The 288,358-nt window shown below is 45.3% G+C and overlaps 1 protein-coding gene and 1 non-coding gene across 4 annotated transcripts; one reads left to right on the top strand and one right to left on the bottom strand.

The window, feature by feature from the left end:
• Positions 1-61,711: 61,711 nt before the first annotated feature.
• Positions 61,712-209,459, bottom strand: Mapk4 (mitogen-activated protein kinase 4). Of its 3 annotated transcripts, none has more exons than XM_047526916.1 (6): positions 209,288-209,459; positions 116,135-117,540; positions 73,712-73,856; positions 70,281-70,442; positions 67,363-67,564; positions 61,712-64,340 (listed from the first exon to the last, which is right to left on the bottom strand). In XM_047526916.1, exons 2-6 carry the CDS (start codon positions 116,678-116,680, stop codon positions 63,644-63,646), a joined length of 1,752 nt encoding a protein of 583 aa, XP_047382872.1. In that variant the 5' UTR covers positions 116,681-117,540; positions 209,288-209,459; the 3' UTR covers positions 61,712-63,643. The 3 variants fall into 3 exon arrangements, with proteins under 3 accessions (XP_047382872.1, XP_047382871.1, XP_047382873.1); XM_047526915.1 differs by lacking the exon at positions 209,288-209,459 and adding an exon at positions 208,855-209,002; XM_047526917.1 differs by lacking the exon at positions 209,288-209,459 and adding an exon at positions 168,948-168,965.
• LOC124965872 (U6 spliceosomal RNA) lies at positions 198,455-198,561 on the top strand. The gene has a single exon (XR_007105257.1). It is a non-coding gene; the product is annotated as a U6 spliceosomal RNA (small nuclear RNA).
• Positions 209,460-288,358: the final 78,899 nt, after the last annotated feature.

Here is a 288,358-nt window from a genome sequence, read left to right as displayed (position 1 = left end):
AATCACTAATCTGCTTTCTGCCTCTATAGATTAACCCATCCTGGATACTTTATATAATTGGAATCATATAATACACAGTCTTTCGTGTCAAACTTCTTTCACTGAGCATAGTGTTTTCCAGGTTCATCCACCTGGTAGTATGTACTTCATTCCCTTTTATGGCTGGACACCTTTCAATTGCATGGATTGAAGATATTTTGCTTAGCCATTTGTCTGTTTGGGATACTTACCACCTTTGGCTATTATGAATAATGCTACTGTGATGATTGTTGTACAAGGATCTCTTTGAGTCCCTGCTTTCAAACCTGTGGGTCTATACCTAGGTGCTGAATTGCCAGTTCACATGGTAATTCAACATTTAACTTTTTAAGCAACCACCAAAATGTTGGACATAGTGAGTATGCCAGTTTACATTTCTGCCAGCAAGGTACAAGAGTTCCAATTTCTCTGCCTCCTCACCAACATTTATTATTTTCCTTCTAAAAAATTATTATATTGGCTCTACTGGATGTGAATTGATATCTCATTGTGATTTTGATTTGCATTGACTAAAGATATTGAACATTTTTCTGTGCTTGTTGGCCATGGGTGTATCTTCTTTGGAGAAATATTTGCTCAAATTCTTTCATATTTCTAAATTTTCAAAACTGACTTGTCTTTTGTTATTAAATTATAAGTTCTTTAAATATTCTTGTATAAGATCCTTAAAAGATATAAGATTTGTATATATTTTCTTCCATTTTGTTGTCTATCTTTTCTCTTTCACAATACTGTCCTTCATTGTACAAAAGTTTCAATGTTGATGCAGTTCCATTTATCCATTTTTTCTTTTCTTTTTTGCTTGTGCTTTTTATGTCATCCATAAAAAAACCATTGCTAAATTTAAGGTAATGAAAGATAATAAAAACATCAACCTCTATGTTTTATTCTAAGACTTTTATCATTTTACCTATATTCAGGTCTTTGTTCCATGTTGAATGACTTCTTGTATATGGTGTGAGGTAAGGGTCTTCATTCTTTTGTATGTGAATATCCAGTTTGTCCCAGCACCATCTATTGAGGAGACTACTCTTTTCCCATTGAATGGTCTTGGCACCTTGTAAAAAGTCAGCTGAACATAAATGTGTGGCTGCTGAACTCTCCATTCTATTACATTCCCCTTTATTTTAAAGCTCATCTGTCTATTTGAGATTAAGGTGCTTTCTTTCTGTTTTCTAACTTATGCCACTTTTCTTTGTTACTGTTCTTCATACTCTTTTCATTTACTATGTGCTTCTCTCTGAAACTTAACCTAAGATTCTGCAATGTCAATGCCTATGTGGACAATTTTACTAATGAATTGTTAGTAGAATTGTTAAAGAAAAGATAGCAGACCCAAAATGAAGTCACTTACGCTGAAATTCCATGTCACCAAACTGACACCTAACTTGTTTATTTATAACACCTGATGTGAGAAATCAGAAGTTAGTGAAAATCTTATTAAACTAACAAAATTTCACGTTCATATTTATGAGGAAAGCAACCTAGAAATGGCCATGCTCTAATGAATTCCACGTTTCTGCTTTCTTTTGCCTTTTTCTGCCTATAAAACCCAACCACGCTTTTACCTCATAGAACGTCTATTTTACAAATTGGATGCTGCCTGGCTCATTAAAACTGATTAGGTCTTTGTAACCCAATTTGTGGAAATTCTGTTGATTGACATTTGATCTCTTAGTTCATAGCCTCTTGTCCTTAGGAACTTTTTTCCATCCCAGACTATCACCCTCTCTTATTGGTGGTTCCTTTGACCTTGTCACCACCAATGACTCCACTCTCCAGAGTCAGTTTCAGAAATCCAAGACTCCAACTACCACCTCTTGTAGCATTAGGAAACCTTGAATTAAAACAATGAGATATCACTTCACACCCATCAGGATGGCTGAACTCCAACACACTGACATCACAAAGAGCTGGGGAGGGTGTGGAGCATCATGAACGCTCGTTCCTTGCTGGTGGAAAGTGAGGCGATGTAGGCATTTGGGAGCAGCTTGGTGATTTCGGTCATAGCTAAGCATAGTCTTACCATATGACCCTGCAATTACACTCCTAGATGTTTACTCAAATGAGTTGAAAATTCACCCCCACTCAGAAACTGTCATGCAAGTATTTATAGCAGTTTTATTCATAACTGCCCCAAATTAGAAGCAACCAAAATATCCTTTGAATAAGTGAATGGATAAACAAATTGTGGTATTGTCACACAATGGAACATTATTCCATGATAGAAAAAAATGAGCTATTTGAAGAATGAACTGTAATGTAAAGCACAGACTTTATTCTATTTTGGTACTAAGATTGAAGCCACTTAACCAATGAGCCACATCCCCAGCCCTTTTTTATATTTTATTTAGAGACAGAATCTTGTTAAGTTGCTTAGGGCCTTGCTACTAGCTTCAAACCCACAATCCTGCTGCCCTCAGTCTTTGGTGCTGTGGGATTTAATTAAAAATAATGTATCAATATTGGTTCATCAACTATAACAAATAGGTCCAACCAATGGAAAGTGTTAATTACAGGGGAAAGTGAAGGGAGAGAGAGGGCATACAGGGAACTCTACTTTTTGTTTAGTTCTTCTGTGGACCCAAAACTGTTCTAGGAAATAGTCTATTAATTTAAAACATTTCAAACTTCATCAAAGGCAAGAAGTAGAGACATGAGTGAGAGCAAGGACCAGAGCCAGCGATCTTTGCTTTCAATGCTATTCACCCATGAGTAGAGTGCTGCAAAATTCTGACATTGAAAAGTTGGATTAACAATCCCTAAACTGCTCCATCTCTAGACTTCTTATGAGAAACTCTATCTCTCATTGTTTATTACTTTCAATTGGTCTTCACTGATCTGCAATTGGAAACATTCTAATTAATATATGAGTACAATCAGCTCATTTGATGCATAAATTGAGGTTAGATGACTTTAGTTACTTGCTCCAGAACACACAGCTAGAAAGTGATATAGTTGGAGTCTTCCTAATTCCTATGCCACAGTCTTTCAATCTAACTTGTACTGTACTTGAATGTGAGCAGACCATGTGACTTGCTTTTAAACAACAGGATATGGTGTTGGTGAAATGCTGCTTGATGGAGTTAGTGGCCATGACAGAGGTAAAGGACTTCAGGTCATCTCTAGGAATTCAGGGGTCCCTAGGAACTGCAGGTCATCTCTAGGAGCTGCAGGGGTCTCTAGGATCGGCTGGTGGCCTCCAACAGATGGCAAAAAATTCAAGGAAATGAATTCTACCCACAACAAGATGAATGAACTTGAAAGTGGATTCTGCTTCCTCAAACCTCTAGATGAGGATGTGGCCCAGGTGACACATTGATTGCAGCTTGTGACATTGAGCTGAGCACCCAGCTAAGCTGTGCCCAGACTCCTGACCTCTAGAAATCATGAAATAATAAATGCTAGGTTTGGGATAATTTGTTACATGGCTTTGAAGACGAACATGCTACCCCTGCATGAGCCAAGTTTTCATTTCCCTCAATTATCTAAATTGTGTTTTACAAATCCTAACAGTAACACAGATATTAGACCTTGTATTTCAAATGCATAAATAGTGGTTCTGGAATGAAGCCAGCAAGAGTTCTTATCTTTTTCATTTGAACTGCAGAAAAACAAAGGAATGTGTCTTTCAAATAAAACATAATTGTCTTTCTTGAGACCTTGTATCAATCTGATTAGCAAGCAAATAGTTTTTTTTGTTGTTGTTGTTGTTGTTTTTTCATTTGTCTCCCTGGATTGTAAATATTCTCTTATCTTCTAACTTGTTTTCCAGAAGGGACTTAAGATACTAAATAACAAAGCACTGTCAGGTCCAAATGATTCAGTTTCTTTTTTGATGAAAAGCTTATCCCATTTTAAAGAGACCCATACAGGAGGGCTCATATTTCCCTTTCTAAAACAGCAGCTGATATCCTTTAACTACCTGGGTCTCAAGTAAACAATTCCTGTTAATGACCCTCCATCAGACAAAAGACAAAGTCTCTTTCATCATGGGGATAGAGCTGAGATTCAGCCTATTGGTAAGAATCAAAATTTCCTAGTCTGCTTATCATAGTTTTCAGGTTTGACATATCAACAGATGGGATGCTATTAAACTAAGGGCCTGGGAGGTGGACAGAACACCAAAGCCAAGGTAAACTGATAGGAAACTGAAATTTCTAGGCCCAGTGCTAGACCCCAAGATTAAAACTAGTCAAGAATTCTGGGTTGGACACCATTTGACCCAGCTATCCCACACCTCGGTTTATACCCAAAGGACTTAAAATCAGCATACAACAGTGACACAGTAGCATCAATGTTCATAGCTGTTCAATTCACAATAGCTAGAAGCCCTTCAATAGATGAATGGATAAAGAAAATGTGGTATATATACACAATGGAATATTATTCAGCCATAAAGAAGAATAATATTATGGAATTTGCTGGCAAATGCAAGGAGTTGGAGAATATCATACTAAGTGAAATAAGCCAAGCCCAAAAAATCAAAGGCTGAATGTTTTCTCTGATAAGTGAATGGTGATACATAAACGGGGGGTGGTGGGAGAGGCAAGAGAAGAATGGAGGAACTTTGGATTGTGTAGAGGAAAATGGAGTGGGAGGGGGTGGGGGAAGGAAAGATAATGGACTGAGACAGACATTATTACCCTATGTACATGTATGATTACACAAATGGTGTGAAACTACCTTATGTACAACCATAGAAATGAAAATGTTGTACCCCATTTGTGTACAATGAATCAAAATGCAGTCTGTAAAAATAAAAACAAAAATAAAATAAAAAATAAAAGCAAAAAAAAAAAAAAGAATTCTGGGTTTGAGGTAGCAGCCCATGAAATCTACTAGAAATAGATTCAAATTCTATTTATTTTAAGGAAACTTTATTACCATAGAAATTATAGAGCAAACAAACAACTCCTAGGTCAATCTTTAAGTTGCTTACAGATGATGAACTGTTAAACCTGTAAGATTCCTAGAAAGCCACTCTTCTCCATGTTCACCTGGGCAGTGGTTGTGGAAGTTCAGAGGACTGTGAGCAGCCATACTGAGCTGACCACCAGGACAGGGAGTGAGTAGTCTTTGTCATTTGTACTGCTGTGACAAAGTACCTGAGGCGAGATGATTTCTAAGAACAGAAGCTATTTCTCACAGTTCTGAAGGCTGGGAAGTCAAGATCAATGTTCTAGCATCCAGTGTCCGATGAAGGCCTTCTTCTTGTCCTCACATGGTAATAGGTGGAAGGGCAAAAAGAATAGGCTCTGTGACCTCAGGTGGCAGAAGAGCAGAAGAGAAGGAGACCATCCTGCCAGCCCTTTACACAGCATCCTTCATAAGGGTGGGCCCCAAACGCTTCCTGAAAGATCCCACCTCCCAACCCTCTTGCGTTGGAGATTAAGTTTCCAACACATGAATTATGGCGGTCATTTTCAGACCATTGCAGGAGTCCTAGCTATTTCTACCCCAGTGACCACCACGTGTGATTTTCCATTCTCCTTTTTCCAAATGGGAGTTTGTATCGTTGCTCTCCTGTTTCCCCACCACTGTGTTTCAGGCGTGCTGAATACTTTACTTATTCTTCAGTCCTTGATCACTACCATCCTCCCTCAAGGCCTATCAGGGACTTGCTCATCTGTGGAGATCCTGGATTTGGTAGTGGATGAAGCAAATGACTGAATTTTTAGGTACTCTTTTGCGGAGGGACATATGAGCACACAGCATATGGCCCAAGTTTTTCTGGAAGGTGGACTTATTGAGAAGAAGGATACATGTGACCGTCAAGTGGTCAATGGTGAGCCATCTTAGACACTTCCCCGGTTGTCTCCTCAGCCTCCATTTCTTCCTTCACTATCTCCAACAATGATAATTCCCCTGAGATCCAGGTGGTACTGGGCTAAGCTCTGAACTCTCCTTCTTTCTGGTGAAAGGAGTTGGTTTTGCGTGGCCATGTGATCTAGGCCACTTTAATTAGAAGACTCCATAGGACTTTTGTGGATATTTGCTAAAGTATGGAGTTTGAATGTTCCCCAAAGCCCACATGCTTAAGGCTCAGTTCTCAGCCTGTGATGCTATTAGGAGGGGGTGGGATCTTTGGGAGGTGTGGCCTAGAGGAAGGAAGTTAGGTAAGTAGGGGCATGTCCATGAAGGGGATATTGGGACTCTGGCCTCTTCCTTTCTCTCTCTCTGTTTCCTGGCCACCTTGATTTGAGCATCTTTGTTCCATGACACACTCCCTCTTTGATGTATGCCTTACTAAAGGCCAACATACCACAGATGGAAACCTCTGAAACCATAGCCATAATAAACCTTCCTCTTATAGTTTATCATCCCAGGTGTCATATCACAATGATAGAGGACCAACACAAGAATCCTAGATCCTTTTGCTTTAGAGAATGTGATATACAGTCACGAAGTCCAAAACAGTGACTGCCATCTTATTTCCATAAAGAAGCCAGTCTTGGACAGAGACTGACATATCAAGGGGAACACAGCTGAGAGAATCACTGATAACTGGAGGCTATCTGTGAAACCATGTCTAATTCCTTATAATTTGGCATTTTCAAGTTACATGAGCTTTTACATTTCCCCAGAGGCTAAGAGAGTTGGCAAAGCATTTTCCATTATTTGTAAAAGAAAGCCTCCTAAACTAATAAAAGAGGTCTGACCAATACAACCAATCTGGAAGGAAAGATCAAGCTATAGAAGACCATAAGACTGGAGAGGCAAAGCCTGTGGTTTTGTTGTTTTAATTAAAAAATTTTTTTTGGTACTAGAGATTGAACCCAGGGGCGGTTTACCACTGAGCTACATCCCCAGTCCTTTTGATTTCATTTTTAAGACAGCATCTTACTAAGTTACTTAGGGCCTCACTAAGTTGCTGAGGCTGGCCTTGAACTTGTGATCCTTCTGCCTCAGCTTCCTGAGTGGCTGAGATTACAGCTGTGTGCCCCCGCCCCAGCTCAGCTCAGGCATTTGGTTTAATAAGCAAGTAGTTAAGTCTGTTGGAGTCAACTGAGGCAGGCAGAACCTTGCAGGGTCCAAGAGGCCAGGCAATTGGCTAGAACACCATTGGAGAGAATATGCTAAAGATGGGATTTGCTACTTAGAGTGATAAGCCAGGTTCTACCTTCTGTGGGAACAACCTGGAGGGGGTCTGAGTGAAGGCCCAAGGTTGAGAGGTAGTATCTTCCACTTGGATGGCTGGAGATTGGTGAGAAAAACATGTCACCAGTCTCTAAATGTCTCAGAGCCTTATTCTTCACAGTAGGTCCTCGAAATCCTTCAAACTTAAACCTTCATAAAAGCCGGGTCAAGGCCCTACCTTAAATCTTTCCCACTTTTCTCTCTCCCCCTCTTCTCTCTTCCTGTCTGAGGTCATATCTTTGGACTGATAGGTAACTCAACAGATGTCATAAGAAAATATTTTACACCATCACATTTATGCTTTGGGGGACTAGAATGGGATTCTTTACAGTGACAGATAATTCCTCGTGACTTTTCCAGATGCTGGGCACGTTGTTGTGTTTACAGACCCAGGCATGCCCTTGAATGCTTGCCACCCTGTGCTTCAGGGGTTCTTTTCTTGCTGTCCTCTCAGCCTGGAATAATCTTCCCTCCCTATCCACAGGGCTCACTTCTTCTCTTCCTGCAGGTGACATCTGAGCAGAGACCTGGTCACAAAGACCATCTTAAATGAAACACACTTCCCACCTCCAGGTGCTGGCGCTGTTAGCCTCGCTGCCTTCTTTATCTTTGCCTAATATTCACTGCCTTCTGCACCTTACACCCTGTACCGTCCCTCTTACCTCGCTGGAGAACAGGTTACTCTCAGTGTTCTTTTTCTTGCTGTGTCCTCAGTGTCCAAAACTGGATTGGATATTCAATAAACACTTGTATGACTTAATTTAAAGTCAGGAACTTTGAATTTTTCCAACAGTTGAGAAAAGAAAATGTGCATTCTACAGAACTGTGTGTTTTTATTTTTGATCCCCGACCCTGGTCTGTTCTTACAGTGATTATGGATTTGGGTTGAGCGTGCCTCTCATTACAATTTTTTCTTGAATGTGAATCAGCCTGAAAGATTGGGAAATGGAACAAAGGAGATGTGAGAGGTTTGGCTGCAAACCTAACTGGGAAGAGCTGGGGTGGGTGGGGTAGAATGGTTTAATGGAGCGACCTAACAAGGTCACAGGTAGGTATGCCCGTGGGAGTGAGGTTCCCAGCAGAAAAGAGTGACCAAGGAAAGGTGCGCGTGGCAAATGGAATGCAGAGCAACAGGACAGAGAATGACTTAGGAGAAAACTTGGAAATAAAAGTGAAACTATGTAAGTCATGTGAAATAATGGGATGCTAAAATTGAAAAAAATATCCTACAAGGAACCCTAAAAGAATAGTGGGAAAGTAGAGATAAGATAAATGATTACTCCAGGAGGCTGATATCTAAGAGCCACTCCAGAAAGAAGAGAGAAAACAATAAGGGGGGTTTATCAAATATACCAGAATATTGAGCAGAAAGGGAGTAAATAAGATTAAAAGTTTCCAGCACAATAAACAGGAAAAAATCCATATCAAGGTTTGTCATTGGATAATATTATTACAGCAGGGATGAAAAGATAATCCTGAGTGCCACAAGGGAGAGAAAGAGGAAACATACTGCAACAACAACAGAGGCAAAAGTCAGAAGGGAAGCATCAGGAAATAGCAAGTTTTCTCAGCAACACTGGAAGCTAAAGGACACAGGAGGCTTCCTACTCAAAATTCTGGGAAAAAGTTGTTTCCAATCTTGAATCTGTTCCCAGACATTATCGAGTTTGAGATGTGAGAAAGACATCTGGGGACATGCAGATCATTTTTTTAAAAAAATTACCTTCTGGCAGTAGTTATTAATGCTATTTAGCAAATTCTTCAACTTTCCTTTTGGGAATTCACTTTTCCCTTTGAGTTGGTGTAGACAAATCAAACAAGTGGAAGTGACAAGTGTCACTTGGAAGCTTCAAGTGGAAGCTTCACTGTGAAATTTCCTTTTATCTGTCTCAGTGACCTACAAAGCTGGTGATGGTGACTCTTCCAGTAGCTAGGATTCTGCAGTGAAGAGGTATACAATACTGGTGATCCCCAATGATCATATCATGGAGCGAGGAATACACTGATAATGCTTATGTCTCCAAGGTTTTGAGGCTGTGTGTTACTGCAGCATAGCCCAGCCCATCCTGACTGATACACTTCCCTATGTTTTTTATCAGGAAACCACTGGAGGATATGTTCATGAAAATTATGAAATTAGACAAAGCATATGTAATCCAGTCAAACTAGAATCCTACTCAAGAGAAGAAGGAAGACTGGAGGTGAGGTCAGTTGAGCAGCCAGTCTTGAGTGTCAGAAGCCTTGGCTCCAAGTGGAGCCAGAGAATGGGCAGCTCTGGGAGGAACCCCCCAGGGGAAAATGGAACTGACAGATTGTCTGACAGGTTGACAGTATACAAATTTTGATGAAGAAGTGTTTTTACAGAGCTCTTAGAGGTTGTGAGAAGACTTAGAGCTATAGGTTTAAGAAATGATTGAATTTTAAAATTCAAAATGATTGAATTTTAAAAAGAGATTTTTAAAATTCAAAATGATTGAATTTTAAAAAGAGAATAATTAACTCCAGGAAAAACAAAATAAAAGAAAGGAAATGTAATGATAATACCACCACTCAGTGCATCGATAACGTGGAGTAACAAATTCTAAATATGGACTTAATTCAAAATCATAACTTCCTTGGGATAGGAGAAGCAGAATGGGATATGGTATTAGGTCTCACACTTTTATATAGTATAATAAGTTAATAGGTGATGTCTAAAAGTCACTAAACCAAGAGAAAGTTCTGGAACTGTATTAACACCGTAGATTAAAAAAATGTAGTTGTGTGAATTTGTAGTTATTGTTACGATGTTGTAACTGTGTCATTCAAGTTGCTTATGGTGCTACTTTTGTCACCTGGGAGCTTGTCTACCCTGCAGTCACCCTAGCAGTTGACAGATGGTTAGTGGTGTTGCTGATGTATCGGTTACTCTTCTGTTCACTAAATCTGCTGCATAAGACGGGACCAGGGACTCAGAGAGTCAGGAAAAGGATGGTGTGAGGTGTCCTCTACAGTGCGGCCCCATCTGCTTGTTGTTATGACTTTGTGGTATTTCCCAAGGTGAAGGAGATGAATACTGTTCTCCCATTTCAAAAACCTGAGATGTTGTTTGAGCAGAATAAGATTCCTTGGGGATGGTGTTTTGTGGGTAAAATTGAAACCAAAGGGTGAACTGAATGTCATCTTGCCGTGCCATATTCTGACTCTTGCGGCCCACAGGAAGTTGCCTGTGTTAATCTAGACATCACAAGAGAAGCCTCAGCAGTGAAACTCCTGTAAAGACTTTGTGACAGCTCGTAACCCCTGCAGAGCCTCATAAGTACTGGGCTGAGTCCTACAAGTGGACAATGCTGTGTCCAGTCCTTTTGGTATCCAAAATCAAATGAGCTTAGACTGGATGACTTCTAAGCAACAGGAACTGATTGCTCAGTGCTAGAGGCTGGGAAGTTCCAGATCAAGTTGCAGGCATATTCAGTGTCTTCTGAGGGTTGTGCTCCTCACAGATGATGCCTCTGGCTGCGTCCTCACATGATGGAAAAGGTGAACAAGCCCCCTTAGGCCTCTTTTTTTTGTGGAACTGAACCCAAGGCCTTGTGCTGTGGGGCAAGCACTCTACCAACTGAACTAAACCCCCCGTCCCTCACTAGGACTCGTTTATAAAAAGCGCAAATTACACTCATGAACTAATGACACCCCAAAAGATCCAGCTCTTAATACATCACCTTGGGGATGTTCCTGTAAGGAAAAATGCAGCTCAGCTCGGGACCCGCGGTAGCTCCAGCCCTTCCGATGGAACTGGCGCTCTGTACGCCCGGTCTCAGTTGCGGCTCAACAATAGCTCCCAGAAATCCACGACGGACATAGGACCTCACACAAGAGACTTTGTTATGTGGACGACTAGCGTGTCAGCTCCTGGGTTGGAAAAGAAGGGAAAGAGAAAGATGGCGTGGACCTTCTCCCAGATATTGGAATCTCCCGGGCTGGAAGGAACCAATAGCAGAGGAGAATACTTGCAAGCTGACTGATGAACCAATAGCTAGCTAGCATGTTCAGACTGACAAGCTAGGATGTAAGGAGGGAAGCAGGAAATGGCTGTAGCATAGGCCGGAAATTCCTGTAAAGTAAGAGGCAGGCAGAGTAACTTTCAGACTGGCAAGTTGGGTTGTGGTGCAACGGAAGGGCGGGAGATCGGCTTTGTATTACAGTTCCAACACATGAATTTTGGGGGAAACACCTTCAGACAATAACAGCCTTGCGTTCATGTCTGGTTGTAAGCAGCAGCAGATCCAGGAGAGCAGGAGGAATTTGTATCGCCACACTAAAGCATATGGCTCTGGCTTCCAAGCCTGGAGCCACACCACAGGGAGCTCCCAATGGAGACTCTTTGCCTCTAGTAGGACCTTTCAGGGAGGTGCTGTGGGCTCCATGCACTGGCAAGGCAAGATGGAAAAAGATGAAGCAAGAGAATAAACCAGGGTGAACAGAAACCCCCCAGAAAGAGGTGGCGGCTCCCCTCAACCTCACTGCTCTTTCATCTATTTGTTTGTTTGTTCAATTATGTATTTGTTTGTTCCTTTAGTCCCTAAAGCTTTATTGACAAGTTTATCGCTCAGTGTCCACCCTCCTCCACCTGGACGTGGACATCTGCATGTGGTTTATCCACCTGTGTCTTGGAAGTATCCACTTCTCCCCCCACTTGATCTTTTGATCAGATTGGATTTACATCAGAAAATAAGAGGTATTTTGCTGTTGAATAATAAAACAGAGGCTGGGGGCTTCGTGAGTCAGCACAGATAGTTCATAGGAACTCAGCAGTCATTCACACTGTTTCATCAGACTCTGCCACACACTTCTCTGCTTCATTACTTCCCAGAGACCAGAGAGAGGAGTCTTTGGTGCCAAGTGTTCTGATGCACTTGTTAGCATTTATTTTGATATAATTTATTTTCATTTTAATATAAATAAATCTGGAATGCACAATGTTTGCCAAAGATCTTCTGATTTTCTTTAAAGGGTTTTAACTATTCATTTTAAGGATCAGTCCTCTGGTTCATTACTTATTTTTTATCTGGAAGTTTTTTTACGGCAACAGTGAATGTGGGTACTCATCAGATATTTCTTTGTGAATTCCCTTCTCGCCTGTCATTAGTATGACCTTGGATATTATTAAGCTGGACAAAGTTAGGGATTTTCTGTCTCTAGTATATGAATCAATGAAATGTCATTTTGGTGGATTCAAATGCATTCATAGATTGTAGGGAGAAAATGGAAGAAAATTCATAGTAGAATCAAGTAAATAGCTAAATCCCATCCAGTGGCTGCCAGCTGGTTTGGGGTTACGTATGTGCTCATTAGGCTTAACAAAGAGGTAAGGTTTAACTTGAATTCAAGCAACTTCATCAGCAGGATCACCCTGTCAAATTGTGCTTAAGTTAATCTGTTAGAACCACTTTACTAATCAATGACTATTGTAAGGAGAAATATTCCCTTTCTCTACATTCCTAATGTTAATAAAACTGGTTCTGTCCTTTTACAAGGGTTGAGTTAATTTGAGTGAGACAAGCGATGTCAAGGCAAGTTAGTCACCACGATTGTTGGGAAAAATCAACTTTCTGTGACAAATGTAGCATAGGACTTCAAGTGAACAACCCTATCTTCTACAATAAGCATTCTCTCCAATATAGTTACATAAAGCAAACATACTCATCCTAAGATCACAAATCAAAATCCTTGGAACCATAAGAATAAAGCTTACAATATTTCAACAGATCTCTTTTTACTTTTCAGCAAACTAGATAGGATTTCATCTCTGATGACAAAAGATAAAGAGGATGGATAGAATGTGCTTGTATTATTTGTTCACAGGTGTGTAAATATTCACCATTGTTTTCCTTTTCTACCTCATAAGATTTAATGGTTTCCTCATGATTTATTTCTTTTTCAAAGCACTCATATCAAAAAATCTCATTTTTTTCAGTTTACCTTCTGAATAATTGTTAATCAGGTCTTGGAGACTCTGCATCCCTTGACATTTTCTAGCTAAAGCTGAATTCAAGAATATGCAGTTTGTGATCTGTTTCTACAATACCATCAAAAGGCATGGACTTAGATTTCTTTTGGTATGTTGACTGTGGGAGGTGGCTGTCTCTCTTCATTCCAGAGACCCAGTTTCTGATTTTATATTCTGCCAGGATCTCTGGTCAATTTGCAAAGTGGTCTGCTGACAGGAAACCTGAAAGTTTGCTTGGAAACCCCCTGTGTTAGCTTTGTGTTGCTGTGACCAAAATACCAGATGGGAACAAAGAGAAAGAAAAGTTAATTTTGTCCTAGGGGTTTCAGAGATACAGTTCATGGTCAGCTGACTCCATTGCTCTGGGCCCATGATGAGGCAGAACATCATGGCGGAAGGGTGTGGCAGAAGGGAGTACTGCTCACCTCATGGGAGCCAGGAAGCAGAGAGAAAAGGGGAAGGAGCTGCAGGCAAGATGAACCCTTTTAGGAATTGCCCCCAGTGACCCACTACCTCTAGCCACACCCCACCTGCCTACAGTTACCATTGTTAGATGGATTGATTAGATCTTCTCTCTCTTAATCTAATCATTTCACCTCTGACTATTTCTGCCTCAACTCAAGAACTTTTGAGGGATACCTCATATCCAAAGTATAACACCCTCTAATTGGTAAGAATTTTGTAATTATTTCCTTGGTGGGTGTTACAGGTTGAATTATGTCCCACCAAAAGGATAAATTGAAGTCCTAATTCCTATTACCTTAACTGGAAATAGGGGTTTTGAAGATAATCAAGTCAGGAAGAGGTCTTTAGAGCAGGTCATAATCCAATATGAGAGGTATCCCTATAAAAAGAAAAAGGAAATGTGGACACGGACACACGCAGAAGGAAGACGATGTGCAGATACACATGGGAAGAATGCCACATGGAAATGGAGCAGACTGGAGTGACAAGCCAAGGGACGCTAAGGACCACCAGTCACCCAGAAGCCAGGAAGATGCAAGAAGCATCCCACGGGGAGCATGACCCTGCTGACACCTTGATTTCAGGCTTCTAGCCTCTCAAACTGTGAGAGAATATCTTCTAGTTGTTTTAAGTCACCCAGATTGTAGTGCTTTGTTATGGTAGCTCTGGTGGGTCTTTTAACCCTGGGGATGATTTAGAATTGAGAACAGAGATTATGAAGCAAATCTAACCTGTGCTATTACTATTGTGTAAAATCTGAGCGTGACTTTGTGCATGTTGCTATTTGTCTTAGCCAAATAATTTGGGCAAATTAGAATTTGTCTTTATTCTCTAGAAAGCAGAGCTGGAACAAAACTTAAAAGCAGGTAGTTTATTTTAATAAGGGATCGATGGGAAGAGAAGTGAAGCAATAGAACTGACAGCATAATTGAGTTGATCGATGCTGTGGGCAAGTGAGTCTCCATCGTGCTGGACTCCTCCTGGGAATCTCAGATGTGTCTGCCCCAGAAATGGGAGGTGGAGCCTTTATCCACCAGCTTCTGTCTCTCACTGGATTTCCCTTCCAGGGTATCAAATCTCCTAATCTTCTGGGTCTGCATGTGGATGAATGTGGTTTCCAGGGATCCTTTGCCACAGTGCCCAAGAAGAAAGGTGAAAAGCAAGAGACTGAGGATGAGAGGTACTGCCAGGCCCTACCTGTGCAAAGTTGGTTGCTGTGTGAGTTGACTGAAGCAAAAGGCAGGCTGAGAGGATGGGCGATGGGACACAAATACTCGGAAAATTAGGCTCATCAGAGTACTGAGCGATTAATTTAAAAAAGTAAGCTGAACTCTAAATGAGAAGATGGCGGGGAGGCGGGCCAAGATGGCGGACTAGAGGGCGGCTGCATTTCACGCTGCTCCAGGACGCAAGATTCAAAAGAGGAGATAGTGAGAGACTTGGGACCAACTCAAAACTGCCGGGTGAGTCTCTCCTGTTGGGGAGGCGTCCCGGATGGGGCGGTGTCCCCGGAACGCAGGGAATTTGTGAAGTGGAGTTGCTCGGCGAGACGCCCCTCCCCCCGCTGGAGCGGTAAACACGGACAACTGGGATCATCGTAGAGGAGGCGGCTCAGCACAGCGCTTGGACTCGAGCAGCCACTGGGGCTCCGGGCGGCTGCCTGGGGAGGAGCTGCGTGGCGAGCTGTTTGGACCCAGAACAACCGCTTCTGAACACCGAGGGGTTGCCCGGAGGAGGAGGAGAGGCCCGGCGGGACGCTTGGTCTAGGAGTGACTGCATCAGAGCCACGGGCGGTTGCCAGAGGAGGAGCTGCGTGGTGAGCTGTTTGAACTCAGAGTGGGCGCTCCTGAGCGCCGGGGGACTGCCCGGAGGAAGAGGAGGAGCGCGGCGGGATGCTTGGTCTGGGAGTGACTGCATCAGAACCACAGGTGGTTGCCAGAGGAGGAGCTGCGTGGTGAACTGTTTGAACTCAGAGGGAGCGCTCCTGAGTGCCGGGAGGTTGCCCGGAGGAGGAGGAGGAGCGCAGCGTGTTGCTTGACCTGGGAGTGACTGCATCAGAGCTGCGGGCGGTTGCCGGAGGAGGAGCTGCCTGACGAGCTGTTTGAACTCGGAGCAGCTGCTCCAGAACACTGGTGGCCTGCCTGGAGGAGGAGAGCAGTGGGACGCCTAGTCTGGGAGTGACTGCATCAGAACCACAGGCGGTTGCCAGAGGAGGAGGCGAGTGGTGAGCTGATTGGACTAAAAGCGACCGCTCCTGAACACCGGTGGCCTGCCTGGAGGAGGAGCGTGGTGAGTCACCTGGTCTCGGAGCCACCGCTCCTGAACACCCGGGGGGCTACCCCAAGGAGGAGGAGGAGGAACAGGGCAGGTCACTTGGACTTGGAGTGACTGCCTAGGGCTACGGGTGGTTGGCGGGAGGAGGAGACCCGAAGTGAGTTGTTTGGATTCCTAGTGACTGCGTCGGAAACCGGGCGGCTGTCCAGAGGAGGAGGGGTGTGGCGGGTCTCTGTGTCTCGGAGCTATTGTACAGGGCTCCAGGTGGTGGCTCAGGGGAGGGGTTGCATAGTCAGGCGATTGGTGCAGAGCAGGGTCCCAGGAGCTAGGTGGCTTCTTGCTGGAAGAGCCGCACAGAGACACGCCTAGGGGCGGAGCGAAGTTTCCAGGGCTGCGGACAGATTCTCTGGGAGAGGCAGCCTAAGGAGACTCGCCTGCGAAGGGTGAGGCTCCCAGGCCCAGGACGTAGGTCCAGGCCCCTGGGATCGTTGCAGAGGAAGACAGCCCAGCCCAGGCGGTAGTTGTAGATTGAGGGGAACCTCTAGGAGGGCAACTGACCAGCGAGACGTCCCCACCGAGTGACTCTTCCTGGCCAGGGGAGGTTTTCCCACAGGGACGGTAAAGCCAGAGACATAGGCACAAACAGGCCTTGCCTCAGCCCACAGTCTACTTCCCCATTGGATGACCATTGGTCAACAAGTGGAGGCACCTCTGCCCACTAGCAGGGAATATACCCCACCTGAGGGTCACCACACCTAGAGAGGCAGCTTCTTCGTGGAGCTCTGCATTATCAACCTCCTCCAAGACTTCAGGCTACTGAAGGATAAGAGGGGATATACTAGCAATCTTCAGGGACATTATAAGTTGATAGAGGAAATCTGCAATATCTTAATGACCCACTGATTCCTGAACAATATGAGAAAACAAGGGAAGAAAATGCCCCAAACAAATCTAGATGTTACATCAATAAAATCCAATGACAGCATGGCAGAAGAAATGACAGAAAGGGAGTTCAGAATGTACATAATTAAAATGATTAGGGAAGCAAACGATGAGATGAAAGAGCAAATGCAGGCATTGAACGATCGCACCAATCGACAGTTAACAGAGCAAATTCAGGAAGCAAAAGATCATTTCAATAAAGAGTTAGAGATATTGAAAAAAAAAAACAAACAGAAATCCTTGAAATGAAGGAAACAATAAACCAAATTAAGAACTCCATAGAAAGCATAACCAATAGGATAGAACAGCTGGAAGACAGAACTTCAGATATTGAAGACAAAATATTTAACCTCGAAAACAAAGTTGAACAAACAGAGAAGATGGTGAGAAATCATGAACAGAATCTCCAAGAACTATGGGATATCATGAAAAGGCCAAATTTGAGAATTATTGGGATTGAGGAAGGCTTAGAGAAACAAACCAAAGGAATGAACAATCTATTTGAAGAAATAATATCAGAAAATTTCCCAAATCTGAAGAATGAAATGGAAAATCAAGTCCAAGAGGCTTCTAGGACACCAAATACACAAAATTACAACAGACCCACACCAAGTCACATTATAATGAAAATACCTAACATACAAAATAAAGACAGAATTTTAAAGGCTGTGAGAGAAAAGAACCAAATTACATTCAGGGGGAAGCCAATACGGATATCAGCAGATTTTTCAATCCAGACCCTAAAAGCTAGAAGGGCCTGGAACAACATTTTTCAAGCTCTGAAAGAAAATGGATGCCAACCAAGAATCTTATACCCAGCAAAACTTACCTTCAAATTTGACGATGAAATAAGATCATTCCATGATAAACAAAAGCTAAAAGAATTTACAAAAAGAAAGCCAGCATTACAGAACATTCTCAGCAAAATATTTCATGAGGAAGAAATAAAAAACAAAGAAGCAAATCAGCAAAGGGAGGAATTATCCTAAAGGAACTGTCAAATAAAGGAGGAACCAAGATGTGTCAAAAATTTTAAATATGAACCAAATGACTGGGAATACAAATCATATCTCAATAATAACCCTGAATGTTAATGGCCTGAATTCATCAATCAAAAGACATAGACTGGCAGATTGGATTAAAAAGAAAGATCCAACAATATGTTGCCTGCAAGAGACTCACCTCATAGAAAGAGATACCCATAGACTAAAGGTGAAAGGATGGGGAAAAACATACCACGCACATGGGCTCAGCAAAAAAGCTGGAGTATCCATCCTCATTTCAGATAATGTGGACTTCAAGCCAATGTTAGTTAGAAGGGATAAAGAAGGACATTTCATACTGCTTAAGGGAAGCATAAATCAGCAAGATATAACAATCATAAACATCTATGCCCCAAACAGTGGCTCATCCATGTATGTTAAACAAATCCTTCTCAATTTTAGAAACCAAATAGACCATAACACAATAATACTAGGTGATTTTAACACGCCTCTTTCACCACTGGACAGATCTTCCAAACAAAAATTGAACAAAGAAACCATAGATCTCAATAACACAATCAATAATTTAGACTTAACAGACATTTATAGAATATACCATCCAACCAAGAGCGAATACACTTTCTTCTCAGCAGCACATGGATCCTTCTCTAAAATAGACCATATATTATGCCACAAAGCTAATGTCAGCAAATACAAGAAGATAGAGACACTACCTTGTATTCTATCAGATCATAATGGATTGAAGTTACAAATTAATGAAAGAGTAAAAAACAGAAACTACTCCAACACCTGGAGATTAAACAATATGCTACTATATGATGAATGGATAACAGAAGATATTAGGAAGGAAATTAAAAAATTCTTAGAGGTAAACGAGAACAAAGAAACATCATATCAAAATCTCTGGGACACTATGAAAGCGGTACTTAGAGGAAGATTTATTTCATGGAGCACATTTAATAAAAGAAGTAAAACTCAAAAAATAAATGACCTAACACTACAGCTCAAAGCCCTAGAAAAAGAAGAACAGACCAACACCAAAAGTAGTAGAAGACAGGAAATAGTTAAACTGAGAGCTGAAATCAACGAAATTGAAACGAAAGAAACAATACAAAAAATTGACAAAATAAATAGTTGGTTCTTCGAAAAAATAAACAAAATTGATAAACCTTTAGCCACACTAACAAAGAGAAGACGAGAGAAAACCCAAATCACTAAAATTCGGAATGAACAAGGAAATATCACAACAGACACGACCGAAATACAAAACATAATTAGAAGCTATTTTGAAAATCTATACTCCAACAAAATAGAAAATTTCGAAGACATCAACAGGTTTCTAGAGACATATGAATTGCCTAAACTGAATGAGGAGGACATACACAATTTAAATAGACCAATTTCAAGTAATGAAATAGAAGAAGTCATCAAAAGCCTTCCAACAAAGAAAAGTCCAGGACCAGATGGGTTCTCAGCCAAGTTCTACAAAACTTTTAAAGAAGAACTCATTCCAATACTTCTCAAAGTATTCCATAAAATAGAAGAGGAGGGAACTCTCCCAAACTCATTCTATGAAGCCAATATTACCCTGATTCCTAAACCAGACAGAGACACATCGAGGAAAGAAAATTTCAGACCAATATCCTTAATGAACATCGACGCAAAAATTCTAAACAAAATTTTAGCAAATTGCATACAAAAACATATTAAAAAGATAGTGCACCATGATCAAGTGGGTTTCATCCCAGGGAGGCAAGGTTGGTTCAACATCAGAAAATCAATAAATGTCATTCACCATATCAATAGACTTAAAGTCAAGAATCACATGATTATTTCGATAGATGCAGAAAAAGCATTTGATAAAATACAGCACCCCTTCATGCTCAAAACACTAGAAAAAATAGGGATAGTGGGAACATTCCTTAACATTGTAAAGGCCATCTACGCTAAACCCATTGCTAATATCATTCTAAATGGTGAAAAACTGAAAGCATTCCCTCTAAAAACTGGAACAAGGCAGGGATGCCCTCTTTCACCACTTCTATTCAATATCGTCCTTGAAACTCTAGCCAGAGCAATTAGACAGACCAAAGAAATTAAAGGGATACGAACAGGAAAAGAAGAACTCAAACTATCCCTATTTGCTGATGATATGATGGTATACTTAGAGGAACCAGGAAATTCCACCAGAAAACTTTTAGATCTCATAAATGAATTCAGTAAAGTAGCGGGATATAAGATCAATGCACATAAATCTAAGGCATTTTTATATATAAGCGATGAATCTTCAGAAAGAGAAATTAGGAAAACTACCCCATTCACAATAGCTTCGAAAAAAATAAAGTATTTGGGAATCAATCTCACAAAAGAGGTGAAAGACCTCTACAATGAGAACTATAGAACACTAAAGAAAGAAATTCAAGAAAACCTTAGAAGATGGAAAGATCTCCCATGTTCTTGGATAGGCAGAATTAATATTGTCAAAATGGCCATACTACCAAAAGTGCTATACAGATTCAATGCAATTCCAATGAAAATCCCAATGATGTACCTTACAGAAATAGAGCAAGCAATTATGAAATTCATCTGGAAGAATAAAAAACCCAGAATAGCTAAAGCAATCCTTGGCAGAAAGAGTGAAGCAGCGGGTATCGCAATACCAGATCTTCAACTCTACTACAAAGCAATAGTAACAAAAACGGCATGGTATTGGTACCAAAATAGACAGGTAGATCAATGGTACAGAATAGAGGACACGGACACAAACCCAAATAAATACAATTTTCTCATACTAGACAAAGGTTCCAAAAATATGCAATGGAGAAAAGATAGCCTCTTCAACAAATGGTGCTGGGAGAATTGGAAATCCATATGCAACCGAATGAAACTAAACCCATATCTCTCACCATGCACGAAACTAAACTCAAAATGGATTAAGGATCTCGGAATCAGACCAGAGACCTTGCATCTTATAGAAGAAAAAGTAGGTCCAGAGCTTCAACATGTCGGCTTAGGACCAGACTTCCTCAACAGGACTCCCATAGCACAAGAAATAAAAGCAAGAATTAATAACTGGGATAGATTCAAACTAAAAAGCTTTCTCTCAGCAAAGGAAACTATCAGCAATGCAAAGAAAGAGCCTACAGAGTGGGAGAAAATCTTTGCCAATCATACTTCAGATAGAGCGCTAATCTCCAGAATCTATAAAGAACTCAAAAAACTCTACACCAAGAATGTAAATATCCAATTGACAAATGGGCTAAGGAAATGAATAGACACTTCACAGAAGAAGATCTACAAGCAATCAACAAACATATGGAAAAATGTTCAACATCTCTAGTAATAAGAGAAATGCAAATCAAAACCACCCTAAGATTCCATCTCACCCCAATTAGAATGGCAATTATCAAGAATACAAGCAACAACAGGTGTTGGCGAGGATGTGGGGAGAAAGGTACACTCTTACATTGCTGGTGGGGCTGCAAATTAGTGCAGCCACTCTGGAAAGCAGTGTGGAGATTCCTTAGAAAACTTGGAATGGAAACACCATTTGACCCAGCTATCCCACTCCTTGGCCTATACCCAAAGGACTTAAAATCAGCATACTACAGAGATACAGCCACATCAATGTTCATAGCTGCTCAGTTCACAATAGTCAGATTGTGGAACCAACCTAGATGTCCTTCAATTGATGAATGGATAAAGAAAATGTGGTATATATATACAATGGAATATTACTCAGCCATAAAGAACGATAAAATTATGGCATTTGCAGGCAAATGGATGAAACTGGAGAATATCATGCTAAGTGAGATAAGCCAATCTCAAAAAACCAAAGGAAGAATGATATCGCTAATAAGTGGATGATGACACATAATGGGGGGTGGAAGGGTTAGTGTTGGGGTTGGAGTTGGGTTTAGGGAGGGGGGCAGGAATGGAGGAAGGAAGGACTGTATAGATGGAGGGGAAGGGTGGGAGGGGAGGGGGGGAAGGGAAAAAATGGCAGAATGAATCAAACAACATTACCCTATGTAAATTTATGATTACACAAATGGTATGCCTTTACGCCATGTACAGACAGAGAAACAACATGTATCCCATTTGTTTACAATAAAAAAAAAAAAAAAAAAGTAAGCTGAAGCTTACAAAAGAATCTTATTATGTAAACGGCATGGACACATTTAAAAGAACGTCACCATGTTTATAAAATGGATTTATTAGATTTGTAAAAATTATTTAAGTGCTTAGGAAAGTTGGTTAGCTGGGTCACTGAATCACTTTAAAAAGGATATTGGTTATATTGGACTTAATTACATTTAAAATAGTCAAAGAAATTTAGTTAAGTCGAAAAAAATCTTAAAAGTTAGTGTGGAAATTGTCAAGCTTTAAAAGTGGAATATTATTTATAATCTGAACTTAAAACCTTAGAGAGCAGGTGCGGCATCACACTCCTCAATCCCTGTGGCTAGGGAGGTGAAGGCATGAGGGTGGCAAGTTCAAAGCCAGCCTCAGCCATTTAGCAAGGCTGCAAGCAACTTAGCGAGGTCCTGTCTCAAAATAAAAGATAAAAAAGGAACGGGGATGTACCTCAGTGATTAAGTGCCCCTGGGTTCGATCCCTGGTACAAAAACAAAAACAAAACAAAACAAAAAAAACCCAAAACCCCAAAACAATAACAACAACAAAAACACCTTACGGAAAATGATCAATTTGTTTCTGTAATAAGTGGAACATCAGTTTGAAATACCAAAGTGGTTTCTGAATATTGTTCTTTTTTTCTTTGCGGTACTGAGGATTGGCTCTCTATCATGGACCTGCAGCCCCAGCTCAGCCCCTCCTCTTTTTATTTTTTATTTTGAGACAGGGTCTTGCTAAGTTACCCAGGCTGGCCTTGAATTTGGGATCCTCTTGTCTCCATCTCCTGAGGAGCTGGGATTACAGGCATGCACTATCATGCCTGGCTGAATATTATTTTCTGAACAAAAATCACCCCAAAAGATTAAAAAAAAAAACAGAGATATATTTTCTAATCCAATGAAATCATCCTTCTTTCCTATATTGTTTATCTGAAAAGTCGTTCTTCAAAAGGGGGATAAATACCTAAGGTCCCCATTAGCTTGCAGTGGAACTTTTTTATCTGTTGGGATTCTTTGGTTACAAATAACAGAAATCCATTTTGACAAAGCAGAAGGATTTACTGGAAGGATTCTGGGTAGCTCAGAGGAATGAGAAGGCTGAGATTTATACTCTGAAATGGACAGGAACCAAGGCAGCTCGGGAAGTCCAAGCAGGGGTGTGGACCTGGACCAGGACCGTCAGGTGCATCCAGAAGCTGCTCTGGCTCTCATCAGCAGTGAATGGGATGCTGGCAAGATTCATGAAAAGTCTTGGAGAATAGGCTCTACCCACCACCAGAGACTGCCCTGCCACTGGAGGAAGTCGAGGGTGAGAAAGCTGTTGTTCTACAAGCTGTTCTTCCCTCCCCTCCCCTTTTGTAGCACGGAGCATCTAATTTCCCCCAGGTCTCTTCTGGTGCTGAATGACAGGGCTTAAGCCTCTTTCTCCGACATGTCTTGGAGAGTCTTCCTCACCCCTGGGGCCCCCAGCATCTTCAGCTGGGCTTTGCATTTGTTCTGATTATCTTCTTGCCGCACAACAGTCGTCCCAATACTCGGTGGTGTAAAACAGAGCTACTGTTATTATGTCACAGATTCTGAGACAGGGTACTATGGAAATGGTTTTCTCTGCTCGAGGGGTGTGGGAAGACTTGAATGGCTGGATGTCACCAGAAGGCTTCCTCGCTCACGTATCCAGCACTGTCTGCAGGATGGGCTCAGTTGGGGCTATTGACAGGCGCACATGGCATGGGGTCTCTCTGGGGTAGTGGTCTCAGGGAAGTGGAACTTCTCACATGGAGACTCAGTCTCCAAGTACACAGGTTCCAATGAACAAAGGGGAAGCGACCTGGTCTCTTACCACCCATCCTCAGCAGTCACACAGCGTCACTTCTCTGTGCTCAGTTGGTCAAAGCCATCACAAGCCCACTCAGATTCAGGGGTAGGGGACCCAGGCCCCAATCTCTTCATTGGAGGAGTGTGTTAAGGATTTGCAGCCCACCACATCTTGTTCTTCTGTGGCCTCACACTGGTGGGTTACAGTGCCCTGGTTGTTCATCAACCTCAATTGCCCTAAGAGCTAGAAATCAGAAATCAACCTGTAACCCTGTAACTAGGGCTTCCTAGCCCATGTGCTGCTATAAATGGCTTATTATGCTATTGATCCTCTCACCTTTGGGACCAGTGCAGGGTTTGGGGGAAGGTGGGGAGCTTGGGTCAGTCAGAGGATCTGGGCTAGTCTTCTCTAGCCAGAACGACATCCTTCACCCTGATACTTGAGGGAAACACATCTGTATACACAATTTTTTCCTAGGTATACCACGAGTTGAAAAAAACTAGGACGCCCTGCACCAGACGTGAATTCTTTCAGGTAGGAGACTTCTTTGGTTTCTTCATCACTGTATCCCCACAGTGCCTGACTCGTAGCAGGTGCTCAACAAAAGGCAGTGACCAGATGAAAGAAGAATTTGTCTCAACTCTCATGAGTTGGAAGCAGCCCCAAACTCTATCTGTTCTTGAGTCCCTTCCCTGATTGAGATGGAAGTTCTGTTCCACAAGCCAGTTCTTCAGGAGGCACAGGAGTCAGGGTGCTGGAGGTACGAGTGAACAGTTGTGACCTAAGGGCACAGGGAAGAGCAGAGACCAAGCTGCTGGAGAAAGTGCTGGAGAAGTGACCAGCACAGGCATCTGCCTGCAGGTTGCTGATGCCAAGGCGCAGAAGGCTCACACCTGTCTTTCCTCTTCCTGAAACGTCTAGTTTTCCCATCTGATGGATGTGTCTGTTCTTGGCCTCCTGAAGGTCAGGCCATAAATCAGGGGAGTGTGCTGTGGGAGTCACCTTGTGGGGTTAGCATGCAAAACCAAATGGAACAATATTCCAAGTCAAAGACCAAGGAGCCCCTGGGTAGCTTGTGCCAGATGAGGTCACGATGCCGCCCTTCCAGGTATGACTCCTCTCTGTGCCCCTTTCCCTCCTCTCTCCTCTACTTCTACTCTTCTGTTGCCTTGTCTCCCTTCCTCTCCTCATACCTTTAACCCCTGGGTAGGCTCCCCTCTTGCTCTCTCTCCACCTCTGTTGGGGGCATCTTCTCTCATTCCCTTGGGCTCTTGTGACCAGACTGAGCTCTTAGGGGTTCTCCCCTCCTTTAAGCTGAACTCATTAACTGACTGACAAGACCGAACTCTGCTGGTTCCCAAGGGCACTTGCCTATTGTCCTTTGACAGCATCTCCATGCCTCTCAAAGGGAAAGAGTCCCCAGCAGCAGTTTTCTCCCACTGCCCTCTGTGGGCGAGTGGGGTATTTTTATGTTTAAGCCCGTTTTGAAACCCCCAGTCGTATTCTATAGACCTTACCTATAAGGCTGGCCAATTCCAGATTTGGCTGGGTAGAAGTACTGGGGAGGTGGGAAAGGAAAGGATGAGGTTAACTCATCCCAGAGGCAGGTCTGGCCTATGTAGTGAGCCTGTCATACAGATTGCTGCCCTCTTAGCAGGAACCAGGTGTCGGCCACACGAGCAGGATGCTGGCTTCTTCGCCTTTGCTCAGCCAGTTGGGTCTCATCTCTGCTCCTGGCCTTTGTAGAGGCTGCTTTGCACTCAACTCTTGCTCCCTCCCATCTGCCCCCTCCCCACCTACTACTCCCTGCACTTCCTGATGATTCCATCATCAGGCATTTGATACACTTTGCAGTTCATGGCTACCCAGAAGAGGCAGGTAGAAGGCTTCAAAGTCCCTGTGGGAAGACCTGGTTTGGACATTCGCCCACATCAGGCTGGAGATGTTGGGAGGATGGGAGTCCCCATATTGGTAGGTTTCCACTCCTCTCAAGGGGATGCAAGTTCCTGTGGGGCAGGAATGGGGCAGCTTTTCCCACTGGGGTCCTCAGTGGTGTAATGTATAAAGCTGCTCCCCCGCCCTTTCCGTTGCAGCCATTTTCCCCGCCTCCCAACCACTTGTCAATCTGTGAACATCCTAGCTAGCTATTGGTTCATCAGTCAACTTGCAAGTATCCTTCTCCATTATTGGTCCCCTGTTGGCCCAGTGGAATTCAACTGTTTACTGTAGCTACCCCGCCATCTTTTCTCATTCTTCTGTCTCTCCTCCTCACTTTCTCTATCCTCCTGGCTTTCACACTCTCTCTAGCGTGCGCCCTTTCTCATTCTCTTTCTTTTCCTTTCATTTTCTCTCTTACCCTGCGGGGAAACACTCTGTTTGCTTAATAAACTCCCTTATGTGATTTTTGTCCGGTGTGGTTTCCGTGGGATCCCTTACAAGTGGCATCCTCAGCTCCAAGTGCTAACCCACAGTGGGCGCTTCCTTCTTCTACAGAGTTTGGCCTGCCTGGGGCTCTTCTTGCCATGAAGATTTGCTCAAAGGAAACCTCCTGTGACTGGCTCATAAGTTTATGAACTTATGGTTCTTATGGAACTTAAGGTTCATCAGTTTATGAACTTAACTCCTCCTTCAGAAGGAATCCTTCCCGTACCTAGTGTGCTGTACTTCTAGGCCGATCACCCGTCCAGGACATTTCTTTTTTTGGTAGTGCTGGGGATGGACCCCATGGCCTTGTGCGTGCTTTGCATGTGTGATCACTGAGCCACACACTCCATCCCCCAACCCATCAGACCATATCAATCACAAGGTGTAGACAAGGCAGGTTTCACGTCCTGTGATGCACGTGGGCAAGCAAAGGCTCTGAGACATCAAGAACCCAGACTCCTGCTGTTACCAGGGTTCAACCAAAGTTCGGGAGAAGAGGTGGGTGGAGAAAAACAGGCTTATCAAGGCCAGCCCTGAGGAAGATAGAGGAGACTTTTCAGTCTCAAATCTCTCCATCTTGGAGGGCTCAGGGGAGCAAATATATTTTATGAGAGGGAAGAGGGTACGAGGGGGCAAAGGACAGGAGAGATACACATACAGGGTTAGCTGCTGGGCTAGCCAGAGAATATGTTGCAATTCCAGCTTTCCAACCCTCTCTGGTGCTGCCCAGACTTTGGGGCCAGTTTCTTCGTTTCTGTTTTCAGGATAAGGAACTTATCCTGCAGTTGCAGAAAAATAACTTATTAGGAAATGGGACAATTGGGACTATAATTCCCCGTGTTAGCTGTCCCTCATTCTTGGGGAGTTGGGGTGTTGTAGTGGGCTGGATCAGTGTGTAGATTGTGTAGTCATTGAGGAGCTCTTGCTTATTTGTTGAAGGAAGCAAGGTCCCAAATATTTAATAACTGTGCCTAGGGCAGGGCTTTAGTGTTAGCCCGATATTGAGCCCTTGGAACCCGTACCTAGTGCTCTGAGTTTGAGCATTGGCCAGAGCCCCCTTAGTGTGTTTCAGAGTCTCCACATGGGGCCCCCTCCTGAGAATGAGCTGTCTCCTTTATTCTCTCCCACCTCCCCTTCGACACTGGTTCAGTGGGTATTTTCGAGCATCCTCTTAGCTTCTTGAGGTATCCAATAATAAGACACCTCCTCCCACTATTTTGAACCTTTGTCCCCTGAGCTCAGTGTGTTGACATTTGCATTTCAAATCTCTAATTAAAGTTGCTTAGCTTTCTTCCTAGTTGACATTCCTTCCTCCCCTCCTCAAGGCTGGTTAGGAACAAAACAGCTGCCAAGGTAGAGGCATTGTTTCTTCCACTTTCCTCCCTGTTCCTGTCCCTGGGGTATAGGTAAGTGCACAGAAAAGTCAGGGATGCTCTGGGCAGGTGACAGGTGGGAATCTAGAGCAACCGCTCTCTGGGGCTGCTTCTCCTTGGAGTGGCTTGCTGAAAACTTTCCTCTCTCAGTTGCATGTCACCATATGGAGGGTGACGGCAGCAGCCTGGACTCTGGTCACAGCTGTCAGACCTTCTGTTGGCAGCCAGAGTCCTCTCTCAGCCCCTCACCTTCCTGCCCTGCCATCACTCAGCTCTGGCTTTCTACAGGTTAACTTGGAGGAACACAATATTCCTCTGCGCACTCTCTAAACTCCCGAAGTGACCGAAGTGACCGTGTTTACCCTGCCTCCCAGGTGGCTTGCAGAGGCAGATTTATAGGCAGCAATGCTATTCAGAAAGCAAAGGACCTTTCTGTTTTGTAAGCTTCACACACAAAAAGCCACACTCAGTAACACTGTTATCAGAGGCCCCCCTGCACCCTGAACCAGAAGGACAGCTATTAAAACTGGTCAAGTGAAGGTTTGTCGCCAAAGCCCACACCGACTGTTTTTGGTTCTCGTTACACTGCCAGCGCTGCAAGTCAGGAAAACAGGCAGTTAAAGGCAGCGTCAGTCTTTCCAGTAAGGTCAGAGGCTGGCTGCACATGTGTGGAGCAGTGGCGGCCTTGGGGAGGGGAGATGGGGGCAGAAGACTGTCTCTAGCATCCACCTCTGTCCTCTGTCACCACCCCTTTTGCCTTTGGTACCAGGGCTGGTGTCTAGATTTGACCATTTGCAGTGTGACTCAGGGGCATGGGAGATGGAGCAGCCTGGCCCTTGGCAGTATGGTGGCCTCTTCACAGGACATTTCAGGGCACTTGAGGCACGGTTACCTCACAAATTCCCGCATATGGAAATTTCTGCACAGTTCTGGATTCTGACCTTGATTTCAGTGGTACCACTGGTTATCGTTGACGAGTTCTGCTTCCTCAAATGTTGCAGTTTGAACATTAGAGAAGCACTCTGAGGAAAGCATATAAAGCAGGTTCATTTAAAGGCAGTAAAAATGAGAAGGGGAGAAGGGGACCATGGCTGGTGTTCTGGTATCCCAAGAAGTGAGCGCACCCTGCCCCTTTTATAGACTAAAGTTTCCTTTTGTAAGGGATCCCACGGGAACCACGCTGGACACGGGAAATCACATAAGGGAGTTTATTAAGCAAACAGAGTGTCTCCCTGCAGGGTAAGAGAGAAAATGAGAGGGAAAGAAAGAGAATGAGAAAGGGCGCACGGTAGAGAGAGTGTGAAAGTCAGGAGGATAGAGAAAAGTGAGGAGGAGACAGAAGGATGAGAAAAGATGGCGGGGTAGCTACAGTAAAGCCGTTGAATTCCGCTGGGCTAACAGGGGACAATATCGGAGAAGGATACTTGCAAGCTGACTGATGAACCAATAGCTAGCTAGGATGTTCACAGACTGACAAGTGGTTGGGAGGTGGGGAAATGGCTGCGACAGAAAGGGCGGGGGAGCAGCTTTATACATTACATTCCCCCGTTTCTGTTTTTATAAGAAAATCTTTTGTTCTCCAGTTCTTTCTGAAACCTTCTCTCTCCTTCCTGCCTAAGTGACTGGGTCTGGTTTTGCTGGTGAGATGTAAAAAGTCCATTTTCCTAGGGGTAGTCTTCAACTTGCAGACTTCCAGAAGCAGATGGTTTTCATGGACTTCATTTCCTCAATTTGACTGATCCCCCATCTCTACACTAACTGCCTGTCCCCAATTCTGGCTTCATTCACTTCTCTAATTTTAGGAACTCCTTTGCTGTAGGGACGAGCTGGAAGGGGGCAGCGTGAGACAAGCAGTTTGGAGTTCCCTTTTTAGAAATCGGGTCAATTGAGGGGTCCAAGGTAGAAGTCCGGTTGGGGAAGAGCAGGTTGTAAAGGCATCTGGGGATGGGTGCTTCTATGAGAGAAGAACAAAAAGACATGAGTACTGAAATGAGGTTGATACAATATAAATGGTGCAGAATCTGGAACATGCCAATGAATATCATAAAGATGACAGAAGTCAATAATTTCTCACCAGGGGGTGGAAGAACTGAGAAGTTGTTCCCATAACAAGGCCTAGCAAAGGCTGGAGAGGACAAGGCCTTTATTTGGGAACTTTAACATTGTCCAGGTTATGAGGAATGTAAACACAACATTTAGTAGAGATCTCTATACTTCTGTTACTAGCAAACATTGATTAAGCCTACCTGTTGTCTGTAGGCCTTAAACTGACTAAAACTTCTGACTCTGGCAGTTTCTCTTGATAGTTATCAGGCACATTTGCCTAAGAATCTCTCTTTTATAGCTTTTAGTCTTTATTCTAGTGGGCTAACACACAACTGTACGTCTTAAGTTACATTTAAGTATTATTTCTTTTAAATGCCCAAGAATGGCTATATTTTGGTTTTAACTGTTTTGCTAGGTGTTTAAGATCAAGCTGGTCAAAGTGACTTGTTCCTGTCTGTTAAAGAGTCAGCTGAATTCCCACAGGAGTCACTCATAGAGAACTTAAGAGCAGCTTCTTAGCTCCATTAGTGCCATTGGTTAGGCAGGGTCTCCTTGATGAGGTGGCTTCCCTTGAAAGCACTAGGGATGTCTCCCTTTTTCCTTGACCCTCCTCTGCAGCAGGTGCACTGAGTGATTTTTCCTGTAGTGGCCTCATCAATCTCCTTGATCAGGAGGTTGTGTGACCAAGAGTTGCAAAGCTCCTTAGGGAAGTCCTCTTGTTCCCTGGGTTCAGGCTGACTTTGAGGGCAAGACTCAAATATGGACTTTTCTTGACCTCTGTTTAATCTTAATCTCTAAGTTTGATCTTAACCATCAAGCAAGTCAGTGTCCTCAGTCATAAAGTAAGAGTACTGGGCTTTAGCTTCAATGTCTATAACTTTACAGTTATTTACCCCCTTTTACCTAATTGGGGTTTACATTATCTGTCCTATAGGTGATGGCTTACTATTCCAAGTTAATTTATGGTGTACTTCTGCAAAATATTAATCAGGCAACAGTTAGAGTTTACAAGGAAAATACAAGATGGAATCACCAACAGTAAAACATTCAGTTTGTGTAATAGCTATCTTGAATTTTGGCTGAGTCATTCATTATATCCCCTGTTTGAGATCACAGTAATCTTTACAACAAACTTCAAACTTTTGAACACAACGAGTTAAGGTCTGGCTTACTTTGGAGCCATTCTAACGTGCAGCGGGGTTGTGAGGCAGAGCCTTATCTCAGGTAAGGTGGGGCTTTTCATAAATCAGTGAGGGGCAAAGGAGTATTAGAAAAATAAAGGTTTATAAACAAAGATTTTGAAGATTAAACTGAGATCAGATGGAGTTCTGTTCTCTGATGGAAATGCAGATCTAAAGAGTTATGTTAGCAATCTTTATAGGACATTAACATAACTTTTTTCAGAGCTGCAAAGTGCAATGTTAGGAGCTCTGTGTAGCTCTCAAGGAAGTCCACTATCCAAAGTTACTGTAAGGTGGGCAGGAACCAGAGAAGGGAGCTGATGAAACACTGGTTATCTAGCAAAAGAATTCCTTCCTGCCCAAGAGCTGTGTGCCTGAGATCAATGTCAGAGCTGATAGGACTCCTGTATAGAGCCTCCCCAGGGAGGATACTGCCATAGCAGTTAGGCATCTTGTGCCCCTGCACAGGAACACTCCCAGGCACCAGGCATGCCACAGTCATGAGGTCAGAGACCCCAATCTCAGTCACTGTTGTCCCATTTTTGCTACTACGCATTACACTCTTTCTTAAATGTCATTTTAAGAAGTTTACATATATTGACTCCTGAGTCTATATGAAAATTAGTTAACACAATTTACATTATATCCAAAACATGAATTAAAGAAAGGTTGAGAGAGCTTTTAAGTTTCCTTTTGTGTGGCAAAGTGGTAAAATGCTTTCATGCTTAACCTTTAAACAAATCAGGCTTTCAATAACTTTTAGAAATACATTTAACAAATTTTATATATACCCTATTGATGATAGGTCCTATATACATTAAATGATGAGTTTAAAATTACCATTACAGACAAGTTTAATTTGGAGAATAGCAGTTTGATAAATTTTCTGCTTTAAAGGCTTGTATACCTGGAAAATATGAACACATTTAATATACAAAGAATAATGTTTTTAAGTATGTTACTCCATGGAATAAATTTGTAAATTAATTAGATGTTTCTAACAAACACATTTGAGTAATCCCATACATGTTGACTCTAATTCACTCATCTTAACAAGATATCAGACAAGTGTACCAACAGTATTTGCTGTCTCTTTCCTGTTGAAGAAAAGTCCTAGAAAAATTGATGTTAGACATTTTATAAACATCAACATTTTATTAGTTTGACCACCTAGAGACTTGTGAATTAATTTTAAAGACATTTTACTCCTATTAGTTTACCCAATTTAAATTGAACCTTTTGAAATCACATGAATTAAAAGTATTTGGATCCATTTTTTTAATTTTAATTTTTATGCACGCTTATATTTAACACAAAAGTAAAGGCCTTGTAATGCTTATCTCCATTGCAACGTAACAGATGTTCAAAAATAACTAGAGTTGGTTAAAAAGAACTGATCAAAAATCATTAACCTAGGTATGTAGGATCAAAATTGTGAGCTCAAAAATATAGCATTTAAGAAAAACAAGAGTCCTAGAAGAAAAATGATAATGGCCATTAATTATAGCATGAGAAAATGGGAAAGAGAAGGGCAGAGAGAAGAGGAAAAGGGAGAGATAAAGTGTTGTGTTGCAGCCCAGGAGAAATTTAAAATGGACACTTTTTCCTTGGGTTTGAGACTGGTCTCCCACTGAGCATTCTGGCTTCCTCCATTTACATTTCAATGTAAGCCTTGACTGAGATCTGGATCTGAAAGGAGCTAACAGGTTCTAGCAGAAACTTGATGCCTAGGGCTTTTAACCCTTTTCCCTGGTTAGTAATCAATTAAGGTTTGGATGTAGAAAATTGTGAAAAATTACTTCTTACTGGGACATGCCACTGGTGGTTGGACTGGTTACTCCCTCCACACCAGCGTATGTGGGACCTTGTGGCAGGAGGACTAGGTGGGCTGGGCCAGGGAATGGAAGCAGAAATAGCTGAGTTGAAGTTGGAGGAGAAGGAGGAATTAAGAGTGGGAGAAAAGGAGGCGTTCGAGTTTGCAGGAAGAGCATAGAAGCACAAGAAAGAAGAGACTTGAAGATAAGGAATCCCTTTCCATCTGCCCGCTCGCTCACGGAAGCTGTGTGCCATTATGTGGCCATTTTGGATTGATTATCTAAAGGGTAATCAAGTTTGATGGCTTTAAGCTGGGGGTCAGGCGAAGGGTTCCCAGGGGTGAATCTGCTGGAATGGAGGACCCAGATCCCATGGTGGGGACTGATACAACCGAGTCTGTGGCCAGGGCGTCCGTGGTCATTTTGGATTGATTATCTAAAGGGCCCTGTGGCCAAATATAAACTGGGAGTCAGGCGAGGGGTTGAATCTGCTGGAATGGAGGACCTAGATCCCATGGTGGAGGCTGATACAGCCGAGTCTGTGCCCCGGTGTCCTGAGGCCACAGAGTAGTTGACTGGAGAAGAGAAGGCGGCACATAGGTGGTGTCGTCACACAAACATCAATGTGGGGCCAGACAAAAGCCAAGAAGAGTTGAGGACCTGATATCAGCGTTTTCGAGTGCGAGTGCAAGATGAGCCTCAACCCTGAGAGAATCTCCACCATAAAATCAGGAATCCACCCAGCAGATAAGACTATAGGGACCAGCCGTAACAATAAAAGTTGTGACTGGGGTACCCCCATCCCTCAGCCGCCTTGAGGGTCCTGGATAAACCGGCCTATGGGAACCCGCCTAGAGGACTCACCAATCTGAAGTTCGGTGATGAATGCAGAGCAGAGCGTCCGGGCAGAATGGAAGGCTGTGTCCGGGGGCACTGGGGCTTAGATGGGTTCCACTTGCCTAAGAGGCAGTGGAAGGACCCATCCCGAGTCACGGCACCAATGTAAGGAATCCCACCATGCTGGACACAGGAAATCACATAAGGGAGCTTATTAAGCAGAGTGTCTCCCTGCAGGGTAAGAGAGAAAATGAGAGGAAAAGAAAGGGAACGAGAAAGGGCGCGCGCTAGAGAGAGTGTGAAAATGAGGAGGATAGAGAAAGTGAGGAGGAAAGAGAGGAAGATGAGAAAAGATGGCAGGGTAGCTACAGTAAAGCTGTTGAATCCCGCTGGGCTAACAGGGGACGATATTGGAGAAGGATACTTGCAAGCTGACTGATGAACCAATAGCTAGCTAGGATGTTCACAGATTGACAAGTGGTTGGGAGGCGGGGGAAATGGTTGCACCGGAAAGGTCAGGCGGAGCAGCTTTATACATTACACCTTTGTTCTCCTACCTTCTTCTTCCTTATCCTGCTCATTTCCTCCCATTCTGCATAGTGACTGGAGATGGTGGATGGGGGGTGGGGTGAGCAGGTGGGCTGCAAGGCCCGGTGGAGTGCTCGGCAGGAAGGGAGCTGCAGCCCAGGGGGCCTTGATTAGCAGCTCTGGAGTTGCTTCATTAACAACCTTTTCGGAGAGGTGGTATCAAAGGGCTCTGGAGAACATTCCAATCTCCCAGGGGTGGTTTCCAACTTCCTGGACTCAAATTTTCCATTTTTCTCAATTCGGCAGGATCCCTAACTGCCTGTCTTTAATTCTGGTTTCATTAGCACGCACAAACATCCCGTTGGTAATCTTCCTTGGTCCTTTATCTTGTTAGTAACCTGTTGCTAAATCAGGGGGAAGAAGCCTGGCTCCTTGGGCAGGTTGGCTGCATCCAGGCATTGTCAGGATTGTGGTGGGTGAGAGCCACACAGAAGGTGAGACAGCCCTGGCACTGATACCGCCGCTGTTTATCGGTGACGAGTTCTGCTCCCTCTAATGTTGAAGTTTGAACACTAGAGAAGCACGCCAAGGCAAGCATATTAAGCAGGTTTTATTTAAAGGGAATAATACAGACTTCTCCCAGATAGGAGAAGGGGCCCATGGCTGATGTTCTAAAGTCCCCAGAAGTGAGCGCACCCTACATCTTTTATACCTTAAGGTCTCTTTTGTTCTCCAGTTCTCTCTCCCCTTATCTCTCCTTCCTGCCTTTTCGACTAGGCCTGGTTTTGCAGGTGAGATGTAAAAAGTGAGAAGTGGATGGGGCAGGGGGAGGGCCAAGGTGATTCAGCCAGGCAGGGCCCAGGGGGCATTAATTAGCACCTCCTTGCCTGCAGTCCTTGATAAGGGCAGGTAAATTTGATAATCAATGGGCTCTAGAGATCCTTGACATTCCATTCTCCCAGGGGCAGTCTCCAACTTCCAGAGGCAGATGGTTTTCATGGCCTCCATTTCCTCAATTCGACCTGATCCCCTATTTCTACACGAACTGCCTGTACCCAATTCTGACTTCAGCACCAAGAATAGAGAATTCAGAGTTTGCTTCTGATGTCAGCCCAGCCTATATCCCCTCACCCAAGATCCAATTCCTGGAACCCAGGCCACACATATTAATGATTGATCTGTTATCTTGCTGGTTTGTGCAAATGAAATGTCTTCCCGCAGGCTGGGCTGAAGCAGGTGAGAGAAGAAGCCCCGGGGAATGTGTGTGCCTGTGTATGAGGAGGTGATTGATTTCGGCCAGTGGCCTCCACAGAGAGGTGTGAAAAGAGAAGGGAAAACAAAAATTACACAAAGCAACCGGAAGGTCTTCCCTACAAGCATTCAGAGGTGTTAACAGCAGCATTCTCTGCTGGAACTGCTGTGGCCATGGAGCCTCCTACGCTGCCTCTCCAAAGCAGAGCAGCTCCCAGGCTCCAGGGGAACAGCTGGTGGGCTGCGGGATAATCACCCTCACAGGTTCCGGTTCATAAAGCTTTAACATCAGCTTCGGGGAGCCTAATCCCATAACCCCAGAAAGCTTCCTTCTTCCTCTTAAGTCAACTGAATTTCTTTCTAGAAAAGCCAAGTGACCTGTTTCTCAGGGAGGCAAGTCTGAGCTTGCTTGGAGGCCTGATAGGGAAGGCTCAGCAAGGAGTCCATTTGCCAAAGAAGCTGGAGCACTCCTACCCCTGCCCCATCTAGGGGAAGAGAATCTTGAAGCAGTGAGACAGAGAATGTGAGATGGCTATATTTGTACAGGTCATGAGAGACCCTGTCAGTCACAGGAAGGTTCTTTGAGTATGGCCTGCAACCAGCATGGCCATAGCAGCTGCCCCTTGGACACCAGGCCCCAGAGGCCTCTGCAGCAAACATGGCCTTTCAGAGCTGAAGAGGGAAAACCTGAAGCCAGCAAGATAGATTCTTTGGCACAGTCAGGTGCCCTTCCCACTCCTAGTGACCTCAGGAATTATTGGGAAAAATTGGCTAGGGCTGGAATTCAGGTAGTGTGATAGACAGTTTCCAGCACTGCAACAAATACTTGGGATAATTAACTTATCAAAAGTAAAGGTTTAAGGGCTGGGGCTGTAGCTCAGTGGCAGAGCACTTGCCTAGTATGTGTGAAGCACTGGGTTTGAATCTTAGTACCACGTTAAAAAAAAAAAAAAAAACAAGTAAAATAAATAAAGGCATTCTGTCTATCTACAGTCACACACACACAAAAAAGGTTTGTTTTGACTCAGGTTTGAAGGTTTCAGTCCATGATTGGTTGGTCTCCTTGCCTTTGGGTCTGTGGTGAGGCAGTAAGTTATGGCAGGAGCTAAACTGCTCACTTCATGGCAGGGCAGGGGGAAGGTGGCAGTGGGAAGGGGGCAGGGGTGGGGGGTTGGAAGAGGAAGGGCTGGAGTCCCCAACCCCTGGAGGGAAGCTCCCCAGGGGTTGCCTCCTAAAGGCTCTGCCACCTCCCAGTAGCACCACTCCGAGGAGTAGGCCTTTATCACACGAACCTTTGGGGGACACTTAAGATTCAAACTATAGCAGGTAATATCAGGTAGTAAAAGAAATATTGTCGATAAATTAACTTTAAGAAGTTTATTTAGGCAAAGGACAATTTGTGAGCCAGACAGTACTCAGAACCAGAAGAGATTCAGAGAACTTGGCTTCAGCAGCATGAGTCCAGTGCTTTTGCGGACTGAATGTGGAAGCAAAGCCAAGGAATTGCTTGATTGGCTACGGTTGGGCGTTTGCCTTATGTGGTGTGATCCGGTGGGAGTTTCTAGTCAGGGGTTGTTGGCAGATTCTGATGGTGGTGGCGTGGTTTCATTTCACCATGCACGCTGGGCTTCGCTTCGCTTATACAGGCACCTGTGGTGTGCTGGCTCTCGTAGCCTAATGGCCACAAGTGAAAAATGGTTTAACCCAGGCTAAGAAGAACCAAAGACAGCTATCCTCATTGCTCCTCACACCTAAGGCTGGCCTCGCTCTCAGGCTAGTAGGCCTGTAAATGTCACAAAATAGCTCTTAAAAAGCGCAAAGATCAACTCAGCCTTGCCCACCAGGGAAACCCAGGGAGGTAAGATCTGAAAAACTGAACTTCTGGAAGCAGCCATGGTCAACCAGAGGCCCCTCCTCCCACATCTGCAGTCATCCTTAGGCTCCGCCTCCTGCCAGCTTCCACCTCAGAGCTTGCTCTCCTGCCAGCTTCCACCTCAGAGCTTGCTCTGATCTGACCTGGGGGCGGGCTCTCCATTCTCCGTCCAGGAAAAACTTTTTCCAGAAGATCTTTTCCTGAAGAAATTTGCCCCTTCATTCTCAGGTTCGACCTCCAGCACCTTCCCCACGTGTCCTTCACCTGGTCTTTATCTTTCTTCCTGTGAGGAGAGACTGTCACAGGCTCACATACATCCTATTCATCTCATCCAAGCTGGCTGATGGCTGTCACTTCTTCTCTGACGTGCTCTAAATCTGGCTGAGCTGTTGAGAGATCTTGTGCCAGTGAGCATTTTGTCCCTTCATCAATGCAATTCAAGGAAAGGCTGTGGTGGGGAGAGGTTGGTACCCAGGGACAGACGGGGGGTGTCAGGGAGGGGTGGAGGTCTTTACAGAACTTTGATCACACCATCTGGGGACACATCTGTGCTCTGCTCTGAGTTATGGTTTCTCTATGATGTATGGAATAGTAGTTCTCAGACTGTGCCTGAACCCGTGTTGCTCCATTTTATAAAGCAGTGATCTGCCGTGGGTTACTCTACTTGGAGTTTAAATGCTGATGTGGAATATCTCTACACTTTGTTTGTCCAAGCAAACAACCACCATCTGTCTAGCAAAACCGTAAGGCACACACTGATAAATAAAATTACATGCTAATAAAATGATCAACAGTGGACTTATAAAATTCATTGGAAGCATATGGATACCTGGGCATCTCAAACTCACAGTGGAAAAACCAGGCCCATGAGCTGTTGGAACATACCAGACCATGCAATGAATCAATCCCCTCATTCAAGGCCCAGAGAAGGAGGTGCATTCTGCGACTGAACACAGCAGCACACTGACCCTATCACCTGGTCACTTGGCAAAAGCCTTGCTCAGGAAAATTGCCACAGTGATGAACCACTGAATCACTCTCCTTGGGCTTCAGTAGAGTGAGATTTCTCTTGCCTGTAGTGACCACTCAATGGCCCACTCCAAAGTGACATCTCAAACTGACTGTCCAAGCCAACACTGTGAACCTGCTGTCCATCTGGGTCCCGGCCTAGATAAGTTCCTGTGCTTTGACAGTGCTGGGACCTGAACAAGTTCTGGGCTGGTCTTATCTGGCCACCTACAGTGTCTCTTCGTGTTCCATATCTGCCCCAGGCTTAACCCTTTCTTAGCCTTTCTGTGTGACTATTTGTGTTAGGAGTGATATGTGACTTAAGTGTTACAGATATTAGAAATTAAGATTGGAATAAAAGAACTTATGTTTGTCTGGCTTGTTGCTATCAACTGACCCACAAATATTTGGTTTACGGCCATCATTGATAGCAGTTTAGCCCGTGAACTTATTATTATTTAATGAATTCTGATATTGTGTGTTTGGTCGATGTTAATGACAGCTCACTCACGGCAATCTGCCACTCTCACAAAAAATCTAGCCCTGTGTTCAACCCCAGGTTTGCAATTGTTTTCCAATTCCAAAGGAAGAACTTGGAGGACTCAGTGCAGAGGTTTTGGACATTTTATTGCTCACTCCTCACTGGTGGCCACGGGGATACAACGGAGGGCTGTACCACGCCTTCAAGCTGGGGGAATACATAGGATAGGTTGCATGGCCGCTGCACAGGTGGATCTCCTCGGGCGTTTCATGAGTACATTCCTTTAGTTTACAACCCAGGTCGCTCTGTCTTGACCCTCTGCTGAGGACTGGAGATCAGTGGCCAGCTTCCCCTCTGCATTTCCCTCCTTACTTCGTTTTCTTGAAGTCTGCCTTATCTCACCGCAAGCTGTTCTAGGCACTGACTAGCGTTCTCCCCAACACCCCCCTTCAAAGCCTCAGAAACCCTTAACATCCCTCACAATCTCAAACCATCCCATGTTTGCAAAGGCCCTCAGGACAGGGTTCTAGAGACACTGCATCCATATCTTGTCAAGAACCTATCAGCCAGCACGCTAAGGTAATACAGATAGCATTCATTTGTTTGGACACTTGGGTTAAAGTATGAGAGATACTGTGTTTTAGTCCAGTTCTGTTTTATCCAAGTCCATTCACTCTCTACTTGCGGGTTGGTATACCCAGAGAAATTCTTGTACTGCAGTCCAGTGAGTTCTGGGTAGATCCAATGGTTGGTCTGATTGGCAGGAATAGGTTACTTATTAAATTGTGGAGAATATGACAAATGTTTAGTAGGCACCAATAAGGGCAAATCAGCTCCACGAGGCTGTATACAGGCTGCCATACAGTCCTGTGTTAGTAAAGCAGCCTGCATGCTAGACTTGCCTAGGTAAGTGCACCAGACCATTTATCAGTTTGTATTTCAAGCATAAAGAAAAAATAAGACACCTCTGGAATATATAACTGCCTTCAATTGGTACAAAGCATTCATCACCTGAGGGTACATCACCTAGACTTGTGAGACCAGGTTCCCAACACAGTAGGTTTTACTTGTAATTATAGACATTATCCCTCCCCGGTCCGGTCAGTAAGGCAAACCACCAGGCGCTCACTTCTACAGCCCACAGCGGACTAATGCTGCTTGTCTCCCATGTGATGTCGTGAGGGGTCAGCGCAGGAAGTCATTACTCGTGCCCAGGCTGGTTTAAGACCATGTTCAGTGGAAGCGTCCTTTATCTGTAACCTTAATGCTGGTGACCATGGGCAAGGGAACAAAGAAATGGCTGCAGGTCACTGATGTCTGGGTCTCTCATTTCGTATCCTCAGTGCTCAGGTGGACGAGCAGCCCATCTCTGCAGAGTTACACTCAGTCCGTAAGGTCTGTCTCCACAGGTCATTTATTTTTTTTTAATTAAAGGAGATCATGCTGGATGGTATGGCTTGTAGAAAATCCAGAGTGTCCTGGTCTTGAGCCACGGCCTGTGAAATGGGTTCCTTGGTCACTCTCAGTCGCCCGCTGGGAAAGGCTCGCGTCAAGCCCATAACTGTGTCCACACAAGTCAATGCATATTTGACCCCTCCTGGTAATGGCAGAGGGCCAACGGGGTCTCTCTGCCGTCACTCAAGAGGGATGTCACCTCATCTGATATGCCCCTCGGTGGCATCTGGTCATCATGGGTTGTGCTGAGAGTGGGCAAGGCAGTTCTGTCACGCAGCAGCACCAGACCAGGCGGCATGGCTGCCCGCGTAGCCCTTTGACCTGCTGCTTCGATCTGTGGGGGAGCCTGAGGCGATTCTCCCGCTGGGCTTTCTCCATCCGTCTTCTCTTTGTCAGTTGTACGACTCGACTGGTGCCTCTCTGGTGGTGGGCGCTGTGGCAGGAGCAGCAGCGTACAGTTGTTTTTCTAGTAAACTTTAAGGTTCCTCTGCCCCCTCCATGACTATGTCCAAAATCCAGTGGGGAGTCTTACGCATCCTAATCCACCGCCCTGAGCTCTGTCCAAAGCTGCCTGGAGTGACACGGACAGTAGGCTCAGCAGCATTGGATGTGTCTGGTGTCCCTGGGGTCTGTGCCTGGTTAAGAGCCTCACTGTGTCCCCAGTCCAGCCCCATACTGTGCCCCCCCCAACACAAGTAGTACCGGGGTCGTCACCTCTGAGCCGACGAGGCATGAAAGCCCTCCCACAACCTGGTGGCCCTGCAAGTAGCTGTACGTGTTTTTCTGCATTGGAAGAGGAAACAGTGGGACTTTTTTCCACAGCCTGAGGTACAACCTTTGTCTTACCGACAGACGATACCCAAGAATTTCACAGATGAGCCAGGGCCTGCACTTTGTCTTCGTTTATAGCCTGTCCTCCCCCTTGCAAAGGAGTCGAGCAGTGCGCAGCCTCGGGGAGCACTGAAAGAGAGTCAGGAGTGATCACTGTTTAAACCTTGGTATTAGCCGAGGTCAGCACCAGCTTACTCACCATAGCTGACCCAAGGTGGGGCGACGGAGATATCCTTGAGCTAACACCACGAACATCCGCTCTTGGCCTTCCCACATGCAGGCCAATGGGGCTTGACTCTCAGGGACTTTATGATAAAGAAGGCATTGGCAATAGAGCAAGCAATTATGAAATTCATCTGGAAGAATAAAAAACCTAGAATAGCTAAAGCAATCCTCAGTAGCAAGAGCGAAGCAGGGGGTATTGCAATACCAGATCTTCAACTCTACTACAAAGCAATAGTAACAAAAACGGCATGGTATTGGTACCAAAATAGACAGGTAGATCAATGGTACAGAATAGAGGACATGGACACAAACCCAAATAAATACAATTTTCTCATACTAGACAAAGGTTCCAACAATATGCAATGGAGAAAAGATAGCCTCTTCAACAAATGGTGCTGGGAAAACTGGAAAACCATATGCAATAGAATGAAATTAAACCCCTATCTCTCACCCTACACAAAACTCAACTCAAAATGGATCAAGGACCTTGGAATCAGACCAGAGACCCTGCATCTTATAGAAGAAAAAGTAGGTACAAATCTTCAACTTGTTGGCTTAGGATTAGACTTCCTTAACAGGACTCCCATAGCACAAGAAATAAAAGCAAGAATCAACAACTGGGATAGATTCAAACTAAAAAGCTTTCTCTCAGCAAAGGAAACTATCAGAAATGTGAAGAGAGAGCCTACAGAGTGGGAGAATATTTTTGCCAACCATACCTCAGATAGAGCGCTAATTTCCAGAATCTATAAAGAACTCAAAAAACTCTACACGAAGAATACAAATAATCCAATCAACAAATGGGCTAAGGAAATGAACAGACACTTCACAGAAGAAGATGTACAAGTAATCAACAGATATATGAAAAAATGTTCAACATCCCTAGTAATTAGGGAAATGCAAATCAAAACTACCCTAAGATTTCATCTCACCCCAATTAGAATGGCGATTATCAAGAATACAAGCACAATAGGTGTTGGCGAGGATGTGGTGAAAAAGGAACACTCATACATTGCTGGTGGGGTTGCAAATTAGTGCAGCCACTCTGGAAAGCAGTGTGGAGATTCCTCAGAAAGCTTGGAATGGAAACACCATTTGACCCAGCTATCCCACTCCTTGGTCTATATCCAAAGGACTTAAAATCAGCATACTACAGAGATACAGCCACATCAATGTTCATTGCTGCTCAATTCACCATAGCCAGATTGTGGAACCAACCTAGATGCCCTTCAGTTGATGAATGGATAAAGAAACTGTGGCATATTTATACAATGGAATATTACTCCGCAATGAAGAATGATAAAATTATGGCATTTGTAGGCAAATGGTCGAAATTGGAGAATATCATGCTAAGTGAGATAAGCCAATCTCAAAAAACTAAAGGACGAATGATCTCGCTGATAAGCGGATGAGGACATATAATGGGGGTGGGAGGGGTTAGCATTAGGTTTAGGGTTAGGTTTAGAGTTAGGCTAAGGAGAGCGGTAAGAATGAAGGAAAGAAGGACTGTATAAAGGGAAAAGGGTGGGAGGGGTGGGGGGGAAGGGAAAAAAATAAACATCATTACCCTATGTAAACGTAAAAAAATAATAAAAAAAAAAAAACAAAAAAAACTAATCTTCAAAGTTTAAAAGACCTGGTTTCTATCCTGGTCACAGAATAACCTTCCATGCAACCACAGGAAGTTGGCACCGTCTTTCTGGTTGTAAAAATGCCTAAGTAAGTTGAAATGTCTCCAAAAACAAAAATGTGCAATTATTGCTCATCACCTGGTTATGTAATAATGAGCACATAAAAAAGGAGGTCGTTACAAACGTATGTGCAGTCATAAAACCTTACTGTCAACCAAGCCAGCAGGGCTTTAATTTGTAAACGGATCCCCAGTCCTGATGTAAAAGACAATAAAAAAATTTACAACCTTTAAAAAAAAAAAAAAAAAAAAAAAAAAAAAGAAGGCATTGGCAAGATGTAGTACACGATGATTTTTTTTTTTTATTGTAAACAAATGGGATACATGTTGTTTCTCTGTTTGTACATGGAGTAAAGGCATACCATTTGTGTAATCATAAATTTACATAGGGTGATGTTGGTTGATTCATTCTGTTATTTTTCCCCTTCCCCCCACCCCTCCCATCCGTCTTTTCCCTCTATACAGTCCTTCCTTCCTCCATTCTTGCCCCCCTCCCTAATCCTCACTCTAACCCTAAAACTAACCCCTCCCACGCCCCATTATGTATCATCATCCACTTATCAGCGAGATCATTCTTCCTTTGGTTTTTTGAGATTGGCTTATCTCACTTAGCATGATATTCTCCAATTTCGTCCATTTGCCTGCAAATGCCATAATTTTATCATTCTTTATGGCTGAGTAATATTCCATTGTATATATATGCCACAGTTTCTTTATCCATTCATCAACTGAAGGGCATCTAGGTTGGTTCCACAATCTGGCTATGGTGAATTGAGCAGCAATGAACATTGATGTGGCTGTATCTCTGTAGTATGCTGATTGTAAGTCCTTTGGGTATAGGCTGAGGAGTGGGATAGCTGGGTCAAATGGTGGTTCCATTCCAAGTTTTCTAAGGAATCTCCATACTGCTTTCCAGAGTGGCTGCACTAATTTGCAACCCCACCAGCAAGTACACGATGATTTGTTCTCCGGTCAGAGCTAAGTTCTCCCAGGATGGTGGCTATGTTAGGAATGGCTGCATAAATGGAGGGTTCACCTTACTTATTTCTCTATGGTCAGTGTCACGCATCAAGTTAAGTCTGGCTTTCTTGTTGGCCACACAGGGGCTTAAAAGGAATGTGAGTTGGGTGTCCTGTTCACTTTAGCCAGTTGACAAATGATCTCTGTTATCCAGTGGGGACTTGAAATTGTTTGGTGGCAACAATTTGGCAGGGGGTGTTTTTCATGACCCCTTAATTTTGACCTTACCACTGGCACATGCTTAATCTCCCCACAGTGAAAATGTTAGTCCCCTATGGTCATTTGTAGACATTTACCTCACAAGATATCAACACTTATTATGTATTCAGGCATAAACTCTAGTAGGGGGTGGGTGGCAGGCGTCTAAGCTGCAGTCAGTGTTGTGGCTTGAACGCTCACTGTCCCACCCCCATATCTATCTCAGCAGTTAACCTGCCTGAGGGTTTGCCAGGATTACCACAGGTCAGTGTGCGCTCACTCCCATGTCCACTAAGGAATACTTAAAGACCAATGTAGTGTCCATTCTGTAGATGACCTGTGGTCCAGAGACATGGCTCAGACCCCTGCACCTTAACTTCTCACGCCCAAGGGCTCAGAGACTCCTGAGGGGAAGCCACGGTCTCTGCTTTCACTCCATCTAATAAGAGACTTGTCTGTCTTTCTGGAGTAGGGGTGCATTCTACCTTCCTGTCTCCCCTTTTGCTTCTTTCCTGAGAGGTAATGACTGAAACCTCTTTGGCAGTTGCTTCTATACCTGTACCAGGGTGATATTGGGTTGTTTATTTCCTGTCATCCAATCCTGCTGTACATTTATGTATAAGACTCGGAGAGGTTCTTCCAGTTTGGGCTGGAAAACTTTAACAGACTCCTGTTTTCTGTCGCAATCTGTCTCCCCTGGATCTGCTATCAGCTGCCTTGCTTGCAGGGGGTGCTGATGTACTAAGGAGAACAGTATTGATATAAGGGTACCATACATGAAAGGAGGGGTCACTTGTTACACTGCACCCCTCATCCCAGAGGTAAAAATCGTACTATCTTGTCTCCTGGGAAAGGCTGTACATTCATTCCCAGTTCCCACAATGAGCTCTGTGGTTCTTCCACGGAGTCCCAGGGGCCTCCAAGCACAGGAATGTCTCCTGATTTGGCCACATACTGTGAGTAGCAGGAGGCAACCAAGCTGGTAATGACCCCACACTTCCATCAGTGGCTCTGGCGTGAAGCTGCTGACGTAAAGTAGGGTGGGCAGTTAGTGAAGTCACTTTAGAAAATTCCATACCATTCCATCTTATCCATCTGTTCCAATGTCTCACAAGCCAAACAGCCATGCCGATACCCTTTCTTTTATTCTCGGCCTGAACTTGGACCTCAGTTCCACCAGCTTTGCAGGGTAAGTGGTCTCAGGGTGGTGTGAAAATTTCTGTCTGGAGTGGGGGGCAGATCTGGATCTGTCCCCTCAGGCCCCACCTTTAACTTTTAGTCTATTACAGGCGTAGGGCCTAATGTCCAGTATGTCTTCCTCACTGGAACTGGTGGACGCCCTGAGAGGATCTCCTGTCTGAGGGCCCCAGTCTGCACATCTTAGAACAGGCTCTGGGGATGCCGCCTCAGTCTAGCCTGATGGTGTGCCAGGACCTGCAGGTACTCCGCTGCAAGTTCAACAGCACACTCTTGCTGTTAGCCCGCGCTCGGCCGGCCTCTCTAGTTTTAACTCTTGCTGAGCTCTGCGGAGCTGGTAGCAGGGGCTCCTCCACCACTGCGGTGACATCGTGTGTTTCCTGTGGCTTCCCCAAGACTACTTTGGATTCCTTTTGCTTCCGACACTGGCAGCGCCCCTTTTTGCATTTTCAGGGTGGCCCCAGGCTCATGTGGTGGTCCCCGCCCCTCCCATAGGGAAGCCATTTCCTACCATGTGGCATGTGGCCAGTCAGGGATGTCCCCTGCAGACTCCGTGTCCTTTCCCAACTCCAGAGTCCACCTGACGAGTTTCTCTCTGGGATCCACTGACTACACCAATTGTTCAACCCCAAGGCTGCAAAGATCCCAAGCATACTATCTTCTAATTCCAAAGAAAGAACTTAGAGGACTTGGTGGAGAGACTTTGGACATTTTATTACTTACTCCTTATACTGAAGGGTCACACCGTGCCTACAAGCAGGGGGAACCCATAGGATAGGTTGTGTGCCCACTGAGCAGGTGGCTTTCTTCAGATGTTTTACGAGTCCATTCCTTCACTTTGCAATCAGGGCCACTGTTCAGACCTCTCCTAAAGACTGGAGATAAGGGAAGTGGCCAGCTCCTGCCTCCATCTCTCTCCTCGCTGCATTCTTTAGAGACCATCTTACGCACTGCAAGATTTCCTAGGCACTGATTAGTGTTAACTCAACACCCTGGCTGTCTAACCAAGTCCCATAAGGTACCAGGGGTTGAACTCAGGGGCACTCAACCACTGAGCCACATCCCCAACCCTATTTTGTATTTTCTTTAGAGACAGGGTCTCATTGAGTTACTTAGCGCCTCGCTTTTGCTGAGGCTGGCTGTGAATTCAAGATCTTCCTACATCAGCTTCCTGAGCTCCTGGGATTACAGGTGTGTGCCACCAAGATCGGCCACCCATAAGGTTTTTAAAGGATTGGAATTTTGTTTCCACAGTCCTCTGTCTCTGCTGATCTTCATAATTATGAGTCACCACAAGCTTGTTCCACATCATTTGGCCTTTTTTGCAAGTCAGGAGAAGAGTTCTGTGAGCATGAACCACGTCCCCCACCTCCACACACCCACATATTCAATCAGGGGACATCCTTGGCAGCTGCTCCTGCCATTTGCAGAATCAGGCTGAAATTTCCTCTGCATGCACAAGGCAGACTGATCTCATTGTCAAGTCTAATAAATAAATCACAGCCTCGAGCCAGGAGACACAAATGTGAAATGCAACGTCTGGCACGCTGGAGATCAATTACCTGTAATCTGGTAAGCGGGTCATCTTGATTCTCCACTCTGTTCTGGTGACTTCAGAGATTGATTTTGCTAAACTCGGATGAATCAGAAGGACATTCAGGTTCAGAAAGCAGTTGGACCCAGAGATGAGATGACAGGCCCCCCTGCACAGCAACATGGAGAGAGAAGCCTTGGTTCTTAGGACGATGGCTTCTTGGGAGCCCCTGCTTCTTGCCCTTCAACTTTGAGAGGCACTACTGTATTTTTCTTTCTTTCTTTTTTTTTTTTTGCGTTGCTGGGGATCGAATCCAGGACCTTGTGCTTGCGAGGCTTGCACTCTACCAACTGAGCTATCTCCCCAGCCCACTACTGTATTTTTCTAACAAATACCACTTTCTTTGTGTGTGGCATTGGGGATTGAACCCAGGGGGGGGGCTTTACCACATCTCCAGCCATTTTTATTTTCTATTTTGAGACAGGGTCTCACTAAGTTGCCCAGGCTGGCCTTGAACTTGCAATCCTCCTGCTTCATCCTCCCGAGTTGCAGGGTTACAGGTGTGCACCATTGAGCCCGTCCTATCAGTTTTTTTTTTTAAAGGCCATTTAAGTGAGTTTGCAAATAATTTTTAAGACAAGGGGCCATACTCTTGTGATTTATTTGAAAAGGATTTTCCCCATGAGGCTACCGGGGACCTGGCTCAACTTTGAGAACCACTGTTAGTTCCAGAAGAGGAAGGCCCCTTGAAGTGAACTCTCACTGTAAAAGGATCCAGGCTGCTGTTAGCCCAAGGTGTCCCAGAGCTGTGCTGTCCAATAGCAGGACAGTGCCAGCCACAGGTGCAATTACAAATTTTTGTTTTAGCCCACCACATTAAAAAGAAACAGGTGAAGTTAGTGTTAATGTAGTTCACTTAATACCAGATATCAAAAATATTATCATTTCAACATGTAAACCATATAAAAATGCTATGAATGAGATAGTTTACATTTTTGGGGGGTGCTGAGTCTTGGAATTCTGATGTATATTTTACGTTTATAGCAGAAGGGGATCAGAATATGCCACCCCCAGATATGCTGCTTTGGCATAAAGATAATTTTGAGCTGGAAGCAATTGAGACATGGTAGATGTTAGAGAAGAACCACTCTCTGCTCTCTCCCTGTTAGCATAAAAGCAGGCAGAGACTCCCCTGGACTCTGATGGGCAGCAAGAGGACTCTACACATGAACCTCACCAAAGTAACACATACCTGCCACCCCCATCAGTCTTCCCCCCCATTCACCTTCCCCAGTTCTACTCCTAAGTCCTAAAGTCTTTTTCCCTCTGTTGTCACTTCTCCACAATTTTATGGTTCTTCGTTCCACCCACCACAGCGAGGGACCCAGCAAGCGTACACGCTGCACATGTTAATAATATACTCTGTCTTTCTCTTCTTAATGGCTGTTTTGTCAGTCAAACTCTAGGGCTCTAGCCAGAAAATCTAGGAGAGTAGAGAAGAAGGTGTTTTCTTCTCTAACTAACATGTCTCCATCCAGGCCAGCCATATTTCAAGTGCTCAGCAGACACAAGTGGCTACTAGATGATGGTGCAGATCGGGCACTTTTACCAAGCAACATTTCAAAAAGGTAGGGCTGTTTTCAGGGGGAATGCTTTTAATTTTTCTCCATTTAGAATGATGTTGGCCTTGGGTTTAGCATAGATAGCTTTTACAGTGATGCGGTATGTTCCTACTATCCCTCGTTTTTCTAGTGTTTTGAACATGAAGAGGTGCTGTATTTTGTCAAATGCTTTTTCTCCATCTATTGAGATAATCGTGTGATTTTTGTTTTTAAGTCTACTGATGTAATGAATTGCGTTTATTGATTTCTGTATGTTGAACCAACCTTGTATCCCTGGGATGAACCCCACTTGATCTTGGTGCATTATCTTTTTAATATGTGTTTGTATGTGATTTGCCAGGATTTTACTGAGAATTTTTGCATCTATGTTCATCAGGGATATTGGTTTGAAGTTTCTTTCCTTGATGTGTCTGTCTGGATTTGGTGTCCAGGTGATATTAGCCTCATAGACTGAGTTTGGAAGGGTTCCCTCCTTCTCTATCTCATGGAATAATTTGAGGATTACTGGTGTTAATTCTTCATTGAAGTTCTTGTAGAACTCTGCTGAGACTACATCTGGTCCTGGGCTTTTCTTGGTTGGTAGGCTTTTGATGGCATCTTCTATTTCATTGCTTGAAATTGGTCTGTTTAAATCGTGTACATCCTCCTCATTCAGTTTGAAATTGTCCTTGGAACTCTAGCCAGAGCAATTAGATAGGAGAAAGAAATTAAAGGGATGTGAATAGGAAAAGAAGAACTCAAATTATCACTATTTGCTGATGACATGATTCTATATTTAGAAGAGTCAAAAAGTTCCACCAAAAAATTCTAGAATAAGTGAATTCAGCAAAGTAGCAGAATATAAAACCTACACACATAAATCAAACATGTTCCTATACAGCAGTAATGAATCTACTGAAAGAGAAATTAGGAAAACTACTCCATTCACAATAGCCTCAAAAAATTAAAATACTTGGGAATCAATCTAACAAAAGAGATGAAAGACCTCTATAATGAAAATACAGAACATTAAAGAAATTGGAGAAGACCTTAGAAGATAGAAAGATTTCCCATGCTCCTGGATAGGCAGAATAAATATTGTCAAAATGGCCAAAAAGCATTACACAGATTTAATGCAATTCAATGATATTCTTCATAGAAATAGAAAAAGCAATCATGAAATTCATTTGGAAAAATAAGAGACACAGAATAGCCAAAGCAAGAAGAGTAAAGCAAGGAGAGTAAAGCAGGAGACATCACAATACCAGATCTTAAACTATACTAGAGTAACAGTAACAAAAATGGCATGGTATTGGCACCAAAACAGACATGTAGACCAATGGTACAGAATAGAAGACACAGAGACAAACCCAAATAAAGAGTTATCTCATACTAGACGAAGGCGCCAAAAATATACACTGGAGAAAAGATAGTCTATTCAACAAATGGTGCTGGGAAAACTGGAAATTCACATGTAACAAAATGATATTAAACCCCTACCTCTCATCCTACATGAGACTCAACTCAAAGTGGATCAAAGACTTAGGCACTAGAACAGAGACCCTGTGCCTAATAAAAGAAAAAGTAGGCCCAAATCTTCATCATGTCAGCTTAGGACCTGACTTCCTTAACAAGACTCCTAAAGCACAAAAAGTAAAATCAAGAATCAATAAATGGAATGGATTCAAACTAAAAAGCTTCTTCTCAGCAAAGGAAACAATAATGTGAATAGAGAGCCTAAAGATTGGGAGAAAATCTTTACCACATGCACCTCGGATACAGCATTAACCTCCAGGATATAAAAAGAACTCAAAAAACTTAACACCAAAAGAAAAAAAAAAACCCAAATAACCCAATTAATAAATGGGCTAAGGAACTGAACAGACACTTCACAGAAGAAAAAATATGATTGATCAACAGGTATATAAAAAAATGTTCAACATCCCTAGCAATTAGAGAAATGGAAATCAAAACTATTCTTACTCCAGTCAGAATGATAATGATCAAGAATACAAGCAACAATAAATGTTGGCGAGGATGTGGGGAAAAAGATATACTCATACTTTGCTGGTGGGGCTGCAAATTGGTGCAAACTTTATGGAAGGCAGTATGGAGATTCATCAGAAAACTTGACCCAGTTATCCTACTCCTCAGTTTATACCCAAAGGATTTAAATCAGCATACCACAGTGACGCAGCCACATCAATGTTTATACAGCTCAATTCCCAATAGCTAAACTATGGAACCAAACTAGGTGCCCTTCAACAGATGAATGGATAAAGAAAATGTGATATATATATATATACACACACACACAATGGAATATTACTCAGCTTTAAAGAAGAATGAAATTATGGCATTTGCTGGTAAATGGATGGAGTTGGAGAATATCATGCTAAGTGAAATAAGCTTAAAAAAACCAAAGACCAAATGTTTTCTCAGATATGCTGATATGAGGATGCTAATTCACAATAAGCGGAAAGGGGGGTGCTAGGGAAGAATAGAGGAACTTTGGATTAGGCAGAGGGGAGTGAAGGGAGGGGAGGGGTGTGGAGGTAGGAAGGATAGTAGAGTGAATGGGACATTATCACCCTGTGTACATATATGACTACATGAGTGGTGTGATTCTACATTACGTACAACCAGAAGAATGAGAAGTTGTACTCCATTTAGGTATGATGTGTCAAAGTGCGCTCTACTGTCGTGTCTAACTAATTAGAACAACAACAAAGGCAACCTGAGAGCTGTGGCTGTGGCTCAGTGGTAGAGCCCTTGCCTAGCATGTGTGAGGCCCTGGGTTCCATCCTCAGCATTGCATTAAAAAAAAAAAAAAAAAAAAAAGGTAGGGCAGGTGGGTTCTGAGCAGGTACGGACGGCCTCCAAGTCTTCATCTTGTGCTTCTAGCTCTGAGCCATGGCTGCCCTGAAGGGAGGCGGCCGGCTCAGGGCAGGAGGAGCAGACGCAGTGGCCACTCAGGTTTTCTTGTGTCCAAGCTGCTCTGAGGCCTCATGGAAGGTGATGGGAAGCCATGAGGGCACGGGGCTCGCAGGTGAGTGTTTTTCTGGATGTCTCCCTGCAAATGCAAAGATGGGGGACGCAGTGCATAGTAGAGCCATCAAGGAGGACTTGAACACGGAGAAATTAGGTTTCTTCCCAGAGGCGAAACGTGTCCAGTAAACATTTCACAAAATGGGTTGGAGAGTGGGATGGCTAGAAAATTGTAGGTTACAGACATAAGATGCAGCGCAAGGAGGTTACGCTGAGTGGCAGGAGGGGCTGAAGGCACCATGTGGCTGCAGATAGGGTCCAACAGAGCACAGACTCTGCCGTTTGAAACTTTTGCTCATGTGTTTTGAAAAGCTAGGATCTTTGCACTAAAGGGAACAATGCTGGGCAGGAATATGTCTGTGTGGTCACAAGCAGGTGTTAGAAAACTGCATCAAGAGCCCACCAAGCTGCACGGAGCCCAGACAGCAACAAGGGCATGAATAAAGCCCACTGAGATAGCAGGAGGCTTGGGACCTAAGCTAAGCCCTGTATTCACTGGGCTACCTTCCGCTGCATGAAAACTGAAGACTGGCTTTATTGTAAGGGTTAGTTACTGCTTTCTTAACTAAAGTGTGAATGTAGGCAGTTCTAGGACTGGTTTAGCTGCTTAATGATATCATTTTGGACTTGGGCAGTTTCTATCTCTTTCACTCCTTAAACCTGTTTGTTTTTCTTTCTTTGGCTTCTTGCCTCATGATCTCAAGATGGTTGCTGCAGTTCCAGCATTGCATCTGTTTAAAAGTTGGAGGCAGAAGGTAAAAAGTTTTCTTCTGATGAGGCACTTTTAACTTGAGTGTTAAGTTTCTCAGAAAACATGGCTTTATATTTTACTGAACTAGGCCACATGCTGTGAATTGCTGTCAGAAAAGCTGCAAAAGTAACTTTTTCAGTTTCTAGGGAAGGAGAATAGAAGAGAGAAGGGTACAGAAATGGTCTTTTGGATAGCCATCTACAGTGAATATTCCTATCCTCAAGATAAAGTATCATGCTATAGAAGGAAGAGCACAAGATTATGAGCTAAGAACCACCAGCTTGCTGTGTGACCTTGCGCCTGTCACTTAACCTCTCTGAGCCTATGACCTTATCTTTAGAGTGAAGGGTTGAATTCATTAGATGACCTTTTTCTGCTTTCATATCCCTGGTTTTATTAAAATTCCTGAAGGCATTGAATGAGCTATCCAGTGGTGATATAGTTACTTTAATGAGATCCAGTTGGTAAGAACAGCTGCGGCTCTTCTCATCTCCATGGTCAGGGGCCTTTGCTGGCTGGAGAAACCCTCCTATTCATGGATTCTGATGGAGGTTTCTTTATATCAGCAGCCTCGTGTCTTCGGTCCCTGTGTTTTTTCCTAGGGAGAGCATCAGTCTCCGGAAGGTGTTCACGTGATCCTCTTTGTGCACTAAGCCAAAGGGACTGTCTCCCCTGCCCAGGGAGGGTCAGTTGCAGGCAGCACTGCAGAGCAGATGACCTTGGCGCCCTGAGGCCCTGCCACAGGCAGCTGGCACTCGCTGCTGTCCTGGGGGGGTTCGCGGCATAGGTCTTGCCTAAACTCTTCCTACGCCCCTGTCCTCAGTTAAGCCACAGCAAAGCCCACCAGGCTGCATCTCCGCGTCTCCAATCTGCATTCGCAGGAGAGAGAATGAGATTCCCCCGCACAGGCGCCCTGTCCAGTTACTCTGGTGGGGGTGGGGCGGGGAGGATGATCACCATAGCACAAACCTGGGTGCAGGGTGGGGTAGTGACCTCTCAGGGAACAGGGCTGGGGCTGGGCAAATAATCCATAAATTGGTGTGTCGGTTGTTGATTTTTGTTTTTCACAATATTTGATATAATGTAAAAATATCAGAAAGCAGATAATAGTAAAGCACATTATTAGGGTCAAATTCTGGACTCGTCATTTACGATTGGTATATTCTTGTATATTTTAATTATTTTTAAACCCTCGGGTAGTGTTTTCTCCAAACCAAAAGTTGTGCTGGTCTAAGTGCTTTTTAACTTATTTAATGACACTATAATGGGCAAAACTATTACCCTGGTTTACAGATGAGGAAACCGAGGCAGAGAAATGTTGAGCAGCTTGCCCCAGGTCACACAGCTAGTAGAAAGTGGTGGAGTTGAATTCCAGGCCAGGCTGTCTGTTCCCACTGTCCTTGCCCTGAATCCCTGTGTCTGCTGACCATGGCTAAGTTAATTAACTCCTCTGTGCCTCAGTTTCATCACTTGTAAAATGAGCATAACACCAACGTCCCCAGTAGGTGCCAGGTTAAAATGGGATCGTGTAAAGCCCTGGCCATCTGCACTAGACGGGGTTCTGCAGAAAACACAATCAACAATTAATAAGGGGTGGGGGGAGAGAAAGAAATGTATTTTGAGGAATTAGGAAGGGGGACAAGTCTGAAGTCTGCAGGGTGGGCCAGGGAAGAGCTGAGGCTGTGGTCGAAGTGGGAGGCCATCTGTAGCCAGAATTCCTGACATACTTGTGGGAACTTCAACTGGTTTGAAGCGACCCACCTACAAGACGGAGGGCAATCTGCTCAATGAAACATTAATTACATCCTAAGACTCACAAAGGCTTATCCAGAATAAGATCTGACCAAATATCTGGGCAGCATGGCCCAGCCAAGTTACACACCGACTTAACCCTGGTCCCCTCTAGTCACACGCAGAAGGGGGTGCTGTGGTGAGACCGAATTCGTCTTTCTTCCCATTCCAGAGCCCCCGGGACTCTGGCTGGGCACGTCTCTGACACTTTCTGAGGGCTGGGCTTGGGATGTGGCTCAGCCTGACTGGCGACATCTTCATCCCTGACCTTGCCTCTTCTTCCTGTGGCCATCGCTCAGGCAGCTGTGCAGCCAGGGAGCCTCCTCAGCCTCAGGACTCCGAAGCCCTCAGCGCTGTGCTCCAGCAGCTCAGGGTGACTGGAATGCTCATGTTCCCAAGCAATTCGTCATGCACGAGACGACGGCCTCGGTGGAAATAACCACGCTGACAGCATCAGCAGCGGCTGGCTTGCAAATTTGTTGACAGGCGTATTTTTCAGAGCAGACCAGTTTAATAAGAAAAGGAATCTCAGGTGCTGGAACTTCTCTGCCTCAGCCTGCACCATTTTTTTTTTTTTTACCATATTTTAATAATGCAACATATGCTTAAAAGTCTATAGGCACATCAAACCACTTAAGATCTCCACTATAATCCAAGCTTTGCTGTAATGTTCACGTAAGACAAACTCTCACGTGACTTTGCAATCACAGGAGGCACGGATGCATTTGATGGCACTGTGCAGCCAAGGGTTAACTCAGCAGGCCCTGGTTGCTCACACCCTGCACGTTCCTAACGGAGGCCTGGACTTGGGATGATGGGTCCTTCCTGACCCCAGGGGGGATAACCTCTGCTCATGGGAATATCCAGCCTGCTCAGAGGGTCTGGGCGCCCCTGAGGCACTGGGCCACGAGGCATCAGTTTGAACTCCAGGGAGGGGGCATTGGGAGACCCAGCAGTTCAGGTCCGTCAAGTTGCCACCATATGGCTATGTAACTGGTCACCGTCAATAAAAATGCTGAGGTCCAGGCTCAGGTGAGGTCCCCTGATAAATACTTCCCGTGCGGTCCTACAGTTATTTCCTGGAGAGTTAAGCGCATCCACGTGGGACTGGCCTGGGAAGAGTCACCGGGAAGCTCATAGCTGGTTGCTCCTGGACACACCCATGTGCCCTTTCTCTTTGCAGATCCTGCATCTGCTCACTCTATAAACCACAACCAGGATTATTTCAGCTCCTCTGAGTCCTGCAAGTCTTTACAGCAAATCATTAAGCCTAAGGGTGGTCTCAGGGACCCCCACACGGTCAGTTGGCTGAAGTTCTGTGCTGAGGAGCAGTGGTAGAGAGGTAACTTAGGGACAGTCAGTGGCTGGAGATCAAGAATGATGGGCCTGGAAATACACCGTGGACTAGGGCCACTGGAACCCCACATCCACATTTCAGTGCAACTGCAATGGAGGGAAGGATCCCACAGCACAGACCTCAGCATCCTTATTTCTGAATTTCTCAGTCATTCAGAACTCGACTTAGTATTGAGCTGTGAATTAAAGTAGAGAGGACATAAGCCTTTCGTCTACCTGTTAGCAGTCCTGGGGGGCAGAGGGTAGAATAATTGTTGAATTGATGTTTTGCTCTTAGCCGCAAACTCATATGGTTCTTGTGCTCCCTCTTTCCCTCCACAGAGCCTGCCTGCTTCAGATCTGTCGACTAAGCCTGAGCCGACTGAAGGGTCAATGTGATCCTTCTGCAGGGACTTTGAGACTGGTGTCCCTCCATGGTTGACATGGCGCTTCTTGGTTGCAGAGTGGAACAGCCAGTCTCTGCTAATGAACTGGACTGGGGCCCAGAGTTCAGCATTTTTATTGGTGTTATATTTTAGTAATAGGCTGAACTTCCTGGTTAAGCACTGCACCAAGGAGACTGAGGTCACAGGTTGAGACTACGTCACAACCCTGGTGGGTCGTGTTGGGTTTCCTGACCAGGATGGTGCCATGGGTGCTAAAAGACGTGGAGGCTTGGAAGAGTCCCCACATCAGGTAACTGAGAATGTGCAGAGCAAGAGACAGACCACAGTGGAGACCGAGTAACTTGCACTGCGAGATCGCGAGTGTCAAAACCCGGAAGGGTTCTCAGGGGTCTTAGTGAAGTTCTCCATGTAACTTAATGAGGCAAAACTCGTATCTCAAGAATCAAAATGGCCCTGGACTCCAGCAAGAACCCACAGCTCTTTCACTTCAGCCGAGGTCTGCCAGCAGGCTGATACAAAGACCCCCTGGCGGGACACCAGCTCACTTGAATGGTGGCGGGAGTGCTGATTCTAGAGGTGGGTGTTTGGCCGGACATGGATGCTTAGGAGATTTGAAGTGAGAAGTCACGGGTGCAGAGAGGAGCACTTCCAGCTGCTTCCTCCCTGCTTAAGCAGCGTCACCTTAAGAGCAGTGTTTGTTCTTGCAGGCAGGCAGGAAGGCAGGGTGGGGATGTTTGAGAAAACCCACGCCAGGCGGGGTGTTCATTCCTACTCTGAGCAGGTGTTCTCTGCTGCGCCCACTTCACGTTGCGTCCCACCGTTGACACCGGGAAGCGTGTCAGGATGTTTGCCCTCGCCTTTCTGTGCCTGTCAGCCTAACATCCACCTTCCAGCACCTGTGTCCTCTCGACCCTGGCCTTTTTCTATCCCGGAAGCCTGTTCTGCCACAGTTCACGCCAGGGGTGCTGGGAAGGTAATACCCCAGGGGAGCAGTCGTCAACCAAGGGCTGGCTGCACGAGGGAAGCCCTGAGGCGTATGCCCACTTTTCTCCTGGAGCCCCTGGCCAGGAAGCAGGGGCGGGTGCCCACGACTTCTCTTCCTTCGTTGGCTTCTTTCTCTCTCATTGCTTCTCCACCTCGCTTCCAGTGTTTTCCCCAAACCCCGCCTCCAGCCCTCAGATCCTTACCTTAGGGTTTGCTCCTGCAGGAAATCAAACTAACGCTGTGCCCTGTTCTCCTTTCTGACTACATAGCCAGGCCCCAAGTTAGGCAGAAGCTATCTGGAGGGGCAGAATACCATTTCTAAGGTCAGCCCTGGGGCTCAGGCAGCAGGAGATGCAAATAAAGCATGGGGTCTCTGGTGACTTGGCTGTGACCTTTGTATTCTGCCTGTTCCCATGTTCTGGGCTGATCTGAATTCCGGCATCTGTACCCCTCTGAGGATGAATAAGCTTGGTTCTGGAAAGATTATGTGGGTTCCAGTTCTGGTTCTGCCACTATGTGGCTTTGGGCAAGTTAGTATTCTGCCCTGGGTCTTAATTTACCCATCTATAAAGCAAAGGTTAGAGAACCTGTCATTTCCCGTCTACATTCCACATTTATATTTGTTGAATGAGTGAAGGCAGGATGATTTCCCAGATAGGCATTACCTGGGTCAAGTTCTTCTCAGTGGTTCCCTCTCCATTGAGAAAGTACTGTTGGGTGCATGCTTGCTGGACTCAACCACACGGGTGGGGACATCTGACAGTCCCCGCTCCGCATGGAGCTTACGAGTCCACCTGAGAACCTCAGCTTTCGAGTTGGCCTGCCCTCTTGTTGTAACCAGTTCAAAGCCTGGCTTCGGACCATGGCAGTGAGCTCTGACATAATGTCTCAGCCCAAAGAGGAGGGTTCCCATGCTGCCAGGGTAACTCCTCACTAGCAAATGAAGACGTTTCCCCTAAGAATGGCAAGAAAATAGGATGTGGAATAAGAAAATCACACATGAAAATATGACATTTCTGACAAGGGATGCCCGCGGCTGGAGGAGACCAGTCAAGCCGTGTGCCCACTCGCAACGATGTGGGGACCCTGTGGCCTCTTACCCTGGGGATCAGCAGACTTTTTCTGTAAAGGATCAGATGTGAAGTATCTCAGCCTGGGGGCCACAAGGTCTCCGTCGCTCTGCTCCCGGGGAATGGAGGCAGCCACAGACCAGGGACAACAAGGGTGGAGGTGGGCAAGGCACTCACTTTAGATGCAGAATTTAAGGGTCCCCCAAATCTCAGTAAGCAAGATAAATATTTTAATGCAGTATTTTTAAATTAAAAAATGATTGCCCCAAATCCATGCACAACAAAATATCAAAATTTTACATAAAGACGGACTCATAGACCATGTGAATGAATGAATGTCACTATGTTCCAATAAAGCTCTTGGTCTTGGAGGCTAGTTTGCAGACTCCTCTGCTACACACACTGACTCTCCTGGGGTCCTCTCAAGAGAAGTTTTAATCCTAACATCAGAGGTGGACGGATGAAATTGTGACATATTTCCCTGGGGGGTGGGGTTTCCACCTTCTTCTTTTAGTTCTCCTTCCTCTTTGGTGCTATTTGCTGTGGGGGTCTCTCAGCTCCCTCTGCTCCACACCCCACTTCCTCCACTCAGGTAGCTGAGGCCTGAACTTGGGCCTCAAGGTTTCTCCCATAGAAAACTTCGACCAGTTCTCTGCCCTGCCTCTGGGCCATTTTTTTCGTTTTTTCTTTTTTTTAAGTAGCTATTTTAAAAATGCTTAATGTATTAATAACAATAATTATCAGTTTCTGAGTGTCTCTTATATGCCAGGCATATACTTTATCCCTTATAAATAATTTTCTCAAAAGTCTTATAATCATATAGAGAAGACATCATCATTTTTCCACATTTTAGAAAGACATACTGATGTTTATGCAGGTAAAGTAATTTGCCCAGATTCACTAGCTAATAAGTGGGCAGCCATGATTTGGACCCCAAACTATGTTCTTTCCATTATGTTGAATGAATGACTTTAAACCTGGAATTTAAAATATCAGAAATACTCAGCTGGGCGCAGTGGTACACACCTGTAATCCTAGTGGCTGGGGAGGCTGAGGCTGGAGGATTGGGAGTCCAAAGCCAGCCTCAGCAAAAGTGAGGCGCTAAGCATCTCAGGGAGACCCTGTCTCTAAATAAAATACAAAATAAGGTTGGGGATGTGGTTCAGTGGTTGTGTGCCCCTGTGCTCAATTCTTGGTACTCCCACCACCCCCCAAAATAAATAAATAATTAAATTAAATATCAAAAACAATTTATCATTTACCCTTTGTTTTTTTTGGTACTGGGGATTGAACTCAGGGGCACTCAACCACTGAGCCACATCCCCAGCCCTATTTTTGTATTAGATTAGGGACAGGGTCCCTCACTGAGTTGCTTAGTGCCTCGCCATTACTGAGGCTGGCTTTGAACTCACAATCCTCCTACCTCAGCCTCCCGAGCTGCTGGGATTACAGGAGTACGTATCTTTCATTTAAATATTTCCTCACTGTAATCATATGTTGAAGAAATGTTGCACTGTTATAATTCAACTGATTTCCACTAGATAGCATAGGTCCTCTTTGCACCATCCTATGGGTACAAGGTAAGATTTTCTTTTTAGGTATTACCTTCTGCTAGAACAGATAACATTGCCTACACACCATTTCTAAAGAATGAAATCCAGCCAAATCAGTGCCATTGTTCCCACAACCCCATCCATTCACATTGCACCCATTTAAATTCAGCTCAGGCATCACCTATTCCGGCAAAACATTTTTACACCTTCCCCTCCACTGCACACCTCATAATGGAACAGGTGTCTGACAGAGGAGATTGTGTTTTCCAGCATTTGGCGACTAGTCAGCATCATGCTCGAAAATGTAGTTAGGTGGCCAGCGTTCATTCTGTTTCTCTCTTCCCCATTAAAATAAGAATTCTTTAGAAGGAAGGACTGTGTGTTATTCATCTTTATATCCCAGGCATCTGAAGTTAGATGCAAAGTGATTTCTTGGTTGAATAAATGAATGATGAAACAAAGGAAGCAGGACCCAGGGCAGATATTACCATTCTACAGTTTGGCTTTCCTGTGTATGGTGGGACATTTCACAACCTTACAATGTATGACAGTCTTCCAATTGTTACATATTTTAAAAACTAGGATGAAGCAGTGGCTAAATGCTCAGGTTCTATAGTGATACTGGGTTCAGTTTTTTTTTTTTTTTTTCCTTTCACACTTCTCTGGCTAAAAACTGATTTCCTCTTTCAAGTCCTTATTTTCTTCTCCTTGGCATATGGTCTCCTTTGATTCTCATCACAAATTTAGAGTTCTCTAAATTTTCTTACTTTGTTGAGGTGTACAAAAAGGAAATAGATTTTCAGAACTGTTCATTTTAAAGTGGTGTTACCATTTGTTTTGTTTTATCTGAAATGTCTGTGCATTACTTCCTCTTATTTGGAGTTTAAGACTGAGGTCCTTCTTGTACCTTTGGAGACTTTTTCCTGGAAGTTTCCATGTTTGAAAAAGGAACATTCTGGAAGTGGATCCTGGGCCTCTGTCTTTGCTCTCATTCACTAGCAGAGAGATTGTTACAGTGCGATGCCTTTCAAGATGCCCCAGTGGATACCTGATACCCAGCCCTGTACATAAGTACTGAGATACCTTGACAGTTGATCTGATAACCGAGATGACAACTAAGTGATTAACGGGTGGGTAGTATATACAGAGTGGATACGTGAGATGAAGGAATGATTTCTGTCCCAGGTAGGACAGAGCTAGACTTCAAGAAATGTCATCATGGTGTGAAATGTAAAACTAATGAATTATTTTTGGAAATTTCCATTTAATATTTTCAGACTGCAATTGACTGTGGGTCACTAAAACCTCAGAAACTGAAACTGTGGACAAAGTGGGAATACTCTCAGTTAATGCTTTGAAGAGGATTTGAACAAACTGTACTTGGCTCAAGTGCATTTCAATAGTAGTTTAAAAGACCTTTCAGGGAAGTTGAAAGGAAGAAAACCAAAATTCTTAAACTCTATTGTCAATTCTTATTAATAATGTATGAGGTTAGGGCAAATGTTTTGACAAGTATTACAGAGGGGTCAAATTCAGATGGGCGGAATCTTAGGCATCTGTGAGGTGTGGCTCAGGCAGGTGATTCTGGGCAGCTGATTCCCTCAAATATCATGGTGTTTGCATCTTTTATGACTAGAGGAAAGGACCAGCCCTCATCAGGTTTGGAGTTGACTCCAAGATGTGCCTAGAAACTCACAGTGTGGATACCAGTATCACCATAGGGTTCTGGAATTGTCGCGTCCCCTCTGCCCGCAGAGAGAGACACGGCAAACGTCTGAAGCTTTGGAAGTTTATTGTGCACAGTTTCTTTCCTACGCTTCTCTTACCCCTAGCTTCTTCGCACTTTCAGCTTTCCTTTTCCCAGCTCCTTCCACTCCCGCGTACTTCCTCCTTCCAGCTCCGCTCCCGCTGCTGCCGCGGCCGCCGTCGTCGCCGCCGGTTCTTCCGCTTCTTCCGTCCCTTCCTCAGCTTCTCCCTTTACTCTCCCACCCACCAGGCTTATATACACTTCAGTCAATCAGGGGAGAGTACACAAGATAAACGCGGACAGCTGCAGGCACAGGACGGGTGCACGAGGGGGGGGCATGCTCTAGTCACATCATTAACTAGCCAATTATTGGAATTCACTGGTTGTTTACTGTATAGCTGGCCGCCTCTGGCTCAGCGTCAGGCGCCATCTTGACCATGCCCGAGGCTGGGGTTCCCGGAAAACCCCACATGGAATCACTTCCTGGTTACCAATTTGTGTAGATTCTCCTCTCCCAGATCCGCCATCTTCAACCCTTTAAAACACCGGCCTTCACCATGGAGGGAGAAGTTAGTTAGGCCCCAAGTGAATCAATCACTGTCAAAGACAGGCCCAGATAAGACATACATGAATGTGACCACACATGATGAATCTGTGTTTCAATAAAACTTTATTTGGCCCATCCTGATCAAGTTCAATTATGTTTAACAGATTTTCTTAAAACATGAGTAGTTATAACAATTCCTCTGTAATAATAATTATATATGAACTCCTGGTCAAGGTCAGCAGCTTGTTCCTTTACCCAAAAAGTAAAGCCGCCTTCTGAGAACAAAATGGCACATGAGGAGAGGTGTACATTTCCTTCTTAAAAAGAAAAAAAAAGCAAAACCTAAATACTTCATATTTACATATTTTTCATTTAAAAACTCATCAGTGTGATTAATTTTATTTTTAAATATAAGTTTCTAACGTGTTGCGAGTTTCAGTTTATAAATCATAGTTTGCGGATTAGCTTTAAGGTGCTGTGAGGGGAGGGTGAACACAGCCCAGGCCCAGCACTGGGGGATCCTCTCCTACAGACTGACGAGGCTTCCTGTAGGTATCTTTGGGGTGTTGTGGGGAAGGGGAGAGATGGACACCAGTGGCAGAGGAGGCAGGGTATTCCAGGGACTGGACTGGGGTTGTTGGTGTCCCCACCACATGCTTCTGTAGAGGGCCTGTGTGGTCCAATCTTAGGCTAAGAGGAGTCATGAGGGACATAGCAGCGTTGAGTTCCTTTCTTTATTGTAGGGTCTCCATCCATGCTGATACATACCCTTAGAGCCCTTGAAGTTGGCACCCTTCCTTCCATATCCTCCTACCTTTCTGGGCTCCTTGCTCCAAGGTTGCTAGCTTTCCAACACATTTCTTCATGGCCTGCTCTTAGCCAAGGCTAAATGGATGATCAAAATCAGGGCGGTGTTAATGAAAGATGATGGGTCCCAGGTGAACCTTTCGTCCTAGAACCTCTGCTCCGTGGCAGGTACCTCTTGCTTTCCTTCAAAGGAAGAATTTGGTCCTGAGGTAGGCTGGAGAGGGGCTGTGTGTATGTGGGCAGGGGTGGTGGGGGACTGTGGGGTGGATTGGAGGGATTCTTGGAATTGCTTTCTTCAAACTCACCCGTGTACGACATCCACTGGGGAATGAGGGCTGTGTCTTTGTGCATGTCAGGAAAGTGCATAGGGCTGCTGGAGGAGGCAGACGCACAGGCCTGGAAAGTGACTAAGACAGGTCTCAAACTGCTCGAATCTGAAACAAAGATTTCAGACCATGCAGGGAAGAGGCAAATGCAGGGGGTGGCAGATGAGAACATTTCAGTGCTTGGGGAGCCAGAAAAAATGTGCTTGGTGACTAGGAGATAGAACTGGTTCAGTTTCAAATTTTAGCAAACAAAAAACAATGTTCTGAACGAAAGAACATTGGATGGGTCAGATGGTGACGGACTGGGAAGAAACAACTTGGACTAAGTTTTCTCACCAAAAAGTCAGAGTGACTCCAGCAGAGGAAGACATGATATTGTGGACAGACACTGGCCTAGGGGCCAGGAGGCTGGGATTCAAGGCTCACCCGGATACTGACTAGGCCTGTGGTCCTAAGCAAGTTACTTTGATTCTCTGGGCCTCAGTATTGTCCTCAGCTGTTGGTTGAGGGTATGTGGACCAGATGGCTTCAAAACTAAGACTGCAAGCCACAGCTGCACCCCACCACCCATGTAGGGACTGCAGACTACTGTCTAAGAGGTGTTTCTTCCTGGCCTCTACCACTTATAAAACGCAGGCCTCCCCTTTTCTGGGAAAGTGACAACTCTCAGCCAGGCTCCTGATCAATCCTCTCCCAGAGGTTAAAGGCTAGTTATTAAGGCAGTTTAAGAAATAGACATTCCTCTCGCTCCTCGGATCCTTCATGTGTTCTGCTGACCCCAAGGCAGCAGAGAGGGGCGGAAGTGGTAGTGGAGGTGCCAAGGAGGTGGCCACCTCCTGCCATGCCAGCTTTTCTGGGGTGGCCTCCCTCTCCAGTGGCTGAGACCTAGGGCCTCCCCGCTGGCCTCACCACCTTTCTTTGGAAAAGGCCTCTGTCTGCACAAGGTCTCCTGGGTGCTCAGAGATGCATGCGCCATTGAGGTCTCCCAATTTATTGTCCGGCAGATCCTCGGGCTTGGTGCAGAGCTTCAGGGCGCGGGAGATAAACACGTCCAGGTCAAACTGGGGGCTGGCACCCCGGTCGACTGGGGTCTGGCTCTCTGGGGGAGAGGCAGACAGACGACGCTCCGGGCCATCTGGAGGCGGGCTGGCGCGATCCAGGCCGCCCTGCGTGCTCTTGACCCACTGCGCAATCTCCAGGAAGAGGCTGGCGGGTTCTTCCTCGTGCACCACAGCGTCCGCTGCCACCCCGGCCACAGGGGGCGCGCCGGCTGCTTGCTTCCAGTGTGACAGGTCCAGGATGAGCTTGGGCTCCGAATAGTGGTGCGGCTTGTTGTCGCGCCACAGCAGCTTGTCCAGGTAGGACGGCGACCCCACCTTGTAGTCGCAGGAGCGCCCGTAGTCCGCCTCGAAGGCGCGCTCCATGGACGAGTGCGACTGCTCCAGGAAGCGCTCGGAGCTGCTCTGCGAGTCCTTGCGCGGGTCCACCTGCACGTCCTCCGCCAGTGGCGCCGACCCCGCGCGCGGGTCGCGCTGCACCTCGCTGGAGTCCTGGCATCGATCGGGCCGCCACTCCAGATCTGAGGACAGACTCACAGGGTACCTGCGAAGGGCAAACAAAGCAGTGATGGGACACCCAGGCAGGATGGCTTCCGGGAGGGAACCCAGCCTCCAAGCCCTGCCTGCCATTCGCAAGCTTGCTTTCCAATCCCTCCTCCCAGACCCTCTGCTTGGTCCTCCCATTCCCCCGGGTGGGAAGGTGGTGGCACAGGAACAGATGAGCCTCGAAGGGCTCAGCAGGCGGCCTGGTTGTTCGGCGTAACCTTGAACTCGTGCACAACCCTACCAGTATTTCTTGAGCGCCCGTCGCACTCTGCTCTGGGCATTACCAGATACTGCTGTAAACAGAACACATCCCTGTCCTCATGGAACTTTCTAACCTATCCTCCTAAGTAATGACCCTCACACTATTTTTCTTTTTTATTAGAGTTTTATAGTTAATACATAGTGGTTGGGTTCATCCTGACAAACTCATACATGCATGGAAATAGATTTCAGTTCACGATCTCTCCTTTTCCCTCCCAGTCTTCCATTCTCCTTCCTCTACTTGACTTCTTTTGGCTTGTCTATTAATTTCTACTTGATTGGTTCTTTATATTATCCTATCATTCCCTCCCCTTTTCTTTATTTTACTCCAGCTTCTGCCTATGAGAGAAAACATTTGACCTTTGAGTTTCTGAGTTTGGCTTATTTCACTTAGAATGATATTTCTATCCATCCATTTCCATCCATTTCCTGGCAGATGTCATAATTTTATTCTTTTTTATGGCAATCCTCAAACTTTAATATACACACAAATCACCTGGGATCTTATTTAAATGCAGACTTTGATTCAACAGCTCTGAGGTGGGGCCTGGGATTCTGCATTTCTAACAGGCTCCCAGTTGTAGCTGCTTCTTGGACGAAATTTGAATAGCAAGGACTTAATGAGAATCAAACACATCAGAATCAAACAGGGGAATTGATAAAGTACCAGGCCTGCCTCGATGATTCAGTAGGTCTAGGGTGGGGTCCTGCTTCAGCAAGTTTGTAAAACTTCCTCAGGGGGTGTCTAAGTCCTAGGGCCGAGAACCCCTGCCATTGTGGATCCGGATGGGTGCCCTGCAGCGTGTGCATTGATTGGAGCAGATGCAGCCTACAGAAAGATCACGGCATTATCAGGAGAGGCCAAGCTGATCCTTGGAATTCTGCCCTCTGCCAACTGCCCTGCACCCATGGAGAGTGAAGTCAGGTGGCCAAGAGCAAATGAAGGGCAGATGTGCAAGCAGACAGGTATCAGCCCTGGCTGAGCCTCCCTCCTTCTGTCAGGTGCTCTATGAGGGGAGTCAGGAAGCACCAAGGAGGCAGCAGCCCCTGGCCAGCTGCTTGCTGAGCACTTCGCCTGGTGCTCACACAGGGGAGTTAGATAAGCCAAGGACAAGAAGGGTGGCTGTATGGAGTGGCAGGCAGGGCAGCCGCTGGTCACAGAGTGTGGTCACTGCTGCCCACCTCCCCGTGACACACTAGGGCAGGAATCACTCCTTGAACTCGGAACTGCCTCCTCCCTTGGTCTTGGAATTCTGGAGACGTCTAGAAGGAAGAGTAGGTGAAGACCCACCCTTTGATTGCTACACACCAAACATCCATTATCACAGCGACCCTGCAGACCTAGTGTCACCACTGCTTTATAGGAGAGGGCACCAGCAAGCCCAGAGGTGAAGCGGTGTTCCTGGGAGCAGGCCTGGAGCAAGGCACTTGGCACAGCCTTTGCTGTCCCTTCCCTTCATGCAAGGGTGACGGGGAAGGTTGGGAGCATAGGTGTACCCAGGTTGGTGTTGGTCAGACAATGGACAGTGACCTAGGAGCCCTGCTACAGCTTTCCCTGACTCTGTCCCTGGCCACAGAGACCTTACAAGTAGCATGAGCCTTGATAAGCCACCGCTTTATGCCCCCAAATTCTGTGGCGTGGAGTGGAGGAGGGGGCTGCAGGGAACTAGTCCAGGGCAGGCCCAGCATGGGGGTGGCAGATGAGAGAACCTTCATTAATCTCTATTTTCTGGCAACACTTGAAAACAACAATTGACAACAACAACAAACCAGCAAACCTGTCCCAAAATAGCAGCATTGCCCTGGCCCTCCCTCTGTGCCTCCTTATTCTGAAACCCATCATCTGTCAAATGACTAAAAAGGAGGAATTGCTCATCTGTCACTTACATAACTAGCTGTCACATTCCCATGGCAGCGGGACTCCCAGTTAGGTCCCCTCGGAGCTGGAGCTGAGCGGAGCTGTTGAGCCTCCACTGCTGTTTCTAAACTGAGCAGCTACCGGCCCTGCCTCCCGGAGTTAGCAGATGGTGAAGCCCAAGCGTGTGGCTGTCTGATCTAAGAACGTCAGAGCGGGGAAGGATCTATGAGATCATTATGTGCCCACAGAAACTGTTTAGAAACGTTCTTCTACCCAACTCTGATTCATTGGTAGTGGCTTCATGGGATACTTTTCAAGGATCCTGAGGCCAAGCACAGCTTAGTGGGACAGAGTGCCGTGATTGATGTGGATGCAGACAGGAAGGCCTCATACATATTTACTGTGTGGCGGAACACCAAGCTCAACCTCTCTGAGCCTAGGTTTCCTTATGGGCTATGCAACCTCCCCTAATGGCACTCTCAGGAGGCGCAGATGACATAAGACGTGAGAAAGCAAATGCAGTGGTAAACTGAGTTTCTTCTGGCCTTGCACTGACCTTATTGGCTTTTCAAGGGCAAACTCCCAGCCCGCCGGGAGTGAGGTCCTACTGCGAGCACTCGCTCAGGGCCACTGTGCGTACTGAACCCAGTAGGCTCAGAGTTCTGAGGGGCTCCGTCCAGGAGCTGTGCTGCACAAAAGCAGGTCCCTGACCTATACAAGCAGCACACGTCTGACCATTTACTGGGAGGGTCTGGGGACAAGAGAAAGGCAGGAAGCACCCAATGGGCCAGGCAACTTAGGAGACAGAGGGAAAGGTCACCGAGGATCAGAGACAAAACAGAAATGAGAGGCCAGGGGAATGTGGCTCTAGACGACAGGGCAAGAAGCCCTGGAACTGCACCTGTCCCAGTTGGAGAGCTGGCTCTGGTTGGCAGCCATCAGCACGATGTCATCAATCTCATCCTCGATGCGGAAGGGGTGTTGCGAGGTGGGCTCGTCCTCAGGGCAGGAGTAGGGGCTCATGTAGGGGTGCTGCAGTCCCATCTCAGCGGTTAGGCGATCCATGGGGTTAAAAGTCAGGATCTTCTCCAGAAAGTCGATGGCTGTGGGGAGCAGAGGGGACATGAAGGTCACTGTTGCCCTTGCCAAGCTGAGAAGGGGACCCCTCAGCATGGTGACTTTGTAAATGAATGAAGAGAACCAGAGGGATGAGGTGACCAGCCTGTCCTGTGCTGGCTTCTCAGAGCCAGGGATGGAGGCCTGGTGGTTTCTCTGGGGGATTCCAGGAAGCACAGGGCAGGGCGGTGGTAGAGCATCCAGGACAAGGTGTGCTACTGAGCAGTCACTCCTGGGACACCAGGGGCTCAGTGCCACTGGGATTCTTCTGGAGAGAGTGTGCAACACACGGGTGACCCTTGAGGGGCAGGGAAACTGGGGTGGTCACCCCACTCCCTCTGTCCTGGGCCAAGGGCTGCTCGTGGGGAGGGCAGAGGCGCTGCAGGGGCTGGGGAGCCTGGGCAAGAAAGGAGAACGTGGGGGGAGGGTGCAGGGCCTCCTCCAAGGCCAAGGCTCTTTGCACCATATGTGACCCTGGAAGTTTGAGGCACAAAGGCAGGTGGCTTGATGGATGCTCAAAATATTGAACAACCAGGCTGCAGTTCCCCTCTGGACCAGGTAGTGACCCTTCAGTGGCTCATCAAGGGGAGTTCTGGGCTGTGGGAATCTGGCAATGGGATGCTTGTTCAGTGACTGTTTGCCACCTGGTATGGAAGTATAGCAAGAGTGCAGCCCACAGGTGTTGGGTTGGTGGGCGCTTGGCTATCTTTCTGCTGAGTGCAGTGGCCACTCTGCCCTGGACCGCCTCAGGGCAAGGCCTGGCTTAGAGGTTTGTGGTCCTCCTCAGCACTGGAGTCTCTGTAGGATCTACTTAAACCATGACTTGGCCACTCCTGTTCCGAGGGGAAAACTGAGCTGACCTCAAAACCTAAGCTGCCAGTCCTTCCAAGGGATCCAGGGTGGACCTCAGCCTGCACCATTAACCTGCCCTCATTCCCACCCTGGGTCTCTGCAGAAAAAGCCACTGATGATTCAGGAAATCCATGTATTCAGAAGGCGACTGACCTCCCAGGAGGACATATTGTCACTGTGCGCCCTAGGCAGAAAGATGAGGTGAGCAGCGGGAACTCTGGTCACTCCCTGACACTCAGAGGGGGCTTCTGGATCTGGGGCTGCGACCTGGGAGAGGATCCACCTCATAGGTTCTTAGGACTGGAAGGATTAGTCACTCCAGGGCAGGGCCCAGCTCCAGACCTGGGCAAGTCTTTCCCTCCTGGGGCCTCTGGCCTCTTTCTTGGGGCCATGGACCCTTTGACAAGGTAACAGAGAACTGAAGCTCTAAACACTGGTAGCAGCATCACCATGATCATCCTCACTGAGAAAGACTGGAGAACCCTGGTGCTGGAGAGCGATGGCCCCCAAGGCTGCCCTCCTCTCTGGGATGAAGTTCTTCTCTTCCCTCTCCCTGAGAGCTCATCCTCCAGTTGCTGCCCAGACGCTTCTGGAAAGCGCAAGGTAGTAGAAAACCCTTCCTCCCATAGGACCTGGATCTGCCCGCTTAACTTTCAGCCCTGGGCCCAGCTCTGCCTTCTCTGGTGACCCTGCCTGCCTTTCCGGCCCCTCCTGCAGTGAGGTGTGGCGCCATCACTGGGGCCAGTGGGGTGGGGTGGGGCAGTGATGTACCCCACTTTTTCTTGGCTTTGGCTGCAAGTGGCTGCCCAGGGTGACCTTGTATGCCATGTATTGATGGCTTGGTCCTGGGCAAAGCCACTTAACCTCCCCCAATGTTTTTAAGGCATTTCTTATATAATGAGGCTTATGTATAATCTGTCACCTTCCTCTGGCCCAGTGGATTCCAAACTGGGTTCCTCAGACTGGGTATTCTGGAAGGATTCCTAGGAGATTGAGAGGCAGGATGCTGAGCCCCTCACTCTGCCTCATCCGGAGCACCCCTTTTGCCTGTTCTGTATGCCAGCTGTCTTTATTGGTTTTGTTCCTTTTGGTATATTTACTTAAATAGAGTTCCAAACTTGGCATCTTGATTTGGCCTTGGGCCGGTCTCTCTTGTCCTGCATCTGTCATTGATGGCCATTTGGGTAGCTGAAGGATCCTGTCACCTAGAATGAGTCCCTGAGTCTCTGAGAGTACAGCCAGGCGGATCCCTTGGCCTCTTCCCAGGCCTGCGGGGCCTTGAACGCACAGCACAGGGAGCAATTTGCCCAGAGCCACACAGCCACTTCCTGGGAACCGAGAACTGAACCTGGGTCTGGCCCCGGAGCTCAGAATGCTCCTGTTCTCTGCAACACACTCTGACTTCCATGGGAAAAAGGTAAGAGGGGACCCAGAAAGAGAGGTAAGAAGGCAACCAAGAATGATGAGAAGGAGAAGGAAGCAAAACCAGGGTGGAACACAGAGCCTGCTAGGCAGCTAGGGTTGAGCTCCAGAGCCCGGTAGCCCTTGACCCGGAAGAACAGGATGCGCAGCCCTCGTCTGAAATGCTTGGAGCAGTAGTGCTTCGGATTTCAGATTTTTTTTTTTCTTTCAGATTTTGGAATATCTGCATGGAATTTACCAGTTGAAAATCCCTAATTTGAAAATCAGTATTCAGAAGTGCTCCCAGATCTGAAACTTTCTGGGTACCAACACTATGGATTTTGGATCTTTAGACTCGGGATTCTCAACCTGGAGCTAGGGCCGTGCTCTGCCCCCTGGAAGACCCGCCTGCCTCCCCTCGGGTGCCGGCCTGGGGTCAGGTGCAGGTACCTTCACTGTTCACTTCAGGGAGTAGCTTGCGTAGTGGCCGCTTCACCTCCCAGGTGCTGCTGACAAAGGCAGGCATCACCCTGAGCAGCTCGTCCTTGTCTTCCTCCCGGATCACAGGGATGGTCTCCAGGATGAGCTGCATCTGCTCCAGCTCGTGAGCCCCTGGGGAGGCAAGCACCAGATGGTTACATGCTGCCCAAGTGGCTGCAGTGTGAAGAAGCCCCAGAGAGGCTCCAGCTGACCTGGGAGGGAGAACTCAGGGCAGTGGGATGGAGGCTGGGAGTCAGGGAACCTGGGTTCTCATTTTCACTTTGATGCTAACTTGCTGTGTGACATGCAGGTAGCTTGCATGGGCTTAGTTTTGTCAAATGCAAGCAGAAGTGATTGAATTTGGTAGTCTCCCAGGCCCCAGTCATTCCCCTATGATTCTGTGCCTGGAATGGGCCAGTCTGGTGTAGACTGAGCTGGCCAGTGCTAATAATGACAACAGCCCGGCCCTGGCTTCTCAGGTGTCCCTCCTCAGTGCCTCTTTGCGTGCTTTCTACCAGGCTGGGGAAGGAAACAATTTTAATGCTGGGAATAAGAGTTTCCTTGAAGTTTCTGATTGGGAGGGTTCCACCCAGAAAGTCCTCAAGAGGAAAAACATCAGGAGGAGCTGATTGAGTTTAGGATGCGCCATGAGCATACCCCTCTGGGCACTGGGAGGCAGATAGGCCACGCCAGTTCTGTGGGACAGTTCTGTGGCGGGACAGGGTGGAAGCAAGCGTTCATTCGTAAGTGTGCGTTGAGGGCAGGGCAGGACAGGGTGGAAGCAAGCGTCCATTCGTAGTATGTGTTGAGGGCCTTGCCCTGCCGCACCGTGCTGGATGCTGGAATGTGCGAGACACTTCTGGTCCATGAGGGGCTTCAGTCTCTGTGTCTCAGCAACTCAGTTCCTCTTCCAGGTGACCACTGACTGTGGGCAGCCTCTGTGCTCCGCCATTGCTGGTGCTGGTCAGGGCTGTCTCCCTGCTGTCCTCCTCTGACCCCCAACTGTTCTCACTTCCATTTTTCCTTTTTAGCCTAAATGGCCTTTCCTCTCAGCTCTGTGGGATTCAGTCCTCAGCCTCGCCTCTCCTTCCTCAGGAAGCCTCCCTCACCCTCACCTGCAGAGGGCCTCCCGGCCCACACGTTCCCATGGGAATCCTGGTCTTCCAGAAGCTGGTGGCCTAGGGTAGGGACTCTCCTGTGTCCCCCACGATGCCCTATGTGGTATTAAGCATGTTCAAATATTGTGGCTGCTCACTGAGCCAGTGCCTGTAGCATCAGGGTCCACACTAAGGGGCCCTTTGGCCTCTCCCTGCAAAGGGCTCCTTCTTAGAAGGCCAGTTCAGAGACTCTGGGAGGCCTTTATGGGTCCCCTCTTCACATGAGCACTCCAGACCACTAGCCAAGGGACCCTGAGGTCAAGCTGCTGACAGAGGAGCCTGGACCTTGCTCGTAGAATCCAGCCAACTCTTCTGTGACACAAGCCTGGTGCTTGGCCTCACTGCCTCAGTGACTTCTTCGAGAAGTGAGGGATAGTGAGAAGGCAGAGAACTAGCCCCCTCAGCTGTCCGTGCCTGCCAGGGCTCAATGGCATCATGTTGGAGGCAGCCAGTGGCGTCCAGTAAGCTGCACGGTGGGGCAGAAAGCAAGGGCTTTGGGGGCAGGTGCCCAGAGGCAGACCCGCCCCCCACCGTTCTGATTTCCTTCCCTCGTGGAATGAGGAAGACTACCCGCCGCCGGGCTGACCAGGCTGAAGGCCTGCGAAGCCTCTGGCTCGTCGTAGGGGTTTGCTCAATCTTGGCTCCCCTTGCCTTCTGGGAGCTGGGGGACAGGGACTGTCTCTGGGAGACGCTGATGAAATAAGTACACATGACGGGTTTATGTCCTGATCATCCCTGGGTGAAACTTAGTGACAATGTCACCTGGGGGAGCATATTAACACTCCTGAGTCTACTAAGTCACCCCCCAAGTGGGAGGAGGACCCAGCGTGAAGGTCCTCCCACTCCTTCCCCACGGGGAGAGCGTCCTTCCAGGTCAGAGACGCTCCACCAGCTGGTTGCTTTCCCTGCCTCCCTGGCAACAGGGGAGGCGGGATCTCAGGGCTCTCTGCTAGTCTGGGCCTCGGCACGCAGAGGTCAGCTGGGCATCACCAGGGACGGTCTCCAGCATTTCTGCAAAGCTATCCTGAGGTGCAGGTGGTGGGTTAGAATTCTTCCAGGGAGAGAGCTGCAGTTAGGGCTGAGCTTGGAAGCTTGGGGAGGGCAGAGGGATGCAGTGTAGAGAAGTGGAACCAGTGGGGTGAGAAGCAACTGTGGAGGCCTGGCCAGAGAGGGAGGAGAAGGCTGTCAGCCCAGGGAGCAGAGAGCCTCAAGGAGAAGGGGACAGTCGTCACTGACCCACACTACAGGATGAGGCTGCAATGAGGCTACTGCATTAGTGGTGGAGCCAGGGGTGTAGTCTGTGCAAGTGGCTTCTGTGCGGTGGAGGGGATGGGGAGAGAATGGAAGAGAGCCAGTAAAGGGAGCCAGTGCTCTTCCAAGCAAGGACAAGTATGAAGTGCAGTGGCAGCACTGAGAGGGGTGACTCACACTCTGGGGAGTTAGGAAAGCCTTCACCTAAGGACAGGACACAAACTGGGTTTTGAAGTTTCAATAGGAGTTTCCCAAGTAGAGAAGGGACTTTAGTGCCAAGGTGAACAAAAAAATCATGATGCATTAGGAAAGTAGTGTGTCTTTCATGTGGCTTCAGGACAGTGAAAGTGTCAGGGAGGGAGGAGGAAGGAGCTACAAATGGAAGGTGGGTGTTTTCAGCCATCAGTCTCAAGGTGTTAGAATATAAGTGTGTATTAGTCCATTTGGGCTGCTATAACAAAATATCATAGACTGGATGGCTTGTAAGTGACAAACATTTCTTTCTTCCAGTTCTGGAGGCTGGGAAGTCCAAGATCAAGGCACCTTAAGATTTGATGTCTGGTGCAGGGATTGCCCCTTGTAGATGGTGCCTTCTTGCTGCATCCTCATATGGTAGAAGGTAGAGGGAGCTCTCTGGGGTCCCTTAATAGGAAGGCATTCATCCCATTCATGAGGGCTCTGCCTCCCCAAATCTTACCTCTTAATGCCACCACCTCAGGCTGGTGGATTAAGATGGGATTTCCACATATGACATTAGGGGGACTCACACATTCAGACCATAGCAAAATGGTTGCTCTACTGCCAAGGTTCTGTGCTCTAAAGGCTAATTTTAGTCTTGACAGTATTACCTGAAATGATGATAGGGTGCCTCCAAGGAGTGCCATAAAAGCCAAAGAAGTCATTTCAGCAAAAGGTGAGCATGTTTTGGGATGAGCAGGTGTTTGCACTCGGTTTCCCCTTTAACAGAAAGACATTAGAAGAGGAGCAACTTACCAGCAAAGAGCATTCTCCCCGTGAGCATCTCAGCCAGGATGCAGCCGGCTGCCCACATGTCGATGGCTTTAGTGTAGTTGTTGGGGGACAGGAGCAGTCGCGGAGAGCGGTACCACTTTGTCACCAACCCCTCTGACAGATAACCCTGAAAGACAGAGTCCCCGTTCCACTGCCAGACTGTTGGCAGGTGTCCTCCCATGCCCCTTCCTGTTTGCCCTCCCATGAGGAAACAGGGCCCTTTTGGGGATCCCTTTCATTCTTGCTCTTTTCCTGTTGAACCTGAAGGAACATTAGCAAACAGAGGTCTAGTTAGAGTGGCTGGGCCTGGTTTGTGGGGCTCAAGGGCCGAGTTTGGGAATTTTATGAGGCCATAGGGTTCTCCTATTTGGAAAGGGATCCAGGTTATCAGTATTTTGGAAGGAATGATTTCCCCCCCCAAGTCCATGTAATTAAGCATAATAGGTCTTGCCCACATCTAGTAAGAAGATGGATAAATAGGAGTCATTCCTAAGTTCATTACTGCCATCAACAGTAATGATGAGAGATTCAAATTTCATTTACCCAGTGGCTGAATCTCAGCAATAGCCACACATTTGAAATTGAGCCAGTAACTTTGGTGCTGATGCTTATAATTAATGCTGCCAAAAATACAGACACCAGGCCCTGCTGAGAATGAAAAGGCCATCTTTGTAATGGATATAGGTAAATAGTATATGGAAACAGCCTGAGGGACGAAGCAGTCACAGCTCTGAGGCCCAAGGGAGTCTGGGGGTCCCTCCCACACAGTGTCTTGTTAGGGACAGATTTCCTTGCTGGTTGGTCAAAGCCTAATGATTTGTGCTGTGGGATGGAATCTCTTCCTATTGCATATGGTGGTGACATAGATGGGTTAGCATAGATAGGAAAATACACCCAGGCAATTTAGAAATTGTCTTCCTATGCCGGGTGCAGTGGTTGATGTGTCTCATCCCAGTGACTCGGGAGGCTGAGGCAGAAGGATCCCAAGTTTGAGATCAGCCTTGGCAACTTAATGAGACTCTGACTCAAAATAAAAAGTAAAAAGGATTGAGGATGTAGCTCAGTGGTAGAGTGTCCTGAGTTCAATCCCCAGTAGTGCCCCCCTGCGTCCCCCCAAAAAAAGAATGAAAAAGAAAAAAGAAATTGTTTTCTACACAATTCAGAAAGCCAACCCAACAGTGAAGTGGAGAAACATCCACGTGGATTCCCTGGTACAATCTCCCTGAAGGAAGAACAGAGAACTCAGACCCACGTGGGAGTGAAGGTGAGGTTGTTAGGATGGATGTAATCCAGCAGAAGATTCTAGAGACAGTCACGCCACTTGCTGTTACAGTTCCCAGTTTGCCACCCAAATTTTCCTTTTTACTCATGTAAAAAGTACTGGAGACCCAAGTTAAAGTCGATGAAATTAGGAAGCCCAAGTACCCAGGACCTTTGATCTTTTCATCTGGAATCTCTTCATTTGTTGAGCAAAGTTTTATTAAATTCTAAAACCTTTCAAGGGTTCCACTCTGTGGCCTGTGTTTCTGCAGAGCAGGGCCTCAAACTGGCAGAAGGAAGGAGGAAAGCAGAAGACCCTCGTGATGTTAATAAATATATTTGTTTGTTTGGTTTGGTTTGCTCCATAGTTCTAGCTCACAACTCCCTCCCTGAGGCAGACTCAGAAACTAGAATTTCTCTCCCCAAAAGTGAGTCATAAAAAACACTAATCTACCCCACCTTTCTGCCTTTAGCTGGCCATGAGGACATTCTCTGACCTGCCTTGAGTGACACTGGGTCATAAGACTGTCCTCACTCCAGAGGCATCTTGCCCTGTACCTGGAGGAAGGAACTGCCACACAGAAGCGTCTGCAGGGCCAGGCCTGCTGGGCTCCGCCCATCATCAGCACTGAAGCACAGCTCTTTGTCCAAACACCTTTCCACACAGTTGTTCATGCTTCATTCATGCTGTGCAAAGAAGTCTCCATAAAAACCCCAAAGGAGAACATGTCCTAGAGGCCACAACAGGGCACCCAGAGAGGGAATCTTATGAGGCCGTAGGGCACGGGAGCTCCGCACCCCTTCCCATCCCCTGCCCTGTGAATCTCCTCATCTGCATGCTCTGTGAAATCCTTTCTAATACACCTGTAAATAGGTTTCCCTGAGATCTATGAACCTCTTGAGCAGATTAATCAAACCCAAGGAAGCGCTCCTGGAAATCTCCACTGGTTGCTGGTTGGTCAGAATTCCAGAGACCACAACTTGCTACTGGTATCTAAAGTGGGGCCAGTCTGGTGGGACTAGCTTTCAGCCTGGGGGATCCGACACTCTCCAGGCAGAGTATCAGAATTGAATTGAACTGAATTGGAGGCTGCCCAGCACATGGTCACTGCGGAATCCATTGCTTGCTCCTTCCCTCCTCACTCCTTTTGGGGTCACAGAAGCGATGTGTGTTGGGAGCAGATAATAGGAGGAACAGATAATAGAGAGTAATTGGGTTTTACTCTCTACCCTCAGCACATCCTAACCCTGGTCTCCATCACCCTTCGTTCTTCCTCCTCCAGGATGTCCTCAGATGCATCTCCCTCCCTGGCTGGCTGGCTGGCACGCTCAGGCCAGCGTCCTCTCCCTGATTGGTTACTGTTTCTTTACTTCTCTGCAGCAAGCCTGCCCCTTCCCAGGAGCCCTAGATGCTGTGCCCCTTGTGGGTGGCAGCACCATCTTGCTCTCCAGCGGCCTCCGCCTCGCCCAGCGCGCTCTGAGGAAGAGTGAATGAGCACTGCTGAATCTGTGGAGGGAAGGCTGAGTGAGTCAGCTGTGAGTCCACGGTTGGACCCTCTGCACAATGTGGCACCTTCCGCAGGGTCCACTGGTCCTGTCTTGGACACTTTGACTTTATGCACAGGGAGTTCCAATTCCCACCTTCAAAGGTTGGTGGAGAGTTCTCGCCAGTCGATAGCTCCTCATGGTTTGTCTTATTTCAGAAAAGTTTAGCTGATGTAATTATTATAGGAGTTTAATTTTTTTTGTTAAAGTCAGGTTTAATCTGCATGGAGGTAGAATTTGACTTTGAAGGGCACAGTTATGAGTTTCAAAGAAAGCAGAGAATCATGTCACTGCCATCCTAAACATGACATTTTACACGTCCATCATTTCAAACAATTCCCTCATACCCCCTCTGGACACTCCCTGTCCCAGACCCCAGCAACCACTGTTTTTGTCCCACCCCCACCCTGGTTTTACCCTGCACAGAATGTCATATAAATGGAGGGCTAGTGTGTAGCCTGTTGAGTCTGAACTTATTCCCTTAGAACAAAGCATCTGAGACTCACCCATATTATGTGTACAGTAGCTTGTTAGGAATTTAAGTGTGATTCTAAAAATTTCCAGAGACAAGCCAAACTGTCTGTACAAATTCTTCACTTCTGGATGAGTGGGTTATAAATAAATAATGGCTTGATTTTATTTTCCAGTCAGAGGGTCAGATTGTCAGGGAAACACTAAAGCAAAGAGGATCCAGAGGGGAGGTGGCTTAAGGGGAGTTTTCTCTGCCATGTCAATGAACAGTCTTTTATGGAATGGAATGTTCTGGAATTAATCTGTCTCTCTGCAGAGTCCAGGGCTGGAGGAAAGTGGGGACACAGGGCTTCCTTCTGAAATATCCGCCCTGAAAGATGTTCACATGACAAGGCTGCCCTTGGGCCAGAATCATGGACCAGGCTGAGGCACCAGCTAAGGAAGTTCCTCACTGGCTCTTCCCGACTTTTGAACGAAAGCCAAGAACCTGCTGAATTAGTGTTAGCTGCTAGCTCTTTCCCTAAGGCTACTTGTCCCTTAAGCTTTTCACAAAACACAAAGGGATTTTTTTTTTAATGAAGAAGTTGAATATTTTATTTGCTTCTTACTTTACTGCAAAGCTTTTTCTTCACTGTATAAAAATAGCATCAGCAAATGCAGCATATTGAACAATTAAGATAGTATTGTTCTTCGTCTGACACTGTGCAACTCACACTTTCCTCCACTCCAAGGTATTGCTAATTGGAAGACCATTACGTATTTTGAACCAAATCCAGGGATGGATGCAAGCAAGTTACAATATTATATAAGGATAACTAGGTTATCCTTGAATCACATGAGTTTTTAAAAAAATTTATTTGTTCTAATTAGTTGTACACGCCAGTAGAATGCATTTATACATTTGATAGATCACACATAAGTGGAGTGGAATCTCTCATTTTTCTGATTGTACCCATTGCAGGATTACATCAGTCATGCAGTCATACAGTCATATGTGTTCATGAGGTAATAATGTCGATTTCACTCTACTATCATTCCTACCCCCAAACCCCTTCTCTACCCTTCACTTCCCTTTACCTAATATAAAGTAACTCTATTCTTCCCTATTCCTCCTACCTATTGTGAATTAGCATCCGCATATCAGAGAAAACATTCTGCCTTTGGTTTTTTGGGTTTGGCTTATTTTGTTTAGCATGATGTTCTCTAATTCCATCCATTTACCAACAAATGACATAATTTCATTTTTTTAAAGCTGAGTAATATCCCATCATATATATAATCACATTTTCTTTATCCATTCATCTGTTGAAGGGCATCTAGGTTGGTTCCATATTTTAGATATGGTGAATTAAGCTGCTATAAACATTGATGTGGCTGCATCACTATAGTATGTTGGTTTTAAGTTCTTTGGGTATAAACCGAGGAGTGGGTTAACTAGGTCAAATGGTGGTTCCATTCCAAGATTTCTGAGGAATCTCCATATTGCTTTCCATAATGGTTACACCATTTTGTATTCCCACCAGCAATGTATGCGTGTACCTTTTTCCGCACATACTCAACAACATTTGTTTTTGCCTTTATTCTTGATAATTGCCCTTCTGATTGGAGTAGTTTTGATATGCATTTCTCTAATTGCTAGAGATGCTGAACATTTTTTCATATATTTGTTGATCAACTGTTTATCTTCTGTGAAGTGTCTATTCAGTTCCTTAGCCCGTTTACTGATTGGGTTATTTGGTTTTTTTGTTTGTTTGTTTTGTTTTTGGTGTTAAGGTTTTTGAGTTCTTTATCTATCCTAGAGATGAATGCTTTATCTGAGGTGTATGTGGTAAAGATTTGAATCACATGATTTTTAAAGGTAGTTTTGATCATGGATAATTTCATGAATTCTGAATACCAGAGGTTAGAGCTTGCTCTAAAAATCATAAGGTATTGTTTAAAAAAAAAAAAAAAAAAAGAAAGGTGTACATTGTGTTTATCTGCAACAGTTAGGAAGGGAAGGACTTTCTCCCAGGAGCAGTGCTGAGAGCAGTTTCTTCCCCACTGGTATTGCTGAAAGCGCTTCCTGCCACCCTTCCGTCCACCACTAGCTTAAGCCAGCTGTGCTGGAATAGAGCTTTCACACCGGTCTATTTAGCCAGCCACTTCCAATAGGTTTATAGAGTTTATGTCTTCCTCATATTCTGCACTTACGAGGGCATCTAATTCTGCAGGGTGACTCAGTGTCATCTTTGTCAGCCAATGAACTGGTAAAAAAGCTTGTTGACAGTCCTGGACTTTCTGCAGGTGCTTCACTAGTTTATGTTCCTTCTCCCAGTAGAGGAGCACAGAGTTCCCTGGCAGATTTCTCACCTTCCAAAGCACCAGACTCAGCTTGCATTTTCAATTTTGTCTCAACTAAGGGTGACTACAGGAAATTACACCTCCCAAAGTTTCCTGAGCAAAACTGCCGGTCCCTCTGTCCTGATGCCATTTTCTGTTGTTATCCGTTCACGTTTCTGTGTGAATGTGTCCTGAGGACAGAGCAGGTCTGGGGTGCAACGCTGGGACAGTGCCTGCCCTCAGCCACCGGGGCCATGCTCCTTGAGCGCTACGCCGCTGTTCACAGGGGCATTGAGAAGGGGCTTTATTGAGGTGTTTCAGAACCCCCAGGGAGAGGAGAATTTGGGAAGTTGCAATGTCTTCTGCTAAGCTCAGACACAAGAGGAGCCTTGGGAAAGTGAGATGGGAGCAAATAAGAGGCTCCATTCCTGGGTCTGAGGGATGGTCACAGGGGGCCAGGAGTACTGCCTGCAGTGGAGAAGATCAGAGAAGATTTCAGTGAGAGAGGCTTTGGGCCCCACGACACAAGACTTGGTGATCAGAATTGAAAAGAGGAGTTCCAGTTAAAGTCAGAATTTTCTAGGGTTGAGGAGGGAAACAGTACCCAGGTGTGGAGATTGATTTTCATCATCAGGGCTCATGATCGGGAAGGAAGGGAAAGGCCTGCAGCTCCATCTGGATGTGGAGAGGAACCTGTCCGCAGGGTAAGAGCTGGTCCTCCCAGGGAGGGCATGCCCATCGCCCCTGGCCAGGGAGAGGTGGCGGGCACACGCAGGATGCACAAGAGCATGAATGTGGTGTTGCAGGTCAGCTGGGGCCGGCGGTGGAGTGAGGCTGCAGGGATCGCGGCTGCGCAGACAGACCCCACACACCTGTCATTCTTCCTCACAGCCACTTGGTGTGCAAAAGGCAGGGCTGGAGTTGCTCTTACTAATGATCTCTTTCCTTCTGCCACCTTGTCTCTTTGTGTTCCTGGTTGAGAAGAACTCTGGAGGCACTACCGGGGGACAGTTGCGTATAGTTTCTTTTCTAGATCTTTCCATGGGAGGCTTCGGGCCTTTTCCTACCAGGCATTTTGCTGTCCCTATTGAGCGGTGTAGAGCCCATGGGAGGCTTTGCCTTTGAAAGCTTCAAAGGTGTTTGGGAAATAACCTAGCAACAGCTGCTTGTGCAGAGCATAATTAGGGGCCCCCAACAGTTCTAGAGAGAAGCTATAATTAAGGTTCTGAGCACTCCCCTTGCAGAGGGAACCAGCACTCAGTCCCAGTCGCCTGAGAGGGCATTGGGAACAGCCTGGATCCAAGTCACTCCAGCAGAATGGGCCCCAACGCTGCTCCAGTGAGTCTACACTGGGCGGGTGGGCAGTGGCCCTGCCTGCCCCTCCATGTCCCCTTCAGCCCTGAGCCTGCTCCCTTATGTCGGGGAGCTGGAAGGCTGGGAGAAAGGCATGATCTGATAAACTCTCTATTTCGCCCTTTAGTGAGTGTGCCTCCTAATCCCTCACAGGCACAATGAATATAATAAATGGGACAACATTCTCTCAGAATAAAGCCTCAGCCAACTGTGGTTTGGTGTATGGGTGAATGGGGACAAGGCAAGGAGGGTTATTTCTCTTCCTTCTGAATCAATGTTTAGGATGGTTCCTGTTTCCAGGCCAGGATGTAGGTGGAGGAGGGTCTAATAGCCTGACTTTCCCAACCAGAAGTTTCTGGAATGTGTCCTTAGAGACACATGTGTCAGTCCCTGTGGAGGATACAGAGATGGCTAACATCATCCGTGTCTTCAAAGAACATGTCATGTGGTTAGAGAGAGGACACAGTGATATGAAAAGTGACCTCAGGACAGGAAGTAGTCATGCCCAGCATTTAGGTGGAACCTATTCTGTGCCCAGCCCTGCGTTAGCATTTTACAAAGAATTCATTCAGGAATTCTTTCACCCACCTTTGGATTGGGTTCTTCCCAGAGTGGCGAAACAACTTGTCCCCGGCCCCATGGCAGGGAAGTGGCTGAGGGCGCTCATGCACACTGTGGGGCCTCCCTACTGTGACATGCTGAATGAATAGCAAGAAGCAGGGAGAGGCAGGAAAGCCCTCCTCCAGGAGTTCAGAGGGCTGGAGGAGATCCCTAGAGGTCTGAAATGTTCTTGAGGGATGGGACATCTTGAGGTGGTGACAGGACCCAGTGTGCGTAAAGTTGGATGTGGGTGAGAAGACCCAGAATGTGCACAGGAGAAAAAAAGACACCTAGACTCAGGGACAGATGGGAGCTAGGGGGAGAAGGACCTTTGTTCTGAAAGTCAGTGGTCCCCAAGGTTCTCCTGCATGTAAATCAAGGGAAGTGCTTGGGAATGTGCAGATTGCACAAAGCTGCTGGCTTGCCTTCTGATCTTGAATGAGCTCCCAGGGAAGCTTCTGCCTCTTCCCAGTTTGAGAACCCCAGTTGGAACAAAGGATGCCATGAAGGAGGAGGACAAGCAGGGAAGGAGGGATGGCAGTGAAGAAGGCAGCCCTGTAATGGGGTCCCTGCTGTTCTTCCTACAGGGGGACAGTGTGGCGGGGGGTTGCAGGCTCTGTGCTGGCGAGACAGGCTGGAGAGATAGGCGAGACGGGCTGGCGGCAGGGGTCCTGCTACCTAGAGAGCAGGGGGTCAAGGGGCTCCAGCAGCCTTGGGAGGGCCCGGGCACATGCTTCCTTCAAGGGTTTGGAGTGTCTGGGCCCTCCTCCGATCTAGGAGAAACCAGGTCAAGCCTCAAAGAAACCAGGCCATGGAGAAGCAAAACCTTTGTCCTTGTAGGGCAAAGAGGCTGTCGCATGGATACTGTGATTCTTGCAGGGCCCCCACAAGACCTCCTGGTGGACATGCAGTAGAAATCAGAGGCATGACCTGAGCATGGGAGGGACCCAACGTGGGGAGCTGGCGTGACAGCTGCCTTCAGACATTTGTAAGTTTGTCCTTGGGAAGAGCTGTTAAGCTTGTCTCTGGGGTTGTGGGGAGGACAAGAGCCAAGGTGTATGACAGAAATCTGTGATGTGGTCATATTAGCTAATGGGTATCAAGCTCCTCAAATTCCTGTTGTAACTACTTTATAGGATTAATTCATTTCTTCTTCATGACAACCCCTTGAGATAGGGACTCTTGTTACAATCATTTACAACAAGGAAACAAAGGCACAGAGAGGGGAGGCAACTTATCTGTGGTCACAGAGACTGTAAGTGGCACATCTGGGATTTAACTGAATAAGAGGCTCCACTATGCCTCATGTAAGAAAGGCCTGTTGGGCCTCTAGGGCTGTCTGTTGGGGGACTGGGCTCTCGAGAAGGACAGAGGGTCCAATACAGAACTGAGAGACTCATGGAGACATATCCAATACCATGCTCCTGATGGATGTCCTAAAGTTGGCCTCTCATATTTTGGGGTGTACATGAATCACTTGGGGACCTTGATTGGTTAAATGCAAGATTGCATTTCTCAGTCTCACGGGTGATGCGGACGCTGTCTTTCGGGGGACCACTCAGCCCGTCCCTAGATGATCTTCACTATGCTGGCCTCCCTAAAACTTAGGACTTGCTTGCTTACAGGCCAGCCAGATTTCTCAAGCCCAGCGGCAGACTGACCTTCAACAGAGGTTAATTCTTTGTGTTACAGATGCTCATCAAAAGATCATTTAGAAAAACAACACCCTCCCAGGGGCTTAGTTCAAGCAGAAAAATATGGCCTCCCTCTCCACAGTCTTTTCCCTCTGAAGGTATAAATCCTTTTTGTGCCAATATATATATTAGGCACGTTACAAACCTTGTTTAAAGAGTAACAGCACAGCCAAATAGCCTTTCTTATTGCTGACTTCAGATGCCTTCTATTTAACTCATTTCCATGAAAACATGCAGCAGGAAATCTCTCCAACCGAAGAAGGGAACTCGTAATCTTTAAAGCTCAGTTCATACCACAATCATTGGTAATATCTGGTACATTCCATTTATGCAGTTAAAAAAGACATGGGGGCGGGGAGAAATAGTTTGGTAAAATCAGCTGATTGGAATTTTCATGAACTTCTAAGATGCCCTAAATGTTGATCTGCAGGTGCAGTGGTAAACCACATGCCTGGCACGTGTGAGGTCCCCGGTTTGATCCCCAGCACTGACAAATAAATAAACAAACACATAAAATCACACATGTGTCTGAATGTTGGTCAGCGGACCCCCCTTCTCAGGCTGCCTCCTCTATACACTATGCTTCGGGGACACCCTGCCCACTGGAATTCACCATCTCTCCTCAGGTTTCCACGGAAGTAAATGAAAAACCTAGTCAAATTACTCTAAGCTTGCAACCCTTGTTGGACACACTCTTCAGACCCCATGTGGTCACATTACTTAAAAAAAAAATTGCTTTTAAAAAAATTATTTTTAATTGTGGTAAAAAATGCATATCCTAAAAATCTTAAGCATTTTTAAGTGTACTGCCCAGTGGTATTGAGCACAGTCACAATGTACAACAACCACCACCATAGAGCTCCAGTCTCTTCATCTTGCAAAACTGAAGCTCTGTGCTCATTAAACAATGCCCTATTTTCCCCTCCCCCAGTCCCTGTCACACCCCCCCCCCTTCTTCTTCCCGTCTTTATGAGTTTGTCGGGACTGGTCCTTGTGTCTGGCTTGTTTCACTTGGCATAATGTACTTCCCCTTACTCTTCAACAGCAGGACAGCATGGGGAGTGGAGATGGACTTCTTTTAAAAATCACTCTGTCGCAATGCAGTTGTCTTCTAATTCAACTAGAGCTCCTTGTCACAGCTAAGAGCTGGGAACCTTATTCTCATGGGGTCCAAATCATGGACTCTGAATCCTATTTCAGCTCAAAGACATGATAAAATGTTTTGTTTGTCCACAGATGTACCAGGGACAGCATCCCTACCACCCTACCACCCTACCACCACCATCCTCACCAGAATTGGTGGCTGGGCTGGTTAGGGAGGTGGAGGGAAGGCTTGGTCCAGCTGCTTCAGCCTCAGTTTTGGCACCTGTTGAACTGCTGGGGTGTCTCCAAGTTCTCCTTGGCAGGTCGTTAGCATCCTAGATGGTTGCATCGTTCCTAACAGCAATCTTTTTTTTATTGACAGGGTCTGTGTTGGCTAGGCTGGCCTCACACACAATCCTCCGGCCTCACTCAGCCACTTGAGTAGCTCAGATCACCAGCATGCACCCCTGCACCAGGCTTCAACAGCGATCTTTAAGTGGGGAGCCCTGCTGGGCCACAGTGATTAATTTTTAATGGATCTGTCTGTGAGCAAATGGCTCCTTTTAGGAAGATGCATTAACTGCCAGGCCATAAAAAGACATTTGTCTCCCTGACTTTCAAGGGGAAATCTGGTGGCTCTCTGTGGCAGTGAGTCTTAGACCTGCTACAGGTTAAAAGCACCTGGGGAACTTAAACAAATCCTGATATTCAGGCCAATTACATCAGCAGCTCAGGGTGGTACCCAGGCATCAGTAATTGTTAAAATTCCCCGGCGATTCGAGTGTAGCCAAATTTGAGAACCAGAATCCTAGAGTTCTGTAGTTCACCTGCTTTAAGAGATAAGCAGTATTTTCGTGGTTTCCTAATTAATACATTTCTCTATTTCTAGCTCCACCTAACACAAAATGAATTCTTGAAGCGCTGCAGAGGACTTATCTGGGGGAAGTAAGAATCTATTAGAAAAGGACTAATCAAACAACAACTAATATTTATTGAGAACTTCTGATGTGCCAGGCACTGTGCCAAGGGCTACTTTCTCATTAGTGCATTTAATTATCAAAATGACCTATGAAAAGGCATAGAGAGATGAGTAACTCGACCAAGGTTAAATTAGCTAATAATTGGCAGAGCTGAGATTTGATCCCAGCAGTGAATAAAACAAAGTCCCTGTAATCATGGAGCACACAACTTAGCAGGAAAGACAGCTGAACAAACAAATGTGTATGTCCAGTGGAGATAAGTGTGAAGAATAAAAATAAAGCAGGGTAAGGAGATAGGGGGAGTGGGGTGGGTGGTCCAGGAAGGCCTCTCTCATCAGAGGACATCTGAGCAGAAGCAGAGGGCATCCAGGGAGGGAGCCAGGTGGCCTCCTGGGGACGCACAGCAGAGAAGGTGAGCTCTGAGCTGCAAATCTCCCCTTTCTGGCCTCCACCCCCGCCCCCCAAGAAGAGCAGTATTCTCACTTTCCTCCTGTCACCTAGCAAAGCTTCCTCTCCCATCCCGCATGAGAATGCAGGGATACATAATTGAGAACATCTCGGAGGAAAGAATGACGGAGTACAGGTTGAGCACCCATTACCCAGCAGTAGATCAGCTCCCCTCATGAGAACTCTGTTTGAGACTTGTGCTTATTTTTAATTTCTATTTGGGGAAATGATTGCAGATCCATCTCATCTGACTGGTACAGGTGACAAGCCTTGTGTTCCACAGCACCCTGACCTCTCTCCATCCAAGCTCACAACTCTATGAGAGATGCTCACTTAAAATATGTTGAATGAATGGGATAAAAATCTTAAGCTAAAGGATAATTGCTATGTCCACGATTGCTTGCTTGAATTTATCTTTTAATGATATGTCTGTGTTAGCAGAATGATTGATATATCCATGGAATTTCAGAAATTGAACACTAGTCAAGAGGAAACTTTTTTTTTTTTTAACACTTAATTACCATGTTAAAAACCACAGGGCAATGTAAGTCTCCCTGTTCAAGTCCAGCCCTCTGAAATCTAAGGGCTCCCCTAGGTGTGGGGTATGGGCTTGGATTTCTATGTCACAGGATGGTGATGCTACTGTAGTGTAGTAACTGAGCCCTCTACTCTGCTAATTTTGTCCAGGGCCAACCTTGAGGTCAGACTTGGGGCTTTGTGGCACCCCCCTGCCATTCCATCCCCCAAAGACAGGAAATATTAGTTCAAAAACACTTGTGAGTAATGTGTGTAATGGTGACTATCTGGCAGGTGCTGCCACGGGCTGGAGACTCAGCTCTGTCTTCTTTCAATTGATCATCAAGAGTTGCACTAGGTGGACACTATTACATCCCTGCTCTGCAGAGGAGGAAGCTGAGGCAGGGAGCTGGATGGCACAGGAGGGACATCATGAAGTCCCTCATGGGACGGGTCCCTTCATGCCTCTCCTGTGGCAGCTTCCTGCTGTCTGCTCAGTTCCTCACAGCTGCTCTTACGTCATCCCTCCCGGGGGTTGGAATCTTCCCTAGTTCACAGTTCAGAGCATGCTCCAAAGAGCTTCCCTGAACGTCCCCTTCCCTGGGTTCTGGGTTGAAACACAATCTTCCCTGAGGATAGCTCAGATGGAGTCAGTGGACTAAGAGAAGCACAAAGAGATATGTCATCATCTGGCTTTCTTTCATGGACGCAGGATCAGGTGGAACTTAGGTCTGTGGAGTAGGACAGATCTTAGAGCCCTGGGGTGGCTTATTATACAGAGGCTGTGGGAGGGGACTGCCATTATCTGAAATGTGTTAGAGGTGCTTCTCTCACAGGCTGTGGAGGAAGGGCAGGGTCTAAGGGAGGACAAGGCTCCTGTTGCAGGGTCGGCCCTGAGCAGGGGTCAGTATGTCAGCAGGAAGTAGCTGCTTCAACAACATGGTCCAAGGAGCCAGGAAAGCCCTGCTTGCCCAGGACTTGGCTTACCTGGCTGTCCCAGCTCAGGGGAACCTCACTACAAATGACTGTTTTTAGTTAAGGCAGCATTTCCTGAACGGGTTCACATCTAACAATGCTATAGTACAGGTATTAGGGGAGATGAGGGTGTGTGTCCAAACACCCTTGGGACAAGCTGGCAATAACCAACATGTTTATAAAGTCTTAGGATATCTTAGATGGGGGTTTAGCATGTGACATTCATCAAACCTCCTTGACTACATATTCAATTTTTTTGTAGGTGCATCTTCGGGGCCCATTATTTTCAGGGCAGGCTATGGGAAATACCAGGCAAGTCTGATAATATGTCAATATGGTGCCTGGGGGACTATCTTCTATTAGCAAGCCCTAATGGTGCCTGCTGAACGTGGCTCTGTGTGAATGGGGATGCACACTTGATGTGAGTGGGGTAGTCACTGTATGAAGAAAGAGAAAGGGGTTCAGGGTGGATCCCTGTTTGGGGGGGTCTCTTAAAAAATACTGAATTATAAACATAAGATTATATATGGAAGTGAATCCTTATTTTGAATCAGACAAGTAATGGAAGCAAATTAAAAATTATAAAAAGCTGGCAAATACTTATAAACATAATTCATAAAAATAACATTTTTGCTAATTAGCTGCTTGGCAAACTGCAGGTAGCAAATATGAATATTCTGCAAAATTTTTAATCCTCTCTTCTATGACAATTTTGCAATATAATTTTCTACAGAGGGAATTTAAAGACAACAGGGCTTGAGAGATAATTGAAAAGATAAGTGTTCCCTCTAATATAGCTGATAATTTAGGATGGTTGATAGTTTAGAAATTTCTCTCATGTTCAAAACTAGTAATGGTAATATCTTATGCATTTGTAGGATTATTATCACATTTGGGAAAAATTCTATTACATATTCTTTTGTATATGAGCTGTAATATTCAGGGGCCTTTGCAGTTTTCATATGTGGTGACTAATTTTTGAGTTGATGACACTCATCCAGGTTTTTGATGCTGTCCTAATTGATTCACATTCTCTGAGTTGTAGGGTGGGGCCCTGTTTCTCTGTTCTATGACCCCCTGAGTTGGCTTAGTGGGCCAGAGGATTCCTAGAAGTTAATCCTACCCAAGACTGCTGGCCAAAGAGAGGTAACTTCAAATCATGTAAACACATCCCTCTAATGTCAAACTAAATTTACCCCTGGCTCAATCTCCCCTTAGTTAGATCCTCCCAAAATGCCTGTCTATGTGAGTATCCCTGAACGTGAGGAAGCATGACAGGGAAGGTCAGACTGTCAACAGACTGTCATATCATGCTCAAAATAACTTTGTGAGTATTACAAAAATACATGACCGTGTGTTATAGTTTGGATCTGGAATGTTCCACTCATGTGTTGAAGGCTTGGTTCCCAAAGCAGTAATGTTCAGAGGTGAGACTCTTGGGAAATGTTTTGATTGGGTCATGAGGCCTCTGATTTCATCAATTGGTTAATTCATTGATGAGCTCATAGCTGGTGGCATTATTGGGACGTGGTGGAAATGTTAGGAAGTTGGTCACTGGGGGTGTGATCCAGAAGGATGTATCTTTCCCTGACCCCCTCCTCTCTCTCTGCTTCCCATTGTGAGGTAAGCAGCTTTCCTCTACCATACCATTCCACCATTACGTTTCTGCCTCACTGAAGGCCTAAAAGCAATGGAGCCAGCTGACCAGAGACTGAAATTCTGAGCCAAAACAAATATTTCCTTCTTTAATTTGTTTTCCCCAGGTATTTTGTCACAACAGCAAAAATTTGACTAACACATCATGTGAATACACTGTTAGGGCTCTTTGCAGGGCCTTGGGCAGGGTTGTGTAAGTGAGAGGCCTTGAGGTTAAGCTTCATGAGATCTGTGATAAATCTGGCCCTGAATAGGAATAAAAATGTCAAGAGAAGAGGATAATGATCAAGGAGAACAGGAAGACCTCTTGTCAGAACTTCCAAGTTAGGAAGGAAAGTAGGGACATATTCTAGGACTCTCCCTTGAAGTCAATGAGGGCAGAGCCCTTGTCCTCATAGGCTGAAGCAAATTATGGAGAGTGATCACTCTGAAGACCTTGTGGGAAGGCCCTGTGGACTCTCCAGGAGAGGGAATGTGGACAGAAATGAACTTGATTTTTGTATATTGCTGTTATATTCAGCAACATTGCTAAATAAAGTCTTCTTATTAAATCACTAGTTTGTCTGCAGGTTGAGATTTTTCAGACACTACAATCATCTGTGGATAACAATAGTTTTGCCTCATTTTCCTTACCAGGCCCACTAATGCAGTGATGAACAGCAGTCATGGGCAGATAAACTCCCATCCTATGGCATCCCTATGCTGCCCTGGTATTCCTAATCCTATTTTACAGATTGGTAAAGTAAGGTTTTAAAAAGACACAGTGAACAAGGTAAGTGTTAAAGCTATGAGTAAACCTGGGTCATGTTTTGAACAGTGATGTGTCCTCTACACCCCCAATTCTCAAACTTGAGTGCATATCAGAACCACCTGGAGGGTTTATTAAACCTCAGATGGCTGGCTCCACCCCAGAGCTTCTGACTCAACAAGGCTCAGGTGGGGCCAGAGAACTGCATGTCTAACAAGTTCCCAGGTGATGCTGCTGCTGGTGGTTTGGGATCACCCTTTGAGAGTCCCTCTGCACTACAGAACCAAATTCTGAGCCTTCTTTCCTGCTTCATTCAGCCCCACTTCCTTCTCTGTTCAGGGCTCAAGTGCCACGTCTCTCCTCCATGCATATGTAAGGAACCTCAGCCCAGGTGGACTTCCTGTGTGTCCTTGGGACCTTGACCCACAGCCTTCAGCTAGCATGGGTGTCGGCTGCTGTCACCATCTGTCTCTGTGTAACTGCCTTCATTAAACAAGCCATGCTGCTGAAAAGGGCTGTCTCTGCACCTGACTTCCCAGGCTGTGTTATGGGCATCACACCAGCTGATGCTTTGGCTCTCAGCCAGAAGACCAGAGGAGGTTCTCCGGATTATCTTCTGGGTGAAGGCTGCCCAGGCTCTTCCGCTCGGATCTGTGGGTTCTGCTACACTGTCACTTCCATGTTTCCAAGGAAGCCCACGTGATTTGTTCCAACTCCTATGATTTGGACCATAGGATTCAAGTTCACAGCAGTTTTGTTTCATACTGTGTTCTGTGCCTTGGGTGTGGGAGCCTCAGTCCACTCAGCTCAGTGGGTCCATTGGGCAGATGAAGCTCTTTAGGGGCCCTTAGGACTGATACTGGGATGGTGCCCCTTCTTGTATGCAACTTAAATACAACCAGCATAAACCATAAAATAAGTGTTCAGAAGTCCAACCTAGGTCTAATTTTCCCCCCACAATTACTACTTTGATTTTTCTTTTATAGCAAAACATCGAATTATTTACAAATCCTTTTTGGGTGTTCTTGCCCTGCTGGGCTCTGACTCTTGGGTGCTCCAGGACACAGGTTGCCTCATATATTGTATGGTAAACATTTTGGGGTTTTTTTTTTTTTTTTTTTTTTTTTTTTTTTTTTTTTTTTTAGCTGAAGAACCTGTCTCTCATCTTACCTAGTGCATCCTGTATTCCTCTGCCAGACAGAGATTCTTCTGATGCTGCACATTTGTATTGAGAGCATCAACCTTGGATCTGGGTTCAAATCCTGCACCAGTAACTTATGTAATGGTGACTTAAGGAACTTCCTTAACCTCTCTGAACCTAAGGCTGTTCATCTGCATAATGGAGATGATACCTATATGGAAGGATTGCTGTCAGGATGAAACAGAAAACACATGAAGCACCAAGCTCTGCATAGCTGCTGCTACCTTCCCTTTCTCAGTCTCCCTTCAGCTAAGTGTTGGAGATCTCATGGTTCCTGTTTGCTTCTTATATCATGCCCACACTCCTCATTTCTCAGGTTCTTTCTGATCTGCTCCTCCTATCCTATGCAGCCTCTTCTCCCTAGGTGTCCTCTCCATGCGTGGGATGTCACCACCTTTGTCCTCTGCTCCTGCAGTTGTCTTTGTCTGGAATGTCCCTCCTCTCTCCCCGTCCCTTCTTGTCTAGATCTTGAAGGCTCCCTTCAAGGCCATGTCCTCAGGGTGTCCTCCAGCTCCAAATGACCTCTTACTTAGAGGAAAAATGGGGCTGGAAAAGTAGAAAGGAAAAGGAAAGGTTGCAGGAAGACCCGTCCACATCACTCATTCCACCGTGGCTGTTGAAGCCACCTCGTCTGACTCGCTAAGATTTTAATTTAGGCTTGTTTTTCTAGTTAGCCTACCTGTGCCTGTCAGGCTTGAACAACAGAAATAATAATAAGCACTGCTGCTCAGCAAACACTACTATTTGGTGTATTTAATTCTCAGAGTAGCCAGGTGAAGAAGTCCAAGTATAATTTCCCCTTATAGTGGCTCAGCACAGATGTTCCATCTTGGGTAAGTGTCTGTGGATGATGACGGTGGTGACATATGTTCTTGCCTGGCATCAGGATGCCACTGTGCTCCTGAGAAGAGTGGTGCAGATGCAGATATAAGGAGCCAGCGGAGCAGGAGGCTGGCAAAGAGTGAGCAGGGCCAGCTCTTCCTGGGGGATTTAGTGGCCACCTAGATGGTGTCAGCACAGGCCTTCCTGTCCAAGGAGATCTGATATTCCCACATTAAAAATATATTCCAGGGCTGGGGTTGTAGCTCAGTGGTAGAGCAGTTGCCTAGATGTGTGAGGCCCCGGGTTTGATTTTCAGCAAAATACAAAATACAGGGTCACTGACAACTAAAAACAATTTTAAAAAAGAGACTATATTACAGTTTTGCCTTGGTATCTGTGGGGGATTGGTTCTGGGATCCCAAAAGACACTAAAATCTGTGGACGTCCAAGTCCCTCATATAAGATGGTGTAGCATTTACATGTAACCTAGGCACGTTACTTTAAATCATCTCTATGTTAATTATAATACTTAATACAGTGAAATTCTATGTAGATCATTATAGTCTATTGCTTAGGGAATAATAACAAGGAAAAGCATCTGTACATGTTCAGTAGAAACAATTTTTATTCTGAATGATTTTGATCTGCAGTTGCTTGAATCCACAGATGTAGAACCTGTGAATATAGAGAGCCAACTGTATTGGGGCAATATTATGGGTGTATGGGAGACCACAGTTGAAATGCAGAGTGACACCTGTCATTTACTTGATGAATATCGATTGTTTGGAAAGATTCACCCAAGAGCCACCTTAAAGAGCTGAACACAGGGCTGCGTTGGAGGGAGCAGACACAAACAGGAAATAAGTGTGCTCTCTTCGTGGAGCGTCCTTCAGGAGTGTGCTAGTTGTCTCTCAGCAGGACTTTGAGGAAACAGCACTCCAGCTGGGGGACTTCTGAAGTGAGGAGGAGGGACATATTTGTCCCATCAGACAGGGATTATAAAGGGTGCCAATGGCTCTGGGTGGCCCGAGGACCCTGTGTGCATGGGATGGTGGTGGAAAATGGAGGCCAGAGGCCTGCCTGCGGTGGTCCTCAGAGAACCTGACTCCAGCAAGACATTGTTAGGTGAGTTGTTCGAATGATGGAGTTTTCCAGACAGCAGGCTTGTCCCAGTCTGCTCACAGCCCACAACTTCCTTCAGATTTAATCCTGTTGGAAGAAATGCTCCCCAAATGGTAAGAGCAGCAGGACCTTCCTGATCCTGCACGCTGGTCTCCTGCAGATGAACACTGAGCACTTCCCAACGAATCAGAGGTGGGAAGCCACAGCCTTGCTCACAGGCACCTCTGCGTCCTGTGCAGCTCCTGGCCCCTGGGCAGACACCCAAGAAACACAGCTTGGAAACGTCTGCAGGGGAAGGAGTCCTGGAGACCAGCCCAGATCTATCACTCCTAGTTTTATAAGCCTGGGAAGGCCTTGCAAAAGGCTGCAGACCTTAGTTTCCTCATCTTCAAAATGGGAGACAATAATACACACCCTTCTTGTAACATAGGGTTGTTACGGGTCTGATGATAAACAGACATGTGGAAATCAAATGCAAGGCAAGTTTGGAAAGTTACACCACCCAAGGATCTATTGTTCCCAGCATCTGCTCAGCTATATGCTGAATGTAGCTGGCCGTCCTTCCACGGGGTCAAGATTTGACACATCAGCGCTCAGAAGCTCCTGTAGAGAGCCCAAGAGCCGTGACTGTGAATTCTTTTGTCTGCTTTTATATTTTTTCCGTCTCCTTGCCTGTCAGACTATCAGCTGTCACTTCTCTCTACTCAAAGTGTGCCTGTCTGGTCCCTGGTTTGTTGTCTACAATCCGCTATGGATTCGACAACCAGATAGTGAAGCTTATTACAAGCATGTGTAAAGCAAAGATCCGCGGGCTCGGGGCGATGTAATGCGCTCCTGTGTGCAGCATACGCCCTCTGTAGCTGCCGCGGACCTTCCCCCTCCCCTCCTGCCTGTGGTTCAGATGGATGACGCCGCAGAACAGGGGAGCTGTGCCCCCACTGATGAGTTCAAACCTCGACTCCATTGGGAGTGACCAGCTGTCCTTACCCAGTACTCTCCACTGGGGACACTGGGTCAAAAAAGAGGCTAGCAGAAACAGGTGCCTTGTCACAAGTCCTCCAAGCCCAGCCGCTAGCCTGCTTTGGTCCTTCTGTGTTCTTTCCTCCATCTGCCAGCCAAACAAGAACTCCAGAGAATGCCTGTTTGTCGAGGGTCCCCTCCCTCCAGGCTCTGTGCTGAGCACTCTCCATTCTCTGTCTCATGGAGTCTTTGAATAACCCTTAAAAAATGAAGCTGTCATGTCCCTTTTATAGGTAAGCAAACTATTCAGAGAGGGAGCACACTCTGCCCAAGGTCCCACAATTCTTAAGAAACAGAACCAGGGCTGGTACGAGAGGGCTTGTACCCTTGTAAGGGGACAGATAGATGAGGATGACGAGGACACAAGGTTAAGACAATAATTCTATAAAATGAGCCCACTGAACTGACTCCCCACATGCTTTCTTTGCCAAAAAGCAATCAGCCTGCAGCCCTGAAGGGCCAGGAAACATCACATGGCTCAAGAAACTGAGGCAGGGGCTGGAAGGCCTGGCAGCCAGTATAGGTAAGGAATGCGGGGGTGAGAAGATGAGGGCCGGGTATCAAAGAAAGAAAATGGGTTCTGATAGTTAACACCTCCAGGATCGGGATCATGCTTCCCAGACACAAGGGACACAAGTAATTACCCCTGTCTGCTGCCTCTGTCTCTCTCTTACATAAAGCTTGCTTTCTGAGCTTGCCTTGGCGTTTCTCCGGTGTTTAATCTTCAACACCAGGGGGACGAGGACAAGTTCCTGATCTCCAAGACCCGGATCATCCTCCCTGCAACTCTCCGGCATCATTTCTCCTGGACTCTCGGCAGTGAATCCTCCTCAATCCTGGTAGCCAAATTCTCTTCCGCAAAGGGTGCAGTGGCCGGCAACAGAGGTGGCAAGTGTGTCGTCTTGCTCACGGAGAAGAAGGGCAGATTTCTTCCAGAGGAGCAGAGGGGTCCCACCAGAAGCGGACGAGGCTCAGCAAGGAGGCTCAGGGTGGGAATGCCTGACAGAGGCTTCAGGCAGAGGACAGTCGGGTGGTGTGATTCCTGGAGAAATAACTAAAAGGTTGCTTGAAAAATATTGCCTTCTGGCCGATGTCTGAAGAGTCCTTTCTCTGAGATTCAACCTTAAAAACTTAAAATATTAACATCTCTGCGTGGTTCTGGTTCAAATTCATACTAAAGTGCAAATAGCTAATACTAGCTTCCTTTTAAAGGTGCATAGAGGGTTTTGAGAGAAGACAAAGATAAAGCATCTTAAGATAAAGCGTGAGGATGATTGAGACCTATTTTGCAAAGGAATTCTCTGGGCCAAGTGCATCTTTTCTATGTGCCCTGACTGGAGGGTGGCTGCTTCTTGAAAGTGGCCTCCACCTGAAGGCCACACAGGTACTTCAGTGACTGTGTAGCGAGAGCTCGGCATGTACGCAGCCCAGGTGCTTAGGCAGAATATGCCCTGAGATTGAAGTTGGCTGACCTGGGCCCACATGATCTTTTTCCCACCCCAAAATGTCAACTTTCAGCTGACCTGAGCTCTTTCCTTTCTACATCCGGTGAGGTCAGACCCTTGCTCCCTCCGTGCTACTTGGTCCCTGGAGATTCATTTCACTGCCTCACAGGGCAGGTCTCTATTTAAATTTGAGTTTTTAAATGACAAAAGTAGTTTAGGTTCATTTTTAAAGATTCCATAATTAAAGAAGGAAACTTTGGAGTGAATGTCACTCCTCAATTCTCAAGATTCCTTCAACCCCATTCCATAAGGGTATCAAAACTGAGTGATTCCTGTTCTTCCTTCCCTCTCTCCATGTACACACACACACACACACACACACACACACACACACTTTCCCCTGGAATGAAGTGATTCTACTTCACTTGACCTTACCCTACTTTTTTATTTCATCTATAAGTCTCATGCACGAAGAGCTTTTTAAATGGTTGCATGGTGTAGAATCCCTTCGTTGGTTAACATCTCTGCCCAAAGCTCTTAACATCTTTGTTCTATATGTGTCGTTCTCAATAGGAGTCTGGCTCTTCTAAAACATTTCCACCTATGTTCACTCACTGTGTTGGGCTGTTAGTCGCCAGATGCTCAGGCTCTTCAGAGACGATTGGGAGAGTTTGCATACAAACTCACGCCTGGCCCTAAAAGAGTATGTGTGGGCGGGGTTAGAAATGCCAAAGCTCAACTTGAAAGTGTCACTTCAGAAAAGGGGATACAGCTGCACTTTCCTTTTCTACTAATTGAAGAGCAAAAGCCCAGGAGAGGCAAGGTCGGAGATGTGGCCAGGAGGGTCACGTCCCTGATCTCATATAGACAAGGCAGGTAGCGCTGGCTCGGCCAGCAGGCAGAAGAGCCAGCCTAGGAGGCCAGCCCTCTGGGGTCCAGCTTAGGTGAAGGAGAAAAGGCAGGTCCCCTCCCCTCTTCCCGTTTCCTCTTTTCCCTCCTGCACACCTGTATAGATGGAAACCTGGAGCCCTGATCTGGGGCCTCCAGGATCCCATTCTGATAAGGAGGACCAGATTCCAGGGTCCAAGGCATTAATACTAAAACACCATTTACAATAAGGACTTGGAATAACTTAGTCTTCCTAGAGTGTAATTATTTGAGATGTTACTTGCTGAGTAGGTTTTATGTCAAATAAATTTGGATAACTCTAAGATAAGCAAGTTCATTCATTATAGGACTTATCAGAGCCTTTATTTGGTCTTTATTTAGACTATCAAGTATTTGAGAGTCTATAGGAAGGAGAATCTCCTTTTAAACATAGAGACCCTTGAGGGAAAACTCAGAAAATTTGCAGAGTTCTGATAACCTCTAGGTATATATCCAAAAGAAATTAAAACACAGGTCCCACAGATACCTGTCTATAAATGTGCACAGCAGCATTATTCACACTAGCCAAAATGTGGAAATAACCTGTATAACTATCAACTAGTGAATGGATTGAGCAAAACATACTCATACAATGGAATGTTACTTGGCCATGAAAAGGAATGAACTACAGGCATGTGTTACAACATGGATGATTCTTAAAACCATTATGCTAAGTCAAAGAAGCCAGTCCCCAAAGGGCTCACTAATATCATATAATTCAATTTATATGAAATGTCCTGAATGGGCACATTTGGAGAGAAAGAAGATAGGTGGTTGCTTAGGGCTGGGGCTGGAGGAGGGTAGAGGTAAATGGGAATAATTGTTAGCAGGTATGGTATTTCTTTTGGGGGTGAAGAAAATGTCCTAAGTTGATTGTGGTAATGGTGCATGACTGTTAATACACTAACAGCCACTGAGCCGTACAGTTTTAGTGGGTGAATGGTCAGGTGTGGGGCTAACACCTCACTGGAGTTGTTTTACGTGTACATATGCGCTTAGCCATCTTCATCTGGACTCTGGGGAAAGACTAGTGGCAGAGTTTAAGACAGAGCATTGGTGAAGAACCTCAGGCCCACCTGATCTTGCTCCTTGGGCTCACCACTCAGAATCAGTGACCTTTGTCCAAATAGCCCCCCTCTCCTCGATCAGTTCAAGTGAAGCTGAAGGAACCAACACACTTTTTTCATGGCCTTGGATGCAAGTGGGTAACTGACAGGCTTCAGGAAATCTCACTTCATGCAGAGGATGAGCCAGTTGGGCCACACCAGGTAGAGGAAAACCTGGATCCCTTCAAGTGCACGAGTTTAAGGGGAACTGTGGAAGTCTATTTGCAAACTGAGTGGCAGTTTAGTAACATGAACGAACATCCCCTATTGAGGGAGCCAGTGGGTGCAAAGTCGGGTAGATTTGGTTTGCTTAATTGGGAGCCACATCTGAGAAGAAAATCCACTGTTCAAAAAGGAAGCAGAGCATCACAAAGAATATAACATGGACAAAGTTTTGGGGAGTAGTGTGCGGTTCTGGCTGAGGGTTAAGCAGAAAAGACTTTTTGTTTCAACCCCTGTTCTGGAAACATCTCTAAAATGTCCCTGTTCAATGTCCTGCCTTGGTGCATAGCATCCAGGGAACAGAATTTAATTTTCAATGACTGAATGACTTCCTTAGCTTCCAGGTCTTTCTGAATTTGAGCTTATTATGGTGCAAGACTACAGGTAGAGGGTGAAAACCTAGAATTACATTTGGCAGCTTGGTCTACAGAATGTTCAGACCAGAAACTAATTTGAAGTTGAAAAACCAAGAGCAACAGAATTCCTGACGAGACTTGTTTTTGTTTTGCTATTCTTTGCTTTTCTCTGCAAAACCAATTCCAGGCTGTACCACCATGTCAGGCAAGTTGCCTTTTGAGGCCAGGAGCAGTGTGTGAGGTGACTGGGGCGGGGATGGGGGTCACCAGGCCCCTGGCTTGCTCACCAGCTGCCCCTCCACCTCCCGCTCTTGTCTTCCCTCCACACTTGTTTTTTCCTGTTTCCTCTTCTGAGCCTCCTTCTTTGGAGGCCTCTCTGGTACAGGCCTGAGTTCTTACCTGGCCGTCACAGGCATAGGTTTGAAAGCTGCGCTGCTGTAGTTAGTGTAGAGTCTCCATTAATTGCTATTTTGCTTTCTGCTGATGCCACTGTCTTATTGAGAAACCTGTCAAGTCCTGACCTGCTGGCACCCTCACGGGACTCACCATGAGGGTGGCAGACACAAGTCACTGAGACCACAGTGTGCTCCAGGAGAGCTGAGCGTCATTATCTGGAACCACTCTGAGGAAGGTGGCAGGTTTCACCCAGCATCACCCCCAAACACAATCTGAAGGTGTGAAGCGAACAGAGCCGCCTCCCTTGAGAAGGTAGAGGATGCAGGGAATGAAGGCTGCGCAGCTCTTCATCTGCAGTTTGGGGTCTTGGCCTCCAGGTGGACTGCGGGGCGGGGAGTCTGGCCATCGGGCCAGCTTCCTGCAGTCATGGCGCATGCTGTGCACGCCTGCAGCTTCGCATCTCTAGGGGGTTCTTGATTGTTGGCTGATCTTCCCAAGGCCATGTGAGGGATGAAGACCCTCATTCTCTTTCATCAAAGAGTGAGTGAGGAAGCTAAGCCTCACAGAGTTGGGTGGCTTGCTCCAGGTCACACAGGTAATACTAGGGAGCAGGCTGGAGTCCAGGTCCCTGACAACAGCCCACTGGTCCTTCTGGTCCTGTGGTTTTAAGTCCTAATACTGCTTCTGTGCCCTTAGAGGAAAGGAAAAGCAGCTATTGTTCTCCCTGCCAGAAGGGGAAACCAAGGCACAGAGCGGGGTATTTGCTCTTAGCTGTGCGGTGAGTTGGAAACAGAAAAGACTAGAAATCAGATTGTCTGAGCCTCAGGCCAGGGTTTTGTTTCCAAATGAGCAACTTCTTTCAGCACTGTGAGTTTCTGGTCCTCTATGAATGCTGCGAGCAAAGAGGCTCAGAAAAGGAAACAAAAAGATGAGAGGAGAGGCAGGTGAGAACTGCCCGCTGCCCACCGGCCTCTCACACGGGCCTCCGCCTCTGCTCCCACAGGTCTGCCTGCAACCGCCTCTTCTCACCCTGAGCATCCATCCCACCCAGGTTCCTCCCAGTGCCTTCCCACTCCCGGCTTCTAGGGGGCCCGGAGGGTGTCTCCGGGGACTGCCTTCGCTTGTCTTCAGTACTGGAGTTACCTGACCTTCCTCCTCTCCCACAGGGACCTTGTCCCTGCCCTCTGAGGGCCATGGCCTCAGCTCTGAAGATCCAAGTGTGAGACCAAAGATAACAAGGAGCCCTCTGAAGACAGAGCCCACCCAAGGGAATGAAGGGTAGTCAAAACTCTCCTTGGTTGCAGTCACAGGCCACTCAGAAATTTAAGCCCAAAAGGGACTCCACTGGGGGTATTTAAGGGAGATTAGGGCAGGGCTGGAGTCCAGCCCCAAAGCACTGAAAACTAACCAGAAAGCTCTCCAGCAGCAGGGCTCCCCATCTCTCACCTGGGCTTCCCCTCTCTCCTCAGCCCCTTCCTTCTGTACAACACAGTGTGGCCTTCTCTGCTCAGTAGGTTCTGTTCACAGACAAGAGGGAACGCCAGGCGTGGCCACTCCCTGCTGTTCAGGGGTGGGCGCATGGATGCTGATAAGATGCCTCAAGGGGACATGCAGGGAGAAGGAGCAAATCCCTCCTGTGGTGGGCTCCTGCTCCAGACGGCCCTGCACCTAGCTGCCTTGTCAGTTCTCCTGCGTCTCCAAGAGAGGAAACTCCAGAGCTGCGGGGGTGAACCCCTGGTGCTGTTGACCAGCTGCCATCTCTGTAAGCTCCCACCTAGATACCAACTCCACCAGGGCGGATATTGTCTAGGGTCGCGTGTTTCAGCCTGTATCGCCAGTAGCCACACCGTCGCTGGCACTCAAGCATTTGGTGATTGAATAAATATCTTTATTTTAAAGCAACTTTATTGCGGTATAACTAAAAAGCTGCATATGTTTGTTGTATATAATTTTGAAAGGTTTTGATATATATACTGTGAAACCATTGCCAATCAAAATAATGAACACATCCATCACCCCAAAAGTTTCTTCATGTCTTTCTGTAATCCCTCCTCATCCCTAGGCAACCACTAATTTGTTTTCTGTTACTATAAATTGGTTTGTATTTTCCAGAATTTTATATAAATGGAAACTTACTGCATTTACTCCACTTATTTATGTCTGTTTTCTTTCACTCAGCCTAATTACCTTGAGATTCAATCATATTGCTGAGTGGTTCACTCCCCTATATTATAGTAATTCTATTGTCTGGATATACCAGTTTGTTCATTTGAATGTTGATGGACATTTAGATAGCTTATAGGCTTTGACTTTGAGAAAGAAACTGCTGTGAGCATTTGTGTATAAATACTTGTATGGACATGCTTTCATACATAGAAATGAAATGTTTGGGTCATATGGCAGAGGTAAGTTTAACTTGCTAGACCATTCTCCAAAATAGTTATAACATTGATCTTCAAATATCAGACCAAACTTGCATTCCAAACTTGCATATGGGTTAATATGTATTATCCCTTTTGCATATTGTTGAATTTAATTAGCTAAAATTTTGTTCAACAGTTTTGTATCCATGTTAATGGGAGATATTGATCTGTTGCTTTCTTTTCTTACACTGTTTTGTTATCCCAGGGATGATTAGAATGAGTTAAGAAGTACTCCCTTTAATTTTTGGAAAGAACTTGTACAACTGATATTAATTCTTTTTTAAGTATGTGGTAGAATTTAATTGTAAAATGGGTCTGGATTTTTTTTCTTTTGATAAATACTCTGAACTACATATATGATTTCTTTAATAGAAGTAAGTATATTCAGATAACCTACTTCTTAAAAGTTTTTTGAGATTCAATTTGTATGACATAGAATTCACCACTTTAGAGTATTTCATTTAGTGGTTTTGGGTATATCCTCAAGATGGTGCAACCATTATTACTAATTCCAGAACATTTTCATCCACCCAAAAAGAAACCTTATTCACATTAGTGGGCTTGTCCCATTTTCTTCTGATCCCCAGCCCTGGGCACCACTACACTATTTTCTATCTCTATGATTTTTCTTATTCTGTACATTTTAGATAAACAGGACCACACAATATGTATGTAACCTTGTGTGTCTGGCTTCTTTCATTCTGTATAATAGTTTTGAGATTCATCAATGTTATACATGCATTAGTGCTTCATTGCTTTTTATATACAAACTCTCTAAAACACTTTTTTTTTTTTTTTTTTTTTGCGGTGCTGGGGATCAAACCCAGGGTCACTCTACTGACTGAGCTATCTCCACAGCCCCCACTAAAACAATCTTGAACAAGAACAAAGTTGGAAGATTCACATACCCTGGTTCTAAAACCTGCTGCAAAACTGTAGTGATGGAGATCGTATAATATTGGCATAAGAGAGATATACAGGTCAGTGGAACAATTGAGAATCCAGAAATAACCTTGATCTTTACAGTTAAATTGGTATTTTTAAAGATTCCAAGAAATTCAAAAGAGAAAAAAATAGTGTTTTCAATAAATGGGGCTGGGACAAGAGAATGAAGTTGGACCCTTATCTCACACTATATACAAAGATCAACTAAAAATGGATCAAAGACCTAAATGAAGAACTAAAACTATAAAACTAAGAAATCATAGCCTAAATATTTACTACCGTGGATTAGGCAATAGTTTCTTAGATGTGACATCAGAAACAAAAGCAGCAAAAGAAAAAAATGGCAAACTAGGTATCACCAAAATGAAAGATAAATTGTTTTTCAAAGGACATGATCAAGAAAGTGAAAAGTCAACCAACAGGTTTAGAGTTGAAATTTGTGTTTGCAAATCATTCATCTGATAAGGAGCCTGCATTCAAAATACATAAAGAACTTTTCCAATTCAATAATAAAAAATTTAAAATGGGTAAAGGATCTGACGATATACAAAGAAGATATACATATGGCCATGAAAAGATGCTCAGCATCATTTGCCATCAGAGGAACACAAACCAAAATCATAGTAAGCCAGGTGTGGTGGCGCATGCCTGTAATTCCAGCAACTTGGGAGGCCAAGGCAGGAGGAGTACAAGCTCCAGGCCAGCCTTCATGTCCACCTGAAGGCTGTACAGGAACATTCATAGCAGCATTAGCCAAGAGGTAGAAACAACACCACATCCATCAACTGATGAATGGATAAGCAGAGATGTATGCTCACGCTAAGGAATATTACTTGGCAATAAAGAAAAAATGAAGGACTTGCACCTGCTTCAACCACATGGATAAATCTTGAAAACATGCGGAGTAGAAGAAGTCAGCCACAAAGGACTACATAGTATATGATTCTGTTTATAAGAACTGTCCTGAATAGGCAAATCTATAAGAAAGATCAATGGTTGCCAAGGGTTGGGGGGCGGTGAGAGGCTTTGGGAGGGAGGCAGCAATTCAGGGTATCCAGGTTACCTTTGCGGGTGATGAAATGTTCTAAGGTTAATTCTGCTGATGGATGCACAACTCCAAATATAGTAGGAGTCACTGAATTATACTCTTTAAAGAGGTGAATTGTATGGTGTACTAATTACAGGTCAATAAAGTTGTTTTTAAAAATAGAGTTTAAAGGCAAATATGAAGCATTGTTCTATTCAAAGGGATACTCTTGCGGGTGGCCTCTGCCACCTGGCTGCATGCTGGGGCAGGGGGAGCTCCGGCCCCGCCACGAGGGAACCTATTGTTGCTAACATCTGGGCCTCCACAGGTTTCCTGTGAGGATAGACCAAAGCAGACGGCCGTGTAGGAGGCCCCAGGGAAGGGCAGGAGACTGTGCAGGGAACCACAGAGAGGAGGGCCCGGGACTCAGGATGGCAATTTCTGTCCTGGCTCCATCTCTGCTGAGTGAGGACCTAGAATGTTGGGGATCGGCTCTATGCTCCAAGTTCCTTCATGGAAAGGCAGAGGTCAAAACTTGACTCCACCCTCCTTTCCTTACAGAGCGCACTAGGAGGGCTCCCAAGTTCTGTAGCCCAGGGGGTTTACCAGCTGTTCTCCCAGGCCCCTGCAGGCCAGGTCCAGTCTCCGCTTAGCAGTGGGGCCTTGGATGACCTCCCCAGGGTCAGGCTCAGGGGCTCACTAGTCTTCATCTATGCAGGGAGGACAATGATTAACCTGGCCTGCCTCCCCACAGGGTTGGTATGAGGATTTGGAGTTATCATGGTGGGAAGGAACACCCAGGGTGCAGCACTGTGAGTCCAGAGTTCCAGGAACTAGTTCAGGGTGAAACAAGGATGCCCATTCCCAGCTGCAGAAGCATGAGCTGCCCACACCCACACCACTTCAGACCCACAGGGGTCAGGGGTGGGAGGGCAGCGGGTGACCCCAGGACACAGCTAGGACAAAAAGCCATACAGAAACAGACCGTGACTCAGTCCTTTTGGCTTTGGGCTCCTCTTAGCTCAGCTCATGGGCTGCTGAAAACCACCTTTATACCACTGGTTTCCTGGGACCGCGAAGCCAGGCGTGGCAGGTCATTCTGTACTCCTGGCTCCCTCTCCTTCAGGGGAACTTGGATGAGAATTCCACACTAGTAAGGAACATGGGGAAAATTCATCCCCAAAGAGACCTCAGTTCACACCTTCCTTACTGGCGATGTGCTGTCACGGATGGTGGCAGTGGAGAGAAGCTGCCTTTGTTCCAAGCACTGGCCCTTCACTCAGGCCCGCAGATGCCCAGTGGGTAACTGAAAGCAGGATAAAGTTTGGCGTCTCCACCTTTCTTCTGTATCTGTCTTCAGATTCCTGCTCAGCTCTGCCCGGAAGTGTGTTAATCATGTAAAAAAGGTTCATCTAAAAACTAGCAGTTTAAGGCTTACTTTCCTAACTTCCCCTAACCTATTTTGCCTGAGACATGACTTGTAAAGAGGGTCGATGATCAAGATCGGCAGCATCCTGTTTCAGAGCCCCAGAGTGGTGCCTAGAAGTATCTGGTCGCTGTCCTATGCCTTCCAGAAAGTCATCCACGATCAGACTGACCCCCTAAGCAGGGGCAATCATCCATGGGAATGGAATTGCCTCCTCCTAGGATCACAGGTCTGAGAGATAAACATCCTGAGCTACACATGGAAATTACCCCTCAAGTAATGAAGACTTCTCTGGAGCCACTCGCAGGACCAGAACAGGAACAATGATCAAACCAACCACAGTTGGATCAGGACGGCCAAGGGATGCAGACCTCTCCCCTGCACCCCCTCTTCCTCTCTTTAAACCGAAAGCTCCTGTTAGCAGCTGTAGCTGGAAGACAGGGCTGAGAGGCTGGATCTCACTTTGCCTTCCAATATGACCATTCGCTTAAAGTTCTTTTCCTGCTTTTCACCCTTATCTTTTGTTTATTTTTTTGGCATGAGTGGCCAGAAAGGCCTGGTTTGTCGGGCCCCTTGCCCACCCCCAGATTCAGGCCTCTGACTCTGAGAACATTAACTGTGTATAGAAGAAAAAAACATCTTGACATAGACCCTAGGGTGCCCCAGGTGCCAGCAAAGCTACTAGCCATGTCTTCTGAGGACCAGAGGAGGGGAAGGCAAGGGACAGGAGGGAGAGCAGGGAACGACCTGCTCATTCCTGATGCCTCCACCTCCAAAACAAGGGGATCTGTTCAGGTGTGATGGGCAGGAGAGGGCGCACCTAACATCCCGGAAGAGAAGGAGGCACGGATAAGAGTGCTGGGGTGGTGTGGGACCACAGCCTCTCTCCTCTGCAGCTGACTGCCAGGGCAGGCCTCTGGGTCGCTGTTCACCTGCCTGGGTGTGCAAGTCATTGGTGGACCTCAGGAGGCTCACCCCTAGGAAGGCGGCCCTGTTTTCTAGTCTTTGTAGGGGTGATGGGTGCTCACAGTGTTATCTATTCTGACTGGTCACTGCCAAGGTCTATTCTGATTGGTGGTCCCCAAACTTACCAACTCTTATATTCTTTTATATATATATATATGTATGTGTGTATATATATATATATATATATATATTTTTTTTTTTTTTTTTGGTATGGGGATTGAACCCAGAGGTACTTAACCACAGAGCCACATCCCAACCCTTTTTTTATATTTTATTTACAGACAGGGTCTCGCTGAGTAGCTTAGAGCCTTGCTACAGAGCCACATCCCAACCCTTTTTTTTATATTTTATTTACAGACAGGGTCTCGCTGAGTAGCTTAGAGCCTTGCTAAGTTGTTGGGGCTGTCTTTAAAATCGAGATCCTCCTGTCTCAGCCTCTGGAGCCCCCGGGATAACAGGCATGCACCAATGCACCCGGCTAACTGTTAGATATTTGAATATCACATCTCGTGTGTAACCTCAGCACTAGAACCAGCCTTTGGACAAACTGAAAAAAAATGTCAAAATTTAAAGGCGTTCCCTATTCTGGTCTCCTTTTGAGTTAGCCACCCACCCCCACCCATGCAAACCCAGAGCTTTCTCATTAACCTATTCTGACAAGTTGGTTTACAAAATGGTCTTCCCACTGGCTCCCACTCTTCACTCCTTTAGCCCGTATCTTAGAATAGAAATGGAAGCGTGGACAACCACCCCCATGCACTGTTAGTGGTGGAACTTCTGGTATCTGGGAACCTATTAAGAGTCAAGGTAAAATATGGCTGCCGTTTACTGAGTGCTGTCTGGATGCCAGATGCAGGCTGAGCGTTGCGCACATCATTCTGTTTGTGTCCACACAGCCCCATGAAGTAGAGCCCGTGATTATGAGGGGATGGAGCCAGCCTGAGGCAGGTGAGTAGCTTGCTTGGGGCCACAAGGTACCAGTCGGCATCTGTCCTCTCCACCTAGAGAATCTGATGACACACCTCCTCCCATACACCACACGGTGGGCACCACGCCACGGATGCAGACGAGGCTATGTACCTGTGCTTTGGGGCCAGATGCCAGTGTGCCTGACTCTTCTTTCTTGGTAACCAAATAACTCAGGTTCACCACTCTTTGTGCAAAGGACATATTCTTGGTAAACTTACTCTTGGGGCAGACTTCCTCACACTCTCACCTGTAAAGTTTACTGTGATGCAACCATGCAGACTTTGGGGAATTATAGAGAAATGAGAGGAGGGAAAAAACTCTGTGTTGTCCAACCACTTGTTAACATTTTGGAGTTTTTACTTCTAGTACATTTCTTATGTGTAGTTCTTTTCTTCTTTTTGGAAGTTGTTATGATCATACCATCTATACAATTCTGTACCTTGCTTTTTAAACCCATCATTATTATATAAAACTCTTCCATGTTATTGCAAACTCTTCAAAAATACCATTGAAAACCATTGTATAACATGGACATTCTATTCAGTGGGCAAACTATAGTTTATTTAACCACGGCCTAACCTTCAGCATGATTTCGTAAGTTTAGATTTTCAGGTATCAGGTTTTCTCTAAGTAAGCGGGGGGTGTTTGCCAGTCTGTGCTCCGTGTAGCTGGGAATTAAGGTGTTACAGCTGGTCATGCAATTTGAGTTTGGCTGGTTGAGGCTTTAGGCTGAGTTTTGAACTGTATTAAGGCAGAATGAGAGGGCTCTGTAGAGAGTGTCCGTGAATCTCCACAATGCATTTAGCTAAATCTCTGAGGATATCTTCGTGGACAATAAAAAAAACACAAAGACAACTACATAATTATGTAAATCAATAACTGGCTGGACAGTGAAACCCTGAGAATGCTAGCTTTGGGTCAGCATCAACCCAGTGGGAAGAGACCAGTGGCTATGAGGCTAGGCCTTTGGCCTAATCTCTTCACATATATTTTAATTACAGATAAAGGTGAAGTCCTGGAAGACAGGCTTATAAATCATGAAGCTGTAAAGGGCAAGATTATGTGAGGGAACAAAGATCCAAAAAGCTCTCCCCTGCTTGGAAAATTTGATGCCAAGAAGACGAAATCTACCAGGGATAAGGCAAAGAAAATCCTGCAGTTGGGCTAAAAAACAACTATATAAATGTAAAATAGAGAATATGGAGTTAACAGAATTCAGTTGGCCACAAGCTCGATGTGAGCCCGTAGTGAGACATGATGCCCCAAAGCTGGGCAGCATGAATGTGTGACATTCACAGAGCAGACAGGTCACACCTCCACCGACTCTGTGCAGATGAAATCACATAGGATCTGTTCTGGAAAGGACCTGACCGGCAGGAGGGGGTCAGCGAAAGGGCAGTCCAGATGGTGCAGGCTCTAGAAACACGGTTGTCCAGAGAGCCATCAAAGCTGTGGGCACAGGGGCTGAAAGCAAGGGTCTCTGAACCCACCACTGCTGGGCTTTGAAATCCAACTGCCATTTACTAGTTGGATGACTTCAGAGTCTTTACCTGTCAAATGGGGATGAAAATAGCACCTAGAGGACTAAGTAGGTGAACGCCCATCAAGCACTTAGAGCAGTGCTGGAATACTATTGTGTAGAGATGAAGGGTTCTAGTCCTCAGAGATTCAAAGGGACATGACAGATGACAGCAAATATTCAAAAGCTGCCCCAGGACAAGAATATTATGCTCTATCTTGGGGGCTCTTGGGAACTACACTTCATTCGATAGAAAGGTAGAGAGGTTCAATAGAAAGAATAGAGAGGTGCAATAGAAAGAATAGAGAGGTGCAATAGAAAGAATAGAGAGGTTGAACAGTCAATAAGCATTTAGTGAGCACATATTATGGGAGCTGATAGAATGTCAGATGCCAGGAAGGAGAAACATGCTCTGTCCCTGGGCCCCACTGGGTCTGCCTGGGAGGAGGCGTGTCATCAGATTCTCAAAAGTGTGAGGACACTGCTTTGGCCAACCAGAAGGTGTGACTAACTGTCTCCCAGGGCACTGTGTGAAACTCACAGACAGGAGACATTTGTACAGGATCCGCAGGAGTAAGCAGGATTTTAGGTGGGGACAGTGTGTGGGAACAGAGCTGAGGGACAGAGCTGTCATGGGGTGTGGAGTTATTTCCAGGGAATGGAGACAACTTAGACAATGGGTTGGGTGGCAGCAAATGAGGTGAGACAAGGGTTAGTCTCCCCCAGTTTACAGATGGGTGATTTTGCTCTAGAAGGTAGTCAAAAAGCAAAAAACAAAACAAAACAAGCAAATAAAACCAGGAAAAGCATAGCAATATTATCCTTGCCCTCTGTGCTACTGTCTTCTCAACAGATCACCATAACAAAGGCTAAATAAAGTAGCCACATTTCAGAAGAAAATGGAAAAGGCTTTGATTCAACTTCTAATCATCTTTGGTATGAACAAAGGAGTATCTACCTGCAGAACAGGACCATGTCATGCTCCTGAGGCATTTACACCTTGGAAGTAGACAAGTGGAGAGACCAGAGCAAAGGCTAGAAGGTGGAATCCTTTCTGCTAAGACTAAAGACACTGTCCAAAAGGGAGTGCTCTCGCCAGCTGCATTAGACCATTTGCTGTCACTATGACAAAGTACCTGAGGCTGGATAACTTATAAAGGAATGGGGTTTATTTAGCTCACAGTTTTGGAGACTGAAATTTCAAACAACATGGCACTAGTTCTGGTGAAGCTCTTACTGGCTGTGTCACCTCATGATAGATGGCATCATGATGGGAATGTATGTGAGAGGAAGCGATCACATTCAGGGATAGGAAGCCAGAGTGAAAGGAGGAACAAGGCTTGCTTTTTTATAACAACCTCACAAAAATTGACCAGGGTCTTATGAGAACTATGTCAATGTCTTCCAAGATCAGGGACTAATGACCTCTAACTAGGCCTCTCATCTTAAAGGCTCCACCACCTCTTAGCATCACCACACCAGAGACCAAGCCTCCAATACCTGAACCCTTGGGGGACAAACCACATCCAAGGCATAGAACTAGCAAATGTCAGGTATAAAGGAAGGAGGAGCACATTATTCAACATTAATCCCCCGGCTCTCCCATTTGATCCCACCAAATAACACTCACTGAGCATGTCGCGGGAGATGCAGAGACGAGCAAGCCATCAACACCTCCTTCAAGGTGCTTATAATCTGGCATTCAAAAATAATCAATTACGTAGAGCATTGCCACCATTAAATGTCAGGCCTGACCGCTTCTGGTTACGACTGAGTGCCTGGTCCTGGATTTGTCACCCTGTGGTAGGCAACTACAAGCCTGGACAAAACCTACAGAGCAGGTGTTTTCAGGAGCTGGACAACAGGCTCTGCAGGATCGCCGAGAGAGAGGATGGAAACATGTAAGATGAGCTTCGTGCATACGGGAGAGGAAGGAGCTTCCCAGGGGAGAGGTCCAGAAGCTTGTGTGTGACGGGTCCCCACAGATCCCTAACTCAAGAATGAGCTGCACATACCCAAAGTGAGACTCCGACTATGTCTAGCAAACAGCATCTATTTTGGAACTCGGCAGAACAGGATATTAGAGGCAGCAGCGTGCTGGGAGAGAGGAGCCCCTGCCCAGCCAGAGGGCAGTCCTTGATAACACTGCAAGCATGAGGGGGACAAGAGAAGGTCCACGCCATCAGATTGAGGACCAGCTCTTAAGTAAGGACTACTTTAGACCTGGCCTAAAAGCCTGGATGGGGCCAGGGAGAAATACCAACAGATTAACTACCTACCAGAACAAAAATTGATATTCATCAAGGGAAGACAGTAATATTTGGACTCCTTTCAGCTTATCAACTGCAGTGACTGCAAACAATCAAAAATACTAGAAATGTGGAGGAGTAGAAAGACATGAACCAAATTCAAGGAAAAGAAACAGTCAATAGAAAACAGATCTTGATGCATCTCAGATGTTGGAATCAACAGACTTTAGGCATTCAAGGACTTAAAGAAAAAAAAAGTTTTTGTGTGTGTGTGTTTTTTTTTAGTACTGGGGATTGAATCCAGGGGCACTTAAACACTGGGCCACATCCCCAGCCCTTTTTTGTGTTTTATTTAGAGACAGGGTCTCGCTGAGTTGCTAAGTGCCTTGCTAAGTTGCTGACTTTGAACTCACGATCCTCCTGCCTCAGCCTCCTGAGTGGCTGAGGTTACAGGCGTGCACCACTGTGCCCAGCAAAATATGGTCTTAATGAGTAAAAGACAGGGAATCTAAGCACACAAATGAGAACTATAAAAAAAAGAACCACATGAAGATTCTAGAACAGAAAAGTACGCTATCCAAAAAAAAAAAAAAAAAAAAAAAAAAATTCTCCAAATGAGTTTAATAGCAAATTAGAGATGTCAGAAGAAAAGGTCAGCAAAGTTGAAGACAGAATTATAGAAATTGTCCATTCTGAATAAAGAAGAGAAAAAAGACTGAGAAATCTTTGAGTCAATGCTTTGCTCACCAATGCACAAATAATCAGAGTCCAGAAGGTCCAGAGGGAAAAAGGGAGGGAAAAAATTGTTGAAAATGTTCCAAGTTTGGTGGGGATAAAATCAACTTACAGACTGAACAAATTCACTAAGCTCCATGCAGGATAAATAAAAGTACACCTGAGCACATCACAGTCAGGCTGTTGAAAGTTAAAGGTTAAGAAAAATTCCTGAAAGCAGCCAGAGGGGGGTAAAAATACTTCACAGAGGGAAATAATGATATGAACAAAAACCAACTTCTCTTTTAGAACAATAGGGATAGACAAAAAGCAATGATTTTTTAATACTGAAAGAATAAGAAGTCATACATTCATAATTTTATATAGTTTAGAAAAAAAACTTCAAAAATAAAAGCAAAATGAAGACACTTTCTAGATAGATGACAAAGAATTTGTCACCAACAAGTCTACAGGAAATTCCAGCTCTGCTCTAGTCTCCCTGGCAGGCTGAATGCTTCTTGAATTCTGGAGCTCTGGTGCTTGCTATAAGAGGTGGCACCTTTGATTGACAGGTGAGTACCAGGTGGGTAAGTAGCTGGTTTTGACAGTAAGAAGTTGTCAGGAGGGACGTTTAATCAGCTGCTCACCCCCAGGGGAGAGTCAGACCCAGAGGCATGTTTGGAAGGGTGAGTTTTGATTTGAGGGGCAGCAAAAAGGCATGGCTGGTAAGGTCGCTAGGCTGTTGTCACAACAATGAAACACCTGCAAACTAGACGGCAAAGAGCTGCTGCTCCAAGCCCCAACTACCTTGCTTTACACCTTGACCTGGCAATCCAGTGCCAGTTTCTGGGAAGCAGAGAACCTCAGGACCCTGCCTCAGGACTCTGGCTGGTGCATCATGATTGATTGGCACCTGGGTGGTGCCAGTGGTTAAAGATGTATAACACCATCCCTGGAGCTCAGGGGGTTGCTTTCCAGGAAGCAGGGCCTGCGTGCAGTGTTCTCCTGCTCCTGAGGCCTCTTCTGCAGGGGAAAGGGGGCACTGAAAGCCAAGAAAATGAACTTTCCAACTCTGCTGAGCGTTCAGGGACTCTTTTGACTCTCTAGAACAACCTCTGTTCTAATCCCTAGGCTGTATCTTTCCCCTTCGAAAAGGGATATTTCATAGCTTTCTAAATAAATCTTTTCAGCTCCACTGATTTGGAATAACATGTTTAGCGGCTTAAGAAGAAAGTGACCTTCTAGCTAGCTGGTCCCTCCGCCAGGTGTCCTTCCATGAGCCCCTTTTCTCAGGGCCTCTGTGGGTGGCTGGGTCCCTCATGGAGCCAGTACTATGGACTCTGGTCCTATTCTGGGGTCCCAGGCAAGTCCTTCCCCTCCCTGCACCTTGGGGTTTGCCATCTGCCATGCGGAAGCCATCCAGGATATGAGCACATGGACACCAAGAGGGCACTGGCCAAGACCGCGGGGACGAGCGTTCTTCCTCTGAGACTCAGTGTCAAGGGAATGTGTGCCTGAGAGGCACTTTCTGTGTGTCTTCTCAGGCGGATGGCAAGGTTATCCTGGCCTAAGAGTCTCCAAAGGCAGGTGAGTGGCCAGGAGAGGGGAAGCGAGGTCCATGAACATGAGGAACCCTGCGGGCAGAGCTCCCACGCAGGCTCGGTGAGCAGCATCTGCTCCGCCTCAGGTCTGTCTTTGCCTCCTGTGGGGCTTTGAATTGAACCACGGCCTCAATAAACTACAGGGATTTGCTGAGCCCTCAAACACTCAATCTTACTGAACTGTGAAACCAGTGTTTTTGTTTTTAAATAACATCTTAGTGAAGTAATTGACACCAGAACGAAAAGTATATGTTTCCCCAAATCACTGCTCCTACCACCTGAGTCACTGTTAAAAACCAAACCTAAACAGAACTCGGACTCCGTTTGGTGTAGGTCCCTGGTTTGTTTAGCTCTCTGCCAAATCTGTGTCTTGGTGGCACAGGCTGTTTCCAAGGCGATGTGAAAGGAGCTGTTAAGCCGTCCTGTGCTCTGAGCTGCACCCTTAGCAACCCTTCCTGGTTAAGGTGCCTGCCTCAACTTCCCCTTGCCAGCTGGGAGGAGCTGGTGCTGCCCACAGTGCCCAGCAGAGCGAGCACACTGGCTGCGTTGGCTTTCTATCCGTAGGCAGGCTGCCCATTGCTTCGGAGAGTTGGAATCACCAGGAAGCCTCTGACATGGATGGCCTGGCCACCCTCAGGGTTTCCAATTCAGCAGGTCTGAGATGGGACCTCTAAGGAGTTCCCAGGTGAGCCGAGTCTGCGCTCCGGGACCACAGTCTGAGAAGCCCTGAGCTAGCTGAGTTTTAAGGAATCCTAATGAGAAATGGAGGTGACAGTACATGAGTAAGAAGGTAGACAGCTGTGACATAGAAAGGGGTCAGGACTCAAAGGCAGGCCAGTCCGGCAGAAAGCTGGACTTACTGGAATGATTCATGCAAAAGACAAGACTTCGGCTGACCAAATTCTGATGGGCCCGCTCCTCTTCTTTTCCATCCTGGATATTTTCCACCTGCACCCTGTGGAAGCAGGTCTGCTGGCAGCCACAGCGAGGCCTCCAGGGCAGGGTAAACAGTGGTGCTTTCTCCAGGCCACGGGGACGAGTTCACACAGCCTGGGCCCTCTGAATGCTCTCGGGGGCTTCCTGACATTTCTTAGTTTGCACAGGGCTCAGAGAACTTTTCTTCATTTCTGCTGAGATCACCTACTTCCTAATAGGACAAATTTAAAGGAAAACATGCTCTGATCATTCAGCTGCCTCTTTTTGACAAGGAACTCATCAGTGGGCTTGCTGAGGTGGGCAGAAAGGGACTCAGAACAGGGCCTCGTTACTTCCCCTGGGCCATGCTGTCAAGAGTTGTGTCCATATCTCAGTGGAGAGTAAATGGACCTGGGCATCTGTCTGGCATCACCAGGCAAATAGTTTTGTTAGTGGTTCCACCCTTTGTGCATCTGAAAGCACTGTGACCTCCACACTTCCATTTAACAAGAATTCCAGGAAAGAAGCAGAATCCACATTTGGCAACTAAAACAACTGAGAAGTGAGGCTCCGTGCAGGTGGCGTGACCTTGAGCAGGGTCCTTCTCCTCTCAGCGTCTTATTTGCAAAGCTTGAGTAGGAGAGGATTCTTCCACCTGCTCAATACAGTCAACAAGATCAATGGGGGCCCGGCCGTGTCACAGGCACAGTGGTCAGACTCCATGGAGGAACCGAGATGAACAAGAGACAGCCCTCGAGAAGCAAGGGACTCTCCGTCCAGGAGAGAACAGATCCAGTCACAAACACCCATAAGACAGAGCAGAGAACCATCGGTGTACAACATGGGAAAAAGAAATAGGGCAGTTCAGAGGAGGGTGAGATTAATTCCAACCCAGAATCCAGGAAGACTTCATTAAGAAGAGAGAGCAGGGATTCCCACAACAAGACCAAGAAGACCTCAGTTCTAGGGCCCCTCTGCCACAGCCAGCCATGTAAGCCTGAGAAAGCCATTTCTCTCTGTTCTCCAGTGGGCCCTTTGCCCTAAGTGCCTCATAGCATTATGAGGATTAAATGAGAACTGATTTAAATGCACATCGGATAAATAAAACCACCAAATACAAAGCCCTTTCGGCATCACTGGGGAAGAAGAGGGCAGGAAGCTAAAAGCAGAAAGCTTATGAAGGAGAAGGGGTGGGGGTGGGTGGCACCTGCCAAACCCAGGGTGTGGGGATGATTTGAGCTCCTCCTGGGTTAGTAATGGGTTCCAATTATTTTTTTCTAACCTCCTACAGCTAATTTTCTTGAAGAGAGCCTGACAAGAGTTAAGTCAGAATATCTAAATTCCTCTGTATGGGGAAAATGAAAGTCCCCAGGGGGAAGTGACGGACAACAGTGCCAGGCATAGCCCTTATGGCCAGTCACTCGAGCCTCGGCTGCCCCTAGCCTGCAGCACTGGGCCTGGAGCTTGCTGGGTGCTCAGCAAACAGCCATGACATGAATGAATGTGCTCCTTACTGCTTCCCAAAGAAGTCTACACTCTGATCCACTCTGATTCTCAGACACAGCCAGAGGGCAGACAGGGTGTGAATTGCTATCTCTCTCAAAGACAGGGCAACTGCCTCCCTAGAGGGTGAGTGGCCACCCACGTCCAACCTCGTGAGGTCAGAAAGGAACCCAGAGCCCTGACGGTCATACAGTGGTGTTTGCTCACACTGGGCCACTCGTAAGAATGATTACTACAGCAATCTTCACCACGACAACCATCTTCCCTGACTTGACTGAAGGCCTACTATGTGTCATCCGAAGCTCTTTCCCTGTAACACTACTAAATCAGTCTGTTTCATCACACTGTGATTCCCACATGTACTGCTTATTCCTTTGCAGAAGTGATTTCTGTGTGTCCCAGATACAATTATTGTGGATTCCCTGGGTCTTTTAACAATAAAAACTGATTTGGGTTAATCAGTTGGTTTGATTGTTTGGAAAGAACAGGTTGAAATTGCTCAGATGTTAGGAAGACAAAGAGGGTATGTTTTTATTATTGTTGTGTGTTTGTTTTTACTGTGGACCTTCCTACCTACAAAGTAGGTCTCAGCTGTCGCAGTCCGGGCAGAGGACACACTCAAGGTTAAGGTTGCAAAGTATTTTGTGGCACCACTGACCCAGAGGCAGCTAGGTTGCTTTGGGGTCTGAAATTTGCTGGTGGGGCAGGGAACCTGCCCGCCTTGCCAGGGATGCCCTTCCCTGGTGGCTGCTGCAGGCAGATTGGAGCCTTTCTAGGTAGGGAAGAGCTCTCAGGAGTGAGCCTCAGAGGGGCAGCTGCACGTTCAAGGTCAGAGCCACCTTCACTACCCATGACCCACCCCCATCCCTTGGCTGTTAACAGATTATGGAGCACTGCTTTCTAGAGGGTGTTTTGCTCTCTTGTAAAACATTTCAAGGTGCAGGGCTGGGGTGCAGCTCAGTGGTAGGGTGCTCACCCAGAAAACACAAGGCCCTGGGTTCCATTTCCAGGACTCTAAAATTTTTTAAAAAATGAAAAATTTCAAGGTACAAAGATTTGAGTAGGAGGCTGAAAACCAGCCTGTCCCCCATGCTCTGTAGAGGAGTACCTGATGACATGCTACCCCAGAGGTGCCCCAGAGTGGCAGGAACCTGGGGGTGGGGGAACAGACAAAATGTCAGAGAACCAGCAGCACCTGAAGAGAGCATGTGTCAGGGAGGCTCGGGAGGTCTTGGCCGTGAGAACAAAGGTCAGAGTGACATGTGTGTCCCCACCCGTATGGCCAGGTCATCTCTGATCCCTGCAGCTGGGGGACCACTTAGTTATCCACTACTGGGCTATTAATAGAACCATCCTGAGCCTTATGGCTTTCCTTTCACACTGAGGGATGAGGGTGTCACAGAGCTCAGGAGGCCTGGAATGAGCTGGCTAATGTTTAATGAGCATTAGTTTATCACATTAGTCATTTGGGCCACCGTCCACAGACTGAGAGGAAGTGACATAGAATTGGTCGGCTTTGATGAGAGGAGCATAAGGTTCATAGCGTGGAAAGCCTCGGGGAGGGTCCTGGGCAGACATCAGAGCTAAGGGGATGCAAGACAAATTGACCAACCACAATTTCAAAGCCATAGAGTATGGAGCTTGAAGAAACTTTAGAAAGTACCTAGTCCAACCTTCTACTTGTACATCCCAGAATTATTGGCCATGGCCATGTGGTAGAGTTAAGATTAGGAACCAGCTCACCCCCAATGGCTTTTCAGGCCTTTCCAGCACCCTCCAGCCTCCCCCCAGTACTGACCACAGTCGAGAACCTAAGGACACCCTATGGAACAGTGTGCGTGTTCGATGGGCCACAGGCGACAGCCATCCAGCCAGACCTACCTTGTGCGAGTAATGCTGATCCACGATCCTCGCCAGCCCGAAATCCCCTATCTTGAGCACGAGGTCCTCTGTGCTGATGAAGATGTTGGCGGGCTTCAGGTCCCTGTGCAGCACGTTGGCGGAGTGGATGTACTTGAGCCCGCGGAGGAGCTGGTACATGAACAGCTTGGCGTGCTCCTCGGTCAGCGTGCCCTGCTCCAGCAGCCGCGCCAGGTCGGTCTCCATGTACTCCTGGACGATGTAGGCCACGCTGAACTTGAACAGCTCGCCCTGCAGGTCAGTGCCCTGGGGCCCCAGCACCTCGTACACCTTCACGATGTTGTCGTGGTCCAGGCGCCGGATGATCTTGATCTCCCGGAGCGCATGCTTCATGCTGCGGGCGTCGCTCAGGGCAATCTTTTTCACGGCCACCTTCCGGCAAGTGTGGCTGTCCGTGGCCGACAGCACGAGCCCGTTGACACCGAAACCCAGGGGTTGGAAGTCCACGAAACGCCCGCCCAGGTCGTACCCGTAGACGCTGGCGATGCAGTCGCCCCTCTCGGCCATTGTTGGCTCAGTGATCTGGGGCTGCCCGTGTGACGAAGGGGCAGTCAGGAAAGGCCAAGTCCCAGCTGGTGGCCTCCCCAGCACTCCTCATTCTGTCAAGTCCCACAGCTGAGGGATGCTTTTGCTCCTGGTGAGGTCACTGCCACCAGCCGTCTGGAGGCAAGAGCAGCGCAGGTCCTTGCTCGAAGAGGTGGACAGCGACGGCTCAGGCTGCTTTCCTCGCTGGTGCGGGGACAGCTGTCCACCAACTCTTATGCTTCCCAAACCCTCCTCGGCGCTTGGAATGGCTCATGCTTCTTTCAAATCTAGCATCTTAGAAGGAAAATCTGGTATGATTATCTGGGGGGTGGTGACGTGTTCTGTCACCATGGATCTCAGAGTAAAATGTGCAGCAACTCTCCTCTTGGAATCCTTTGTTACGAGCTCTTTCTGGCTGACATACGGGAGATGTTTGCTGAGCTGCGTTCCTTCACTGGAGGGTCCCAAGCTCAGCCATATCACAGCCTCCCTCTGTGCCTCTGTGTTCTGAGCAATAGGAAGGGATTCCGTCAGTGGGCTCTGGAGGCTTCTCGGGGCTTCCTTCTACTTCTGCCAGCTCCCCTTAGCTTCCCAATCCCAAACTAGTCTGATGAGTCCTGAGGAAAAAGCTAGAGAAAGCCAAATGCCTCTCCTGAGCTCTATACCAGTTTATACCGATGCCCCAAGTTCAAGGGGAGCTTGGCTGCCAGGGTGGATCCTCTGGAGACTTGGGTGGGCAGCATCCTCTTTCACCCACTCAGCCACGCCACCTCACCAAGACTGTTGCTCTGCATACAGAGGGGCTGCAGGAACTTGGCATCTTTCAGACCGAGTCTCCTTCCCTGCCAAAGAAACAACGTTGGGTAAATTTCCACACTCCAGCTCCCAACACCTTCCCACTTGCGCCTTTTGTTAACCAGCCCAAGTGTTATTTGATCTGTCCAGCCAGCTGAAACACTGCTTGCTCAGGGGATTCCGGCTTTGCACAGCTCAGCTGCCCCTCCTGCTGTGCACATCGCTTCCCAGCAGAGAGGGAAAACCGGCTGATTTGATAAGACCATCAGATGGTGTGCCTTTTATGTCAACGCCTGCTCCCCCAAGGCTGACACGTGCAGACCGTGGGTGGGAGTCATCCCTTCTGACCTTTGCGAAATTAATTTGTGACGCTTTCCAAACATACTCCTCAGCACTAGCTAGGAAGTGGGAGTCAAAAGGAACCAGTTGCAGACAGAAAATACAGAATTGAGCATCTTGTTTTTCCATGTGGGTCCCTTTTCTTTCTTCTTTACCCAGTTGCAAATATCTTTGAATAGTTTTAAGAGAGAATTTGGTATGGACTGAGATTTAATGACATTTGTATTGCATGCTTTCCATGTAGGTGGCACAAGCACACATACCAAATTACAAGGAAACTATATTCCCACCCACAAAGAGGAACTCAGCCCAGAAACAGATTTTCCCGTGCTGTATCAGGGCTGGCACCATGAGCTATATTCTTTTGGATGATGGGAACCTAAATCCAAGCCTGACTGCCCCCCTCTGGTGGTCGCTGACTCAAATTACAGGCATAGGAAATAAGTGGGGAGGAAAAAAAAAAAAAAACTGCATAACTAGCAATGTCAATTCAGAACTCTGAACAAAGGCAACATGGTAGGTTCCAAGAGAGTGGCAGGTTTTCTAAGTTCATAAAGTTGACGTACACAGAAAGAACACGGTGTCCAGCTCCAAGGACTGAACATGACTGGACTGTTTCTTCATTCCCACTCCCCACCACCAAAGGGCTATTTTTCCATCTGAACTCTGTAACTCTGCAATTACAAATGAAGCAAAACAATGGTGAACTCAATGGAGGGGCTAAATTTAGGGGCACAGATAATCTGAAATAGTAAATAATCAGATCCTCCCCCCACCCCAGGACTTCTAATGAAGGGAATTTGCCAAGGGTCTAGAACTTGGTGAGCACTCAACAGATGCCACCTGTGGTTGCTGTCGTCAAAGTGCCCTGACTCTTCTGATGACTCAAATATTCAGCAACTCTCCTCTGCAGTTTTTATTGGGCAAAGTAGCAAAACAATCACAGACTTATAGAACTTCAGACTGGGAAGCAATCCTGGTGAACATGTCCTTAATAGGGGATGGTACTGCCTTCCTTGGCTTCTTTGACTAGGAGTCACTACTGGCCTTTATTGGGCAGTATTTGTTGACCATCATACTGAGCAACCCATTCGTGAATAACTGACATCTACCCTGCCATCTCCAAGTGCCAAGAACACCTCTGCCCTGAGACATCAATTCTGGTCCAAGTTCTTACTTTGAAGGTGAGGATGTGGAGACCCAGTGAGCACCAGCCTGTGTTTCCACATGGAGAGGGCATAGATAGATGAATACCATTCCCTCTGTTGAGGACACCTAGCCATTGTGGGCTAGGACCACCCACGGGTCACAGTTACTGACAGTACTAGTGAAGTCCTCCTGGCTACCTAACTCAGGGGAACCAGAGAGTCCCCCAGCTCCCATTCTGTCCCTTTGACTCCTGCAGCCCAGGCCAGGAAAGTGGAACTAAATTGCAGCTTCTGATGTGCCATGTGCCTGGTCCGTTTCTCAAGGGCACAGTAAGGAGAGACAATTCCATATTTTGTTCTATGAGGAGAGATGCCTGAACCCTCTTCCCTCTTGGCTCCCACTGGGCTCTAAACAGAGGTGGGGACATGCACCCATGACATCACAAGCCAGCTGGACGGAGGATTTGTTGGAGATTCTCTGCAATGCAGATAATCTGTGAATAATGAAGAGATGCTCCGTGTATTTTTAAACCTCTCCTGTGTGGGAGGAACTGTCCTCCTGTGTGTATGTGTCTCTTCATGACCATGAGAATATGCTCTCCCAATATGTTTCCAGCTTGAGTGGGCAGAGAGCATGTCACCCTGGGCTCCAGACAGCCATGCCACCTTCCTCAGGGACCTTGAAACATCCTCCTTTAATTCCTGCCTGGCTTCACTGCCTGTGTCTTTCCAGTTCCTGAAATGCTCTCTTGTTCCCTCCCCACTTGTTGAAATCCTTTTGGTGACTCAGAATCCAGACGAAGTCTCCCTACCTCGCTGAAGTGTCCATCCCGCTTCTCAGGACATCTCCCCACTTTCTGAGCCCCTGTGACGCTCATGCGAATAACATATTTGACATTTACTGTATACTAACCTGGGCTGTTATTTAGCTTTTATACCTGTTCATCTCCCAACTCAACTTTCAGCTTCACAAATCTAGTGGCACACAGAAAACAGTTGTGGACTGGAAGGACCAGGGTACCACATATTATTTCTGCTTAATTGGGATGCCCAGGTGTTTAAGGTGGCCAGCCAGCTCTCCCTAGGCTTACTGCTCAACTGCAACTTGTCCAACAGGGCTCTTCCCATGAGCCCTAGCCACTCACAAGCTTATATCTTGAACCTCAGCCATCTTGGTATCACCCACCGCTGAGACGCTGCCTCTCAGAACTCCAGTGTTCTAACTGGGCAGCTCTGTTCCCATCTTAGTTTACTGTTATCTCTTCTCAAAACTCTTCATTTTCTCTTTCTTCTCCAATTCATCCATAATGCCTACTGTACTATAAACCCTCTGCCTTTCTTTCAGGAGAAATGATAGACAAAACATCTTGTCTCCCAAGTCCCAGATTGGTGATTCATATTTGGCATGGTATACCCAGAGTCAGGGGCCATCAAAACCCATAGGGGCAGACTGGCATCTGGATGTGCCCCCCAGGCAGGGGAGTGGGCTCAGCAGCTCTTGGGGCAAGGCAACTGCTCAGGGTAAAGCCCAGTCATTCTGCTGTCAGAGGTGGTGGCTCAGAGCAGCCTTGAGTCACAGGCGTGATTGCAAACCCTAGGAGTTGGCATTCACTGTGGAGACAGAAGGTTACCTGTTCAGCTAGTCTTGAAAGACACCAAGCAAGAGGAATGCAGGTGTCTCTTGCAAGGGCAGCTCAGACTCCCACAACTCCATGGCAAGCATCAGAATAGAACAGGAATAGAAATTTCTACCCCCAAGCCTCCTAACAATGGAGCTTCAGCCCTCAACTGATTTCTCACTGATTTAGCAACAGCTTATTTGAGGCTAATTAATTATTCTCACATTCATCCAGCCTTTTGACATGTGGAGGGGAACCAGAGACAAGGTGACGTGTGCCGACTGTCCCTTTCTGGGATTCCTGGGGTTCTGGTTTACAAATCGGCTTTGGAAAGTCTAAATTTAGACTCACCTCTGTGCCTGCTCAGATCCTCCCAAACCTCATGCTGTCAACTTTCAGCAGGAAATATGGTCCCCTGTGAGGTGCTGACATTTCACAGACACTGCTTCTTCCCTTTCCTGAACACCCAAAAACCTGCAGTGAATTCTCAGGCAGGGCTGATGTCTGCAGTTGAAGGGGTTGTGCACCCCACAATTCTAGGTGGTGCCATTCATATCACAGTTGGGTCTGACTGGCTCCAAGGCTCATGATCCTAATCGCTGTGTCGATATGAACGAAGTCCTCTGGACCATGGATCAGTAAACTTTTCAGAGAATAAATATTTTAATCTTTGTAGGACATGTAGTCTCTGTTACAACTACTCGAAATTGCCTTTGTAACATGAAAAACTCCTAAATTAATGGGCACAGTTATGTTTCAACAAAACTTTATTTACAAATACAGGCGGTGGGTCAGATTTGGCACAGGGGCCTAGTTTGTCAACTCCTGCCCTAGGTTCTACGGGAACATCATCTATTCTACAGGAACGAGGAGGAACTGTAGTATGTTCTAACCCAGGCAAGGCGCATGGGGAGAAAGATCTCCGGCAAGTTCATGAACATGATCGCACAGTGATTCTTGCCTTGGAATCAGCAGTTCTTCCTTTGTTTTGTGGGTTTGTACTGTGACTTCATTGCCAAAAGTCTAACAGGAGTGGTCCTGACCCACTAAATACCAGCAGCACTCCCTAGTCTCTGTGATGGTGTCACACACTCCAAAAGTCCTAGAGGGCACTGGCGCTCTCAAACCATCTCCACTGAAGAATCTAAACCAGTTGAAATAATCCAATTCCCCTTTTGCAGGGACTGGCTCAGGGGTGGCCATGTGATCCAGTTCTTGACAATATGCCTTAAAGGACAGTCTGTTGAGCAGGGAGGGCTAGTTTCTGTCTGTGGATGCAGCTGTAAAGGAATGATGTTGGTGCTACAGCAGCCATGTTGAGACCATGTAGGGAAAAGCCTGTGGACCAAAGCCAGGGCACCAGGGTTGGCAGATGAGCAAGGGACCTGTTGACAGCCTGGGGGAGCTGATCCGCACCTGCCACTAGCTACCTCTGGCTTTCTTGTCAAGAGAAACTGTCAAGTCTGTGCAAGCCTGCAGTGACTACAAACACTCAATGAAAATACTGATGCCACCCACCCTGTGCTGCGTTTCCCTGACACAGTTTCCTTGAGAACATGCCTATGGGGACGTCACCAAGTGGAAACAGGAGGACCCTGTTGTCTTTATCTCCCTGGGTGAAGGATAAAGGAAAGCAGCAGAGAGCTTGAAAAACAGTTGCAGGAGGAAGATCAGACCCTGGGGGTGGGGAAGGGGATCCTCCTTCGACTCTTTCAGGCTTTGCACTGCTTTTTCTTCCAACATTACGTAACCAGACAGGAAGAACAAAGCCTTCCCAGGGCTTCCAACACTAAAATAGCAGGGAGAGAAATTCTGGCTGCCTCATCAGAGCTCGGGCCCCTACGTTGGCAAAGCTGGGGAAGGGGAGCAGTCTGGTCCCCGCATGTAAAGTCTGGGAGCTGGTCATCACAGGGCAGTGCGGCTGCCCAGAGGCACCTGCAGAGCCCGCAGGCTGGGGATCAGCTTCCGGCCCACCTGTGTGGGAGGGGGTGGGAGGTGGGGTGAGTGAGAGGGCTTCAGGCCTTCGATTTGTGGTGACTTCTACATATGACCTTTGTAGATTCAAGGTGAAATTCTCATTCCCTCTCTTTAAAGGCAGGAAACTTAGGATAGCGGAAGATGGCCATTTCTTTGGGAATCTAACTCAGTGCAATTCTGACGTCAGCAGCTAATCAGGCGAGGCCCCTTGTGGGGCTGGCTTTGTTGGGCAGTTCTGGAGGGGGCACCCGCAGCCGAGGTGAGGCTACTCAGAGGCACAGCCTGCATCTTTAACCCTTAGCACTGGCTTCAGCACCTATGGAGCAGAGCCACAGGCCACTGTGAGCCATTGCGTAAAAGCAGACATTCCCCGCCCAAGAGAGGCTCAAGTGTTCAGACCTGATCTTTCCGGCCAAACTTTGGAGCCCATCTTTTGAAGCCCACTCACTTACTCCCTACCAGCAGGGTGAGCCCATGGCAGGGTCACTAAATAGCCCTGTCTTGTGGACACAGGAGTCAGTAGTGTATCTTATTTGTTTGGTTATTTTTGGTGCTGAGGATATAACCCAGTGAACTACATCCCTAGCCCTTTTTATTTTAAGACAGGGCCTTGCTAAGTTGCTGAGACTGGCCTCAAATTTGCAATCCTCCTGCCTCAGCCTCCCTAGCCGCTGAGGTTACAGGTGTTCACCACCATGCCCAGTCATTACTGTGTTACTTTTAGATCAAAAATGGCAAATATGTGTCATATGTACTACTGTCAACCTGTCTGTGCCAGTGGCAGACATTGATAATCATCACTCTCTCTTTCCTGAAGAGCCAGGAAAATCAGAATCCTTCTCAAACAGCTCCGGAGAGAAAGCCTATGCTCATGGCCCGGTTGGTGCTCGATGGCCTGGCTGCATTCCTGCCTTGACTCTGACCTCTTGCTCCGTCACTGCTCTCTCCCTTGTTTCTGGCACCATGCCAGCCTTGCTCCCCATGCACATGGTCTGACTCAGATGGCATTTACTGAGGACCTACTAGGTGCTGGGCATAGTCACATGCATTTAAGGATGACTGACCCAGCCCTTCACAGGAACCCAGTGAGGTGGTCACTGTTCCCACTCCATGAATACACAGCACAGAGCCTGGCCCAGGAGCTGCTCCAAAGACACCACCCCCTTCCTCCTCTTCCAACAGTCAGAGTGACCTCTTCAAGGTCGCACAGTGTGAAGTGGCAGAGCCTGTCCTGATCCAGGCTTGGTTCCAACACCAGGGCGCTGTCTGGGGGGGCTTCCTCGTAGGGAGAGCTGCCAGCCCGACCACCAGCAAGTGCGTGCATTTGTTTCCTATTTTTCCCACTTCCTTGGAGAGGAAGGATTTGCCCTTCTTCCTTAGGTCACTGCAGGAAGTGACTCCCTTCCCTCTGGACTCAGAGCCACGCAAGACCTTCTTCAGTCCATTGCAAATGTCCTGCTCTCCCCCCCCTCTGCGCCTTCACATATCTCTTCCTTTTGTCAAAAACTTCCCCTCCCCTTTACCTGGCTGCTTCTTTCCCACCCTGTAGGTTTTAGCTTCATGTCCCTTCCTCCTGGAAGCTTCCCAGACTAGCTTACTTGTTCGGGCTGTGTTCCCCTGGCTCCTGTCTGTTCCAGCCTCAGTCGCTAGTATTCAACGTTCCCGGAAACTCGGTGAGGGAGGTGGGATTCCTTTATCTTGTGCCTCATCTACGCCCAGTGCCTAGTCCCTGATGGACTCACTAATAAATAATAGTGCCCGAGCAGAGCACCCTGAGAAGCCCCCCGCTGCAGACCACCATTCGCCACCATCCGTTCAAATACGTAGTACTTCTTTCCTCCCCACAAGGACTTCCCAAGTCTTATCTGATTCAAATCCTGGACTCAGTCCTTTAAGGTTCATAGAGTTCTTGACTCCCCGCTGGTCTCGCTGGACCATTATCCAGCGGATGTATGCCCTGGGTGATCTGCTATTCTCAGGGAGGCGGATCACGTACAGAGGTGGTGCTCACAGACCAAAAGAATCATTCCTAGGGCAGAAATAAAGCTTTCCCTCTCCTGGTGATTGCAGCTCCCTGTTCACAAGCAGCAAAAGTGGTGCTTTGACAGCTGGAGTGACAGCAACAATCCCTGGGCCACAGGGGGCTGTCCCAGCAAAGGAGAGCTGCAGCCAGGAGGCCTGGGTTTTCCCTGCTGCTGCCATGAGTTCCCCAGCAAAGGTCTCATCTCCGTGAAGTGGGAAGAGCCCCACTGTCCCTGCCTCACCAGGAGAAGAACAACGGGCTGGCAGTGTGACTGCACCACCCAAAGTAAGACACGCAAGTTACGAGCGACAGGCAGGACCATCGCTCAACTTCATCAACATCCACAGCTTCCCTGGCCACGGCTGCTGACCAGGAGAGCAGAAGGGTTTCCTTTCTCAGGTATTGGGCACAGCGCGACGCCCCAACAGGGAGTAGCCTCACATGGTGAGTGGCATTCGGCCCACCAGCCACTGCACGTGTTTTGAGCCTCTTTTGGAGGGAAGTGACCAGCTTTCAGATGAGGAGCGACTCTGCTGCCTGGAAGGGAAGTGGAGGGAAGAGCCTGGGGGGATCTTTGGGTTAATTACCTCGACTTTCTCTTGCAGCACCTGCCTGGGACGGTGTGTCTAGGAAGAAATCTACCAAGAATCACCACCTGGCTAAGCAAGTCCATCCTGGTGATGCCGCTTACTCTGTTCCAACCCCTAAACTCTGTGGCCACGTATCTGGTGCCCTGGGACTGTCCTCCTCTGGGAGCACCTCCTGCACCGAAAGGCTATTATGCCCAGAGAGTCAGAACCACATGCCAGAGAAAGCACATCCCAGGGGCATCGTTTCGCTCCTTTGCTGGAGCAGGAGGGCTACCAGGGAACGCGCTGGTCTCTAGGAAACAATGCGTCCCCTGCAAGCCCGGAAGGCATTCTACACGCACAGGCCTCTCCCCTGGATGGTCGAGGCCCCACGGGAAGTCATCAGACCTACTGCACATGGAGCAGGAGGAGGGAAGTGACCAGCTGTCAGGCGAGGAGCTCCTGGGGGGAGGAGGCAGGCGCAGGTGCTCTGCTGCCTGGGAGGGGAGTGGAGGGAGGATGGAGGAGGAAGCAAGAGAGCGGGCAGAGCAGGCAGAGGGGAGGTGGGCAGCAGCCGGAACCCGCCGCAGGTTCTTAGGTAAGGGAGTCCAAACTGCAGCTCGATGTGACACTGGGCTTCCTGCCAGCGGGCATGTACATTCTTAGCTGGTTTGGGTTTCATTTGGAGAAATGTGACCATCCTGGCCTTCAGGTGTAGGATCAGTGCAGGTCAGTGCCCACTAATTACACAGGCACCGAGTCTCCCTCCACTCAGGTGAGGAAATGGAGGCCATCACAGGGAAAGGACTCCCTGGTCACTAGAATAGTGGGGGCAGCCCTGCAGGGGTACCTCTTTTAGAGCAGGCTCATCGAGGCATTTCCTGGGTCTCAGGATGACCTCCTGGACCCTAAGTGAGGAAGGTGACCCTGAGCCAGTGGGCCAAGAGCTATGCATGGCAAGGACTGGCCAGTACAAAGAGGCTGGTGCAGTGAATCTTCTCAAATCATTGAGGAATTTTTCAGTGTCAGGGAACAGTCACAGATAGACAATATGGCAGCAACTGCCACCGTTCCAGACTGGAGAGCAGAGCTGGACGCCAGGCGTGCCCTGGAAGGGGTTGCAAATAGGACCTGTTCCAGTGGAGGACGTGCAGGGCTGGTGTCCAGCACTGTGCCTGGCCTCTGTGGGATCAATCCAGGGTCTGCTGGGTAAGCTAAGTTCTGCTTCATTTTAGACTGGGGAGAGCCAGGTGTAAAAGATGCCTCTATCTGTTCAGGGGTAACCAAGTCAGTAAGGGGCTCACAAGCACATGGACAGTCATGCTTACCCGTATCCACAGGAAACCAGACACTCAGAATCCTGCAGATACAAGCCAGGGTGTGGACCCAGGGTGGAAGAGAGAGCAAGGTGATCAGGGAGGGAGAATGAGGGGAGAAAAAGAGAGGGGGAAGGGATGGCGGAGTAATGGGAAGAAAGCAAGCAGGGGTCTCCATCCCAGAGACAGCTACCTACCTCTGTCACCAGCACTAGGCACATTCTGACCAACCTCGCTATCTGGAAGCCTCAGATACACACACTGATAAAGTCTTCACTGCAGAAAATGCCGGAACCTCAACAGAGCAGCAGCAGAATCCACACAACACAGCACACTAGCCCAACAAATGCGATTCTTTGGGCAGCACAGGGAATCCTGGGGTAGGAACCGGATTTTCCCTGCACAGTGTGGGCATTTAGCTGGGAACACAGGATGAGGCAGACAGCTGTTTGGTCAGGAGCTGGCTGGACAGTAATGCAGTAAACCACTGCATCGTCTCTCCCTCTGTCTACACTCACCAGATAAATGAAGCTCAGGATTGAAGGAGCTGAAAAACCAGCGCAGGCCAGGCTCCATCTCCTTGTTATAATCCGGAGCTCTTGAGCGCCAGGACAATAGGGAAGTCAGCAAGTGGGCCACCCTGGGCTGGTGTGCAGACCTTGCCTCAAGCCACCCCTGTCCCAGTGCCATTGGCCAGGGCAATGTGGGGCTCGAAAGAGAAGGGAAAACATTGGGCTTCGTGTGCTTCATGGCCAGAGCTTTCCTCCAGAACATGAGCAGGGTGGCAGAGGCTGGAGAGGGGACAGGAGGCTGAGACCCGGGACAGGCAGCCAGCGGGGAGCTGCCTCTCCCAGCACCTGTCACTTCTCACCTGAGTAAGTTGAGTGAGATGACTGCTCACCAGGTAAGGGGAGAGGTAACAGAACTTCCGCCATCTAGAGCGAATCTTCTGGGTGGGAAGAAGGCTGCTTCTAGAACTAAGCTTTTCCTATTACCAAAAACAACATCATTTTCTTTCTGCAAGTACTGATGGAAATTGTTTTTAGTTCTGAATCTGTTTCTTACACTTAAATTGCAAATTAGAATCCTAAGTGGGAGCAGGCATGGAGTCTGGGGGCAACTCGAGAGCCTGGCTGGGAAAGGCGGAGAGGAAATCCAGCGCAGTCAAGTGTTCTGGAAGAGTCTAGCTAGCCAGAACCTCAGTGAAGGACGGAACCAAAGCCTACCCCTCCCTCTGTTCAGTTATGTAAGTCGAGTGCTTCTTCAGAACAAAACAAAAGGCGAAATGGAACACTGGTTTGAGAGTGAGCTCTCTTCACCCCGGGGATTGTTCTGTTCTGCCTTGGACATGAGGGACGACGGAAAGGACAGGAGTCCTAGCTTCACCCCTGCGCCTCCTGGGACCAAAGAGCCCCCTCTGCTTCTTTTTTTTTTTTTAGTTGTCAGAAAAGGTGATTGGGAATTAGGTCTGTAAAACATCTTGGTGATTTTCCACCCCTGGGACCAGTGCCCAGCACGGCCACTTAGGCTGCACTTTCTCTTCCCACCTCCTTCCAAGGTCTTGCTCTGAGGCACCTCCCAGGGCTGTGACCCAAGAGAAAAGGGTTAAGGGGAGGTAAAATGCTCCCCTGGAGGGATCACTCTGTCCCCTTGCCTTCATCCACACTGCCGCAGGTAGGTTCTGGATATCCACCTCCCAATGTCCTAATTCTACATCATGCCACTTCTTGCCTCCAGTGCCAAAAGGCACAGGAACCGTTCACTTTTGCTTCCCTGTAGCAAGAGCACTGTAGGATGGGTGGCATCCCTTACATAAGCCCCTAAAGTCTCCCTCTGCTGCCACCCCACCTGCTTCAATCCATCCTTTTTTCTGCTTTATTTCTAAACCACATGTATTCATTTTGTTCTCTATTTGCAAATTTGTAAGCAGCTCTCCAGGCCCAGAGGCTCATGCCCCGCTCCTCCCACAGCCCCCGCATTCGGACCTGCGTGGGTCTCCCCACCGCATCTCCAACCTCTCTGTGAAATGCAGCCCGAACCACAGCCACACAGGCTGGGGCCATCTCCCTGATTTGTCACATTCCTGGCTCATGCAAGTCCATCTGCTGCGTGTGATGCTGTCCTCTTTGTACTTGAGCAGCCTTACCCATGCTGTGCCCCAAAGTCACCTTCCTGGGGAAATGACATCTTCTGAGTTAACTTTTCCTTCTAGCTCACAGGATATAAGGGGCATGCCTGTGGAGGTTAGCCCAGGGAATTCTGTCTCTTGGTGTAGCTTTCTTCCCAAAGATTCAGATTCCCAAGAGCAAAAGCATGGTGGTTGGTTTACCCTTATGCCCACAGGCATGTTCCTGGCACATAATAGACACTCAGTAAAAAGCTGATGAAGAAATGAAGACTGAGGGATGGGAACGGTGGTGGGGACTTAGAGTAGAAAATGTTTGGAAGTGGGGCTTAGGGAAGCGTTTCCCTCTCGAAGTTGTGACTTCCTGGGGGAACTCTGGTCAGTTCTGTAGGACGAGAGCAGGAGGTCCAAGGGGACGGAAATGAAGGCACATTAAAGGCCAGGGTGGTCTTACAGACTGCAATGACAGTACCCAGCAACCGGGACCAAGGAATGGCTGATGGTGAGGTCAGGTGGGAGCTGAGCAGAGGAGAGGAGGAGGGGACAGCTGCAGAGGGGTGTGCGAGAAAGTTCCAGAACACAGACGGAGACTGCAATGAGGGGAGGGAATGGTCAGCAGGACCCTGGTAATGACCTGCCCTCCTGGGGGCCACACAGGGAGTGGTGTCACATGACCCAGAAGGATTCTTTCCGAAGACCCAGCTGCTGTAGACATCTCTTTTATTGTTTGGTAGCCCCATGGACGGCAATGAATTTAAGATAAAACACATTTGCAAAGCAACTTTCCACTGTTTGAGGCGCTTGCCTGTAGTATTATTTAATATTTAATACTTTGGTGTCATATTTATTAAGCACCGCTGTGTGCCAGTGGGGGATCGAGGGGCAAATAAAACAGACACAGTCCCTGGCCTGATGGATCTGATATTCCAGGGGCGGGGGAAAGGGGCCCATGGGACATGAATAATGGCACAAATGGTAGGTCTGGATGGTCCCAGTTGTGATAAGTGTCCGATGGAAAAGCACAGGATGCTAAGGGACAAGGAGACAATGGCAACAAGGAGACAATTAGGCTGGGGGAAAACGGCAGATTCCTCAAAGAATTTAAATTGAGACTTGAAGAGTGAGTTGAGCCTACTCAGGAGTGGACAGCACTTTGAACAGGGGTCAACACCACGACCTTGAGGAGCCTGACACTGGGGGAAGAGAGGCGGCCTTGGGGATGGAGCCTGCTGGGCCACGGGTGGAAAATGAGGCCAGGGAGGAAGGTGAGGCCGGTTCAGGTCTATTTCATTCCCACCGAGACGGCCTGAGCAAGTGTCACCCTCTCCTGTCCTGTGACAGAAAGAAGCTTCCTGGTTTCATGCATCACAATGCCCCGGGGAGAGAGGCTGCTGCAGGCCCCCGCACACAGTCCTCACAGAGATCCACCCTCTGTGGTTTCACCTCCATCTTACAAATGTGGAAACTGAGCCACAAACTAGTTCAACAACTGGCCCAAGTCTACACAGCTGGAAAGAGGCAGAACGGGCTTCAAACTCCAGCAGTCAAATGCCAGACTCTACACCCTCACCGGTAGGCTTTACAGTCCGTGTAAATTAAATGTCCCAAGACACGTGCTAAGAGCTGTCTTGCCAATCAAACTATGGAGCTGGGGAGCTAAGTGACAGGACCGAATCGCCACTTGCTTGCCGTGTGCCCAAGCCTTCAACCAGGGACCGCCCTTCTCCTCTGTTTCCTTTTATTAGACAGGGATTACGATCAGATTAAAAACCAGGAAGGACAATGGTGGCTCCCACTGCCACCATTGGCACAATCGCACGTGGATTCTCACAAGTCCATCTCTCTGCAAAATCGGCTCTGCCAATTTGGAGAGCATGTGGTGCTCTGCCAATCTCTGGGACCATTTTGCACAGAACATTGGCATGCGTTGCTTGTCTTTAGTTCCATAGCTTTAAATGTCCAGCAGAAAACCCCCTCAGCCTCTCAGTGTTCCAGAGGACCCTGCAGGGTCCTTCCCAACACAGCCTCTGCACGGAGGAAAGCAGGCAGCTCCTTCTCCCCCACCCCATCTCCTTCCTTAAACCTTCGGTGGCAGTCAGAGGCATACTGTTCAGGGGACAGGGGACAGTGAGGGTGGGATGAGATGAGCCAGGAGGCGCTTTTTTCAGAAACTAAATTCATAACGTAAATGCTACTTACTGGCTTTCAACTTTCAGAATCAATCTAAAATAAATATGTCACAAACAGAAAGTAAACATCATCAACTTTGACAAGGTAGAAGAAAAGATTTAGTAGATGAAATGTTGGGGAGGTGAAAGAGGAAGGAAATGAAATCTAATATTCTTGTAGTGAGTTGGGAGCTGCGGCTGAGTCTTTTGCTGTCTCCCATCTTCCCTCATTCCTCCTCCCACCCATGAGCATCATTTCCCGGACTCGATTCTCCTCTCCCACTCTGCCATCTTCCTTTTCTAGATGGCTCTCCTCTACTAATCCTCATCTAAGTCTGAATTCTACACTACAGCTCTGCACAGGGTCCCTTCAGAAGGCCACCTGAGAACTGAGATACAGAAGGGCCGTGTGAGAGGGAGAATGGGGAACAGCCAGTCCTATGCCAACGGGAAGATGCATCCATCTGCCTGGTTCCAAGTTGATTTCTGATCCTTTTCTTTCTCTGCTATGTCCTCTCTTCCTCTTTTTCAACACACCTATTGCATCCTGCCATCTCTAAGATGAAGGGGACCTCTCCAGGAGACCGGTGGCTTAAGTTTAATCTCTAGCTATTGCAACGTATCCTGGTTATGAAAAGTTAGGTGTCACCTTGGCTATTTGGGGAAGATGGTTTCTGGAACCTTACAAGTGTACCTGGGCTGCAGGAGAAAGGAAAAGGGAGGTGCAGGAGCCCTACACAGCAGTGGGATAAAGGATAATGTCGCTAAAGCAGAATCACAGCCCCCTGAAGCACTGCTGTCTGTTCTTGCTGCTGCAGGCAACTTGCGAGGTTTTTGCTTGCATGACTGAACAGGTTTGGGGCCCTCCTGATACTAACGATAAGCATGACTTTGTTCCCAGCCATTTAGTCTGATCCTTGCTGCTCAGCAGTTTCAATCTGGTAACTACCGTCCCTCCTCCCACCCTCATTCGAACCCCTGCCAGACCAGCTGACATCGGCTCTCCTGTCTCCCCCCAGTCTCCAAGGTGTTGTTTCCAGAGGGAGGCTGTTACCAAGGCAACCCAATGAGTACATTATTTTACACTATCATGTCTGTCTTTCCCTTGTCTCTCCCCACCACAGGAAAGTTATCCAAGCAAAGTCTTATCTCCAATGTGGACATCCCAAATCTTGAACTCAAGTCCCTCTGGGAAGCAGCTGCAGAGGGAACAACAGCTTAGACGTTGCACTGAGATGTGGACCAAGCAGGCACTGGTCTCCCCTTCCAGACGATAGCAGGGGTCTATCCATCAATATAAGCCCACACAACAAAGAGAAAAGGAGAACCGGAAATGATCAGAGGTCAAGGGATCGCAGGACATTTTAGTAAAGATTCCCACATCTTAGTCCAGATTGCATGGTGAGATGGGGCAGCTAAGGAGAATGCTGTCAGTCCCTTGACACATGGAGAGGCCCCCGACTGAGATCAGCAAGAGCAAAGGCCAGCAGGTGGGAGGAGCTGAGCCTGTGGGATTACTTGCAGTCAATATGGAAACACTGCAGGGTCCTTCCCACCACCAGCCTCTGCATGGAGGAAAGCAGGCAGCTCCTTCTCCCCCACCCCATCCCCTTCCTTAAACCTTCGCTGGCAGTCAGAGGCATACTGTTCAGGGTACAGGGACAGTGAGGGTGGGATGAGATGAGCCAGGAGGGGCTTTTTTCAAAGACTAAATTCATAACGTAAATGCTACTTACTGGCTTTCAACTTTCAGAATCAATCTAAAATAAATATGTCACAAACAGAATGTAAACGTTATCAACTTTGACAATGTAAAAGAAAAGATTTAGTAGATAAAATGTTGGGGAGGTGAAAGGGAAGGAGGAAGGAAGGAAGAGAAATATTCTTGTAGTGAGTTGAGAGCTACTGCTAAAAACTGATAGACGGGAAAATGGAAACTAAAGTTAATGAAAGTGAGTACTTACAGCTAAAGGACAAAAAACATCAGCTCTTAAAAAAGTGGCAATTATCAAAATCAAAGATGCTGATCACAGTGTGTATTTTCTAGCAAAGAAGGTAATAAGGATTCACCCAAAAAACCTATTATAAAATAAACCTATTATAAAATATCAACTTACTTAATAGAGGCAAACAGATTTGACCACTCCTATTTAAATTCCTTCTTTCTGTGCCTGGTCTTTTTTTCTTAAATAATATCAACAAACAAAAACTTCCACAAAAAAATAAGCAAACAAAAAAAGGCAGAGAAAGTATATTATTTGAAGATATGGAAATAATTGGCAAAACAACTGAATGAAGAAATGCTTGAAAGTTTGGAGTCTGAGATGGGACAGGGGACAGCACCTTTTTCTCTTAAGTCCCTTTTGAGTTTAAAAAACAAAATGCCCTGGCTTGCACTGATTCAAGTTAGAAAGGTCTAGAAGTCACGCACCTACTAGTATCCTCATGTTCATCAGGGGGAAAAGGGAAGGATGCTTCTGAGAGGGGAGGCTCCCTGTGCAGTGTGACAAGATGTTGGGAAGGACCCAGGCCCAAGTCCTGCCTGGGCCCAGCTTTGAGGAAACTCTTGTCAGCAACTGAGCATCTGAGCTTTGTCCCTTATGGCTTATCCCATCTTCATCCTCTCTCCTTTAGGTGCCTGTGATGTTTTAACCCAATGGCTCTTAAACTCAGCTGCATGCATAGCAGACCCGTCTGGGAAGCTTTAGGAACTCTGAAGCTTGTGTTGCACCCTAACAGTAAATCAGAATTTTTACAGGTGGCACCCCAGGTGACTCCAACATGCAGCCAAGTCTGAGAACCACAGGGAGAAGAAGAAGGCAGGTTTGCATGTGGGCAGCGCACAGAGGGGAGCTGTTTTCACTATTCTAGACAACTGTGGCGATCTGGTGTGTGTGTCTGTGCTGAGGCCCGGGGAAAAGATAAAACCGGCTACCAATCTTGCTCCCACAGCACGATCATTATAGCATGTTTTTAAACAAGAAGAGAATATCTGGAACCAGAGCCAAATAAAGTTAGGCTAAGCCCAAGCTTCCCCACAGGTCAATTGCAGTTGACATGACATGAATGGGAAGGACCCAGACACGACCCTGGAATGGCCAGTCTGCCCAAGTGAGCCATTGCCTAGCACAGTGGATCTCCAACCTGGAATCCCCTGAAGGACTTGTTAACACAAGGGCTGGGCTGCAACCAGATCTGCTGGTTCAGTGTGTCCCGGGTGAGAACTGAGAATCTGCATTCCTAGTAAGTTCCCAGGCAGTGTTGATGCTGGTGGTCCCCGGACCAGACTTCAAGATTCACCGATGAGCTGGGGTGGAGCTCAGTGGTGGAGCGCGCTTGCCTAGCATATGCGAGGCCCCGGACTCCAACCCCAGTGTGGTGAAGGTAAGATCCAGGGACTGAGGGGGCTTAGAGGAAGGAGGACGGGAGTCATGGTTTTTGCAGATAGCCCTCTCCCAAGGCATAAGAACATAAGGGCAGCATTAAGAGAATGAAGGGCACAGTAGCCCCTCTAGTCTCTCTGTGAATGTTCAAGACCAGGGCTGGTTACCAATAGCCGCAGCAGGGTGTTGGCCACAGAGAGACCTTCTGGGCTTTGGCTGAACTTGATGACCACCTTCTCTGCCCAGCCAAGCCACAGGCCCAATCCTATGGTCCAGCATCACTGGCCTCCTGAAAAACCAAGGCAATCAAATGAGAGGTGTTCATCCTATCCAGGGATGCCAGACTCAAAAGGGGGCTCTTCTAGGCTTCATGAAGACAACTTCCTGGTAGTCCTCAGAAGCTTGCATTTAAGCAATTTCTTGGAGTTTTTCCTTCACTAAATATATTGGGGTGGTCATTTCATAGAATAAGATGAAGGAAGGAAAGCAAAATGAATACACCAGCCAAGTTTTGCTAAACCAAATTTTGAGTCAGTACTTTGTAATTTAATTTAGAATGATCAATTGAACAATCACCCAAAACCCATTCCCTAAAAGCCCCTGAGGTGAAATTCTTCTGCTCTGGCGCAGGCAAGCTTTCTGAGACTTCAAGTAAATTTCCTCTTCCCAAATACACAATCATGTGTTTCAGAGGACAACCAAACAACAGTCAAACAGCAGGGGAAATAATTAGAAAATTCATTAATTAGGACACTGCTTGCCCTTCTTCTACACTGGTTACCCTTTGCTTATTTTAATTACAATCCCCTGCCTCTTACTAAAACCACTGATGATCATTAGTATATACTAATTACGTTTGCAAGACCACAAACATATTTTGTTTTACATATGAAAATATAACTCATTTAGAACGTCACATCTAAGGGACTCTCTGAAGTAACGTCCCAAGTGGAATGCTTTTTGAAAAAACAAAATCTTATAGGAAATCAATTATATATGAAGGATAACACTCAGCCACTGAACAGTTACTGATCAGACACTAGACTGGTTTTTAGTATAAGCTCACTCTATTTTTAGTTTGTTTTAACCACTTATTTATTAAGACAGTGAGAACATTGAATCTGATCATTATGTAATATTAACCCAGCTTATTTCTAAATTTTATTTACTTGCACGTTATTGAGAAAATTCCGATCCATTGAGGTTAAGTTATGACAAATATTTTAACGTCTTAACAACAGCAACAAAAACAGTTCACATTGAGAATATCAAGTTATTTCTAAGCTAAAAGGAGATGACAGAATAAATTTTAAAAATCAAATGAGCCCATTGAGAGTTTCAGGCAAAAATTAATAACACATTTTGAGTGTGTTATATATTTTGGGTATAAATTTTAAAAGAGATAAAAAATAAATTTTTACAAAACTCAAAGCTAGTATCGGTGGAACACCAAAACACCTTTTAAACACAAGTTAAAAACTATAAATTTATATGAACTCCTTTACAAATGAAAAGACAGGCCCAAGAAGGTAGAGAGAGCTGTCCAAATCCCACTGACTGGGTATTTGGTAACAGTGGGATTAGAACTAACTTCCCCTGACAATACGTCCAGCCCACTTTCTATGTTCCATGTTTGAGAAAGAGAAGGGGAGAGAGAGGCAGAGAGAGCAAAGGAGAGAGAATGCTGTATGGGGATTGTCATACGGAAAGGGGTGCCTTCAGTGAACCAGTGGAAAGACAAATTATGGAGCCTCATGTTATGTCACAAACAGAACTTCTTGCTCAAACTTTTTTTTTTTTTTCCAGGTGACACTTTATATGGCTCTCCAAAAACTGATAAATAACTATCTTTGGCATTAACAAATTTAAGATAACAACACTGACTTGTACATTTGCAAATAATCTTTGTTACAGGACAATACCTTTTTCTTATTTCTCTGGATAGATTCACAGAGGCTGCTCCATCCATCTTTAAGTCATCTCTTCCTCACCTCCCCACTCCTCTAACACATGTCCAGTGGAAGGGTTGACAGTAGTCACAATTCCTGATAAGGTCGTTTTCCTTCTTCCCTCCTTTCCTTCCTTCCTTCCTTCCTTCCTTCCTTCCTTCCTTCCTTCCTTCCTCCCTCCCTCCCTCCCTCCCTCCCTCCCTTCCTTCCTTCCTTCCTTCCTTCCTATGTCCTTGGGACCACAGCCAATGCAGATTGAGATAGAAACCCAAGCTCCAAGATCAGCCACACGACTGATAAGGACCCCAAGCAGGTAAGAGGCTCATTTTGCAGCATGCCTTTGATAGTCCATTTTCTTCCCAAAATCTCATGGCTGTAGAGACGTTTCCACTCCCAGTTTGGTTGTTTTGCCTCTTGTCCTTTTGCACCCATGTGTATGTATACGAAAATAACGTGTGTGTGTGTGTGTGTGTGTGTGTGTGTGTGTGTGTACAAATAACACCAGGCTCTGCCTGACATTCCCAAGGTGAATCATCTCTTTCTTTAATGTTCATTTCTAGAATTAAAGGGCAGTGGTCCATGTGAACTGCTTCTATTAGGGGGACAAAAGAATACGAGGTGGCTGTAAATACCAGATGCTGACACTAAAGTTCAGACCTCTGGCAGCTGATATTAAAGATAATTATTAACAGAGCGGACAGTGTATAAATAGCACAGATTTCCAAAGACAGACATTGACCTGCTGTTCTAAGGTTCCTAGTGAGGTACTCTACCAGGTGAGCTAATCAAGGGAACACACTCTCAGCTATCCCAAAATCCGACAACGAAGGAATTAAGTCATGGCACATCACTGAGGGGGAAGACGTCATGATTAAGTAGCACATCTGGAGATACTGGAAACTGAACGTTCCAGCACTAAGTGCTGAGAGGTTACTAAGTGATACAGAGTATGTTTCCTTTCATTTGTTTCTAAATGGTGTATGAAGAAGACTGGAAGGGTAGCCTTAACATCAGGATGTTCATCACAATGGAATTTTCTTCCTTTGTAATTAATTTTCTAGGTTTTTCTCCCAAATTTCTACATTGACCATTTCTAGTTCTATATCCAGGGGAAAAAACTGATCCAAGTGGCTTGACACTGATGACTGCTTCCCGCACCCACCTTCCTTGATAAACACCAGGCTCTCAGAGCCCACTCAATGGGCAGCCATGGAAGAAGAGTCCAGGTGGGATGTAAACTACAAGAGAAAAGGCAGGTGACAGATTCCTGTCTCTGAACTTGGCTAATTTGGCTCAGGTTTACAGGTTTCTGCTTTGCAGGCTCACTCTGGTTTCCAGTCACCCCACCTGGCACATCCCTCAGGGAAAGACTTCCTTTCCTTCAGGGCTCTTGCTTCAACCCACAGGCCCAGGGTCTGCTGTTTTCTCCATTTCTTGAAATTCCATTTCTTGGAAGTGTAAGGGGGTTCAGACCAGAGTTCCTGAGTCAGGAGGCAGCCAACACCCTTGGCCCCTGATCAGCTCATGAGGTTTCCAGGATGCGCCCTGGATCCTTCCTCCCCTTTGAGGTCTGAGTCCTGGCTCTGCTGATGCTAGGGTGGCAGCTGGGCAAGCTGCAGCGGTAACGTACCTCACGACAGTGCTTAGTGCCTGGCACGTACCAGGCACCCAGGGAACAGCAGCTGCTGCTAGCACCAGGTGCTACTGCTTCTTTCTCTAAAAAGCTCCTATGTTGGGGCCGGGGTTGTGGCTCAGTGGCAGAGCACTTGCCTAGCACCTCTGAGGCCCTGGGTTCGATCCTCAGCACCACATAAAAATAAAATAAAGGTAGTGTGTCCACCTACGACTAAAAAAAAAATATATATATATATATACGCATATATAAATAGTATATATAAATATATATACATATTATATATACATATATATAAGTGTATATATGTATACATATATTTTTTTTTTAAAGTTCCTATGTTTCTTTTCACATTCACTTCACCACAGCAGAGCATCTTCATGGACTCAACAGCTCTGGCTTATATTTCAACTCCCCTGGATCCTCTTGAGTGGTCCACTTCTATCCTGCTGTGACTGGGGAGGGGGTCTCCTGGGAGGGAAAGTGAGGCCCAGCAGTAAACACAGGAACCTACAGGGGACAGCAGCACTTGGCATCTCTGAGAGCCTGTTGCTGTTTTACTAAATGAGTGGATGCTTCAGCTGGTCAGCGGCAAGGGGAAGGAGAGACTGCCCTACTCAGACAGAAGGGGCAAATCTACCTTCTCTTTTTTTCATTTTTAGTTATAGAAGGACACAATGCCTCTATTTATTTATGGGGTGCTGAGCACCGAATGCAGTGCCTCACACGTGCTAGGCAAGCTCTTTACCACTGAGCCCAACCCCAGCCCTAAATCTACCTGTGAAGGGCAAGCTGATGAGCTTGGGTTAGCTGTGCAAGTCTGAAGGGCTGTGATTTATCATGGGTTCCGGGACTTCAAGGCTTCCTGTGTTAACCTGGGGAGTGCAACCATGCCACAGAGACCTAAAATGAGGGAGAGAGTGTTTCCTCTCTAGAAACAGCTGCCACACAGCCATCAGTGCTCACTCACATGTTGCCTGCAGAGCATCCATTACTACCCAGGAATAGAGGGCGGGCACGAAGTTGGAGCTGGAAGGGAGGACAAGTGCCCGGCATTGACTGCGTTGGGCACTTTACACACATGAATTCCTTGAAGGAACACAAAACCCCCTTGTCATGGACTGAATTGTCCAAGTTCATATGTTGAGGCCCTAACCTTCCACGCCTCAGGATGTGACTGCTTTGGAGACAGGGCCTTTAAAGAAAGAGGTGATTACAGCAAAAGTAATTTGGGTGGACCCTAATCCAATATGGCAGGCGTCCTTAAAAGGAGAATAGGACAGACAGGACACAGACCGAGGGCAGCTGCCCAAGCACACAGAGAAGATAGCCATCTGTAAGCCAAGGAGAGAAGCCTCAGAAGACACCAGCCCGGCTGGCACCTTGATCTTGCCCTTCTATCCTCCAGAGATGTGAGAAAATAAAGGTCTGTGGCTTAAGCCACCAGTCGTATGGCATTTTGCTGTGGTGTCCCTAGCAGCCTCATGCAACCCTGACGTAGGTCTCATTCCCACTTATATCTGGGAGACAGGTGCCCAGAAGTAGCCTGGCCAGGGCCGCACAGCTGATAAGTGGCAGAGTTGGTCCTCCAGGCAGATCTGACTCCAAAGCTTGTTCTCCGATCTTTACGGGAGCTGGTTAAGAGTGGGGGTCTTGGAGCCAGGGTTCCTAGATTCGAATCCTGGCTCTGTGGCTTTGGGCAAGTTTCTTAACTTCCCTGTGCCCGAGTTTCAACAACTATAAAGCAGGGCTGCAAAAAATATCTACTTTGTTTGCTTGTAGAGGGGACAAATAATTTAAAAATGATTTACTGCAATGTATGTAAAATTCCTAGTACCTGAACCATGGATGTGCTCAACAGATGTTAGCTAATATTATTATCATTATTTTCATTGCTATCATCATTACTATTACTAGAGGGATCCTTAGTAATCTTGTCCCAACTTCTCATTTTACATAATCAGTAAAGTGAGGCCCAGAGATAAGACATGTCTTTTAAGGTCACTAAACCAGGTAATTGAAGCCTGTCCGATTTCTCTCTGTTGTTTTGGGAAGGATCAAAGAGACAAATATTGGGAGGCAGCATTTTGTTTCTGTTTTTTTTTTCTCAAATATTTTTATTTGTTCTAATTAGTTATACATGACATAAAAATGCATTTTGACACATCATACATAAATGGAGTATAACTTCTCATTGTTTCTGGTGGTTTTAATATTAGGAGGTGACAAAGGACTTAAAATCAGCATACTACAGTGATACAGCCACATCAAAGTTTACAGCAACTCAACTCACAATAGCTAAACTAGGTGCCCTTCAACAGATGAATGGATAAAGAAAATGTGGTACATATACACAGTGGAATATTACTCAGCCTTAAAGAAGAATAAAATTATGTCATTTGCTGGTAAATGGATGGAGCTGGAGAAAATCATGCTAAGCAAAATAAGCCAATCTCAAAGAACTAAAGGCCAAATGTTTTCTCTGATATGCGGATGCCAATTCACAATAAGGGGGAGGTTAGGGAAGAATAGAGGTACTTTGGATTAGACAGAGGGGAGTAAAGGGAGAGGGGGCATGTGGTGATAGGAAGGATAGTAAAATGAATGGGACATTATTACCCCATGTACACATATGACCACACAATCAGTGTAATTCTACATCATGTACAAACAGAAGAATGAGAAGTTATACTCTATGTATGATGTGACAAAAAGCATTCTACTGTCATGTATAACTAAGTAGAACAAATTAAAAATATATATATATATATATGAAGATTAGGAGGTGGGCAGAGGTGTAGAGGCAACCAGGAAGCCATGACAGGAGTCAGGGGACGCATCCTGGCCTGGTGTTCTCATCTGTGAGCAGAGATCATCCTTCACATCCACCCTGCCCCAAGATGACAGGGAGGCCACCTGCGTGGCATGAGACACTGTGACATGAGATCCAAAATAAAAGGGAACTACTGAAAACCCTTCTGGGCCAAAGGGGCAGAAGAGAAGATGCATGTCAAGACCCCGACAACCCAGCTCAGGGAAGTTCTAGGGACATGGAGAAATAGCAGAAGATTCTCATGGAAAAGCAATGGATGGATGCGGATATGAATAGAACTTAGGAGGATGCTGAAAATAGGGCAGAGCAGACACCTCATGTGGCATGTTTTATGTAAGCAGGCTGTTGGGAAGCACATGGGTCGCAGGCAGGAGAAGCAGCCCCTGCCTGAGAGAAGATGGGGCAGGAGAGATCATCCGGCTGCACCGCAACAAAACCAGTGCAGTCCGGAGGTGTTCTGCAGGAACGCTCAGGCACCCAGGGCTGGGTGAGCACCTTCATGGGGGGCCCACCCCCTGCCCAGCCCTCCAGTTAAGATGACTCAAGTCAGCCACAGCCCCTGCCTGGGGGGAGTCAGTCAGAGGGGCAGAGAGCCAGGGATCTGACACTCACATGGAAGGGGACCTACAGGTTAGGGGACCTGCTTACAGAGAGGTGAGCCTGATGCTACAAGAGCAAGTGACAAAGGAACATTTGGCTGGGGCCTGAGAAGGTTTCTCCGAGTTAGGAGTCCTAAAGCTGAGAAATGAAGGATTTGCAGCAATTAAGTAGGCAGAGAGGAGAGGAAGATGGGAACAGTGTTCCAGGTTGGGGGAAAGGCTCCAAGGCGGAAGGGAGGTGGAACTCAGGAAGTGCGAGGCAGCTAGGGAGGATGGGAGCAAAGGAGGAGGCAGAGTAGAGGGAATCTAGATGAGACAGCAGATTAGTCCACGGGACCACGTCGACCAGGCCTTGAGACCTGTGGACAGACCAAGGGTCTTGTGGAATAAACCATAGGGCCTTGTCTACCAGGTCATGGCCCTTGTAGACTAGTCACAGGGCTATGCAGACCAGACCACAGGGGCCTGTGGACCAAACCACAGGGTGCATAGACCAGATCATAAGGCCTATTGAACCAGACCACAGGGCTTTATAGACCAGCCCCCAGGGGCCTGTGGACCAGACCATGGGGTCTTAGGGACCAGGCTACAGGGGCATTCAGACTAGACCAGAGGGCCTATGGCACAGACCAAGGAGTCTTGTGAGTCAGATTAGGAGGTGTGGGTCTCCTAACAGCAACAGCAAGTCACTGGGGCATTTTAATCAGCAGATCACATTTGCATTTTGAAGGGACGATTCTGACTACAGTGTGGAGAATGGCTTGGCTGGTCTGGGCAATACACTGGTGGCCCAGATCAGGAAGTATTTAGGGGATCGATAATAGAATCCTGGATTTGATGGTGCTGGTGGGTGTGGAAATAAATGCACAGATATATACAAGAGATATTTATTATGTAAAATCACCAAGCATAGTAAAGGACTATGTTGAGGAGGGAGACATAAGGGTAATCAAAAATAAATCCTAAATTTCTGGCTATACTACTAGATGAAAGGGGACGCAAATACTGAGAAAGGGAAACCTGGAAGAGGGACAGGCTCTAGGCCTGTTTAAGAGCTTGGCTGCCTGCAGTTATTCGACATCCATCAGGAGATGCCAATAGAAGGCACTGAAGTTACTGGGAACCCGCTCAGTGGCGAGCATTACAGGAGGTTCAGGAGATAAAGTGATTAATAAAGTAGATTCCCTGCCCTCAAATGGCTCGTGCTCAGCCCTGGCTGCAGGCTGGAGTCGCCTGGGAAGTTTGACAACTACCGATGCCTGGATTCCAGCCCCAGAGAGGCCCAGTTAATTGGCCTGGAGAACCGACGGGCACGGGGATGTCTAAGAGCTCCCCTGGCGATTCTAATAAGCAGCTGACGCTGAGAACCACTCTTCAGAGCGTGCGAGACCTAGCGTGTCACGAGGAAGCAGAGGCAGTAGAATGAGTCACGCGGTTAGGCCTTAAGAATTTAGAGCAGAAACACCAAAGCACATGGGTAAAATGGGAATATTATTTGGATATTAAGCCAATATATTTTCATCCTTAGGTGTCCCCTGGCTCCTTCATTAAGAATGGAACCTGGCTGTCTCAGATCACAGGACGTCTTCTGTGGTATGTAGACGCACCTCTTATGCCTCTGGGGGAATTAAAACAGATGACCAATGACCCCTACTCTACAAGAGCTGATGTTCTAATAAAAGACATAAGTCAAACATAACGCCAGGCAGGACGTGATCCACACCACTGAGAGAGGAACGAAAGAAACACCAGGAAGTTCAGAGAAGCCAGAGACTGCCTGTGTGTGGCCACCCTTTCCAGCTCACTGCAATGGGCCACTCCGATCTCTCACTCCAAGAACTGAGCTCACCTGGTCCTTGAATCCTGTCTGACAACACACATTCCTCAATTTTCCCAGAGAACAAAAACAAACCATGCTGAAAAAAAGTTGCACACGTCAAGCAAATGACACTTGAGTCATTCACCAGGTGTTCATGCTGTGCCCAGGGAAGCAGGGAAGTAGGGCCAAGCACCCCTCAGAAGACCCTGGCTCATCTTTGCCCTAGGCTGATGGGAAGGCAGTTGCCGGTTCTCACCAAAACTGTTTAGGAAGGAGAGAAATGTTGTACCCATGTGCCTGTTATTGGTGGAAACCTGGAGAAAACCAGTCCTGAACTCCAACTTCCAACAAAACTATTGTTCTGACCTGCCCCCACCCCAAATTCAAACCAATGGCACGATGTTCTGGAATTCTTCCTAATGCCCCCACCTAATTATACCAAAGCCACACACAGCACAGTGGAACTGGCCATGGCGGACTGTGCTTTCTACCTTAGGATCGAGAGCTGACTGCCCGAAAGAAAATTCTACAGCCTCACATTTCTCCAGAAGGGATCACAGATAAAATCCAGCTGTTGCCTCCGCCATGACACTTCATCACTGACCATCCCGACCCTTCTGAGGAGACTACAGAGGAGTATCAGATGGAGTCTACGCCCTCAAGGACGTCAGGGCAAGATATAAGGAGTTTAGACTTTATCCCTTGGTGTGAAGCCACTTAAGGCTCCTGAGCCGTGTGATCATGGTGTTTCAGTAGATTAATCTGGCAGCAGTGCACCTAGGTGGCTTAGGCTGGGAGGCCACTAAGCAAATGGAGGCCCTGAGAAGAACCAAGTCCTCAGAGCCCCCAGTCTTCTCAAATGTGCTAGAGATGCGCTTGCCACTCTCTGAGCCAGTACTTGTTATGGTATTTAAGTCAACTGGGCTAAGTGCTCACTGCTGTAGGATATAGGCCCTCAGCAGCTCAATCACTGGACTGTTCTGACAGGACCCAGGGTAACTTGATGAGAACAGCTGTCCATCTTGGCTGCACTGTTTCCAGGCAACCTTGCCAGACAGAGAGATGCCATCATTTCCTAAAGATTTCCAGGGACGGAGATTCCTCAGTGCCTTTGCAGAACTCCTAAACTCTAGAAGGATATCTTGTTTCCTTCTCATCTCTCTCAACTCTCTCTCTCTTTTCCTCATCCAAGTAGAGAAAGACTGAACTGATTCCTCCCTGCCACATGGAGACATCTAGGCAGGAGTGTGACTTGGGCACACTCATGTCCTTATTGCTTCAGGGATCCAGAGGTAAAACCATAACCTTTGTTAAGGCTTTCATTAAAGTACGCCTTCAGTCCAACAGATAATAATCATTACAGCAATCATAAAAATTATGATAGCCCAGCTATTGTACTAGACACAGTGGCACCTATAAAATAATCAAACCAGACTCAGTCTCTGCCCTCAAGGAATGATTAAACTCCAGAGGTGTTGACTCTAACTCACAAATATCCATAACAAGGGACAGAATAGAACAGAACATGAAAGGATGCAAGAGAATAGTTTGAGGGAAATCCTACAGGCAGAGGGAATATTGAAGCAGCTCATTTGGAAGGGAAAGATTGGGAACAGTTTCTAGACGGAGGGGACATTTGAGTTGGGCTCAGAATGATGGATTCTTTGCAAAGGAAAACCTTGCCACTTGAATTATTTGGCAATCAACAAGGAGAAAACTGGCTTCTCCCAACTGAAGAGAAGAAACACAGGTGAACTACTGGCTTCCAGGAATGTCCGCAGTCCCTGGACCACTGAGCCCCCATTGCTTCTGCCTTGTGAAACCGACAGGAAAATACTCAGGCTCTGCAGTAAGAAAGCAGTCACGTGAAGGCACCTGACCCAGGGCCATCTGAACAAGCTGTCTTCTCTCAGCAACATGAAATGCTTGGCGGAATTTGACCCTCTGTGTCCATCAGCACGCACATTCTATCCAGACAGTTTCTCCATGTTTGGCCTCAGCACATCGTCACTGTTCACCAACTCAGGAAGGACATGGTGAAGACCAATCGCTTTCTGCCCTAAAAGCCCTTTGTGTCCATCTGGGGTCCACACTCAGAGAGTTAAAAACCAATTCAAGGCCGGGCACAGTGGCGCACGCCTGTAATCCCAGCGGCTGGGGAGGCTGAGGCAGGAGGATCTCGAGTTCAAAGCCAGCCTCAGCAAAACCAAGGTGTTAGGCAACTCAGTAAGACTCTGTCTCTAAATAAAAAACAAAATAGGGGTGGGGATGTGGCTCAGTGGCTAAGTGCCCAAGTTCAATCCCTGGCCTGCCCCCCGCCAAAAAAACCCAACAATTCAAGGAGCATCAGAAGGCAGAACCTGAGTGAGTATCACATAAAATGTGTAAATATTGATCAAAACGAGTTCATGGGACAGGGGAAGCAAAGGCTTCCTGGACCCAGCAGGAAGCCTCAAGGTACCAGAAGAGTTTGAATGATGAGTGGCACTTAGTAGAAGCTCAGCCTGTTTTCAAAAGGAAAATCCACTCATACAGTTGATTCTTGTCTGCAGCATTTGTGGTCTACAAAGCCGTGGTGAACTCTGAGCAATGGACCATTCTCCCAGGGGAAACCCAAGTTGGGTTCCCAGGTGCCTCTGGTCACGCCAGTGCAGCACCCTCACTGGCATCTGAGTGAACCTCCTCTTCCTCCTCTTGAAGCATTACAGTGTTGATCCATTAACACTGAGCTCAGCCCACAGCACTGTGCTCATGCCTACTAGAAGCTTACGTGATACACATGTCCTCTGTAAGGCACATCGCACCTTCCTGCACTCAGACACACGAGACCCCACTCCAGCTCTGTGGTTAGGGGCCATTTTATGCTGCAAAATCAACAAAAAGCACAAAAAAAGTAGCATTAAATGAACCATGAGAAGGACCCTTGTTCCAGTGAGAGCTGAACCAAGACAGTGTTGCCTTATCTGTCCTCAGTTGGGAACATGCGAGTCAGGCCAGGAAAAATTTTCACCATCCTGTGCCTGCCCACAGACAACTGAAAATACCACAAATACTTGATATTCATGGTGGGGGGTCCAAGTCAGTTTTAGTGAATAGGCAAATTGACAAACATGGAATCCGTGAATTATGAGGATTGACTGTACTCATTCCAGAAAGGATAGAGGAGAGGCACTCAGCACCTGTCTGTGGAACTGCATGGAAGTCTCAAAGCCAGGTGAGGCTTCCAGGTGGGAAAAGCCAAGGTGGAGGCTGCTGAGGGGTGAGCGGGTAGCTGGCTCTGCATGATGGAGAGATGACAGGCACATGCTGGGGAGGGCTGCAAAGGCTGCGGCCACGAGGTTGAACACCAAGAACCCGGCTGGCGCAGGACCAGAAAGGAGAAGTTCAGGACACCCAAAATGGATCAGAAGCTGCAGTGCTGTGGACAGAGGAGCCCGCCTGCACCCACACCCTGGTGCCGCCAGATCCCCAGGATGGCCATGAGGCTGGTCTAGAGGCAGAGCGGGAGAAGGGGCTTTGTGGCATTAAGAACCTGAGTCTCAGGGTCCATGCACGAAGGACTGAGCCAGGATCCAGCAGGTTGAACGCCCTAAAGGTAGGCCTGCCCCACCCGTCCTCCAACATGGGAGGTGAGATCTGGCTCCACATCTCACACTCCAGTTTATTGTCTGCTTGCTAATGTTCAGTAAGCCCTTAACGAGTCTAGACACCTGCACAGGCCTAGCAACGTGCTGAGCCCTCACAATAGTGCTGGTATTACTATTATGAAGCCCATTTATGGATAAGAAGCATGCAAGGTGAGGCAGAGCTCTTCAAACTCTCGAGGCTGACACCAGAGTCCTCGGCCTTGCTGCAGGCGACCTTGGCTTGCTCTCTACTCTGGGAACAGATGCTGGGCATCCAAGCACCCTGTGAATGGTCTCCACCTCTGACTGTCGTGCTGAGCCACATTAGCATCACTCAGGACCACTCAGCCCTGGGCTCCTCCCATCACATCTCCCGTGGCTTCCCGCCTGGGCCAGCTTCACAGTGTATGACCCCACCCGCGCTCAGAAGGGCTGCTCACTTCATCCGCTGCACTGCTGTCACTGTCTTGAAAGTCTGAATCTTCTTCTGCACTTAGTGCCCCACACCCCTGACTCCGGGTCTCCTCTCCCACAGGCTGTTTTGCTGTTGGCCAAACTTGAGGACCGGGGACAAGTCTGTGCAAGTAGCAAAGGCTTTGCTGAAAACTTTCCATCCCAAATGAGCACGTACATTTCTATTCTGGTTATGGAGCCAACTAATGCGTGTAACTTAATCACACTGTTTGCTCAGTCGGGCTGTAAAGCATGTAAACTCCGTCCTCCCGGGAGCTTTCCACTCCCAGTTGGGGAATTAACGACACACCACGCTCGTTACACGATTCTCTCGAGGTTCTGCCCTCCGCATTTCCAACCCTGGTACGCTGCATTTCAGCCCTGAGCGATATTCTCCTGCCCTCATGAGCACTTACCCCTGAGAAAGCCGCGCAGGACCGAAGGAACAAAGCCAAACGATGAAATGCTGACCATGTACTGTTCCTAGCCTTCCCCTCCAGGTAAATGACGAGACTGAGATCCTGAAACCTCTTTTCATAACAAGTTTCCACAATATTTATTTGCCCCAGGCTAATCTGAATATCAAAATGATGCAAAAACTAACAGATAACTTAAGGTGCCTGAGATTTAGTTTATTAATCAAACAAATGTGTTGAACAATTTATTGAAACTTAATACCATGGACAAAGGAAACTGCGGTTGGCTGTCTGCAGAGAAGATTGTGATACGCGAAAGTCCCTGCCGTTGAGAGACACAGCAGGGCCAAAGGAAGAGGAGAGCTAACTAGTTGTCAGTAGCCCCTGATTCTAGATTCCAGCCCTACTTCTGCTACTGATGAGTTCTCGGAGTTGGGTTTATATTGCTTCACTTTCTGGGCCTTAGTTTCCACCTCCGAAATATACTGACAAAAATATTTGGTTATAGTGAGATTAAATAAGACCATGGATCCAAAAAGTACTTTGTGAAATCTTACAGTTTTATTCTAAAATATAAGTAGCTACTGGGACAAGGTGTTGCCTGTACTTAGCAGGTCCCCCGGAAGGCCCACATTTGATTCTAGCAGGTCCCATGGAAACTGCAAGAACCGTGAAAAGATTTCCAGGGAACCCAGGCCCCCAGGGAGGCAAGATCAGAAAGCAGTGGAAAGAATTTCTACTCCCCATGGCCTCCAGCCCTTGGCTCCCTAAAGCGATCAGATGCTGGATTTGGAAGCAGCCGACCCGATAGAATTCTTCACACTTCTAATTACTTCATGATTTGTACACATTTTGGCGGTTGCTTCAAGGCTGTTTTATTAATTCACAGATTTTCACTATTTTTGCTTTTCTTTTTCTTGCCAATTAGCTGAGCTTGCTGCAACTTGGCATCTGGGGAGAGCTCCAGTGGGAACCAAGCCTCCCTCCACCCTGCCCCCACTGCCTGGGAACCTTACCTCAGAGGGAGTGCCAGAAGCCACCAAGAGGGACAGATGGGTGGGGGTGGCCTGGTGGGAGCTGATCCCTGACTCAATCTCTGCTTCCTCTGCTTCGAGCAGACACCCTGGATCACCTCTCCCAGTCATGTACTGCTGACACCTACACACTCCAGGCCCCACGGGCTCCCACTAGAAGCAAACCCAGCAAGATGTCGCCATTAACCCCTGAGAATCTTTTATCAGGCTCCCAGAAATTAGGAGAGGACCCTATGCAGCCAGGTCTCCGGTGTGGCCTTGCGCTCTGTGAGTTCTGTTGGGCCGCCAGACCCAGGCCGGACGTCTACCTTGTGTCCGGGCACTGACCTGAACGAACGTGGGCTCCTGGGCCTCTTTCCACCTCCGTAACATGGGATGATGGCATGTGCGGCACCCTCCTTCCCAGGGTTCTGTGAGGAAGGATGCTGAGCCCTGCGAGTGCCAGATGTAGGTAAGGGACCACTGTGCCAGTCAACTTTGGTCTGAGGCCAACCTAGTGGCCAAGTGCTGGGGCTCTGCTTTCAAACCAGAAGGATCTCAGGGCTGGGTCCTGGCATGGAGCAGGCAGCATGGCCGAGGCCGCTCCTGCCCCAGAGCCCAGGCTGGCGGTGGCTGGCAGGAAGGACTGCCCTGACAGGCAGGACCTTTGCTCTCCCTGTGCCCTCCACAGGTGGTTCTGTTGGCTTCGTGCTTTTAGCGCCCAGCCTCAGAGGAAAGTCCCAGCAGAATCCAGCTGAAGAAATGGAGCAGGAGCTGAGATGGAGGCCCATGGGCTAAAATGAGGTGTGGGGGGCAAAAAGCAGAGCTGACTGGTCCCTGCTCCTCTCCCTCCCTTAGTTACAGGTATAACGAAATCACCCACTTGTCTTGCAGATGGATGGGGACTGGACAGCCGGAGGCTGGTGTCCCTGTGCTGCAGCACAGAGGGCTCACTTAATAATCACGCCTATGTGATGAATGGCACTGAGCACCACCAACATTAGCAAAGGGCCACAGGCTCAGGCTATACTTGAGCAAGCCTCCTGCTGAACATCTGGAGGCTGGGATGCAGGGTCACCGAGGGGCTGCGGGCCACCCTGAGGATGTGGAAATGAAGGTCATTTGCTGGAGTCTCCCTGTGACTTCCTCTGAGCCTTGTCTGATTTAACCAGAGGCAGAAGCTTAAAGATAGGAAGAAAGGGTAATGAGGAAAGGGACAGGATGGGTACAAGAAAAGGGAAAAGCAGGTTCCCATGAGGGACGCTGGGGTTGCAGGTGGGCCCCAATTTATAAGTCTGATGACTATTTCGGTCAGAAGCTGCTACCCTCTTTAAACATCCAGGATCCTTCCAGCCTGTGATGAGGCATTTGTCAGGGCCAGGGGACAGCCTCACCAGTCCACCCTTTTGCTCGATAAGCAAGGACAGCAGGTGCCATGAAGCCAGATCCATCCACTGAGGCTGGGTCAAGTCCACCTCTCCCAAGAAGCCGTCTCTGACCATTTGGTCCACAGCACTCCTTCTGGCTGCTGAGCTCACCTTCAGAGGTGGGTTTACCGGGTGTGAAGGTTAATTTTATGTGTCAACTTGGTTATGGTGGATGTTTCTGTAAGGGTATTTTTTAGATGAGATTTACATTGAAATTAGTGGACTTAGAATAAAACAGATCACCCCTTGTAAAGCTGGCAGGCTTCGTCTAATCAACAGAGGCCTGAACAGAAAACACAGACCTCCCTGGGCACCAGGGACTTCTCCAGTGGATGGCCATCAGACTCCAGTGCAACATCAGCTCTTCCTTGGGCCCACCTTGCAGATTTTGGACTTGCCCACCTCCATAGTCATGTGAAACTATTTCTTAAAATAAATCCCACCCCCAGTCTCTGTCTACACACATGCACACGCGCGCGCACGCACATACACACACACACACCCTCGGTTGTATTTCTCTGGAGAACTGACGAATACAGTAATAATAATCAGAAACTACTAAGGCTGAAAGTCCTCACCTGCAAGAGCACCTTCAAGTCCTTGGAGAGCCCTAACAATTCCAAATCTCTTCTTTTTAAGAGCCCTCCACCCCAATATTGTTTAAGCCTGATACCCCTCTAATCCTGGATCCAGCCCTTTTCTGCTGGTATTTATTGTCTCGGGTCCATTCTGACATTCATGTCTTACACTTGGCCTTGTCCACAAAAGTATGTCTGTCCTAATTCAACAGGAAGCTCCATGTGGATGTGGCTGTGATTCTACTCCTTGGTCTGTAAAGCCCTTGTTGCACGAGCTGAGCACCAGGTACACGTTTGTTCACAGCGTGGTGCTTCTCATCTCCTGTGGAAGAAGGAAGCTAGGAAAGGCTCTCCAAAAATGATGCTGAGGGCCCAGGAAAGCAGAAAGCCAGAAAGCCGGGGCGAAGCCAGGAAGGAGACCATCTCGCCACAAATCATACCCAGTACTTTCTCTGTCCCTTAACACCCCAGATCACCAAGGCTTGGTCTACTGGGGTGACGAAGGTCCGCCATCCTCAGTGCAGACTGTATTTTCCAGGCCAGCTCTGAGTCCTCTTGACTTGCCCACGTCTCCAGCACCTTCCCCTGTGCCCAGTCAGCTCAGGAAAGCACAGAGCTGGCTGAGTTCTCAGGCAGCCTGGGCTTCAGCCCCTCCACACTGTGTGCGGAATGAGCACCTGTGGCCAGGAAGTCGGTTTCATTTCCATGTATTTTTCATGTTCCAGGGACCCCAGAGAGCGAATGGGCATGGAATTCAGTGCCCCAGACTGAGGGAGAAAACAGGCTGCCCTGGGTTTCCACGAGGCTTACGGCTGACTCAACAGTCTTCAAGCGTGCCCCGTGCTCTCAAGTGTCCTGTTCTGGACATAAGATCGCTAAAGACCTTGGGCAGCAAAATTTCCCAGGCGGCTACACCAGGAAAGCAGAGCAGGTGGGGCCCTCCAGCAAGGGCACCTGCACAGCTTAGGATTGCCGCAAAACCCCACCCACCCCACAGATCTCCCGACTCTGAACTTCTTTTTATAAAAATTGTGCAAAACGTATACACAGTTGGATTTGGGCAAAACAAATACGATAATCAATCTTGAACCCCCAAAAGAATTTGTCACTGATGTTGTTTAAAAAGGAAAAACAACAAAAACAATCACTGTTTTTTAAAAAGTCGCAAATCCATCATAAAAACACCAGATAATAAAATAAGAAAGGCAAAACAGAAAGAATAACTATAATACCAAGGATAATCCCAACTGATAACTCCAACACTTTGGAAATACCCTTCCAATCTTTTCTGGATATATAATAACAGTTTTTTGTTTGTTTATAAAAGAAAATAGGATCCTTTAGAATATACTGTTTTGAAGGGCTGGGGATATGGCTTGGCAGTTGCGTGCTTGTCTAGCATGCTCAAGGCCATAGGTTCAAGCCTCAGCAACTAGCCTCCCCCAGAAATACTCTGTTGAAGTGATGCATGGTACAAACATTCTGAGAAGGAGAAGAGCGCTTCACCACATAACAGCTTCACAGTGTCATCACGTAGTACTGCCCCTTACTCTGCTGATCTCCTTTAAATAGTGCACTCTTCTAGAACCTTAGGTAAAATGTTTGCAAATTGTAAGTTACTGTACAAATCTCTAGGAATGGAATGGAATTGTGAAATCAAAATCCGGCAGGCGTTTTTGTATTCTGCTTCCATTTGTACCACAGGTCATACAAAGTCGTCGTTCTCTCACCAAATGCTGATTCATGCAGTTATGGTTTGGCTCGCATGGTCCAGTGTGGTGATGTCCAGGAGGTGGGGTCTCTTGGGAGGTCCTTAGGTGTAAAGGGGTTCTTCCTGCATCTGCTTAGTAGCTCTTGCCCGAGGGCAGTTATAGAACCCTGAGCCTGGCCTCGCCCAGTCTTTCTGGCTTTCTGTCTGGAGATGTGAGCTCTTTGTCTCACATGTGACCCCTTTGACTCACATGTGACCCTGCCATTGCTATTTGCCAGAAGGTGATGCTGTCAAGGAGCAGGCCCTTGCCACAGCCTATACCATGCTGTTTGGATTTTCAGCCTCCAAAACTGTGAGCTAAATAAACCTCTTGTTTTCATAAGCAGCCTGCCTCAGGTATTTAATTATAATGATGAAAAGCAGACAAATACAGAGGCCTGCTCTGTCCTCATTATTGTGTTGGCACTGGAGATACAGCAGTAAACAAGTATAAACACTGGAGATACAGCAGTATACAAGTAAACAATAATAAGCAGAGATAATCAAAATAAAATCAGATTGCACTAATAGTCATGAAGGTTAAAAAAAAAAAAACAGAGACTGGAAATGTGGTAGCATATCTCAGGGAAGTAATTCTTTTGGCTTAGAAAACTTTCTGAAAAGATATCGTTTGTCCTAAGACATGAAAGGTAATAAGAAGTCATTCGTGTAATGACTGGAAGAAGGGAAATCCAGACAGAGAAAACAGCAAGTATGTGCAAAGGCCCTGGGGAAGGAAAGAGTTTGGTATATTAGGAAAGAAACTAATGATGCTGAAGCTAGAACAGCAGTATTGGGGACAGTAAGGCTGAACAGGTGGATCAAGTAGGGCCTCAATGTCACAGTAAAGATTTTCAATTTTATCCCAAGTGTACTGGGAAGCCATTGAAGTATTCGAAGCAAGCATGTAGATCTGAGTTGTAGGTTTGAAAGTTCCCTCTGGCTTATTCCTGAAATGTGATAGATGTACTGGGGTGGGTGCGGGGAGGGACAAGAATGAATACAGTCAGAGAAAATGAATACAGGGAAAGCAGGCCGGGGACCACTAAGGTGAACCAGGTAGGTGACAAAGGCGTTTTGGACTTCAGCGTCAGGGTGGTGGAGGGGTGTGGGGAGACGTGAGATGTATCCTGGAAGCCATGTTAATGGGACTTGCTGAAGGAGTTGCTGTAAAGACTAAGGCCAGGGAGAATTAAAGACGGACTCCTCACCGTGTGCCTGGAGGGGCATTTGTGGCACCGCTGACACAGACTGGGAAGTCTCGGGACAGGCCGATCTGGGCTGAGTCTGAATGAGTCGGGGGAAGATTCTGCCTGCTGCAGGGTTCACAGTTCTGTTGAGCCCCGCCTCCCCCTGGCTCCAAGGAGCTTAGTGCTTCGATCACACCCTGGCTGGACCAGGTCCTGGCTCTGGGTTTGCCACTTCCCACTTTGACTTCAGGGGACTTCTTCCTGTCACTTCTTCCTGTCACTTCTTCCTGTCACGGGGCTTCCCTCACCTCTGACAAAACAGATGGAGTAAAAGCCTCCTTCCCAGCTCTGACAGCTCCCTGGAAGCTGACGATGGTGCTGGAGAAGAGGCTCACCACACTACTTTGTTTCTTCAGCTGGCTCTCAATTAACTCCTGTGTCTACAGGTGGACACCGGGGTGATTATCTTACTCCAAGGGCTCTGTTCCCCCCAAATAAAAATCTTTTGGGGACACTATCTGTGATGATGCCATCTGACTGTACAGGTCACTAATTCCACCCCAACAGTCAGTACTGGGCTCGTTCACACTGTGACCCACGCTCCTGCCTGTGCCCCACGGTCGGTCCCCTTCGGGAATGAGGCCTGCCTGCCCAGCTGCTGGGGGTGCTGCCCGCAAACAGCCCCCAGGATCCGTCACCAGCGACTGCCTCACCTGAGTGCAGCCACCTGCACAGGGATCACCTTCCTCCCCTGGACAGCCCATGTCCAATGGCAAGGTGACCTGAGAGTACAAAGGCCCTCCAACTTGGGTAACTCAGAAAGGCCCTTTCGGCTGTGGGAGTCCCCAGAGTGTGCAGCGGATGCGGCTCTCTGGGATCGCATCGCTCCCCAGCTTCCTCTGGATCCCGCTTCCCTCTCCCTTTCCCTCTTCTGCCGCCTTAATTCCAAGAGCACTCCCTACCAAGGCCCTCTTCCTTGTTGCAGAGGCTGTCCCATGGAGTCACACCGGCATGGGCCCCAGGTGTGGAATGCCGGCCAGCCCAGGAGAGACGGTGCCCCAGCGCACAACTCCCAGAGGCCACGGTCTGCCAGGGGAACCTGCTGGAAGCACCTAGCTCTAGCTTCTGGGTGACCCCAGTCCTTGCACAGCCTCCTTTCCAGGCTGCCTTTGCTGGGTCCCTGGTGCCCCAGGCCACACCCAGGCCTCCTGGCCTCTCCCTCCCCTGCTGGCCTACTTTCCCTCTGTCCTCTCAATTGCTGGCCTAGATCCTGCCTTACCTTAAAGTCCACTGAGATCACAGCGAACTCGAGAAGGGCTCTAGCTGGATCACAGGTGAACGCTCTCTTCCCAGGCAGTAAAGGCCCAAGGGCAGGCAGTCCCCTTCCACGAGAGCACAGTGCAGGGCAAACGCCAGTGGACGTTGTCCATTGACAACATTTGTTCATTATCCAATGGAGAAGGGGAAGATTGAGAAAAACGCCAGGGAAATCACAAGAAAAGCTTTCCTAACACTCTCAAACTCTCCGGTGACAGTGGAGACTTCATTTCTGGGAAACGTTCTGCTCTTGGTAACACCTACCCTCTTGGTTATTGAGACCGTGACTCTCCAGCTCATCACCCCTCTTTCCCACCATGTAGGGTCCTGTCTGTGCTGATTAACAGCCCTGAAGAGAAACAAGAGTTAAATCTCAGATCCTTTTTTTTTTGTGTGGTGCTGGGGATTGAACCCAGGGCCTCATGCTTGCGAGGCAAGCACTCTAACAACTGAGCTATCTCCCCAGCCCAAAATCAGATCCTTAGTGGCTCCCACAAAGGAGTCGTTTGAAGAAGCATCAGCCAAATTTGATGGCCTTGTGGAAGACTGGGGCTCTCTGCCACTTGTCATTTCACTGCTGTCCCCAAACCTATGACAGGCTTTGCCATTAGGGTAACGTCCCATTTTTCTCCCTTGCATTGAAGGCTTCCAGCTCACACAGGTTTCCCTGACTCTCTGCAGCACCGTGTCTGGAGTGGATGTTTCAGTACTAGGTATACTAGTTATTTCTGTCCCCTGGTTGTTTTCTGCTCTCTTCACGGGCACAAGGTCTGAGAATCAGCCATTGTCTGTCTTTTGTCTGCAGGTCTGGAAGGCAACGGGGGAGGAAGAGCATGAGCTTTGGAGTCAGAAGGTTTGACTCTCAGTTTATAATATGGTACAAGCTGCTTATCCTTTCCAAGTCTTGGTTTCCTCACCTGGAAGAAATGAGATAATACGATGATGTGATGAAAGAGTGCATGTATGTAAAGCACAGTGCACATGCTCAGTGACGCAGCCAAGGCCTGATGAGACGGTTTGATGGAAGACTAGTTTATGGGTTTTTTTTTTCTTTCTGTAAGGTTATTTTAATGTTGTGATGTTCTTTATGCTATCATTTTTATATTTAAAAAGAAATTTTGTGGTACCGGAGATTGAACCCAGGGCACTGAACCACATCTCCAGCAGCTTTTACTTTTTATTTGGAGATGGGATCTTATTAAGTTGCCAGGGCTGATCTTGACCTTGCTGAGACTGGCCTCAAACTTGTGATACTTCTGCCTTCACCTCCAAAGTCACTGGGATCACAGGCATGTGCCACCACATTGGGTTATGTGATATTTTTTAAAATGAGCAAGAGATTATGGCCTTCTTTATCCATTCACCTGTTGAAGGGCAACTAGGTTGGATCCATAGTTTAGCTATTGTGAATTGAGCTGCTGTAAACATTGGTGTGGCCATGTCACTATAGTATGCTGATTTTAAGTCCTTTGGGTATAGGCCAAGGAGTGGGATAGCTGGGTCAAATGGTGGGTCCATTCCAAGCTTTCTGAGGAATCTCCATACTGCTTTCCAGAGTGGCTGCACCAGCTTGCAACCCCACCAGCAATGTATGAGTGTGCCTTTTCCCCACATTCTCGCCAACACCTTCTTCATATTTATCTATGGAGCGTCACTTCCCTCCCTGGGTGAATACAACCAGAAGTGGGTGTTGAGGAGGCAGAGTGGTCTCCTGCATGCTGATGACACCTCACATCATGGCCACGTGGAGATGCAGGTTAAACAGGCTGATTTGGCATCAGAATTTCTAGTGAAGAGACCCAGGAATCTGCACTTTATTAAACAAGTTCCTCAGGTAATGATCTGCTCCCAAAAGTTTGAGATTCTCCTAGGAAGAACACTGGGTTTGGAGTTGGAAGATCCAAGTTCTAGTCCTTAGCAAGTCTTGTGTCCTCTTGGGTCCCATTTTGCTTTCCTACCATAACACTCCCATCCCAACGATCACTAAGGCCCCTTCTGAAGGGAGAAGGGGCCATTCACGTTCCCCGCTGGGAACTCATGCCCAAGGAGAACTGTTGGCAAGAACGCCTGGATTCCTGAGGATAGCAAAATAATCTTTGGAACAAATAAATATTCAGCAAGTGATGGAGCCTCAGCAAAAGTGAAGTGCATGCCGATGGCTGCCAAGCCAAACAGAGCAGCTGCACAGCCTGCAAGTCCATGGGAGGACCAGCAGGTCACTCCTGTCACCCTGGCAGCTCTGCGACACAGCCCAGCACCCACTCCCCGTGTCCTGGGGGTGTGTCTTGACTCTCCAAGAGGAAGAACTGTGGAGGAGACGGGGAAACATCACTGATGTGGCTTAGCTTCAGGGAAAGGATGAACTGGTTAAAAGGAGGCCCAGTTCACGAGTGGCTTCTGCGAGGTGGGCTCGCTGCACTGGGAAAGGAAGGGTTACTGAAAAAGACGGAGAGAGGCAGCCATCAGCGATCACAGAGATTCGCTTGCTTCGTGGGGTGAGTCAGGGATTCAAGGCTTTTAGATTGAATTCTGATGTGCTGGGTAAACATCATAATGACTCACAGAAAAACAACTCAGAGCTGATCACTTCATTTTTTTCTGATGAAGGGTCTCATAATTGCAGACTAGTTAGTATATGATACCAGGGCCTCATACACCTTAAGCTGGAAATCTCTGGCTGGGTCATGTTAATTCATTCGGGTTTATAGAAATTTGAGTCTTTGTAAGAGATCCTTTGAATCGTTCTTTTTGCAGGGAGATGGCCTATTTCAAAGGATATGTTTACCACTTCTCAGTTTATATTGACCTTCTTGCATAACACATAATGGCTTTAACCAACTCGGGTCACAGAGCAATGTGCTATAGAAGGGCAGTTCCCGAGGCCAGGTGCCTGAGTCTCAGAGGGGTAGCGTGCCTGCCACCTTGACTTTCAGGCAGTATTCTGGAGGATACAATCTTTGTGTTTTCTCTCTGGGTTTGGGATAGTCTCATTTGTCCTGAAATGTCCCTTCAAACACATCTTTTGCTCCATTATGATGATCATACTTCCACCAAGGCTGCTGATCTCTCTGATAAATTTTAGACATAATTCAGAAACACAAACATCCTCAAAACTAAGGGAAATTTAACACGGACAAATTTAAAATGCAGTATTTAGCTCCAGCTTTATCTGAAATATAGGCACGCTCACTGGAAAAGGCCCAAAGGTCTTGGGGGAATCCCCAGTTTATAAACTGTTCTGCAAAATAATGTTTTAAAGCCTCCCTTGCTACAAGAAGGTATGAAGAGAAACAGAACACAAGAGACTGTACATATTCCTCCTCTTATTTTCCACCATTGAATAAACTATTATTTGAGGTGTCACAAAGAGTCTGAGAAGTGAAGAGGGGCCCAACGCAGTGGCACACGCCTGTAATCCCAGTGGCCTGGGAGGCTGAGGTAGGAGGACTGTACGTTCAAAACCAGTCTCAGCTCCAGTGAGGCACTAAGTAACTCAATGAGAACCTGTCTTTAAATAACATATAAAAAGGGCTGGGGATGCGGCTCAGTGGTTGAGTGTCCCTGAGTTCAATCCCCAGTACCCAAAAAAAAAATAAAGTGAGGAGAAATGGAAAAATAAGAATGAGAGGAGGTGCAGGGGATGAGAACCAGTTTGGCTGTGCTCATTTTTACAAGCACATTCAACAAAACCACGGAAGCCCAGAGGTGACTAGGCAGGTGAAGGTCCTGACGAGGTATCAGAGACAATGAGAGAGCCCAGCATGCTAAGCTTGGAGATGGAGGGGGTTCCTTTCAAATATTTGCAGGATAGCCTGTGAAAGAGGGATCTGGTTTATGTAGGCTTGACCCAGAGGGTGAAAGGTTATTAAGTATACCACACATATATGATACTTGTGTATTATAAGAAAGTCTTGGAATACATTGGAGCTCTCTTTCAAAGTAGTGACTGACTCTGATCATCGTCGTGGGACAGGTTCAGGAAGGAACAGGGACACTCTGTCAAGGGTGACATGGAAGACTGCAACACAGGATAAACGCCAAGCATCAATTCAGAGGTGAGATTTTAAGATTCTATAAACAAGGATAGTCAGGAAGATAGATGGATGGGGGTGGTTTGAGGTCTTATGATTACAAGTCAGAGTAAAGAGGTGACAGGAATGTTCTAGCAGGATTTTAAATCCTAAGATGGGTGGAGGATCAAAAGTTCTGTCACCTTTCCTCCTTTTGATTCTTAGGACACGTGACTGGTCCACGAGGACAGGTGTCATCTGTAACCTGCAAGTCTTTTCAGTTCCGGGCTCCTAAGGATTGTTGCCAGAGCTCCCTGGTCTGCAAAGGAGACCAGCGTGACCCTCTCGTGAGGAACCACTGAGTCGAACAGCCTCAAGTTTGTCAAGGGTTTAACCAACTGGAATAAGCAGGGTCTAAAGTCAGAGTCAGGTTAAATCCTAGAAAGTCATGTTTGACAAAAAGCGATACATGGGTTTTGCTGTGTATCCTTCTCTTTAACTATTTAAAGCGCCTTAAACTCTATACTCTATTTTCCTGTCATGTAGCATTAAAATGGAATTATTTTCCTCCCTGATTTAAAAAGATGAAAATTGTTTTCTCTTGTTTTACAAAACAGTTATTTAAATAATGCCTTTGAAATGATGGAGTCGTCCATCTTACTTAGGTTCAAATGACTTTACCTACCCTGGACTCAATCTAGCACGCCTTGTTCTAAGAAAGATCTGCAAAATCCAGGAGCAAAGAGAAAAATTCACAAATAATTATTCACTTCATACAAGGGTCCTTCTTTTTCACAATACTTTGCAGAGACAAAAAACCTTACAACCCAGAGCTGAAACTTTAGTGCTAAAGTTGATGGTAGGGGCAATGATAAAAATAATCATTGTTACTTATTAAATATGTCCTTCACCCCAGACTCAGTGTTAAGTCCTCTTAAATACAGTATCTCATTTAAGCCTCAAGGTAATCCTGAGAGGTATGTAACAGTGACTATATTTTATGGGTGAGGAAACAATATTTTACTGCTGAGGCTCAGCCAAACCAATAGCTCGGACCAATGTGCCACAAACAGTAAGTGGCAGAGTTGGGATTTAAATCCAGACAATATGTCCCCACACCATGCAGCCTCTACCAAGTATCACAGTGTCCAGGCAGTTTTATACTTCCTGTTTAGCAGCAAAACTCCCAGCCACCTCCTCTTTTTCTTTCCAAAAGAAAACTCATGCAAAGCCTAAGACACACAACCAACCAAAATGGAGTTGCTATTGTTAATAGGGAAGAAGAGTTCACAGCCCACCCCTCATGCCTGAAGAGACCCCGAGGAATCCTACGCTTCCTCAGAGCCCTGTTTACAAACTGGGAATCTAATGCAAAGCCCTCATTTTACTGAAGAGAGAACTGAGGTCAAGGAAAAGAATGTAACCAGTTCAAAGTCACTGTACTAGTTTGTGGCTGGTTGTGGATCGAAACCCAGTTCCTTTTTTTTCTGAGGGTCAGGAAATTTGGCTTAATGCTTCAGGTAGTATCTGGCCTACAATGTGCTTAAGACCATCCAAAGCTCCTTCCTCTGTCTGTTGGTTAGATAAAGTACAACTGAACTAGGGAAACTGTATTCTTTCCTCTAAATTATCTTCCCCCTTCCAAATTTGTATTAAAATACAATTGTGGCAGAGATTGCTAGTTATTATTCAAATTATGTTCTCCCTTTGTTCCATAAAAACAACTTCAGTTGTGCACAAGGGCATCCTGTGGAAGACTCCATCCCTCAGCTGGTTGTGGCCATGAGATGGGGCACAGTTGATGCGTGCAACTTCAGGGTCAGGTCCTTGAGCAGAGGGGTATTCCATGCCTGCATTCCAGGCCTGCTAAGTTGCAGGCATGGTGGGAACCATCTCAAGCCATACAGATGAGGCCCACATCTTAGGAAAAGGGAGCAACAAGATAGAAGCAGTCTGGGTTTCTGAGACTGTGCAGTTGCATACTAGGCTGGGCGGTCTTCTTATCTTGATTTGTTATGCGAGAAGGAAATAAATGCCTATGTGGTTAAACAACTAATGCTGGGTCACTGCTTCCCTTCCAGCTTAGATGCAAGAGCAGCATGTGCAGGGGACTCGGCCCATGGGAGTCCTGGAGGTTGCAAGTGCTCTGTCTCTCTTACACGCAAATACATGCAAGTATTAAAGAATGCACAGGCACTAGTCACTCAGGACCCAGTGCTGAGCACCAACACAGCAAGAATGGAACTCTGAACATCCACTTGTGACTAGCATCATTCAGGTCCCAAGGAAATATGTCCCCACATCTCTGACTCAAAAAAAAAAAAAAAAAAAAAAAAAAAAAAAGGGTCCTGTGTTCAAGTGCTGTGAAAGATCATGCCATTGCCAACTTCTGGGACAGGTACTACTTCAGTTTGTGGAAGTTGATTGGTACCAGCCCTTGGGTATTAATCATTGGCTCCTTCATCTCAGACACCATCAGTGTAACGGGCTTCCCCAGAACAAAGAATGCTGCTCCCATGTGGGTGGAATATTCGTTTCTTGCTTCTCTCCATCCTCCAATTCTGGTTCTGTGGACGCCACTGAAGCAGTGTGGTATTCACAGAAGTTGCAGATGGAAGTGGAGGAGCAGTTTGTCCTGATAACTAATTCATGTGACTTTTAACTTTATTCACCTCAGGGCAGGTCTGGAGGTAACACATAAGACATGTGAAACCGAAACTTTACATTGGCAATTGGATGGACTTCCAAATTCCAAATAGCTTTATTTTTATAAAAATGCTTAATGGGATTCAATTTAATGCTTGAGAAATTCAGTTGTTTCAGTCTTAAATAACTGTAACTTAAAATCTGACATTTATTGAATTAAATGTCAATTTTATTACTCCATCCAAACACTGTCCATCAGCAGAATACTCAACGTACATACATAATAATAGCAACTAAACTGCTTTTCTCTAATGTTTTGTCAACTTCCAAGCTATCAGGACCATCACTTTACACATTGTCATTATGGAAGTTGATTGTCAACAAAGAACATATTAAACAGTGATTTTATAACCTTCAATTCTTTACACATGTGGAATTTCATCATTTGTATTCTTGCCCTGGGCCTGATAAATGTTAGGAGAGGGGCTGGTTTAGGGCCTTAGGACAATTAAACTCACATCCTAAGCAAGGCAATGCCCTTGTTTACTGCTTTACAAGTCGGAGCTCCCAAGAGTGCGACAGTAAAATGCTAAATGGAAATTAGGAAAAAAAAAAAAAAAAAAAAACTCTCTGGCATTTATTCTATCCCTCTGTAGGGCCTATGAACTCAGAGTACTTATAGAGCCAGGATGTCACTTGGTTGTTTTGACACAGTATTTTCAGGTAAGTGTGTACCCTTAAGAAATCTTTTTTTAAAGATTTTTTTTTTTAGTTATAGATGGACTCAATAGCTTTATTTTATTTATTTATTTTTATGTGGTGCTGAGGATGGAACCCAGTGCCTCCCATGTGCTAGGTGAGTTCTCTACCACTGAGCCACAACCTAGCCCCAGGCATCTTTTGCTGCGTAACAAACAGCAATAAACTTAGCAGCTTAAGAAAACACACATTTATGATCTCACAGTTGCTGTGGGTCAGGAGTCTAGACACAGTTTAGCTGGGTCCACTGCTTAGGGTCACAAGGCTGCAATCAAGATGTCAACTGACCTGTCTTCTCACCTGGACCCTTGACTGGGTTAGAATCAAGCTCATTCAGGCTGTTGTGGGTCATGAATCCAGCAACAACTTCCTGCCAGCTCCAGGATCACAACACGCCACAAGTTACACACAAAAGATGTTGCTAATCTTACCTGTCTCCTTAACTTGCAGCCTGGGGGCAAGAAGAATGTCTGAGAATGCAATTCTGTTCTAGTGTCATCTATTCCTCTCTGGACCCTTTGGTCATAGGCTCCTCCTCTGACAGCCACATGAACACACAGGCTCTTGGACAGAGTGCCAAGCCCTCACAAGTCCTGAGGACCTTATCTTCTGTTGCACTAGGAGTTCCTTGAGGACAGGGACAAGTTACTCATATACACGTGTCCAGCACCTAGAATCATCCCTGACACAAAGCCATCACTCAGTGCTTGTTTGGACTGATGGATGGATGAACAGAAGGATCATAACAAACGGGCAGCGTGCCACGAGTGGAAACTTACTCAAGTCACACCAATTCTCTGGACTCGTTACCAATATTCTCATTAGTAAAAAAATGGAATTGTACAACAATTTACCAAAGAACCAAACACACATGTGTGTTTTCTATAATTCCATTCCTATTAACTGCAAATCCAGACAAAACTAATCTATGGTCAGAATGGGAGGGTGAAGAGAACTTCCTAGGAGGGGACACAAAGCCACCTAGGATGAGACTTAGAGAATTAGAGTAGTCCTAGCTGGTCACGTGGTGTACACACATGTAAACAATTCATCAATCTGTACATTTAAGATTCGTGAGCTTTTCTTCATGTAACTGATAATTCAGTTTAGGATAAAGGGAGAGTACCTGAAGGACACCACCCTGTTCCTGCATAAAGAGTCGGCATTCTTGCCAGGGAAGGTGGCATTAACGTGTGATCGGCTGGAAGGAACAGGCCTTGGAGTACTCTTAGTCGCTCAACCCAGTGTTCCCAGGTCCTGCTGACGTGTTCAGGTGCCTCCAGAGGAAAGGCACAATCCCTACCATTTCCTCTGGGCCACTTTATTTTTCCCTATAGACCTTGAAGATCAGATGCTGCGTCATTAGATGACTCTCTGAAGACTCCCTTGAGGCCAGGGAACAAAGCCTTAACTGTCAGAAAAAGGGGCAGCTCTCCCTGGGGGATTTCTGCAAGGTGACACTCTGGTCCAAGACTGGATAAGGAGCTCAGTGGTGGCTTTTAGCAAAGATGCATTCTGGTCACTCATTGCTGGAGGTGTAGGAAGATGGCCCAGGCCTGTCCCAATGGGGACTTCTCTGTGGCAGATTTTCTGCTGCCATGAACAAGTAACTGTGGAATGTTTTCCTGATAGCTCACATTCATTTGAAAAAAAAAAAAAAAAAAAGGAAGTTGTATACTATTGGACTCATGATGGGAAGATTAGACTGAAGAAGAGTGCAAACTAAGAATAAGAAATAAGAAACCTCTAGAACGAAGGAATGAACACTCTAAGCACGTACATTTTTGGAGAAATTGTGTTTCTAAGTCAGTACATTGGTGGTTGCTAAAATACCTTCCTCTCAAAAATCTCCTACTGCAAGTGATGTGATCATTCTCCCTTCCCTGAACTCAAACTCCACCTGACCCTCCCCAAGTTCATCCCTAGCCACCCCATGCCTCCTGGCTGGGTATACCTTCTGTGGTCTTGGAATGCGTGGTGACTTACTTACACTGATAATTATATAGTTCAAGCATATAATGAGCAGAACCCACCAGAAATCACCCTTGGCACTGGACAAGGATGGTGGAAAGGACACAGTAGGCCATGAGTTGCTCATCACCAAGTAGGGAGAAGATGAATTTGGTAAGCTACACCCTTTGCTGTGACAAAAGCCTGGGAGACGGGGTAAACAGAGTCCCATTTGGCCCCTGTACACTATCTGTTCAGTCTCATTGCTTTACAAATGAGGAGGAGGAGGAGGAGGAGAAGGAGTGTCTGTTAGGAAGTTCTCGTCTCTCGGCTCTGAACCAGCCCTTCTATCACCTGTTCAGTGATGCTGGACTAGAAATCAGCCAATCAGCAAATCAGATGGCTCCCTGACAGCTTGCTCTGTTAGTTTCTAACAACAGGGGGCAGTAGAAGGGGGCTGTTTCTGCAGAACTGCCCCAGCAATGCTCTTCACGGGACTTGTTTCTAGTTTCCTTTCTTCCCACACTCCCAGCACCAGCCTCACTGCATCCCTCCTAAGTACCAACATCTGGGCAGCGCCCAGATCCCTAAGGACTCGTCTCTGCTCTGAGACAGCTGCCTCCTAAGGCCTACGACCGCTGCACCAGTCAAGTGGCTGTCCCTCCTCTGGAGTCTGAGTCACAGTTCCAAAAGCCACATTCTCCCAGTTTTCTTCCTTTGTTCCTTAGCCTTGGGAGAGGTAGCTGCTCCTGCAGTTATGTCTCTGTGTCACTCGCAGGTCCCCCCTTACCTTAGCAGGCCTTCTACACCTGTTCAACCAATCCCCTCTCTTAAATTCTCTCTGTTAAAATAACCATGCACATTCTGTGTTGTGCTGCATTAACACATATCAAGCACCTAGAAAAGCACCTGGCATCAATGAAGGCGTCACTGTCATCATGGCCCTAAGAAGCAATTATGGCAAAGTAGGAAAAGGGCAGTTCTCATTCAATGTCATCTGTGTTGAAATCTTGGTTCTGCCCCTTGTGTGAGTTTGCCTAGATGAGTTTTACCCACGAGTCTCAGTTTCCCTGACCCTGTCATAAAACATTGTACAGGACAGAGGACCAGACATGTTAAGAACACGAAGCTCAGTGCAGTATCTGTCAAGCAAGGGTTCAAGAAAAGGTTTCTGCTACTGTTGATTTTTATCAAATCCAAAAATTTCCTTCTAGTTCACTGGCACATCAAACAGTGAGGTTAGAACAGGATCCCTCAAGCTGCCATTGGGGGAGGAAGTGGATCTATACTTTGAGGGCATCTGAAGTTCTGAGGGACCACAACCCTGGCTGATACACAGCTGGAACTTCCAACTAGGCCAAGGCAAGCAGGAGTTCTAAATGCTAATTCTGCACTACTCCATGACTTGCCATCTCATGGCCAAGTGATGTTATAAATTCTAATTGACATCTAATTCCAGGAAGAATTTTCAATAATAAACATTACACAATTTAAAACTTGAAGTCAGAAACAAAGATCTGAACCCACAAAGGTAAATAAGGAGTGTAGGGAGAGGAAACATACCCTACCATAATCCTGAATAGCAATGCTTATTATTTCCAAATAAATCTTGTTTCCTGGGGCTGGAGATATAGCTCAGTTCATAGAGTGCTTGCCTTACAAGTTCAAGGCCCTGGGTTCAATCCCCAGCACCACAAAAAATCTTATTTCCCAACAGACAAGGTAAAAGGGGAAATACAATCACTTATGCAATTCTCATTTTGATTTGGGAAAGTATCAGTTATTGAAAGAAATTTTCCATGATACTACATAAAAATTTAATTAAACAGGACTTTAAATAAGGAATATTGGAAAACATAACATATAGTCTCTTCAACAGTAGCTCTTGAGAAGTTACAAGAACTCATTAATGTGACTTATTACACGATAGAGTTAGGCTATTGTGACTCAAGACTGGTAAATTAACTCAAGGCCATCACAGGTGACAGTCACAGCTTATTCAGTGCTCTTCCAGACCAGGAAGGGAAGTAACATGATTTCTCAAGACAGTTCCAGATAGAAATTATTCTTTTATGTTCAAAGGAAGACAAGAACATGGCTGAGAATGGAAAAATAACAACAGGTCTTGAAGATGATTGACAGAAATACACAGGTACATGACTGAGGGATTCCAAGGACCCACCAGTCTCTGACACAGCATCTTACTGTGTATATTGGAACTTCCAATCCAATTCATCCTTCTGGTATTTCCATCCTCCTCCTCCACTGCTACAGACTGGTGCTCTTCTGGAAGCACAATTATTCATTCTTGCCCTGTGGCAGGCCTCTGTGGATCATGCCAAATAGCACATACTTCCAAAAACAGTGACCAAGATAGCAAAGAGATGAAGAAATAAAAGAAAAAAATAATAATTCAAAGTTCAGGATGCAAGGCAGGACACACTGAGGTTAAGAATTTAGGAGTGAGAATCAGAACATCTGGATCTCAGGTCATCAAATGAACTGTTAGACCCTGGACAAGTTAATTCGCCTAATATTCTGTTTTCTTTTTCTGTAAAATGGGTACCATACCAATACCCATGGCCTATGACGGTGGGAAGAAGGACTTATGGACATGAGGCTGACAGAGTCCTCTAGGCAGAATGTGACTCATGTAAGAGTTCAGGAAACGTCAGCCATGACAATGAGGACTCGCTACTGACGGTGATGCTCTGTCTGCAAGGGTGGCACTGCACATGCAGTGGAGAGGAGGTGCCAGAGTAAGAAACAGTGCCAAAGTCTCCATGGGCAGACACCGCCAGGTTGGCTACTCCTGCACGTGACATGTGCATGGCAGGGACTTGGTCCAAGGGGTCACTTGGGGCCCCAGGCTGATGAGGCTTCACTTCCATATGAGCTTCCAGGATCACAACAGAGGGGACAAATCAGGCACCAGCTCTTGGAGATTCTGTCCCAAAGGGTTACTTCCATTCACAAGCTTCAGTCCAGCAACAGTGAACTACTGTCTTGCAGACCAGTGGTCCCGTTTCTCCAAATGAAGTTTCACTGGAACCTGGCCACACCTCCCCTGTGCCTATTGCCTGTGGCTGCTTCTGCACTTCAACAGTCAAGCTGAGCAGTTGCCACAGACTACGTGGCCCACAAGCTGAACATATTTACCACCTAGTTCTTTTAAAAAAAGTTTGCCAATACCTACCTTGGTCTAAGTAGGTCACAGTCACACCTAACTTTGAATCAGACAAGAAAACACAGTCTTACTGTCTTCCAGAAAGCAGAGCACTAACTAGACAGAGTGGTGGACAGCCCTGGAGACCAACACAGCTCCTCACACCAGGCTATCGAAAGGGCAATATTTTTTTAATGCTACTTTTCCAGGCCTGGGCACGGATTCAAACTGAATGTAACACTACTGGGCTAATCTCACTCAAGCACTGCTCTGATCAGGTGACCTTGCTAAGTGACCTTCAATGGATTCCTAGTGTATTAAAGATAAAATCTCAGCTCCTCTGCTTGACACTTTAGACACTCAAAAATCTGGCCCCTTTCACCCACCCTGTAATACTTCCACTCTATTCCTTGCCAAGATTCCTCTCTTCTGTCTAATCTCTCTCTGAAACTAAGGAAATGTCCTCAGTTACAGAGACAGAGGCAGGCAAGACTCTCCCCATGTCTGTCTAGCTCCGGGGCACATTCCTCTTCCCTCTGCAATGCTCTCGTTGTACCATGATACCTGTGACCTCCCACTTTTTCTACATAAACCCATTAGAAACATAAGCCACAATTTTCTGTTCAGGCTCAGAATTTCCTCTGGGTCAGAAGCTCAGGCAGAGCATGTGGACTGGGCCATGCCCTGGCCTCCCTTCTCCAGTCCTTGGAGCACATGTTCCACCTCTAATCGTTCCCTCTGGTTGCCACTTAATTAAAGGACAAGACCCAGGAGGAGCTGGGAGAGGGCAGAGGCAGTGGACAGAGGCTGCCATGTTCCCTCGGGCAGCTGAGTCAAATAGGAACGGAGGGCCAAGGCCTGCGGGGAGCAGGCCCTGCTAGGACGGAAGGAAGCTTGGGCACGGTCTTCCTCATCTCCACCTCCCGCTGCTCGTGCCCTGAGAGAAGCGGCAGCTCCAGGGTTCCCTGAGAGCCATCCCAAATGACAACTCAAGCCTGAGCTGAACACCTAAGGAGGGCAGCAGTCACACTGAGCAGTTGGAAGGGACCCTCAGAAAGCCCTTGGGCAAGAACCCACAGGCCACAGGAGCAGGGCGTACAGGTCCTCCCTGCACCCTGGGGGGAGATGCTCCCACGTAGCCTGGTTTTGTTCCAGCCCCTGGAACAGGGGCCACTTCCAGGAGAGGCGCTGCCCTCAGCACTTCACCAGGCCATCCTCCTGGGTCCACACCATTGTCGCTGGCATTTCTCCTGGGAGCCTTCTCACGGCTTTCCCTCCCTACAAAGACCAAGGTTGAGCGGGTCCGGGGCACGAGGACATTCCCCAGTGCTCGTCCAAGGGTTAGAAGCATGGCCCTTAGGGGCAGACAGATCTGGGTTTCAACTTCAGCCTCTTCTCTAACTAGCTATGTGACTTTTCACAAGTCAGTTAACCTCTCTGGGCCTCAATTTCCTTATTATATAAGTACCTACATTGTAGAGTTCCTGGCATCCAAGTAAGGTGCTGTGGTATGCACGATGCCCGGCCTGGAAGTCACTCAGGCTGCGGTTCCCATCCTCCTACACCCCCTCCTCTCCCTTAATGGGGAAACACGCCCAGTAACCAAAGGATCTGCCTCTTGCTTTACTGTTTGCAGACCTTTAAATCCCTTACCTGTTAACCAGCGAGGTATCACTATAAATGGCAGAAGCCATGGCGGGTGGGGTGAGCCCACTGCTCCAGGCCACGCTACCCTCAAGATCAGCCACTCCTGACCAGCCAAGGCAAACTTGAGCATAGAGATCCAGGGACAGTCTCTAAAGCCCAAAGCAAAATATTCCACAGGCTTTTCCCTGGTACTAAAATATATCTGCTCCCAACTTAGCAAAACATAACAGCGGATAAGGCCTTCTGGGGCAAGATAAAAAGAAGAAGTTAAAAATAGAACTTAGCAAAGGGGCTGCTTTAGTTACAAGCGCCAGCCTCTTCCTCAGGTCCATTCTCTGACATGCCCTGTCTGTCCTCATTGAATCTGTAAAAATCCCTGGAACTTACCAAGAGTCACACTTGGGAGTTGTTTTTTCTAATAAAGAACTTATACATCATGGGTTCCTGGGTATTTTCCAATTATTGACTGCTATAACCATGTAAAATGATGCCTCATTCATTCAGTACAATGTGGGAACTGGATTTTAGATAAACTGCTTCAACAAATAACAGGACCATGACTGATTACTTTTAACATCAAAACTCTAACATTCGCCATGTTATTGGAAGTTCTAAAGCATTCCACATGCTTTCCCGCCTGATTAAACAAAGCATGCTAAGAACCCTTTACTCAATCTCTCCAAAAGCATCCCTTGATAAACATCAACTATTACCCTGGGCATTAGAACAATGACATTGTTGGAGAACTACTGAGGTACGGGGCTCTTTTGTCTTTTCCTAAGTAAATGATCGCAGAATTCAGAAGTTCTTTTATCTGGTTTTATACTTTTATCACTCTTCGCTACCAGCAGTCCACTTCTGGCTGTTTTGAGTTTCCCGGCCTCTAATTCCTTCTGATTTGTTGTTTCTGATCTTCTGTGAAGCAGGAGAACAAATCAAGCTTGTTAGAACTCCATGCAAACCAGTAACAGACAATCTGAGCAAGGGCCCAACAGACCCAAGAGGTGAATGTTAGTAGGAGGTCAACTGTGACATCTGGCTTAAGAGGAGGCTTTTACGATGTCCTAAAGTCATCCATTCCACTCCAGTGTAATGGGCCTGCTGTTAAGTCAAAACTTTGATAATAATTTAAAGGATAGCAGAGAAGAGAAGGTAAAAGGAGTAATGAATACTTACTGGTGCTTACAAGATGCCAGGCAGTGTTCATTCAGGGCTTTGCAAATACTCAACAGTTTTCCCAGAACAGGCCCATGGGGGGTGATACTTTAAATTCTCATGTTGCAAGTGTGGACTGAGGCACAGAGAAGTTAAGATTGATCATATGGGGCTGGCCTGGAAAATCAGGTTCTGGAGGAGGGATAGCATAGCATTTGTGGGTATAGGCCTGGTTGCTGCAGGAACCCCAACAATGTGTGTGTATCAGGGTGGAGGAAGGAGGAGGAGGGCAGAACACAGGCAGGCACCTGCATGCAGTTACCTAGCATGAAGGTCCCCTGCCAGGGTTTCTGGTAACACTCTGCAGCTCTGGTATAGCTGAGGTTCCAGAGGCAGGACATGACATGAAATTCAGCCATTTATTATATTTATTAGCACTCTGTGTATGCATAGCAATCACAGTTTTCCCAGCTTAGGGATGTCCCCTTCATGGCCCTCTGACACCTGAGCCAGCATCCAAAATATCAGGAAGCACAATAGTAGTACAGGCCAGTCCCAGAGCGAACTCAGGCTCCAGGGGTCCTACGTGAAGTGGTGGTCTTCAGGATCCTCCAGCACTGGCCTACAGTGCTGCACCAAACACTTGGGCTTTTCAGATTCACATACCTTGGTTATACTGGGGGGTGTGGCCTGGACAATCTTTGTAATCAATCACTGATCTCATCATTCATTGCACCAATGAGAATTCATTTCTTATACCTTATGCTAATTAACAAGCCCTCTGGTGTAGATGTCAAGCATACCTGAATGCTGAGTAACTACCCTAGATTCCTGGTTAGGATATTTCAAATGCGAAACACTTTCCTCAGGGCGTGGATTGGGGTTAAGATGTGGACATGCCCCCGCTGCACTTTTTATATGGAAATACTTTAAAGCAAACTACCCCAGGGCAGTTGTCTGAGCTAGGCTCAAGGCACATTCCAATAGACACAGACAGCTACTGAGGCTGTTCAGGAGTTTCCAGGCAAGGGAGACCCTGCTTAGAGATTGCAGAGTTCAAATAGGTGGTGAGGGGGTTGTAAATTCTGCTCAGTGGTTCCACAGGTTATTGAATAGACTGTGTTGGGAAGGAGAGAAGAGGTAGAGGGACTCATGGCCAAAGAAGTTAAACAGCTGTCTTTGTACAGCATTTACCTGGACCTAGAAGGTGCACGGTAGTGAGCACATTAGAAATAGTAATTGTTGGGCCAGCCTGGTGCTTGACCAGAGCACACTTATCTATCTACTCCTATGCTGGACACCATGGACGCCATGGGTACGGCTGGAGGGGCAAGACGAGGCTAGGCACAGCTTATCTGACACACCAGAAGGGTATAGCCCACCACCAGAACTTATAAACTGCACTGAACCCCAAAGTCTTTGGAGTAGCAGAACCGGAGCAGAACTGGACAACATTAGAGAGAATGCCTGACGCTGGGCTCCCCTGAGATCGCTGCGACGGCTGAGGAGGAACCCACCACAGCTCCTGGACTAAGACACCTCGTGGTAAGCATGCTCTGGGTTCAGCACTAGGAGAAACAGGTCAGGCTTAGAATAGGTTTGAATGATGTGTGATACCTTGTGTGAAGCATAATAAAATGAGTTCAATTCACCAACCGACTCCTAGTCAGTAAGATGCTTGCGACATGCAAACAGATTCTCTGGGAAGGGACGTGGCATTTCTCAAGTTACTTTGTTTACAGTTTTTTTTTTTTTTTTAGAGCACCCTAAAGGACTATAATCTGAGAAAGATAATTTAAGAAATACAATCGTTAAAAAGTGGGAGATACAGCTAGATAATATCAGCTAGGAAATACTGGGGTATGGGCTGGTGAGAAAAAGGAAATTTACTTCCTATGCTAAGGCTTAAGATGCCAAAGTAACAGTGGCTTAGGAGGCTGAAGCAGGAGGGTCACAAGTTCAAAGACAACCTCAGCAAAAGTGAGGTGCTAAGCAACCCTGTCTCTAAATAAAATACCAAAAGGGACTGGGGATGTGACTCAGTGAGTTCAATCCTGGGTACAAAAACAAAAACAAAAAACACCAAAATAATGGATCCTTTCCTTAGGATGGAGGGAAACAGTGTCTGGCATCCCTGGCACCCCCTGGAGCTGGAGAAAGCTCTTTCCCCATAATCCCTCTGTGGTAAGCTGGGCAAGCAGCAGCACGGCCAGGGAGGAGGAAGAGTGCAGGAGATGCCTGGTGACCCATGTGGAGAAAGGGGTGGGAAATGGCCAGAAATGACATCCCCTGGCTGGAATACCTGGGCATCAGCATGCAGAGCCTCCATAAGGAAGAAACAGCCATAAGCTAACATCACAAAGTGGCAAATCAAATCTCCAAGAAATAAGAAAAATTCCATAAATGAAGTTTACGAATTTGAGAAGTGCGGTGGACCTTCCCAGCACTGAGGGCGCCCTAGGCTAAAGCCAGGAAGTGCTGGCGTGCACCTGGCAAGAAGCCACTCTGGGGACATCTGCCCAGAGAGGAGGCCCAAAAGAAAGAGGAAAAGAAGGGATGCAACAGGGGAGGATGCGGGAAGGACTGAGGCAAATAATGCTGACAGATCAATCTACCGCACCTGAACTTGTAGGTTTATATCCTCAAACCACAAATAATACCAAAGTTTAAAGTAATGCATAATGAACAAACTTATGATCATGGAACAAACAGCAATAAAAACCACAGTTTTAAAATTTTTCTAACTTGAGTGAAATTCCTTTCCCAAAACGAACTAGTGTTTTGTTTGTTTATCTCTCCTACCAAAGAGATCCTTTGGTACTGAGCTCAAATAGCTCCATCAAATTATTGTTGATAATTCTATATCATTCAAGATGCCTTTTGGCTACTATTAACAAGAACTTAAACTGGTACATTTATTGTTTTACCAAACTGGAAGCCACAGCATGGCACAGATCCCAGACTCTTCCCGACGTTCTCCTGGCTTCCTGCTCTGGCTAGCGGTGGCCAGTTCCACACTGCTGACCTTTCCAGCTACACACGACAACGCCACAGGCAGAGGCCACCTTGTCCTTCTCTACGGCTTCCCCTTAAGAGGAAGAAACTTTCCTCAGAGCAAGGAAGATGAGCGTCCTTAACCAACTGAGACAGGGGCAAAGGACAGGTAGCTGGTTATCAAAGAAAAAGAAAATGGGCAGACAGCACTTCCTGATCAGCAGGTTGCTAACACCTCAGGGAGAGGAGGGATCTCACCTTCCAACAGGAGCAATCACCTCCTGGGCTGCTCTTTTCCTGCCTTTTGGTGACATAGGCAAGATAAGAAGAGGAGGGGGCATGAAAAGAAAGGAAACCTAAAATCTATAAAGGGGCATGACATTCCCACTCCCAGGGGCCGCAGCTCTGGGTCCCCTCCTCTCTAGAAGAGTTAGTGTGTGTGTGTGTGTGTGTGTGTGTGTGTGTGTGTCTGTCTGTCTGTCTCTTTCTCTCTCCTGTCTCTTAAATAAAATGTGCTTTCTATTCTTGCCTCTGTGTTTCTTCAATACTGAGGGACCCAATCCTGATTTTCAAGATGGTATCACAATCAGACCCTCCCTGTAGCTCAGGGTGGGCAGTTTCCCCTGAGATGCCTGCTAGGAAGCGTAAAGGGAAATTGAATAAGCTGGGGATCTGTTGGACAGAAGGAAAGGCATAAATGGAAGATGGAAGGCAACCAGAAACATCTATGTAAATGCCACATGTGCACTGTGGGAGACAGAGGTGTAAGTCATTGACTATTCTCAAATCATTCAGTGTGGCTGGGGGAAATGATTAGAATACACAAATTACATCAGATTCCACACTGGGCAGAATCCAAGATAGATTCATCTTAAACTAAATTCTGCTCTACTGGAAACGAACTCACAAGGAGATGGGAGTTTTTTGAGAATACAGATTATTACTTAATTAAATATCATAATCGGCTTTGCACTCCTTAAGAGAGGTGTTCCATTTAGAGGCTGTAATATAATAAATAGATTAAAATCCAAGGCCATTTTCACAAATATGTTCTCTTTAAACGACTTAGGATAATGCTCCACAGGAAGGCTGAAAATACAAAGTAGAATGTTTGGGGGAAGTTACTCATGCTGAGGCTCTGGAGAGAAGCCCTTCAGAAATACATTCAGAGACACAGACTTTGTTGATTAAGCGTATACCGCCACTTTTAGCTACATAAATCTCAGCTTAGAAGTGAAGACTGATGGGTTTTTAGAAAATCTGTTCTATTTACAGATCAGTGAAGTGAGAATTAGTGCGATTCTGCTATAACTTCTAGTCAGGATTAATTAGTTAATGTTCTCTGAGGGCAGATCGAGAGTGCACTGTAGTGCGAGGTTGAACTATACTGTAGAAGGAAGGCTGACTATTAATTCTGTTCAAAACACATTCGTCCACATAATATATGTGGGCACCCTCTGCTCCAGGAGGTGGAGCTTGTGTTAGACTTAGGGACTCACTTAAGAACAGAATATGGACAGGGACGGAGAGCTATTTTACAGTGGAAAAACTTGGCAAAGGCTGTCCCCTAACACATCCTAACCAAGTGATAAAGATCAACGCCACCAGAAGGGGGATGTCACGTCCACCCACTATGAATAACAAGGACACTTCACCTCAGTGGGATTTCCTTCTAAAACCCATGAATGCCAGTCTAATCATGAGAAAAATATGGGACAAACCTAAATTCAGGGATATCGGGTCCAGTAATCCTCAAGAATGTCCAAGTCCTGGAAAAACAAAGTAAGACTGAGAAACTGTTTCAGACTAGAGGAGCCTGGGCACACATGATCATCAAGTGAGACGATGAGCACGAGACTGGACCCGGAACAGAGAGCAGACATTAATGGAAAAGTTGGTGACTTCCAAATAAAGTGTACTTAGTTGAAAAAAAAAAAAAAAAAAAAAAGTCACTAGGTTCTGCAGCGCACGCCTGTATCCCAGCAGCTCGGGAGGCTAAGGCAGGAGGATCTTGAGGCCAGCCTCAGCAGTAAGGCCCTAAGCAACTCAGTGAGACCCTGTCTCTGAATAAAGTACAAAATAAGGCTGGGAATGTGGCTCAGTGGTTGAGTGCCCCTGAGTTCAATCCCCGGTACACCCCCCACCAAAAGTCAGTCTAAGGTATGAATTATGCAGGTAAAGGTGTGTGGAAAAATTTATTTTAAACCAAAATCATAAACCAAGAACACCATAACGTAAGTTTACTTAAGACTCTTTCAAAAGATACATGATTTTTGACGCTTACGTCTTGTTTTAGAAGTTCATGAAAGGATTTTTCTTGACTAGGCCATTGCTCACTGTAGACAGGAAACTCAAGAATGAATTACTTAATGTGCGAAAAAGCAGAGACCAAGATAAACTTTAGTAAGCCCAGCAGTGTGGTCAGCGAATGAAACAGGAGGGCACAATTTGGACATCTCCTGCTGTACGTGATGAGATCAAGTTGTGAATTCCTAGAGGGCTGGAGTTTTTCTTCCTCGTTCTTCACAGGGCTTGATGTGCAGGAGATGTTTAATATTGCAGTCTGCTGACTCCGCTTAGCAGATCGAATTTCAAGGCTAACATTTCTTAGAAGGTTTAGCTGGGGGTGGCAGGGGCGGGTAAAGTGGTGACAGACGGAGGGGCCTTGAAGCACAAAGGGACAAATGTGAGGGATGAACTTGCAACAGAGAGGGGCTGAAAAAGCTAAGACTCTAAACCCCACTACGTGCCCAGCTTCTTCGGCTCAGCTCCCGGGAGAAGCAGCAGTGAGGGCTCTGCCAGGGGATGCCCCCTCATACCATACTAATTCATTCCTTTCAGAGCCCTAAGTACTTAATATCTCAGTTAACCTTACCCATAACCTTAAGATAGAGAAACAGCATTAACCTCAGGGTTTGGAAGAGGACTTGCAGCCCGAAGAAGTTAAGCAGCTGTCTAGAGGTGAACTATGACGGAGCCCCAGGGAGAAACCCAGCTACAGTTTCTTCTGCAAGCACCATCAGGTATCTCCTCCACCCTAACACCATGCCATGTCCTGCGGGTGCCTCTTGGTCCAGCATGATTTCCTATCTTCTTTCTGTCCCACTTTAAGCAACTTACAGGTAGCAGGCAAGACCCCAGGCCATTGAGAAAGCTGATCACTAAAAAGGTCTAAATAAGACTTAGAACGCACCACCTGGAACTTTCCAGTTAATCACACACTCTTTGGCAGCTTTCTTTCGGACACAAAACCACAAAGCTAAGCTTGGCTCCAACAAGATCTGGGGCCTTTGGTCACGAAATAAACAGGACAGTCATGACTGGACAAGGTGGCTGAGCATTGCCCGGGGGCTGGCTGCTGGGAGCAGACGTCGGTCTTTGGGGTTTCCAGCCAGTAGGACGTCTGGTTCTGCCTGTGCCCTGAGCTGAATCCAGCCTACAGCACCCACTTCCAAGGGACTCTTCCCATGGGTTCACAACAGGCACGCAGTGCTTGGCAAAGGTTAGTAAAGAGGCTGGGGTTGTGGCTCAGTGGTAGACTGCCCATCTAGCATGGGTGAGGCCCTGGGTTCAATCCTCACCACCACATAAAAATAAAACGAGGGTATTGTGTCCACCTATATCTAAAACAAAATTTGAAGAAAAAAAAAAGGTTAGAAAAGAAAAATTCCGATCAGGTCAAAAGACCTCTTCTTTTTCATCAAAATACATCTGGGGGAAGGGGAACACACTGGAAGGGACACACTAAGAAGGGGACAAGAGGAAACTGGGGAACAGAAACATTCTCTACCTTAATTGGGGGTGATGGCTATCTGGGTGGGCACAGTTGACAAAATCCATTCAACGGAATATTTAAGATCTATGCAAACCCTACCTAAACACCAAAAAAAATGCCACCATGACATCTGGAGTTGAACGTGTTGTGGTTTACTCTAAACCCTAAGGAGCGAGGCAGGACTGTGTCCTTCCTGTCAGCTGAACTTCCCAGGTCTGTCCGTGGGGACTGGGACAGTGGGAAGTTTCGCTGGAGTTTCCAGCAGCTTCATGACCATCCAGGGAATGTGGTTGATGATAACTGCGGAGCCTCTCTTCCTTCTGGGCACGAGCTGATAACAAGAGGCGCTTTCCCGCCGACTTTGCACCACTGAGGTTGATTTTGTGGATACGCAGAAAGCAGAGTGCACCCTCTGGCCACCTGATGCCGTTTAAGGACTTCTTTGAACTTTGGTGTGTGGAGAGAGACTGCCGTGAGGCCACGGACCCCCTGAGAGCCGCTCCCCTGAGGTACCTTCATAAACAGATTCTCCCACAAGAGTCTCCTAAGGCATTTGTAAAGTGCCCCAGTATGACGTTCCTTAGGGGAGTGACTGAGGTGTGAGCTGTAGTGAGAGACTAACTAGAAACTCATCAAATCCCAGGTCACCTACAGTGAAAGCATCGAGCAGAAGACACAAACCCAGCCAGGCAGGAGGCAGCCGAGGGTTAGGAGTGCAGAACACCAGCCTCACCAGGACTCGAGCCAGCACCACCCTGGACAAGCCATTAACCTCACTGGGCCTCAAGTGAACCCGTCTATAAAATGAGGGTGTTGGAGCCCCGAGCCCAGGAAGGGTTCCTGGCACTCAATCCTATTTAAGTGGAAGCTGCCTGTGTTATCTACAGCACTATCTGTTCTGGAACAGCACCTGGTTTCATCCGAGTCCTACTCGATCCTTCAAGGGCTGCATACAGACCCCTTTAGATCAACAATGAAGGCACTTGAGAAAGGAGCACTGCTTGGTAGCAGTTCATTCCTAGAAAGAGAGACTGGGCTGTCACCATTAGCCATAAATTCCAGAAATGGCAAGAAGGTGATGAAGCAGCTAAAGCCCCGGCCACCTTAATAGAGGCAGAGTGTTCAAATCACGGGAATGACAGTCCCACCATACTCGCCATTCAGAGTAAATCTTAATATCTTCCATTTCAGATATTATCATTTGGGTTTCTTTTTTAGCATTTAAATAGAATTTGCCCAGATCTGATGTGTTCAATTTAACAAGTTTTGTTGGCTGTGTCTGCACATGTGAGCATCCCTGTAATCAAGAAATCGAATGTTTCTATTACCCAAGAAAGTTCCTTCCTTTTCAGTCACCCACTGCCCACCCTCCCGCAAAGCAACCCCAGCTCTGATTTTATCATCGGCCATTAGTTTTGTCTGCTCTTAAACTTCATGTAGCTAGAACCATTTGGGGCCTATTCTGGCTCCTGGCTTTTTTTCACTCATCATTATGTCCTTGAGATTCTGTTGCATGTATGGGTATTCTATTCCTTTTTATTGCTGAGTATTACTCCATTTTCCATGATCCTATCACACTTTGTTTATCTCTGTTGATGGGCCCTGGGTTGATTCTAATTTGGGACACTACAAATAAGGCTGCCATGAATATTCTCATATTGGTCTTTTTATGGACATGTGTTTTCGCTTCTCTTGTGTGTCTAAGAGTAAACTAGCTGGGCCACGGGTAGGTGTATGTTTAACTTTATAAGAAATGCCAACAGTTCTCTAAGGGAATTGCGTCACTATGCGCTCCCACAGACCGCAGGCTGTCCCTGTCCTTGCCAACATTCTCTACTGCCAACCACTCTGACTGTGGTTCTTCTAGAGTTGCTAATGACATCTCACTGTGATTTTAATTTATACTTCCCCTATGACAAATGACGTTAATCCCTTGACTGGCCATTTGAATATCAAATGCCTGATCAAGTCTTTTGTAAATGTTTTCATTGGGTTGTTCGTCTTTTATTATTCCTTTGTAGGAGTTCTACAAATATTTCATCTTGAAGCCTTATTTATTTATATATATGCAAATATTTCCTTCCAGTCTGTTGAATGCCTATTCATTTCCTTAATCACCTCCCTTCATAAACAGAAATCCTTTTACCTTTTATGGCTAGTGCTTTCTGTGCCCCTAATCACTGACAAAACCAACATCTTAAAGCTATCCTCTTATGTTCTCTTCTTGAAGGTTTTGGTTCAACTTTTACATTATGACTATGATGTATCTCATCTTGGTTGTCATGGTAGGGATGTAGCTCAGTGGTAGAGCGCTTGCCTAACTCATTAGAGGCCCTGGGTTTATTACCCTGTACCACCACCAAAAAAAAAAAAGAATTTTCAAATTGGTTGTCATATATTGAGTTAGGTACGGATCAAGGTTTGCTCTATTTATAGACAGACATCCAATTTTTCCAGGGCAATCTGATAAAAACCTTTCCTGTCAAATTGATTTCATGTCTTTGTCAAAAATCAATTGACTATACATGAATGGATCTGTTTCCAGGCTCTCTGTTCTGTTTCATTGATCTATTTGTCTACCTTTCTGCCAGCATTGCACTGTCTTTATTTTGTAGTTTCTAGTAAATCTTGAAATCAAGTGGTGTGCCCCCTCCACATTTGTTCTTTGTTTGGTAATCTTTTTGCTATTTAGCATCCTTTGCATTTCCATGTAAATGTTGGAATCAGCCAGTCAGTTTCTTCAAATTAGCCTGCCAGGGTTTCACTGGGACTTCATGAATGTCCAGATCCATTTGGCGGATGCTGCAGTTGTCACCGCCTATAACAACAGCAGTGGTCGCTCTTCACGGGGTTTGCACTGGGTCTGCCCTTTGCCTATCTTTACCGTGATCCAAGGGGCTTAGAATTAGTTCCACTTCACAAATGGAGGACCCTTCTCTCAGAAAGATAGAGCAGCATCTGCTCTAGCACCTACAGCCAGGCAAGGAAGCTGGGAGGCCTGGCAGGTGGGTCTGACCTTTAAAGCTCAGCTGCTCTTCACCAGGGTATGTAAAACCAGCATGCAGCCTGAGGAAGTACCAGCAGGTCAGAAACCATGACACAGGAGAGGCCACTGGGAGAAGTAAGGATTACCAGCCTGGAGGAGGAACAATGAAGGGAAGACATGATGGTTTATCTGAAAACATCTGAAGCATCACCATGTGAAAGGCTCTGGGGTAAAAATTAGAAGATGTCAATTTTGATGATGCAAAATAAGGAAAAAATAATCTTAATTACTAGATTTTATCATCAGAGAACAGTGAAGCTTGTGGCTAAATGTACATACAGTCTGTAGAGACTGGCCACCTGAATTCTAATCCCATCTGTCAATTAATAGCTGTGTGGCAAGTCACCAAATCTCTCTGTGCCTCCATTTCTTCATTTGTAAAACTGAGATTAAAATAATACTGGATTGATGACAATAATCATAAAGGACTCACACCAGTGTTTGGTATATAGGAGGTGCTATAGGAGGTGTTTTTGTGGGTTAAAAAGTAAAAAGTTTAGAAATGGAATGGATAATTTTGCAAGACGATAAGTTTTAACTCTGAAAGCATTTCACACATGTTGAAATTCCATCTCTTCAGTAGCTGCAGAAAAGACTGCATTAGCGGCAAAGTTGGACTACAGTCTCTACCATTCTTGGGTTCAGATCCAGTGATTCCGAGTCAACTTCAAAAGCTATGAACAGCTGGGCACGTGGCTCAGGGGTAGAGAACTTGCCTAGGATATGCAAGGCCCTGGCTTTGGTTCCCAGCAAAAACAAACACACACACACACACACACACACACACACACACACACACAGAGTTATGTAACAGGCTTGCTGGACTTCTCCCCTCAATCAATCAATATTCTCACTTTATTTGATCAATAAATCCCCACACTGCTTGGAAACAAAAGCCTTTAATTGGTGTAAGGAAATCTAAATCAGTATGTGCCTTCGGTCTCGCAGGGTGGTAGAAAACAATACAGAGAGAAGGACGACAGGCGCCGAGCAGCGCGTGTGATGAATTCCCTCTCAACATGAGCCGCTTCTGCCGCCAGAGAGCCTTTGATCCTCTGACTGAGATCTATCAAAGCCCATGTGAGGGAATGTCCTCATCCTAACTAGGGAAGAGTGGGGATTTGTGTCCTCGATTCCATATTGGTAAGTCCTTCTTCTCCAGCTTCCTTCCTCACAGATTTCTATTTGTCTCAGACTTCAAGCTCCTCAAAGGTTCCTTGCCCAAAACGAGGAACAGTGTTCTAATAGGAAAAGTTATAGGCGTGTCCCTGCAACCTTTCTGGGCCTTTCTTAACCCTCTCTACCCTCGTGGGCCTCCACATTGCCCACTCCCAATTCTCACTCATGACAGGTGCGGTTGCAGGCTTTCAAGAATGCTCTCGCTCCTAAGTCTTTCCCCTTCTCTAACTGCCTTTGGCCAGCCTGGCTCCATTGGAAAATGAGCTGCTTAATGAACTTCCCAGCACTTTTCCGTCTCTCTGGTCATTAAAATTGCCCATGCCCTGTACAAGGCGGCTGCATTTTTAATCACTGCAGCAGTCGAGAGACCATAGTTGTTCCTCTTCACCCAGGAGGACCATCTCGGCATTTCAAGAGGTGCTCATTAGGAGCCCTGCTGGCCCCGCAATCCAGTGTGATGATGTGGAGAAGCCCCTGGAGAGCAGGCAGGAGTGAGGAGCCCATGCAGAAGTTTGTACCATGTGTGTCCATTTACCAGATGGCAATTCACTTAGTTGTTTTTTTTTTTTTTTTTTGAGCCTCTTTCCTCCTCTGCAAGAGGAAAAAAATGGTGATAGTAAGATTTTACTGTTCACCTAGACCTTGTACTTCTGACGCATCAACAGATGTTACAAACGGATAAGATGCATACAAGGTTTTGCAAACCATAAATATACCAAACAATATGAGGTTGCCCGTTGGCCAGTTTTAGTCAGCTTTTTTTGCTGCTGTGACTAAAGAATCCAACCAGAACAACTGTAAAGGAGGAAAAGTTTATTGGAGGACTCATGGTTCAGAGATCTTAGTCCATAGAAGGCCACCTCCATTTCTTGGGACTCCAGGTGAAGTTGAACATCATGACGGAAGAGTGTGGGCAGAGGGAAAGCAGCTCACATAGTGATCAGAGAGCAGAGAGAGAGAGGGAGGGAGGGAGGGAGGGAGGGAGGGAGGGAGAGAGAGAGAGAGAGAGAGAGACTCCACTTGTCAGATACAAATATATACCCTAAAGCCACGCCTCTAATGCCTCACCCCTCCAGCCGCACCCTACCTGCCTTCAGTTGGTTAAACCCATTAGGTGATTAATTCACTGATTAAGGCTCTCACAACCCAATCATTTCTTCTTCAAACCCTCTTGCATTGTCTCACACATGAGCTTTTGAGGGACACCTCACATTCAAACCATAACAGCCACACTGGAAGAATAAATTAGCAACAACTCATGTTCTAGCATAACCAAGCTCTGCACTGTCACCGAGGTCAGCAGACTACGTCTTCATCAAGCTTACTGGGTCCTAAATTACACTAGGTGCTAAAAGAAGCATCCTAAGTCAACACAGGCACTCTAGACACTGCTGCTGGGAACACCTGCATGAGGCAGGATTAAGGGACTGGGGTCGAATCAAAAGGTAGGAGACTCAGATCCAGTTTCACTGATTATTCTTCATTAGTTGTGGGATCCTAAGACCATTGGTAACCCTGTCTGTGTCTCCAGTTCCTGAGACTCTCACACTGAACAGAGTTGCAGTGAGAGAAAAATCTGTCATGCACAAGCCAGGTGTGTGGCACGTGCCTGTAGTAGCTACTCAGGAGGCTGAGGTGGGATGACTGCTTGAGACCAGACTGGGAAACAGCAAGACCCCCATCTCAAACAAACAAACAAAATCATGTAAGAGAAGAAATAATTTACTAAGTTATGAATACCCTGGACAATAATATGATGAATTTCTTGATTCATCCACAAAGAACCAGAGACTCCTTCCATGCGTTCAATTGAATGAAAGCCAGCACAAGTCAGGCCACTTTTGGGGGGCATTATGAATTTGAATAAACACTATCACATTTGAAAGGAAGACCATAAGCAAGGATGAAGCCTTGATTTCAACATCTAGTGTGAAGAAGAACAGATCCATCAAAAACACAAAATGCACACTGCTTGTGTGGCTACTTCCCCGGACCCAGTCCTGGCTTGCAGAGCAAGAGAACTTGGCTTTCCTGAATGTCTGCGATACACTGAGCCCCTTGCATTAGGGGACCACATAATTCAACCATCCAAACCTGAGCACTTAAAGAGTGAAGGGGGACATGAAGAATTATGTAAGAATGACAAGCTGTACTGAGACTGTCCACTATCTCTACACAGCTCACAGCAGAGCTCTGATGAACTCCAAGGGCAAAGGTATTGTTCAGCCACCCTCATTTTCCCATATGGTATAACCTTATTATTCCACTCCAGTGACGTATCTGTGTTTACCTTTCAGGTCTAATTTCAGCCCAGCAGGAAAGCCTATTAGTTGCTATTGAGAAAGTTTCCTCATTAGCCTGCGTGAGCTGTTGTGAGCTGGACCCAAGGGTCCATAGGGCTGCTAAGGGGGCAGTTCTGATCCTAGTGGGCAGACGGAAATGCTTCTGCAGCTGAGCCTGAGCTGCCCTGATTCCCACCCTCTGTGATGCTCAGGTCTGTGAGTGAAGGTGCTCAAATCCTCCTCTAGGGGGAAGTCACTGCCTGGGTTGGGTAAAAACATTATTTCCCGACAGTTCCTTCATTTGTCACTCCCTGAAATTCAAGTTAAAAACAGGTACCTTTGCATCTTAACTTCATGACCAAGGTCATTACTAAGCTACTTTCAGAGCCCTTAGTCCCCGTCACAGCTGCTCCCCCTGTGCTGGGCATTAAGATAGGCATGGCACAGGCTGCAAGAGTGGAAGAGATGGGAGGGCATGGAAATTCGGGGCCTGGGTCTGGCTTGGCTACCCTCGATCAGGTTCTTAGCATCCCTGGATTCTCGCTTTCTTCTTTCTGCAAGGAGCAATTACTGAGTGTTATCTCACGAACTTGCCACGAAAATTAAGTATAATATTGCTTCTGAAAGTTCTTGAGAAAGAACTAAATATTCCACAAATACAGAGGCAGTGCAAATCTGCAGGTGAGAGAACAACCACAGAACAGAAGCCCCGGCTGTGGATTCTCTTTTAATTACAGTTTGAACTCGGGTAGCCCAGTTCTCTCAAGGCAATTAGGAGCTAACAGACACTTGCTCAGGAAGTAAGAATGTGGTTGGATGGAAGGGCAGAAACAGACAGAACCATGTTCTAGCTCGGGCAATTGAAGAAGTGCATATTTGACCAAAGTATTTGGATATGAACCGTAACTTGCTGCAGGAGGCTCTGGAAAAGGCCCAAACCATTATGTCTTTAGAGTTAATACTTTTCTATCCTCTAATGGGGTCATTTCTCCCATTTTCCTCTATCCACAAATGCCTGTCAAATTAAGTTTGGGTTAGATGCATTAGGTAATCTTCAAGCTCAAGACATGATTCCTAAAGCTATGGGCAGCTGCAGAAAAGGAGCCCAAATGGGGACCTGGACTGTCCATAGCCAGAGGACTTATGTTCCAGTGCTGTTTTTTTTGTTTGTTTGTTTGTTTGTTTGTTTGTTTGTTTTGTTTTTTTTTTTTAACCTTGGATTGAATGGGTTGGTCCTGGAATTTAAAAAAAAAATTCCTCATGCATACTTAATGGATCTAAGAGTTTTCTTTGTACCTGTGAATGGTACATGCTACTAAAAATGTTTGTTTCTCTTAGCAAGTGGACACATGGATATTATTATGGCTGCCATCAATTCCTCCCATCACCCTATGAGAATTCCTCCACCACCACCACCATCAAGAAGTGGAATTTGTTTCCCCTTCCTGTGAATCTGGGTTGATCTTGTGACTTGGTTTGACCAACAGAAGGTGGTTGAAATGATGCTCACTCTGGGACTTTAAGACCAGGTGGTTCTTAGGAGAACTAGTGACCTGTGCCTCAGAAGCCAGGCTCTACACAAGGTGTCCAGCTACCCTGAGACCACCATGCTATGAGGAAGCTCAAGCTAGACACAGAGAGAGGTCACAGGAAGGAGTGCACAGGTGTGAGGCATATGAACAAGGCCTCCTGGACCTTCTGGCCCAGCCTAACCCAGCCAGCAGCTGAGAGCAGCTAAACGAGTGACACCATTTGATGCCACGTGGAGCAGAAGAATCGCCCACACAAATGCTCCCCAAATTACACAATTATGAGAAATAACACACCATTGTCATTTTAAGATATTAAGTTTTGGTATGGTTTGCTATGTGGCAGAAAATAACTGAAATAGCAATGTCTTCATTCTGTCACAAAAGGACACTCAATAATACTGGCATAAATGGCACCATCAACCATCAGAGAGAATTCCAAACTACTTTGCAGTAAGCAGCTAAAACCATCCAGGCATGGTTGAGGAAGTTGTCTTCAATGTGCTCCTACTTTCCAGCTTCACTTGATAAACACATTTTGAAAAACCCTACCAGGTCTCACAGAAGGGCTTTGCCAAGTGGGAGGTCAGAAAAGCCTGGGGAGCCCAAGCTCCCATTGTGACTTCTGACCTTTTGTTTCTCCCTATACTTTGGGCAAGGCATCTGCTAAGGCCTGGGTCTTGAAGGTCCCGCAAGGGCCTATACACTGAAGGCTTGGTCCCCAGCGTGGCTGGGGAGGTGTGCCCTCCAAGGGGATCATGGGATCCCAGCCTTCCTCTCTTTGTCATCCTGGCCCTAAGGCCAGCAGTTATGCTCTGCTCTGTACTTCCACCATGATGTGCTGCCTCTCCACAGATCCAAAACAATGGGGCTAATCCATCATGGACTGAAATCTCCAAAACTGTGAGCCACAATAAACTTTCCTCCTTACAAGTTAATTATCCCAGGTATTTGTTATAGTGATGGACAGCTGACTAGCAGCACTTAATCAGTCTTAGTCTGTTAGGGCTGCTATTATAAAGCACTTTAGACTGAGGGGCTTATCAACAACAGAAATGTGATTCTTGCCATTATGGAGGCTGCAGTTATGGAAGTTATGAAGTCTGAGTATGAAGGTGCTGGCAAGCTCAGTGTCTAGGGAAGGCCCTCTTCCTCACTGATGGCACCTTCTAGCTGTGTTCTCATGTGGCATGCAGCCCACTGGGGAGGGCACAGACCTCACGACCTACTAATCTTCCAAAGGGTCCAACTCTTCATAGTATCATTATCACTCTGGGGATGGTTTCAACATCTGAATTTTGAGAAGTCACAAGCATTCAGTCTAGAACAATCTCTTCTGAGTGTTTCATTTACAAGATTGGTAACCTACTCTACAGACTTCTTGTAGTAGCCAAATTAGATAGAATGTGTTGACAAGCTCTGAAAAATACGACATATTTTTTTACCAGCTGTCATTTCATAATTTTTCAGATTGAAACTTTTAATATTTATTCATTCTTCAAAAAAAAAGTGTTGGGGGGTGTGCGGGGGATATAGCTCAGTTGGTAGAGAGCTTGCCTCACAGGCCCTGGGTTCAATCTCCAGCACCGCAAGAAAAGAGGGAAAAAACCCTGCAATTTGAGGGTGTCGCCACCAGATGGCAACTGCTTATAAATTGGGGTCTCCAAAATCTCAAAAAGGTTAAATAAAAAATGAAGAATGAGTTGCAAGTTCTTACCAATGGAAGAACTTGTCTGGAGTGATGGTTCTGAGAACATTCCGAGGTCCTGCCCTAGCTCTACAGGAAGGAAATCCCTTTTTCTTTTTTATGCAGTTAACATAATAAGGAGAAAGAAAACTAATACATCCATAAAAATGGCTAACCTAGACTGACAGTTTATCATGAGCCATGCTGTTCCAAGAGCTTTATATGGATTCTCTTATTTCCTTCTCAGAAAAGTTCTATCCTTATTACCCCACATTTACAAATGAGGACTCTGAGGCCCAAATAAGTTACCTGCCCAACTGATAAATACTTCCACAGATGGAATTCACATCCAAGCTAATCGACTCCAGATCTAATAGTTCAGAACCAAAAACTCAAATTCCCTTAGTTCTGCTTTCCTCAAGCAGACAGCGGTGGTTTTTGCACTTTAATTTTTCAGTACCCTTCCTCCCTTATAATTAGCTTTTCTTATAGGACTTCTAGCTAAAAGTAATTTGTTTAAAATATGACAACTGATAATAACTGAAGGTTTCTTAGCTAAGTTGATCAAGCCAAATCTGGCAGGTTTGACAAACCAGTGTCAATCAGGAAGCTGCTCAGAATTGTTTTCTGACCTAGACAAACAAATGTCAGGAATTCAATTTTCAAAGGCTTCTTTGGCACAAATATTGATAATGACCCTGTACAAGTCCATGTGAATGGATGTAGGTGTCCCTATTACTACAGCAGGGACGTGTAACTTGTTTTTTCACTTACAGTAACAGGTCATGAATCACTCATGAGATGGTCACATCCACTCGCTGAACCATGGATGCAGAATGTCATCTCTGAGCTAAAAATGCAGGCAAGATGCAAGTCTTATTTCTGCATATTGTGGGCAACTTTCAAGCACCATTCATCTTTCTCTATAGCAAAAGCCAGAATCTCAATATGTAACTCACTCCACCATTGCACACAGAACTCAAAGAGAGGCCAAGGAAGAGAGGAAAAGAGGGAGAGCCCCTCACCAGCCCAGCAGAGTACATGCTGGAAAACAGGGAACATCCTCAATGGTCAGATTAGGGTGAATCACAGTGGCAAAAAAGGGAAAATCACACCCAGGGCCATAGGAATGCAACTCTGAAAGTTCTAAGCCAGTTGTTCACACCCTGAACCATAAACTAGAATCAACCAGGAAGCTTTTAAAAATACCAGTCCTGTTGGCCTGTGGACCACACCCTTGACCCATCAAATCAGAACTTCTGAGGCTAGCACCCAAGCATCTGTATTTTTTTTTAAGTTACCAAGATGATTCCATAGCTTGAGAAACATACACCAGATAGAAATGCAGCATAACTTGGGATTATAATAAAATCCCTTCTCCTTACTTTTTCCCAGAGGAAAATGGCCATTCTATCACAGGACCAAAATGACAAGCAAGAAAGATTTCTACAGGAGAGCAAGACAAGGACATTCTCATGAGTTGTGAAAGGTCGTGGTGCCTTGGGCTCCTTGGAGTGGGGAGTCTGGACTGAATGTTCCTGTTTGTAGGCTGTGGTTAGTATTTACATCTTATGTTGACTACTTAGCATTTCGTGTGCAGGTCCATCTCTTGGTTTCACTTTAGTCATTGTCATCTAATCCTTTTGTTATCCTCGTAAGCCTCTGAATTAAAGTAACTTCTTCACGGATGACCAAAGATGAATACCACACTGGACTGTTCCCACAGACAAGTGACGTCGAGATCTTCTGGCGTGGAAGTAGAGAGGACTTAGAGAAGAGTCCGCCACTAAGACTGTTGCCAGCTAGGTTTGCCTTACATGCCACCAGAGTACTTGATCACTGGTAAGAGTTGGGACACCGTGTGTGACTAGGGGACAACACAAAATTAAAGGACCATGTAGAGTTCAGTCATATTTTTAGTCTCTTCAAATTAAGGAATCTGAATTGCTCAAGCTTTTTTTTTTTTTAAAGTAGAGATTTTGTATTTTTTAAAGAATATGAGACATGCTGTAGACATGTTTCATTCATCCAACTTCATATCTTGTCGCTGCCAGAGAAACGCAAAGTAGATGGGGAATCAGGTTTTGCACACTGATTTGACCCCTCTACCATATCCCTGGAACACTACTGTAAGTGTGTACAATCTTCCTCCACTGGGGATTGACTTCAGGGGCCCTTTACCACTGAGCTACATCACGATCCCTTTTTATTTTATTTTTTATTTTGAGGCAGGGTCTCGCTAAGTTGCTCAGACAGGCCTGGAATTTGTGATTTTCCTGCCTCAGTCTCTCGAGATGCTGGGATTATAAGCATGCAGCACTACATCTGGCTGCAATTCTTCTTAATGGTGAAGAAAAGTCACAAAAAGCTGGGACAGACTCCCTGGACTACAGCAAGCAAGAGCTAAGACATGCTGTAAGGTAGCAAACGGTACACAGATGCTTAAGAGTGACAAACTATTTCATTTTTATCCAGGAATCTCTCCCAACTGAAAGCCTGGCATCCGTCCTTAAGAAGCAGGATGACTTCAGGTGTTCTTTGGCAGAAGTTCACAGCCACTGTGATGATCATGAAGTCACTCCATCCCCAGTACACCCTGTGAGGTTTGCAAGACAGACATGCCCACAATTCACCGCTGCAGAGAAGAAAGTTGGGGGTCAGACAGTATTTGACAAATCCTCCAGTTAGGAGCAACTGCAGCGGCTCCACCTCAGAGATCCAGAAATTCTGATTCAGTTTGAGGGAAGGGAGAATAAGCATTGCTTTAAAAAAAAAAAAAAAATTCCGGGTGGTGCTGTGGGACTATAGGCCACACTTTGAGAACCGCTGGTCATACGCATCCACCAATGTAGGAATTCCTCTTTACAATATCCCCAAGATCCCTGGATATGGGCACAGGCTGAGCTGTTGTGGCAGCAGGGAGCTAAGTAACTCCCAAGGTAGCGCAGCACCTTCTTAGGCCACAGGGTAACCAGTGTTGGGGACAGGGTGGTAGTTTCAGGATATGGGCTCCTCAACCAGGACACCCGGGCATCTTTTCTATGCCAGATGACCAGAGAGCTCACCAAAGCCACCCAATGTCACAGCCTGTAGGATCTTCATAATCTACTAGCCTGGTGGGTCTTGTCAGAGGAGCTCTTATGCCCAAACCTCCCTGATACTGAATGAATCAGAATTTCTGAGGACATTTTCTTTCTAAGATCCCCTGGTGATTCCAACAAGCACTCAGGGTACACCCACTGAACAAGTCCATTCGCTTCACTTTTCAGAAAAGAAAACTGAGGCCCAAAAGGGAAGAACTCTAAACCCTCAAAGAGATAAATCCACTTCTTTAGGTTGCCCATTCTTTTTCTTTCTAGAAAGACTAGAAGTGTAGTCAATAGATAAAGCCTTGGAAAGAACAATGTTAATTATATGATGCTAGTTAAAGGTGTCATTAGCTGAGCGATCACATGGACTTTCCTAGATTCCCAAACTCCTAGAACATGGATTACAACTATTGTCAGACAAACTCTAAGTTATGTAACTGCAGATTCAACCCTCTTCCACACTCAACTCACAGGCACATGGAACCCTCCAGAGTGGGCTGGAAGCCCTCCACACAGGAACGGAACCCTTAGCCGGGGATGACTCAACTGTTCTGCATGCCCATATGGTCAGAACCAGGAGCCACACTTTATGTGGTGGTTTAAAATGTGTTTGACACTCACTTCGAAAGGCTGGGCATAATTCCCCTTCCCTTTGAGTGTGGGCTGGACTTAGTGACTCACTTGTAATGAACAGAAAGGAAATGGGAATGACAATACAAAAGGTCAGAATCTAGGTTATAAAAGATACTGCAACTTCCCACTAGTTCTTTCTTGGATCACCTGCCTTGGGGGAAGCCAGCTGCCATTTGGTGAAGCCTTATGGAGAGGCCCAGGTGGAGAGGAACTGAGGCCTCCAGCAAACAGCCAGTTGAGTGACCTTGAAAGCCAATCCCAGGGGCCAGCACAGGCCTTCAGATGTCAACAGCCTTACTCTACATCTTGACAATGACCTTATGAGAGATCCTGAGAAAGAACCACCCAGCTAAACTGCTCCCAAATCTCTGACTCATAGAAACTATAAGTTAGTAAACATTTGCTGTTTCAAGCTTCTGAGTAGTGGGGGTGCTCGTTACACATCATTGAATAACTAATTCATTTTGTTTCCTCACTTTTTAAGTAAAAGCACTAGTGCGTTTTGGGATATTGAGAGAACCCCGGATGAACATGCAAAGTATGACTCTCACGTGGCTCATAGAATGAAGGAAGAATAAGTGCATCAAGCCGACCTACTGGGTGCGTGTAAGGGGAAAGGCCACGAGCAGTACTTGATGGACACTGGAAAGGAAGACAAGTTCAGACAGTGAGTTAACTCAGAGCCACAGGAGACTCAGACATCTCAGTCAAGCATCCAGTCACATGGCAGCAACTGCGGGAAGCAAGTGAGTGGTATGAAAGAAGTTCTGTGACAGGTTCAAGCTCCTGCCTTACAGTTTACTAAGTATCTTAAGAGATGGACGCCACACAACTGACAGTATTTGAGAAGGCAATGAATATTCTTCTAGTGCTGTTTCATGGAGCAGGGCCGGCAGTAAACACCATGCAAGAGGGAGAAGGCAGAACTTCCTCAAGTGACCCAAGACCGGACTTCCAGGTGGCATGAGCTGTATGCGGAGTTTCATTTGAAGCCAAACAGGAGATAGAATCAGGAGAAGGCAGCCCTGCCTTAGCCAACCAAAGGTGGACAAAAGCCTCCTCTGACATTTGGCCGAGCAGTTTTAGCAACGGGCAGGCGAGAGAACCCCAGGTGGCATGTTGTTAGAGGAATGACTGGGCCCTCTCCCTGAGCGAGGCACTCAAGGACCTGTCTGCCTTCCCAGACCAGGGCACACGGACAGCAGGTCAGGCCCAGGGCATTCCGCTCTTACCCTCCCTTCCCAGCTGCCAGCTCCCATTCTGCCCTTCGACCACATCCAGTTTGTTGGTTTGAGGTAGCACAGCCACCTTGACAGGGTGACATCTAAATCTTGATGCCATTGCCTCAGAGCACAGAATCTGCCTGCCCATCCGTCTACTCCATGCGGTCCCCAACACCTCCTCCTCCAGCAGCAGCCCACTCAGGGGTCCTGAGGGGGTCCCTAACTCAGCCACTAGAGTGACCTCACCACCTGAAGGAGGAAGGGGCACCACAGAGGAGATGGGGCCTGTGCAGATCCTTGTGAGACCATCCAGGTGCTGATGAGACCTGTCAGAATTGGTTTCCTGGAGAGCCACTTGTAGGAGGCATATCAATTACCGTGTGATGAAGAGCCCTGCGAGAGGAAACCACAAATCAAATTTTCATTACCAGACTAAAGTGAGAAGGACCACAAGTGAAATCCATCGCTATGGATTTCTTTTTCAGAGGGGCCAGGACAGAGGAGGACTCGCCCGCTCCTGGCTCCTGTTGCACTTGGCCCCACCCAGCCATTAGCCACTGTGCCCTCTTCTTGACTCCCTCATGCACAGCTGGCTTGCAGCTGCGGTGGGCAGAGTGGACCTCATTAGTTCAGGGTGGCCTCGTCCTTCTGTGGTGCTCAGTCCTGAGTGACCCCAAGAGCACTATGAACTTATTAGGAGGCTGCCCTGAGTACACCCCAAAACTGAAGTGGGGGTGGGACTGGGAGGTGGGGAGATGTGGCTGCTGGCAGGTGGATGGGCTACAACTCTAATGTGTCTCAAGGTCAGAGCAGAGGAGGGAAGAGTGACATCCAGCTGGGGCCAAACAAGGAATACTCGGAGTTCCCCATGGAGACACCACGGGCTGAGAAGCATCCCTCCCTGACCTCCCCTAAACCAAGGAGGTGGCACTGTCCCACTTCCCTCCACACACACCTCTCATTTGGTTGCATTTTTGTGGTTCACCTGCTCCAATGTTCCCTGACATTCATTTTAACTTCATTTTCCTTGAAAAAAACAGTATCTGTATGGGGGACACAGAATGAGTGCCTGGTGGCACTCAGTATACAGTCACTGGAAAGTCTGCAAAGCTGAGCAGAGGCAGAGGTGATGCAAGGACAAGATGATGTAAAGGCCACGTCCCCTGTGGCTTCATCACCTCCCGCAGGGACTCCTGTGACAGTCGCCCGAGTCTCTTGGAGGCGCATGGCCCCTCCAGTCTGTTTTCCAACTTGCAGGCAGTGAGCAGGCATATCTGATCATCTTCCTCACCTGCTTTCACCCCTGAAAACCGTGCTTGTCCTCAGACAGCCCAGGCTCCTCCCCGCGAAGTCAGGGCCCTGTGATGGGCCTCTGCCTGCCTGTCCAGACTACACTCCCTCTCCACTCCACCTCGCCGACCCACGCCACGTGCAGTGCCCCTTGCAAGGTGTGCCTGTGTTCTCTCGCGCCTTCGTGTCTGCTGCTCCTGCACCATTTTTGCGCCTTCTTCCGGGGCAAACTCCTGGTCATCTTCCAAGACCCCACCCAGGCCTCACCTGCTCCCAGAAGCCTTCTCTGATTGCCCCATTCCCTCGGCACATGTGTGTCCCTGGAAGCCACAGGTGCCCCCTCTACAGAGCACCATGGGAACAATGCTATGGTGGTCCCTTGACTGGTCCATCACCCCCAAGACAAGTTGATCCACATAATAACTGCATCTTCCTCTTTCTATAGCAGCAAAGCTTACACAATACTTACCAGGTAGTAGCTGTTTCATATTTTTTTTAAAAAATCAATGAATGCATATTTTCTTGTAGGCAAAGAGGTCACATCAATTCCTTACCTTGCGACCTTTTGACCATTTCCTAAACAACACAGTGGCATCACCATGTCCTTTCTTCCCTTCCTCTGGGAGCAGTGGCAGTCCCTGGATGAGTAGCACTGGCATCTCTGGGGAAGGTGTTAGAGGTGTGCACTCTTGGGCTCCACCCCGCACCTACTGAATCAGAGACTCTGGGGTCCTCCAGCACTCTAGTGTAACAAGTCCTCCAGGAGATCCTGATGGCACTCAGGTTAGAGGACCACCACCCTAAACCCTTCAGAGACCATAAGAGGCATTTCAGATTTCAGTGAGGAGACACTGAACCCACTGCCTGGTCACTGCCCTTCTCCAGGACAGCTGAGGCTCTTCATGTTTGAAAGCACCCGCCTTCACCCAGGGACCAGATTTGGAAACACTTCCCTTCCCCTTCCCCTTGAACTAAACAAGAATCATCCAAGGAACAAAGGAAACCAGGCAACACAGGCACTCTGGGCTCCAGGGAGCTCTCAATAAGCCCTGGGCGGAAGGGAGGCCCTGGGAGACACTGGCTGAACCAGACAGAGTTCACCTGAGGCTAAAGCCAGGACTAGAGCACCTTCATTTCAGAGATGGCAGCTTCCGGTTATTTTTCTCTGAAGAACAATGTTAGACACGTCAGGAGTGTGACAGGCAGATGTGCCACGCCCACTATGGCAGAGACAATGGAACAGCAATTAGGGAGATTGTGACTGTCAGTTTCAGCTCAAAGTTCCCCAGTTGGCCTGGCCACAATGAAGGCGACTGCGTGAGCTGAATTGATTAGGTTTTGCTACCCAACACAACTCCAAAGCCCACATAACACCACCAGGCCTGCAGAAATAACCGAGAACCAGAAATGCACCACTCTCAGCACCTAGCATTCTTAGATGCCCTTCCACCTTCATTTCACATGTAGTTGGTTTTGAGTACCTACTATGCTCAAGGTAAACCTGGTCTTACTCACCTGGAGGGCTGCAATATGGGCTGTGTTTTAGAATCTCCTGAGGAGCTTTGAAGAGATGCTCAGACCAAACCCCAGACCAATAACACTGGAATCACTGGACTGGAACCCAAGTATCAGTATTTTTAAAACTCTCCAGATGATTCCCATATGAAGCCAATCTGGGCTTTTAAATAATATTGATATCTGGACCCCACCCCCATCCACAGAAATGAGTATCTCTAGGGCTAGAGCCTGGGCATTTGTGCATAACACATACACACATGCACACATGCATATAGGTACACATGTACTATATTCTCCCGGTGATATCTTTGGTGGTGGAAGAGCAACCAAGTGTGATAATTTGATGCATGTATACAATGTAGAGTGATCAACTTGGGGTAATTAGTATCTCTCTATCACAACAACAAACATTTATCATTTATTTGTCTTGGGAACATTCAAAATCCTCTCTTATAGCTATTTTGAAATAGGCAATAAATTATTGTTAACTACAGGCACTCTACTGTGCTATAAGAATACTAGAATTTATTCCTCTTATCGACCCATAACTTTGTACCCACTAACTAACGTCTTTTGTCTCCGCTTCTCTCTCTAGCCTCTGGTAACCAGGGTCCTACCCCCTATCATGAGATCAACTATTTTAGTTTCCACATATGACTGAGAATATGCAGTTTTTGTCTGTCTGTGCCTGGCTTATTTCACTTAACATAATGTCACATAATATTTTAAGAGCCCATGGGTAAGACAGAAAACACCATTCCTCAGTTTACATTTTTGCTGCTAGGTGCCTGGATTTACCCAAAAAGTGATGTAATGTGACTCTAACACAAAAGCACATGGTGAGAACAGTCACCATCTAAATAATTCCTACAGTGAATCCTTTTGTGCAAATGCTGAGGTTGACACAGCAAGTCTGCTTATAAAAAGGTATGTCTGCAAAATAATTCATCAAAACTTGGGGGAAAAATGCTCAGTACAGCCTCTTCTTTCTCAGATGACCTCTCTGGAGTTTTCATTCAGTGTGACCTGTTTTGTGCCAGCACTGACCATTTATCTAAGACCCAATGACCAGAACAATTGTTCTCTGTAATGACTGTTGCAGCAGGAGGGGAGCTGGGCTGGAAGTCAGGAGAACTGGGCTCTGTGTACTGCATCACCTCCACTTCCCTGTGGGATCTTGGGCAAGTTATGTGATCTTCAGATTTCTTGTTTATGAAACAAGAGAACAAATATTCTCAAAGATGGTTTTCTTCCAATTCAAACATCATGTGGTTCTCATTCCCTTGTGGACAATAACATTAGTCTTGTAGAAATGGCTAAGTGTATTAATTTTATTTTCCTAGAAATGGATAATTATTCGGAAGAAAGTACCTTGAGTATCCAATTCCAAAAAGCAAAGATTAAGCGTCCAATATATACACATAATATACTAGACACAGTAAGACTACAAAAGGAAGAGAGAGAGCCTGTGTGAACAAAATTAATGAGAACAATTATGCATCTAACTATGATTCAACAGAGAATAAAATAGATGATGCAGCAAGAAACCATAAAGGAGGCAGTTTACAGTGTTTAAAAAAGAATGTCCAGAATAAGTAGTAAAATTGTTCTATCAGAGATAAAAGAATACTGAATGTGGACTCAAACTTGGCTTCTAATCCAAGAATTACCAGGTAGTGACTATGTCATCTAAGACAAATCACCTATCTTCTCCAAACTTAAGTATTCCCTCTGTAAAATGGGAATCATATATTGCTGGTCCAACATGAAAGGCTGTAGACAGTTACACAAAACCACGGGGGATATGTATGACAAACACTGACCACGTGCTCCTACAGACTGCAGTCTAATGATCTGTAAAACCAGAGTAAAACTCCTTATTCTACATACCCTAACATTCTTCTGTCATTTGAACGGCTTATTTTAAAATTTTAATGGTATAGAAAAGTACAAAATAAAAGCCAAAAAGTTCCTTTCCCCAACTCACTCTTACTCTACCACTAACAATGCAATTTGTGTCCTTCTAGGAAAAAAGCTTATGTAGATGGACATGTCCCTGGTCTGCCTCCTGGATCTACAGCTACGTACCTTCTCTTCAAGGTGCTCAGTACTGAAGAGGAAAAATCTTAATTCAAATAATCTAAGTTTTAGGCAATACAGGTTTAGATTACTGAAATCTGACATTGCCTTTGGTGATGATAATTTAATAAGAATGCTATTATTACTTCTTGCCCACAGAAGGGGTAGAACCCAAGACTAGAAGGTTATTTAATTATGTTATGAAAGCCAAATCCTGGACTCAGGAACATGAAGCAAAGCGTTGTATTGTTTGTTGGTTACATAAGAGAGAAAAGTGGGCTGGTAAAGGACTCATGGATGTGTGGTTCTGGGGATCTGCTTCTGGATAAACTGGAGAGAGACCCCCAGGGGGAGGCTGTGCACCTCTATTTGCATAAATGTATTCCAGGTTCACATTCAAAGGCTGCTCATCAGAGAGGAGAGATTGAGGGAACTACACATTCACTGAAGAGCTTTTGAAGAACGAAGTGTGCACCAAAAGTGTGAAACAGTATTTTGAACTTTTAACTAAAATATTAGACAAACACAGAGCGTTTCCACTCTGAACTGATTTCACTGATCTTCCTCCATCCAGAGACCCAACAAAACCAATAAGGACCTGAGTCTTTTTTTCCCCTTTCTATCTTTAATATTCATTCAATATGAGAAAGTAAGGATGCACAGACAAATGGATAGAAATTCAGGGCACGACGTGCCAGAACTACTTACCAGGTGTACACTCTCACAGCGCAAAAGGCTCACTCCTGACTCTGTCTACCCTAATGTTCTCTCTGTCACCGGGAAGACGCACATTTCAATGGCTGTACTACACAGCAAATGGGTGGGTCGTTAAAGCCCTCTCTGAGTCTGACGTGCAGGTCTTGGAACTGTGCAATAATTCATAAGAATGTTTCACTTTCTCTCCTCCAACCTGGGAAACTCAGAGCAAGCTGCTGTAGCTGCTTCATTGTTATGTTACTGCAATCATCCTCCTTATTCTTCTCTCACAAAAAACATCATTTCAGATTTCTGAACTTTTCTATCCCTTCCCTCCCCCACCTTTTTCTGTTTAAAGAGTTATCATATATTACTATTCTGAGTTCTCTAAAAATTTCTGGACACTTGGTAAAAACCCATCACACACTGAAGCCAATATCTTGGTCTCTGACATGTACGGCAGGTTGCTCAGCTAACTCGGTCTGAACTCCCCATGGTCTTCACATATGTTTATGAAACTGCAGCATATTGTCTCTTATTAGCAGACAAGATGATTTCAAAATGGCTAAAAAAACCCGAATCCAAATAAATGGAAAATTTGACAAAAGAAACATAGACAAACATCCTGATGAATTTCAAACAACGATACCTCTTTAGAAAAATCAGCTTAAGAGCCTGGGTCAGGGATAAATAAATCTGGGTTTGTACTTAAAGAGAATCATGTTGGGGGAATTAATCTACTTCATTTCAAGCTGGAGAGTTTTAACGCGTCATAGTTTACAAATTCTAGAACTTGTTAGTGATTCTGCCCCTAAAAATTAGCATGGAAGGGTACAATTTCCCGGAGAATAGTAAATCTGCCTCTTCGAAATTAATTAAGCCATTATCATTTCTTCCAAAAGGATCAGTCACAATCTAGAACTACATGGGAGTGGAATGACAGATCTGTTCCTTTTATGGACAGTTATTAAAACCTAACTGGAAGATTTCTATTTCTAGCAATATGGTGGACTAAGTTATATATATTCTTTCCCATGTGTGAAATATTGTAAAATAAAAATAAAACTCATAAACTGGATAAATCATTGTGAAATACAAAAAAAGGCTCCATGATATGGGTGGTCTCCAAAAGGTGGTGGGGACACCTCCCACCCCAAACAGGCCCTTTGCAGAGGGGCAGGCTCCTACTGCCCACACCCTCTGCCTCTCTACCTAATGACCACACCCCTGAAGTGTGAAAGAGAATTTGTGTTTCCTTGAGAAGCATGCAATAAAAATAAGAGGATATCTTAATCCTGAAGTTTCTAGGGGGAAAGGGACTCGAAAATAAAAATTTGAGTGCTCGCTTCGGCAGCACATATACTAAAATTGGAACAATACAGAGAAGATTAGCATGGCCCCTGCGCAAGGATGACACGCAAATTCGTGAAGCGTTCCATATTTTTGAGAAAATCTTTGCCAATCATACTTCAGATAGAGCACTAATCTCCAGAATCTATAAAGAACTCAAAAAACTCTACACCAAGAATACAAATAATCCAATCGACAAATGGGCTAAGGAAATGAATAGACACTTCACAGAAGAAGATCTACAAGCAATCAACAAACATATGGAAAAATGTTCAACATCTTTAGTAATAAGAGAAATGCAAATCAAAACCACCCTAAGATTTCATCTCACCCCAATTAGAATGGCGATTATCAAGAACACAAGCAACAATAGGTGTTGGAGAGGATGTGGGGAAAAAGGTACACTCATACATTGCTGGTGGGGCTGCAAATTAGTGCAGCCACTCTGGAAAGCAGTGTGGAGACTCCTTAGAAAACTTGGAATGGAACCACCATTTGACCCAGCTATCCCACTCCTTGGCCTATACCCAAAGGACTTAAAATCAGCATACTACAGAGATACAGCCACATCAATGTTCATAGCTGCTCAGTTCACAATAGCCAGATTGTGGAACCAACCTAGATGTCCTTCAATTGATGAATGGATAAAGAAACTGTGGCATATATATACAATGGAATATTACTCAGCCATAAAGAATGATAAAATTATGGAATTTGCAGGCAAATGGACGAAATTGGAGAATATCATGCTAAGTGAGATAAGCCAATCTCAAAAAACCAAAGGAAGAATGATATCGCTAATAAGTGGATGATGACACATAATGGGGGGTGGGAGGGGTTAGTGTTAGGGTTAGAGTTAGGGTTAGGGAGGGGGGCAAGAATGGAGGAAGGAAGGACTGTATAGAGGGAAAAGAGGGGTGGGAGGGGTGGGGGGAAGGGAAAAAATAACAGAATGAATCAAACAACATTACCCTATGTAAATGTATGATTACACAAATGGTATGCCTTTACGCCATGTACAAACAGAGAAACAACATGTATCCCATTTGTTTACAATAAAAAAATAATAATAATAATAAAAAAATAAAAAATTTGAATCTCTTTCCTGCCCCCAAAAATGTCAATGCAGGCTCTGGTAAGATGGAAGCAAACTTCCCACCACTCAAAAACCCTGGGCTTCCCACCACTCAATAACCCTGATTCCAAACTTTTAAAACTCACAATTATGTTTTTCTCATGGTAAATTTCTCCAGCTTCCTGAAGGCTGGGGAGGAAACATCTATGGGATTGGAACAGGGTAGGGGGAGCATACATTTGACTGCTGATCCTGAGAAAACGTGGTTGAGTGTGCAGCTTCTAAAAGTCAGAAAGTTTCTTTTGAAACATAAGAATCAAGCACAGTCAGTCACCTGGGAAGGTCACCCTGAGTCCTGAGCCTGGATATGATCATTCAGCCTCCACAGGAGAAGCCCTGGCCAAGGATGAGAAATTCTGTATTCCACATGGAAGTGTTGAGGGACCACATGGATTGGAAGAAGCCTTGCCAGCAAATATAGTCTACTTGTTTCACTTCTTAACAGTGATGGGCTGGAGAGCATCTTCCTCCCTCATGGCTGCCCTTGGTTCTAACTTCCCATCTTTTTGTAGCACAGAATGGACGAAAAGGAAGAATCCAAATGGAGACCGATGGCTGACTGGACTCCAGAACCACTCCTGTGACTACTCCCTCTGCCAGGTCACCTGCCTTATTAGGAAAAGCCTGAGGAATTAGATAGAGAAACATCCACATTTAGCTGTATCGTTGTGGAAATTTATTCATCCCAACTTCTGCTTTCCAGCTGCCACCAGAGAGGACATGCCGGAAGCAGATGGAGAAAGGTCTCTGGTCACAGGCAGGAAAAGAGCAGCTGGTGACTTGCACTTCTCTCTGGTTATTCTCCAGGATTTACTGGTCTTGGTTCCACCTCCTGCCAGGCAACACTGAACTAGGTAACTTGAACCAACCTCCCCAGTGAACACAAGAAAATAAACTGGATGAAATTGTAAAACACAAAAAACTTCCTGAAAGCATGAGAGGGCTAAGAGGATAGGGGAGATTTTCAGATTTAAGATGTGGAGAAAAATAATAATACATGTAGGCCTTAGTATTAGGAATCATTTTTACCCTGTTGGGGGGACTTGCCAATCCAAAAGAGGAACTTGGGAAGCAGAATCTGAGCAACACATTGACAACTTCATGGACCAGGAGGTCAAGGCCTCCCTAAGGTAAAGGCCTGGTGGGTCACTGCACACTTAGGATAGGACCCAAAGAGTGAGATGTGAGTAAGAGAAAATGTAAAATAAACTAGTCTGGCTTCATGTCATCTGGGTGGCCTAGAAAATCTCAAGCCCCCAAATTGACCCAGTATTGCTTATCCCTCCGAAATTCTGAAGAAACTAATTAAAATTCTCTCTACAACACTTGTCATTCTTATCATCATCATCCAAAGCCTCAAATTATTACATTATCAGATGTTAAATATCACTAATTATATGATGCATTATTATGTACCAAGGAAAAAGAAAAAATGCTACCAACTATAAATGTCAGGCTCTATTAATTATAAAACATGTCCCAATTTCAGAAATTAACATGTAAAACTATGCAACATAAAATGGCTGAAATATGGTATTTATATACACATTTTTTCAAAATAATATTCAGAAAACATTTAAAGATAACCAAGCACATGAGACATGACAACATAAATATGTACCAGTGAGAGAATCAAAAGAAACAACGCAGAGAAAAAACAGATGCTTAGGTATTACAGATGGAAAAATTTCCAGACAGAATGGAAAACATCCATGCTTAGCATACTCATGAAGACAAAAGCTGGACTTAAAAATTATAAGAAACCAGGAACTATATAAAGTAACACTACAGATATGGAAAAGAACTAGAATTTTGCAATGAAAATTCAATAATTAAAATTGAGTATGCAAATTACAGATGGATTTAACCACAGAGTAGATAAAGTTGAAGAGACACATTGTGACTTGGAAAACACATTAGAAGAAATTATTCAGAATGTAGCCTGAAGAGTTTTTTTTTTTAAAACACAGGAGCAGATAAGGCATACAGAAGATAAAGTGAGAAAATTTAATTTAAGATAGCAAAATAACCTATACCACAAAATTCTCCCAGAAATAGGCAGCAGAGTTCAGAGGAAGTTGCCAATATTCTGAGTCCCTCAAAGACCACTTACACAATGAAGATAGGCCACATTGGCAACAATCCAGAGGTAGATGGCAATGATTCAAAGTGTATATGTAAATTACTTTACCTTTCCATGTATGACTTTCCTTATATGTAAATGGAGATGATTAACAAAACCAACTTCACAGGCTGTTGTAGGAATGAAGAATTAACATCTGCGAAGCACTCAGCAAATGCTCAATGAACATTAGATTCCACAAGGGGCCAGAGTGCTCTCCTCCACTTAAGCTTGCTTCAGAAACTAACTAATGGGCAGCTCATCTACTGTGAACAAATGAGCCTGGAGCATGGCACTCAAGGTGTTAGAATCATGCAACATAAGGTTTAAATGGAACTTTCCATAGAATTTCCATTATACCTTGGAGATCAACTTTCCCTTTTGAAAAAATGGCTTTCAGATGAACTTTTTAAAAAAATTTTTTTAGAAATTATAGACAGATGAACTTTTTAAAACCACTAAGCCCAAATAGAAAAATAGATAATTCACTCAAAAACTACAAATAGGAAGCAATCTTACAATGACCAAAATGCAAATGAGAGCAATAAAAATACTTTTTTTTAACTTTGTCAAATAAGCAATTACAAAAAAACAAAGTGCTGGGTGCTCTCAATGATGAAGTGAAATTCCATTACTGACAGCATGCTATCAATGTAGGGTAGACTAATACACCATTTTTGTAAAGTCATTCAGTATACTCACACCCCTGGCTAATCTCATGATCTGGGAATACACACCAAGAAAACAATCCAAATCCTAGAAAAAACATGGACACAAAGTTACACAATGATAAGAAAGGGGGAAACCAGCAGCAAACTTAATGTTCACTAATAGCAAAGTGTTCTGATAAATTCAGGAGCTTTCAAATATTGATTTACACAACCATTAAAATTATGTTTATGAAGAGTTTATGACAAATATTGTTTATTCTAATATTAACTGAACAAAGATAAAAATTAAAATTATATGTACAGTATGGTTTCAATTGTTCAACTGTGCTTTAAAATGAGTTGAGAAATAAAAACCTAAAAATAAACAAAGCAAAATGTGAGTGGGTTCAAAGTATCCAGGTAAAATTTGTATATTCTTTTTGCTACTTCCCACAATGAATATGCATTACTTTCCTAAATAGAAAAATAAACGTTTCCATTCTAATTATTTGCTGTAAAGATGATATAAAAGAGCATTAAAGGAAGCTTTTTAAGTAATCTCATTCCATCAGTCCAACTCTTTCATTTTTTCTGTGGTTCTTTTCATTACGAGCTGTGTGCACACAGATGTAAACTGGTTTGAATCCATGAGTAGTTGTCTCAGGATTAGGCACCCTGGAAATGAGGGAGATTATTAAGCCCTTTTCCTGCCTGGTCCCCTCTACCAACAAACTCTTGCAACTAGAAGACAGAACAGCCTCCCAGCAGCACTGTGTGTCAAGGGAAGGGGAAAACTCTGGCTCTGACCCCAGCCTCCACGCTGACCTCTGTGTAACCTTGGCAAGCCATCTAACTGCTCTCAGCCTCAGTTTTCCCAGGTAAACAATGGGCAAGGAGGGCTGGTCAGGGTCCCTGAAAATCTCTTTCAGGTCTACTCCCTGTGAATGTGTAGACAACCCAAAAATCTCTGAATGGGTCTCAACTCTTGAAAATTTTTATTTTAAATCAAATCAGTTTAGGGGCTGGGGAGATAGCTCAGTTGGTAAAGTGCTTGCCTTGCAAGCACAAGGCCCTGGGTTCAATCCCCAGCACCGCCAAAAAAATAAAAAGACCACTTAAATCAAATCAGTTTAAATACAATTGAAAGACTGGCAATTAAAAAAAAAATCCCTCCTACAGCAAATCTTCACAGACAGCCTTCCAATGTTTGGTAATAGAGACATTTATGTATTGACAGAGCAGTCTCACAGAGTCCAGTGCACTTAAATACTGAAGTGACAATTTGAATAAGCTTCTTCGTTGAAGCTAGGTTGATCGAGACTAAGGAAAAAGGATTAACTAAATAATGAGTGAATGCAAAGTCTGAATTATAAAGTTTCTTTTTTAAAGTTTGATTGATTGATTGATTGATTGATTGTACCGGGGATTGAATCCAGAGGTGCTTAACCACTGAGCCACATCTCCAGTCTGATATAGTTTAATATATATATTATATACATATAGTATATTATATATATATAGTTTATTAGAGACTGAGTCTTGCTGAGTTGCTTAGGGCCTCACCAAGTTGCTGAGACTGGCTTTGAACTCTGGATCCTTCTGCCTCAGTCTCCTGAGCTTCTGGGATTACAGGTGTGTGCCACCCCACTCAGCAGTCTGTTTTATTATTTTAAGTACTTGAATAACCCCCCTTCACCTCAAAGAAAGGGAGGACAAATATTTTCTGCTTGGCCTGTTTTAATACAAGGTCAAGTCTCACCTCAGGTTTGGGTATTCCAAGAGAAAAGATTGAATCAATGATGTCCCATTGTAAGACTTCTCAAATACCATTCAAGTGACCTGAAAGTTTCTGAAGCAATAACCTGGGCACTGCCCAACTTCACTTACACAGTGCAACAAGTTACTTCCATCCACTAGTGGAACTCAGAGCCTCCAGCTCTGAACTAACCTTGCCCTCTCATTCCATCCTACAGAGATGCTGCTAATGCTGATGCTGATCTGGAGCTGCTGAAGGGATGGAAGTTCTTACTTCTGAGGGCAGATATTAACAGAAGTACAGGTCACCTTGTAATTAACCATTCTATTTTGATCCGTGCTCTCAATTTAAGTCAATACTCTAAGAAGCTTCTCTGAGCTTTATCAGTCTTAAGTGGAAGACAGCCCTTAGTACCTTACCATTGCAGACACAGCTGTCCAATTGCTTCTCAAAACCTTTCCCAGAGACAGCTCTGCCATGGAGTTAACAAAGTGTAAACTCAGAGTCGAGTCCCTGACTTGATCCTTACAGTACCCTCCAAGACCTGGACACTTTGTCTTCTTAAAGCCAATCCTCTGCCCAGTTACATAAGCATCAAGAACTGAAGCCTCTCCCGCTACTTCCCTGCCCAGCAGCAGGTTGGGATGATCCCATGGGTAATGGTGGCTGCCAATGAGGGTTCTGCTACCCACACTTCTGGTAGATAAATCTGCAAAGAACTTGAGATATTTTTTTTGTTCTGACAGATGAACTTAATAATATGATCAGATTAGAATATGTGTATGACAAAGAATGTTTATTCTAATATGAAATTACTTATATGAAAAGTTCTGCAGTGTTAATTAAACATGTATTAAGTTATCTTTATTGAAAAGTACCAAGTTACATTACATAAAGCCTCTCCCAGCAAAGTGGGCATAGCTATACAGTTTGATACAGAATAAACAATACCCAGGGCTGATTTTGCGCCCCAGGGGACATTTAGCAATGTCTATAGATGTTTTTGGTTGTCACAACTTGGGGAGAAGAGTTGTAGGGTGCTACTAGCTTCTAATGGGCAGAAGCCAGGGATGCTGGTAAACATCTGACAATGCACCAGCAGCACCCCCATAGCAAAGAATCATCTGGTGCACAATGTCCCAGTGTCCAGGTTGGGAACCCCTGCCTTCAAGTAATGGGCATGTATGGCAAGAATTTCTGCTGTGAACCAACAAACCTTTAGATCCTGGGGTGGAGTGACTGAAGGCCACGTTGACTGGTGACTCAAAGACAGCTACCGTCTGACACCTACCACCAAAACCATTCCATGGCAAAACACAATGAAGACTCCAGACTTTGATGGATCATGAGACTGCAAGAACCCTCGCCAAGCACGGCTCTGTAAGGAGATGGTGGCATCACTGCAGGAGCACCAGAAAAGGTTCCTTTTCCCCTAGTTACCTCCACTACCCACTAGCCCATGTTTGATGCTCTCTCACTGCAGATTCAGCTTTTCATGCCATGATGAGGCTGAAAGAGCAAAGACCCCCGGAAGAAAGAAGACAATGACCTACATTCACATTCAAGACAAAGTGGCAGATGACAGTCTGTTTTTCCCCTGAGACCAGTCTTCATAGAGTGAAAGACTTGGAGCAGCTGGAAATGGTGAAGAGGATGAGGAGAGGACACCAGGCCCTGATGAGGGAGGGCAAGGTGAGGAAGCAGGCAGCAGAAGGCACTGAAATGAGTCTCACCTACTCTACAGGCTCTGCAGGAGCTTGCAAGGAGGCATGCAGAAAGAGGTCACATTCCTGACCTGGAAGATTACAGTCAAGTTTGGTTCAGGTGAAAATGCTCCAAGAACACGTGAGGCATGATGGCAGGGACTCTGGGTGACCAGGCAGCTGGAACAGGAGATAAGCAAGGGTCCTTGCAGCTGTGGGGTCTCTGAGAACCTTAAACTATGCAGGATGATGCCCCTGCCTGATCCCCAGCACAGGCCTGGACACACAGTAAAATGCTCAGACAGCGCTTCTTTGTTGAGTGAATGGAAACCATTCCAGATAAAGATCCATCAAATTCCTAGAGGCTCTAGATGGGCTTTGTTTTCCCTGACACCCTTGCTTACACCATTTCCCTCAGTGTGGGAGGGAAGTCCTTTAAAGTCTTTGCCATGAGAATCCTATTTCATCTTGCAAGGCCAGTTTAGGTTTTCTCTATATAAATTCCTGGTGTTGGTCTCCCTCGGTTTTTCTCCCCTTTCCTCATGAGCAAGAACAGGTCTCCGAGTACATTCATCTGGTGCTTACCATATTTTCCAAATAGCTCTCATAATTGTTCTACTTCCAGAAAAAATGGGGGGGGGGGCTTTCAAGTTCACAAGAAAAACAATAAAATGTAGTTTTAAAAAGAATTTTAAATGGATGCCAGAAATAATTTGTGAAGAAAAAGTTTATCATACCAAGAGACTGGGATAAAGAGTTATCAGAAGCTGCTGGAGGTCAATGGAAAAAGGATAAACACATAGAGCATTCTAAGGTCTGATAAAATAAATGTTTTAATTCCATGAAGTCAGAATTTATTCTTCTGACAGTAAAGTCTAGGAGGAAGGTGCTCCTGGTTTTTCATACATACTGCCCAACTTGTCATTTTATGAATTTTTCTGAAGAACTCTGTTAGGTCCTTTTGGACAAAGACTATGTCTCTGGGACTACATGTCCCTGTTAATGGCCTGTGCAACATTCACAACTTGCTTGCCACTCTGGTTAATCTATTGTTTCAAGTTCCCAGGATAATCAGACTAACAGATTAATCAAATCTCTTAGAAGAATCCTCAGACCATTCAATACAGCCCCGAGGTTCTCAGCCATGTGCAATGGTGGGACTTTAAAACACTGTCACTCCCACATCCCTGGTGCCAGGGTGCTGATAGAGGCTGAAGGTCCAACCGGCCCCATCTTCACGCTCCCCTCTCCCCTCCCCTGTTGATTCATTCATTCCTTTTCTAGTTGATTATCTTTCTTTCCTCACCACAGGCTCTCCAACCCTTTGAGCACCAGGGCTTTGCTTTATTAACCTTTGTTTCATTCCCTGTGACAACTAGACCAGTGCTTTCTTCGAAGAAACTGGCTTTTTAATCTCTCTTTCTCTCCCCCCTCCTTCTCTCTCTCACTCTCAAACATAATGAAACTGAATTGGACAGAGGTTCCAGAATACAACTTTTCATTACTGTCTGCTCCTGTTGGACAAACCCTCAAGCACAGATATTAACCTTAATTGTGGAAGACCAGCTCTTCCCAGTCCTACCATAAGAAGCCCAGAAGGTCAAAATGCAGTTTACTTAAAGAGTCGCAGAGGTGCAGACTCAAGGGCCAAAGACATATTCTCATCTCCTCCTTTCCATATGCCCCCAAAACTACAATGGGCAACCCTTCCAGGGGAAAAAAAAATCCTTTGCACTTTCAAAGTGCTCCATAAATATCTATTACAATACAAAGGCCATAACACAGCTACCTTGATCATAGTAGGTACTCAGTAAATATCTGTTAAATTGAGAACCTCCTGACCCATCAGTTATACACATAGTAGGTGGTCAAAAAATAAATTAAGCTGATCTTAGTACAGCTGCCTTGCACATAGTAGGACTCCAGTAAAAGGCTATGAAATCAAATAGTAGCACTCACTCTTTAGAGAAACCAGGCAGAGGTGACATTAATCAAATCCCAGGCACAGATCCATGAATGGAAATGCGCGTCTGGAAGCAGCGCTTTCTAGAGTGCTGGAGAGGCGCGTGACAGTGCGCGGTCGCGGGGGGTGGGGGGGGATCGCGTTCATTCCGGACACGACAGACCGCCACTGAAGGTTCCCGGGCATTGATTAGCGGGCAGGAAACCGCCGTCCCCTCCAGTTGTCACTTCGGGGCCGCACCTGGAACTCCCACCAAAGCCTCCTCCTGGGCATCCGCCCACCAGGCTTCTCCACCGATTCCAGAGTAGAGGGCAGAACAAAAGCAAAAGCCAGCCGGGATCCCGGTTGCTTCCTGATGGAAAGCAACCAGGGATGAGGCAAGAGGGGGTCTGCCCGGGACCAAGCTGTGATGTCAAACCCCAGCCGCTGCCCGCACCGCCCGCCCTCCCTGGCAGTTTCGGGCTGGGGATCGCCGAGCCGTGGAAAGCAGCGGGTTCCCTCCCTCCGGAGGACCGTGGACCCGCAGAGTGGGCGCCTCTGTCGGGTGGGGCGAGGGGAAGGCGCTATATTAACCCTTGAACGGAGAGGGAAGGAGGCTGGAGGGAAGGATAATAGGGAACTGAGGCAGACCCCTCAACCGAGATCCAGATCTGAACTCGCAGTGAGAACCGCCCCTCGCAGACTCCGATCGCGCGAGTGTGTTACTGGGGGTGGGGTCCCCTCGCCGCACCTGGTCCTTATTACCTCCTCCCCTGTGCACCCCCACGGAGGAGCCCAGCGGCAACCTTCACATCCAAACTGGCACCAGCGCGCGCGGTCCGAGGAGGAAGAGGTCACCAAGGGCGGCCGGGGTGGGTCCGGCGGGAGACAACCCACCGCCCGCAAACTCGGTAGTTGGGTGTTCGCTTGGCCTAAGGGTTTATTGTTAAGGTGAGGCAGGGGTGCAGAGCGAGCGACGACTTCTCATTTCTTCCTTCTCCTAGCTTCTCCGGAGCCCGCCGAACTCCGAGAGGCGCAGGCAACGGGAGAAGAAAGCCTGCGAAGGGGGGAGCCACTTACCCAGGCAAAGCCAGAGAGCGCGGCGGTCCGGGAGCGAGCGGCGCCTTTGTCTGTGCGGCCGCGGCGCCAGCGCGCTCAGCCAGGCCGGTCCCAGCCCCGGCGCGCGGCGAGCTCCCGCGGGCGCTCGGACAGCCCAGCTCGCCGCTCCAGCTCCAGCTCGGGCTCGAGCTCGGGCTCGGGTCCTGCCCCCGCCCGCGCCGCCGCCGCGCGGCTCCGCCCCGAGCCGGGCCCCGCCCCCGGCCCGCCGGGCCCCCACCTGCTGCGGCGGCGGCGGCGCGGGGCAGCCGGGCCCAGGGCTGCCGGGGGTAGCCGCCTCCCGCGCTCGCTGCGTTCCACTCCCTGCAGCCTCGCGGTCGCTCCATCGCCCCGCTTCGGGGCCCAGTGTGCGCCGCGTAAACGGCCTTCTTCGACCCAGCCCCGGGGGCAGCCTCACCTGGACAGCACGGTGCCCGTGCGTCGGGGCAGCCTGACCTTCCGCCTGGACATACACTCTGCAGGGTCCCCTATCACCTTAGAAGCCCGTCCTTGGTACTTTCCCTGGAGGGGATCCCCCCAGTCTCTGTCCCGGAGAGATGGAGAGGCGGGAAGTGGGGTCCTCACGAGACCCGACCGAAACCCGGCCTCGCCTGGTCAGCTGGCTCTGGTAGTGGCCAGGAGAGAGGGCGGGGAGAAGGAGCCGGCGGGAACCGGACGGCGCCAGACCCGGGGAGACCCGCGTGGACAAGAAGGAACACGCGGCAGAAGATCCAGGGATGCAGACGCACGTGCGTCTCGTGCCTACCCTGGATTCACAGTGGAGCGTCTGGGCTGTGATCCGTGCTCATTTGCACCGACGAAATAAAACGAACAGAGGGGAAGGAACACTTTGGGAACCAGAGAAAATGAACAGAAGAAGCCATCAGACCTATAACTTTGGTTATGATTGGGGCTTATTCGATGACTTCTAGCAAGCCCAAAGAGGTCCGTACCAAGTAGATGCGTCACTGAACGTCTGTATCCCACTGGAGTGGTTGGAGAGCTACTTTCATAGAGAAAAATGTGATAACCTAAATATTGTATAATGAGGTCATTAGTGGCTTTAACTGCCATGAGCAACCAAACCAAAGCATTCGGAGTGAGAACAACTCTTGGAACTTCATAGAGTCTGCTGCATATATATATGTATATATATATATATATATATATATATATATGTGTGTGTGTTATATATATATAGTATGATTATATCTGCTTCATCCCCTCCCCCAGCCTTGTACAATTTCAGATATTTAATAGACAGTGTTCAGATATTTAATAGTGAATCATATAACTGCTAATTGTTACATGGGCAAAAACATAACAATTAAAAATTGGAAAATGCATTAAGTGGTTAGCACATTGATGGTCATGTGATAGGTAAGAGATGTTGGCAGTAATTATGAAGATACAACTGCCATGAATCGCATGTATGTAGATATGTAAGAGGCTTAGGATTATACACTAAATTAGAGACAGTAATTATCTGGACCCTCATTAACCTAAAAGAAATACAGGTAGGGATGAGGACAGAGAGTGTATAACAAGCAAATGTGTGTACATCTGTGGGAAGACATTCCAATGTGTCTTTCCCAAAGAGAACATTTTAACATTTTGCTTGCTTAATTTTCATTACAAATAAGCATTATCAATTCAGCAAGTATGCATAAGTATGAAATGTTCTGTGTTGATTTATTCATTTTTATAGCATCTCTTTAGGAAGAAAGAACAAGAGGCCCCAAGATGCTCATTTTGTCCAAAGAGACGCAGGGCACGTGTCCCACTAAAGTAAACCCAGATGAGGATCTAGTGAGTTCAAATGAAGATGATAACCCGGGACACCAGAAAAGCTCAGTCTCCCTTCTGGGTGGTTTAGCTCAGTGTCTGGGTTCTGGAAACTACTCTTGGGAGCTATGTGCTTGTCCACGTGAGTTAATCTATTTCTTCCATTTGGCAACTGGGAAAATGTAATTTTTTCCACGTGTGAGTGTGAGTGAATGGCTCATGCACAGTGAATGGCTCTCCTCCAAATTGTGGGACAAGAGACTATAAAATATGCATTTTAACATCAGAATCCATTACTGCACAATGGCAGGGGAGGAAATAAGAACCGGGTTTCTTATTTGGGTGACCTTCATCACACTTCTGTCATGTGGGGTCCTGCTCTTGTGGGTGCTGCTCTCAGAAAACAAGTGGCTAAGGTTGCTGTCAGTCAACAGAGAATAACTGCACAGAACTCAGGTGTTGGGACGGTCACCAAGTCATTTTTTTCTGGGGGAAAAATATGTGAGCATTTCCCCATTGCCAGTGACTGAATATCACGACTATACCTTGGCAGTTAGGCCAGGGGTCTCAATGTCTACGGTGGTCGGGGAGGATCTGGGGAAGGAGCAGGAAAGTAGTGTGCCTGCCAATTTGTCTCTTTGATTTTGACTCAGTGGTGGAGGGGAAGCAACCTAAATTATTACACTCTATTCCCACACCCATCCCACCCCTTCTCCTCCAAGGAGGAATTGCCATCACAGGCCCAAGATGTTGCCTCTCTCCCAGGGATAAGTGCTGGTTGTGTTTGAGGAACCGACTGGACTCTGACTTCTAGGTGATGGAGCCCCTCAGCAGCAGGACTGGAAACAAGCCTATGTGTCCTTCCTCTCGTGGACTGTGCCCCTATGTCCAGCCAGGAGGCTGAGACTCTCTTGAAGTATTCTCACAGCCCGCAGCTTAAGGCCTAGAAATCAGAGGCCAGTCCCTCTTCCTGTTGCTTCAGGCTACCCTGGAAATGTCTTTCCTGCAGCAGAGAGATGCAATCCAAGATGCAGGTGTGGATTTGGGGGAAGAAAGCCACAGGCTCTTTGGGTTGCATGGCTCTAGCTACAGACTGGTGATTTTAATTCTGCATTTCACTAGAGGAAGAATCCTCTAGGAAATCTTCAAGGACAGTGAGAAAAAGAAGCAATAGATGACACAGTGACCCACTTACCAACATCTGTCCCTGCTTGTCACATTCTGTCTTCCCTCTTCTTACTATAAACAACCAGTCATTTCTTAGGGCTAGGGTGTGGCTCAGTGGTAGAGCAAGGTGCTTAAGTGTGTGAGTCCCTGGGCTTAGTCCCCAGCACCAAAAATAAAAAATAAATAAACTGTCCCTGCTCTATCTGAAGTCACACTCCACTTGCGCACAGGATATCACACTCTCGTGTCACTGTCTGAGGACATCATTTTGCAAATACTCTCCTCTCCCTTTGACCATTAGTTATTCCTTACTACTAGGACATAAGCAGCAGCTTTTAAAAACAAATCCAAAACAAAACAAAAAATACCTTTCAGGCCTCTCTTCTCCAACCATTGCTCGACTCTCTTCGCCCTTTTACAACAAAACCCAGCAAAGCAAAGCTTGCCTTCTCTCACTGTCTCCACTTCTTCTCCCACTCTGACCCACTCCAACCATCACTCTGCAGATACTGTGCTTATGGAGGGGACCGTGACCTCCGTGTTTTTCAATCTAGCGATCCATTCTTAGGCTTTCTCTTACTTGACCTACCCAGAACTCAACATTTGACAGAGTTCATCACTCTTTTCTTCTTTTTTACCTGGCTCCCAGGTCCCTTCTGGTTTGTATTCGACCTTATTGGTTTTTCAGGAAACAACAACAACAACAAAAAACACTAGTTACTCAAAACAACAGAGCAAACAATATACAAAATTGAAAGTCAAAATAAAATAAATAAAATCCAAATACAAAAAAAAAAATTGAAAGTCATTTCCACCAAATCGAGGAAGAAGACAGAGAAGCATGCAATTTCCTCTATTATTAACACTGTTTCAGAGGCTAAAATAAAGCAATAAGACATGAAAAAGCAATAATAGATATGAGCACTGAAAAGGAAGAGACAAACACTCTTTATAGACGCTAGCATTGTGCAACTAGGCCTGAGGGTGTATCTCAGTGGTAGAGTATTTGCCTAGCATGTGCAAGACCCTGGGTTCAATCCCCAGCACTGCAAAACAACAACAAAAAGAGAGAGAGAGAGAGAGAGAGAGAGAGAGAGAGAGAGAGAGAGAGAGAGAGAGAGAGAGAGACTGGCAATGTGGCTAGAAATAATAGAAAGAATAAATAAAACCCCAAACTGGTTTTATGTATGTAAACTCCTCAGAAGCCTGATTGAGGAAGAGAGAAATTATAACAATATTATCAAGGAAAAGGGTGATATAAATATGGACTCAAGAAATATTCTAAAACTTAACAAAGAAAATTGAGCATTATTCCCTAATATGATTTTAAAGTGGTTGCATTTGTTGGACTTTTTGTAACAGGTCTCTCCCTGTTTGCCCGGGCTGGCCTCAAACTCTTGGGTTCAAGTGATCCTCCTGCCTCAGCCTTCAGAGTAAGTAGACAGCATGTCCATACCTCCATGCCTGATGTTGTCATTTTTTGTCAGACATGGCCCCTACTTTCATGGAGCTCACAGTTAGTGGGGGTTATATCTATCAAGTATGCGTTTACACACGGTTGACTTGCCTCGTTTGAAGGGACTCGCCGTGAGGCCTAACCTCAGATAAAGCTTTGTGAGGAGCTCCCGAGATGCAGTCAGTTAGTGTGGGACTTACAAGGGAAGGCTTGCAAAGAAGTGAATATTGAGTGAGGTGTGGAAGAGGGAAAAGTGTCTCAAGCAGAGGGAACAGTCTGAGGGAACCCTGAGGAAAAAGAGTGCTAGAAAGCATCCTACAAGCTCGAGGGCAGGTGGCCCAGAGCAGCCAGAAGGAGAGGCAGGACGTAGGTCGTGGCTCATGGCAAGGATTTTTCCCTTTATCCCGAGTGTTGTGGAAAGCCTTTCTGCATTTCTAGCAGGGAGGAGTTGAGCTCCTCCTGTGGAAGCTACTTCCTCTGTTAGACCTGCAAAGGTTGTAATTGCAAAGCAAGGGAGCATTTTCCAGGATCCCTTGTCCCCGTGACTATTCCAGGATACAGCCACCACTTCCTCTTCCCTAAATGCTCAATGTCTTTTAGGTTTCTATGGAAATTCTACCACACTTCAATTCTACCACAGGTAACAGGTATGCTGTTCGAGGTCCAGTTGACTCTCACCTCAATCCCCTGGGCAGGGCAGATCTCTCAGGCTACTTCCTAGAAGTTTCGAGGAGCTTAGACTATCCCAGCATTCTCTTCTCTCAATCTGTGATTGATAAGACCTCACCAAAATTCCAACTCCATGTTCCCTACCCTAAAACCTTACCTCATACCGCCCTGCATTTTCCAATCAACCAATCATCACTCTTTATAGGCTGTGAAATCAGTGAGACAAATCATGCCAGCATTCTTGAAACAAGGAAATAGAATAGAAAATATCAGAGTTCATTGTAGCAAGAGTACCACTTTATGACATTTTAATATCAGACATGTGTGTGTGTGTGTACATCATAGGTGAAAACCTATGGTTTTCTCAATTATGGGTCATAATCTAAAAAAGTTCATCAGCTCTGGTTAGAAACTTGAACTTTCTGAGATCTTTTTGTTCTGTCTCACCTCATTTCCATTCTCCAGGTCAGTTTTATTCATCACCTGACCTGTTAAGATACCCTGTTCCTCTTCTACAAACAGCTTGTGGTTCCTAGAATATATTTGAGTGTTTCCCCTAATCATAGTGCTTAGCTTGAGTTTTTCTTCTGATTACCAGCAATGGCTCATTTTCATAAAATGCTCATGGTTTGTTGAGTAACCTATACCCATAAGGACATAAAACTCTCCACCTGTGTCTTGTTGGTACCCAGTTGAGCTAACCATTATGCTGACATTGTGCCAACGAGAGCTAAGGTTGTGCTAAGCTAGTGCCTTAGCTAGGGTAGTCCTTGGTATCCAGGACCTAGAGAACAATTGAAATACTTGTCCCTGTCAGTCAATACTTGAGTGTGTACTAAATACACGTGGAAATAGTCTGTATTTACACCCTGATGACTTAAACCCATTAAACAAAGACTACTTGTGGTCTAACTTTTTAAACTTGATCTGTGTTTTAGTCAGTTTTTTGATCACTGTGACCAAAGGCCTGCCAAGAACAATTTTAGAGGAGGAAAAGTTATAGATGGCCAACTCTATTGCTCTATGCCTAAGGTGAGGCAGAACATCGTGTTGAAGGGTGTGGAGGAGGAAGCTTGGGACATGCAACAAGGAAGCAGAGAGAGAGAGAGCTCAGCTTACCAGGGACAAAATAAAAACCCCAAGACATTGCCACAGTGATCTTCCTCCTCTAGCCACACCCTGTGTCCCTACAGTTACCACCCAGTTAATCCACAATGCTCATAATCTAATCATTTCACCTCTGAATGTTCTTGCATTGTCTCACACGTGAGCTTTTGGAGGACACCTCATATCTAAACCACAACAATATGTGTTCTCTTCCTGCCCTGCCTCTGCTCTCCACCCCAAAGTCAGCAATACCGTGGCCCCGGATTTTCCAAACATGACTGTGGATTTAACAAATATGGAAGGCAGTCACTCACTGTTTCCATAAACACTCAATAGATGTGGAATTGGATCACTATCTCCAATCCCCAACTCTCTCAAAGCCAGAAGAGAAATATACTGTTATAATTGCATCTGCATGCCACAGTTGGTGCTGGTGGTGTTTACATGAACTAAAACAAACAAACTAACAAAAGAAAAACCTCAAGGGCCATTAAAGACTTGTTTTCTAGGTGCTGAAATAATTTTTGCTTCAAAAGTGAAAAGAAATTGTTCCTGACCCTATGGAGACCATCATCTAAAAATGATTGTATAGTTGGAAATAAAATGTAGTTTCTATGACCCCAGCCAAGCCAAACTCTGTCTAGGTATTAGAAACTTACTAGTAATAGCATTTCTTATGAGTAGTCCAGCTTGTGTGAGTAATTTTCATGGAAAACGTAACTCACAAAAAAATTGGGGCTGTAACAGTGGTAGAGCACTTGCCTAGCATGCATAAGGCCCTGGGTTCATCCCCAGTACTGAAAAAAATAAGAGAAGAAAATTGTGACTGAGGAGATTAAATACAATTTTTTTATACTTTTAGTATGAATAACACACATGCACGCACACATGCACACACACTCATACACATAGGTCTCCATTGAAAGCATAATAAGTTCCAGTTATTTCACCAGGGCAATCAGGCAGCTATCAAAGATCAGAACACATAGTTTACTCAGCTGACTCAAGAATATTACAACCTCAACTATTTTAGGAAGTGCCATGACTTTGGGAAAAGAATTTGCACAAACCTAAGGCCACATAAAGGCTGACTCATAGCCAGGAAATGTGTGTACCAGGAAGGAAAGCGAAAACTAGTGAGTTTATTGGGAGTGTGAACCTGCTTGCTGGTCTCCATCGTCATTTGTTTGTTTTTACACAGCTGCTCTGGTGTGTCTGTTACCAGCTGCCTGTCAATTAGTAGAACTGTGCCTGAATTCTCCAAGAAAGTGTGAATGACCTCAGTGTCATTTCCTAGGAGGCACCCACCTCAGGAAACCATTTCACAGAGTAACAGTTCTCAGGAAGGTCCAGGCTCTAGAACAAGGTAGCTAATGACTATCTTTGTGCAGCTACATACAGGACTTATTTATGAGTTCTTAATACCTGTTCCCCAGTTTGGTTATGTTTTCTGCAAGAAAATCCATTTATGATTATTATAGTTGTGCCTGAATTATATTCTTCCAATTACAGAAAATGGTATGAGGTAATACGTTTAAAAAGATGTGAAGCTGTTATTAGGCAGTCATGGAAGTTTTGGTACATCTGTCTTGGTTGAGCATTATCCTCAGCATTTATTTAATAAGGACAGGAACCACTCAATTCTGGCAAGGTAGAGAAAGCCTTTGCCAGGTATTGGCAGGTGTGGTTGAGAGTGACAGACTTCCACTTAGCTGTTGCAGAGTTGCTTTCCCTGACTCCAGAGGAACCTGGCTGACAAAAAGAAACAAAAACCAATAATCTAGTTCCTATATGTACCCAGTCTGTGGTGGATGAATCTGATGTCGCTTCGGAGATGCAGTTGAGATACTGCATCTTAATGATACTGGCTTGTGTTTTCAGGAGGAAGACAGATAAAATACACATGTGATAACAGTGTGGAGTGACAAAGGAGCTCTGGGTCAAGTCTAAGGGGCAGATTCTGCCACTGAGTAGCTGGAGGACACCCGGAAAGGTGTTTCTTCTGGCTGGGCTACAGAGTTCTCCTCTGATGGATGGGAGTGCTCACCTACATCAGACACCTCTTGTGCCTCACCTCAGATTTTATGACCTCCACCTTGGCCTGGGGGCCCAACTCAAGGACTGTCCTTGCTCAGGTGCCCCAGCATATTCATGCTGTGCCTCTCTAGTCACCTGCTCTGGAGCTCTCCTGGTGGCCCTGAAGCAGAGAGTAGCATGAGACTCAATGGGCACCTTTGCATACAACAGACCAGATGTGCAGGGGAATGAAGGTGCTGGACCTATGTATAGAGCCAGCAAGCACATTCTTCTACCTTATCCCAGAGACAGATTGTCCTTAGATGCAACAGAAAGCATCTAGCAAGGTGCTAGCAAGCAGTTGAACTTGATGCCCAGTGTTAGCAGGTTCCTTCATGTGCTTGCCTGCTTCATGTGCCTCCTTCCCAGGCCTGGTCCCCATTTCCCCTCTGGCTTCTCTGGCATGGACTGCACTTCCTAATAAAGCAACAAAAGATAAGGACTTATTTTGGGTTCTGGCCCGGGGACCCCAAGCTGTCTCCAAGATCACCTCTGTTCATCAGCATCCAAGGAATCCTGCAGATGATCAGCCCTCACGCCCCACATAGGACCACCAGGCAGAAGTCAAGTTCTCAGTTTTATGTAATATCTTTCCAGGTAAGGTTTGTTGAAAATAAAAGTTCTAAGCCTGGCATGTTGGCACACACCTGTAATTCCAGTGACTTGGGAGGCTGAGGCAGGAGGATTGCAAGTTGGAGGCCAGCCTGGACAATCTAACAAGGCCCTGTCTTAAAATAAAAAACAAAAATGACTCAGTAGTAAAGTGCCTCTGAGTTCAATCCACAGTACCAAAATAAATAAATAAAATAAAAAAGGGCTGGGTATGTAGCTCAGAGATAGAGCACCCCTGGATTCAATCTCCAATACCACAAGAATAAATAAGTAATAAAACTAAAAAGTCCTGACATTAGAACATGTTCGGAAGCTCCTGGCTTAAGTAATTGGGATAAGTTTGGAGACGTCATCCCAGAGGAGAGTATGGATTTCTTTATTCTTTTTTTTTTTTTTTTTTTTGGTACTTGGGATCAAACCTAGGGCCTTGTGCTTGCAAGGCAAGCACTCTACCAACTTGAGCTATCTCCCCAGCCCTGTGAGTATAGATTTCTGATGAAGGGAGGGCTGGTGCCTGAGGAACCTCCAGAGAAAGACAAGGGAGTAGCTGTACCCTGAGCTGGAGGTACAGAATTTGAACTGCCATCAAGTGTGGGCAGGAGGACAATCCGAGTTTGTGGGTAGAGGAAGGAATCTAAAATCACCACGCTCTCCATAGCCCATGCAAAGCCACACTCTACAGCTGACCATACCTCCTAAAACAACACTGATCTGTTCAGGAAGTGGGGTAAGGTCTCTTGATCTCAAAAAGTTAACACCTTCCTGGGCCTCTAGAGGATGGATTATTATTGGTTTAAAACTAGATGTGTGACCCAGCTCTGGCTGATGAAAACTAGCAGGAAGTCTCCTTAAGAGAACTTTCTTCCTAAATTGAGAAAGAGAAAGAGAGAGAGAGAGAGAGAGAGAGACAGAGAGAGAGAAGTTGCCACATGCCACATTATTTCTTTCTTGAATGCAGATGTGATGTCTGATACTACAGCAGCTATCTTATGATCTTGAGGTTACAAGTATTCCAAGAAGGTCAAGAGAATCTCAGAAATGCTGGCTTTAGCATCAGTGATCTACTAAACCAGTTTTGGCAGCTATACATCGTCTTGTGTGTAAGAAAAGTAAATTCTTCTTCACTTGTTGCTGTTAATTGGTTTTTCTGTCACTGGCAGCCCAAATCATTCCTAAGCCTAAGAAGATGTGATAAAGATCCAGGAAGGGGAACATGAAAGACAAAGTTTCAAAAGTCACTCCTAGCTGGGTGGGCGCAGTGACACACCTGTAATCCCAGCAGCTTGGGAGGCTGAGGCAAGAGGGTCTCGGGTTCAAAGTCAGACTCAACAAAAGGAGGTGCTAAGCAACTCAGTGAGAGCTGTCTCTAAATAAAATACAAAATAAGGCTGGGGATGTGGCTACATGGTCAAGTACCCCTGAGTTCAATCTTCAGTATCCGCCCCCAGAAACAAAACAAAACAAAAAAGTCACTCCTTTCTTTTGAAAGCTCAAAAGGCAGGGGTGATTGACAGCACAAACGCTACAAAGAAGTCAAGTAAGATGAGACTGGAAACAGGCCTGAGATTTTTCAAGGATGAGGTCAAGTATGGGCACCATTTTAGAGAAGCTGAGAGGGCAAAAGTCAGATTTCACTGGGCCATGGAGAAAAGGGAGAAGGAAGTAGAGACATCAAATAGAGACGGTTCTTTCAAGAAGCTTTGATAGTGGATCATATACTCCTTATAATGGAGTGTATCATACAAACATGTTGAAACATTGCCAGGCTTTGAAGTAGATTTTTCATTTCCAGGGTTCTATTCTAAGGAAATAATTAGAGACACTAACAAAGATTTGGGTACAAGGATGATTATTGCTACTTTATTTATAATAGATAAATGTTGGCAACAATGTGACTATCAGGCAGCAACAAAATTATTAAACAAATTATGGTATGTTTCCAGGATGGAATATTGTTCCAACCAATATAGATGATATGGAAGAATGTCTTAATGACATGCAATAATGTTCACAACTGAAGCAAAAATAAAAGCAGGGTATAAAATATGATTATAAATTTGTGATGTATAAATATATCCTATTTATACACAAAGAGAAAGGCAGGAAAAGATTGAGGATGTAGCTCAGTAATGAAGTGCTTGCTTAGCATGTTCCTGACCCTGGATTCAGGCTGGTTGTGGCTCAGTGGTACAGCACTCGCCCAGCACATGTGAGACCCTGGGCTCAATCCTCAGCACTACATAAAAAATAAATCAGTAAATAAAATAAAGTCCATCGGTCACTAAAAAAATTTTTTTGAAAAATCAAAGTTACAGGGAAACCTCCTAAATTTTACATTTTTCTGTTTCTTAAAGTTAGAAATTTTTATTTTTGTGATTGGGAAACTTCATTTTTTAAAAATGATGGAATTTGGGCTGTGGTTCTAGCTCAGTGGCAGAGCACTTGCTTAGCATTGCATAAAAATAAACAAAATAAAGGCACACTGTCCATCTACAACTACAGAGAAAAATAATAAAAAAGAAGAATGTTTAAAAAAATAAAAATGATTAAATTTGCTCTGAAGGAAAGGAAATAGAATAGTGGGTATGGGGTTGGCCCTGGAAGTACGTATAGCTGAAAAACTAGCAGGTGGCTTGAATGTCCAAGAGTAAGGCGGTGAGACATGAGAGAAACAAGTTAAAAGGAGGAAAGATTTATACTGGCTCACGGTTTCAGAGGCCAAAGCCAATGGTTGTATAGCCCTGTTGGTTTGAGGCAGAACATCATGGCGGGGAGCATGTAGCAGAGCAAAGGGGCTCACCTCAAGGGTACCAGGAAGCAGAGGGAGACCACTGGGCCACAGATCCCCTTCAGGGACACGCCCACTGACCAAACCTGCCTCCACTGGGCCCCACCTCCTCAAAGTTCCACCCCTCGCAGCAGTCCAGGGGCTGGGACCAAGCCTTCAACACAAGGCCTTTGGAGGACGTTTAAAATCAAACCACAGCAGAGACCTATGCAAGACGTCGTGTTTCCCTTGAACTCAGGCTGCCCAGAATCCTGGAAGCAAATGTGGTGTTTAGTCACAAGTATATAATTCTCTTTCCTTTATTTGGTTTATCCCCTTTCTTGGGCCCTGGTTTTCTCCTCTGCAAAGATAAGAAGAGCCATATTGAATAATTTAGCCCACAGGAAGGGTCAGGTTCTTCCCCTGCAGCCAAGACTCCTTTAGTCAAGGGACACAGGTAGAAGACAGCAATCCCCTTCTTGGCAGGATTCAGGCAGAGGTCTTTATGAGAACTGAAACTAACATTCAGCAATGGACACTTAGCCCCATCTACCCAGAGCACGTTGCATGGCCTCAGGCTGGGAAGAGGAGAGGCTCTTGCCACGTCTGTGGCGGCATCGCCTCATCCCGGCATGGCGGAGGCTGGTCCTCAGAGTGCATGGACAGGAGGAGGCACTGCAGATGGATACAGGGGCTGTGTCACCAACACATGGCAGTCCAGATTCCTGCCCATCCACCCACCCTACCTCACAGCTCCAAGTTCTTATGTCTCAGTGTGGGTTACTTTTTTCACGGGCAGTGATATAATCGTCATTTCCTCTGGACAGGTTTCATTCTAGAGGAACAGTGATTCGGCTGTCAGTTATCCCATGTTAAGAGCTAATTCTTCTACAGGTGCACATGGCCATTCTGTGATATTCCACGCAGGGAGAAGAGTCGGTGGAAGGAAGAAGGATGCCCAAGCCTGGAGGTGTCTGTACCTCCTCACATGACAAAACCTCCCATGTGTACCTCACAAGGTGATTATGAGAGTCAGGTGAAATAATTAACATGCAAACACTGGACAAACCATGCGAAGCTGTGTGAATGTGTTGCTGGTTTTACTAGTGCTCAGTGGGAAGTCAGAGTCTATAATGGATGCTCTAGCCCGTTTTACTTTTCTTGACTCCAAGCCGTTGAGGAAATCTTCCAGCAAAGAACTTATGCTAGAACTCTGGTATTGCTTTCCATTTATTTCAGCAAATGGCTTGCCTCCAGGTTACCACTTAGAATGGAAATTCCTTGTTTGATTCCTAAAAATCCTGCAATAGGTCCAAAGAAGAAAGTAAGCGATGAAGGTTTCTATGTAAAGGAAAGTAAGAAGGCTAATGGGAGATTCGGGGGAGCCTCTCTTGACACCGTTTAGGTGCTCAGAAAGTATTTGTGGAAGTAGTTACTTCAAGTCCACAACGCCTCAGGGTTGGCAAGGGCAGCAGCCTCTGCTGCGAAGGGCAAGTGAGTGGGGAACAAGGCTGCTCCCTTCTGCACCGATATTCAGCACCTCTAGGGAAAAGCCAGGGAAAGGGGGCCTGGAACCAAGGAAGGTGGCTGTGGAGAGCAGGGGGCCTGCAGCACAGCACATTCCTGGGGCCCCTGTTGCCAAACAGGGTTGGTGTTAGTGAGAAAGAACAAATGGGCCACAGGTGCTGGTTGATCAGGAATGATTCGGGCAGATTCTGAGGCCTCGTGGATGAGGAAGCAGTGGGTAAGAGCCTTGCTTAGGGTCAAAACTAATGTGCAATGACGACCTGGGTTCTCTACCATGGTTCCCACAACTGGAGCAGAGCCAAAGTCTCCCACTCATTCAGCACCTGTCTGCTGGACACTTACTGTGTGCCTAGTGAATTCTAGACATAGGGCAAAATAATAAAGCAATCTGTCATCTATGGCTTTCACCCTGAAGGCACTTAAAAAACCAGTAGGGGAGGGAAATTTGTCATTTGACACATCAGAACAACCATGTCACAAGGCAGTAGGAGACAAGTAAGGGAAGGATTCCAGCAAAATGCTGGCAGGGGAAAGGGGAAGAGAAGATTAGGGCTGGAGGGTCAGGGACATTTCCTGGAGGAGACACAAGCTGACCTTGACCTCAGGTCAAGGATGCACAATAATGGCATGGTCAGGAGGACAGTCCAAACTGGGGTAGAGTGGAAGAGCAAAGATAAGCAGATAGGAATGAATACTGTATGTGGTGGCAGTGAAAGGGACAGCCTTACTCTAGGAAGGTAAAAATGGAAATCAAGGTTAGGAAGTAATTTAGGTCTTGATTGCATCCTGCAAAGGGTTTTGAAAGGCCACTCGGGCTAATCCTACTTGTTCAAGTACATAGAACATGAAGACTGACTGTCTTTGACCCAGTGAATAAATTCTACAAATGCTATATGTACAGCAGTCACTGAGGCAACCCCAGAGCATCAGGATGTACTATGTAACTGCAGTCAGTGGGAAGGAACTACAACCAGGAGCCCAAGAAGCAGGTCACAGGTAAGGGATTTAAGGGCACCTAAGTAGTGCTTTCTAAGAGAGGTCCCATAGATGGGTATTAAAATAAGAGATCTGAGAAAATTCCCATATGGTCTCTGTACTTGCAAGCAGATTGGGAAAATAATTATGAGTTGAAAGTTAACCACTGGCAAATGTGATTGTCCCCTTTTCCCTTACGTTCTGCTCCACAGTTTCCAGTGGGTAGAAAATGGCATGGCATACCCAGCAAGGAGAGGTGTTCCTTTAAGCGACTCTTCATTTTCGAGAGAAAGTTGAGTATGGCTGTGTTTGACACTGGTCCTTGATTCTTTGTTTACCTCTCCATCTGTCCACCTTTAGGCAGTTACAGGGGTGCTTTATCGGTCCCACACAGTCAGTAGTGCCTGCAGGGTGCAAGTGCCTTTCCCTTTTGTTCCATAGCACCTCCATCTTGGCAAATGACTGAAAGGGGGCCGGGTGACAGTGTGAGGTTAGTCAAATGGGGACTGAGAAGAGTTGGGGGCTCAGCTGGGCAGACAGCATTCCTACTGGATGGTCAGAGGGTTGTGCTGGCTGCCACTGGTGGGAATCCCTCCTTGGATGGGCATTGGAAGGTCAACCACCTCCAGCTCAGCAGCACCGGAGACCCTGCCAAAGGACACCCATTCATTTGCAGTTGTGGATGTGGTTTCTATGTGATTCTTGGGTGGTTAATGCCAGAATACCATTTCTCACCTACTGTTAGGAAAGATAGCCAAGTGCTTGCCATGCCTTATTGGCAAGGCTGTGGGAAAAAGTATTTCCCAGGTTGCTGATTCTTCACCCCACCTGTACCCTGGTCCCCAGTCACACCTCCCAGACATCGCCCATTCGTAAGGCTGCTACAGAGAGTTTCTAGCTGTGTTTCATACCAGTCATCCAACTCTGCCAACTCTCGAAGCCTGTAATTCTTTTAGACAAAGACACATTCTCATGAAAATGGTAGAATGGGGAACTACAAAAGATCATCCCTTTACAAAAATAGCAGGAAAGAGCAGGGAAGGAGTCTGAACTCATTCCTTTACCAGGAGCCTATTCCTGTAAGAATGGCATTAATCCATTCCTGCAGGCAGAGCCCTCATGCCCCTTAAAACCTCAACCCTTACAGGCCCACCTCTTGCCGGGTATGGTGGCACATGCCTGTAATTCCAGCGGTTTGGGAGGCTGAGGCAGGAGGATCACAAGGTCATAAGCCAGCCCCAAGAATTTAATGAGATCCTAAGCAGCTTAGAGAGATCTTTATGTAAAATAAAACATTAAAAAAGGGGCTGAGCATGTGACTCAGTGCTCCTAGGTTCAATGCCTGGTACCAAAAAAAAAAAATAATAAAATAAAATAAAAAATGACCTCACCTCTCAACTCTGTTGTACTGGGGATTAAGTTGTTGACACACAAACTTTAGTGGACACATTCAAACCATAGCAGCAAGGATGAGGAGACATTGGAATCCTAATATATTGCTGATGGAATTGGTATAGCTCACAGTAGGAAAAACATGTCCGTTTTTTTAAAAGTTAAACATAGAATTACCATATGGCCCAGCATTTCGCTCCTAAGTGCATTCCAAGAGAATTGAAAACAGGTACTCAAACAAACCCTTACGTATGAATGTTCACAGTAGAATATACATTAGCCAAAAGGTAAAAACAAACCGAATATCCCTCCACAGATGAATGCATATACAAAATGTAGTATAACCATTTGATGAACAATATTATTCAACCTTAAAAAGGAATGAAGTGTAGATACATGCTACAACATGGATGAACTTTGACATTATGCTGTGTGAAACCCTTAAGCCACATACATGATGCCATGTATATGATATATGTACAAAATGGGTAAATCCATAGGACAGAAGGCAGATTAGCTATTACAGGAGTGGGGAGGGGAGGGGAAATGCGGAGTGACTGCTTCATGGCTATAGGGTTTCTTTTGGGTCTGCTGACAGTGTTCTGAAATTAGTGGTGAAGACTGTGCAATATCGTGTATGTACTGAAACCATTGTATACTTCAAAATAGTTAAAAAGGTCAATTTTATGTAATAAAAAAAAAGGGTGCATTGCAAAATAAACTTTTAAGCAGTGTGCTGGGGCTTTGTAGTATAATGTGATTTTGCAACTTCTCCTAACAATTCCTCTTTTATCTTTAGACCCACTCTTCAGTAATTCCAGGTGCCAAAATCATTAGCTAGGCGTTTCTGTAATTCGAGGCCTATTTCTGGCAGGCATTCACCACGGTCCTGATATCAGGTTCAGATCGCCACCTGAAGTATGTGGTTGTTTCTAGCCTCCCTCAAATGCAACATTTGTAAAACACAAGCATGATTCCTTCCCATACTCGCTCTCCTTCACCATCCTTACATCAGCAAAGGCCATTTCCAGGTGCCACGTTGAACAGTTCCCTCACATCATATATGCAACTAATCCCTATGTCTGGATAACTGACCTTCTAAGTGGCTTTGAAATGTACTCGCATCTCTTCCTCACCACTGCCACACCCTTAGTTCAACATGTCAACCTTGATCTTTAAAAGACTGGTCTCACCACATGCCCCCTTAACCCTTACAGTCTATTTTCCATACTCTATACCCTATCCACATCCTTTTTATTTTATTTTTTTTCCAATGCTGAGGATGGAACCTAGGGGCCTCGCACATGCCGGGTACAGAGCCACATCCTCAGCCCTCCACCTGCATTTTAAAAATGCAAATCTAACTTTTTCACTCCCCTATTTAAAGCCTTTGGTTGACTTCCCATTGGTCTTAGAATAAAATCCTCCAGCACTGAAACAGTTCGCCAGTCCCTGTGTGGCCTGGCGTTTGCCTACCTCTACATCTTCGCCTTCACTCACTCCACTCAGTCATAGCAGATTCTTTCTGTTTACTTCAGTGCAGTCATACCTGGGCTCATCTCTTTCTGGAACATTCTGCCTCTGTCCTACTCATTTTCAAAACTCAGATGACATATCATTTCCTGAAGGAAGTCTTCCTGGGCCTCCCAGACTTGGTTAAGTTCCCCTGTGTGGACTTTCCAAGTGCTGAGGACTTCTCTTTTATAGTACATATTCCTCTTATAGTTTAAAATGTATGATTAATTACTCAATGTCCCATCTAAAATACGAAACCTATGGGGTAGGTACTGTTGTACTCAATGCTGTAGCCCCAGTGTCAATCATAGACCCCTCATATAGCCAGTAGGTAATACTTACGTGTGGGCTTAATATTATGGAATGCAATCAGGCCTCAAAGACATCAGAGTAATTAGTTGGCACCTTAGTAAAAGTGAGTAGGCAGCTTGCCAGAGAAAGAATGCAGCCTAGGGAACTGCTAGCTCTGCCCCTTATCACAGAAGCAGGGTGGGGTGATGGGAGTTAGAAGGTGCATCCCTCGCCAGGGAGCCCTGCTCTGAGCCAGCGGAGCACACACAGGGCTCAGAGGAATGTATGCATGAGCAGTCCTTCATTTCTCCCTTGAAAGTCATATTACAACACACACAACATTCCCAGGAGTGTGGAATTTAGGGAGTGGATTGTCCATTCCACCCAACTTGACCTCCTAAACTGCTCAATAAATTCAGGGTCTTTTTTCCCGGACTCTCGGGTGCCCCAAGTGCCCACCCCCTTGCAGGGAACAGAGAAACTTCAGTCTTGGAATCCTCTAATTGGGAAGTAGAGAAAGGAGGGAGGGAAAAAGTGACCGACCCTCGTGATCTAACCTCCGGCCGAGAGATGGAAGAACAATCAACGCTCTCATCCTGCCAGCACTAAGCCCCTGCTAACTTGTTTCCTGAACATGGTCACACCAAAGGGGATTCTGTTTCCTACCTGCCTACAGTTTCATTGCCAAAGGTCCCTCTGTTATTTTAGCTTCAGTGGGTACCAACCAGGACCCCCAGAGGTGGGAAAGAAACCCCTGCTGAGGCTGGCACCAGAAGTGGCCCCAGTTCTGATACAGAAATGGAAGGAGGTTCAGGTGACCTTTATGATTCTCCCAGACTTTCTGAGAATCTGACAGAATTTAGTACTTCTTGCAGAAAATAAGTATCAGTGAGGGATACTGCAGAATTAGTTCCATAAGGTGTTTGAAGCAAAAAATGATGGAATGACATCGAGTAAATGAACTCCATTGCTCCTTCCTTATGTGCTTCTGTTCTTGTTTCTTTTATTTTGTTTTGTTTTGTTTTATTTCTACCCAGAAGGACAAGCCAAGGTCTGCAGAAGGCAGAGAGGTGAGGACAGGTGATGAGTGGGTCTGAGAGTGCTGAGCTGGTCCAAGTGCCCTGGGTCTCCCAGCCTGGACAGGCTGCATGTGGATCAGATAAGGGAAAGATGGGTCAGCCCGTGTCATGCTTCTGAGGACCCTGGAGAAGGGGAGATGTGCCAAAGACTAGAAAAGGACCGACCTTAAGGTCAACTCAGTGAATTCGAGTCATGGTTTGTGGGTGACATATGGAAAGAAGCACTCGCAGCCCCAGCATGAAAACCCTGACCTCATTCCCATCCTTGGTAGGGTTTCAGGGCTGGGAATAGATTAGCCAGCGGATGGCCCAGCTAGGTTCTGCAAGTGTCGGCCACACGAACACCCAGGAGCACCTGATTAACGGCATTAACACCACCTGCAGAGACATTCCTCAAGCTTTAACTATAGCCAGCTCCTGTCCCCAAATGGTCACCACTAAATTTAGCTCTCTTTGCATCTAGCTCATGTTTTTCTACATTTCCACGAGGAAATAACATTAAATAATAATAAATAAAAGGTTCTGTACACTCACCCAAAGAGACAACTGCACATCTAGAACACAAAAAAGATGTGGTTTGGCTTGGAGTGGCACTTTGAACCTTTTGAGTTAATAATTATTTGCCTCTCACTCTGAAAGGATCCGTGTAACAATATCTGCTGTCGTCAGTGTTGCGTGACCACTGCTCCCCTTTTAATATGAGTCTATTAATTCTATTATCAGATATCATAGGGCTCTAGGATTTGATCTCAATTCATGTACAGACTAAGTATTTCCTTGAAGAGCTTTAAAGGAAGTTGACTTCCTTTCTCAAGGACACGACAAGAGAATCTCTGTCTCACCCATTTGTCATCTTGGTTTCAGCCAGGAATGTTCTCTCCGAAGGCAGTGTTGTTTAGTTACTACTTGCCCCATATTGTAAGGATTGTATCGGATTCCTCACTAAGAGGCATTACTGACTCATTACTTAGATGAAGAATTCAGAATTAAAGATGTTATGTGATTTGTCCAGGATTACCCAGTTCATGTGAGGCACAGCAGGGTCCAAGTCCATGTTCCTTTTACTTGGACATACTTGCCAATAAGACTTGGTCAGGGAAATGGGTCACTTGGCTCTTCCACCTACTGAGCTCATCCTTAATTGCTCCTCTAATCCCACTTAGACGGTCTTCACCTGGACCTCGGACACCTCAGTGTCCTTCTACTTTGGCAGTATCCCCAGAGTTGACTTACACATCAAAAGAGCCAGGAAATCATGGCAGTTAAGTGCACAGAGGGTGAGACGACCCCACACAGGTTCAAATCCAGCTCTACTACTTACTAGCCGTTTAGCCAAGCAATGTGACCTTGGGCAAGCTAATTACCTTCCCTGTACTTTGGTTTCTATGTTTGTGAAATGACAATAATAATACTACCTTCTTTTATTGATTCCAATATCTACTTTCCTTGCAGGATTATGAATTGAAGATAACTTACCTAGGTGAAGCACCTAGCGACCGTGGGTGTGTTTGCTCTTATTTTTTTTTTCATCACTTCCTCTCTTGTCTTCAATCCTCTGTGCCCTTTCTTTTGTCCCTGGCTACTCTACGTCCTTCTTATGCTCTCTCATTCACCTGCTTTGCCCAAAATGCATTTAGCTCAGTTACTCCTGGAAAAAACATGATTTGGATCCTCTTCATTAATTCTAAACCCAAAGATTAACTCCTTTATCTCGCTTACTTTCTTCTTGGTACATGACTGTATTGGTGTGGACCACAGACGTGTTGGGAGACAGAGACCTCAATTCAGGTCTGAACTCTGCCATTAAAGCTGCTGGGTCTTAGTAGGATATTTAACTCCTGAACCTCTTTCATTTAAAAAAAAATGGATATAATTCTCCTGTCTAATTTATAGGGTAATTGTGAGGATTAAGTCAGAAGATAACTGCAAAGATGTTCTCTAAGCTCTGAAGTATATGCCTTTTTATCATTACCTGGGACAATTCCATGAAGATGGCATGAAGTTGACATGAAGTTAATTGTCAGGCCACACTGCCCAAGTATATGTGCCTTTTGGCTCCTTTGGACAGCTATTCCTCTTGACCACGCCCCAGTGAACTGATCTCACTGCTAAGAGGTGCAAGTGCCCAATAGGCACATGCAGGAGTTAGGGGCTCCATCAGTCAATGGTCTAGAGCCACAGAAACCAATTCTGGTTAATTTGAAGAGAAGCATTTATTGGAAGATCAGGCTGGAAGAGGGCTGTAGGAACTTGACATGGTCATAAAGCAGGCAGAGTCTCCTTGTTGCTGCTGTGATGAAAAACTAGTCTTTGCGTCTACAAAACACTCGTGCAAGGTCCAGAGTCCCAGGGGAAGGCAGCTCCCTGGCTGTGCTTAGCCACGAGTTTAGTCCACACTGTAATGGGGTGGAGAGAGCAAGGGTATGGCCCCTGTGTAGGATATTGGCCCTAAGACACCAGACAGTAGGGGTGGGTGTAAGATCTCCTCAACTCCTTTGCAGGAACTATCCAGAAGGTCAAAATATGATCACCACTGGAGAGGGTGAGCCACCATTTTTCAAGGGGGCAGGTATTATACTTTAAAGACTGTATAACTGAGTTTCAAGAATGAGAATTTGGCAACAGAAATCTTCATAGGGCCCTTAAATCAATTCTTGCACCCAACTGGCTTCTGGCCTACTGGTAAGGTTATCTTGACCTCATAAACCACTACGAGGGCCTTCCAACACTTTGAAAGCTGGTCCCTGGAGTCCAGGTCTAAAGTATATAGTAATTTTTCCTTGAACTGCCTGCTCTGGCCCACATTCGAGGGACTGCTCAGCCTCTCAGCTCCAAGATTGTTCATTCTTTTGGATAAATTTGAACAACAATTAATCATGGCCTCTTAAATAATGTGCAACCCCTCTCTAAGAAATATCAGCCCACCCCAAGGATGACCCTGAGTCATGGCAGGGAGTCTGGGGGCCAAGCCCACCTCTCCTTTCACTGCTTTCACCCTGATCATCAATATTGCTCTCTTCACAGGCTTGTTTATTAGGAATCTATTACAGTTCTTTATTCCTGGCCTCCACTGGCCTCCATGCCTCCTCTGCAGGGAATCACAGACCTGGTGTTTGAGAGGCAGAGATGAAACCAGAACCCTGTATATTTGAAGGAATCAATCCTAATTTCATCTTCTGAATTCCCAGCTGAAATTTGAAATCTGCTTTTACTGCCCTTTCCCTGTGGGTGAAGTGTCATTTGTTTCCTGGGAAGGCTGCTAGGCTGCCAGCTACATTTAGGGAAATATTTCCCTTTGTTTTTATCTTCTGTCTTCATGGGGCCAGTGACTCTGCTTCAGGCAAGCTGGAGATGGGCTCCTGGGGATCCATAATCAATGAGCAGGGTAGGCTCTCCTCTCTGCCTGAGAGCTGCTGGAGAATGGGATTCCTTTTTTCTCTCCTTTGTTCTTTACTTACAGCCATGGATATTTTCCAATTAAGTTTTGTCTGTGGAATTACACCACAATCACCTGGATTTCTCAGAAAAGACTGCTCTTTCCATGCGAATGTCTCTCTCAGAACTCTCAGTTTGGAGATGTAATTTGACTGCTTCAAGAGAATTTTCCCCAGTGATTTTAGAATTGAGTGATGCCATTAGGTGGAAGATGAGATGACCATCACATACATGTATTGCCACATGCAAAGCACAAGATGCCATCGTGACGTGACTTCTGGGCCTGGAAGCTCAGGGCTGCCCAGGGGCCAGTTGAAGAAAGACAAGGATTAGAAGATAGGTTTAAGGACTTCAGTTTGGGGCTCCTTCAGTAGCCAAGAGGTGTAACAATGTGGTCATTGTCAGGGTCAGTAGAGGCAACGGGAGCGGGAAGCTCCGATGGGGGATCCAGGGCGCTGTGTTCCCACAAGACCAATTGAACAAAGGCCTCAAAACTTCGTTTATGGCCGTAATAATCTCAACAAAATGTCTCATTCAGCTGCAATTAGCCACATAATTGGAGAGCTAAGTTTGCGGGGGCGGTGGGAGAAAAGGTATGAAATGGTCACAGAACAGTCTGACTGCAGCGAATTTTCAAATTGTTCACATGGTTCCACATCCTGACACTAATTACTGTCCCTGTTCTCTCCCTTCTTAGCTGTATTTGCCTCATTATCATTTAACTCATTGCTCTAGTCCAGTCTCATTCGTCAGCAAACTTATTTGGACTGGTTTTGCCCCTAGAAAAGTGTCTCTAATAACACACAGAATATGATTTTCTATATCTGAGACACAATATCTCTTAATCACAAGGATTTTTGTTTTCCTCATGTAAACAGGGAACTCGTGTAGACCAGGGATGTCCACATTAACTCAACCAGTGGTTCTCCAATGTTCCTGGACCAACAGCAGCAGCACTACCCCATAGCTTGCTAAAATGCTAATTTAAGCCCTACCCCAGACCACCTGCCTCAGAAACCCTGAGGATGGGACCTGGTCATGCATGTTTGAACAAGCTCTCCAGGTGATTCCGATGTATGCTAGAGCTTGAGATCTAAAAGATCTTCCCAGAATCTTCTGTTGCTTTATGTTGTTTTGGCAGTGAGGAAAGCATTTATTGTGATGCTATAGCCTAAAAAGATTTATAAGTTGTTGTATTTTTTTTTCCAGTACTAGGATCAAAGCCAGGGCCTTGCACATGCTAGGCAAGTGCTCTACCACTGAGTTACATCCCCAGTCCAACAAGTTGGACTTCTTTTGATGCCATGGGGCAAGACACACATGGTGGTGTGTTCGAGGGTTCCCTGGAAGTCATCACAATTTAGTCTCAAGTTGGTCACCTGTCAACTGTGGAAACTTGGGCAAGGTTCTCTCTGCTTATCAGTTTTCTCATCTATAAAAAGTCATGAAATTGGAATGGAATTGTTAGGCTTTCTTAACCTAATAATCTGACTCATCTCTTTCTGAATGTAGGGATGCTGTATTTGGCAAATAAAAATATACACCTTTTAAAATACATATATACACAAATTTCAATTTTCAGATTGAATTTAAAATAAACAATAACTTTAATTTGTTTGCATATATAAATAATATGAGCACACATGGGCACACTAAAAGATTATCATTTATCTGACATTCAGATTTTACTGGGCATATTATATTTGTGTTTGTTAAACTGAGCATCTTTGAATTCTGATTTTTTAAAATATATTTTTTAGTCATAGATGGACACCTTTATTAATACCTTTATTTTATTTATTTATTTTTATGTGATGCCGAGGATGGAAACCAGTACCTCACACATACTAGGCAAATGCTCTACAACTGAGCCACAACCCCAGCCCTGAATGCTGATTTTAATCAGAGATTGCATTAATTGAAGGGACCTGATCCAATCTGCCAGAATTCAAAGGCCCTGCAGCCTCAGGGAGGGGCAGCCCAGGGAACCCTTGGTTAGGGTGGGGGAGGGGGAGTGTCAAAGGAACAGGATTCTGGTTCAACCTAAGTTTAGGTAAGTCACTTGCCTTCGCTAGGACCCCATTTTATTATTTGCACAATGAGGGATATTGGACTCAGTTTATTGGATTGTGCTCAGCTTCAAATGTCTGTATTATTGACTTTTGGATGTAGTAAAGGCATTTATTTCTCTGTCCTTTTTCCTGTTTCTTAACTTGTGGGAAAAATAGATTGATCATATGAAATTTAGAAAAATAAATATTGAACTGTGAACTGAACTCATTAAAAATAGCCTTGACATCAGAAAATGGCTTTGATAGAGTGATGGACCCATGATCTAGTGTCTGCCCTTAAAAGCCTCATGATTTAGTTCCCATAATTTATGTAAACTTAACATTTGAATCACTTGAGATGTCATGAATGATGTTGTATTTGCCATTCTTAAAGCCAAAGCTTTTTGCATGAACTTGATTATTTCCTTTTAATTCCTAAAAGTAGAGCTGTAGGGTAAAGGTGAAGACCTCTGGGGGGAACACCTCTCCCCTTCTGCTCCCCACCCCCGGACTCCCCTCATCGTATCCCAAGGAGGCCAATGAGGGTTCTGCACCCAGTAGGCTCCTGGTCACCAAGAGGGCTGGTTGCAAGCTAGCAAGCATGGCTGAGGGGGTGCTTAACTGACTCTGCTCCTTCTGTCTTTCTCCAAGGCTACTTCCCATTGGAAGTCCGCAACAGTGTCCCCTATTCTGACTCTTCTTCTCTTTGACAGCTCCAGCTGTCGCTCCTATTGGGTCAGAATTGGAGGCCCCAGATGCAACAGCTTATAGCAGGCATTGGTTCACAATCACCTAGGCCCCATTATTTCTAGAAGAAGCACTTGGTGTGATCCAGTGCAGGTACTGAACTTCTACTTTTGGCTTCAGGGCCAAAAGTCCTCCTCTTGGTAAGGGATTCCTTTTCTTGGCCTTGCTTCCTTTGGCATTTTCCCCCAGTGAGTAATATGTAGAGAGGAAGGGGCCTGGGGTAAGGTATGACTGGTCTACATCTGCGCCCCATAGCCAGATGCACAATCACATATATCCAACAAAAGGATTTTAAGGCTATTCGTGCAGGTTTTTTTTTTTTTCAAATTCTATAATGAGCACTTATTATTTTATAAAAAAGAAAGTTATTCTTTTAAAAAAGCTTATAATTACTACCAACTGTTCATTTTTCCCAAATACACATTTTTGGAGTAACCAAAATGTAATCCATTCCTTGCTTTCTGATTGACTTGCTTATATGGGGTCTGTGATGAAAAATTGGGCCGATAGTATTTTGAACAATAAAGAAGTGAGTAGATCACACTTGAACTTGTTAGGAATGGGAAGAGGAGAAAAGAGATAAGCCTGAAGAAAGAATGTACTGAAGAGAAAAATAAAGGAGGAGCAAAGAGTGGGGATCTGTTCTCAGGGAGTGTGTGACCGTAATTGTCACTCAGTACCTGTTATATGCTCAGGAATGAGAGACTGGGAAACCAAGGTCAAGCCATCTGGTGGCCCCAGACTCACAGTCATTCTCCCAGAACCGTCAAGTACCCAGGGGAGGTGCATAGGGAGCTTGGTCTGAATTTCTTTGCATTTTACAGAGACACAATAGTGACTTTCCCCACCCGACCATAAAGAGCTCTGCCCTATCTAACTCTGATAAATATTTCCATGTTTAAGTCCTGAAGTTCTTCAGTCCTGTTCTCTGGAGCAAGGAGGAGTAAGGACAGCAGAGAAAGACAACATAAAGCAGTGAGAGCAATAGTAGACTATTCACTCTGCAGTGAAGTCCTATAGTCCTGAGGCTACTGCACTGAGATCGGCCCTCTCGGAAGATTTGGTTCTTAGCTTATGCAAGTACTTCTTGAACCATCAAGAGCCCCAGGGTAATAATGGCTCAAGTTAAGTTTGGCTAAAATTCTCAGAACAGTTTGAGTTTGTTCATCAGAGAGAAATTGGAAGTAGGTTGGGTTGTGGACCAGCTTGAATGCTTGAAAAAAAATGAACTAAAAGGAAGGTTTAAAGGGGTTCTTGGTTTTTTGTTTGTTTGTTTAGACCAGCACCAGGTCACCTATTGAGAAATAAAGAACATTCAGGGCTCAGAAACTCTTTTCTCAGGTATGCTGCTAAGTCACAGTCCTTAACAAAGGAAGAACATTTCTTTATCCTTGTTGTCTAAATATCGTCAGTCCAATTATTACTCTCAGAACACATTCTGAATAAGATCACTGATGTGTTGTCTCTTGATTTTCTCAACGATCTTATGAAGTTGTTAGTGAAGGGTTTTTGTTTGTTTTTGTCACACTGGGGATGGAACCCAGGGTCTCATGCCTGTTAGGCGAGCACTATCGCCAAGCCACACCCCCAGCCCTGTTGTCCTGTTTTACAGACTAGAAAACTGAAGGCTCAGGGTCGCACGGTGAGTTAAGTGGCAGAGCTGAGACTACAACCTGGGGTTTTCAGATTCCTGGATCTGGAGTCCTGCAGTACCTAAGATGAGGAAGATCCGCTGCACCCTCCGCTCGCTTGATGGCAGCAGTAGGGTTGGAAGCACTGAATTTGGATCAATTTGTTTTAAACACAGGCTTACACAAGAAATAAGTCATCACAGAAACAAATCAGAGAAGCTCAACTAAAATGCCTGTGGAGATGGAACTACTTTCATATGAAGATGGAATGAAATGATTAGAACTCTTTGGGCTCTAAGGGAACAGATTGAAGGGGACTAACGAAGTAAACTTAGCTTTCATTCCAACATTAGAAAGTAGACATTACAGCCAGGTATAGTTGTGAGTGCCTGTAGTCCCAGTTACTTGGGAGGCTGAAGTAGAGGATCGCCTAAGCCCAGGAGTTTCAGACCGACCTGGACAACATAGTGAGACCCTTCTCAAAAGAGTGGGGGGACAAAATTAAGCAAATAAACAAAAACTAGACAATACCTCCTTGAAGACTGGGTGATGCTTTATGACAAACAGGCTCCTGCAATTCCTTACCAACCGAGGTAGCTCTACCTCGTAAGAGGGAGAGAAGATTGGCTTAAATACACAGTTCACAGCTTGTAGAAGGTCTAAGCTCTTACCTCAAACTTTTGCACATTCCCAAAGGTTCATGTTCTTATAGTCACCCCTGGCTCTAATTTATTTCTTGTGATGAATTACTCAAGTTAATGAACTTTACACTATTCCTTACTGGATCCATCCACCTTGATAGGGAACTGAGTCAGTTTCTTTGATTTCTTTCACTCCTTTCATACCAAGAAAGCAGTAAGAAATAAACATTGTCTCATCATAAAGGCCCTTGTTGTTACAACAATGCTTGAGAAACCAAAAATATTTATATTGCAGAAACACAATTTCAAACTGCATGTTAGCCTTCTCTCTTCCTAAATTAGGTCATTTTAGCAACTGTGCCTCTAGGTGTTTCCTTACCTATATGGTGCCCTAACCCGGTCTCAGCTAGTGAGCTCTCTCTTGCCCATCTAGCCCCTTTTCCTTACGTCTCCCCTCCCCCCACCAGATTGCCCCCAGAAATTGCAGATTCTTCTTCTTCTTAGGATATGCACTTCAACTCTCTTCAATTCCTACTCCTTAGGCCAGCAGCAACCCATACTAAAAGCCATTGTTTTGTCAGTTTTTCATCATCATGACCAAAAGTCCTGGCAAGACCAACATAGAGGAGGAAAATTTTATTTGGGGCTTACATTTTCAGAGGTCTCAGTCCATAGATGGCCAACTCCATTGCTCTGGGCCTGAGGTGAAGCAGAACATCATGGCAGAAGGGTGTGGTGGAGGAAAGCAGATCAGGACATGGCACCAGGAAGCAGAGAGCTCTCTCCATTCACCAGGGACAAAATATAAACTCCAACAGCCCCCAGTGACCTGCCTCCTCCAGCCACACCCTACCTGCCTGTAATTACCACCCAGTTAATCCCTATCATGGACTAATGCCCTGATTGGGAACTGATTAGGTTACACCTCTCATAACCCAATCATTCCATCTGTCAACTTCCTTGTATTGTCTCACACATGAGCTTTTGGGGGACACCTCATATCTAAACCATAACAACCATCATGGTGGCCAGTGGGAAAGCGGGGCTCATTACCATTCCAGGAAAGACTGGCAAAGACTCTGGTAGTTCTGACTTTTATAGTATGAAGGAAGTTGTGATTTTGAAAAGCATTTTCCCTCTTTCTTACCACAGAGTTGTCTCTCTGTATCAGCAAGTAACTCATATACCAAACCCCTCATATACTAAAACCCACCAATGCTCAAGTCACATATATGAAATAGCCTGGTATTTACATACAACCTATGCATATCCTCCTGTGTACTCTTTTTATTTTTTGTTTTTTGCATACTGGGGATTGAATCCAGGGGCACTTTACCACTGAGCTACCCCTAACCCATTTTATTTTTTGAGACAGGGTCTTGCTAAATTTTTGAGGCTGGCCTTGAACTCAGCCTGCCTCAGCCTCCCTAGTAGCTGGTATCACAGTTGTGTACCACCAAGGCTGGCCCTCCTGTATTCTTAAAATCATATCTAGATTATAATACCCGATACTTGATACAATGTAAATGTTATAAAAATAGTTATTATACTATATCATCAATGGAATAATGGGGGCAAGTCAGTATATATCTGTAATGTACATGTTCAGTACAGATAATTTTTCTGAATATTTTCTAAGTTTTTTAAATCAACAGATATGAAACTTATGGGTATAGAGGGCCTACTATATTGTAGTCTCTCTGTCCCTTAATTTTTTTTATTTTACTTTATTTTTAGTAGTAGTAGTAGTACTGGGGATTGAACCACACGGTGCTTTACTATTGAGTTTCATCCCTAGCTCTTATTTTTTATTTTGAGACAGGGTCTTGCTAAGTTGCTTAGGACTTTGCTAAGTTGCTAAGACTGGCCTCAAACTTGTGATCCTCCTGCCTTAACCTCCCGAGTCACTAAAATTCCAGATGTGCACCATCACACCTGGAATAGTCTAAAAATAGAGCTCTCTCCATTCACCAGGGACAAAATATAAACTCCAACAGCACGCCCCCAGTGACCTGCCTCCTCCAGCCACACCCTACCTGCCTGTAATTACCACCCAGTTAATCCCTATCATGGACTAATTCCAGAAGGTTTTAGACTTGGAAAGTTGGGAGTTAATGGTTACATTGAGCATCCCTAAGGTGGACAGACTCACCTAGGGTCCCAGGCTCACCCAGGGCTTGTAGAGGATATTTCCAGATGCGGCATTTGGAGTTCATAGACCACAGCATTGTCTCAACATGGCTTTTTAATTCTCACCTTGTTATACAACCCACATGTGAGTTTGAAGGGGTAGATGTGTTATGAGACTGGGGAATACAGGGAGGTTTTTATTTTAAGGCAAATGGTCCTCTAGATGTAATGAACCCTCTTAACCTACTAGAGACTCATCAGAAGTTAGCTGGATTAATTGTATAGTAAGAGAGTACATGTGAAATGACTCCAAAGAGTGGAAGACATTAGACATTATATCTTATCATGTATCTTTTTTTTTCTCCTAACAGTAATTTGAAAATTTAAGATAATTTAATTTTCTTTTTTAAACCTGACTTCAGAAAGTGTAAGGATATTAACACAAAAAAGGATAAAATTATTTAAGCAGAAAGTGCTAAAAATAAACTGTCCTCCAGAAACATTAAACCAAGGAAATTTAAACTGCTAGCTTGAGAATTTTGTTTTTTTAAGTTTCTTATTCGCAGTCCAAGAGCTCATTTAAATGCAGTACTAGAGACATCAAGTAAATATGTTAAATTGAGCGACAGAGCCCTAACTTAATCTAGTCTGTTTCTCCCTACTAAGGTAGACGCTAAACAAAACCATATCAACATTAGCAACTTTAATGTCTTTTATTAACTTTGTCAGAAAAAATTGGAATTTTTTTCTATGCTTATGATTATTATGATTATAGCTAATATGTTTGAGTGCGTCCTAGGAGCAATGGTAGATACTTTACATAGCTGTCCTTTTTTTAACCTTCCATTATAGAAAAACTCAAATACACAGAATAGTAGAACCCCCTCAACTCCATTCCTGTACAAAACATCAGCTGTTATTCTTTTTTCATGCATTCCCCACATTTTTTCCTTTCTTTCTTTTCTCTTCCTATTTTCCTTTTTATTTGTTGGGGGAGTATTAGGGATTGAATCCAGGGGTACTCTGCCAGTAAGCTATATCCCCCAGCCCTTTTTAGGGTCTTGCTAAATTGCCAAGGCTGGCTTTGAATTTGTGACCCTCCTGGAATTAAAGGCGTGCACCACCACACCTCTACTACTTGCATTTCTTTTTTCCTTTTTTTTTTTTTTTTTTTTTTTTTTTTGCAGTGCTGGGGATTGAACCCAGCAACTTGGCTATGCTAGGCAAACTCTCTACCATTGAGCTACTACTTCATCCATAAATACTCCAGTGTATATCTTTAAGAGATGAGGATGTTTAAAAATTCAACCACGAATCTGTGTCACAACCAGTAAAATAACAATCATTCCTCAGCTTCATTTAATAATCCATGTTCAAGTCTTTCTGATTATCTAAAAATGTAGCTGGTATATTCAGTTTGAGATCCAAATACTATGTACACATTGAATTTTACCATTGTATCTTGTCTCACTTTATCCACAGCTATTCCCTCTCTTTGTGTGTGCCACATATTTTTTAATAAACTGGGTGATTTTCTTGCATAACTTAGCGTTTATCCCTCTGAGGCCTTGCCTGCATCTTTGTGGTGTTGCTGAACATGTACCACTATCTCCTGTATTCCTTGGTAGACCTAGTGTCTGATTGGATTTAGGTTCAATATGGGGAAGGGGTAAGAATATTCCATGGAAGTACTGTCTCCTACACACCATATCAGGGTGCATTAACTGACTAGATGTCCCACTTAGTGACACTAAGATTGCCAATGCATTTAGATGAAGTCTTATCTATTCTGTGATCCCATCTTTCATCTAAATGCTTTCAGCAATCACTGATGAGAAATGCCTATATTTATTATTTTGTTAAGCCCGAAGATTGTGATTTTTCTTATTCTTTTTTGTTCCTGCAATGATTAGCTATGATTCATGTATGAAGAATAATTTTCCACATAACTTTCTGAGGGTTGTCTGCAAAGGAGAATAAAACCTGAAAGGTGCAATAATTCCTTGATTCTTTTTCCTTCTTTATCGATTTTCAGTATAAGAATTGGGTACCCTAGGGCTGGCTGGGGTTGTAGCTCAGTGGTAGAGTGCTTGCCTAGCATGTGTGAGGCACTGGGTTGGATCCTCAGCACCACCTAAAAATAAGTAAATAACAGTAAAGGTATTGTGTTCATTTACAACTAAAAAAAATATTTAAAAAAGAAAAAGAAATTGATAACCTAGCAGCCTCCAAAGATGACCAATGACATTTTTATTTTTAGTTCATTATAAGCTCATGGAACTGTATGTTTTATGTGTTTGAATCCACAGCACTTTCTTTCTGGTCTCCAAAAGTTCCAGCTTCAAGATTGCTCCCTATTTGTGCAACTTTTCTCGTTCCTCCCAATGCCACCAGCTCACCACTGCCACTTGTTTCCATATGCCAAGGAGAACATTTAGAAAGTCAGAGTTGCTAAAGTCAGTCTGCTTTGACAGGAGCTATCAAAGCCTTGTGTACCTGTGTGTGTGAATACTAACCATCTCTGAGAATCTTGATCGCGTATCACTAGAGAGGCTTGGCTTCGTGGATGATTTTTACATTTTAAACTTGGGCTCCCTGAACCAGCAGGGGAGAGGCCAGGCCTGACTTGGGAGAGCAGTTCCGACTTTGGACACTTCTCTGGAGATTCATTCTGTGTTGGTCACTAATGGGGAAGGAGGTGGGCCAAACATTTTATAATGAACCTCCCACAAGAACAGCTTGTTCTTGAAATTCAGAAGCCAAGAAATTTTGAATAGAATCAGTTGAGAGGGACTAGGTTGTTGTTTTTTTGTAAATTCAAGTGAAGCAATTCTTATTCAGCCAGAACCAAAATCCTGTCTAACTTTATTTGCATCACATTCGCTGGCACAGATCGCCTGATGATGAAAATAAAAGAGTCTGTGTCAAGGTCTGGGAAGAAAAACGGCAGAATGAGAGAAAAGGAAAGAGAAGAGTGAAGGGAAAAGGGGAGAAAGAGGGCAGAGGAGCAATGGGGGAGGCAGGTATAAGGGGGCGGGGCGTCGGCAGAGGACTCACACTGGAAGTTGCCTTAAAGAACTTCTGATTTCCTTGAACCCTATTTCGATGGTATAGACACTGAGTCCCAGAGAACCTCGCTTGCTTGGCAGCACCTAATAGTGAATGACAAGGCCTATTCTTGTGGTCTCCCAACCTGGGTTCAACTTTCTTCCCTTCTACCCACTTTCCCATGCAGGCTCATTCATGAATTTTTTGTAAACATGCATTAATTTTTTAATTGGGTTGAGTGAGAACAGAAACAACTGCCTCCTAGAAAAAACTCAAACCAAAGTTTTATGCATTTAGAAGACAAGAAAGAAATCTGGGATATTTTCAGTCAAGCGTCTGACAGTTATTTGTCCAAATGTAATCATGACCTACCTAGAAACTGGATGACTGACTTTTCTTCTGGTGTGGAGCACAGAAACTCCTTCAGGGCAGGTTCCCAACTTCCCTTCAGTTGCTTTGGAAACTGGTTCATGTCCTTGGTCATCTTGCCGTGATCCATGATCTGCTCCATCCTCCCCCAAGATGTACTGGAATTTTCAGGAGAAGATCGAGGCTGGCAGGGGCTTCCTTTCTAATCTGGCACACAGGGATCAACCTCACCCAGATGCAAACAGCCACCTGAAATCAAGCCGCTTGGATTTCAGTCCCCTTCATCCATGCCTGCTTTTTATACCTCTAATCATATGGCTGCAGGAAAGAGAAAAAGTGCCATTCTGACTTACTGAAAACCCTGGAGATTTCTTCATACTCTGAAGAAAATGTCTACTCCCCAGAATAACTGCTATAGGATGATGCAGGTATAATGGCAGTATCTAGAATCAACCAACTGCTGGGCGCATCCTGGTACCAGTCGATGTGCTGGGAGAAAATGGCCAGTCTGTGGGCAGAAGTTGTAAGTGTAAGAATAGAGGAGAAGACTGGAGTCACTTTATAAGAAGGAAAGCAAGAAGCTTAGGGTACAGGCACTACTGCAGAAGGTCCTAAGAGCCAGACAGAGCCAGGGAAGATCTAGGGTGCACATCTCTGACCTCAGAGCAGCGTGGTTCAGGCAGAGTGTGGACAAACACAGAGTGAGCACTAGCCAGCAGCACTGGCATCCATTTCTTGGGAGTCCCAGAAACAGCAGCCTCAGCAAGGGGAGGCAGCTCCTGGAGAGTGGCCCCGGCAGCTGCTGCAGTAGTGAGACACTGCCCTCAAGTGGCTTGTGGGCTGGGGACCTCAAAGGTCCAGGACTCACCAGACAGAATTACCTGGTGGACGCTGGAAATCCTGCAGTCACATAGGTAGCGTCTGTGAGAAAGCCAGCAGATTCTTGTGTTAGTGTTGGCAGGGTGCATCCATGTGTGGGGAGGCCTTGGAATAGCCGGTCCTCTCATCCCTGCTCCTGAACCCAAGCTCCATCTTTCTCTGGGATCCCTGGGTTCCAGCTCCACATATTACATGCCCTTCGTGCTCCTTCTCCCTGACAATTGGCAAGTGTGTGCTCCACAGATGCCGGAAACGCTCACCTTGTAGACAGCATAGAGTGGTGCCGTTATTTCGAATATTTGGTGACAAATGGCCATGAAATGACTTGTGGTTTAGAGGCTTTTTTCTCATTCGCACAGAGTTGCCATATTGGCTAGTAGAGCAACTACCTGGACAGGCCACTTTTCATGGGTCACGGCCCAGGAAATACGAGGCAATGACCTCAGAGAAGACCCAGCACTGAGGTTGAAATGAAGGACGTGTTGGGCTTCCTGACATTATTCCTCAGTAATATGGGTTGGGGAATGTATGGGGGGAAAGTAGTGGTTGATCTTCAAATTATGAAATGACAAACTTCCCCTATCCAGGGAGTAGTTCTAGACTGACCGCTCTGAAGGGAGAATAACTACTTGTTTGTGCATCTCGGCAGAATGCCCATCACCAACCGAGAAGCTGGTTGGGTTGAATTTTGTTGAATTCCTCTTTCCATCAAGGTCTTCAACAAGCACATCAATTGTTGACAAACCTGAAGCTTTACTACCTCTCATTAGAAGATGATTGCGGAGGATCATGCAAAAAGCTTGAGTTTTCCCCCTGGGTTAGGAGACTGGGTGAGACAGAGGAGTGTGATAAGAAGAAAAGCATTTGTTGAACACCTCGTATATACTAAACGCTCTGCTTTTATTATCTCAGTTGAGGGTTTGGTGTAGGGTTTGGTACTTTCATTCTGTTTTTGCCCTTACTCCTACAGGATTGTTAACAAATAAATTTATTCACAAGGGACAATAGCCAAGGGGGAAATAAAGGAACATTTTACAAGCAGCAGCCTTCAACCAACCTTGCTATGGACTCTGAATGGGAGAACTGAACTCAGAGAGAGGCTTCTTGGTTCTCCCTCTCTAGAGTCTAAGATGGCCGGTTCCCCAGAGACTATTCAACCTGATTTGCCACTCCATTCCCAGTAGACATACTGGGACACAGGAAGAATATATGATGTAGGACCTGACAAGAAAGAAATTCTGAGATGTCCCAAGGGCCAGAGGATGGAAGGAACGAGAGCTGGGGGAGGTTAATCAGTTAACAAACTACACCTGAAAAGAACAAAAGACCATTTGACATTTGTGAAGGTAAAAACCTTAGCTCAGACCCCATCAACACCGTACTTAAACCCAGCCAACCCAGAAGCAACAACTACTTTGCATTTCGAATGTTCTCCCATTCCAAAGCTTCCCCTGCTTCTTGTAACCCTGCCCTTCTTACCTGCAGCCAATGTAGGCTCAGTGTAAACAGCTCCTGCATCCCTCCCCCAGATTTTCATTATGTTTTCTTACTGCTGCCTAGCCTTGCTGCTGAAGTTGCAGGACTTATCCCAGGACCTGGTGCATTTTTTTGGCTAGCATCTGTAATGGTTCAATAAACCCTGTTGTTTCAGAGATGTCTTGGTCTCGAGAGTTTTGTGTTAACAGGTCTTGCCTAGGCTTCTTATATGATGGATACAGGAAATACAAGAGGAATGGCTGGTCCATCCAGGTCCTTCTTCTGAACCAACCACATTGTATTAGTTATCAACTGCTGTGTAACAAATTATTTCAAAACTTAGTGGCTCTAAAACAACACATCACTTCACAGATTCTCTGAGTCCAATATCTGGTCCTGTCTTAGCTGACTCTCATACAGCCGAGTCAAGGTGTCAGTCAAACTCATTCACATGGCTGAACAGAGCCTCAGTCGCTTACTGGCTTGCTGGTCAGAGGCTGCCCTTGGTCCTTGGCACATGGGCCTCTCTGTGGGCGATACATGCCATAAGTTTTCTTCATCAGAGAAAGCAAGTGGGTAGAGCCAAGAGAGTGTATGCAAGCAAGGTGGGAGTGACAGACTTCTGAGATCTAGTCCCAGAAGTAACGTATCCTCATTTTTGTCATATTTTATTTGTTAGAATGCAAGTCATTTAGGAAATTCAAAAAATAAGCAGTAAAGTAACACAGTCCTAAATATAAAAATAAATTGGTAAAGAAGAAACAAAAAAGGGATGTTAGAACATAATTTAAGATGAATGAAAACAAAATACAACATCAAAATTTAAGGTAGTCATCTAAATCAGTGCTTACAGAGAAATCTGTAATCACAAATGCCTATATAAAAAAAAAAAAAAAAAATCTTGCCGGGCATGGTGGCTCACACCTGTAATCCCAGTGTCTTGGGAGGCTGAGGCAGGAGGATCTCAAGTTCAAAGCTGGCCTCAGCAATTTAGTGAGACCCTAAGAAACTTAGTGAGACCCTGTCTCAAAATAAAACATAAAAAGGACTGAAGATGTGGCTCAGTGGTTAAGTACCCCTGGGTTCAATCCCTGGTCCAAAAAAAAAAAAAAAAGGTCTCAAATCAAACTCTGAAAGAAAGAAAATCTAAAGCAAACAGAAGTCAGGAAATATAAAGACTAGAGTGGAAACTGATGAAATTAGGAAGAGAAAAACAATAGACCAAGTCAGTAAAATCAAAAGTGGATTCTTTGAAAATATCAAAAAAATTATGAGAACTTTAGCTAAATTGACCAAGAAAAGAAGGAGGAAGAGGAGCAGGAGGAGGAGGAGGAGGAGAACTCAAACTACTAGAATTAGAAATGAGTGATATTACTACCACACTTACCAAAATAATGTAGATTATAAGGGAAATGTATGCAAAACAAAAGGAATCGTATGTTTAAAACACCCCTAGATAGTCTGGGTTTATGAAATAGATGAATTCCCAGAAAGATAAAAACTAACAAATCTGACTCAAGAAAAAAGACACTGAATAAACCTAAACTAAGGTAAGAGACTAAGTTGGTAATAAAAAAGAAAATAAACTACCCCAAATGAAAAGCAAGAACAGATGGCTTCACTGCAAAGTTCACCCAAGTATCTATAGAAGAATTAATACCAATTCTTCACAAACTCTATTTCAAAAAAATAGGAGAGGAGGAAACACTGCCAAACTCATTCTATGAAACTAGTCCTATTCTAACACCAAAAGGCATCATAAGACAAAGGCATCAGAAGAAAACCATAGGTCCATATTTCTTTTAAGTATCTAAGCAAAAGTTTCAATGAAGTATTAATACACTGAATCTGGCAATATAGGAACAGAATTATACTTCTTGAACAGTTTGATTTATCCCAGGAATACAAGGGTGGTTGAACACACACAAACACACACAAATAAGCCAACCAATGTGCTACATTTCATAAATAGAATGAAGGGAGAAAATACATTCTAATCTCAACCGATGTAGAGAAATTATTTAACCAAATCCAACATGCTTTTCTGGTTAAAAAAAAAAATTAACAGGGCTGGGGAGATAGCTCAATCGGTAAAGTGCTTGCCTTGCAAGCACAAGGCCGGGGGTTCAATTCCCAGCACCACAAAAAAATAAATAAATAAATAAATAAAAAATTAACAAATTGGAGAGAGAAAGAAACTTTCCTACTTTAGAAAAGGGCATTGATGGGGGAGTGGGGGAAGCCCACAGCCAACATCATTCTTAAGGGGGAAAGATTGGATAGTTTTCCCCGAAGCTCTGTAACAAGACAAGATGCCCACTCGATCCACATTTATTCTACATTGTACTGAAGGTTCTAGTCAGGACAATTAGGCAAGAAAAAGAAATAAAAGTCATCCATATTGGAAAGGGAAAAAATAAATCTCTATTCACACATGACATGATATTGTATATAGAAATTCTTGCCCCAGGTGGTGGCACACACCTGTGATCCCAGCAACTTGAGAGGCACAGGCAGGAGCATCACAAGTTCCAGGCCAGCCTCAGCAATTTAGCGAGGCTGTAAGCAACATAGCAAGACTCTGCCTCAAAATACAAAGGACTGGGGATGTGGCTCAGTGGTGAAGTGCCCCTGGATTCAGTCCTTAGTACCAAAAAAACAACCGACAAACAAAAAAGAAAATCCTAAGGAATCTGATAAGAAAATTTAAATTAACAAATGAGTTAAGCAACATTGCAGCATACAAGATCAATGTACAAGAACCAACTGCAGTTCTGTGCGTTTGCAATGAAGAATTAAAAAAAATTCTAAGGAAACAATTCTATTTATAATAGCATCAAAAGAATAAAATAGGAATAAATTTAACAAAAGAAGAATGAAATTTTCATTGTGAAAACTACAAAGCATTGTTGAAAAAAAATTAAAGCAAATCTTAATTAGCCAGGCGTGATGGCACACACCTATAAATCCACTACTCAGGAGACTGAGGCAGGAGGAATACAAATTTGTGGACAGCCTGGGCAACTAGTGAGATCCTGTCTCAAAATAAAATAAAAATAGCTGGGGGTGTAGCTTAGTGATAAAGGACCCCTGGATTCAATCCCCAGTACCAGAAGAAAAAAAAAATCTTTTTTTAAAAACATCTCATGTTCTTGAATTGGAAGCATTAATTTTGTTAAGATGATACTTTGCAAATTTATCTACCAATTCAATGCAATCTCTATTAGAATCCTAGTTGAACACTCAATCAAGTAGAAATTGATTAAGATTGATCAAGTGATTATAAAATTCATATGAAATTGCAAGGGACCCACAAGGAAAAACAAAATCTTGAAAAAGAAGAACCAAGTAAGAGGACATACACTTCCAGATTTCAAAACTTAATACTGTAAAGCAACAGTAACCAAGATAGTATGATACTGACATAGAGGTAGACATGTAGATCAATAGAACAGAATTGACAGTCCAGAAATAAACATATGTGTCTATGATGATCTGGTTTTCAACAAAAGGGCCAAGCCTATTATTAGATGGAGGCAGATAGTCAATGAAGGTGCTGAAACACAGTACACCTACGTGGAAAATACCTCATACCATGTACAAAAAAATTAACTTGAAATGGATCAAAGATCAAAAAATAAGAATTAAAACAAAAAAAATACAGGAATGAATCTTCATGATCAAGGATTTGGCAATGGATTCTTAACTATGACACCAAACAAAAAAGAAAAAGTAGATTGAAACTCAACAAAATTAAAAAGATACAATCAAGAGAGTAAAAGGACAATCCGCACAATGAAAAGAAATCTTTGGAAATTGTATTTCTGAAAAGGGACTTGTATGTAAAATATGCAGAACTTTTACAACTCAACAATAAAAAGACAAAAACTTTTTTAAATGGGTAAAAGACTTGAATACACATTTTTCCAAAGAAGATATACAAATTGTTAATAAACTCATTCATTAAGGAAATGCATATAAAAACCACAATGAGATAACCACTTCACACCCACTAGGGGAAACAGAATTTAAAAAGCAGAAAATACCACTGGAGAGGATGTGTAGAAATCAAAACCCTCATGTACTGCTTGAGGAAATGTAAATGTGGCAAACACTTTGGAAGAGTGTGGTAATTCCTCAAATGATTGAATAGTTTCAAAATGACCCAACAATTCCAAGCCTAGATACAGACACAAGAAAAAACTAGGTCCACACAAAAACTCGTACATGAATATTGGTACTGGCATTATTCATAGTAACCAAAAGGTGGAAACAACTCAATGTTCTGAACAGATGAATGGATAAACTGGTATGGTATATCCATACAATGGAAGTTATTCATTCATAAAAAGGAATGGAGTACTGACATGCTACAAAATGGATGAACCCTGAAACCCTTATGCTGAGTGCAAGAAGCCACCGAAGACCACACATTATAGGATTCTATTTGTATGCAAATGTCTAGATAGACAAATATTGAGAGACAGAGTCGATTATTGGTTACTTAGGAATAGGATAATAGTGACTTGATAGCTACAGTGTGTGGAACTTCCTTTGAGGTGATAAAAAATGTTCAAATATTGACCTTGGTGATGGTTTCATACGTATTTGAATATACCTTTGAATTTTAGTAAATAAAACCACTTAATAGCACACTTTATTTTCTCCACATTTTTATTGGTGCATTATAGTTGTATATAATGGTAGGATTTGTCGTTACATATTATATATGCACACACTATAACAACATAATTTTGCCAATATCCTTCCCTACCACTTTCAGACTTTAAATCAATAAATCATATCTCAACAGAGCTGTTAAAATAAACAAACAAAAAACAAGCACCAGGTTCAGTCTGCACATAAGGGGCTGAGAATATGTGCAGGCATGAATGTCAAGAGGAAGAGACATCTTAGAATTCTGCCTGCTTGCTGGGTATCCCAGGGAATAGGGAGGCTGAGGCAGGAGGGTTACAAATTTAAGGTCAGTTTCAGCAGCTAGTGAGGCCCAAACAACTTAGCTAGAGGCTATCTCAAAATACACGAAGGGCTGGGAATATAGCTCAGGTAAAAAGTGACCCTTGGTCACTACCACTACCAAAGTATAAAAAGTAAAATCCTGCCTGCTATACTTTGTACTTATGAAAAAAAGAGGTGAAGAAAAGCCTGCCTCTTGTGAGTGCAGAAGAGTAAGAGTTACCATCGAGGGCACTCATGTCTTGGTATGTAGCGTCTCAGTCTATTAATGAAACGTGGCCCAGGGATAACTTGACCCCTGATCAACCAAAGGCACTGATCAGAAACAGCAATATTCCTTCAGTGGAGCAGTTGACTCAGAGGTGGTAAGCAGATGGGGGTGCGGGGAATGGTGGGGACCAGGGCTTGAGGACAGCCAGAGCATCCTCAGTCATCTCTGAATCCCCGACCCAGTCAGGCAGGCATTATCATTGCTAACATGCACACATACGGAGACTCTAATTTAAACCTGTGATCTCAAAGCTAGTACGTTGTCAACATTCAGTGTTCACACATATACGTCGGTCTTCCTGCTCTCTCTCTCTTCTTGGTATAGGAGTTAACTGAGGAAAGATTCTCATGTTTGCTACTTCTTTTTACCAAGAAAACTAAAAATGACTTTATTGACTCTCAAAGTCAATAAAGCAATTTATATTATCTACTTTGCTGAATAGAAAAATGTCAATAAGAAAATTGGCACTGCTTTCAGTTACTAAAATACTAATATCTACAAGCACTTAAGAAGTGCAACAGACAACAGTATTTCAATCTGTTATATTTGACATTTGTGTTTATGTGTATTATTGTGTTTATTTCTTAAAACATATCTTTTGAGCTGGTTAACATTGCTAGCCTTTTTTTGTTTTTTTTTTAACTGGGGATTAACCTGGGGCACTTTACCCACTGAATTACATCCCCAGCCCCTTTTTTTATTTTGAGACAAGGTTATCAACCCATTTTAAGGAGGAAAAACTGGTCTCTGCAAGGTGAAGAGATTTACCCAAGGTTACCCAAGATTAAGTGCTGAGTTGAGCTGAAGTTGGTTCATTTGATTCAATGGGACATTTACTGAATGTATGAGTCAGGATCTCTGGTGCTGCAAGTAAAAGAATACTAGAATAGTATTTTTTTAAGCAGCAGATGAATATAATTGCTTTGCGTTCTTGATGACTTTGTGGAGCTATTGCTATTGTTTCACAAAGTCATAAAGAGCCTGGATAGAAAACAAACGATTCTGCCCAGCCATAAGAATGTCAGCTTTTGGTCTCTGAGGTTGTAGCCTTGGTTATGCATGGCTTCAGCAGCTTCAAGCATGACATCCTCACTTCAATGTCCCAAGCATGAAAGAGGGGAAAGGCTGTTACATAGAACAGTCCTCCAATGCCTTCTCTTATCATGAAGAACATGGTCCCAGACCCGCCTCTCATATCACTGATCACAGTTCACCCCTAGCTACAGGAAGGCTGGAAAGGCGTCAGGGAGGGGAGAGGTAAGGGAGTGCCTTACCTGTCTTAGGTCAATCAGGAGTCAGCCCCTGAGGTGAGGGGTCCCCTTCTCTGAGATCAAAGGGCTTTCACCAGGCAACTGGGTAAACCTGTTTTTGTTTTTGTTTTTCAGCAGGAGGAAGGTGGGCAGGTGGCTGTTGAGCAGGCAGCCAGCGGTGCTCCCCAGGCTGTGCTGTCTCTGGAGAGACACAGATGATTGATGCATGGACCCATTCAATGCAGATGATCCTCTCCAGGGGTTGCAGGCCCTGTGCTCTGCTTATAGGGACAGGGTACAGCGTTGAACAGCGCCATCACAGCTGCTATCAGTTTCCAGAAAGGACGGGCACCCTGAACTGGGTTGAACTTTATTTTATTTTTTGGTACTGGGGATTGAACTCAGAGGCACTTAACCACTAAATCACATCGCCAGCCCTTTCAAAAATATTTTATTTAGAGACAGCGTCTTGCTGAGTTGCTTAGGTCCTCGCTAAGTGGCTGAGGCTGACTTTGAACTCACGATCCTCCTGCCTCAGCCTCCTGAGCCACTGGGATCACAGGTGTGGGCTCCCGCACCTAGCTGGGTTGAACTTTAATGCTAATGTGTAGCCCCCTGGCTTCCACTTTTCCTTTCCTAGCACATTTTGCACTGAGCTATCAAAGAAATCTTTTCAAAACATAATCATAAGACAGAAAAAAAGGCACATACCCAGCTTGAAGCCTTCCATGACTGGCCTTTGTTAGGATAAAGATGGACACGTTGACATAGACAAGTCCCTAGGTGATGACCTCTCACTACTCTCCAGCCCCTGTTCACACTACCTCAGAAGAGGCTTCCCCAAAAGGAGGTCAGGCCCTTAAATTATGTTGCTAAGACCCATGAATTTTTTCTTGACCTCATTTACAAGAGTGTGAATCTACAATTATGTTTGCTGTATTTGATTAGTGTCCGATTTCCCCAACTAGAATGCAGACACCCTACGGGCAAGAGCTCTCTGTTTTGGCTTTTGAGTACAACAGACACTGCTAATGACCGACAATGTCTAGTCTCCACCTTTTAATTGGAAAAAGAGTCTTGGACAAAAGGCAGCAATGCACCCAGCTAAAACACTACATGTCCCAACTGCCCTGCATGTCCCCTGCCTCCCTGGGTGCCCATGACTCAGTTCTGGGATGTTGGATTTAAGCAGAGTATTCTGGGGTAGTTCTGGGAAGTCTCCTTCAGAGAGAGAGCAGAGATGCCCGCACCCCCGGTTTTTCTCCTTGCTTGCTGGAATATAAACACTGGAGCTGGGGTTCCAGTCACCCACTTAGACCCTAAGGTGTCATGCCAAGGACAGGAGCACAGAAAGCTACAAGGAGCCAGGGTCACTGACAACTGTGCAGCTACTGTGCAGGTACTGGAGTGAGTGCCTGCCCAGGGACCTTCATGTGCCAGAGGAATAAACTTCTATTTCTTTAAGTCATTTTTTTTTCTGTCACATGCTGCCAAACTTGACTATAACTAAATGCAATATTGAGCCATTTTAGCTGACACACAATAGCATCTCAAGAAACACTTGGAAAGGGGAGGAGAGGGGAGAGGAGAAGAGAGAGGGTAAGCTTTGGTATCACAAACATAAGCAAAAATCTGTGACCATTCAGAAGACCGAAAAATTGGGGAAACTCTTGGACTTGGATCTAGCGGCTTATTTCGTTGTTTCTGTATTTCCCTGTATATGTCTCTTTGATGACACTGCCATGCTGCGTCACTATCTTATTATATCAGTAATGAATGTGCAGGGCAGAAAGAATGCTTTTGAACATATGGAGAGGTATGAAGTGGAAAGTATAAATCACACTCTTTTCCTCCTCAGAGTCAGGCTCCAGAGATGACCAGAACCCCATATGCTTCCAGAAACGGTCAGTGGATATGTAAGCAGATGTGCCTTCTGTCCTCTATATGTGTACACATTTCTTGCTACCAGACAGGATTGTGTCCCTGGGGCAGTTCTGCCTCTGCCTTTTTTTCTTAATCCTGCATCTCTGGCACCTCCAGGCTGTTTGTGCGTTCTGTGTCTGTGTGTATCATGGACTGTAGCCCCACTGAAAGGGCTCCGTGCTTGCTCATCTTTGAAGTCTTGGGACCTACAGCAGGTGCTTAATAAACGCTGCTGAACGAAGGCAGGAAATACTTAAATCAGGCCTCGAGGGGCCAGTGACCAAGGTGGAATTTTCCTCACTGATAAGATGTGCTGCTCTTAGAGTCTGTCTGGTGGCCACTGAACACATCATTCTCAAGTCCCTGAGTCCCCTCAGGACTTTTCCCCAGGCCACAAAGTTGGTATTTCAGAGCGGGCAGCAGCTGAAGGGTTCCAGGAGTTAGGGGGACACCTGAAGGGGAGCACCAGGTGTTAAAGCTCCTTGGCAGGAGCTGGAGGAGCTGCCCAAGACACAGAAGGGGAAAACTAAGGTAAAAAGAGCCAGGCTCTTAAATTAAACTGAAGTGTTGGCCCCATGCATCCCCCAAGGCTGTCCCTTGGGGCCTCATTAAAATGCAGCTCTGCGGAAGGAGGAAGAGCCACCATGGCTGGAGAAGGAGGGAAGGCCCCTCCCTGGCCAGTCTGAGATCCAACAACCCAGCCTTTTTTCTTTTTTTTTTTTCCCTACATGAAAAGGGCACTAAAAGAGACTCATAGCAGGTCTCAGACCTCTCAGGTGTGGGCATCCACAGGCCAAAATTGTGTCTGGAAGTAAGACTGGGAGAGGCCATAAAAGGGAGAATTTAGCTCTGCCTGGCTCCCTTGCCCAAAATTCTGTATTGCTTTTAGGTTTTGCCTGCTTTTAGTTTTCATTTATTGGTTAAAACTCAATTTTAATAAACCTGACAGGACATCCGATTTGCTTTTGAAATTCAGATCAGTTAGCAAGGACACCTATCACCACCATGTACAAAGATAGTGCTTGTACAAACTCCTGTCTCTCCTCCCTCCCTGAGCCAGACCACCTCCCGTCCCTCAGCCCTGAAACCAAGCTGCTCTTAGGAAGAACTGAAGGCAGCTCCTCTCTGGGCTGCCAGGAATCCGACGCTGCCCTTGGGTGTTCTTCGATCTTCTCAGCCCACGCCAGTTCTAGCAGCTGCCCTCTCAGAGAGCTGCCTGGGGCCTGGTAAGCATGTGCTGCCGCTATAGGAAGAAAGTGCATTTTCCAGGGAAAACTGTGTATTTTCTAGACTCTGAACGACACCCTGGATGATCTGATTCCGTGGAAGCTGGTTTACTTCTTCATAAATTGCAGGTAACTGATAGCATGGAAAATGATTCTTATCTGTAAACATGCAAATCCTGCCCTGTCTGGTGAAGGTTCTACTAACTTCCCCCTTCCACCACGGAAGAAGCTCACTCAGCTTCCATGTGTGCATTCATTTCACATTCCTTCCCTCCTGTAAATTTGTGCTTTTAAAATTTTCTCCTTTGAACTGGTTGGGACATCTGTTTCCCTCATCGACTCATGAATCAATAAAACCTTTAACACAGGTTCATTTTATATCTGTACGAGGGCCATGATTTTACCTTTTTAAGAAGGATTATTTTAACATATACACATTCTAATGTTCAACATGTGCACACCTCACTATGTACATGGATGTATATGTACAATATAGCATGGACACTGGGCTTTGGGAGCTCAGAGAGGTAAGAATGGAGGACACAATGCTCCAGGCTGGTCTTGAAAGTGGGTGGGAACTTAGGGGGGGCTTTACCAGGCAGAGGGAGTGAGGCACAGGTGTTCCAAAAGGAGGGAGCTCCAGCTACTGCGGTGGAGCCTAAAAGAGGCTTCAGTGGGTGGAGGGCAGGATGCAAAGTGAGGTGGAGGCTGAGGAGAGAAGGGGAACTGAGTCACAGAGGGCGCCATGTGCGGGAAAAGGTGTTCCAGCTTGGCTTCCAAACCTTGCAAGGGCACTGATGGGGCTTAAGCAGAACTTTAAAAAATATATAGTCTGACAACAGTGTCTGTTTTCTTAGAGTAGAAGGGAAGCGAGGCATTGAGGAGCCTGGGGGTGGCCAGGTTCTTCCCTATAAATTGGGAGGTGGAGAGGAAAGAAGGGGAGAAAGTGGAGAGAGGGAGCAAGTGGGGAAGGAGAGAAATGAAGACAAGGAGCAACTTGAGAGCCTGATGGGCTTCGGGCTCCATGTTTCCCATTTAATCAAGGGCGAGGGCACTCTGTTTGCATCATATTTCCTCAGGGTTTTAAGGTTCACAGAGATTATCCACAATTATCATTTCATTCTGCAACCTGAGGAGAGTGATGTCTAAAATTTGTAAATGAGAAAACAATCTTGGGGAGGTTCCATGGTGGAGGGAAGAGATAGTTAGAAACCACATGGTGGCTTTCTTAGTCTGGTTCCTGTTGCTATAAGAAATATCTGAGGTTGGGTACTTTTTAAAGAAAAGAGGTTTATTGAATTCACACTTTTAAAGGTGAAAGTTCAAGATTGGGACAGTCCAAATATTTGGCCTCTGGTGAGGATCTCAGGTGACAGCATATAATGGCAAGATCATGTGCAGAAAAGATTCAATGACAAGACAGGAAACCAGAAGAATTCAAAGGCCAGGCTTAGTCTTTTATAACCGGTTCTCTCAAGAACTCACCAGGGTCCCATGAGAAATATGATTCCCCTGAGGGTGGTGACCCCAATGACCCAATTACATGACCCAACCTCTTAAAGGTCCCATCAACTCCCAACACCAAGGACCAACCTTCTAGCATATGAACCTTGGGGGACACACTCAAACCATAGCAGTGACCCAGATGAGAAGAGATTCAAGCCTGACCAAGCCAGAGACTAGATAGGAAGAGACAGATGTTTAGGAAGGAGAGTTTCGAAAAATGGGGGGAATAATTAGATGTGGGAGCAAGAGAAAAGGAGGAGACTTGACCTGATTTTAGAAGCCTGGGTGTGAGATGTGGGGATTTGTTTGTTTCCAACAGGGGCACACAAAGACACTCAGGGCATCCCTGTTTGGGTTGAAGTGGGACAGGAGAAAGTTGGTTTCCCAGACCTGACACCGAGGCTTTGTGGAAGCCAGATTGACTGTTAATAATATTAGACAAGGCAGCTCACAACCACTTTAGCTGGTGAATTATTATTTCCTTTTACAGATGAAAAAACTGTGAATGGAGAGATTAAATAACTCCACCACAAGTAAACAGCTGTAGAATCATGGAGCTGGAATTTGGAACAGAAGGTCTCTTGACTTCAAGTCTCACTTTCTTTCTCTGGGACTGCATTGGTTCTCTCCACCCTACTTGTCAGTTTTGCAAGCTCAGCACAGTCTGTTCAGTTCTGTCTCAGTCACCGAGGCAACGACATGTAAGAACCTCGTGTTTTCCAAGAGAAGGGCAGAAATCTTTACTCCCAGTTTCAAGAATGAACTCCTGGTGTTTTCATTTCCTATTGCCCCGGAAACAGATTACCTCAAATCTTGACCCAGCATAGATTAATCACCTCACAGTTTCTATAGGTCAGAAGTCCAGTGGACTCACCTGGACCCTCTAAACCAATCACCCAACACAAGGACCCCTCATTCTAAATGTGCAATCCACAGATGGATGCATGTTAAAGAGAAGTAGGGGACGGTCTTCCACCTTTGACCACAACCATAACAATATAAGTGCTGTTGTCCCCAGGACAGCCCTTGGGGAAAATCTGGTCTCCTCTTGGGGTTTTTCAGAAGGTACAAGAAAGAACAATTAGGCTGGAGTCAGGACACTTAGCCTCTAATTCTGCCCTCACTGATGGTCGGCTACATGGTCTTCAATGAGGCAATTCTTCTTTATCAGAAAAATGAAGGCGTTGAGGGGTGATCTGCTAGGTTCCCTCTCACTCAAGCTAAACTATAGAGTCCGTGTTCTGTGGGCAGTCACTTCTCCTTTCTTAGCATGATACCTAACATTTGCATAGCATCCAGCTTTAATGATACTTTCACTTTTATTCTCCCAAGTGAAACTCCCAATTAACTTGAGAATGATGAGTGGTCTCACATGACAGATGAGGCAATGGAGAGACTGAGTTGAAGGATAAATGGGAAATTCCCACTAAAAGACTGAACTTAAAGTGCAAATGAATAAGACATCGATGTGTTACAGCTGGAATGCTCGCTCATTGACTCTGGGAAAGCAAATTGGGTTGGCCACTTAAGAAAACTAGTGTTAAAAAAAGAATGGGAAAAAAAAGTACTCAGCATTACAGGTAATCAAGGGACTATAAATCAAAACAAAAACAATTGATTGCAATTTTATACCTAAAAGAAACTAGTGTGCCTTATCCCAAAGCTAAACATACCCTTATGATAAAACAATAGAATTGATTATTTATTCAGGAGAAATGAGTGCATATGTCCACAAAAGGCATGTTGTGAGAATGTTCATAGCAATTTCTTTATAATTGCCCAAAATCGTAAGCAATCCAATTGTCCATTAGTAGAAATAAGGATAAATAAATATTGATATGTATCACACGGTGGCAATACAGAAGGAACTATGACTGCTCACAGACCTAATACTGAGTAAACAACATCAAAGCGTGTGATTGGTCTGCCTCTACTTATATGCAACTCAAAAACCGGCAAAACCAATCTGTAGTGATAGAGGTCAGAACAGTGGTCACTTCTCCAAGGTGAAGATTGACAAGATGGGGGCGTAAGGGAAACTTCTGGGCTCCTGGAGATTTTCCTGAGTTGATCTGAGTGGTCGATTACACAGGTCAAGACAGACATACATTCATCAGCCTGTGCATTGAAAAGTTGTGCCATGAATTATACTTCTATTTTAAAAATATGAAAACAAAGGAACAAGAGAAACTTCTCAAAAAAGAGACAGAGAAAAGAAAGAGAGCCTAAGTTAGAATGCATGGTTCTTGCACATGCCTGTAATCCCAGTGGCTTGGGAGTCTGAGGCAGGAGGATGGTGAGCTCAAAGCCAGCCTCAGCAACAAGGCACTAAGCAACTCAGTGAGACCCTGTCTCTAAATAAAATACAAACTAGGGCTAGAGAGGTGGCTTAGTGGCTGAGGGCCCCAGAGTTCAATCCCCAATTACCCATTCAACCCCCAGCCCTGCCACCAAAAAAAAAAAAAAAAAAAAAAAGATAAAAAAAAATAAATGCATGGTTCTTTACCCATATACCAAGTACTGGCTGAGCTGTAACTTCTGCACATTAATGCTGATCTATTTCAAGTCTGAGCTGAATTTCATATTTACCTTTTCTTCCTGTGTAGTAAGGACTTAACATTTGTTATGTGACATGCTTACATAACATAGAGTTATTGTAAATTAAACCGCATCAAAAGTGCAATTTGGGCCTGATTTTAAAGAACCCTGTTATGGAATATTATGTAAAGAGAAGAATCTTTTTATAGAAAATGTTGTCTTTAAAATATCTGTTTGGCTTAAGATGAGGGACATCCTATCTATTGAAGCAAAGGGGTTAATGGCATTGGAGAATGAAGGACAAAGTCACAGTTACTACCATACTGAGATCTGTGTGGTGTGAACTCATATGGTGAGGACAGAAGAGTGCCGGATGGCTGCAGCTTGTGCATCATAAAAACCAGGTCAGCTCTTTTTGGAAACATACTTACTATAATCACAATGTTCTGTTCAATACATACACCACCACACATAATCAACTAGGAAGGGAAATCTGCTCAGTTTGGTGAACACTATTTCTCTTGAAGGACAGTTTCAGAACTCTGTTACCGGAGCAATTTTTGTGAGGTTTAGGGGTTGAGAAGGGTGTAGGGATTCAGCTTGATCTGACCTCAGACTTGTTGAGTCATAAGACTACTGCTCCTGAGTAACCCTGGTCTGTTTTCCCCAAGTGGTTTTCTAGGGTGCTGTAAATTAGAGTCGTACATGGAGCTTTACAACTGAAACCTGGTGCCAGGAATGTGCCTGTGATCTTTGACATTAGCTTGAGATAAGCCAGGTATATTTCAGCTTGGATGAAAGTTCCTTTTGTCCTGCCCACTATATAAGCCCCCTCCCTCTGACCCAAAGCCCAGGGATCATCCATTTCACCACACCCAAGACGCAGTTACGTTAGTAAATCCCCAATAGTTTGCATTTTGTGTAATCCTGGATCTGTCTACCTCCTCTCTAGTCACCCCTTGTGGCCAGTCCTGACAAACGAGATTGTGTTTTTCCAAAACCAGGAACTAGAAAAATGCCCGCAGGAAATACAAATGGGAATTAGTTTTGATAAGTTGTATTTAATAAATATGCTAGTATTTGAAAGGAACAAGAAGAGTTTTTAAAAATTCCCTGCCTCTGGTTTAGAAAAAAGAAAATCCTAGCTGGGTAGAGATGAAGTCACCCTATAAAGTTAATAGTTCTTTTCTTCCCAAATGTGGAAGACAAAAGAGAATTGGAAAAAGAGGGGTGTCGTACTCCTGGGCACTTCCCTCAGATGGTTCCGAAAAGGCAAGGATGGGGAGAAGTAGCAAGGTAACCAGGGGTGGGTACAGTCACGGAAAGCAGGGGCTCCCCCGTGGATAAGTGACATCTATGAGGAGAGTTAGGGCTCAGAGCAGCTGAAAAGGGGCGAGTGGGAAAAGCTCCAGTGCTCACTGTGGGATTTGTGCACATGTCCAAGTTGCTCTAAAGTGAGAGCAAGCACCCTTCTGTGGCCACCTGCATCCAGTCTAGAGTGAGTGGGGTTCCCATACGGAGCCTGGCTTGTGCTTTAAATCACTACTCCTTTACCTATAATATTGTTGCTTTGAAAACTGACATGAATTTAGATACGCACATGATCATTTTGAAAACGAAATACAAAGAAAAAACTGAATCTTTTCTCCAGACACAAATATTATTAGTTTTTCATTATCCTTCTAGCAATAGTTTATATATCCACATTCCCTTTATTATTTGACAGCAAATCCACTTAGTGTATCTTGGAAATCATTCTATATCAGCACATAGACCTCATTCTTTGTCACAAAATTTGGTTGTACAAACATTGTGATTTATTCAGCTAATTCCCTATGGGCTGTTTCCAGTCATTTCTTATTTCATCTAGTGTTGTGCAAATAGTCTTGTTTATACACCATGTCTTTGCATTTATCTACGTATATTTCTATCCACTACATTCCTAGAATTGAAATTTCTGGGTCAATTAGTTTATTAATATTATATATGTGTAAATATAATTTGGTGGAATGGTTTTAATTAAATTTTGTCACTTTTTATCTTTAAAAAATTCTTTATCTTAATTTTAATAAGGCTACTTATAACTTTAGTTTCAGTGATCAGAAACATAATTAGTATTACAATAACACTAATAATGGCAAACATGATTGGCCACTCTTCTTCTGTATACACTGTGAACCAGTGCACCATGCACAGGAATGGAATCAGGCCTCTGGCTCAAATGTTGCTACTGTATGTAGTCTTGATCCAGCTGTTTTACTTTTGGATCTCAATTTCTTTCTATATAAAAAACTAACCTCTCTTAATATTTTGATAATATATTAATATCCTGAATATAAGTAAAAGTCTGTGCCAAGTGTGCCAATTATAAGAGAGCAGTTCAGAACTCAGACACAACAGTGTGATCAGTAATCAAAAGATAAGAGCAAAGGCTCAAGAGAATTGTGTTGTACCCAGGACAGGCTCCTCTGGCAAGCTGTTAGGACTACATACACCATAATTTCTAAATGAAATACTCTGCAAAATGAGCATACTCTTGACCAAGCAATTCTATTCCTAGAAATTTACCCTAAGGAGAAAATTGTGTGGGTGTAAAAGAATACCTGCACAATAATATTTATTGCAGTATTTCATAAAATATAAAGTGAAGAAGGGGAAGGAGGGGAAAACTGGAAGAAACTGGAATGTTCAACAATAAAGGATTAAACACATTCACACACACACACACACACACACACACACACACACTCTCACACACTACAAGCTAATAAGTAGTCTGTTACTGCTTCCTGGATGTTGACAGAAGACATGAGGCTCCTAGGTCAAAGACAAAGGACCATGGCACCTCAGCAGCATGAGTATCAGCATGTTTGCATCAGTTACCTTGAGGCCAATGTCGCCAGCCAGGATGGATGTTGTACAGAAGTGCGTTTGCATCACATTCCATGGGAACGCATGCTGCTGCCGAGCTTGGGAACCCACTGTTTTATTGTCAGCAGTAGGCAAACCTGCTCTTTGTTCAGGAGGGAGACATCGGCTCACCCCTCAAGGTTGCTTGCTGCAGACATAACGCTGAGAAATGGCCTTGCATTCTTAGCATACCCAGTAAAATATGTAAGAGCACAAGAGACCCATGGAGAACCATCTCTCCCAATGACACGTGACTGAGTGAAGAAGTGCATATATGGTACAATTACAGTTTTATAAAATTGTATCTGCACACTGATACATAGATCTAGGTAGATGCTTGAAAAGATGTTTACCAAAAAGTTAATAGTGTTTTGCTGTGGCTGGTCACTGAAGAGAAGGTTACTTTAAAATTTTTCTCTAAGTACTTTTTTGTATTATTTGAATTCACTTCAAATACTGAGATGTATCAGTTTTATTAAAACCATAAAGCTATTCTTTAAAAAAAAAAAACTGGATGGAATCACATTCTAAGATTAATTCACACTCAGGAACACGGATCAATAAGATCCAAAAGCAAACCAAAGGAAAAGAAATTGAACATCCATTGGAAATGTGGGAATGAGAGGTAATTGGGGAAGCAGGCAGCCAACTCTTATTTACTGGTTTTTATGCCAAAGACAGCAACATGACCCAAGATCACGATCAAATTCTTTTGACATCCAGGAAGCCTGAATCCATGGTGCGAATCCAGGAACAGATAGGTCCATGGAACCACAGCTCTGACATCATCTTCACCAACTGTCTCTTCAGAATGACAAGTGCAAGGCAGGCGGAAGCGGGCAGGCCTGTGCCCCAGAGACTGCAGAGCCTGAGACAGGAAGATCTCAAGTTTAATGCCAGTCTGGGCAACTTAATAAGACTCTATCTTAATATAAAAATTTTAAACAAAAAGGTGTCAGGAGCAAACTGAGGATGTAGTACTTGGCAAGCCTGTGGGAGCCTCAGATTCAATCCCCAGTACTGCGAATAATAAATGAATGAATGGATGAGTAAATAAAATGAAACAGCAAGTGAAAATTAAGCAGAGACAGAAGGAAAACCAGGGCTTCCACTATCCAGTCTATCTTTCTGTACCTCTGGGCTAAAGAAGTCACTTTTCAAATACAGTGCCACACTGTTAAATACTGCTTATTAGGATATACAGTAAAACAAGAGCCATGAGATATAATGGCAAAAGCATTATGATTTCAACCCAATTTAGGGGTAATATCTGATGATTTTAAAATTATATCATGTTTCCTACCAGACATCTGAATTATAATCATTTTGATTGCTAATGAGTAATTTCATCTGCTTAAAAATGAGAGATTTAGTAGCATTATCTTTGGAGGGTCCTGGCATTTAGGAGATCAAAACTGTTCTTCCCAGTTGTTCGTCAGTGTTTGTAACTGTTCATATAAAGTTGCCAGAGGTCTCAGTCCCAGATTTGCCCCAGAATGGTGACAGCTCATAATGCCTGAGCTAGGGTGCAGGGGAACTCATGTGGGATTAGCAGGGCTGAAGTCAGCCCTCCACATTCCCTAGTTATCAAGTTTAGAAAAGAACTGATTGGAGTAGGCATTGTCAGGAGGATTGTTCGTGGAGAGCTGAAAGGTCATCCAGCAGACAGTGAGCCAAACTCTGTACCCAGATTCTGGTGCAGAACAGCTGGAGGAGGACTGGAAAGGAGAATCCCTGCTCCTGCAGCCAGCACACAGGTGCCAGGTAGGGCCAGCCCAGCCAGCCCCAAAGCAGTGCTCTCCCACCATTACCAGGTCAGCTCTGGGACCTGGTCCTGCCCTCGGGACCTTAAGGTGGTCACAGACCTGGCAGAGCCTCGTGCAGCAGCTCCGAGGGATGGAACCAGGTGATCTTTGGAAGCACCTTAGTGCTCCCATCATCCCATCTGTTCTTTTGTCCCTGAGGCTCTCTCCATGGGTCTCACTGAGAGTTCTCAGGAGTACTTCCAGGCTGAGGCTGGTGGGCAGGGCATGGCGCTGAACCATGCTCCCTGAACCAGAGCACACCTGCCATACCCGGCTCGTTAGGGAAATGACCTGGAGCAACGGGCTGCACCGCTCTTTCTGCTCTGCTGCTTCCTAGGGGAAGGCTGGTAATTTCATTTGCAAGTTAACTAAAAAATGTAAAATGTCAGGTGAAAACCAAGGAAGTCCTGATTTGCTCTCTTCACAGGCTTAGTTTGGTGTTTTGTCATGAGAGCACAGGATACATCTATTCTCATGCCACCCTGTTGGTGGAGGTGGTAGACTAATGTCTACAGAAGAAACACCTCAAGAACCAGAAAACACCCAGGAACACACAGTACCTTCCACAGCACCTATTTTTGTCAGATAAACAAATGTAACATTCTGTGTTTCATTTCAGTGTCAAGGGTAGGAATTTGCCCGTTCCCCTTAATGCAGCCAGGCAAATCACAAATCCTTCTGCTGCCCTTTTTCTATAATGAAAGATACTTTGCCAATAAACTGCACTTGCCGAAAAGCCAGAATTTCTTCTCAAAAGAAAGGAAGGGACTCATTTCTAATCCTCCCGTGTTTTAAGCAATTAAAGATGTCCAACAGGTATTGATGCCTGGCCTTGCCTGGCAAGGCACTGAAGTGGCCCTTGTTCCTTGGCACCCCTGGACTTGTGGGCCTTGTCTAGGAGCAGAAAAGAAAACAGTGAAACTGCTCCACAAGGGGGCCTGGGGAGGTAGCTCAGTTGGTAGAATGCTTGCCTCACAAGCCCAAGGCCCCAGGTTCAAATCCCCAGCACCACCAAAAAAAAAAAAAAGAAACTGCTCTGCAAGGTCACAGAAAGGGCAGGAGGGAATGAGAAGTTGGGACAGAGAATGTTATATTTAAGAAAAATAAGTTTTTCTTTCCCAGGTAGCTTAGTACTGTATACAGTCAATGATAATTACTGTTTTCTCACTGGGAAAGATAGAGGGGAAAATTTTTTTTTCTTATTTCATTGAAATGTTTGCCATGTCTTGCATTTTATTTAACTTCTTACATATTTATGACTTGTTTTTCCAAAGAGATTGTAGGAACTCCAAGAGTAAGATTTGAGTCAGACTTTGCACATTTATGGTCAAAGGGACAGAAATAAAATGAGTGTTAGCTTTGCATCGCTGGAACAAAATGCCCAGCAAGAACAACTTAGAGAAGGGAATGTTTATTCTTCTTTTTTTTTTTAAGAGTAAATAGCTTTTATTATTTTATTTTATTTTAGCTCACAGTTTCAGAGATTTAGTCCACAATCAGCCCACTAGATTGCTCTGGGCCCAAGGTGAGACAGAGCATCATAGCAGAAGGGTATTGTGGAGAAGCCCCACTACATTCATGGCAGCCAGGAAGCAGAGAGAGGGAAGGAGCAGAAGAATGAACCCTTCCAGGGCACAGCCCCAGTGACCCACCTTCTCCAGCACACCCCACCTGCCTAAAGTTCCCACTCTGGTCTATTCAAACTGGGATGGACTGATTAGATCACAGGTCTCATCATCCAATTGTTTCACCTCTGAATATTCCTGCTTAACACAGGAGCTTTGGGGGGGATACCTCATGTCCAAACCATAATGGCAGGGTAAACTAAAGTTAATTCCCAAAGCAAGCCTCATTTTGCCTGTTCTATTCTAATTAGAGTAGTGGTGTGGATGATTGGAGCAAAAGATGTTCCTGCCAGGAAAGGTGGACTTAGACAGGGACAGTGGAGACTTTTCCCATAGAACACTGATTTGCTCCCATTCAGTGGATCCAGGAGACAAAGAAAAAAGGGCCCAGAGCCCAGCTCAGGGGCTCTATGTGCTTGACTTTTAGAAGCTAGTCAACTCAGAATGACTGATAAATCTTTCTTTTCTAAGTTTTCTAATTAAAATGGAATGGAAGTGGCTTATTTAATCCTCATTCTTTTCTCTCTGCCTAAAGAACACACACTTTTCCCACTGACTGGGGAAAATTAAGTGTATTGGGATTATCAATGAGGAGAGTACATATGTCAGGAGAACAGTAGGAGGCAGCATTGTTCCCTGCAGTGAAAATTGCACCGGACAGGACCAAGAGACTTGGATTGGGTTCGCCTCATTTCTTAACTGTGTGACCTTGGGTAAGTCAGGATGCACCCCTGCTATTGGGCAATCTAAGGTATGGCCCAAGAAGTCAATGCAAGATCCTGGAAAACTCTGAATGTGGGATGTTAGAGCAGGGGTTGGCAAACTACAGCTCACAGACCAAATCTACCCCCATCACCTGTTTCTGTCAAAAATGCTTTATTGACACACACCCATTGGATTACATATTATTTCATGTGACAATGGTAGAATTGAGTAGTTGCTACAGATACCACATGGCCTGCAAAGCTGGAAATATTTATTAACTGGTCTTTTATAGAAAAAAGTTGGCACATGCTCTTCCAGACTCATGCACTGACTCCTGCTGACCTTGGGATCCAATTCCCAAATACAGTTTTCTTACCACAAAGCTTGGGGTGCTAGAGAAAAGAACGAACTATTAAATGCTTTTGAAACATGATGCCATGTCCTAAGAGCACCATGTCTCACAGCAGCGAGCTAAGGAGCATCTTTCTGCAGAAACCCTGTCCTCTCCCAGCCTCATAAAGCAGAGAATGGGCACCTGCTTGTAATGCTGAGTGGTCTTCATCTATTATTGATGCTGCTGCAGAGTGGAAGTGGGAGTAGCTGGGCAGCTCCTGCAAGTGCCCAGGTAGCCTTCTTTGCTGCCCCACTTTCAAAGAATTCCACTAATGCAATGATGTGACTGAAGGGCAGCAAATGTGCAAATCTTGCATTTATGGGAATAAGACCCTTTCCCATAAATGTAAGCTAGACAATTGGAAAGGGTTTCTTCACATAGTTCTTGGCATGTTAGAGCAGGAAGGGGCCTTGGGACATGTTCAGGTCCAACCTTCTCACTGTATAGATGAAGAAGAGCCCAGGGAAGTACAGTAATTGGCTCAGGGTCATGGCTACCAGGTCTCTCGCTTTCCCTTCAAGTAGTCACCAGCCATTTATGAGGCATCTGCTATGGATCAGGAATTGCAGTGGCTGTTGGTAATAGAATCTTGAATAAGACACACTCCTGATATGACATGTGGGTCTTTCAGTTAACAGCCAAATCTTAGATGCATTGTATGTTTATAACCATACATTTTATTAACAACTGTGAAAGTGTTATGATGGAAGTGAACAAAAGTCAGGGATAGGTAATATCATCCTGTTTGCCATATTTCATTGTTTATGCATATGTATTTTAGTTTTTGGTACTAGCGATTAAACCCAGGTTCACTTAACCACTGAGCCACATCCCTAGTCCTTTTTTTTATGTTTTATATTGAAACAGCATCCCACTAAGTCCTTAAGGCTTCACTAAGTTGCTGAGGTTGGTCTCGAACTTGTGATCCTCCTGCCTTAGCTTCCCAAGTCACTGGGATTGCAGGTGTGCACCACTACACCTGGCCTGGGCATATATTTTTAACATTTTAATATTTCTGATATTAGGATGTAACTTGTAATAGATGTGGCTTGAAATGATAATGAGTATCATTTTTACTTTCTGAGTCATGCATAAAAGAATGGTACATCTTAGAACTGATGGTTTCTTAGATTTACTGATATAGAGTAGATTGAGGCAGTCAGGTGAGATTTCTGTTTAAGTCAAATCCTGAAGACTGAAAAGGAGCCAGCTGTGCCAAAAACAGAGGAAAGAACATTCCAGCCAATGGGATCAGCAGGTACAAAGTACAAAGGCAAAAAAAAAAAAAAAAAAAAAAAAAAAATGGCTGGGAAGAAGCCCTTGAGGAACTGAGTGGGAACCCTCATGGCCAGAGTGAGGAATAAGGTCCTAGCAGGTCCCCGGAAGTGTATGCAAGAACCAGGTCATTTGGAGGTCTGAAAGCCATGGGCAAGAGGTTGGATTTAAACAGGAGAGTGACACAAACAGCTTTGTAGTTCTAATGAAAAATCCATGGTATTTATTTGTGGGGCATGATTAGGATCAGGGATTCCAATTCTAATCAGGGGCCCATTTAGAACTGCAGGCAAGAGATGGCTGTGGCTTTGATTAAGGGGGGGATAGAGGTGGAGAAGGAGTTGATTTGAGAGATGCTCAGATGGTGCCCATGCAGGACCACTCCCTTGGCATCTCACCAGAAGCCTATGGAGGGGGTTGCCATGAGGGGTAAGGAGAAAAGCTAAATAAGGCTTCTGTGGCATGGCTGCTTTGTCTTCTGTAGTTACCCCTCTGAGGATATTCTGTACTTAAGTCCTTTCCAAGTTTGTGCCATGGAGCCCTCTTGGGGGAAAGAGAGGTAGTCTCAGGATGAAGGAATGGCATTGCCTCTTTCTCCAGGTACCTCTTGCTCTTCTAAGTTCATCCTTTTTCCTGCTCGTATTAGCCCAATTAACCACTACGTACAAATATCGTAGGGAGATGGAATTGTACATAATGTGATTCACCCTGATCTCTTTGCATCTTTCTCCATCACCCCAAAATGATCTTGCCTGGACTTGTCAGTGGCAAATCCTTAGGGTTCCCGAATCCACAAATCCCAGACCCCATCAGGAGGCCTCGCAGAGGCCCTCAGCAGTTAACAGGAAGTGAAAATGGAATCATATGTCTCTGCTCAGGCCCCCAAAGTTCCAGAATAGTTCATGGTTGGCACCCGGTGTGTGGGTTTCTGGGCTTTTTGCTCTTGCTGCCTCAGCTTCTTTCTCCATTTTTCTAGCCTATATGCATCGGCTGCTATGAAGTCACCAGGAGAAACCTCACAAAGCACTCGCGACCTCCTCCAGCTGGAAATGGCTCCTCCACCTGCTGCCTCCCTGGAGAATTGAGGGTTGTGGGTGTAGATGAGTCTAAGTTCAGATAATGACAAGGGAACCACGTGGATGTTCCTGGTGATGAGTGAGCCTGCTGTTCGCCCACTCCTGCCTGCCTCCCTTAGCTTCAGCCAGCATGAGGAGGTCTTGCCAAAGCTCTGTGAGCCCAGCCAGGCCAGCAGGGCACCATCTCCTCCTGCTTGCTCATTCCACAGCACCTGGCTTTGCCTCCCCATCATCTGGCACTTGCAGGATCACAGCCAGTGACTGGGTGACGAATTGGGGGTGGAGCCTTGTTTTCTTGTCTCCAAAAATATCTGCTCCTGTGTGTTTTGGATTCATCTGGCATTTCTCATCCTCTCTGCTCATTTAGCATTTTGCTTATGATACCTGGAGTGTTAGGTTCATTTCAAGGTACCATGTCATCTCTCTTTAACTCGTAAGTTCCTGGGGACCAAGCTGACGTCACCTAGGTTATTATTCTCCTGCAGAGCGCTATAACCAAGTGTTAAGACAGCATGTCTTCACTTCATATTGGCTGACTAAAGGCTTGATATGTCTTCAGAGATTTCAAGATTCCCAGAAGCATGAGCTGTCTCCACAATTCATTTCTTGGAAATTGTTGTGGCTCAAGTGGGGTTGACCTCAAGATACCCAAGTTTAAGAGAGAAGGGAGAGGCCAGGCATAAGTGCACCCGAGGCCAGAAGCCCCAGACATGACAACGATTCAAAGTAGAGTTGTGAAGTTGTGGTGAAGTGTACACCACACTGGATAGTACTGACTGGATCACCACTGGAAGGGCCTCTAGCCACGAATGGCAAGTGGCTTTCATCTTGATGGTCAACACTAATCCATGAGTGACTGTCAGGGGTTGTACAAAGAAGAGGACCCTGAGGCTGCACCCTGTCTGGGGTCATAAAAAGAAAAAGACCTTGAGGCTACAGCCATGCCAGTGGGAAAGATCGCCAGGAGCACTGGCACTTTTTTCATGGGCCTAGGAGAAGGGAGAGAGAGACCACACACTGGTCTCTCCTCTAGACAGTGCTGGGAGTTTGAAGTTGGGTGAATGGCAGAATTCACGTTTTTAGAGCTCCGTCTATGAGGAGCAAAACCATGTTCAGAAGTGAAGAGGGGAAGGGTGGGCTGTCCTCCATGCCAAAGTGGCTGGCCCAGCTCAGCAGCTGGTCTCACAGATCTGCTTGGGGTACACACACAGAGGAGTGCACAGCAATGCAGGAAAGGCAAAAGGGGCTGCGATCAAGGAAGGCTGGACTTCACTTTGCACACCCCAAAACTAAGGTCTTGGCAACCAGGTTATTCCAGACCCCACTCTTTAGGGGAGAGGAGCATTTTGACATGATGGCAGTCTTGTTCTGGTTGTGTACGTGAAGCCAAGCCTCAGCTACCTTGGACAGCAGGATTTCACAAGCATTGAGATCCTGTTTGCATCATCTGTAACCTACATCAGTAAAGGCCGCGCAGCCTTCAGCTTTATTCAATTCCAGTTCATTACTAACGTGCCAGAATGTTCTGTTCAAAGCATCTCATCCTAATAGAACCTTTTTAAGATTCTTCAGTGAATTTCTTCACCACGGAATGAAATCTAAGCTCCCTACCCTGGCCTGGTGGGTCCTCCAGACAAATGTATCTATCTGTGTCTCTGGTCCCGCGAGTCACTGTTTCTCTTAATTCCTCCCAATATCACTACATAGGGGATAGGATTTCAACATATGAATTTTGGGGGACATAAAAATTCAGTCTATTGCACCCTCCACTCTCTTCCAGCGCTAGGCAACCACTAATTTCAATAGATACTTTGTTTTTTGTGGCACGATCTCATTTCAGAGGAAAACTCAACAGCTCTCCATCTCTATATAATTATATCTTTACTACAGGTCACCAAAATTCAAATACACTGTTGTGAGTTGTGGGGGTATAGAATAAAGAGCTATGGTCTAAATATTTATATCCCTCCAAAATTCATTTGTTGAAATCCTAACCCCCACAGCGAGGCTATGAGGAAGTGGGTCTTTGGGAAGTTGTTAGATTCTGAGGGCAGCATACTCCTGAATGGGATGAGCTCATAAAATAGACATGAGAAACAGACTCCTTGCCCCTTCCACCATATGAGGACACAGAGAAGTCACCATTTTTGAACCAGAAATCAGACTTTCTCCAGACACCAAATCTTTCAGTGACTTGCTCTTGGATTTTCCAGTCTATAGAATCATGAGAACTAAATTTCTGTTGTTTATAAGAAATTAAACCAGTATGGTATTTTGTTATAGCATCCTAAATGGCCTAAGAACATGAGGGACTTTCATAATCATCAATAATATCTAAATTTAAAAATCTCTTTTTTATGGCTTTTGTGTTCAGAAAAATTATAGATATCTCTTTTGATATAAGAGTCAAGAATGTCTGCAGCATTTGTCACAACTTTCATTCTTCGTGTGTGTGTGTGTGTGTGTGTGTGTGTGTGTGTGTGCATCTGTTCAAGAGCTTATGGATATTTTCAAACAACACAAAAATATAAAGAAAAGTGTGAATAAACCCCACATACCCACTACTCAACCCGGGGAAATATTTAAGTCACCTATATGAATCAGGAAAGAGAATCTTGTGATAATAAAGAGGAGAAAGTTGTTTTCCTGGAAAAGTTTTATTTTAAACTTTAGTTTTCTAATTATAAATTTAAAATATATTTGTTACTTTAAAAAATTATGGAAAACCATGCATAGTGGTGCATGCCTGTAATCACAGCAGCTCGGGAGGCTGAGGCAGGAGGATCACAAGTTCAAGACCAGCCTCAGCAACTTAGCAAGGCCCTAAGCAACTTAGTAAGATCCTGTCTCAAAATTTAAAAAATTTTAAAAAGGGGGTTAGGGATGTTGCTCAGTGGTTAGGCAGCCCTGGGCTCAATCCCTTATAACACACACACACACACACACACACACACACAAATTATGGAAATAGAAAAACCAGAAAGCTAATGTCTCCCATAATTCTAACCCCTTAGAAGTAATTGCTATTAAAGATTTTGTACATATTCTTGAAAAACTTTTCCTATGCTTATCCCAACATGGAAATTTGTTCTTGTTTTTAACAACAAAATAAAATGCTGTCACACTTATACATATATTTCATAACTTGCTCTTTGTGGTTTATAACATGTCTTATACATTCTCTTTGTTGGTTTATTTAGATCTACTTCACTTTTTCTTTGTAAAGGATGAAAAGTATTTTACCACTCAGTGTACACAATTTACCCATTCAATCTACTCCTAATAAACATTTTAGTCGTTTTCTATTTTTTTGTAAAGGATAAGCTTTGCCCAACGAAATGTTTTACCTCCTTGCCCCTGACTCCTGAGAGGTAGCCTTTAAGCCCTTGAAACACCCTCCCTGAGAAGTTTCCTTGTTTACCTGGGGACCTTCAGCCTTGCAGGATAGTCTTTGTTAACAATGTGATTGATGGTGGAAATCCCTGAGTCACACAGTATCAGTTCCAGCCCTGGAGAAGCTAGAGACTTGCAGTCAGTCATATCTATGTGACTGAGTTCTGATAAACACTTACCTGAACACCAAGGCTCTGATAAGCTTGCCTGATAGTCAATATTCCAAGCATGTTATTGCCTGCTGTTGCAGAAGAGCAAGAAATCAGAGCAGTCTGCAGGACTCGGCTGGCAAAAGACAGCTGGAAGATCCTACCCTGGTGTCTTTAGAACCCTGCTTTGTGTGTTTCTCCTCTTGGCTGAGTTTAATCTGCATTCTTCTGCTGTAACAAAGAAACATAGCAGTGAGTATAATAGCTTTGTTGAGTTCTGCAAGTCCTTCTAGCAAATTACTGAAATGAGAGTGATTTTGAGGCTTCCCCAAACCTGTAGTTGGTGTGAGAACATCGTGGACTCCTGCACTTTGCAGTTTTACACTCTAATAAACTTTGTAGTAGGCTGGGGGTATGGTTAAGTGCCTAGCATGCACAAGGCCCTGGGTTCAATCCCTAGAACACCATACACACACATACACACACATAATCTAATAATCATTCTGAGGACATCCTTGGTCACATAGGTTGGGACAGTGGCATGTTTCTTTAGGACAAATTCTTAGAAGTCAGCTGCTGACTTCTAAGTATCTATTATGTATCTATTTTTTTATTATTGATTTTGGGGATTGAACCTAGGGGTGTCCTATCAATGGGCTAGATTCCAGCCCTTTTTTTTTTTTTTTGAGATGGGGTCATACCAAATTGCAGAGGCAGTCCTCAATGCTCAAACATTTTCAATTATAATAGATAACACTACACTGTCCCTGTGCCCCAAAATATTTGGCCCAGTTGACACTTCCTGTCTGTCTTCTCATATTACCCCTGCTCCTCCTCCAATCTACCTTTTTTTTTTTAGAAAAGAGATAAACAAAACAGTGCCTGTTGTTTGATTTTCAATTTTAAAATTATTGTAAGGTTGAGTATCTTTTCATCTGCATTTTGGGCATTTAAGTTTTTTTTGGTGAATTTCTTATTTTTGTCTTTTTCCTGCCTTTTACTGTATTTCACTATCTTACTAGTAAAAACTCTACATACAGAGGGGAAATTCATCTTCCGTCTTTGACCTGACACGCTTACAATCAGAAGCCACGCTTTCCTTTGGAGAAGCATTCCTTGAAAATGGCAACTGGATGTTTCTGCAAGGGTGGAAAGTTACCAACACGTTTCCCTGAAGGTAAAACTATTTCTGTTAAGCTTTACAGCTCAAATCTATATTGCCTAATCAAATTTAAATATGCTGATAAGAAAAATCAGTTGTTCTGCCTGAGTTTGGGGATAAGTAATTTCATTCTAAATGGTAATCTAAAAATGGAATTACTCCAGCAAAAATGAGGTCAAGCCATAGAGTTCAATTTGAAGCCTTGCAGTGACTTTCTCTAAATTTATCACCCAGATCACGGTGAGTCACCTTCATAAGAATGGCACTAATGGAACCCTGCTTCCTGATCTTAGAGTGAGGGTTGTGCTAACCATCCTGCTGTCCCCTGAGGTTACTGCTACTGGTAGACCTGGGTAAGAGTGGCCCCCACCTGGCTCTGCACTTTAAGGGTCCAGAGATCTACAAACCACAATCGAAATTGTGTGCTTCAGTGTCTCCACTTAGTCATTTTCAAAACCTAGCTTTACACATATTATTCGGTTTGGGAGTTCTGGAGATGTCTTCACTAAGGCAGAGGGACTGGACATATTTTGTTAATAGTTTGTTATAAAGTTTTCTGACTTTATAAATTTACAATATTTGTATATAAGGTCACATGAGCCTCCTCTGCAACCTTGTCCTAAACTTTGAAGTTCTGGGCTGAGCCTGTCTGAAGCCCCTGGTCTCAGCTAGCTGGCCAGGTTAAGGGATTCGGTGCCTCTAGGTCTTTCCCATCAACTTCTTTTATGTATCTATTTTTTTATTACTGATTTTGAGGATTGAACCTAGGGGTGTCCTTTCGATGGACTAGATTCCAGCCCTTTTTTTTTTTTTTTTGAGATGGGGTCATACTAAATTGCAGAGGCAGTCCTCAAACTTGAAATCCTCCTGCCTCAGCCTCCTGAGTTGCTGGGATTAGAGGAATGTGCCACTCTACCTGCCTTTCCAAGCAACTCTGAAGAACAGGTTTGAACTTTTAAACTGTAACACTGGGAAGCAGCAGAAAGTAGCAGCTAAGTAGCTTCAGGGTCAGACAGTCACATTTATACCTTTGCCACTGTGTGCTGCATGACAGCTTATTTCACCTTTCTGAGATCAAGTTGTTTACTTATGAAATGGGGATAATATTGAGCTCATTGGGTTATGTGAATTAAGTAAGAATGACTGTAAATTGCTTAGCACAGTTCCAAGCACTTAACAAACATTCAATAAATGGCTTCTAAGGTACTGCTGATATTGTTACTACCTGTTTAGTCAGTTTTTTTTTTTTTCCTTTTGTGACCAAAAGACCTGACAAGAACAATTAGGGGTGGTGGGGGGAGTTTATTTGGAGGCTCATAGTATCAGAGATCTTAGTCCATAGAAGGAGGGCTCCCTTCCTTGGGGCTCGAGGTGAGGCAGAACACCATGGTGGAAGAGTACAGCAGAGGAAAGCAGCTGGGGACGTGACACCAGGAAGCAGAGACGGAGAGACTCCACTAGCCAGATACAAAATGTATACCCCAAAGGCTGGCCCGCAATGACCCACCTCCTCCAGCCACACCCAGTTAGTCCCTATGAGGGGGTTAAGTCGCTGATTGGGCTAAGGCTCTCATAACCCAGTCATTTTATCTCCAAACTTTCTTGCATTGTTTCACCGATGAGCTTTGGGGGCACACCTCATGTTTATACCATAACACTACCCTTCTCTCTGATCTAACCACCCACACTGTTTGGAGAGCTTTTAGGGTGCTGAGCACATTAGTAAACAATCCCATACTTCTCCAACAGAATAGGATACTGCAAACCTCCTGTCAAAGACCTGTTCAGAAAGGAGGATTCCTGGTGTTGACTCCCTACTCTCAGGTCCTAAGCCTCTCCCTCTCTATTCATTTTGCAGTGTGCAAATACTGGGAGCAGATATCAGGAGCAGAAAAACAGAGAACTCAATGTGGATGTAGAGGCCTCTCCACAGGATTCCCAGGAAGAGACACTTCAGCTTGGTGGGTGGAGACAGCACAGTTCTAAGAGAACTAAAAAAGCTTGTCATGGGCCTCACCTTACACATGTTCTCAGCTGTGCTGCTCTGGCTGATTGGGAAACTTTAGGGAGTGAAGAAAGTTCTTCTGCACTTTCTAGACTTGAATTTTCATACCAAAAATACATCTTATTGCCATAAGTGGTTCATGCTGCCTCAAACTCAAGATTAAATTGTTACCATCCATGCTCAGGGGATGCAGAGATAGGCCCTACTTGATGGCAACGATGATATATAGTGGTGATGATAATGGCCCCTCATAATGAGAGTTGTTTTCCTTTTGGTGAACCAGGAAGTATCTGCTGGGTGTGGTGATGCATATCTGTAATCCTAGCAGCTCAGGAAGCCAAGGTAGGCATATTGCAAGTTCAAAGCCAGCCTCAGCAACTTACTAAGGTGAGGTCCTTAGCAACACAGTGAGACCATTTCTCAAAAATAAACAATAAAAAGGCTAGGGATGTGGTTCAGTGGTTAAGCACCCATGGATTCAATCCCTGGTACAAAAAAAAAAAAAAAAAAAAAAAAGGCAATGGATTTGTTTCCATTAAATGTGCTTCAAATTGTACTTATTCTCATCCTCCTGTATGAATGATTTTTTTTCTCCGCCTGATTTCTTTCCAGCTTAATTTCTGATATATTGACCAGAAGGGGAAAAATCTTCAACCCTAAAGGCCTGTAATGGTTAATTTGAATTGTCAACTTGATTGGATTGAGAGATGCCAATGATTAAGAGGCTTCTGGGTGTGTCCATGAGGGCGTGTTTAGGAATGATTGGAATGTGGGATAGTGAACTGAAGTGGAGCCCCTCCCAAAGCATGGGCAACACAGGCCAGTAGGATGGAATAAAACTGGAGGAACAAGGAAGCAGAGGCAGATGCAAGCTTGGCTCTTCTTGACCCAGTTCTTGATGGCTGCTTTGATCATCTGAGGATATCGGACTCTTGTTTCTTCACTCTTCCAAAGCAGACTCTGCCAGTGATTCTCCAGGTAGTTTCCAGAAGTCTTAGTCTTGGTCTAAGACTAAGCACTGTTGATCCCTCTTATTCTGGGGCTTCTGCCTCCTGGACTGTGCCGCTACTCGTTCTTCCAGCTCTCCAGCTGCAGACGACCATTGTGAACTATCCAACTTCTGATCATGTAAGCCAATCTAATAAACCCCCTTTTTATAATCATACTTCCTGTTGATTCTGTTCCTCTAGAGAACCCTAATACAAGGTCGATAGGGGAAAGATGGCTCTGAGTTTTGTATAATTTATTAATGGGGAAAAAAACATTAATTTCACATTTCATTCTGTTACACAGTCTATTTCACACTAGCCAGTTCTGTATGTTTGCAAGAGCAGGGCCTGGCTCTAAACAAAGTGTGGGACGACAGTTGTGAGTTTGGACCTTGGCCTTCAGAATGCCCAACCCCATTTTTGTCGAGGTAGAAACTGTGGCCCAGAGCTGTGACATCAGCTACCCAGTGTCACACAAGAGTAAAGCCCTCTGATGCCATCACCTCCAACCCCATGTATCTCCTCAGGCCAAGGAAGGGTACCCAGGAGCCAGAAACCTGGGCTTGGAGGCTTCTGTGGGGTTCTGCAGGACATGGAGGTCTGCAGTCTACTTTAAAGGTGAAAACATCTACTTCCTTTTTTTAAAATATTTTTTGGTTGTTGATGGACACAATACCTTTATTTTATTTATTTTTATGTGGTGCTGAAGATCAAACCCAGTGCTTCATACATGCTAGGTAAGTGCTCTACCACTGAGTCACAACCTCAGCCCCGAAAACATCTACTTTCATAGTAAATATCTTTCAAGAATGTTGCATAGAGAAGACTCTGGAGAGAAAAAAATGACATATTTCCTGTGATGGAAGATCATTCTATTATATATGAATGTTCAAATCCTAAAAAAGCTCAGGAAATATAATGAGCATATCAAAAATTCTGTGCATGTGAAAAACTTCCCCTTTTGAGACTAGAAATAGAAAAAAGCTGAGAGATGGGAGGAACCGACACACATTTATACAAGGTTTCTTAAAATGGCACAAGTGAGAGGAGTACTGGATGGAGTTGGCGGAGCTGGATGATGTCACTAACATACTGTGTAGGATGTGGGCGAGTCACATCGCCTCCCTAGACTTCGGCTTCTTTTCTTGTGAAACAATAGTTTAAAGCTAATTTCTAAGGACTTTAACAGCCATAAAAGTTCCACATGAAGTTATTCTAAACACCTGCAAATTTCTCACCAGTTTCTTCCAACCTTATGAGTGCCACGTTGATTATGATCACTCAAGAGAATGCAGTGCATCTGTTTTCCATTTTAATTAAAATCCTGGCCTACTTGAAAATTACTTCAAACAAGTCAGGGACCCAGAAGCCCACGCTAATTAACATGGATTGAAGTTCTCAACATTCCCTGTCAAATCATACTTTATTTTCCATCATGGAGACAAGTATTTTTCAACTTCTTGTTATTTCCGTGTTGTCTTCAGTGCTTGACACACCTCTAGGTAGACCTAAGTGTGATTACTCTCTTTTCCAGGTCGCCTAAAGTAAAAACACTTGAACCAAAGAATAATTTTTCTAGCACTCTGCCGGATGCCACCAACCAAGACACCATATGGTCTTCTGCCCTGAATTCTGTTTGGAATTAACAGATTCCAAATGTCAAGTTTCAGTGCACCAACCCATGTATTTTTTTCTGACCTCTTTTGCATTTGAATTAGAAGCTATGGTTCATATTGCCAATCTACATCCTAGGAAACCTAATTGCAAGCATAGGCTTAATTTAGGAAGGTGGCAGGGATGCCGATTATGATGATAGGCAACATTTACTTAGGGTTTACAAATACAGTGCCGAGAGTCAACTGAGCTAAATGATCTCTAGAAGGGCCTGCCAGTCATAGGATTCTAGTTGATAAATGTAAGGATAAAGGGTTATACCCATACTATTTCCCCCCAAAAAGGTGGGGCATACTATGTCTACAGTGACTTGCAAAACTTCATCAATAAGCCCCACTTGCGGGTCCTGTGTGCTGGACTATTCTGTGTTACAGTGTTGGTGTTTTGTCCAATCCAAATGCATAGTTGCATGGGACATTGCTTTGAAGTCTTTAAGTTCCAGTAAAAAGTTCTGGCTCTTTGTTCCCACAATAGACCATCCATTCTTATGATCATGAGTGTGCCGCTTCTTTACCTTCTTGCACATGTCTGCTATTTCTAACTGGTACTTGGTGTCTCTCGTCAGGACTTTATGGTTTTCTACTATAATTGAGCAAAACACAGAAACTCCTGTGGCCGAGGATGTAAGCTTTGGCTGTTTTCGCACCGATCACTCTGGCATCTGGCCTGACGACTAGCTGCCCCCTTGTAGGAGTGCTCCCTACCACCAGCAGCTGGCAGAACTTGGGCTGCAAATGGCATCGCTTTGCTGTTAATTGAAGTGACGCAGCATGCTGAGTTTAAGGGACTTGAGTGCCTGTGTGTGTTTATGAAGCATGAATAAGTTACGACTTTCAGTCAAAGACTTTTCTTTGAAAGGGCCTGCTCAGTGGCTCCTGGCCAGGCTCTCGGCTTTGTGATGCCACTCAGAGCCAGGGTGCTCCTGGGTGTGGCTTTGCTTACTCCACACCTGCGATGGGGAGCTAACTGCTTCATCTTTTAAAATATCTTCTTTTACTAGCCCAGACTTCAAAAGCATTCTGTCAAACGAAATGCTCATCACATTTGGCTTTGAGACCTTCTCTCCGGGGCTACCTGCATGGATCCTCCTGGCTGGAATTAACATGCTCGGATGGGCACCTAATCCAGCAGAGCCAGGATGGTGGAGACTAAACAGGCTTCATTGTTTTTGGAGTCTCCTGGGCCCAGGCCTGCACCTTTGGGGGCTTCTCTCCAGCAGTGTTAGACAAGATGAGCCAACCCAACACAGGTGCTTGGAAGCCAGCCTGGAGCAGGAGAGGGTTTGGGCACAAATGCTGGTAGAACCAAGGCCAGAGCTCGCCTTGAGGTAGGTGGGAAAGTGGTGCTTGTTACTCACTGCTCTTGATGATATTCCTAAGTTGAAACATTAAGTACTCCGCTCTGTGGAGTATCCATCTAAACGTGTGCCTTCTCTGAGAATGCCTACCAGGCAGAAAAGGGAAGCATTTTTCATTTCTCATTATGCTCAGCTTCTGCACACTCATTAAATTCCGTTCTTTATTGCTTCAGATGGTTTCCAGTCTCACCTTTATTTCTCCATCTCTGGCAAACACCTTGCCAGGACCAGACACTCATTGGCTTACACTTTGATTATTATTATAAGCTGTGGGATAAAAACAAAGAGGAGGAACAAATGTTCCTCATCCACAGATCAAAAACCTCACATGCAGTGGGACGTGGTTGTGCACTGCTGTAATCCTGGTTACGTGGGAGGCAGAGGTGGGAAGATCCCTCGAGCCCAGGAGTGTGAGACTGGCCAGGGCAAAATTGGGAGAGCACCCCCCTCCAACTCAAAAGCAAAACAGAACAAAACCATGTAAAAACATGTTCCCCAACAAATAGCATTTAATTCCCTGATAATGGCTGCAAAACCAGTTTGAAAAAAAAAATATATGATTGTCTGGGACTATCTGAACATTCACTAGGGAAAACACACGAAGGGGATCCTAACTCACATGCCCACCCACACTCCTAAACCACACCCACAGAGCCCTGTGAGATAGGTACTCCTAGGGCCTGATGGGAGAATTCCCATTAACCCTCACTGTGTCGGGGAAGTAGTTTGGGAAAAACAACCTCATCTCCCAGAATTCTCAGGAAGTCACCCAATTCATTTCCCGTTCCTCTGCTGCCTTTGCAAATGCCGTAAGTAGAATAGGTCAAACCTTTTTCTCAGGACCATTCTTATTTATTCAGTATTTAGAAGTCAACTCATGATGCTGATCCAAATTCTACTACCGAAGGACATAAATTTAGAAAAATAATTTTTAAAAATGCAAAATGGAACTTGGCTGTGTGCTGAAATTTCACATTTGCAGCAAAGACTTAAATTGGATTCAGCCACTATTTCATATAATGACACTTGTAATTAAAAAACAGACAGGTTCTTAATCCAGTATCTCTTTTTCTCTTCCTTTTACTCTAGAACAGGGGCTGAGAAACTCCACAAACCACCACATGTTTTTGTAAATAAAGTTTGATTGGCACATAGCCACACCCACTCATTGACATATTGTCTACTGCTACTTTGCCATTCTCACTACAGCAGCAGGGTTGGATAATTGAAACAGAGACCATATGGCCTACAAAGCCCAAAATATTTACTCTGGCCCCTGCTATGCTCTGCCCTAGAGCTACCAAGTGACAAATAATGAAAACCCAAGTTCTCTTTCCATAGGCAGGACAATAGATATGGTTCACGGGTTTTACCTTCCGACACACCTCAGTCCAAATCCCAGGTGTCTGTCTTGCTAACTCTGAGATCTGATATAAATGTGCATCCTGTTTTCCTCCATTACAAGTAACAGATACCTCAACTCAAACCAGCTAACAAGTTTGTAAAAGGAAGTACAGAAGTAAAATAGGCTTTCAGGGTCAGTGGATTTAAAGGCTCTAAGGCCCCAGCTACCTCGTATCCATCTCCTCACGCTACCCCTCATGACTACATGCTGGAGCTCAGGAGAGGAGCAGCAGGGCCAGGCAACACATTTGCACTTAAGGAAATCCAGAGGAATAAAAGAAACCTTGGAAGAAAAGAAACCATTTTTCTCTCTGGTTCTCTCTTGAAAGCAAGGCCAAATTTCCCAAAGTCCAGCAGCTGGTCTTCCCTGATCTCTCATTGGTAGGCAACAGAGCACATGGTCATATTGAACCAATTACTGAAAAAGGACAGGATTATCCTTATACTAGTCAAAATCTGTGTAGAATTGATATTTCTCTAGAGACACACAGCTGCATAAGAAAAAGGTAAATATCTGAATGAAATTGGGGTTCATTAGAAAAAGGCAGACACTAACACTGAGAAAGCAACCAACCAGGCACACCGACTTGGCCATTAAAATATTTCATCCCTCAGTTTGGGGTTGTGGCTCAGTGGTAGAGCACTTGCCTAGCATGTATGAGGCACTGGGTTTGATTCTCAGCACCACATACAAATAAATAAACTAAAGGTCCACCACAACTAAAAAAAAATTTTTTTAATAAAAAAAATATTTCATCCCTCTGGACTCATTTCTGGAACCACTTTTACCTGCCCTTAGACACCCCCACCAAATTATCTCATTCATACTATTTTCAAATGCCACCTTATGAACCATTGGTGTCTACATTCACATTTTCAGCATAAACCTTTCCTCTGAGATCCAGATCTGTATCTAATAGCTGTCTTCTCAAGATCACTTGTAGACACCCCAATTCAAGTTCACCTTTTTTAATAAGACATGTAAGATTTTCAGTATCTCCTAGTATACACAAACAACTCATATCCCTGCCCAACCTGAACCATGAATTCTGTCCCCAATCTTAATGAGTAGCACCACAGTTCATCCAGGGACATGAGCCAGAAACCTAAAGGCATTCTGGACACCTTCTTCCCCTTCACTTCTTCACATCCAATCATCAAGTCTACAGAACTCACCTTTTCTTCTCTTACTGGGATTGCTCATGCTACCTACCATCATGTCTCTTCTGAATAAAAAACCTGACAGTATACCCATAGCCTCTCTCACTTCACCCAATCAGTGCTGCAGAGGATCTTTCTTCTTATAATGCAAAAATTGGTCAAGTGACAAGCCCCTTCTCAATTTAAAACCCCTTTAAAGTCTTCCACTGATTTAGAAGAATTCAATTCTTAATATAACCTTTAATCTCTAATAATATGGCCCCTGCTCATATCTCCAGTCTCATCTCATCTGCACTCACTTTTATTGTCTGTATCCAAACACATGAATTGTGAGAGCCAGTATCTGAACACCCTTTGGTAATTTCCTTGCTGGGAATTTTTGAGTGCAGTATACACTTCCTCCTGCTTCTAAGGACAAAAACTATCTTTCGTGGCATCCCTTGCAGCTAAGGTGTAGGTACGTGACCTCTGCTCCAGCCATCAGCTGCGCCCATACCAGACTCCAGAGCTTTTGACACAAAGGATTACAACATGGTGCAATCTGTTCAGATGAGGATGAAAGTCATGGTTGTTGTCCAGAGATAGGAGCGGAAGGAAACACAGCAGCAATAGCCACTAATAAGCAGTGACAAATTAGCAGGGCCAGTGGAAGAGGCTGTGCCTTCTGAAAGCAGCAGAAGAGCTCCTGAGGCCATTTCTACAGCGGGATTTTAAATGCTCCTTCTGACTGTGTTTTTTTCTTTCTTCCCTGAGAGTCTGCAAACTGCTCAATATCCTCTAATAAATTCTTTTTTATGCTCAAATTATCCAAAGTAGACCTATTTTGCCTGAGATAAAAAACCCAGGAGTGGTTGCAAGGAATGATTGCTTATGATTGATGCTTATGATACCAAGGGCGATCTGAACTTGATTATTTGGTATGGTTGACGATGAAATCAGTAAAGTTCAGAAAAGCAACATGTTGTAGTGTCTAGTGATGAAAATGTTAGTTCAATTATTATCTGTATTATATGGAACAACATGTCTATTAAGGGTAAGGCTTTGGGGATTAAATGGCATCTGCCATAGAACAGTCATCAAAAGTGCAAATAATTCAAGGACAAGATGGTGTTTTGAAAGGCTGGGGATGGAACCCAGGGCCTTGTGCAAGCTAGGCAAGTACTCTACCACTAAACTACATCCGTGCTCAGAAGTGGTTGTTTATTAATGACACCAAAGAACTTAAGGAACAAGAATAATATGTTTATGTCCTAAATACTCAGCTAAAGATAGGAATGGAAACAATGGCTACTGAAATAATTTGTCATCTCTTAGGGCTGCAATGCTGAGGTATGCAAAAACTGAACTCAAAATTTGATGCTGTGGGTTGTTGAATTCCACCTTTAGGGTAATTCACGACTTCATTCATTCTTAGGCAAAAGCTTGGGCATCAATCAGCGGATTGTGATGAAATGAGATATGATAGAATTCAAATGCCTCTTGTCTTAGTCTATTTCCTGTTGCTATAACCGAATACCACAGATTATATGATTTATAACGAACAGGAATTTATATAGTTTAAGATTCTGAACATTACAAAGTCCAAGATTCAGGGACTGCATCTGGTCAGGGCCTTCTGCCGTGTTATCCCATGCAAAGGATGTCTTTCTTACACACACATGCATGTGAGAGAGCAAGGGAAGGGGGTTGAATTCATTCCTCCATCAGGAGCCCATTCCCACAATTACTAACTCACTCCTGTGAATGGCATTAATCCATTCATGAGGTAAGGCTCCCAGGAACTAATCACCTCTTAAAGGTCCCACCTCTGGACACTATTGCAAATGGTATTGGGGATTAAGGGCAAACATGGGAACTTTGGTGAACACATTCAAACCATAAGACCTTCTGAGCATCCAAATCCAGCAGAAAGTCCTTTCCCTTCTGATGAAATTATTCCTGCCTTGTTTGAGGACCCCTGAAGATCATGGCCGAGGCAGATGCCTTGCCAAGTGAGCCAATTCTCCTCATGCACCCCTGATTGTTGCCAGGCTTATAACCAGGATGTAATAAGAAGACAAACTTAAGAGGAGGTGTACACATCAAAAGACATGTACTTTATTTTCAAAATTTTGCAGAATATGGATCTACACCAAGGACAAAGAAGCATTATTTTAGATCAGGTTGAATTTATTGGCATTTGTATAAACCAGGAACCCTGAATTCAACATGCTAGGTCGAGCAGCTGGAAGTGATTTTCGTTGTGTTTTCAATTAGTTGACTGATACCTGGGCTCAGGGGTGGCCTAACTGTAAGATGTTAAGATGCCAGAAATTTGCTGGCATACTAAATTTAAGTTAGTACTTCTCAAACTTTAATGTGCACATGAACAGCATGGGAATCTCATTAAAATTCTGACTTAGTAAGATCTGGGGTAGAGTCCAAGATTCTGAATTTCTAACAAGTTCCCAGGTGATGCCAGTTTTCCTGGTCCTCATACACTTAGAGCAGCAAGGATAAAAGAAAGGATCCAACAACTTGGGGATGTGAGAACATCAAGTTAGATTTATCATGGGCATTCCCCTCATCTATCTTTTGTGTACCCAGGAGAACTCCAAAGATACTTCCTTAATCACTCCAAGAATTACACTGATGAAAGTGCTACCATCAATTTCAAAATTAGTGGTAGGGTCTATTCTCTATAGGTTGAGGGTGCTGGTGGGAGACACAGAAATGGGTTTCTTGATGTTAATGACAATGCTGAGATTCCAGGATAGATACAGTCTATATTCAGCATTTAGCTCCCAGATTCAAGGAGGGGTTGGTTACTGAATAAAACATGGGGCCAGAGTAAAAGAATGGTTGACCTAAAGGAACTTGGCAATGGCTCTTGATCATGAGCCTTTAGAACTGAAATTGGAAGCCAGTTTCCTTAGTTCCTTCTAGATCAGTGCAACAAATAAATGAAATCTAAGTCTGATGAACAGAGGTCTGAGCCACCACGATAGTCATAGGTCCTATCTTAAGTCAAGTTCTTTGGAACTGGACTCTGAAATGAAGATTTCTATGTGATATACTAAGGAAATGCTCTTGAGAAATTCCTAAGGTAAAAGGAAGTAAGCAAGAAAAGGGAAAGAAACCAAGCAAGGGCACAATTTCAGACCAAGTACCAGCTTCCACTTGATCCCACAGTGGAACTCTTGGAGTTTAAATTGTGCTTCAGAGTCTGCCTCTATTATAGGGAAGGGAGCTGGATTTTCACTCTGTACCCAACTAGTCATTTACTAGAAGTCCCAGGAGCATAAGGTGGGGGTCATAAATTCTCAGGTACTTCTGGCTCTCTGTGCCTATGGTCAAAATGTCTTCAATTGCCAAAGGGCAATGCTCTGAAGAGATGTGCAGTGTGGGACATTAGAAGAAAACTCAGAAACCAGGGGAGAGGTGCGCAGAAATGGAAGAAGAGACACAAGGGACATGGGTGGACACAGAATACTTGCAATGATGTCCCATCTCAGAGTTAGTTAATTCAAGACTCAGAGTGCCCTGAACAGAAGCACTGCAAGGGGAAGATCGTGTGATCTAAAAATATTCTTTTTAACTTTGTTGCTGTTGTTTTGTGGTGCTGGGGATGGAGCCCAGGGCCTTGTGCAGGGTAGATAAGCACTCTACCACTCAGCTGCATTCCCAGCCCTGCGTTTAGTCTTCTCCAAAGGAAACTATGGCCACTTACAGAGCAAATGGACGCTGGGGAATGGTAATTATCTGTGCTTCTCGGGGATTATTGGACACAGATTCTGAGCGAAGATCAATTCCCAGGTCCCCAGAATACCACAGTGGGTCAGTCAGAGAGGGAACAGTGATAGCCAGTGATGAGTGAAGTTTGGTTTGAGTCCATCTCATGGTGAGTCCAGTGAGACTCCAACACTGGTTCAAGATTTCCCCGTTTCTGAATGTAGAGTCGGGAAGAGATACACAACGATGGGCAGGAATTGGACACTGGCTTCCTGACCTGTGGGCATTTATGGGCTATTATCTAGGGGCTTTTATGATAGGAAGAAACAAGAAGACCCTGGGATACCTCCTTCTGCCAAAACTGTAAACCCAAACCAATATTGTGTTCCTGGAAGAACCGAAGAGCTCTACTGAAAGACGCAGGGACAGTAACTTCTATTGTACCACTTTTAAAATCACATGTGGTTAGTAGAAGACAGCTCAGTCTTAGGAAAAAGACACTAGCTTAATCAATGGTATGCAATTGAGGCTGCTGCTCTAAAAGCTGATTAGCAATCTCTGAAATTTGGTATACAGAATGCAAGTGGGTGCTTTGTAAAAATCTAAGGGAAAATATAAGAAGAAAATTGTTTCTCCTGTTGTGGACTGCAGTATATCCTCAGAGTTTTATAGAGTATCCACATTCTGATTTTTTGGGAGGGTTTATTGTATCTGTGTTAATCTGACCCATTTATATGCTCTTGCTTTGGATAGATCCCATGATGAAAGACATCACTTCAGCTGGTTCTGGGTACAGTACAATTGACTCTGGCATTTGGTCCTTTAACCAAGAAGATCCAAGCAACTGTGGATATGCCACAGCACACTAAAAGCACCTGCAATAAGCCCTGAGTGGGAGAATTTCAGCCACAGCCCCAAAGAGTTTTGAAGTAAAAGCATTTCCCTTTAGAAAATAGCCATCCTCCTTTTGAGAAACAGGTCTTGGATTTCTACTAAACACCAGTAGAAATTAAGTTTCTTGCCACCAAGTGACATAGCATGTGAACTTTTCCTCATCGAATGAATATTTTCTGGTGTACCAAGCAATAATTCAGAGATGCCCCATAGCACTCCATCAGCAAAGAGAAACAATATGGGGTGGTGAGACAGCTCCTAATAGTCTTGGCCTCTCAGTATCCATGCCTGGGTAGTCCCCTCCCACATTGTATCAAGGTTGGAATGGGTGACCGATAGAATGTAGCAGAGGTGGTGATGTGCAGCTTCTGAAGCTAGGTTATAAAAATACTGGGGTTTCTACTTTGGTTTCTCTTTTGGATTGCTCTGGGATAAGCTAGTTGCCACGTCATGAAGATGCTCTAAGTATCCATGGAGAGGCTGATAGCCAAGCAGAAACTGAGGCCTCCTGCCAAGAGCCATGTGAGTTATCTTAGGAGTGGATCCTTCACCAGCACCTCCATGCCCACCAAGCCTTCAGATGATTACAGCCCCACCTGACACATGATCATAGCTTTGTAAGAAACCCTGAGCCACAACCCTCCAGCTAAGAGATTCCCAGTTTCCTATCCCTCAAAAACTATGCAACATAGTAGGTTATATGTGTGTCACGGGGGATTGAACCCAGAGCCTCACACATGCTAGGCAAACACTCTGCATTAAGCTATGCCCTCAACCCTTTCTACTTTATTTTTAAATAGTGTCTTGCCCAGGCTGGCCTTGAATTTGCGATCCTCCTGCCTCAGTTTCCTGAGCAGCTGGGTATACACGTGTGAACCATGGTGCCCAGCAGATGTTTGTTGTTTAAGATGTTATGTATTAAGGGAATTTGTTACACAGCGATAGACAACTACTGTAAAAACCATCCCTCGGTATCCACGGGGGGTTAGTTCCAAGAGCCCCCATATATCCCCAAAACCTCAGATGCTCAAGTCCTTCAAATAAAATAGTGTAGTGCTTGTTTATACCCTATGCACAACCTCCTCTCTCCTTTGTCATCTCTAGATTACTTATGATACCTAATACAATGTAAGTGCCACATAAAACGTGGTTGTACCGTATTGTTCAGGGAATAATGGTAAGGAAGAAAGTCTATATGTGTTCAGTGCAGACAATTCCCCTCCACTAAGTATCTTCCATCCTCACCTTTGGATGAGGAAGGCTGACTGTGTAGTGTACTGGAACAGTCCTTAAGTGACACGTCAATGTCATAAGGAGGCTCACACACCCACTGACCCTCACCTATGACAGTAACACCTTCCTCAACTTAAGGGCAGTTCCCTAGAGGGACTGAGTCTTCAGAGCACTGTGCATTTTTTGTAGGTACCAATGGAGTGACATGATGGGTCACATAGAAGGAAATTCCTGATTGGCACAATATGAAGCTGTGTTTCTCATTGTCTGCTTTGCTTTCCAAATCTGCCTTGTGGCAAGGGTACAGACATGGAAACTGGGTCTGCCAGCTAGACACACCTGGCAGGTACTGACTCAGCAACTAATGACAAAGAAGCCCGGAGTCCACTCTTAGCAGCATGGTGGCCACAGTAGCTGTGTCGCTTCCAGTGGGTGACCAATGCTCAGTGTCCAGTACTGATGGCACCAGTAATACTAGTGTCAGTGGTAACGTCATGGCACACATACTCCATGGAATTATTTGGAAGTGATCACTGGACTTGCTTCTCTAATACTTTAGGATATCCTATGAGTTCCCAATCTCCTAATACATTCCTTTCCAGCAAAAATCGGCTAGCTTTTGTTATTTTCAATTAGGAACTCAGAGTAACACATTGGCCAATATTAATTCTCTCAGACAAGTCACAGTTCATTCCACCTCAGGGTCTTTGCACATGTCCTTTCTTCCATCTGCCTGGAACATGCTTTCGTCTCACTTCATTTAGTAATTTCTTATTCATTCTTAGGATCTCAACTCAATTGTACCCCCCTCCTCCCTCTTCCTCTCCCTCTCCCTCTCCTTCTTGTTCTTCTTTTGTTTTTGTACTAGAGATTGAACCCAGAGGCACTTTACCACTGAGTTATATCCCCAGTTCTTTTTTATTTTATATTTTCAGACAGGTCCTAGCTAAGTTGCTGAGGCTAGTCTCAAACTTGCAATTCTCTTGCATCAGCCTCCCAATTTGCTGAGATTATGGGCATGTGCCATTGAGCCTGGCTCAGTTGTAATTTCTAAGGAAGACTTCTTTCATCTGCCATTAAGTATTTCCATGGTACCATTTACCTTTTCCCCATTTCTTCTCCCCTTTGTGAGCTATCTGGTTGATGTAGATATTCCCTCTAGCACACAGCTCCCTAAGAGCAGGGGCCATATCCATTTGGTTCAACATTCTGTTTCCAGGAACTAGTACCGTGTCTGGAGCATAGGAACATGGTAAACATTTGTTAGAAGAATATATGAAAGGGAGGAACCAAAGTCATTTCTCCAACTATCCCAGGAAAGTGAGCACGTATGTAAAGCAGACATCATGGTTTCTGGCACGGAGAAGCAGAGATTACTCCATTCCTCCTGGTTTTTTTTTTTTTTCATTCCCACCACTTGTCCCTAGCCTATTCTTGGTCTTTGGTTAAACAGGATATTACACTAATCCTCAAAACAGTCAATGGCACATACCGAAGCTACTAAATTGTGAAAACTTTTCTGCTACTTTGAATCTTCTGTAATTGAAACTAAATCACTAAATTGGAGGGACTGCAGAGTTTTGTTCGACCTATGGAAAGAATCCAAGTCTCTCCTAAAGTTCTGGCCTGTGCAATTATTGCCATTCTTGAAACCTCCACACAGGTTGCATGTCTGGAGCGCTCTCCAAGCCAAGAAGTACCTTTTTGTTCTTGGCGTCATGTGGGTAGCGTAGGCTTGCGTGCAGACTCTGGTCCCCTCACTGATAAATTTATTCAGTTTCACTCCTTGTTCTTAGCTGGAAGTACCAATTAGAAGCTGCTTTGGGGTAGTTGATGCGATGAGATGCGACAAAATATATAGAAGTCTGTGAGGGTTTGTGAGCGAGTGCGATCCATGCGAAAAGCATGAACACACGCGGCATGAACTTGGATGTTGGCACAGGCCCATCCGCCCACGCAGACCTCTCTGAGATGTTGCCATGGCATTTCTTCAACAAGGAGCAAGATGCCTGCCTGAGTGCTATTGTTCCTGGAATCCCCAGCACCTGCAA

This window comes from Sciurus carolinensis, chromosome 15, assembly GCF_902686445.1.
Source record: "Sciurus carolinensis chromosome 15, mSciCar1.2, whole genome shotgun sequence".
In the NCBI taxonomy this organism is placed as follows: domain Eukaryota; kingdom Metazoa; phylum Chordata; class Mammalia; order Rodentia; family Sciuridae; genus Sciurus; species Sciurus carolinensis.
This window is presented reverse-complemented; position numbering and strand designations above follow the sequence as displayed.

What these genes read in the sequence shown, in the direction of transcription:
- Mapk4 (XM_047526916.1), bottom strand. Translation starts at nt 116,680, where the DNA reads ATGGCCGAGAGGGGCGACTGCATCGCCAGCGTCTACGGGTACGACCTG. An exon ending in GGGGAGAATGCTCTTTGCTG is followed by an intron (nt 70,443 to 73,711) that starts GTAAGTTGCTCC and finishes TTGCCTCCCCAG; the next exon opens with GGGCTCACGAGCTGGAGCAG. An exon ending in CCCTGAAGTGAACAGTGAAG is followed by an intron (nt 67,565 to 70,280) that starts GTACCTGCACCT and finishes TGCTCCCCACAG; the next exon opens with CCATCGACTTTCTGGAGAAG.